General features: G+C 46.7%; 7 protein-coding genes and 2 pseudogenes across 13 annotated transcripts; 5 read left to right on the plus strand and 4 right to left on the minus strand.

Annotated features, from left to right (window-relative positions):
* Positions 1-23,683: 23,683 nt before the first annotated feature.
* On the minus strand, positions 23,684-93,905 carry DNHD1 (dynein heavy chain domain 1). The gene is given in 44 exon segments (XM_066360074.1): positions 23,684-24,034; positions 24,217-25,025; positions 25,247-25,396; positions 25,556-25,647; positions 26,441-26,642; positions 26,744-26,860; positions 27,017-27,203; positions 27,410-28,381; positions 28,513-28,691; positions 28,868-29,020; positions 29,276-29,581; positions 33,922-34,393; positions 34,593-35,024; positions 35,155-35,337; positions 35,949-36,098; positions 40,858-40,960; positions 41,036-41,240; positions 41,460-41,668; positions 41,858-43,451; positions 45,013-45,301; positions 45,542-45,734; positions 45,896-46,085; positions 46,284-49,149; positions 49,264-49,361; positions 49,657-49,782; positions 51,652-51,859; positions 52,381-52,472; positions 52,835-53,033; positions 53,133-53,260; positions 56,444-56,763; positions 56,765-56,934; positions 57,409-57,566; positions 60,679-60,922; positions 61,004-61,269; positions 63,016-63,067; positions 63,188-63,325; positions 63,432-63,686; positions 76,898-77,054; positions 82,273-82,383; positions 82,465-82,668; positions 87,496-87,669; positions 92,312-93,080; positions 93,660-93,771; positions 93,867-93,905. Coding segments are annotated over 44 exon segments (14,424 nt in total).
* Positions 93,906-103,748: 9,843 nt separating this feature from the next.
* TIMM10B (translocase of inner mitochondrial membrane 10B) lies at positions 103,749-104,704 on the minus strand. Its single transcript, XM_066366526.1, has 3 exons — positions 104,584-104,704; positions 104,285-104,380; positions 103,749-104,096 (listed from the first exon to the last, which is right to left on the minus strand). Exons 1-3 carry the CDS (start codon positions 104,614-104,616, stop codon positions 103,911-103,913), a joined length of 315 nt encoding a protein of 104 aa, XP_066222623.1. The 5' UTR covers positions 104,617-104,704; the 3' UTR covers positions 103,749-103,910.
* A 60-nt stretch (positions 104,705-104,764) lies between these two features.
* ARFIP2 (ADP ribosylation factor interacting protein 2) lies at positions 104,765-109,571 on the plus strand. The gene is made up of 8 exons (XM_066366525.1): positions 104,765-104,911; positions 105,688-105,828; positions 106,083-106,179; positions 106,913-107,031; positions 107,208-107,429; positions 107,968-108,125; positions 108,269-108,443; positions 108,807-109,571. The coding sequence occupies exons 2-8, from the start codon at positions 105,730-105,732 to the stop codon at positions 108,960-108,962; spliced, it is 1,026 nt and encodes a 341-aa protein (XP_066222622.1). The 5' UTR covers positions 104,765-104,911; positions 105,688-105,729; the 3' UTR covers positions 108,963-109,571.
* Positions 109,572-111,795: 2,224 nt separating this feature from the next.
* TRIM3 (tripartite motif containing 3) lies at positions 111,796-139,589 on the plus strand. 5 transcript variants are annotated; one of them, XM_066366531.1, is made up of 12 exons: positions 111,796-112,028; positions 120,399-120,564; positions 129,563-129,794; positions 130,017-130,168; positions 130,384-130,564; positions 130,842-131,574; positions 131,687-131,790; positions 137,013-137,180; positions 137,328-137,496; positions 137,739-137,809; positions 138,764-138,904; positions 139,016-139,589. In XM_066366531.1, exons 2-12 carry the CDS (start codon positions 120,434-120,436, stop codon positions 139,166-139,168), a joined length of 2,235 nt encoding a protein of 744 aa, XP_066222628.1. In that variant the 5' UTR covers positions 111,796-112,028; positions 120,399-120,433; the 3' UTR covers positions 139,169-139,589. The 5 variants fall into 5 exon arrangements, with proteins under 5 accessions (XP_066222628.1, XP_066222625.1, XP_066222633.1 ...); XM_066366528.1 differs by having other exon boundaries at positions 111,796-112,002; XM_066366536.1 differs by lacking the exon at positions 111,796-112,028 and adding an exon at positions 115,254-115,272.
* LOC136388002 (small ribosomal subunit protein uS11-like) lies at positions 139,201-143,196 on the plus strand (annotated as a pseudogene).
* Positions 143,197-149,811: 6,615 nt separating this feature from the next.
* HPX (hemopexin) lies at positions 149,812-159,859 on the plus strand. The gene is made up of 10 exons (XM_066366546.1): positions 149,812-149,962; positions 150,086-150,150; positions 150,250-150,321; positions 150,498-150,619; positions 153,470-153,623; positions 154,413-154,625; positions 154,862-154,969; positions 158,988-159,118; positions 159,199-159,361; positions 159,497-159,859. Exons 1-10 carry the CDS (start codon positions 149,880-149,882, stop codon positions 159,754-159,756), a joined length of 1,371 nt encoding a protein of 456 aa, XP_066222643.1. The 5' UTR covers positions 149,812-149,879; the 3' UTR covers positions 159,757-159,859.
* A 6,349-nt stretch (positions 159,860-166,208) lies between these two features.
* LOC136388795 (calmodulin-1-like) lies at positions 166,209-166,685 on the minus strand (annotated as a pseudogene).
* Positions 166,686-171,469: 4,784 nt separating this feature from the next.
* Positions 171,470-197,248, plus strand: APBB1 (amyloid beta precursor protein binding family B member 1). Of its 2 annotated transcripts, XM_066366579.1 has the most exons (14): positions 171,470-171,609; positions 179,288-180,019; positions 187,550-187,725; positions 187,825-187,881; positions 187,964-188,049; positions 188,164-188,227; positions 188,677-188,826; positions 189,184-189,311; positions 189,671-189,785; positions 189,931-190,015; positions 190,286-190,369; positions 196,166-196,281; positions 196,424-196,600; positions 196,682-197,248. In XM_066366579.1, the coding sequence occupies exons 2-14, from the start codon at positions 179,302-179,304 to the stop codon at positions 196,847-196,849; spliced, it is 2,124 nt and encodes a 707-aa protein (XP_066222676.1). In that variant the 5' UTR covers positions 171,470-171,609; positions 179,288-179,301; the 3' UTR covers positions 196,850-197,248. The 2 variants fall into 2 exon arrangements, with proteins under 2 accessions (XP_066222676.1, XP_066222684.1); XM_066366587.1 differs by lacking the exons at positions 171,470-171,609; positions 179,288-180,019 and adding an exon at positions 186,444-186,704.
* Positions 197,249-197,377: 129 nt separating this feature from the next.
* SMPD1 (sphingomyelin phosphodiesterase 1) lies at positions 197,378-201,816 on the minus strand. 2 transcript variants are annotated; one of them, XM_066366565.1, is made up of 6 exons: positions 201,352-201,816; positions 199,696-200,468; positions 199,016-199,187; positions 198,651-198,727; positions 198,326-198,471; positions 197,378-198,034 (listed from the first exon to the last, which is right to left on the minus strand). In XM_066366565.1, the coding sequence occupies exons 1-6, from the start codon at positions 201,643-201,645 to the stop codon at positions 197,877-197,879; spliced, it is 1,620 nt and encodes a 539-aa protein (XP_066222662.1). In that variant the 5' UTR covers positions 201,646-201,816; the 3' UTR covers positions 197,378-197,876. The 2 variants fall into 2 exon arrangements, with proteins under 2 accessions (XP_066222662.1, XP_066222654.1); XM_066366557.1 differs by having other exon boundaries at positions 197,378-198,167.
* Between the last annotated feature and the right edge of the window lie 47,374 nt (positions 201,817-249,190).

The following is a 249,190-nucleotide window of genomic DNA, read 5'->3' on the forward strand; positions in this document are numbered from 1 at the left end:
ATTCCCAGAACTTGTCACTTAAGTTCACCTAAGCAGATGACAAGAAATGAAACTGACAGGGTCCTCTTGAGTGAGATTGATAGGAGCAGGGGTGTTGCAGGTTCCCCGGTTTGGGGCACAAGATAGGCTACTGTGGACTAGTGACAATGGAAGAAGTAGTTAGATGAGAGAAATTCATTAGTAGATCGATACTGAGATATTGGTAGATATTGAGGATTGGCGAGAGAAAGGAATCTCAAGTGAGTCTGGTTTCTGGCTTGTGCAACTGGGTAAGCTGGTGATGCCATTCAAAACGTTAGGTGTGAAGTACCTGCCGGTGTTCATTTAGAAGTGGCACATAAAAGTTTCAGGAGAGAGATCTGTGCTAGGGATTTGGGAATCAGCAGCCCAGAAGTGGTAATTAAAGTCATAAGAATAGATAGGATACCCAGTGTAAGATAATGAGAGGTGAAGGTGAGTTCTCAGAATAGAACTCTCAGGAGAGTTTAGTGGATGGGTAAGCAAAAGTGAACCAGTAAAGATGACAAGATGAAAAGGTTGGGCCAGAGATGGAGTAAAACCAGGAAAGTGGATTTTTTAAAAGGGAAGGAATGGAAGGTTGACAGTTAACAAGTACTGTTGAGAAGTCTGTTAAGATGAGAGAAATAAGATTATGGTGGGATGAGGGTTGCTGAGTAATGTCGAGTGCCTTTTTTGAATGTATATTGATACTATTCATGAATTTATAGTTATACCAATCAGCCCACTAGTGAGGTTATTTGCCTATTCAGGAATCTAAGTGTAGCTTTAGAAACCGCTCAAGGATCATCCAGAGTTGGAACCTTGCCATGCAAAAGAAATGAAAGTGAGCAAAGGAGTTTCAGACCATTTGCAAGTGAATGATTGCTATGCTGGGCTGTGGAATTGTGTAGAACAGGTAGGAGAGTGAGGACAGGAGTAGGTTTTTACCCTGGTAGTAATTGAACAAGTGACCTGGGAGGGTGGGAGGCTGTGGCCAGAAATTGGAATACTTGAACTATAAATAATTGGAAGCAGAGCAGGCCCAGGTGATGGCGAAGTGTAGAGTACAGCTACAGGGCTGAGGGGTTGAGAGGCATGCAGGGAGGTTGCCTGGAGATTGGTAAATGCACTTAGGGCTCAGGTATTGTGTGTGGGGTTTGACAGTTGTCTGCATGGACTTTGCAGTTGCTTAGGGCAGTGGTAGAAGTTGGCAGGGAACAGGGCCAATCTTTTGAGGGAGGGTGTGGATTCAGGAGCTCTGCAGACAAAAGGAAGGGGAGGCTGATGGCATGAATTTCAAAAGTGCTGAGGCTCAAAACGAGCCTACTAGAGACTCCTGTTTTGGGCAGGTGATACAAGGCTGGTGAGTGGAGCTGGTTGCCAGGCAGCTAAGATAAAATTCTCTTAGAGTTTATCCAGCTTGTCAGGATACACCAGAGATTACTGGAGAGAGACTATCGTGGCTGCTTTGTGGATCAGGAGCCTCCCAGAATAACGAGGAGGCAAAGCCACAATGCCCAAGGTATCTCACTGTAGGATACATCACCTTTTATACCTCCATGTGTGTGTTCTTTCCCAAATGTTATGTATGTTCCTAGATCTTGACTAATTTTCCCTGTTTTCTTAGCATCCTCAGTAGGACAGCTGGGGTCTGCCCTCCTTCCTCTTTTACTCCCTACCCCCCATATAATTTGAATTCTCCTTTGGCCTATTCTGGCATTGGCTACCCAAGTAAGTATCTCTCTGACTCAGACCCCAGAATCACTCTAACTCAGCCCAGGCCCAACTAGAGGCTCCATCAACCAACCAGATTCTGAAAGCAGCTCTCTCTTGAGCCTGGTCTGGGTCTTCCCTCCTCCATTTTCAGCTTTGGGACAAACTTTTGTTCAAGTCCTTGCCTGGACTTAAGTGTCTAATGTTGAGAGCCTAGACTGAAGGGAGACCAATATCTATTTCTATAAGAAAAAACCGCATGCCATCTAGTTAAAGAAAATGAGGTGGCTTAAGAAACCATTCGAGCCTTCCTTTTATTGTATTGCCAATGCCGTTGCTGCTGTTGTGGTTCCTCGCTGCGCTGCCTGGGCTGTCACCATCGTGAGCTGAGCAGAGGCCAAGCAGAAGCTGCATTCAAGGGCAGCCAGTTTGTCATCTGCTGGGGCTTTATTCCTCATGATTTATCTGGGATTTAAGAGAGGTGCAGGTCCTAGAATGCCTAAACCAACTGTTTTAAGTTTACTTTGGGGATAAAGGACTGTTTGTTCTTCTGGATTTGGAAGCAATCAGTGGACAAGAACAACGTGGAAAGTATGAGGTCTGGCTGGGTTAAGAGATGCAACATCATTTACCAATTGAATGGCACACGGCTCTTCTCAGATGCATCTGTGGCAGAGTGCAACCTCTAATGACTTATTTATGGGAGACTCTCAAAATAAGTGCTTTTAACAATGAAAAAAATTTTTTTGACAGATTGAAGGAGTGGCAAGACTCCTAAGAGGCAAGTGAGTGGGAGGGGCTGCCCCATTATGAAAGGCAGTGGTTCTCAAACTTTGGAGTGCAGTAAGTAGAATTATCTGAAAGGCTTGTTATAATGCAGTTGCTAAGCCCTCTCCCAGTTTCTGATTCAAAAGAGCAGGATAAGGTTTGGGAAGTCTTTTCTAGTTGCTTTGATTTTTCTCAATGAAGCAGGAAGTAGACTTTAGGTTGAGAGTGAGAATAGGGGAGAAGGGGTTGGAGTTTTGGAGTTTTGAACAGAAGAGAATATCAATATTGTTTTTAAAAGAGGGAATGAATGGCCTGACCAGGCAGTGGCACAGTGGATAGAGCGTCGGACTGGGATGTGGAGGACCCAGGTTTGAAGCCCCAAGGTTGCCAGTTTGAACATATGCTCATCTGGCTTGAGCATGGGCTCACTAGCTTGAGCACAGGGTCGCTGGCTTGAGCCCAAAGGTTGCTGGCTTGAGCCTAAGGTTGCTGGCTTGAGCAAGGGGTCACTCGGTCACTTGCTCTGCCATAGCCCCCCAGTCAAGGCACATATGAGAAAGCAATTAATGAGCAACTAAGGTGCCACAATGAACAATTAATGCTTCTCACCTCTTTCCCTTCCTGTCTGTCTGTTCCTATCCCTCTCTCTGATTCTCTCTGTCTCTGTAAAAAACAAAGAAAAGAGAGAGGGAATGAATGAATTAGGAAAATATAGTATGATTGCTAGTAGTGTTAATAGCACAGTTAAGGTTCAAGGTCAGAAAGAGGCTAGAATGGGAGGAGACCAATGCAAGAATGCTTTCTAGAGCGCTTGTTACTGTGAGACAAAGTACAGCTGTACTGTCAGAACCCACCGACTTCTTGAGGGTTCAGCTGAAGTTGTGCTCTTTTATCTCAAGTCTAATTGAGGACTCCACTGGGACCATATGGGACACCTGAAGTATTTAATCCTACAACCAAGGAGTGATGAATCTGGAGTCTGACTCCTTGCTTGGAAATATAGAAGGTGGGCAGAGGCTCGCTGTTTCAGTGGTGCTGCTGCTTTTGCATCAGCCGGCAGTCCCAGAGTTTACCACGCCACCTGATGTGTGAATGTATCTGTAATGCCAGTGGCCATGGCCAAGGCCAGGACGTTCACATTGGATTTGGGCAGACAATAGAGATGCTGGAGCCAGAAAGTGTTAGGCCATTCCTATTTAAGAGTCTCGCAACAGCTGACGAGCAAACAGGCAGGGAAAGACCTCTTGTGGTAGCAGGCGACCATACAGCAGAGACGGCCCCTCACAGTGGCAAGCAAGTAATCCACCATCCACCAAATGCCCTGAGGGCAAGCACCCACAGCCTTACATAGACTATACACATATGGTGCTGCCACGTGGTCACGCACTAATCAGGTAAAGTACAAGTGAGCAAGCCTAACAGCTGTTTTCCCAACATCCCACCCCTTTTAGGGTTGTTTGCCAAGGTAACAGGTATCTTCCGTGATGGTCCCTGTGCAAGGAGTGAGGTACATGCATAAACATCAACAGTACAGACTACAGTAACCAAATTACAAAGGCACAAGCTATACCCCAAGTGACAATTACAAAAGTGCCCTTCACAATATCTCCATGAGCATTCTGCCCAGAGAGTTAACTGGCGGCCCACCTCTAGCCCCCAACCCCATGGTAGGTGGGAGGCCTGTGTAGTCCGGGGCTGTGTCCATTGAAACTGTCAAGTGTCCTTGGTGTTTCTCTGCAACTGGATGGTGACAGCTTCCCAGTGCAGGAGGGCCTCCACATGTGCTGCGCCCCCCCATCAAGGTCTCTTGTAGTTCTGTCCACAAGCGGCATATCCATCCAGCAAGGGAGCTGGTGCCCCCCTCTAGTCACAGTCCAAGAGTCTGTCACACCACTCTATGATCAGTCCACGATAGACAGCCCAGCTGTCTGTGCAAGTCACCCAAGGTAAGAGTCCATTACAGGCAACCAGTCACACAGCTCTTTGATAACAGACCTCAGCACTTTCCATAAGTGCTCTGTTCATTGCCACAAGCCCCATCCAACCCTCAGCAAGCTTACAAGGCGTGGTGGATTTAAGGCCTGTGCCACCTTGACAGTTCTCGGCTGCAAAAAAAAAAAAAATCACCTATTATCTTCTAACACCAACACCTGCTGCACATTAGAAGAGGACCAGTGGATTGCCAATTTCACATGGGGCCTCTCTGTCCCCATCCCTATTAGGCAGATCCCTCGGGCTTTCCCCTATTCGAACTGGGACAACATATTGTGGGGGGGATCCTCCTCTCGCACAGTTGTCTCCAACAAGTAATCCTGCAACCATACAACCCGAACACCAGCCATTTTCTTGGCTGCTGCCAGGGCCACCTGCTTTCCCTGCTTTTTCAGTGGCCGGAACTTCTGTTGTGGCTTAAACTGCTGCCAAAACTCTTAACAGGACTCTATTAGACCTGCCATCTAATTCTCCCTGTCTGCCCTGGCTGCAATCACATCTCCCCCATCTGTGTTTGGGTAACCTTTACAGACCTGTTTCTCTTGTTAGTGGGGGTGGGCAGCACGGGCAGGAGCCCACACAGCTTTATGATTCTGTGCTGCCTCCACCTGGCCCAAAATTTCTATCTGTGTAACCACATTGATGGGCTGGCTCATATAGGGGCTCAAGATAGCCACTAGTGACTCAAAAAGGGCTGGCAGGACATTATAGAGAATAAGGTCCTTCATCTCTGCTGTAAACACTTCCGCATCTGGGCCACAGGACCTCAGGTTGAAAGCATTATTCATACCTAGTTCCCAGATGATCTACTGCAGCTCCATATCTGATTGCCACCAACTCACTGCCTCTGGCAAGTTCCCAGCATTCTGCCAGACTGTCCGATTGGCAGCCATCACCCATTCTAGTAGGATATGGTTTCCTGGGTTGTCATAGTAGTTCTGGACGCTGCCTCAAAGAGGAGTGTGTGGTAATGATGGCCAATTTCTCCATCTCTGTTCCGGAGAGCATGATGCCATCCACCCCTATGTCCCACAACTGCAGCAACCAGACTGCCAGGGGCTCAGTGGGTTTCTGTCTGAATTTCGACCCTAACTCCATCAGCTCTGTCTGGGTGTAGGGCCAGACCGCAGAATGCAGAGTGGGTTTTGCCTACCCTGAGGCACTCTTGGCTGCTGAGTTTTTACCTTCTGGGTGACCACTGGCCAGGCTCTGAGTCTGCTGACAGCAGTTTCATCCCAAGCCTCCTCCTCAGAAGAGGTGGAGTCAGAAACACCTGCTCCTACGAACTCAGAGCCACTCTGCCAGCACAAATGTAGCTGCTTCCTCCATAACTATTTCAGCTCTTGGCTGCTGACTCTCAGCCTGAAGCTGTAACTCAAACTCTTGAACCCACAGCTATTTCTCCAACAACTGTTGCTGCCGACGTTCTGCTTCTAGAGCACATTGCAGCTCGTGAGCCTGTAATTCCTTCTCCAGAGGCCATTCCAGTTCCAGGCACTGTTGGTGTTCAGCCTGCATCTCACACTGCAGCTCTTGAAAGCGGACAGCCTCTTTCCAGCAACTGGTATAGTTCCTGCTGCTGTCAGCACTTGGTCTGCAGCTCATCCTGAAGATCTCGAACTCAAGCAGCCTCTCGCACAGAGTTTTTAGTTTCTTCTTGCAAGGCTGTAAAAACACCCAGCCCACGGTCCCCAAAAGGACAGCCATGGGGAACCATATGCTGGAGAACAAGGGCCATTCCTTTCTTCAAGGGTGTGAGTGACTCTATACCAGGGGTCCCCAAACTTTTTACACAGGGGGCCAGTTCACTGTCCCTCAGACCGTTGGAGGGCCGACTATAAAAAAAAACTATGAACAAATCCCTATGCACACTGCACATATCTTATTTTAAAGTAAAAAAACAAAACAGGAACAAATCCAATATTTAAAATAAAGAACAAGTAAATTTAAATCAACAAACTGACCAGTATTTCAATGAGAACTATGCTCCTCTCACTGACCACCAATGAAAGAGGTGCCCCTTCCGGAAGTGCAGCGGGGGCCGGATAAATGGCCTCAGGGGGCTGCATGCGGCCCGCGGGCCGTAGTTTGGGGACCCCTGCTCTATACTGATATGATCTGAATCCTGCCCAATATACCAGATGTAATGCTGGTGGCCGAGGCCAGGCAGGTTCACATTGGATTTGAGTAGATGGTAGAGAAACTGCAGAGCCAGAAAGCATTGGACCATTCCTGTTTATTAGAGTCCTGCAATGGCAGATAAGCAAACAGGCAGGGAAAAACCTCTTCTTGTGGTAGCAGGAGAACAAAGAGCCAAAACAGCCCCTCTTAGTGACGACAGGCAATCTGCCATCAGCAATCCGCCCTGAGGGTAAGCACCCATAGCTTTACATAGACTATACACTCATGGTGCTGCCATGTGCTCATGCACTAATCAGGCAAAGTACAAGAGAGCAAGCCTAACACAGCTGTTTTCCCCACAGTATCCTACACAGCTTGCAGGAGAGAAGAAGAATGGGTGGTCTTGGGTTCTATCCAATAGGACCATTTGAGGAGGCAAGGAGACCGTAATAGGAAGGTAGGAGTGTGCCATGTGGACTGAGGAGGAAGTTGCAGGAGACCACTGTGAATAAAGCTGCATCCACCAGGGTCAAGGGGACAAGCAGGGATGCCCTTTAAATATCTGCCTGGCCCATAGGGCACAGAACCACACAGTGAGGCAAGAACTTGAATTCCTTGACTTCTCTGAGCTTGGGCCCAGAGCAGCCAGCAGCCACTAGGTGGAGAGGAAGAAAGAAGAGCAGAGGACATACAGATTGTTCCTGTCTTCCTCATTGTAGGCCCTTTGACCTAAGTGGAGCAGAGCTGGAAGGGGAAAATAGTTAAAGCTACAACAGGTGCAGATTATTTATTGTTACATAGGGTTAGACATTCTAATCACTTGAGATGGTGTTTGTATCATAAAATGAACCTAAGACAATTAACTGAGAATGCTTAAAATCACAGGCTTGCTGCAGCTTTTTCCCACAGCAGGTGAAGAGTACCCACAAATGGAAAAAGTTTGGAGAGGTGACAAGAGACAAGAATAAAGTTGGGTTTGAATAGCAGTCTGTGCTTCATGCTGGTTAGCATCCCCTTTAGAGGTTTATTGCTTCTAAAGCTCCAGCTGTGTTCCTGTAACACTGTCCTAAAGAAACACAGTTCCAAAAGAAACAGCATGCTCTTGGCAAAGACACAGCTCAGCTCCCAACACTCAACCATTCCTGTAATTGCACAGAGGCCTTCAGAGCTCTTTATAGAGACCTATAGTTAGAGTGTTTTATCCCCAGGTTGTCCTTCCCAGGTGACTTCTCAGACTGGCCACCTGGTTCTAGGATAGTTGGCAACTGCAATAACCACCTTATTAGTCTAATTGTTTCCACTCCTGCCTCCCCCAAGTCAATTAATTTTGCACACAGCCAAGTAGTCTTTTTAAAACGTAAATCAGATTTGTCACTTCTCTGCTTAAAATTCTTCAATGGAATCTCATTGCTCTGAAAACAAAAGACAACCTGGTTCCCAGGTCCTCTGTGATCTTGCCCAAGCCTCCCTCTCCAACTGCATCTTTTTTTTTCTTTTTTCTGAAGTGAGAAGCAAGGAGGCAGAAAGACAGACTCCCACATGCATCCGACTGGGATCCACCAGGCAAGCCCTCTAGGGGGTGATGCTCAGCCCATCTGGTTTGTAGCTCCATTGCAACCGGAGCTGTTCTAGCAACTGAGGCAGAAGCCGTAGAGCCATCCTTAGCGTGCAGGTTAACTTTGCTCCAATGGAGCCTTGGCTGTGTGAGGGGAAGAGAGAGAGAGAGAAAGGAGAGGGGGAGGGGTGGAGAAGCAGATGGGTGCTTCTCCTGTGTGCCCTAGCCAGGGATTGAACCCAGGACTTCCACACACCAGCCCCCCGACACTCTACCGCTGAGCTAGCCAGCCAGGACCTCCAACTGCATCTTTTTTTTACAGATTTTTTTTTTTGACAGAGAGAGAGACAGAGAGAGGGATAGATAGAGGGATAGATAGGGACAGACAGACAGAAACGGAGAGAGATGAGAAGCATCAATCATCACTTTTTTGTTGCGACACCTTAGTTGTTCATTGATTGCTTTCTCCTATGTGCCTTGACCGTGGGCCTTCAGCAGACCGAGTAACCTTGGGTCCAAGTTGGTGAGTTTTGCTCAAACCAGATGAGCTCGTGCTCAAGCTGGCGACCTCAAGGTCTCGAACCTGGGTCCTCTGCATCCCAGTCCAATGCTCTATCCACTGCACCACCGGCTGGTCAGGCAACTGCATCTTAACCCACTCCTTCCTCATGAAACTTCAGCCACACATTATTCCTCCAGCATTCTAAGCCATTTCTACTTCTGGTCTTTATACATGCTGCTCCATCTTCTTAAAGTAATGCACCTGATGTGCTCATTTTCATCTCCCATATCTTCACACTGACATCACCTTCTCTTCTGTGGAAGAAACTGGCTAGGTACTCACCACAATGTCCTTTTCCTGGACAATTAAACTCCATTTCCCAGCTTCTTGCATCAAGGTGGGACTATGTGAGTAGCTCTCATCGTTGAAGAGGAAATATAAGTTGTTTTACTACCAGACCATGGCAGTTGAAGAGTAGATGTGCCTTCTCCATATTCTCTTGCCCCTTCCTCCACCTTCCAGGGTGACCTTGAAGCCCATGTTTTGAAGGTGATGGAGTAAGAGCATAGAAGAAGTCTGGATACCTGAGTCACTGCTTGCAAAGAGAGCTGCTTGCCTAAGAATAACCACATTGGACTTTGAACAAGGAATAAATCTCTATTGCAATAAGTTAGCAAGTTTTGGGAGATTTAGGGCAGTTAACATTATATATCCTGACTAATATATTTTCTCTGGGCATCCTATCACCTTACTCTTGATCACAAAACTCTTTTTGTTTCCTTTGGGTTCTTTAAACATTTAATCATCTTACCAGATGCTAGTCAATATTTCCTACCTGTCTTGTGAATTTTAATCTTAATTGGGGGTGTTGGGAAAACAGTTGTGTTAGGCTTGCTTACTTGCACTTTACATGATTAGTGCATGAGCATGTGGCAGAGCTATGTGTGTATAGTCTATGTAAGGGTACGGGTGCTTGCCCTCAGGGAAGGTTGTGGATTGCCTGCCCAGCACTGTGAAGGGCTGCTTTGCTGTTCATTTGCCTGCTGCCATGAGAAGCAGTTTTCCTGTGACCGTTTGTTCATCTGCCAATGCAAGAATCTATTAAAATGGGAATGTCCCAATGCTTTCTGGCTCGCAGTTCCTCAATCCAATGTAAACCTGTCTGGCATTGACCACCAGCATTACAGGGGGAAAGTACTCACATCAGGAAGTTGAGATACTCATTTTGTCGGGTACATTTTGATTATGACAAGAAAATAAATCCCACTAAAGAATGTCTAAATTAAGATTTTCTTCCCATATTGGTAGAAGCCTGAGGTAGGTGGCTGTGGGCATTGGATCAGGAACTTGAGGGTTTTAACAGTTAGGTCTTTGTCATCTTTGTCTCTTGAGTCGCATATTCACATGATGATGTGTTCTTCATTAGGCAGGGACACCTGACTATCTACTAATACACCTCTGGGAGTCTTACAGATCGCCACAGCCTTTTTGGCCTTCAAAGGTCCTTCAACATTGTTAATAACTCTGGCGTAAATATGTTCCATCATCCCTATGACATGGCTGAGGCCAACCAACAATATTAACATTTTATTTTATTTTATTTTATTTTATTTTATTTTTTTCTGAAGCTGGAAACGGGGAGAGACAGTCAGACAGACTCCCGCATGCGCCCGACCGGGATCCACCCGGCACGCCCACCAGGGGCGACGCTCTGCCCACCAGGGGGCGATGATCTGCCCCTCCGGGGCGCCGCTCTGCCGCGACCAGAGCCACTCTAGCGCCTGGGGCAGAGGCCAAGGAGCCATCCCCAGCGCCTGGGCCATCCTTGCTCCAATAGAGCCTTGGCTGCGGGAGGGGAAGAGAGAGACAGAGAGGAAGGAGGGGGGGGGGTGGAGAAGCAAATGGGCGCTTCTCCTATGTGCCCTGACCGGGAATCAAACCCGGGTCCCCCGCACGCCAGGCCGACGCTCTACCGCTGAGCCAACCGGCCAGGGCCAATATTAACATTTTAAATATATTTGTTTCTCCCACCCTCCCCCACATATCAGTGGCCTCATCCAATTCAATATATGTTTTATTTATATCTATATAGAACTCCAAAAATCAACAACAAAAAGAAAATACAGGCCAAATGGGCAAGGGATTTGAACAGGCACCTGATAGAAGAGGATTTTTAAGTAGCCAGTAGACTCATGGGAAGTTCAATTCATTAGTAATCAGGGAAGTGCAAAGTAACACCAAGTTATGTAACATTACACATACACTGGAATTGGGGGGAAATGCCACAGGATAGCAAAGATGTGGAGTAAAGTAAATCTCATGGATAACATGAACTCATATCTTTGGCAAAGGGAGTATAGACTGAAATATTTGGAAACAGTCTATCATTACCTACTAAAGTTAAGGGTATACATACATTATAACCAAACAATTCTACTCCTCGTTATATTTCCAACAGAAATGTATGCACGTGCACAAGCGTGTTTTCAAGCTTTTTCATAGCAGCATTATTTGTAGGAACCTCAAACTGGTCATTAGGCAGTTCACAAATATTTGAACCTACTGCTCTCCCCAAAATGTCTGCTATAACAACACCAACAACAAATCTTCGCAATATAACAAAATGAAAACTTAAAACATATCCACAATATTCAGGTTTCAACCAAAATTGCCAGACATATAAATAAACAGGAAACTATAACCCTGTAATAATTATAAAAATATGAAATTATAAACAGTAATGTTTAGTTGGGATAAAAGACAATAGTAACTGACCCTAGTGGTCTCAGGAATTTTATTTAGCTGTCAAAATATTTTAAAGTAGCTGTTATTAATGTGTTCAAATAATGAAAGGAAAATATAAGAAATTCAAGGAGCTCTGGCCAGATCCCTCCATTGGTTAGAGAAGGGGTCCCCAAACTGGCCCACGGGCTGCATGCAGCCCCCTGAGGCCATTTATCTGGCCCCCGCAGCACTTCCAGAAGGGGCACCTCTTTCATTGGTGGTCAGTGAGAGGATGCATCCTGTGCTCCTGGAGTACTGTATGTGGCGGCGCCGCAAAGCGTGGCGTTGCTTACGTACAGTACTACTTCCGGTGACGCCTCACGGCTCTGGAAGTGCATCATATCACTTGTTACAGCTAGCAGTGACAAATATGGAACCGGATTATTGACTATCTCATTAGCCAAAAGCAGGCCCATAGTTCCCATTGAAATACTGGTCAGTTTGATTTAAATTTACTTGTTCTTTATTTTAAATATTGTATTTGTTCCCATTTTGTTTTTTTACTTTAAGATATGTACAGTGTGCATAGGGATTTGTTCATAGTTTTTTTTTTATAGTCTGGCCCTCCAATGGTCTGAGGGACAGTGAACTGGCCCCCTGTGTAAAAAGTTTGGGGACCCCTGGGTTAGAGCATCATCCCAATATGCAAAGGTTGCAGATTCGATGCCCGGTCAAGGCACATACAGGAACAAATCAGTGTTTCTGACTCTCTCCCCCATTTTCTATCTCTAAAATCAATAATTTTTTTTTAATTTAAGAAAAATATGACGCCAATGAATATACAGATAGGGAACCTTGCTAGAGACATAGAAACTGCATTTTCATATGGAAATCCTTGAACTAAAAAATAAAAAGGAAAAGAAGTACAATATAAATTACTCAATTTGAACAACAGGAAATAGAAATAAATGTACAGGGCCTCAGGAACCCGTAGTACTATGACAAAGGACTTAATGTGTCATCAAAATCCCAGAAAAAGATGAGAAGGAAGATGAAGCTGAGAAAACACTTTATTTAAAATAGCTGAAATGTTTCTAAATTTGGTAAGAGACAAAAACCTATGGACTCAAGAGGCAGAATGAACAACCCCAAGCAGGATAAGCATGAAGAAATCCATATCAAAACATCATTGAGCCCTGGCCGGATGGCTCAGCGGTAGAGCGTCGGCCTGCCGTGTGGGGGACCTGGGTTCGATTCCCGGCCAGGGCACATAGGAGAAGCGCCCATTTGCTTCTCCACCCCCCCCCTCCTTCCTCTCTGTCTCTCTCTTCCCCTCCCGCAGCCAAGGCTCCATTGGAGCAGAGATGGCCCGGGCGCTGGGGATGGCTCCTTGGCTTATGCCCCAGGCGCTGGAGTGGCTCTGGTCGCGGCAGAGCGACGCCCCGGAGGGACAGAGCATCGCCCCCTGGTGGGCAGAGCTTCGCCCCTGGTGGGCGTGCCGGGTGGATCCCGGTTGGGCGCATGCGGGAGTCTGTCTGACTGCCTCTCCCCGTTTCCAGCTTCGGAAAAATACAAAAAAAAAAAAAAAAAAAAAAAATCATTGAACTTCTGAAAACTAAAGAAAAATATCGAAAGCTAAAGAAAAATGATGTTGTACCTAAAGGAGGAAGAACAATTTTAATGATAGCAGAATTCTTTTCAGAAACCATGGAAGCTTTAGGTAAATGGCACACGTTTTAGGATTTTGAAAGGAAACTGTTAACCCAGAATCATACCCAGTGCGAATATTTTTCAGAATAAAAAAGGCATTTGGATTGTCTCAGATGAAGGAAAACTAGGAGAATTTGTCACCAGCTGACCTACCCTAAAAGAAGGGTTAGAAGTTCTCCAAGCAAAGGAAATGATGAAGAAATCTCAGAACATCAAGAAATATAGAAGAGCATAGTAAACAAAAATGTGTGCAAATACAACTAGCTTTCCTTCTCTTGAGTCTTTTTATTTATCTTTTTATTGATTTTAGCGAGAGAGGAAGGGAGGGGGAGACAAAGGGATAGAGGAACATTAATCTGTTCCTATATGCGCCCTGACTCGGGATTGAACTGGCAACCTCTGGATTTTGGGATGATGGTCTAACCAACTGAGCTATCCAGGCAAGGCTCCTTCTTTTGAGTCCTGAGTTCTCTGAATTGTGTTTGATGGTTGAAACAAAAATCATAACACTGTGCTGTGGTTCTAAATATATGTAGGAGAAATATTTAAGACAATTACATTACAAATAGGGAAGGATAAAGGGAGGTAAGTTTTCTATACTTCACTTGAGCTGGTAATATAACATCTGTAGACCATATTAAGATCATATATACACATATATGGAGAGAAAGACATAAAGCAACCACGAAAAAGCTATACAAAGATATAAACTCAAAATCACTATAGATAACAAAAAATGAAATAAAATATTTAATTAACTGATAGGAAGGCAGAAAAAAGGAAACAAAAATTGGAGAGAGAAAACAAAACAAAAATAAAATGGCTGACTTATTCTCTAACATAACAATTATAGTATATTAATGATCCAAATACACCAATTAACAGATGGGCAAAGTGGTAAAATAAAAACAAAAGCTAAATATTGTCTATGGGAAACTCATTTTAAATATAACAATATAGGCAAATTGAAAGTAAAAGGATGAAAAAGATAGAGAATGCAAATATTAAACGAAAACAGGAGAAACAGGAGTGACCATATTAATATCTTCAGAAGAAAAGAATTTGACAGAAACGTAGAAGGACATAATGATAAGTCAATGCAGCATGATAATATAAGAATCCTAAATGTATATACACCAAACAATAGAGTGCAGAACACATAAAAACTAATATAACTAAAAGGAGATATTGACAAATCCACAATTGCAGTTGAAAACTTCAACTTCTCTCTTAATACCTGGTAAAACAACTAGACAGGAAGTCGGTATTTATATAGGAGAATTCAATAATACCTTCAACTAATAGGATTTAACTGACATTCATAGAACACTTCACCCAACACACTGTCAAGTACCCATGGAACATATATCAAGATAGATTATATCTTGGGCCATAAAACAAATTTCAACAAGTTTAAAAGAATTTAAACTACATAGAGTGTGTTCTCTGATCACAATAAAGTAAAACTAGAAATCAGTCACAGGAAAATTTTCAAACACTTGTATGCTAAACAATACACTTTTAAATAATCCATGAGTCAAAGAGAAGTCACGGAAATTTAAAAAATATATCAAGTGTAATTAAAATGAAAGTACAACATCAAAATTTGTGAGACATGGCTAAAGCAATTCCGAGAGGTATATATTTATTGCACCAAATGCATACATTGAAAGAGAGATAGTGTGAAATCCAAAATCAAAGTTCTCATCTCAATAATCTAGAAAAAAAGAGTAAGATAAATCCAAAGCAAGCAGAAAGAAGGAAATGAATAAAGAACAAAAAGTAGTGAAATTGGCCTGACCGGGTGGTGGCGCAGTGGATGGAGCGTCGGACTGGGATGTGGAAGACCCAGGTTCAAGACCCCGAGGTCGCCAGCTTGAGCGCGGGCTCATCTGGTTTGAGCAAAAGCTCACCAGCTTGGACCCAAGGTCGCTGGCTCCAGCAAGGGGTTACTCGGTCTGCTGAAGGCCTGCGGTCAAGGCACATATGAGAAAGCAATCAATGAACAATTAAGGTGTCGCTACGCGCAACGAAAAACTAATGATTGATGTTTCTCATCTCTCCGTTCCTGTCTGTCTGTCCCTGTCTATCACTCTCTCTCTGTCTCTGTAAAAAAAAAAAAAAAAAGTAATGAAATTGAAAACAAACCAATAAAACTGTTTCTTTAAAAAGATCAATAAAATTACAAATATCTAACAAGACTAACAAAGAGAAAAGTCACAAATTATCAATACCAGAAATGAAACAACTATCACTACAAACTGTGCTGATGTAAATATATAAAAATAATAAAAGAATACTGGAAACAACTCTATACACATATATTTGATGGGTTGGTTGAAATGGAACAATTCCTCAAAAAAAAGGGTATTACAACTCATTCAATAGGAAATGAATAATTTAAATAGCCCTGTAACTATTAAACTTATTCTATTAAATGATTAATGAAGAAATAACACCAATTCTACATGATCTTTTTCAGAAAATAAAGAAGGGAACACTAATCATTTAATTTTTTTGAAGCTAAAATTACTCTGATGCCAAAACAAAAAAGGTGGTGTAAACAAAGAAAACTATATGACAGGCCCTGGCTGGGTGGCTCAGTAGATAGAGCATCCTCCCAGAGTGCCCTGGTCAGGGCATATATGAGAAGTGACTCATGATTGCACAACTAAATGGAACAACTATGTGGAACAATGAGTTGATGCTTTTATCTATCTTCCCCCTGCCTCCTCTCTTCCCCCCTCTCTCTCCCTCCTTCTCATCAGTGGAAAATTTAAAAGAAAACTACAGACCAAAATCCTTGATGAATATAAATGCAAAATTCTTAACAAAAAATTAGCAGATAGAATCCATCTATGTATAAAAAGAATTATATACCTTGGCCAAGTGGAGTTTATTCCAGGAATTCAAAGGCTGGTCCAATAGTAGAAAATCGCCTGACCTGTGGTGGCGCAGTGGGATAAAGGGTCAGCCTGGAAGTGCTGAGGTTGCCGGTTTGAAACCCTGGGCTTGCCTGGTCAAGGCACATATGGGAGTTGATGCTTCCTGCTCCTCCCCCCTTCTCTCTCTCTGTCTCTTCTCTCTCTCTCTCTCTCTCTCTCTCTGTCTCTCCCTCTCCTCTCTAAAATGAATAAATAAATAAAAAAATTTAAAAAAAGACCACATCCTTTAAAAAAATAGTAGAAAATCAATATAACCAGCCATATTTAAAGGCTACCCTGACCAGGTGGTGGCACAGTGGATAGAGTGTCAGTCTGGGACACAAAGGACCCAGGTTCGAAACCCCAAGATTGCCAGCTTGAGCACAGGCTCATCTGGCTTGAGTGTGGAGTTGCTGGCTTGAGTGTGGAATCCTAGACATGACCCCATGGTCGCTGCCTGAGCCAAAAGATCGCTGTCTTGAGCCCAATGTTGTTGGATTGAGCAAGGGGTCACTGGCTCAGCTGGAGCCCTCGGTCAAGGCACATATAAGAAAGCAAACAATGAACAACTAAGGTGCCACAATGAAGACTTGATGCTTCTCATCTCTCTCCTTTCCCATCTGTCTGTCCCTATCTGTTCCTCTGTCTGTGCTTCCATATATATATATATATATATATATATATATATATATATATATACATGTATATATATATATATATATATATGATTACGTCAATTGATGCAAAAAGAATGTCTGACAAAATTTAAACCTATTTGTGGTAAAAACTCAGAAAATTAGGAATAGAAGGAAACTTCCTCAGCTTTATAAAGACATCTATTTTTTAAAAGTCTACAGTTAACGTATTTTATGGTGAGAATATTGAATGCTTCTTTTCTTTTTCATTTTGTATGTGTGTGTGTGTGTGTGTGTGTGTGTGTGTGTGTGTGTGTGTGACAGAGAAACAGAGAGAACAGATAGGACAGACAGACAGGAGAGAGATGAGATGCATCAATTTGTCATTGTGGCTCCTTAGTTGTTCACTGATTGCTTTCTCATATGTGCTTTGACCAGGGGGCTCCAGCAGACAGAGTGACCCCTTGCTTAAGCCAGCGATCTTGGGCTTCAAGCCAGTGACCGTGGGGTCATGTCTATGATCCCATGCTGAAACCAGCAACCCTGCACTCAAGCTGATGAGTCTGCACTGAAGCTGGATGAACCCACACTCAAGCTGGCAAACTTGGGGTTTTGAACTTGGGTCCTCTGTATCCCAGTCTGATGCTCTATCCAATGCGCCACCATCTGCTCAGGCTGAATGCTTCTTTTCTAAGATCAAAAAGAATAAAAGGATTTCCCCTCTCACCACTCTAATTCAACATAGCACTAGTAGTTTTAGCTAATGTAGTAAGGCAAGAAAAGGAACTAAAAGGCTTAACGATCAGAGAGGAAGAATTAAATTATCTCTATTTACAAATTACATGTTTGACTACATAGAAAATCCCAAGGAATCAACAAAAAATTCCTAGAATAAGTGAGTTCAGCAAGGTTGCAAGATACAAGATAAACACAAAAATTAATTTTATTTGTACTGTATATGTTAGAAATGAACATGTGACACTGAAATTAAAAATACCATTTAGGCTCAAAAAAGAAAAAAATACTTAGCTGTAAACCTAACACTACATTTTTAGGGCTTCTATGCTGAAAAGTAAACAACACTGATGAAATAAGTCAAAGATCTAAATAAATGGAGAGAGGTACCATGTTCATGGATTATAAAACTTCAAATAGTAGTAAATTGTCCCCATAGAGATGAAGAGTTAACACAATCTCTAACAAAATCCCAGCATAATTTTTTATAGACATAGATAAAATTATTCTAAATTTGTATGAAAAGACAAAGGAATAGCTAAAACACTTTTGAAAAAGAGGAATAAAGTAGGCAGAATCAGTCTATCCAATACCAAGACTTACTACATAGCTATAGTAACCAAGGCTCTGTAGCATTGATTGTCATTGCTGGGGGAGAGGTAGATGCATAAATCAATAGAACAGAGTAGAGAACCCAGAAATATTCCCACACAAATATGCCCAATTTATTTTTGACGAAGATGCAAAAGCAATTCAATGGGGGAATGATATCCCTTTCAACAAGCAGAACTGGAGAACTTGGACACCAATAGGCAAAACAAACAAACCAAAAAACCTTGACCTAGTCTTACCTTATACAAAAATTAACACAAAATGGATTTAGATGTAAAATATAAAACTATAAAACCTTTAGAAAAGAAACGGAGGAGAAAATCTTTGGTATCTAGAGTTAGGCAAAGAGTTTTAGACTTGACATTGAAAGTATCTATAAAAGGAGCCTGACCAGGCAGTGGCACAGTGGATAGAGCATCGACCTGGAACACTGAAGACCCAGGTTCAAAACCCCAAGGTCCCCAGCTTGAGCACGGGCTCATCTGGCTTAAGTGCAGGATCATAGACATGACCCCATGGTCACTGGCTTGAGCCCAAAGGTCACTGGCTTGAAGCCCAAGGTCGCTGGCTTAAGGCCAAGGTCACTGGCTTGAGCAAGAGGTCACTCGCTCTGCTGGAGTACCCTGGTCAAAGCACATATGAGAGAGCAATCAATAGACAACCAAGGTGCCACAACAGAGAATTGATGCTTCTCATCTCTCTCCCTGTCTGTGTGTGTGTCTCTCTCTCTTTCTCTCAAAAAGTATGTATAAAATGAAACATGAATAAATTGTACTTCATCAAAATTTAAAAACTTTGCTCTGTGAAAGACCCTATTAAGAGGAAGCTATAGACTGGGAGAAAATATTTGCAAACTATGTATCTGACAAAGGACTAGTATCTATAATCATGAAGAACTCACAAAACTCAGGAGTAAAGCCCTGACTGGATAGCTCATTTGGTTACAGCATGGTCCTGAAGCAAAGACGGTACCAGTTCAGTTCCTGGTCATGTCACATACTGAAACAGATTGATGTTCCTGTCTCTCTCTCTCCCTGGCAAATTCTATCAATCATTGATAGAAGAAAGAAATAGTATCAATTCTAGAGAAACTCTTTCAGAAAGTAAAGTAGTACTGAACACTTCCCAACTCATTTTGGGTGTGACTCTTTGAAATATAAACCTGGGAGCAGAATTGCTAGAACATAGTGCATTTAATTAATAACACTAAGTGCTGCCATATTTCTCCCCAGAATAACTACTCCAGCATACCATCCTTCAACAGTGCATGAACAGTCTTGCTGTCCACTATCTACCCAACATTTGGTATGGTAGAGGAAATAGAATGCTGTGTGTGGAGAATTCTCATGGTAGAGGCAATAGAATGCTGTGTGTGGAGAATTCTCATGGTAGAGGCAATAGAATGCTGTGTGTGGAGAATTCTCATGGTAGAGGCAATAGAATGCTGTGGAGAATTCTCACAGCTTTTGAAGAGAAATGCCTGAATTCAAAAACTGGCTCTACTTTGATATTTTCTGACTCTGTGACCTTGGATAATTTACTAAATCTGTCTCATATAACTTGCTTGTAAAATATAATAATAGTACCTATCATGGCTTCTTAAGCATTAGTGGATGAAAATGGTACTTTTTAAAAATATTTCTGACATTTCCCCTATATATCTTATTTCTGAATGAGAATTTCAAATTAGACTTGAAAGGCTGCAGAAATAAATGAGTTTAAGGTTGAGCTACAGAGCACTAGTCAATGACATTTTTGGTCTTTGGATTATTAGTTCATATAGTGTACAGAGCCGATCATAAATCTTTATTATATGCGGCTTAAGTGTCTGTTTGTCGCCGATAGCTTATTGGTTGCTTGCATGACTGTACTAGCCAATGGGGTGAAGTTGCCATGGCTGAACGCAAATTGAGCGGGTCAGGGGGAAAGTGAACATTTGTTTGCATTGGCAATCATCTGCTTTTGAAACAATTTAAGGCTGAACGCAAATTGAGCGTGTCAGGGGGAAGGTGAACATTTGTTTGCATTGGCAATCATCTGTTTTACATAAAAACTACGTCTTAACGTAATTTCTTTTAAGAATGCCTCCTAGAAAATACAGCACTGAAGAGGAGAGAAAAGGAGCTAAAGCTGCACAAAAACGGCTTTCTCGACAAAAAGAAACCACTGAGCAGAGAAAGACAAGGCTTGCTTCAGTCGCAGAGCAAATGCGTCTTTCTCAGCAAAATGAGACTGATGTATTGAGCTAGCGGTGGCTCTTAAGAAATGTACCGCCATGCCCTGGCCGGTTGGCTCAGCGGTAGAGTGTCGGCCTGGCGTGCTGGGGACCCGGGTTCGATTCCCGGCCAGGGCACATAGGAGAAGCGCCCATTTGCTTCTCCACCCCCCCCCTCCTTCCTCTCTGTCTCTCTCTTCCCCTCCTGCAGCCAAGGCTCCATTGGAGCAAAGATGGCCCGGGCGCTGGGGATGGCTCCTTGGCCTCTGCCCCAGGCGCTAGAGTGGCTCTGGTTGCGGCAGAGTGATGCCCCGGAGGGGCAGAGCATCCCCCCCTGGTGGGCAGAGCATCGCCCCTGGTGGGCGTGCCAGGTGGATCCCTGTCGGGGGCATGCGGGAGTCTGTCTGACTGTCTCTCCCCGTTTCCAGCTTCAGAAAAATACAAAAAAAAAAAAAAAAAAAAAAAAAAGAAATGTACCGCCAGTGGTTTCCTTCATTGCACTCTACTTTAAGCAATTAAGCAAGTAGAAGGGGGAAACCCCGTGGGGCACTAAGCAAAGGGGCATCCTCGTCGCCTGCCCTGGGTAATTCAGTTTGAATTAGCAGACACCTTTGCACAAATCATTTTAATTACAATTTATAATATCTAGAACAGCGGTCATTTCGTATGACTGCCGGGCTTTCTAGTTTCTTCATAAACTTGAATATGCAAATAAAACTTAGCTCCTTCCTCAATTACTGATCTGATTTTCCTCACAAGTCTCATTACCATTCTCTGCTCCACCAAATAGTGAAAGAGGCTAGAAATAAATTTAATTCAGTCTTTTTAGGTTTTGTTTATTCTCTTTGAAATAAATGCTCAGAAACTCAGATTCCTCCCATTCTGCCTCTGCTTCTCTCCAAAGTGACATCTGGGTATAGAGGGAAGGACATTTCAATATCGGAAGGAATGGTTCTCCTGGCCTAATACTGGTTCCTGAGTGTGCACAAGCTGAAATCCTTAGGTACAGTTAGCCCAGTTTCATACCAGGCATTCTGCCAATATCTGCTTCTAAAACCGATGAATCCATGATCTTGTCCTTTTCAGCTGTCAGGGCCTGTGCCCCTCCCTACTAATTTGGCCTCCTCACAATTTTGTTTGCTGCAAATCATAGTGATTTTCTGCCTCATACTCCACTGAGCCTAAAGGATCCCTACTCAGCATCTACACCATTTAGCAATCAAGAGACCCCTCTTTCTGACCTCATAAGGCTCCTGGGGCTGTGGTAAATCCATGCTGTAATCTCGTCTAAAGCCCCATGAGGGAAAAGGGCAACACCTCTTTGCCCTCGGTATGTCAGTTCACTGCTTTGTCCCCAAGTCCCAGGTCACACTGATTTTGTCCTACTCTTCCTTCTCTTGTCTCTACCTCCATCCATTACGACAAGACAGCACGTATTCCTCCCCATTGTCCTGTGTTACTTATTCCTTCCTTCATTATTTGGGATTTCAATTTCTTAATAAGAGTTTAATTTATCCATTAGACAATTTCAATAGTGAAATTGTCAAATCTGGAATTTTTTTTTTACAGCAGTCATTGTATTTGGGCTGTATTGTCATGTGGCATTTATTTTATAATTTTATAATTAGAATTGACTCAATTTAATAATGAATTTTGGACCAGAAAATGGTGTGGATTTGTAGGAAAAACCAACCAATTTTAGATGCTTTTACAGGAATCTCACTGTCACTCCCTGCTCCTATTGGAGGACAAATAGTAGTGATGGTAAACATGGATAGAGGGTTCATTTATCCAAAAGGACTTCTTCAATATTCTGCTGATCTCCTCTCCTGAACGAACAGCCATGCCCCAGTTGACCATGGGAAAGAGAAGGGAATGGTTTCTGAAGAAAGTGGAGGTTTTGCCTCTCTGCTCTACCTTTTGTTAAAAGGCATCAGTTGCACCACACTCACCCCACACACTAGTGACTGTGAAGAGGTTGTGCACTGACACTCAGTATGCACTTTGTTTGTGTTTCCTCCCACCATATAGCTTGTACCTAGCCAGACAGCGAGGGAGATGAGCTGCACCTGGTAAGTTTTGGTGCTGGAAAAAGGAGAGGACACCCACGTACGCCTTTCACTCTGCCATACCCGGACTCAATTTTTATCTGAGATGTTTTCCCTGGGATAGTTAGTATGTAACCATGTGACTAATAATAACTCAACGTATTAAAGCAGAGCTTGATTCCCAACCCCCAACCTGTTTCACCCTCAAATTGCCCATCTCAATTAATGACCCATGATCCACCCACTTGCTGACACCCAAAACCTAGGACTCATTGTAGATCTGTCCTCTTCCTTCAGTCTTCACATCTATCCCATCAGCAAGTCCTGCTGGCTTTGCCTTCAGAATATTTCCTAAATCCATTCATTCTGTCTCCAACTTGTAGTTGCAGCACTTTAATTGTTCATTGATTACTGCTCAGTGTACCTTGCTCAGGAGGCTCCAGCCGAGCCCATGACCCCTTGCTCAAGCCAGCAACATTGGGCTCAAGCTAGTGATCATTAACATGATCCCATGCTCAGACCAGCAACCCCACGTTCATGCTGGTGAGCCTGGGCTAAAGCCAGATGAGCCTGCTCTCAAGCTGGTGACCTCGAGGTTTCGGACCTGGGTCTCCAACAACCCAGGTCGATGCTCTATCCACTGCGTCACCACTGGTCAGGCACCCCAGGGTTGTTCTGCCTCAAAACTTGTGCACCTACCAAGCTCTCTACTGGAAATACTTCCTTTCAAATGTTCAGGAAGCCTTCTCTAACCACCAAAATATTAACTGCTTCTCTTTGGATACCCTATAACATACCAGCCTACTTTATTTTTTAATAGCACTTAAAAGTCACTAGATTTAACTTATTTATATTTGGCCTTTTATTGTCTGTCTCCCTACATTAGAACAACCTCATTAGTACCTGGAAGAGCACCTGGTTCAAAGGAATGTGGAACAGATAATTGTTGGATGAAATAGACCCTGAATCTTGGTGTGTGTGTGTGTGTGTGTGTGTGTGTGTAGCTCATTCAGAGAATCTCTTGTAGGGGAAGGATGACTGCTAGGATGGGAACAGTCCCAGTTATACCACTAAGTGCCTTTGAGTGCTAATATTATCCCTTTAGAAATACCCCTTGTAGATTTAGCACAGATGTTGAGACCACAGTACAGAGCTTGGCAAGGATTCGGGATCCTGCATACTAGCCATCCCCAGATCTGCCTAGGCATGGCCAGTAGCAGGCCCAGTTCTCCCTAGTGTCCCCACACTCCCTCCAGGGAGTGCCAAGCACACGTCCTCTTCTACCTTCCATGTGAACACACCTCTTCTCTTAGTTGTGCACACTGCTTTCCCTCAGTATGTCACATCCTCAGTGTGCATACACTGAACACCCCTTACAAATCTTAGAACCCTTTCATCCAATCACTCCAATTTTATTTTGGTTGTGGGCTCAATGCAGGGATGGGCTGCACACATGGACTCTTCGTTGAACACAGATGGCAGGGCTGAGCTTGGTGGGCAGGGGCAGGTGCATCACGATATTCCTACTGTGCAGCCTAGTAATGCCCAAGGGCCCTTCCATGTACACAGGACAGGAATATACAGCCAGGCCAGCAGGAGGTGGCTGGTCATTGGTGTCCTGGGCCTGAGCACTGACGCTGACTGGAGGCAAAGGGCTGGGCTGGCTGGAGGGACTGTCCTGCAAGGCCCCTGCTAGCGGGTCCCACTCAGCATTCCAGAGCTGTAGCCCAATCAGCAGCAGCCCTGTCTCCGGAACCACGGGCTTCGGGCTGTTCAACACCTGGGGGCAGCAGAAGTTGGTCAGGCACGGCTAGGAGGGTAAGGGGTCTTTGTAGGGTAGGATAAGAAAAGCAGATAGGGCTATGGGACGAGATCACAAAGAGGCAAGGCAGGTTAGCTGTGAGGCGTAATCAGGAAAGTTGAGGGGGCAGAACTGGACATGAAGGGGCTGCGGGAAGACACCTGGAAGTGCAGAGGATTGCTGTTCAGCTCCTGAGGTTGCTGGGGAAGATGACTGGGGCTGGAGCACTGGCAACCAGGCAAATTGGAGCTGGGCAGGTAGTGGTCCAGGGAGACCATAGCCAAGGCAGCCTCCCAGCGCAATGACAGCAGCAGGCGGTGTGGGTGGAGAAAGGCCGAGAGGTGAAAGACACGCTTTGGTACTTCAGTGTCCACATCTAGGTAGCGAACCAACAGCTGCCCACGATGTGACAGCTGTCGCAGCCAGTGCCAGGGTGGCTGTGGCCCAGCAGGTGCATGGCATCGCCAAGGCGGGGGTAGGCGGCCAGTCCAGAGAGCGTGGGCCACTGCTGCACAGCGGGGGGAGGCGCACGGAAGCGCGCCCTTTAGGTGCTGCAACAGGCAGTTGAGGTCCTGGTGCAGCGTGCTCACCAGCTGGCTCAGTTCTAGCACCTCCATCTGGAGGAATCCCTCTATAGGCCGCCCTGCTTTCAGACCCATCCCCATGCACCCGGCGCCAGGCTCTTCTTGGCAAGTGGTCTTCTTCAGCAGAGCCTGCAATGACTCCAGTCTTCGCTTGGCTAGAACCAGACGCTGCTGCAGCCGGGTTTCCGTGCCCCGGGAGCCTCCCTGAGGTGCAGGCACCCAAGTGGGTGAACTCCGTTGCAGGGCGCTCAGGAGAGCACGACTCTGATGTCGCAACAGCCAGACCTGGGGGCCAGCACTCAGTCCACAGGTCCCAGGTTCAGGTGGTGTGGGCAGTACCTGCATCTGGGCCTTGCATTCTGCCACAGCATCCAGTTCCTCTAGCTCTTGGAGGTGGAGGTAAGGGTTGAGAGACAAGATGGACTCTTCCCACCCCAGACCCATGGGAGTAGGCCTTCCTCTGACACTGTAAGCCATCATCCCACAACTGTGAATATTCCCCCTCCTCTCCTTTGGTGGCGCTGCTGTTCACATTCACAGGAGGACGGCACTATACTGGGCTGTTCCCCATCCCAACACAGATACCTGAGTGGAGAGTGGAGCTTACCTAGGCTGGGCATCAGGGTGGCCAGCAGATGCTGGGGGGTGTGTGGTTGGTCCCAACTCCCACTGCTGGGGCTCAGGCAGGCATCAGCGAGGCTAACCAGGGCCTCCCTGTCCTTATTGTCTCCCACGGGACCCCCATAGAACACTGAAGCTGAAGAGGAGGGCAGAGCCCCTCAGTTCCAGCCCTCCCACTTCTACCCCTTCCCAAACCACAGTTGTAAGTGATGTCCCTGTCTCAGTACTCCCACCCCCACCCCCCTCCAGTCTGTCCTGGGGCTGACGGCTACATACGGGGCAGGAAGGACCTCACCAGCCAGCTCCTGCATGGCAGTACAGGGGTTGCTAAGGCTGGCCCACAGCTGCTCTTGGATCTGAAGGACCCGGGTCAGGGTCACTTGACTCCTGGGGATGGGGGATATGGGGGGTGACAGTAGTGAGCAGGAAGTAGGATTTCAAAACCATCTATATGCTGAGGACTCATATATCTTTCTCTCTAGCCCAAACCTCTTTCTTGAGTTCCAGATTCATGAGGGCTTACTAGTGATTGCCACCTGGCACTTCAAATACAACATGCTTTCGACAGAAACCATCATTTCCCTCCATACCAGCCACCCAATTCAAGGCAAAAATCTAGAAGCCGTACTTGACTCCTTCTCCTCCTCACCCCATATTTACTCTTCGTCCCTCCTGTGACAGCTCTAGTCCCTACCACCATGATCTCATCACTCAGGGCTTCCAGAGCCTCCTAAAACTGTTCCGCTTGCCTCCAGCCTAGCCTGTTTGCTCCCTTCTCCACACTGAGGCCAGAGTGATCTTTCCAACAGACAAGTAGGATCACATTTCTTCTCCTACTTAAAACCTTTCAGTGCCTTCCCACTGGCCTTGGGATAAAATCAGACCCCTTTACCATAGCCTCATCTCTCCCATTCAGCTCCCAGCACGTCCACCTCAGCACACTGCCATCTTCTCCCTCCTGCTGAGCTGACTTCCCTCTGCTCAGAAAGGCCCCATCTCCGCCTGATCTGCCTCTGCTTTCAAGACTCAATTCAAAGCGACATCTGAAGTCCTTGGAGAAGCTTTCCTTAGCTTTCCCCTGCCCTCACACTTTGGTGCTCCCCAGAGGTGAATCTCAACCTGTGGGAAACACTCAGTGTTTGCTGCATGAGCAACTGAGCAGGATGGGTGGGTCCCTCACCAGCGCCCTCTGTGTGCCTGCAGCTTCATTCCATAGAGCTGCCTGTGCAGCAGGAGGCTGTGTAGGAGAAGCAGAGGCAGTGCCCTGGCAGGCGATTGCTTCAAGAGTGCTTGCTGGGCTAGCTCCACACTGTTGATCAAGACATGGCCCAGCTCCAAGGACTGCTCCCAGAAAACAGGCTTGCAGTGCTGAGTCAGCACAGCTGGAGAGGAAGGAGAGTGCTGAGTCAGCACAGCTCAGTTGCCCTCCCCCCATCCCATCTGTGAGGCGTAGGGTAAGGGGTAGACGGTAGAGGCTCCTCACCTGGTAAGGAAGCAATAGCTTCTGCAGACACAATAAGCCATAGACGGAAATCTCTGTGGATCACATTCCTGCTTGCAGGTTGGGCTAAAAGCAGTTCTAACTCCTGTCCTGAGGCCACTAGGGGTCAGACAAATCTAGGGATCAGACTTGAGACTAAGGAGTCAGGAGTTAGACACAGAGGACAGGCTTGAAGCTAGGGGACTGGCCAGGAGGCCTAAGAGTTCAAGCCAGGCCCAAAGGGTCTTAGAAACAATCTCTCGGCAGCAAACCCACCCTTGGCTCCATCCAACAGCCCCAGCAAGGGCTGCAGCAGCTCTTTTGGCCACTGAGGCATCAGGTGACAGTTCTCCAGCACCAGCCAGTGCCCTTTGCGCATGGCCTGGCACAGAGTGCCAACCACAACAGAGACTGGGTCCCAGGCCTCAGAGCCCAGGGCGATCACCTCCAGATGCTTCTGCCCCTGGGGATCACAGAGAAATGTCAGAATATATAGAAGTGATACTTAGGTGACCCAAGGGATCCAGGGACCCAGAGGAATGCCACAATGATCCCAAAAGTTCCTGGGTAATCCAGAAAGATCCATGAAAATGTTGGGAGGCCCCACCTCCAGCTCAGCCCAGCCCATGGGACCCTGGTTGCTCTGTGGCCAGAAGGCTTGGCTCAGACCTGCTCGTGCTGGGCAGCCAGTTTCTGGATGACAGTCAGGGGATGCAGGATGGCTGTGGGATGTCCAGGTGGTGGCAACAAGATCAGCAGGGGCTGAGTAGCCTGACTGTGTTCGAAGGACATGGTGGAGGCAATCAGGTTTTCATCCAGGGGCCGGCCCAGGAGGCTGGTGGTGAAGTCTGCCAAGGCACCAGCAAGGCACTCGGGTCTCAGCACACGCCACAGGATCAGCTTCTGGAGGAGGCTGAGTGGATCAGGTCCAGGCCCAGGCCCAGGCGCAGGCCCCAGCACCGTAGATGACAGCGACAGGTAAGCCTGCCAAACACTGGAGTGGCTGGACAGGGATACACGCAGCCCAGCAAATGCGGGCAGCAGCTCTAACATTCCACATTCCTGCCAGGCTCTTGGCCCTAGCCAGGCTGGTCGAGCCACACCTGGGATGGGCTGGCTATATCCTATGCTGGGAGAGGCTGCCAGTCCAGGCCAGAGTGCCAGCCTCTCCGGATTTGGTGCCTTCCTTGCCACCTGCAGCAGAGCCAAAGCACCCAGGACACCTACCAAGGGCATGTGGGTCAGGCCCAGAGCAGCCACGGTGCTGCCCAGCAGCTGGCGAGTCAGCTGTGTTCTGAGCTGTAGCAGATGGCTGGGCAGGTCCTGTCCGTAGTGATTCTCACACTGTTTTACTCTATTCAGAGCCTGCTTGGTGGCTGCCAGCCAGTTCTCTGGGCTCATACGGAAAGGTGGCAGCAGATTCTGCAGTGGGCTAAGGGCCTTGATAATGGCCATTGCATGCCAGACCACAAGCCGATAGGGTACCCACAGTACCACCTCCTGCAGCTTCAGGTCTTCTAGCTCCTCGTAGTGGGCACGCAGCTGGCATAGCTTTGCCTGTGTCCTTACCATGTCCCGCAGGAACTTGGCTGGTTTCTGGTGGTTTGGGTTCTGCAACAGTAGCATCAGCAGGAGCCGCTCCTGCATATAACAGTCATTTGTTGCATGGATTTGGCCTTTTACCTCACAGTCCCCCATCATTTCCACCCTTTTCCATCCCCATACCTGGGCCCCTCCAAAGCTTATCCCAACCCATAGAGCAGACCCCAAACCTCAGCAGCCTCCACAGCTTCACAGGTGTCCAGGATTCTCATCTTGAGGTCCTGCCAGCAGCTCTTGAGCTCAGGACGCTCTGTGCACAAGATTTCATGCAGCATCTGTTCTTCTAGGATGTCCATGTTCAGGCCCAGATCCAGCACATTCAGCCCCTTCAGCAGTTCACAGCCTAGTGCTTGGGATCACATGGGAGACACTTAAACTTTTCCCCTGGGCAGAGCCAGAGGGTGGGGTGCACAAGGAGTGTGGTTCCCTGCTACAGTACTGAGCCTGCTCTGGGCAAGACTGAGGGAAGCTGGGGGCCTAGTATGTTCACAAAGCTGAGCTGGCAACTTACCCACTGGGCCTCACCTTTTTCCAAGGCACCAAGAAGGAGGGTAGTGCTCAGATAGAGACAGAAACCAGGCTGCACCTGGGGTGGGCTCAGTTGCTCCCGCTGCAGTAGCCATTGCAGTTCTTGGCACCCCAAGCCCAGCTCCATGTTGGTCAGTAGCACGGGCATGCCTGTGAGGGGGAGGCAAGGATACCCTACCCAGCATGCCAGCATGTGGACACCCCCATGCACAAAAGCTGTCTCTGACAAGCTCCCCTCTGGTGGACAGCAGGGTTCCCTCAGGGCTCTTCAACAGAGTTTATGGCCCAGATGAAGGTGGGAACTGAGGTCAGAATGGGGTGTGAGGCCTGCGGGGCCACAGAGTGGGGGTGGGGTGGCGGGGCGGGGTCAGAAGGAGGTCGTGGTGGGAAGGGACCAGTTCTTACCACCTGCAGCTGCCTCCAGGAGCTGAGGACCCAGGTCTGGGTCAGAGCCCGAGAGCACGTGGAGGTAGGGAGCTGGCGGAGATGGGGACTCAGAGGTGGGCCACGATTCCTGTCCCTCCGTCCCACCCTTCTTGTTCTCTTGCACTTGCTTCTCTTCCTTTTCCTCCTTCTCCTCCTTTCCCGTGTCCTCTGCCTCCTTCGCTTTTGTCTTGTCCTTTGCCTTGTCATTCTCTTCACTCTCGTGATCTTCCTCTTGCATGTCCTCCTCTTTACACTCCTTTTCTTGATTTGTGCTGTCGCCCTTCCCTGCGGCACAAAGACGCAGAGCAGCTCTTCTCAGAGAAGGCGTGAGTCTGCTCGGGAGCACGCTCACCCCAGAGCTCCATCTCACGAGGGGAGCCACTTAAGCTCTTTGTGACTCAGTTTCCTTATCTGCAAACGGGGTTGATATCAGTGAGCCCCTCAGAGGGTTACTGTGAAGATGACATGAAATAATACATAGAGAGCTGGCACCTAGAATGCAGTCAATAAATGTTAACTATCATCATTATTACTATAAAATTCCAGGGAGGGGTTCTAGTCACCCCAGCAATCAGCTCCATTTCTGCCTTTCTGTAGGTTGAAGAGTCAGTGTATTTCCCTTTTTGCCTAAGCTAATCTGTCACTAACAACTAAAAGAGCCGTAGCTACTATAGAAATCAGTGCTTGTAAGTGAAAGGCCAGCAACTGTGGAATTAGCCCAGTCATGGGCAGGGTGGTGGATACAGATGTCTGGCTAACCAGCAGCCACCCCAGCCCCTTCCCTTTTGCCTCCTCTACAAAAGGATCCAGACAAGAAAAATATTTATTATTTTTTTAAGTATTAAGAAATTTAAGAATTTTTAAAAGTATTAAGCACTTAAGTAGTAGGCAAGTGGAGGTTGCTGAGTCTGTAGTTTGGTATACAGTCGTCCCTCACCATATCTTGGTTCAATTTTGGTGGTCTCCCTGTATCGCGGATTTTTAAATTGTATATATTGAATTTTGTATCATGGATTTTTCGCTATATTGTGGGATTTTGCGGTATATAGGTATTTTTATATATTTATTATTTTAATTATTTTTGCAGCAAAATAAGTGTGGGAAAGGCTTATAAGAATGTGGGAAGGGTTTATAAAGCCTTAAAAATATGTAAATAAAATAAATATAAGGTTGCTACTACGTGGCTTTTCCCCTATCGCGGGGAGTTCTGGAACCCAACCCCCGCAATAGAGGAGGGGCCACTATTCATTTCCTATTGCTTAACAAATTACCACAAATTTAGCAGCTGAAAACAACAACTGTTTATTATCTCAGTCCTGTAGGTTAGAAGCCCAGCACAGCATGACTGGATACTCTGCTTCAGGGTTACACTGGGCTAAACTCAAGGCATCATCTGGGACTTAAGGCCTCTTCCCAGCCTTATGGTTTCCTTTCCACTCTTTCCCTGTGGCCCACTCCACCTTCAAGCCAGCAGCATTTCATTAAATCCTTTTTGTGTTTCCAATCTTTTGACTTTCCCTTCTTTCCTCCTGTCTTCTTTGATTGATTACACTGGGCTTTGGGCACACCCAGATAATCAAAGATAATATCTCTATCTTAAGATCATTTGATTAGTAACCTTAATTACAACTACAGAGTCTCTCTTGCCACGTAACATAATTAGAGGAGTAACACCGGAGGACAGAGGTTATGGGAGCCAAATTCTGCCTACTACATCTGGCTGTTCAGACTTCTGGAAGATCTTTTGTTTTTCTGACAAAAGGAACAGAAATGGCTATCAACAATTCTGACATGATGCCTAGAGGGATAGCAACAAATTCAATATCAAATTACCACAAATATGGTGGCTTGAAACAACAGAAAATTGTCCCCATAATTCTAGAGGCCAGAAGTCCAAAATCAAAGTGTTGGCAAGACTACATTCCCTTTGAAGGCTTTAAAGTAGACTCCTTCCTTGCCTCCTCCAGCTGCTGGTGGCTTCAGGAGTTCTGGGCTTGTGGCTACATAACACCACTATCTGTTTCCATCCGGGTGTTTGAAGGCAACACTGGAGCCCTGTACCTGCTTATCTCAGTACTTCTTATAATATAAGATAAATAAATCCCTATAGTAAGTTGGGGTTTTGTTATTGTCAGTGAGAACATTCCTAACTGACACAGTAAGTTGGAGGGTAGGGGAAGCAATGAGTGTTGTTCTTCTCCCTACTGGAAAAGTGGCTAGGCTATGTGGTAGGTAAGAAATTAGCTTGGCCCTGGCAGGTTAGCTCAGCGGTAGAACATCAGCCCGGCGTGTGGAAGTCCTGGGGTTTGATTCCTGGCCAGGGTACCCATCTTCTTCTCCACCCCTCCCCCTCCTCCTTTCTCTCTGTCTCCCTCTTCCCCTCCTGAAAACCAAGGCTCCATTGAAGCAGAGTTGGCCCGGGCACTGAGGATGGCTCCATGGCTCCACTCAGGTGATAGAATGGCTCTGGTTGCAGCCTAGCAACACCCTAGATGGGCAGAGCATCGCCCCCTGGTGGGCATGCCGGGTGGATCCCAGTCGGGTACATGCGGGAATCTGTCACTCTGCCTCCCCACTTCTCACTTCAGAAAAATTTTTTAAAAAAGAAAAGAAAAGAAATGGGCTTATCTCATGGGACTCAGACCATGTACTCACTGAACTTTAATGGATTTAGTAGAAGATATTGGAGTGTGCTGGCTATTTCTCTCTACTTCAATGAGAGAATCTTTAAGGGAATTCCTTTTTGCTCATAGCAAGCAATTTCAGACCACAGATAAAATCTTCATGCACCTTGCTGATTTGCAAAAATGATTCTCTACCTCATGTTATGTGGAATAGGAAGTTCTGGGTTACTAAAGAAGCCCGGAGAATCAGGAAAGCCTGATTACCAAAGTCCACCCCAAGCACTTCTCTCTATGTACTCCTTGCCTGACAAAGATAATAGCCTCAATTTCCCATTTGATTTGGATACAGCCCAAGTAAAGGGGCTGCATTTCATGGCCAGTAGCCTCAGTTCACTATCCTCAGACTATTTTCTTACAGCTCTGAGGTGAAGGCCAAGATTTAGATGGATGACAATTACAGTAGGCTTAGTGGAATTGCTGGAGCCCCCAGAACCAGTTTTAAGGGACAGAATCTGGAAGGTATGGTTTAAAATCAAGAATGAGAGTGTACCAAAATTTATGGCATTGGTTAACAGCTAATAGAGTCTTTATAAATGAAATTTGCAGAAAAAATATGAGAGATTTAGGGGATTTGCCAGAAAATCTCCCATCTGGTAACAAGTAATCCGTGTCTGCTTAATTTTAAGGCAAATCCTAAACCCCATACTGATTGCAGTAGGAGGTGGACCTTTCAGGAAGAACAGTTACAAATAGGGTCTCTTTGCCTAACTTTCATTTCACAGATAGCCCTGAGGGCAATGAGCAAAGAAAATTATAATATTGATCAGGACCGAGGGCTGCTGAACTGACATCCAGGAACTCCATAGCTAGTGGGATAATGTATTACTATCTCTGTCTGACATTATGTAGTACATATTAGAGACTGAACTACAGTGTGTGTTTCTTACCCTTTCTCAGTTTTTAAGCAGAAAGTTTATTGTGATTTGATCTTGCTTCACTTTGCATATCAGATATATTGGTATGGTGAGATGGCATGTAATCCATCATAGGTTACAGATCATGAAGAGCCACATCCATATCTAATCAAGAGTAGTGAACATCATTCAGAATTCCTGGACTCAGAATTGTATGCAGCAGTTAGAAGTTTCTTCAGGGTATCTCTTAGGGGGTGCATTCATTTATAGTTACACATGTGATAGGTCTATAATGGGAATTTTTGTAATCGTGCATGGGCACAATGGAAAGTAGCGCTGAAGAGCCAAGGAATGGGCTGTAATCCTGGTAGCAGTAATATATTAGTAGTAATAATCACTAACATTTTGGAGAACCTATTACATATTAGGCACTGGGTAAACCCCTTTTAAATGAATTACCATACCTAATACAACACTTTATGAGGTGGGTATAACTAAGACCTTGATTTTATTGGCAAATAAACTTAGATATAGAGAGAAGTACCTTGCCTTAGGTCAATAGTTAGCAAAGGAAAGATATTTGACCCAAATATCTGATTATAGAGCCCATCTTACAGACCACTTTATTATACACCTTCCATTGAAGATGTCTGCTGTTCTTACCCCTAGCCCCTCCCTCTGGGAAATAAACACCCTCCCTCCCTTCCTCTAGGAAATGTTCCCTCTCATACTCCTTCCAGATGGGTTTCTGATTCAAGCAGAACCAATAGAAATATTTCCTCTGAATTCCTGAACACGGGATAAATTTGGGTTGTAAAGCTCTGAGTTATTGGCCAAGTTTCCAATAGTGCTGATCAGACCAGGGGAGTAGAAGATCATGAACTGATCAGCCACATAGATTCAAAGTCATTGCAATATAGGCCAAAGACATTAATGTGACCTAATTTAATAGGCTGGTGAAATCTGGGATACCCTGGCCACAAAAATTTAGTGTATTCAGTATGAAAGGGAAGATCACTATGTCTCGAGTATGGAGCAGTTCAGACACCTGAGAACCATTGTGATTATTACCCCTGGCTTGCTTTACCTGTGCCCTTGCCGGGATCTGGGGCCAAGCATCTAATACCTTTCAGAGGCAGTGGGTTCAGCCAGATGAGGGCCTGGTTGCCAGGGTCAAGTACCAAGGGCCAACGGCAACTGAAGTAGTGAGTCTGACTTCGCAGAAGCAGGCCTGCCAGGCGAGCGGACTTTGCCTGGGGCTTCAGGTCTCGGTCCCACTGGGACTGCTCAGATTCAGAACTCAGCACAGACAGAAGGCTGAAGGGAGAGCGTATGGAGAGCAGGGGAGGGTTTGGTGGCGTGATGACAGATTTCTGATTCTGCTTCAGGGCTTGTGCCACGTCGTCTGGGCCCAGGGTCTCCTGAAAGCCCCTACACAGAGCCAGCCACTTGGCCAGGAGCTCCTGGCGCCGCAGTGGCGGGAAGGGACCCAGGTAAATGATGGCAGCTGAACACAGGAGGGCATCTCCAAACACAGTCGCGCAGTGCCCCTTCAGCTTCTGGTGTGGAAGGAAGACCAGAGGGTGTGTGGCCAGTAAGGAAGGTAGAGGCAGAGGGTCTGGCAGAGAGGGAGCAAGGCAGAGTATGGAGGAAAGCATGGCAAGAGGGGCAGGGAGGGCACAGGCGGTGCAGAGGGGCGCAGGCAGTGGTGCAGAAGTGAGCTTGGCAGGGGAGGGGGATCTGGGAGGGGCTGGTTACCTGGAGCTCTGTAGTCCAGGAATGCATGGGCATGAGCAATGCAGACCTTATGGGCCACTTGTGATACTGGCCACAATGAGCCCTGTTGAGATCCTCTACCAGATGGTCATGGGAAGCCTGGGTGTCTTCTAGCTTCTTGGCCAGGGCCAAATTTTGCTCTAGCATGTTCTGAGCCTGGAACTGGTAGTGGGCCAGGCGAGCCTCCTCCCGAGCCAGTGTCGCCTCTACCTGCCGCAGCAGTAGGCCCGTGGGCAGTCCTCGGTTCCGTGCCAGCCTATAGTGCAGAACCGCCCGGAGCCAGGCCGCCAGGCTTGCTGCAGGTACGCTTACTGCCCGCAGTGCCGCATCGTTCATACCTGGAGCCTTCAGAGCTAGGGTTAACTTTATTACCTCGGAGTCTGTCATCTTGTCCTTGGGGAAGAACACCAGCTCCTGGGAGAGTTTATGTTAAAAGGGGTAGGGGAGACATAGATGGTCAGAACCTTGACCCAACATCCTCACCTTGTCAAGTGTCCCCTTTATACCTCCACTTTGCTCACCCATTAGGCCCCACATTCCCTACCTGATAAAAATCCTCAGTGCATAACAGCTGCTTAGCACTGGCCCAGCCTCTTTCGCGGTGGAAGAGGTCACACAGTGCATCCGTCACCTGGATCACAGATTCTGGTGGTGCTCGATAGCTCCGTATCTCCTCAAAGTCAGTCACCTTCAGCTGGTTCAGGGGCCCAAGAAATGCCTTGCCCATCTAAATGAGGAGAGAGTCACTCTATTTATTTATTTTTTTAGGTGAGGAGAGGGAAGATAGTGAGGCAGACTCCTGTATGCACCCCGACCAGGATCTTCCCAGCAAACCCATCCAGGGCCAATGCTCAAGTACTGAGCCATTTTTAGCACCTAAGGTTGACATGCTCAGACCAACTAAGCTATCTTCAGCACCCAGGGTCATACTCGAACCAACTGAGCCACTGTCTGTAAGAGGGAAAAGGGGAGAGAAAGGGTAAAGGGAAGGGAAGAGAAGCAGATGATCCTTTCTCCTGTGTGCCCTGACTTGGAATTGAACCCATTACATACATACTCTGGGCCAACACTCTATCCACTCAACCATTGTCCAGGGCCGAGATTCACTCTTGAAGTGAGCTCCTGAAATGTCGTCTTTGTTTGAGGTATTGCCAAGAGGGATCATCTCCCCTTAGGAGACCCTATGAAGGGACCATTCCTCAAACCATTTTATTACCTTTGCCACCTTCTCCAGGAGACTCCATGACAAATCACCCATCCTCTCCTCTGGGCATCCTATCAGGGGCTGCCCTCTCCCAAGAGAGGAGCAGTGCAGGGTAGGTGACAGGAAGAGCCCACCTTCTCCAGGAAAGCCTCGTGCTGAGCTCGCAGGGCATCCAGCTGCTTGGTCAAGTTCTTAATGAGGTTCTCTTGCCGCTGACACTCTCCCAGTTGCTGCTTGTACAGGAGCTTGCCTTGCTCTAGCTGCTGATGCAATGTGCTGAGGTTCTGTGAACAGAGACCCAGGTTGCAGCTCCAGATCCTAGCCCAGGTAGGAATACCTCAAGGGAAGACTACATGGGCTTGGGACTCCAAAGCCCAAATATCATCATTGTGTCCTTACCACACTTGCCATTCTTTCACTGACTCTTCACTTGATAGTCAGGGCGATCAAGTTGAACTCCAAATAAGCCACAGAAACAGACTGAGCTTTGGAGATGTCACTTTCTGGTCTGTGAGTTCTACATCTAGTAATGCAGCCCCAAGTTGGTGGTTGCTTCTCCTGACCTGCCATACAGGCCCAGGCAATCTGAATCCAAGCCTATGTGCTTGGTTGTTATGCTACACTCTTCCCCTTACTTGACCCATTAGTGGCATTTGTTGCAGAGACAGTTCTCTTCCTGTTGAAACATTTCCCTCCCTTGACTTTCACGATATCATGTTCTCCTTTGGCTTTCTTCAACTTAACTGGCTGCTCTTGCTCAGTCTTTTCCTCTGTCACCCCTTAAATATTCTCAGCATTTTTTCAGGAACCCCTTTTCTTTTCACCCCACATTTCTGTGTGTCCTCCCTAATCTCATGGCTTTGATTATTACTTTTATTTTAACAATCCCCAAATCTCTATCTGTAGCCAGATTCTTTCCTAAGCTTAGTGGAAACCTTTCCGTTGGTGTCTCACAAGCCCCTCAGACTCTCCATGCCTAAAAAGGAATATATTGACTCCCTCAGATTTCTTGCAATCTTAATCATTTGCTTATGTGTTTTCTTAGAATTGTGGCAAAATACACCCAAGTTTCCTAAGGAAGAAACCTAATTGTTACCCTGATTCCATCTTTTCTATTTCCCTCAAAGCCAACCCATCTCCAACACCTTTCAATTATACATCCTAAATGTCTCTCATGTCTACTCCCACCCCCAATATCCATCAGTTATGTCTATGCTCACTCACTCCTGACCACTTTCACTGGCATCCACTTTTTTGAGAGAAAGGAAGAGAGTGGGGGGAGAGAGAGGAATCAACTCATTGTTCCACTCAGTTGTCCACCCATTGATTGATTTTCATACATGCCCTAGAGCTCAATCAGGCAACCCTAGGCTCAAAGTGGCAGCATCAGCACTCTGGGACGATACTCTATCCACTGTACTACTGGCCAGGGCACTGGCTTCCACTCTTACTCCCCTCCTCTAATCCATCTTCTATGCAGCCTGGATACTTTTCTAAAAACCAAATACCATCATTGTGTCCCTTACCACACTTGCCATTCTTTCATTTGGTCTATAATGCCTCCGTGACAAGAGGCCTCTACTCATCTTTCAAACTTCACTTCTTTTTCCTCTCCCAGTACTCAACTCCAGCCATTCCTGATTTTCAGTTCCTCCAATGTGTTGCTCATTGTCTTGCCTCTGGGCCTTTGCACATGCTGTTACGTCAGCCTGTAACATTCATCCTCCCCACCCCCATTATGCAAATTTTACCTAATCTTCAGGTATCAGCTTGGATGTACTTCAAATTCATTTGTTTACATATTTAAGGAATGTTTTGGAGCACCTACAGTGGCACTATGCTGTCTCTAGAAAGTCTTCCTTGATACTTCAGAGTATCCTGGACTTTCTCTGTGATTACACACAGGTACTGTAATTGCCTGGATTAGTTTATATCTTTCAGTTGAGTAGGCAGTATAAAGGCAAGGACAGTGCCTTATTTTTCTGATTAGGAGGCACTTCTAAAATGTACTATTAATAATAACTAATATTTATTAAACTCCTACTATGTGCCAGCACTTTTAAATGCTTTACATGTAAGATCTCATTTAACCCTCATTCTAAATCTTTCTAGATTTCAGTTTTCTCATCTGTAAAATGGGGAAAAGGATAGCCACCTCAGAAAGTTGTGGCAGCCTGACCAGGAGGTGGTGCAGTGGAGAGCTTTGGACTGGGACACAGAGGACTCAGGTTCGAAACCCCGAGGTCACCACTTGAGCATGGGTTCATCTGGTTTAAGCAAGGCTCACCAGCTTGAGCCCAAGATTGCTGACTTGAGCAAGGGGTCACTTGGTCTGCTGTAGCCCTCAGGTCAAGTCATATATGAGAAAGCAATCAATAAACAACTAAGGTGCTACATGAAGAATTGATGCTTCTCATCTCTCTCCCTTCCTGTCTGTGTGTCCCTATTTGTCCCTGTGTCTCTGTTTCTGTCACCAAAAAAAAAAAGGCTGTGGCAAGGATTCTATCTATCAGCTATCTATCTATCTATCTCTAGATATGAACATAAGATGTAGACATAGACATAAATATTAGTAAGTGCCTCAATAAAAAATGTGAAGTTCAATTAATTTTTATTGAGTACAGTAATAAAGAAATGAACTAATTGAATGTGAGAAAGAAAAAGAGAGAGAGTTATCCAGAATGACTTCTGGGATTTGGCTTAAATGACTAAGTGGGTGGATGGTTGGTGGTGCCATTTCCTGGTGCAGAGAACTTGAAAGAAGTACAAGCTATTATGGCTGTTGAGTGAATGACCAAGGGATAGGACACTAAATGTCCCCGAGACTATGAACATATCATCTATATTTTGGGCTTCTTATGTTGTGCTCTGATATAACTGACCTAGGGAATCAAAGAATTATAGCACCCTTAAACTGAATAAAAAATCCCTGGTATTAATTATCCTAGGACAAAGATAAAAAGTGAAATATGGAAAATGTGGGAGAGATGACTCCTCTCCCTCCATAAACCTTTTTTTTTTTGGCATTTCAACTGAGTCTTGAGGTACAATCTAACTACTGATTCCCAATGATGGATGGTAGGAGGCACAGTTTGATGAGAACTTCAGGGAGCACTATTTATATAGAACACAATGAAAAACACATACAATATTAGATTCAGTGTAAGCCATGCCCCTAGAACGGTGCCACACTGGGTGACAGCCCTGAGAGCACCAATCAAAAGTGGCAATTTAGGCATTGGGAGCTGTAAAGCCTGAAAGCCCAGTAGACAGTAAGTCAGACTATTCACTTATGAGTTAATCACTATTTCTTCACTTCTCTGTGGTTATCCCTGAATCTGTACCAAAGTCTTATGTAGCAAGAAGGAGAAAAACAGTATTTCAGAATTCCTCTTATTAAAAATAAAAGAACAAAAGCCTCTTTGCCTGATCAGGTGGTGGCATAGTGGATAGAGTGTCGGATTGGGACGTAGAGGACTCAGGTTCAAAACCCTAACGTTGCCAGTTTGAGTGCAGGCCCATCTGGCTTGAGTGTGAGTTTACCAGCTTGAGCACAGCATCACAGGCTTGAGCGTGGGATCTTAGACACGACCGTATGGTTGCTGACTTGAGCCCAAGGTCGCTGGCTTGAGCAAAGGGTCACTCAGTCTGCTGTAGCCCCCCAGTCAAGGCACATATGAGAAAGTAATCAATAAACAACTAAGGTACCGCAACAAAGAATTGGTGCTTCTCATCTCTCTCCCTTCCTGTCTATCTGTCCCTCTCTGTCCCTCTCTCTGTCACAAAAGCAAAACAAAACAAAAAAACTATTTTGGGAAAACATCTTTAACTGAGAGTATTTGGCATAGAAGGTGTGGTGACCCCACCCCACAAGTTTTAGCTAGATATGAGAAGTTAGTTTATTCAAAAAAAGAGAATTCTTGGGCATAAAGATGCAACAGGGGCCCTGGCTGGTTGGCTCAGTGGTAGAGCATCAGCTGGGCATGTGGAAGTCTCAGGTTTGATTCCTGGCCAGAGCACAGAGGAGAAGCGCCCATCTGTTTCTCCCCCCTCTCCTTTCTCTCTCTCTCTCTTCCCCTCCCGCAGCCAAGGCTCCATTGGAGCAAAGTTGGCCCAGGCACTGAGAATGGCTCTGTGGCTTCTGCCTCAGGCGCTAGAATGGCTCTGATTGCGGCAGAGCAACGCCCCAGATGGGCAGAGCATCGCCCCCTGGTGGGCATGCCGGGTGGATCCCAGTCGGGCGTATGCGGGAGTCTGTCTCTCTGCTTCCCTACATCTCACTTCAGAAAAATACAAAAAAAAAAAAAAAAAAAAAGAAAAGAAAAGAAACAGGATTTAGGGTTTGGACTAGAAAGAAGACTCTTATTACATGAGAATTTTATTTGGGGAGCTCTAAATGAAAAGTGGGGTGGCTGAATGACATTGTGGAGCTGATTTGGGGAGACGGGAGAAGAAAAAAAAGGTTGGTCACTAGGAAATGCCCTGTAGAGGAGGGCGCTGAGGAAATTTAGGACACTGAGGGCAAGTATACCATTTAAATCTATTTCTGGTTCTGTTAAAGAACGTAAATTCCCCTACTGCCATCACCATCTACATTTCCCCACTCCACACATCAACCTTGTATATTTGGTGCTTTGTGGAAGGAAGAGGCAGAGGGACAAAGTGGTATTGGTAAAGAGGTCAACTACAAGAGGTGTGCCAACTGGCAGTGGTAAAACATTCAGGAGAAGATCACAGGGAGAGGTGACCGTGAGAATGTAATCACTGCCCTATCCCCACTGGAATCTACAGATATCTTGGGGAGCATTCTGAACTTCATGCAGTCAAGGTATTAGGGGCAACCAGAAATTGACACCTGGGTTTCATGTATTTAGAAGAATCGTGGGGAGTTTAAAGTCTAAGTTCTATAGGAGGAGGCTGCAGGGATTAGAAAGACCCCAGGGGGAAAAGAACTAAGGTTTAGTCTGGTTGGTTCCGCCAAAGTTCTTTTGGGGCTTCTGCTTTGGCCCTACTGTGCATGCCTCACAGTTTTCTCCCCCTTACCACAAGGGAGTCTTTCAGCTCCTGTTCCAGCTTGAAGACACGGTTGGTGTGGATACTGTGCAGCTCAAATAGCGCTGTCAGATTCCCCAGGGCACGGTGGACCCTGGAGATACAATGTGCCAGTGAGTGGACCCGAGGGAGCAGGAGGAGGCGCAGGGCAGGGAATGGGCTCCCTCACCTCTGGGCCTTGCTCTGCATCTGCAGGATCATCCGTTCCTTCAGCAGCACAAAGGTGTCCAGGAAGTCTAGGAAGGTCCTGGGAGTGGCGAGTGGCAATTTAGGGCACAGGTGCCCATAGTAGCTGACAGCCGAAAGGTGGATGAGAGCCATGGCTTTGGCCACACCGGGAATTGAGGCCTGCAGTTCTGGGAACAACAAGGAGTCTGCAACAGGCCTGGCTTTAGCCTGGACCAGTGAGCTTGTAGAGGAACAGGAAAGGGGAGAGACCCGCTCCTGGCTCAGGAGGAAGGGCAGAAAAGGTGAAGGGGGCTCACTAGGTTCTAGAGAGAAGGAAAGAGAGAGAGAGAGACTGACCTAAGTGATAATCTTCATTAGAGCCTGCTTGAGACAAGTGGTAAGGGCAGGTAAAAAAAAGTGCTCACCATCACCAAGACCTAGACTCTGAGCACCCTCCAGGTGACACTGGGCCACACAGACCAGGGAGTCTTGGTCCCAGGGTTCATAGCGGTCGATGCTGGCGACGGCCAGTTGAAGGAATCTCAGGAAAAGGGTGGAGGGAAGCTGTTTGTGGGCTGGGCCATCTTCAATCAGGATGAACAGGTGCAGGTGGCTGCACACTTGCTGGTAGAACCTGCGAGCCAGAAACTCAGATACTGTCCTCCCCTTTATCCCTGTTTGTCTCTCCAGGCCCCAGGCCCAACCCTGACCCTCAACCCTGACCTTCTGTATCCTCACAGCAACCCCTACTTTTCTCTTTTGGCCTTTTGGCCAGAATGGAGCAAGAGAAGAGTAGCCCCTAGAATAGGGTTCTTGGCCTCACCTCTGCAAAAGCATCTCCCTCTTCATGAGCTGCTGGACACTAAGGCTCTTCCTGAGCTGTTCTTCAAAGTTGTCCAGATCTGCTTCCGTGTACTGGTCAGGGAAACTGCCTGAGGTTGCCAAGGCCAGAAGACACTGAAGGGTGTTAAGATCCATACCCTTGGGCACCACCAGTAGGGCCACTGTCTGGCCTAATATGCCAGCATGCCAGCTGACATCCCGTAGACACTGGAGAATGGCCTCCTCTGACCCACACGGCAGATGGAAGAGGTGGGCCTGACCGATGCCAGCTGCCAGAGTGACAGCAGTACGGCGCCCAGTGCCCAGAGCCCCAGAGAGCAGCAGGCCATGCTGCCGGGGCCTGGCCAGCACCCGGACCAGGCGAGACACATGCTGGGCCATCAAGTGGCACCGTGCCAGGTGGGGGCTCAGCTTTAGCTGAGCAGCTGACGTGGCCAGCTGCTCCCCCAGGCTCTGCCACTGCTGTTCCAGGTACAAGGTGGAGCTCTCAGAGTTGGAACATAGTATCAGATCCTGACTGAAGACCAGGTCTGAGGGCTTTTCCTGGGGACAGAGTAGTAGCCCTGGTAGTAACAGGGGTGAGAGCAGATCCTTCTGGGGTGTTTTCTGCCACCGGTTCTTGGATTTCTTTAGCTGAAGTTTGTAGATAGAGGCTACTATGTCTTCCTCCTGGTTTATCCTTTGACTCTCTGTGTTCTTTCCTGTTACTGGGGCTATGGATGGTGCAACACCTGAACCGCTAGAGGGTGGACGTGTGGTGACCTCAAGTCCATAAGGGTCCTCATCTCCCTCTGTCTCACTGCCACTATTGCTTAAGTCCTCCCACTGGGCCAACTCCCCTTCAGACTCCACTTCAGGCACCTTCTCCTCCTCCTCCTCCTCATAGCGCTTGCCCAGGCTTTTGGGCACTGGCCCATGACAGAAGACATGCTGAGCTACTTTTAGGAGCAGGTTGGTACAGTAAGTACGTTCCCTAGGACTGTCTAGCCGGTCACAAAAAGTTCTCTGTGCCTCATGCAGCCAAAGACGCACTATGTTGCGAATGGCCATCATAGCTGTCAGGCGGGAGCCACGCAAGCCTGACACGCGGCGCAGGTGCTCCTGGTGGTCCAGATAGTCCAGAAAGCCTCGGCTGCCTGTTCTGGTTGGCAGTAGCTGCAGGCTTCCCAGTAGCTGGCTCACAGAATACAGGGAGAAGCGGTAGTGTGGGTGGAGGGGTGAAGGCATAAAGCAGTTGCCCACAGCCTCCCAGGCCTCCACTGAGGCCGATACCAGGGCTCTGGCCAGAACATCCTCCCGCTCCACAGAGTGGAAGCGTTCAAGCCAGGCCTGGATGATAGGTGTGTGCCTGCTCAGCAGCATGGCCTGGGTCATGTCGGCCAGGGCCAGCACCGTGAAGAGTCGAAAGAGGCGTGGGCACAGTGGGCGCTCACAGAAGCCTGGCACTGTGGCAGTGGCAAGGAAGTTGACTGTAGACTGTAGCTTCTGCAGTTCCAAGGTGTCTTGGGCAAACACAGAGCCATCCATGGCCTGGCGCAGAGTCTCCGACACTGGCTGACATCTCCTCTCTGGGTCTGCGGGACATTGTGAGTAACAGTGAGAACATGCGTAAGTCCACATGGCAGAACCACCCTCTTCCTCTCTCCCTGCCTCACTGGGTTTACTTCCGCACACGTAGAGTTCTAAAGGAATTTTGTGCATGTAATGTGTTCAGACTTGGTCATATCTAAGTTGTTTTCTCTCCCACACAGTCTTTCTAAAAGTGAGTAATTTCTTCTCTCTTCTCCCCCAAATCCTATCTTTATGACAAATTATTCATTAATTGAAGGTAAATGAATAGGAAAGTTTGGAAGCTGAGACAGATGTAAACCTAATCTGGCCACAATAGGGGGGAAAGTGCAATCATCACAAACATGACATATAAAATAAAATGTGTGCACTTGAAATGTACAGTGGTACCTTGAGATATGAACAGACAAAAATACAAATTTTTTAAGATATGAGCTGCGACTCGGTCCATATTTTTTGTTCGAGATCCAAGAGAATTTCTGTTCTCTTGAAGCTCAGAATATGGTGAAAGGGACTGGCAAGTAAATATATGATTATAAAACCATTGGTTGTCACAGATTTTTGTAGAAAGCACAGGATGAATATCTAACCCTAGTCTGGAGGCTCTGGCTTCCTGAAGTTATTGCCCGAAATCATTTGCAAAGATTAAGTAAGACTTAGCCAGATAAGTAGAGGTGAGAAGGCAGAGAGGACAGCTATCCCAGGCTAGAGGTAGCCTGACTTATTGGATGCCTAAACCTAGTTGAGTCCAGTTAGAGCACAGAATGTAAGAAGCTAGAGAAGAAAGCCTCATCACAAAGAACACTGCAAGAGCATTTGCCAAAATTGCATGTAATGATGATCCGAACCTGGGAAGATGAAATAGAAATTATTGGGAATACCTGAGAGATATTTAGGAGGCAAATTTGGAACATATTGGAGAGAGAGATGTCAACAAGGTTTTTGGTTTAAGTAACTGGATGGATGGATGGTGGTACCAATCACAATAAGACACATAGTAGCCAGTTTTTTTTTGGGGGGGGGAGATGATGAATTCAGGGTTAGAGCTGAGGTGCAGTGAGACAACAAAGTAGTGATATGCAGTAGGTAATTGGATAAACAGGTCTGGTGCTTTAGAAAAGAAGCTTGGTTTGGAGATAAATACACAGAGTCAAAGCATAGAGATGGTGGAAGAGCCCATGAGAAGAGTGAGATTGTTCAGGGAACATATGTAGAATGAGAAGATATTAATAATGGAATACTGGCCTGACCTGTGATGGAGTTGACTTAGAATGCTGAGGTCACCTGTTCGAAACTGTGGGCTTGCCGGATCAAGGCACATACGGCAAGCAATCAATGAATAACTAAAGTGAAGCAACTATGAGTTGATACTTATTGCTCTACCTCATTCTCTCTCCCTTCTCTCTGTAAAATCAATAAATAAAACCTTAAAAATAAAAAAATAAAAAGAACAGGAACACTGAAATTTGGTTTATAAGTGTATATTTGAGTCAATGAATATTGCTAGGAATTTTACAGTCTCAAAAGATGACAATGACTCCTTCCTTCCCTCCTCCAGCTCCTTACCAAAAGCAGCCAGGTGCAAGTCCTCCAGCAGGAAAAGGTGGGAGCCTTTAGAGTTCACAGGCTGCCCAGGCCCAGGGTTGGCTTGTGCTTGGCTCTGGACCCCTCGGCTCAGCAGAAGGCGAAGATGGGTGGCGCTGAAGGCAGGGTGGATGGGAGTGTACGTGTAAGGGTGATGCGGTTCCACTAGCACCTCCACAAAGGTTGACTTCCCTGTGGTGGCCTCTCCAGCCAGCAGCACTGGATGTCCCTGCAGTAGAAGTAGGTCCACCACATACAAGAGCCTTTCAGTCTGCAGGACAGAAGCAGGGTTTACTGTGGCAGCTCCAGCTTAGGACAGTAATCTAGCTGAAAGTAAAGGTCTAGGGACCTTATCTTAAAGCTGTTCTTGCAGAACACTTCATGTACTCTTGTGAGTGTGGAAACATATCAAAGAATGAGAGCAGGTGGGCCTCAGCTGGGCCTAGAATATGGACTCTCCCAGGATATCCCCTTAAGCCCCAACCCCAGCTACTGCACAATGTCCTCACACCTGAGAGGAAGGAATGAAGGTGCCCAGAGGTCCTTTGATGCGGCTGCCCAGGTATTGGCCAGTGAAGGGGACCAGTGTCCCATTTTCAGGGCATACATGTAGATCAAACACCAAGGCTGAGGGCAGTGGCACAGGATAGTCGGAGAGGCAACTAAAAGAATTCCTCAGGAAGGTATCAAAGAGGGGCCAGAGCCTGCCCAGATGGACATACAGGCCAAAGTGTCAGAAAATTACAACTCCATTTATGACACACACACTTCATCCACCCCCGACCATGATGTCACCTGGGTTTGAATTATAAGAGCCAGTCTGTCTCAACCCTCTGCATCCCCCATTCCCCATCCCTGTAGATACCTGGAGGGAAGGTGGGCTCCAAAGCCCCAGATAAAGGCAAAAAGAAAGCTGCTGACAGCCAGCAAATGCTCCTTGCGCCTTTTAAGCACATCATCACTTTCAGCCTGGTACTGGTTCAGAGAGCTGCTTTTTACGGACTTGAAGCTTTGGGCTACAGGATCACCATAGCTGAGGTCCTCTGCAAAGGTCACTATGGCCAGAATATGAGCCCGAGTAAGAAGAAGTGGGGTCAGGGGAGAGGAATTGGCTCTATTACTTCTCATTTGCAATCCTCAAGCCCAAGTCCATCAAAAACCCATGCCCCAGGCTCCAGCCATGTGCTGCTTATCCTTGAGGCCCCACAGATTTCCAGCCAGCCCACTCTTTCCCATCCCTTCACCTGGGGTACGCTTCTCCCCATCTATTCGTAGGTGGAGATCAAGAAGACAACGCAAGAGGCGAGCCAGGCTGGTGATTTCGGCCACACCTGGGGAAACAGCCTTCTGCCCATGTGCCTGCAGCAGGGAGCTGGCGCCCTGGCAGGTGAGGAATTGGAGTGTTGCAGGCACCAGCACTTCAGCCAGGTGGTTGAGCTCAGTGACCGTCTGGGGTTGCAGGGAGTACTCACGGGGCAGCGCTGCCATCAGGACGCTAAGCATCCCCTGCCAAGTCTGCTCCCCACCACACCAGACTAGGGCACAGCGGCCCACCACTGTGGGGGAGATTCCTGTGGCATCGCCCACCTCCATCAAGAGAAAAGTACCAGGGGGTCGTTCTATCTGCTGACCATTGGGGAGGATAAGCTGGGGGGGGTCACTTAGGAGGCGAGTGATGGAGTCCAGCCAAGCAGCACTGGAGGCCCCATCACATATTATCCAGTGTTGGGTCCCCAACAATTCCTGTGCCTTGCCCTTTGGGTTCACAGTTTTACACAGACCGACTGCACGAAGCAGCCTGGGCAAGATGCCTTGGTGCCAACAGGGACCCTCCAGCCATCCCAGGAGCTCCTGGGGGCTGAGGACACTGGGATACAGGTGTGTAATTTCCACAGGTAGATAGCCCCGTGGTGAGGTATCCTCCATGGCCGCTAGCAGATTCTGGACCTTAAACAGGCTGTGCCAACAAGTGGTCTTGCCACTGCCTGCAGGGCCCAGGAGCAAAATGCCAGAGGCCCGGCCCAGGGCCTGACTCAGCTGCTCCAGGGACCCCAAAATATCAGGGCTGGGGTGCAAGCCTGCCTGCAGTAATTCCTCCGTCAGCAGCGTCTTCTCGAGCCTGTGAGTCACAGGCTCCGCCAGCACTTCTCTGGCGCTGGGGAAGATCCCACAGAGCAGCTCCTGCAGGTTGTGAAGGCGGACCTCATCGAGGGTGCTGAACAGTGGTGAGCGTAGCAGGGCACGCAGTAGGGCAGTCTCCTCGATGGCAGCTAGGTTGAGGGGCTGCTGGGAGCTGGGTTCCTCCTTGGTCACATTTAGAGCCTGTGTCATGTCTGTGAGGACCTGCTTGAGCAGTGGCAAGCGGCAGGGCAAGGGCCCAGACACCAGCTCATGCTCCAGGGAGAAGAATTTGGATAGACAGGTAGCCATGCGGGAGGCATCCTGCACTCCTGCACCCAGCAGAGTCAGCTCTGCCACTTGTTGTAGGTTAGGCAATGTCAGTGCCACCGGCCGCAATAGCAGGCGCAGGTTAGCAGGCATAGAAGGGCTCAGGGCATGCAATGTCAGGAAACAGCCATAGCCGAGGCACACATACACATGACGTTTCTCAAAGAAGCCACTGCCAAGGAGCTGGGGTTGGGTTGGGTTGATGGCGCTGGTGTTTCGGGAGGCCTGCTGGTATAGGGGGGCATAGAGGTTGTGTAGTTCAGCCAGGCGCTGGCCCAGGGCAGAAAGCAAGCCAATGGGCAGGTGCTGAGCTGCCCCCAACAACAGCCATGAGCCACTCTGCAGGGCACCGTTCAGGTAGTTGCTCAAACTTTGGGCCTCTATCTGAGGCAAACAGGGCATCATCACCAGCTGGTGTCCCAGAGCATATGCCAGCCTCTTAACCATGGCTGCCTTTCCCATGCCATCAGGGCCCAGTAGGGTCCCACAGGCCACCTCCTCCAGGGCCAATAATAGCACCAGGGCTGGCCGCTCAGGCAACAAGCTGGGTAGAGACCCCAATCTGGGACCCAGGTACTCATAGTTATACAGGAAGGACCGGCCTAGCACATCTATCCAGCATGCAGCTGGTGACAGCGAAGTCTTAGTAGATGCAATAGACTTGAGACTCTGCAGAGGTCTTTGGGGGATGGTGTGTGGTGAACCCAGGTGGTACTTGAGTTGGCGGGCCCAGTGGAAGTCTTTCAGATCACTGACCTGGTGCTCCTTTAGCAGCTGTGCTATATCTCGGTGAGTCACTGCCATGACCAGTAGGGCACTGAGCAGGCTGGTCTGGCGGGCAGAAGGCAGGGGCTGCCCGTCCTGGGAGGCCCTCTGGGCCCGTAAAATATGTATCAGTACTTCCAGCTTGCACACTTGTTTGGGGACCGTGGCCAGGGTTCTCCCCTCAAGCAGAGCCTCCTCCATCTCGGCCCACCATACCACCTCCTCTGCCACCAGCACACACTGCCATGGGAAGGCTTCGACTAAGTCCAGCCAGTGGTGGGCAAACATTTGCAACTGGCTTTGCTGGGGCGGCTCCTTAAAGGCCTCGACGAGGGATGTGACCAGAGCCAGACGGGCAGCCACACAGTCCTGCATCATGTACACCAGTGTCAAACGCAGACACCTCTCCAGAGAGGCCAGCCACTTGGGGAGATCTGGATGCAGAGGAAGGGACCGCTGCAGCTCCACCTCCTCCCCGCCTGCCCCTAGCACTGCAAGTGCCTCCGCCTGCGCCTGTCTGCCTGGCCTTGACCCTGGGACATCCACGTTTTTATCAGTCGGGCTGGAATGGAAGCTCACAGCAAGCACATGAGGAAAGCAGCGTCGCGCCCATATCTGGGCCTCATGTGACTCCAGTGGGGCCGTCAGCAGGGCCACCAGCTCACTGTCGCTAAGGAAGAAGAGGCGGGGAAAGTGAGAACAGAACCCATAGAGCACGCTCTTCAGAGCCATAATGATGCTCTCCAGCTCCGCTGAGCCTGCTTGAAGCAGTTGTCGCAACTGCTGGCCTTGGAAGGAAGAGCTCCGCTTGGCTCTGGGCACTATAAGTGACAGAACCAGGGGGTCAGCTACAGAGATCTGCATCAGGGTCCGATACCGATCATCCATGGCCTTGAAACGTGCGTTCTGTGGTGAGGGAGAGGGTAAAAGTGAGGGTGATGTGAAGAGGTAGCTTCCTCCTCAGCTGCGCCCCACTCCTCAGTAGTGTTTTCCACCCTCCCTCACCCCGTCCTTCCTTACCAGGTCAGAACTGGGAAACTGGATCTTCATCTCATGCAGAACTTTATTCAGAAAAATCCACATCTGCTGGAAAGTCACCCACACCTCCAGAATGTCACCTGTGTGAGCAGCCAGAGGAACACTGGAGGGGCGCTAGGGGGTCGGGCCTGCTCCTGACCTCTCAGGTTCTCCACCCCCAAAATATCCTTCTCAGCAGGACCCAGGACCTAGGGACCTTGCTTGGTGGAGAGAAAACTTTCACTCTGAATAAAGACCTGGTCACCTCAACCCAAGAAGTAGCCCAGCAGGAGGTCCTCATTCCGTGTCTTCCGGATCTCCCCACGCTCACCCCTGCCCTCTGGGAACATCCCACGTCAGGTCCCACCATCAGCCTGGCTAGAGACCTGCACTCACTCAGGCCGTGCATGATGGTCACCCACTCCAAAGCTGTTTTGTGTAAGTCTTCCGACTCTTGGATGGCTAGGATCTTGAACAACACCTGAAGACTCTCCTGGATAGAAGCCTGCAGGCTGTTGTAATCTAAGGAAGAGCAGGCTCCGCTGAGCTGAGCTGAGCTGAGCTGGCAGTCAGATGAGGCAAGGGCAGGGGTGGCCGATACACTGAAACAGACCTCAAGCTAGCTTCTAGAAGACTCATCTGTTTGTTTGTTTGTTTTCTTCCACTAGTTGACCTGCGTGCTCGCCAAGACAGAGTGTGTTGGAAAACCTGTTTATGTGAGTTAACATTTCAATTACAGAACTTAATCTAATATTATGTTAACCACTGTAATATGTGCCGGAAAAGTTATTGGTTCTATGAAAACTATGGAGAGCTTCAGTAAAGGTGGGTTTACAAAAACATTAAATTAGGTACAGACCAGCCAATTTTTAAAAATTGGGAAATTATAATAAAAATTTAGAAAAGTTCTGGATTCAGATAACTTCACAAATGTCTTCATGTCACAGTTCAATTCAACTTCACAGAAACTGAAATTGGAAATAGTAATGCAAAAAAGGAAGTGGGAAACTTCCATCTGTTGACTGCAAATCAAAGAAAAACTCTTGGCCCTGGCTGGCTGGCTCAGTGGTAGAGCGTCGGCCTGGCGTGCAGAGGTCCCGGGTTCGATTCCCAGCCAGGGCACACAGGAGAAGTGCCTATCTGCTTTTCCACCCCTCCCCCTCTCCTTCCTCTCTGTCTCTCTCTTCCCCTCCTGCAGCCAAGGCTCCATTGGAGCAAAGATGGCCCGGGCGCTGGGGATGGCTCCTTGGCCTCTGCCCCAGGCGCTAGAGTGGTTCTGGTCGCAACAGAGCAACGCCCTGGAGGGGCAGAGCATCGCCCCCTGGTGGGCGTGCCGGGGTGGATCCCAGTCGGGCGCATGCGGGAGTTTGTCTGACTGTCTCTCCCCGTTTCCAGCTTCAGAAAAATAAAAAAAAAAAAAAAAAAAAAAAAAGGAAAAGAAAAACTCTTGGCCCAGATTAAAAGATTATAAATAAATGTACACTTACATGTTTTAAGCTAAAAAAAAAAAATCTTAAGCCGTGTATGTATTATATTTTATGATTTCCCTATGTAACTAATTTTTTGAATTTACCAGTTGGGTTTCAATTGTGTTGGCAAGAGATTTTCTCCTCTACTGGCAATTCTCTAACTACACATATGCTGTGCCCTCTCCCTGGCGTGCCCCTCTCCCCTTGCAGGTTCCGAAAACTCCTCCTCCTTCAAAAGTCAGCAAGAGGCCTCTCCCTAAGGGGAGGGAAGAGCCTTCTAACTCTCCTGGTCCTTTGAAGCTGTCTCCTTTTGAAATTCTACTGCTCTCAGTCAGGTGCTCTGCGAGGCACCTATCTCTGTTCCACTCTCTCTCTCATGGGACTGGGAGCTCCTAAGGGACTGGACTTCTGTCTGTAAATCTCAGGGTTTCCTGTGTTTGGATCAGAGGAGGCAAGTGAGTTTGATGAGGGAACAAAAAAGGAATGAATGAGCAAAGCAAAAGATGAGACAGCAAGGTACAATCTAGAGGACAGAGCACTGAAAGGTGGACAGATGTGACCATGAGAAATTTCTTAATATACCCAAAAAGGGAAGGACTTTTGCTAAGGACAACAGGCACTGGGAGGGAGGGAGAGAGGGAGGGAGGGAGGAGGGAGGGAGGGAGAGAGGGAGGGAGGGAGGGAGGGAGGGAGGGAGGGAGGGAGGGAGGGAGAAAGGAGGGAGGGAGGGAGGATCCACGTTAAGACTGTATGGGAGCTCCATGAAAGACATTGTCTCAGAACAAAATGTGTCTTGGGCTCTCCAGCAAGGATGGGGACCTGACTAGAGAAGCCAGATGTGGCAGGGCTTGGTGGATGTGGCAGATGAATATGGCCCCACACAGGGGACTTTCACTGGGCCACAGAGCTGGCTGGGTCTTACCTGAAAGGATGCAGGTGCCACTGTCCTTGGCCACTGTATCCCTGTGGGGACTGCGGAGCATTTGCCTCTTGGAGCGCTCCGAGGCTGGGGGCTCGTAGGGCACATGCAGGATGAAGTTGAGCAGTTGCAGCTGGCGTGCTTTCCAGGTCTTCTGCAGCTTCTGCAGGGTCTCTTGGGCATGATTTTTTTCATTCTCATTCCTCCAGATCTGGAAAAGCTGGGTCTCAGAGACCAGGACTGGTAATGGCTCAGGGGATAACACTGGAGCTGAGACTCAAGGGCCAGGGCTCAGGGTGGTGGAGGTCTCCGAGATGGAGAGTGGGATCATCAGGCTTCAAAGATAGGTCAGGAGCAGCATACTTTGACCGGAGGCTACTGCCCTGAAATCCACTATTTTGCAAGGCTCCAGCCGAGCTGACTACCTCAGTCAGCTCATGATCTTTTGGGGCAGGGTCAGTATTGGAGGACAACTGACATCCCATGTGCCCACAACTACAGGGCTGCCACCCACGTTCTTGCCTGGTGGGGGGTACATACTCCAATCACAGAGAGTCTGAAACCACGCATCAGATCCTCATACGCTCCAGGCAGGCCAGTGATCTCAACTCCACTCCATTCCCCCAAGTCAGTACCTACTGCCCCTTTGTCTCAGGGGCTTCAGGCCTTTATGGGATCTACTAGAGCTTAGTAAACAGGACCCTGGACTACCTCCTTCCCTCCAGGCCCCACCTGATTGATTTGATTCACAAACTTCGGCAGAGGACAAGTAAGCAGCTGGCCCAGTGTTAGTACTTCTATGCTGAGACTGCTCAACCCTAAGGCTGGAGGTAGAAGGGACAACAAGTCAGAGCAACACCAGTACATGGCAGTTCTGGGCCCCAGAGCCCAGCCCAGCCGGCTCCCAGATGGCAGATCTCAGAGTACAACATAGAGCCAAGAACCACGGACCTAAAGTCCAGAGCACAGCACAGAACCCAGAGCCCAGACTCCAGCCTGAGCCAGGCCAGGGTAGCAGGGAGGACCCTCCTGGTAGTGTGGGGGTTATGGTCCTTTGGAGGAAGCAGGGAGCAACCCAGGGAGGGAAGGTTCCAACAGGAATGGCGGGGAACTGAGCTGTTGCATTGTTCTAACCCCTATGTCCTTCCCTCCCCCCCCCTCCACCTCTAACTCTACTTAAACACACCTCGAAGGAGAGCTTGTAAGTTGAGGCTCTGTGGCTGGAGGCTGTTCAGCTTGGTAAGCAAGGGCAGGTAGCTGCGAAACTCCTCTAGGATGTGTGTGGAGCGCTGCAGGACTGGGCTGTGAAACCCCAGGGTGGCACTCAGTTGGGCCACCTCTGTCAGCCAGCCGTCTGTCTTCTCCTGAGCCATAGTCAGGTTGAACTGCAGAGAGAAGGACTCACTGTCAGCCAGAGACTCTTCCCTGCCACCCCTGCAGACTCGCCATTCCCAGGAAGGAGCTCCAAGGAAGGGTGTCAGCACCTTGACAAAAACCATGCACTTCCATTCACTGATGTTTTCAGAGATGACTCGGTACAGGTGCCAGATGTTCTGCTGCTGCACGATAGGATGGACCCCACAGATCGGCAAGGGCACAGGAATCTCGTCCCCTGTGGAACAGGGCTGTCTGAGGTCTGAGCTATGTGTGGGGGCCAGGCGCATGATGGGAAATGGGCAGTCAGGAGCCCATAATGACAGAAAGGAGCATCCCAAAAGTGTCAGGGTGTGGGTCCAAAACTGTTCAGTAGAACAATGGAGATGGGGACAATCCAAGAGTTAGTTATTCCAAGAATAGGGTATCTGGGGAAATGTAATGGTGATAAAAGGGAAGGGTTCCTCTTCCATTAGTTTCCATGTCACTCCCTGCTCTCAGGCCAAGCAGACTCTTTGCTGTCATTCAGATGTATCAGGCATGCTCCCCCCTGCTGAGAGTCTGACTGACAGTTTATTCTGGAACACTCTACCCTCAGAGAATCAGATGGCTCGCTCCCTCACCAAATTCAAGTCCTTGCTCAAACCTCACCTTCTTATTGAGGCCTATGACGCCCATCCCTTTAAGAACATTCCCACAGTCTTTCTTATTATTAGGGTAGATAATAAATGCCTGTTTTTCCAATAGTTTACTTTGTTTTTTGGTGCTCAAATTGCCCCAGATTTGGTCAGTTGGTGTCCCTTCTGTGTCCTTTTGACATGCTCCCATCACTTTTTAAAAGAACTGAACATTATCCCTGGCCGGTTGGCTCAGTGGTAGAGCATTGGCCTGGCGTGCAGAAGTCCCGGGTTCAATTCCTGGCCAGGGCACACAGGAGAAGCGCCCATCTGCTTCTCTACCCCTCCCCCTCTCCTTCCTCTCTGTCTCTCTCTTCCCCTCCCACAGCCAGGGCTCCATTGGAGCAGGGTTGGCCTGGGCACTGAGGATGGCTCTATGGCCTCTGCCTCAGGCACTGGAATGGCTCTGGTTGCAGCAGAGCAAAGCCCTAGATGGGCAGAGCATTGCCCCCTGGTGGGCATGCCGGGTGGATCCCGGTCAGGTGCATGCGGGAGTCTGTCTGACTGCCTCCCTGTTTCCAACTTCAGAAAAATACAAAAAATTAAAATTTAAAAAAAAAAAAAACCACACAAAAAATAAAAATAAAAGAACTGAACATTTCCTCCCTTTCTGGCTTAAAAGACATTTCAGGCTTATCTTGTACACACCCTGCCCCGGCCCTGGAACCATCCATTCCCTGAGGAGCCCTGGTTCCCTTCCGGGGGAATGGTATTAGAAACTGAGGTCTGGGCACACCCTGGTTCCTTGCCGTTATGGGCATACACTTATATACACGTGCACATAAACATGCACACACATACAACACATGTATGTATGTTTTCAAATGCAATGGAAATTATGGAGTAGATATCACAGAAAATGGAAACTTATGCAACAAGCTCATGCTATTTCCCCAGAACTCAAAAATAGAGTAAAGAAATGAGTGATGATGACAAGAAATAGATGAAAGATCCAGAAATTCCAATATACAAATAATTCTAAGGGGATACCAGAGCAAATGTAAGAACCATTATTGAATGGTGGATAAACATATTATCTACAAAAAAAAAGATTAGATATCAGATTTTTCCATAGTACTACATGTCAGAAGACAATGATATAATGTCTAAGTTTGAAGAAAACTTCAGAATTCAATATTTAGCCAAACTGTAATATAAAGACATTAGAAAGTCATTTCCAGCATAGGAATTTAGAAATTTCAACACCTGTAATTTCCTTTTTAGAAAAAAAAACAAAAACACCTGAAATATTATAGTCACCTAAGGAAAAAAATAAAACTAATGAAAAGGTAGTATTTTTTTAAAATGGTTATGCATAAACAATACCAGGAATCCTTAGCCTGACCTGTGGTGGCGCAGCGGCTAGAGTGTCAACAAGCTGAGGTCACTGGTTTGAAACCACAGGCTTGCCCAATCAAGGCACATACAAGAAGCAACTACTATGAGTTGAGCCTTCCCGCTCCTTCCTCCCTTTCTCTCTTTCTCTCTAAAATCAATTTTAAAAATCTTAAAAACAAAACAAAACAAAAACAGACCCTGGCTGGATAGCTTGGTTGCTTAGAGCATTGTCCCTAAGCTAGAGGTTGCCAGTTGGATCTCTGGCCAGGGCACATACAGGAACAGGTATTCCTGTCTCTCTCCTGTTCTCTCCCTTCCTCTCTCTAAAATCAATAAAATAAACATTAAAAATTTTCAAAAAAAAGGAATCCTTGGATGCCAAAATAGTTGTTTACATGGATACAAAACAAAGCAAATGTCAAATGTAATGAGTAAAAGATAATGAAAAATAAAGAGTAGTTTATAATCTGGAACTAAGAACACAGATTATTTTAACAAAATCGGGATGTTTGATGAGGAGACAGAGATGGGAGGAGGAAGTAAAAGCGATGCTGTCAGCTTTCCAGGGCCTAGAACCACGCAGTCTGAGTCCCAACTCTTGATTTTTCACAAACATCTCCAAACCTAGCAGGAAAGGTCAAGGTCTGTGGTCTGGTCAGAGTATGGGATGAGGGTCTCCCGATATTTAGCCAAAGAAAAAGTCCCTTGCCTTGAGGATGGTCCTAGAGTGTCCAGCACCTCACATTTGGCCAAATGGCCCTGGACTGCGAATGCCCATGGGCAGAAGTGGTAATAGTATAACTGGCCAAGAGGCAACTCAAAAGCCATCTGCCTTCCAAAGTACATAAGTCACTGATAGAAGTGACTGCATCTGAGAAAAAAGAAAAAATGGAGCCCACAAAATTCTTATGTGCAGAAGAGAATGAGCTGCATCAGTCCCTGTACATAAGAGCTGAGACCAGTAGTTCTGTCTTAGTCGCCTGGACCAGTGAGGCCCTCGACAGCTGCCTCTATACCACACTGGCTGGAGGCAGTGGCTGTGGAGCGTAAAGACCTATGTTTACCTGGGACCTGCTGCCCGGTACTGGGCTGGGTTGAACAGAGCCACACAAAGGCTAAGCACTGCAATAAGGACACCTTTCCATTCTCCTACACAGCTTTTAACCCTCTGAGCCCATCACATTCCTATGGAACATTCACCTGTTTGTCTTCCCTCCCAGACTGTGTCTCCTGACTCCCCATACTAAGCACAGCACTATATCCCACATATAAAAGAAACTAATGAAGGTAGGAGATTCCTGAAATTTGCTTGGGGTCACACAGGATATAGGACCCTGAGTCCAGACCCTTATCAATTGGAGGGTCAATTACAGGGTTAGGGTGGAGGGAGCTGGGATCCTTAGTACCGGTGAAGATGGCATAGGCATAGTACAGTTCACGGAGGTGGCCGGCTGCGTTCTGGAACTGACGCTCCAGGGAGATGAGCTGGCTCTCAGTGCTCTTCTGATCTTGTGTCGGGTCCATGAAGGGGCCAGACAGAGCCTTTGCAATCAGGCCGTCCAGCTCTGCCAGTGTTGCCACCATCAGCTGCTGCAGTTTGGGCACAATGACATGTCGCTTGCTGAGCAGGAACTCTGAGGCCTGGCTTCTCTCAAACTGAAATGCCTCCCATGTATCCAGAAGCTGTGGAGCAAGCAGAGGGCAATCAGGTCGATGTGGTTTGGGGAACAGGAATTGGGGGGAGGGGTGACTCCCTGAACTGCCCCCTCACCGAGATGTCCAGCGCCTCATGCGCAGCACTAAAGAGGCTGAAGTGGTTGCGGATGACATCATGGAGTGAGTGGATGTATTCCATTCGCTCCTCCAGCTTGCTGTACTGCTCGTTGGCCTCGTTCAACTGCAGGGGCCACAGCATGAGACCAGCATCCCGACAACATCCCTGAGAGGCACTCCCACCTTCCGGAGACTTCAGACTCCACCAGCTACCTTTTAACCCACTGGGAGCAGGGGCAATCTGAGATCACACCCCCATCTGACCCAGGTCTCTCTGAAGACAGCACCGTTCTACCCCCACCAAATCATTATCCTGATAACAGGACAACAGATCCCTATCAGACTGTCACACACAGAAGACCTTCATCTCTGAAAGCAGGACTGTGTTTCTCTCCTCACACCAGGGCCTCCCACTTTCATGAGGAAATGGTCAGGTGAACAGGGCAAGGATTAGCAAGGGCAGGTCATGCATATGAGCACAGCCTAAGAGCACCAAGCCCCACTGGGAGCTCAGCTGGGACCTGAAGAGAGAGTATGTGGAGCATTTGAGCAGGACGGGCCCCAGGTAGACTGGAAGGAAGGAGGGGGAAGAGCCCACCTTCTGGGAGCACTGGGCAATGGCATGAATGTTTGAGCTGATGGTTTGGAAGACCTCGATGTAAGTTGAGAGCTCTTTCATGAGCTTCTGGCTGCGACTCCAGCATTCGCTTTGTACCTGCACAAGAATGTCCTTCCTGATGCTCTCCAACTTGCATTCTGAAGACAGGGGAGGGTTAGATGTTAAGGGGTGCACAGAAGAAGGTTTGCTGGGGGAGTGCTATGAGTCCAGACGGGCAATGGGAAGGGGATGCCAAACCATGAATTCATTCCCTTACGCACTGAGCACTTACTGGACCCCTGCCCGGTATCCAGTCAGCTGCTATACACTGGAGCCTCTGCTGGGCACCGGTAGACAGAGTGAGTGACTGAGTGAGATAGAAAGGGTTTCCACCCTCAGGAGCTCACAATCTTGTAGCAGAGACATATACAAACAGATAATCAACACCCAGTGTGATAAATGCTCTATGAGCGCACAAAAGCTCTCAACCTGCATGGCCAAAGGAGAGGAGGCCTGAGGAGGCTGGGATAGGCCTCCATAGAGAGAGGACATTGGAGCCGATGTGTTGGGGGCAACACTCTGTGCACAGGCATGGGGATGACAAATTCATCAATAGCAGAATGCCCCACCAGAGAGAAAAGGTTTCTGTCTGGGAAGTCTTACTGCTTCTGCTCCAGTAGAAGAGGTACCAAGAAGAGTATGTAATCTGCCTTTCGTTTTTCTTTCTCCTTCCTTTTTCTTTCTTTCTTTCTTTCTTTTTCTTTCTTTCTTTCTTTCTTTCTTTCTTTCTTTCTTTTCTTTCTTTCTCTCTCTTTCTTTCTTTCTTTCTTTCTCTCTTTCTCTCTTTTAAGATTTTATTTATTGGTTTCAGAGAAAGGAGAGAGAGAAGAGGGAGGTGTGGGAAGCATCAACTCATAGTTGCTTCTCATATGTGCCTTGATCAGGCAAGCCAGGGGTTTCGAACCAGTGACCTCAGTGCTCCACGTTGAAGTTTTATCTACTGTGCCAACACAGGTCAGGCTTGCCTTTTGTTTTGTAAGGATTAAAGGACAGAAGAAAAGAAGGGGGAAAAAAGAAAAGAAGAGATGAGGCTAGAAGATAATCGTGGAAGCTGGCTTCGGCAATGTGAACATTGTCTTCGAGGGCAGAAATAATACCAACATGGGACTCACCAAATCTAAGATACCACTGATTGTAGGAGGCACCATTATTTTTTATACCACGAAAAAGAAAATAATGATGCCATCTAACTTCTGACATGTCATCAATCATAATATATCTCTTAAGTTCAGGGATGTTAAAATAATGCACAGAAGAGTAAAACACAATATAGAAATACAGAATAAAGTATACCACAAAATACAGTATTACTACATTCCAGATACAATGTTTATCTGTATTAACCCATTTAATCTTTACAAAAACCCTTTGAGGTAGATCCCATTATTGTTTCTGTTTTATAAATAAGCAAACTGAGGCTCAGAGAGTTTAAGTGCATTTAACATTACACAGTGGCAGAACAAGGATTCAAACTCAGGTAGTCTGGCTTCATTCTATTATATCTTATATTTTGAGGATTGAAAAGGAAGTCACCCTATCCCCTATGAGCATCTCTTCCACTGGAAAGTGAAATAATGGGTTTCAGGGGCAGATAACTGAAATAAAGTAGGTATGGCCCTTTTGGAACCTTGGAGGATGTAACCAAGAGGACTGAGCACCAAGCGCTGAGACTGAAAAAACCAAGAGAAAGAGAACCTATCAAGGGGCACCCAAGGCTGAACAGAACACAAGGATGCGAACTTACCCTTGTTTAAACTATCCCTCTGGCCTAGGACAGTAGGTAGGTCATAGCCACGGAGCTGCCTTTGAACTGGCAGCATCAGGCAGGCAGAGGCTCGGTGAGAAAGGAGCTCAACAGTGACACGTGTGGCATAAAGGAGCAATAGACTGATAAAGTGCCCCAGTTCTTGAGGTTGAAGGTGGACAGACATGGATGGGAAACAGATCTGAGAGATATTTAGGAGAGAGAAGAATGGAAAGGATTAGGCAACAGGCTGGATGTGGTGGAGTTAAGGAATGGGAAGAGTAAAGGATGAAGTCAAGTTTCTGATGAGAACAATTCACCAGAGAGGGTAAGTTAATTCACTGTTAAAGGAAGCCCGTGTAGGAGAGGAACAGAGTTGGAGGACAAGAAGATAAATTAGATCAGCAGGAAAGATGAGAGCAGACAGAAAGGGATAAGGTGACATAAAAAAATTAAGCACCTACTGCATGCCATACTCCATGTTGGGAGTATCACCTAACATCTCATTTAATCCTTGCCGTGACACTGTGAGCAGCTTCATGATTTTGTCCGTGTTACAAATAAAGGCACTGAAACTCAGTGACCTGAGTCACACAAAGCAGCGAAAAGCACAGCCAGCATTCTGAACCCTGTGCTTCCTCTTTCCATCTGCTGTTTTTGAAGAAGCCAGTGGATTCTGGACTAAGAATCAAGAAGCCTACAAACCAGAAAGAACATAGGCTTTCCAAGCAACAGTGGAGCAAACGCTGCCCAAACAGGGTCAGAATGAAAGCAAGCCCATGAATGGTGATGGACAGAGTCTTGACTTGGGGCAGGTGAATACAATATGCTTTACAGAGATGTGTTGTAGAACTGGGCACATGAAACCTATATAATTGCATTAACCAGTGTGACCCTAATAAATTCAATTAAAAGAAAAAAGCAGGCCAAGCACAGGCCCTCCCTGTCCCTTCCTTGCCAGCCTGAACCTCTTGTACACTTAGGACGGGGTGGGGAAAGAGTGGAGGAATTTCATTGCCCATAAGATACCTAATGAGGGTTGGGCTTCATTTGTTGAAGAACAAAGGCAGGGAGGGCTGGACAGGCAGGTACTCTCAAGCATTCTTTCAGGCCCCGGCTCCAAGGCCTCCCACCTTTATAAAGAAAGCTTAGGTCATATAGTATTTTTTCTCTTCAGGAAACGAACACCAAGATTTTTCTCAGTTACATTTGGTTGAACTACCTCTGTGCCACAAAAAACAGAAAGTGTCAGGTGACAGGAACATGACTCTGAAGGAGTATGTCCTCTTCAGTGCTCACACCTGCAGTTGCAAAGGGAAGGGGCTGGGGTCTGGGGCTCTGGGAAGCTCGACAGGTCCGATAAGGGGCCTATGCCTAAGGTCTTGGCAGACACTTCAGGCCCAAGAGGGTCCTGTGGATGAGGGAAGGAGGCGGAAGGAAAAGGAGGGAGGGTAAGCAGCACTCACCCATGTCTGCCTGTACATCATGGCAGCTCAGCAGCAGCAACTTGCCTTTTGTGAGCAACTCGGCAGGCATACTGCAGACACGGGCCTGCCAAACATTTAGGCGGCTCACCAGCACCACGTAGTTCTTGACAGGACAACCTGCCATAGACTCCAGTCTCTGAGGCCCCCAAGCTTGCAGAAACTCATAAATGTCTGTCATCCAGTGATATTTCGTGCAGAATTCCTGCACCTCCCACAGCACGTCCTAGAGGCAGACAAGGCTCTTAGGGCAGAGATGGATGACTGACAGGAATGGGTAGGCTTCGTCCCATTCCTCAGCTCTCACCTTCAGCAGGGCCTGTTGTAGAGTCAGTGCCTGCTGGATTCGAGGGCTGTTATCCAGGTCCTCTTCCAGCTGCTTGTAATTGGGGGGCAAGTACTGGCCCCGCAGCCGGTATCCACGGACCTCCAGGGCTTCAGTAATCATGTGAGACTTCCAGGGCCACACCAACCCTATATTCTGGCCACAAAAGATTTGCACGGCATCGCTGGGCTGGCCCTGGGACTTGGGCTTCAGAGATTCCATGTTCAAGCCCTCCTCTTCATCTTCTTCTAGTGGTACACATGCCATAATTGTCCATCAGTGCCCTCTAGGGCTCGTACACAACCTCTCTCTACAATGTGTATACACACATACACACACACACACTCACTCACAGTCTCTGCTCATGAGTGAGTTTACACGTACATCTATAGTAAAAATAGTACACCAGACTCATGGAGGAAATTTATTAGTTAGGGTTCAGGTGGAGAGAAGAGAATTTATTCTAGTATAAACAGGAAGGATATTACAAAATATTAACCCTTTGAGTAGTATGAATGTTCATGTATGTCCTTGTGCCTTCTGACCATCCAGAGTGTGATCATACAAAAATTTTTATTTTAAAAATGTGTAAGGCAACATTAAAAAAAGGCAAATGTATGTTCTTTTTGTTTCCATAAATTGGTTATCAAACAAACATGATTTCAAGTTAATAAAACTGTAACTGTAACTAATTTCATTTTGGGGGGAAAAAAACTCCCAGCGGTCAGCGAGCATGAAAAAACTCACAACTCAAAGGGCTACGTGAGTTGCAGATACATGGAAGAGCTGAAAACAAGAGCCCTCTCGCCGCAAGGGGCTCTGGGAAGCATGGCGTGTAGTGTTCCCGCCTCTGCAGACGGAGGAGGGGCGGGAAAGGGTGCTGAGCCTGCCAGTTCTCAGCACCTGCCCCAAGGAATATCCTTGAATCTGGCCTCCCCCTTAACTTCTTAGAGACTGCTTAATCAAGGGTTTTAGCATTTTCATTAAAACTTTGTACAGAAAGGGAAAAATGAGTCAAAATGTTTAGAAATAAGAGCCTTACTACCAATACCTAAACATTATAGTGCTTCCCCCAAGTCTCAGTCCTCAGATCTCTTATCTGTACCCAATTTCTAAGTAAGCTCATCCAGATTCATGGTTTTAAATACCATCTATTTGCTTCCAAATTTATCTTTAGCTCAGCTCTCCCAGAATGCCAATCCCATTTAAACGACTACCTACTCCACATTTCTAGTTCTATGACTAACATGTAGCTCAAACTTAATGGGCCAGAAACGATCTCTGATTTTTCCCTCCCAAAATTGCTCCTCCTGCATGCCAGTTCAGCAATGCAAACTCTGTTCTTCCCGTTGCTCCAGTCAAAACTTTAACATAATCTTTGACTCTTCTCTTACACACAACACACCCAGAAATCACAAAATCCTACCGGCTCTACATTAAAAATATATCCAGAATCCAACCCATTCTCACCATCTCCACTACTGCTTCCTCCTCTCCCCAATCCAAGGCATCATGAAACCCCACTGTCTTTATTGCAATATTCTTCTGCCTCGCCTCCCTACTTTGGCCTTTGCTTCTCTCCAACCTTGCTGCCCCCTTTCCCCTGATCTTGCTTGAGAAGGGGATGCTTAGAACTGTAGCTTGTCTTGCAGCTATGAGGCAGTGAGCCTGAGGATGGACAAACATTTCTGATTGCAGTCTCCCCTACCCCACACACCCTTCTACCTATGGCTAAACCCCAGGAAGGAGGTAGGGAAGGATATAAAGAGCCTGGAACTTGATGACATTTTTGAGCACCTACCTTTGTGACTTCTTGTTATGTGAGATAATTGATTTTATTGTTTAAGCCGCTCTTATGGGGCAGAAAGTACGCAGGTTAGGACTGCTCCATCCACACCCAACACCGGACTCTATGGCAATGCCATTAGCACACTGCATGAGCCCTCCCCCTCTCCTTCCACCATTCCTACCCCTGCCTAAGTCTCCTTAAATACCTTCAGAATACAGGGAATCCCTGAAGGTCCTCAGGTCCGTCGACTGTATTAACTTCATGCCGCCATATAGAGATGGAACAGAAATGGAAAACAATGAGGGCTCAGAGCTTCTGATTACTGAGAATAAAATTTGGGAATTCCTAGAGCCAGCCTCCTGCCTGATCCAGAATACCTTCACAACAGCGGCCTTGACATACTGTAGGCTCCCAGTTAGAATCTGGGTCATGCTTTCAGCACAGGGCTTCTGAGACAGCTGGCCACTGCTGTCAAAGACCAGCTGTGCTGAGAGAAAGGGATTCTGCCTTGGGGCCTGTAAAGAAGGGGCAGGAGAGGTCATGGGGCTAAATGTCAGTATCTGCTCTCTACCATCTGGCCCTTGGCTGCCTGCCCACCTCCACCTGTCACCACCACCTCACTTGCAGGATGTTGACCACAAACGAGGTTATCGCCTCCTCTATGATAGACACGAGGCTCTGGCAAATCATGTAGCCCACCAGGCGGGCCAGCTGTCCCAGCTGTAGCAGCCAGGTCTCTGCCTGCTTCAGCTTCTGCTCCACCTGCTGGCACTGCACCCTCTGAAGGTATATGGAGCCTTGGTCTGTCCTGATCCTTTTGCAGTTTTTTACTCGCTCCTGCATGCCTTGTTGCATTTGATATGTATCTTCATGAACCTGCCAGCACAGAGAGTGGTAAACTCACTGGAGAAAAGGGGATGGAGAGCAAACTGGCACCCACTGGTCTGTACAAAACTCTTAGGTCTTGGAGCCAGAAACCTACAACCAAGATGTACACAGGGAGGGCTGCTGTTTAGTAGATATTATTCCCAGACATCTTTAAGTGACCAGAGAAGATACAAAATGGAGAACACATATTGAGAGGCCACGATGTGCTGACTTGATAGGTCAGGCCTGTCTACTAAAAGCCCCGAGGGTGAAACTCAAATAGAAAATTTGTGCATGTGTAAATAGAGAGGTCCACATGGCACAGATTAGACAAAGAAAAAGAGAATAAGTAAAGCCAACAATAATTCCAGGATACAGACTCTGATCATCGGGCCTGGGTGGAATGGCCTGTTGACAAGCATAACACTGCTTTATATGATAGCAGAAGCTGTCTTTGTGCACTGACATAGACTTTCTATTGCGGGGGCTGGGAGATAAAAAGTCTGGGAGCTTCTTTGTGGGTTCTTCTCACTCTGGGAGGTTCTCGGCCTACAGAGGCTGCCGACACCTCTCTGGACCTGTTCTACTGAAGTACAGAGGGGCGACACCAGACAGATATTCTTGGCCAAATGGACTTTTTGTTCTTGCTCTCTCCTGTCCTTTCTGATGTTCAGTAGAGGTTGTGATTAGAATTAACTGGTGTCTGTGAATTGTACTCTGCTAACCTTGAGCTCAAATCCCAGTCTTCTGAGACCCAGACATAAGGCAGCTGAGGCCTAAGCTGGGCATATCATATGCAAATGTGACCTCAGATGTAGCAAGATGTCATCTTCTGAGCTCTAGCAAAACTCTAGTACCAAGTGCTTCCCACTTCATCACCCCTAGCTCAGTGCATCATCATTATCTAGTTACTTGTGTGACTCGTCACTACATGATGAATTCTTGGAGGAAGAGGCCTCCATCACACCTCATTTCATTTCTCTATTGCTTAACACAATGCCAGGCATTGATAGTTTCACAGTAGATATTTGTAAAAAGAATGTATCGCCTCACATTAAAGATCTTACTGAGTGCCAGTTAAGATAAAACCATAAAGCCTGGGCCCTGGCCGGTTGGCTCAGCGGTAGAGCGTCGGCCTGGCGTGCAGGGGACCCGAGTTCAATTCCCGGCCAGGGCACATAGGAGAAGCGCCCATTTGCTTCTCCACCCCCCCCTTCCTCTCTGTCTCTCTCTTCCCCTCCCGCAGCCGAGGCTCCATTGGAGCAAAGATGGCCCGGGCGCTGGGGATGGCTCCTTGGTCTTTGCCCCAGGCGCTAGAGTGGCTCTGGTCGCAGCAGAGCGACACCCTGGAGGGGCAGAGCATCGCCCCTGGTGGGCGTGCCGGGTGGATCCCGGTCGGGCGCATGCGGGAGTCTGTCTGACTGTCTCTCCCTGTTTCCAGCTTCAGAAAAAGAAAACAAAAACAAACAAACAAAAAAAACCATAAAGCCTGACCAGGTGGTAGTGCAATGGATAGAGCATCAGATTGAGACACAGAGGACTCAGGTTCAAAACTCTGAGGTCACTGGCTTGAGTGCGGGCTTATCCAGCTTGAGCATGGGGTTGCTGGCTTGAGCCCAAAGGTCACTGGCTTGAGTCCAAGGTTGTTGGCTTGAGCAAGGGGTCACTTGCTCAGCTGTAGCCCCCCAGTCAAGACACATATGAGAAAGCAATCGATGAACAACTAACGAGCCGCAAAGAATTGATGCTTCTCATCTCTCTCCCTTCCTGTCTGTCTGTCCATATCTGTCCCTCTCTCTATCTCTCTCTGTCTGTCATACACACACACACACACACACACAAAAAAAAAAAACAACACATAAAACCATACAGGCTGACCTGTGGTGGTGCAGTGGATAAGGTGTTGACATGAAGTGCTGAGGTCACCGGTTGGAGACCCTGGGCTCGCCTGATCAAGGCACATGTGAGAAGCAACTGTGAGTTGATGCTTCTTGCTCCTCTTCCCCCCCCCCCCCCGCCTTTCTCTCTCTCTCCTCTCTCTAAAATCTTTAAAAAAAAAGAATAAATCCATACAAAACAACAATAATAATTACAACAGAAGAGAATCAGAATACAACTTAAAACATTGTCATTGGGACAATATCTTCAAAATTCTGAGGAAGTTTTTAAACCTGGAATTCTGTATCTAGCCACAGTATCACTGATGTTTGAGGATGAATAAAGACATTTTTATATGTACTAAGACTCTACAAATTTACCATCTACAGATTCTCTCTGAAAAAACAACAATAGTATATTTCTGACAGAGAAAAATGAACACAAGAGGATAAAGTGGTCTATAAGCAGCTTTGATGAGCAAAGAAATTTGTGAAACATATTGTTAATTCTAAATGGGTATGCTGTAAAACAAGAATATTCATAACAAAGCAGAATTAAAATTCCAAGAGATAGCAATATAAGCATAATAGGAAGTGTAGAGGGTGGGGAGAGGAAGAAAGGAGAAAGGAAATTAGGATAGTACTGAAGTTCTTATTCAGCTTAAAAGAAAAATATGGATACAAATTCACACTTAAGATTCATTCATTCTGCAAATATTCACTGAGCACCTACTATAGGGCATACCCTATAATAAGCACTAGAGATACATTAATGAGTGAAACAGATGAAAACCCCTACCCTTTGGAGGGGGCTTCAATAAGCATAATAAAATAGGTAATTTATAGTGTTTGTAAAAAATTGTTAAGTGCTATATATGTTTTTAAAAAGAGCAGGGAAAGAGTGCTGGTGATCATGGTGGTTTACAATTTTAAACAGGGTGACCAGAGAAGGACACTCTGAGAAAGATGGAAGAGTCATAGCTATAGAAATGTTTACCTGAAACCGATGTACTCTTATTGATCAATGTCACCATTAAACTTAATTTTCTAAATAAAATTTTAAAAAAGAGAAATGTTTACCTGACATACCATATATGTACTCTTATTGATCAATGTCACACCATTAAATTTAATTTCCTAAATAAAAATATTTTTAAAATATTAAAAAGAAGTGTTATAGTTAGAAAAATATAAGTTTTTATATATCTGTTGGGCAGGTGTATAAATGCCTTGCATATACATTCAGCTGAAAATAAAACTAGAAAAATGCTGCTTAAGCAAAAAAAATAATATTTATTTAATGCAATACAAAGTCACTGAATGCACATTGGTCCAATAATATTAATCACAACAAAATTCATATCTTCTTCCTCTTCATCCTTAATATGACTTCCACCTTTATCATGGTGAGATGATTTCTCTATTATCAGGAATTTCATCCAAGGGTCAGGCAAAGATAGAGGAATAAAGTTCCAAAAAAGACATTCCAGTTGAATCTGCCTCTTTTGAAGTTTTCCCAGTGACTTCCACTTATGTTTTGATGCTTAAAACATGGCTTCCTCCAAGCTAGGAGTCTATGAAGAGAAACTGAATCAAGATTCTAAAACTAAGAAGGATGAGTAGGCACTGAGTAGTTCCTGGGCTACCATGAGAAGAATAAAAGTTTAATATCCCAATCATTAGAGGACAATAATAGCAATGAAAATGTAAACAATCCAATAAAAGACAAGCACTACAAAGAAGAATAAAAGGAAATAGAAAATACCAGAATAAAATAGGGAAGATAATCCAAACCTATCCATAATCATAACAAATAAGATAAATCTACTGCAAGACAGACTCAGCCTAAATGTTTCCCACCTCTAAGAGATACACAGAAAACAAAATAACAAAGGAAGGTTGAAAACAAAGGGACAGAAAAAGATCAAGCAAATTCTTGAGCTCTTAACATCAAATAAGAAAGAACTCTAGTAGAAAAGCAGTAACAAAAATGACTAATTTTTTAAATTTTATTTTTTATTCAGAAAATTAAATTTAACAGGGTGACATTGATCAATAAGAGTACATACGGACAATTGATATTTGACAAAGGAGGCAAGAGCACAAATGGAGTAAAGACAGTCTCTTTAACAAATGGTGTTCGGAAAATTGGACAGCTACCTGCAAAAAAATGACACTGGATCACCAACTTACACCATTCACAAAAATAAACTCAAAATGGATAAAAGACTTAAATGTAAGTTGTGAAACCATAATCATCTTGATTAGTAAACTCTCTGATATCTCTCATAGCAATATATTTGCTGATTTATCTCCACGGGCAAATGAAATAAAGGACAGGATAAACAAATGGGAATATCTGAAACTAAAAAGCTTTTGCACAGCAAAAGACACTATTAACAAAATAAAAAGACAACCCACACAATGGGAGAATATATTCGCCAATACGTCTGATAAGGGGGTAATAACCAAAATTTAAAAAGAACCTGTAAAACTCAACACCAGGAAGGTAAAAATCCAATCCAAAAATGGGCAAAAGAAATGAATAGACACTTTTCCAAAGAGGACATACAGATGGCTAATAGGCATATGAAAAAATATTCAACATCACTAATCATTAAAGAAATGCAAATTAAAATGACAATGAGATATCACCTCACACCTGTCAGAATGGCGCTCATTAACAAAACAACACAGAATAAGTGCTGGTGAGGATGTGGAGAGAAGGGAACCCTCCTGCACTGCTGGTGGGAATGCAGACTGGTGCAGCCACTGTGGAAAACAGTATGGATTCCTCAAAAAATTAAAAATGGAACTGCCCTTTGACCCAGCTATCCCACTTTTAGGAATATATCCTATGAATACCAAATCACTGATCCAAAAGAAGAAATGTACCCCCATGTTTATGGCAGCATTGTTTACAATAGCGAAGATCTGGAAACAGCCCAAGTGTCCATCAGGGGATGAGTGGATTAAAAAGCAGTGGTACATATACACAATAGAATACTACGCGGCCGTGAGGAAGAAGGAAATCTTACCTTTTGCGACAACATGGATGGACCTAGAAACTATCATGCTAAGTGGAATAAGCCAGGCAGAGAAAGAAAAATATCATATGACCTCACTCATTTGAGGAATCTAATGAACAATGTGAACTGAGGAATGGAACAGAGGCAGAGGATGAATCAAAGGGACCAGAGGGAAAGTGGTCAGAGGGAAAGTGGAAGAGAAGATGGGATCAGAGAAGGGAAAGAGATTAATGAAATTATATATACATAACACAGCATTATAGAGAACAGGACAGCAAATCCTGGAGGGAAGGGGAAAGGCATTGGGGGGAGGGGGCAAAGGGGGGCCGAGGGGAACATGGGGGTGGGGGAGATATATTTGGTGGGACACTTGAATCTATGTAAACACAATAAATTAAAATAAGTAAGTAAGTAAGTAAGTAAGTAAGTAAATAAATAAATAAATAAATAAATAAATAAATAAATAAAAAGTACATAGGCTTCCGGTAAATATTTCTATAGTATTTGAACTGCTGATTATGTTGTATATCCATCACCGAAAGTCAAATCATTTTCCATCACCTTATATTTGTCCCTCTTTACTCCTTTCCCCCTCCCCCACATCACCTTCCTCCTGGTAACCACTTCACTTTAATCTGTTTATGAGTCTCAGTTTTATATCCACCTATGTGTGGAATCATATAGTTCTTAACTTTTTCTGATTTACTTATTTCACCCAGTAGAATGTTCTCAAGGTCCATCCATGTTGTCATAAATGGCAATGTGTCATCATTTCTTATGGCTGAGTAGTATTCCAGTGTATATATGTACCACATCTTCTTTATCCAATCCTCTATCAAGGGACACTTTGGTTGTTCCCATGTCTTGGCCACTTTAAATAGTGCTGTGATGGACATGGGGGTGCATGTGTCTTTAAGTACTAATGTTTGAGATTTGGGGGTAGATACCCAGTAGAAGGAATGCTGGGTCATATGGTAGTTCTATTCTTAATTTTTTGAGGAACCACCACACTTTCTTCTATAATGGTTGTACCAGTTTATATTCCCACCAGCAGTGAATGAGGGTACCTTTTCCTCCACAGCTTCTCCAACACTTGCTATTACCCGTCTTGTTGACAATAGCCAATCTAACAGGTGTGAGGTGGTCTCTCATTGTAGTTTTGATTTGCATTTCTCGAATACCTAGTGAGGATAAGCATTTTTTCATATATCTGTTGGCCCTTTGTATGTCCACTTGGGAGAAGAATCTGTTGAGGTCCTCTCCCCATTTTTTTTTTTCTGAATTTGGAAACGGGGAGGCAGTCAGAGAGACTCCCGCACGTGCCCCACCGGGATCCACCCGGCATGCCCACCAGGGGGTGATGCTCTGCCCATCTTGGGGCGTCGCTCTGCCGCAATCAGAGCCATTCTAGCGCCTGAGGCAGAGGCCATAGAGCCATCCTCAGCACCCGGGCCAACTTTGTTCCAGTGGAGTCTTGGCTGCGGGAGGGGGAGAGACAGAGAGGAAGGAGAGGGGGAGGGGTGGAGAAGCAGATGGGCACTTCTCCTGTGTGCCCTGGCCAGAAATCAAACCCAGGACTCCTGCATGCCAGGCCAACGCTCTACCACTGAGCCAACTGGCCAGGGCCCTCTCCCCATTTTAATTGGATTGTTTACTTGTTTGTTGCTGAGCTTTGTGAGTTCTTTAAATATTTTGGATATTAATCCCTTGTTGAAGGTGTTCTTTGCAAATATCATCTCCCATTTTGTTGGCTGTCTATTTGTCTTGCTGTCAGTTTCTTTTGCTGTGCAGAGCTTTTTAGTTTATGTAGTCCCATTCATTTATGTTTGTCTTTACTTCCCTTGCCTTTGTGGTGAAATTCATAAATTGTTCTTTACAGCCAAGGTCCATGAGTTTAGTGCCTATGTTTTCTTCTACGTAATTTATCGTTTCAGATTTTATATTTAGGTCTTTGATCCATTTTGAATTAATTTTTGTGCAGGGGGACACTCTGTAGTCAAGTTTCATTCTTTTGCATGTGGCTTTCCAATTGTCCCAGCATCATTTATTGAAGAGGCTTTCTTTATTCCAGTTTGTGTTTTTGGCTCCTTTGTTGAAGTTGATTTGTCTATATATATGTAGTTTTATTTCTGGGCTCTCGATTCTGTCCCATTGGTCTGTGTGTCTATTTTTCTGCCAATACCATGCTGTTTTTATTATCATGGGTCTGTAGTATAATTTGAAATCAGGTATTGTAATAGCTCCAGCTTTGTTCCTTTTTTCTCAGGGTTCCTTTGGCTATTTGGACTGTTTAATGATTCCATACAAACCTAGTGATTTTGGAATCACTTCTTTAAAAAATGACATTGGAATTTTGATAGGAATTGCATTAAATTTGTATATTGCTTTGGGTAATATGGCCATTTTAACTATGTTGATCCTTCTGATCCATGAACATGGAATATTTTTCCATTTCATTGTGTCTTTTTCAATTTCTTTTAATAATGCTTTTTAGTTTTCAGTATATAGATCCTTTATATCCTTTGCTAAGTTTATTCCTATATATTTTATTTTCTTTTGTTGAAACTGTAAAAAAGACTTTTCCATATCAATAAAGTTGCCAAGAAATAGTTATGAACCAATATGTACATAACAACATGATTTTAAAAACATGTTGCAAATGGAAGAACATCAAAGAGAAAGGAACAAATCTATAGTCATAGGAGGAGATTTTTAACATACAGCATTGGGCAAAAGTAGGTTTACAGTTGTGAGTATGCAAAACAGTGTTTATTCTTATATCATCATTTATTAATTATTGTGTTATTTTCCATACAAACAATTGTAAACCTGCTTTTGCCCAACCTTGTATATCTCTCAGAAACTGAAAGAATAAGTGGATTTTAAAAATCATTGTGGTTGTAGAACATTTGAATAAAATAGTGGATGATCTTGGTCTAATACATTTTTTCTCAGGTTAAGTTCTCTCAAAGAGACTCTGAGAAAGTAATTTGGGAAAATTTGATGTATTGAAGGTACCATATTCAGGAAACAAACCTCGAGGAGAGAGGTAAGAAAAACAGGGGAGGTGAAAGTGCCAAGCAAGCTAAGGCTGTTCTTGGTCTGATCTGGAGGCAGAAGCAGTTTTGGGACATATATCATATTGCAGAGTTGTCCCACTGTGCGACAGGGGGGAAAATAAGAGGGCAAAGGTCTGGCCAGATAGCTTGGTTGGTTAAAGCATCATCCCAAAGCACACAGGTTGCTGGTTTGATCTCCCATCAGGACACACACAGAAACAGGTCAGTGTTACTGTCTATCTCTCTCTCTGTCTCTCTCTTTCTCCCTTGCTCTCTCGCTAAAATCAATAAATAATTAAAAGGGGGGCAGAGGAGCTGTTCAATATGAAGAGACTAAACAGAACTGACCATTAAATGCAATGTATGATTCTGGATTGGACCCTGAAGCAGGAAAAAGATGTAGCAATGAAGGACATTATTGGAATAATTGCCAACTTTTAAAAGACTGTGAGTTAGATGACAGAATTGTATTAAAGTGAAATTTTCTAATTTCTTATCATTATACTGTAGTAATGGAAGAAAAATATCCTTGTTCTTAGGGAAACACACTAGCATATTTAGGGGTAAAGGGACTTGACATCTGATTTACTCTCAAATGGTTCAGGAAAATAATAAAATACACATAGAGAAAAAAAAAGCATAAATGAAAAAGTAAATGGTACAAAACCATCTGGGTAAAAAGTATATGAGAGTTTACTTGCAACTCTCCTAGTAATTTTGGAATTATATAAAAGTAAAGTTACACAAGAAAGAAATAGAAAGGAAGGAAGGAAGGAAGGAAGGAAGGAAGGAAGGAAGGAAGGAAGGAAGGAAGGAAGGAAGGAAGGAAAGAAGGAAGGAAGAAAACTGAGTTTATGTCAGTAATGCAAAGGTGGTCTAACATTGACAATTCACCAAACTAATAGACTAAAGGAAAGAAATCCCATGATCACTTAAATAGATAAACAGAAAAAAATCACTGGAAAAAATTCAACATCCATTCATGATAAAACCTCTTAGCAAACTAGGAATGGATTAGAGCCTCCTTAAAAATTGATAAAAAGTGGCCCTGGCTGGTTGGCTCAGTGGTAGAGCATCGGCCTGGTGTGCAGTAGTCCCGGGTTCGATTCCTGGTCAGGGCACACAGGAGAGGCGCCCATCTGCTTCTCTACCCCTCCCCCTCTCCTTCCTCTCTGTCTCTCTCTTTCCCTCCTGCAGCCAAGGCTCCATTGGAGCAAAGTTGGCCCAGGCTCTGAGGATGGCTCCATGGCCTCTGCCTCAGGTGCTAGAATGGCTCTGGTTGTGACAGAGCAACGCCCCAGATGGGCAGAGCATCGCTCCCTGGTGAGCATGCCGGGTGGATCCTGATCAGGCGCATGCGGGAGTCTGTCTGACTGCCTCCCCGTTTCCAACTTCAGAAAAACAAACAAACAAAAAAATTGATAAAAAGTATCTACCAAACACATTTAATACATTTATTTATTTATTTATTTAATTTGAGAGAGAGTGAATGAGAGACGAGAAGGGAGAGAGGGAGAGAAGCATCAACTCATAGTTGTGTTCACTTTAGTTGTGCATTGATTGCTTCTCATATGTGCCTTGACTGGGGCCAAGCCAGTGTTCCCTTGCTCAAGCCAGCGACCCTGTGCTAATGAGCCTGCAACCTCAGAGCTTCAAACCAGCGACTCCAACATTCTGGGTCAATGCTCTATCCACTGTATCACCACTAGTCAGGCAATTGTTTATTGATTGACTTTTACAGAGAGAGACATCAATTGGTCATTGTTTCACTTATTTATACATTCATTGATTGATTCTTTATGTGCTTTGACCAGGGATCTAACCTGCAAACTTTGGGTACTGGGACGACACTCTAAAGAACTGCACTACTCATCAAGGGCTAATATTTTTTAATGTTTCAAATCTATTTTAGTTATTTAGTAATGCTATAGTTTAATGGGCAGCAGTATACTTTTTTTTAGCAGTGATTACAAAATGGTTCAGTAACAATTCATTCACCAGCTGTGATGATTCCTGATCCTCTCCTTCCCCTACATGCCCCGCACTTTGGGGTGACTGCCAGCAGGGACAGGTGCTATTCCATGCCACAGAGTAGCACAGAAAGTGGTTCCATGTGTTGGTTTTGTTTGTCTTTTTACTCCTCTTATGGTGCTTCTAATAAGTTAATTTTAATATAAACACATTTATTGATTTTCTATGGCTTAAGTCATTTTTTATATTTTATTTAAGAAACCCTGAGATAATAAAAATATCCTATATTACCTCTGAAAGGTTTTTCGATTTTTCATTCATATTTATTCTTTTATCCACCACAAGTTAATTTTTGTGTGTGGTATAGCAACTATTAGAAAACAATAATGTTTTAAAATATAATTTCTAACAAAAAACAAGAAAATATCCAATATCTAGTAATAAATCTAATGAAATATATTCAAGACCTCTACAGAAAACCTATAATACCTTGTTAAGAGAAATTAAAGAAATCTAACTAAATGAAGAGATTCATGTTGATAGATTAGGAAATAAAATATGGTTAAGATATCAATTTTATTCCAATTAATCTATAGATTAAAAGCAAGCCAATTAAAAAATAACCCAATAAATAATTTTGTGGAAATTAACAAGCTAATTATAAACTTTATATGAAAATTCAAAGAACTGAGAATAGCCTGATACAAAAAAAGATATCTGATACTTACTATATCAGATATTAAGACTTATGATAAAGCTATAATAATTAAGACAGTATGACACTCCTAAAAATAATAATGGAACAGAAAAGAGTCTAGAAACAGATTGCCAAATACTATATAATCACCTGATTTAAGAAAGACATCGCTGTAATTAAGTGAGAAAAAGAGTTTTTTCATAAATGTAAAAAATAAAACTTGACTCTTACTTCACATCATACATAAAAATTAATTTGAAATGAATCATAGATCTAAATAAAAAAGGTAAATAACATTTATAGAAGAAAACATAGGAGAATATCTACATGACTTTGGGGGCAGGCAGAGATTTCTAAAACCAGATCAAAAGGCCTGGACCAAAAAACAGTTGATAAAATGAACTTCAAGAAAATTAAGAACTTCTGTTCACCAACAGACACCACTAAAATAGTAAAAAGATAAGCTGTAGGCTAGGAGAAAATAACTATAATACCTACTTTTGAGACAGGAGTCATATCTAGAACATATAAAAAATTACAAATTAATAGGAAAAATGAACAATACAATTAAAAATAAGTAAGAGAGTTAGATACTTCACAGAAGAGGGTACCACATGACCAATATGAAAATATGCTCAACCTCATTGATGATCAGAGAAACACAAATTAAAACTGCAATGGGTCCCTGGCCGATTGGCTCAGTGGTAGAGCGTCGGCCTGGCGTGCAGAAGTCCCAGGTTTGATTCCCGGCCAGGGCACACAGGAGAAGCACCCATCTGCTTCTCCACCCCTCCCCCTCTCCTTCCTCTCTGTCTCTCTCTTCCCCTCCCGCAGCCAAGGCTCCATTGGAGCAAAGATGGCCCGGGCGCTGGGGATGGCTCCTTGGCCTCTGCCCCAGGGTCTCTCCCCGTTTCTAGCTTCAGAAAAATACCAAAAAAAAAAAAAAAAACTGCAATGGGATATCATTATATACTCATCAGTTTGGCTAAAATTAAAACCCCAACAATATCAAGTGCTGGTGAGAACATAGGTAACTGGAAGTCTCCTACATCACTGGTAGGACTATAACTGGTCCAGCCACTCTCAAAAACTGGCACTGTAAAATATACATATACCTTATTCCAGCAACCACTCCTGGAATTTATGCACCAAATAAATGAGCGCTTATGTCCACCAAAACACATGTACAAGAATGTTCAATAGCAGCATTATTCATAATAGTGGAAAATTAAATCCATCAATAAGAGAATTAATAAACAAACTATGGTACATTCATACAGGGAAATACTATATAACATACAAATGTGTGAACCACTGCTACCTAAAGCATTATGGATAAATCTCACTAACATAATGTTGGCGGGGGTCTGGGGGGGGGAGGAGAGCCAGACAGAAAATAGCCATGCTGTCTAATTCCATTTATATGAAATTCAAAATTAGACAAAATTAATCTATGGTGACAGAGGTCAGAATAGCAGATACCTGTATGGGGGTATTGGTGAGAGAGGTACCAGGAAGCTTACTAAGGTGCTAGAAATGTTCATCTGTTATCTTCATTTGGGTGGGTTACATGGATGTATATATATATATATGGATATATATGGATATATATATATCCATTCAACTATACACTTGAAATTTACTGTATGTAATTTTCATACAGTAAACTTCAAAATCCATACTGTATGGATATATATATATCCAATGGATATATATATATCCATTCAACTATACACTTGAAATTTACTGTATGTAAATTATACCTTAATAAAAAACAACTACTGACAATTAAAAAATCATAACTAGTTTTGTAACATTAAAACAAAGGTGGGATTTAGGAACTGGGAGGTAGAGAAAGACGATGGAGCACCTTGCCCCACCTTCTGCCCCATTCAGTTTAGTGCAATGCCAGGTCCAGCTGTTCTTGTCTGGAGAATAAAGACCATTTCCATGGATGAATGTACCAAGGTCTCCTTCACATCATTTCTCATTTTCACAACATCTGGATAGGTCCTCTCTCTCAGAACTGGACTATCTGTAGATGGTGATTAGCCAGAGAACTTTCTGCATATCCAGCCCTACCTGACAGGCAAGAAACTGTGATGATAGGTCGTGGGCAAGAGGCAAGTACACAGCAGGGCCTCCCAACACCCTAGCCAGGGTGTGTGTACCACAGATGTAAAGTGAGCAAAGTTAGGATGCTGCTACCAGCAACAGTGGCCTGCCATTGTTGCAAAAAGAGGTTCAGAGATAAGCCCAGCAGCATGAAAGATTAGGATTCCAACCCTCAAATTCCCTATTGCCCCTGGCACAAACACTAAAAAATAGATGTTTGTCTGTTCCCTCACCCTGCTCAAGACCAAGACCAACCCATAGGGAAAGGCTGAGTCCAAGTCTTTGACCACCTGTTATTGATACAACCACCCCAGAGAAGAGACTGCTTTTGTTGGGTAGGACAATGGTTCTGAGCCAACTACAGAGTCCAGGCCCCCCAGGGGATGCCAGGAGAAGCTTAAGCTAAGAGGAGTCTGGAACTCTTCTCAGCTCAGCTTGTTGAAAAGTTTCACAATAAACTGGAGCCTCTTACCATTTGAAGGATGGATGTGCAGAGGAACAGGAAGCGAGAAAGCAGCCGCAGGGCCTTGTGGTTCTCCTTGGCTATAGCCCGCTGCAGGTCCAGCAGCTCATAGCACTGATCAGGTTCCTGGGGGAACCAGGACACAGACTGCAGCTCCTGCAGAAGCCTGGAATGAAATCAAGGGCCAAGCTGGCAGAGCCAGCATTTCCTTGTACACATTTGACCCCTTCCTAGCCCAGCTCACCTCAGAATGAGCAACAGTTTAGAAAGGTTATAATATTCTCAGTGACAGCTTCCTCTTGAGAGTTCTTTGGAAGAATTCAAGCCCAGGAAGTTTCTGGATGAGGAATTCTTTGGTAGAGGGATGGGGTATATGCAAATGTTTACAATGAGTGACCTTTCTGCCAGGAGAGAGGGTCACATAGATCCCAAGGTCTGACTTAAGAAGGAGAGAATACAGAGGCTTTCTCCTTGAAAGAGGTGAAGCTGGGGGCCCTAAAAGTCTAGATGGATTTTATTTTGTTTTTTATTGAGAGGAGGGGAGGCAGAGACAGACTCCTATATGCCCCCTACTGGGATCCACCCAGCAAGCTCCTCTGTGGGGCAATATTCCACCCATCTGGGAAGTTGCTCTGTTGCTCAGCAACTGAGCTATTCTTAGTGCCTTAGGAAAGCCCACGGAGCCATCCTCAGCCTTAGGACCAACTCATTCCAATCAAGCCATAGCTGTGAGAAAGGAAAAGAGAGAGAGAGAGAAGCAAGAGGGGGAGGAGTGGAGAGGCAGATAGTCACGTCTCCTGTGTGCCCTGACTGGGAATCAAACCTGGGACATTCATAGGCCGGGCTGATGCTCTACCACTGAGCAAACTGGCCAGGGCCAAGATTTGAGTTTTAGAATCAAAGGTGAAGAACCTGCAACTTCCCTACGGATGAACTATCCCTGAGGAAAGCCACTTCTGTTATCCACTCCCCCACCACCTCCCCTGAAAGCACATTGCTAAACATCCTTGAAGAAGATGAAAGACCTCCAATAAGCAGAGGATAATCCAAATAGGTGTCATTTATTTAGTTCCTATTAACAGGCACTGAACATGGTACTTTATACTTTCAATCTCATTTGTGAGATCTGCTTACTACAGCTGTGTAGCAGAAATTTTTACCTCCAATTTTCAGGTCAGGAAACTGAGGCTCAGAGAGTAAAGTTCCTTGCTAGTATTCAGAATTGAAATTCAGATCAGATCAGCCACCAAGCCCTTACGCTTTTAATTAACACCAGATGATTAGGCTCAACTGCAGGATACCTGGAGCAGAGGTTACAAACTGGTAGCCCGTGGGCCAAATTCAGACTGAAAGGTTTTTACATGTACCACTAAGAGTTGGCCAGCATTGTGTTTTAATAAAAATTTGAGCCAACCAGGTAAAATTAAATTTTATTGCAAAATGTGGATTTCTAAGAAATTTTGAAAAATAAGGTGGCTGACTTGCTGGACCTATATTCTCAAAGGCAACAGTCAACTGGAACTGAGTATGGCTGTCCTCTTCAGATGGGATCCCCAGATTACAGTCCCCATGCTCTGTGACGTCTTGTACCTAACCCACTCAACTGCATTTCTTCCATAGCTCCTTCTTGGGCCCTATAGTGGTTGAGATCACAACTCCTGTCATAGAAGATAGTTGGAGTGACTGAGGAGTGCAGAGAAAGCAAGAGAGAAAGTACTGAAAATAGGGACAACTAAGCATTTCCAAAGAAAGAATTCAAGTAATACCATGGAAAGAGTAGACATTTGGATTCCAACACCTGAGTTATATTCCCAGATTTGATACTTAATAACTGTGATCAGGGGCAACCTGACATAGGAATACATAATTATATGGTGATATGTTCAGAATATATTATTCAAAGAAAAAAACTGATGACAACAATATGTAACGTCTGATCACAATTGTAGATGTGAGAGGAAAAAGACTAGAAGGATACACAACAAAATGTTCATAGTGATTATTGGCCCTGGCCGGTTGGCTCAGTGGTAGAGCGTCAGCCTGGCGTGCGGAAGTCCTGGGTTCGATTCCCGGCCAGGGCACACAGGAGAAGCGCCCATCTGCTTCTCCACCCCTCCCCCTCTCCTTCCTCTCTGTCTCTCTCTTCCCCTCCCTCAGCCAAGGCTCCATTGGAGCAAAGATGGCCCGGCGCTGGGGATGGCTCCATGGCCTCTGCCTCAGGCGCTAGACTGGCTCTGGTCACAACAAAGCGACGCCCCAGATGGGCAGAGCATCGCCCCCTGGTGGGTGTGCTGGGTGGATCCCAGTCGGGCACATGCAGGAGTCTGTCTGACTGCCTCCCCGTTTCCAGCTTCAGAAAAATACAAAAAAAAAAAAAATGTTCATAGTGATTATTTATGGGTGAAGAGATTAAAATTGTCTTTTCTTGTGTTACTTTGTATTATCCAAATTTTCTACAAGAAACATGTTATTACTTTTTGCAAAAATTATTTTTTCTGTTAAGTGAGAGGAAGGGAAGCAGAGAGACAGACTCCTGCACGCACCGCCAACAGGATCCACCTGGCAAGCCCCATCTGGGGCCAGTGCTCTGCCCATCTGGGGTGTAGCTCTGTTGCTCAGCAACTGAGCTATTTTTAGGACCTGAGGTGGAGGCCATAGAGCCAGCCTCAGCACCCCAGGCCAGCTCACTTGAGCTGATCAAGCCATGGCTGTGAAAGGGGAAGAGAGAGAAAAAGAGAGATAGAGAAGGGAGAGGAAAGGGGTAGAGATGCAGATGGTGGCTTCTCCTATGTGTCCTGACTGGCAATTGAACCTGGGACATCAATACACCAGGCCAACATTCTACCACTGAACCAACCAACCAGGGCCAAAAAGAATTCTCTTAAAAAAATTATTGAGTGATTTTAGAGAGGGAGGAAAGGGGGGGGGGAGAGACTTCTGTTTCTGTATGTGCCCTGACCAGGAATTGAAGAGGAATACACAAAGGAATACACCCTTTGTGTATTGGGATGATGCTATAACCAGTTAAGCCATCCAGCCAGGACCAAAAGTGATTTTTTTTTTCAGGGTACAGGCTCATTAGTTTATTTAACATTCCTTATTGGAGTATCTATTTATCATCTTTCTGAAAACACCACGATCTTACCCCAGTGCTAAGGACTTCCATCCTTACTACAACTAAAACAAATATACCCCAAACCCTGGCTGGAATGCAGCAGAGGCAATTACCCTTTCCCCATGGTCTGAACAACACAATTATTGGGAAGATAATAAGATTATCCAGACTTTTGCTTCTTAAAATTATACTGAGGAACACCAACTGAATACTGTTTCTCATGCATTCATCTTTAAAATAAATAAGGGAAGTAGAAATGTGCCACTAAGCTAATGAGGACCAAGAGGCAGACCCATAGATACATCTTCTCACTTGCCTAATGAGCAAAGTGACAGCCAGTGAAACAGTTCACACTTGAGCAATTCTCTAGTCATCAGCAACTGCAGAGGGGCCCCTCCTCCAGCGCTTGGGAGGGGACGGTTGGTTGGGGATGTAATAAATAGACCCTGGCTCCGCTGGCCAGAATAAGTTATCAGAAAGGGAGAGGTCTTGGGGTACAGTCTCTGAGGAAATTTAACTAGAAAAAAAAAGTCTATTGAAGGCATCTCCAGCCATACATTCAATTAGGATTAAATTAAAACAATGGAAAAAAGAATCACCTGCTCCTCATCAGACTAGCTGCCCTAGGGTGGGCGGCTAAGGCTCTGGAGGGCAACGCCTTCCCCACTGAGATCTGAGTACTGCTTTTAAATGGCCTCCCCTGGCCTTGGCCTCACTTTCCTGCAGGCTTCACTTCAGGGAGAGTGGCGAAGGTGGGAGAAGGGGAAGTATAGTGTAGACTGTGGAGGGTGGTGGGTGGGGTGTGTGTGTGTGTGTGTGTGTGTGTGTGTGTGTGTACACAGGCATTTGTGTGAGAGAGAGACAGTTAAAAGTAATGTTTTTATTATTGTCAGGGTCAATGTGAGGGTGGAGTGGGCAGGGAGTCTTCACAGGGAGAGGGGGAGTCTTAAAAACCTACCACTCTTTCTGTTTGAGGGAAGGGAACTCAAACTTGCTCTCTACCAACTATATGCTAGGTCCTTTTTTTTTTTTTTTTTCACTTTTCCGAAGCTGGAAACGGGGAGGCAGTCAGACAGACTCCCGCATGCGCCCGACCAGGATCCACCCGGCATGGCCACCAGGGGGCGACGCTCTGCCCATCTGGGGCGTCACTCTGTTGCATTCAGAGCCATTCTAGCACCTGAGGCGGAGGCCACAGAGCCATCCTCAGCACCCGGGCCATCTTTGCTCCAATGGAGCCTCGGCTGCGGGAGGGGAAGAGAGAGACAGAGAGGAAGGAGAGGGGGGGGGGTGGAGAAGCAGATGGGTGCTTCTCCTGTGTGCCCTGGCCGGGAATCGAACCCGGGACTCCTGCACGTCAGGCCGACGCTCTACCACTGAACCAACCGGCCAGGGCCGCTAGGTCCTTTTTATCCTTATTTCATCCCCAGGCCCATACCGGAGCGGCCTCTATTTTAGCTATTTTACAGGGGAACACACTGTGCTAAGCCATTGGCTGAAGCTCACGTGATCGGTAAACGGAAGCACTGAGATTCAAATTTCAGTCTACTTGGCCCCGACGCCCATGTTCCTTCCACTCAAAATCTCAATGCTCTGTTAAGCTGTGAAAACTTTGCCTAGAAAAATAATTCTTTGACCCATGGATTGAGACTTATAATTCTTTCATTAAAGGTATCATATTTAGTTTATGAAGACTGTCCCCAATTTATGGAGAGTGAAACAGAGGTCCAGACAATCTGGAAACTAGCCCCAGGCCACACAGGTAGGCTGAAGGCCACGACCAGGCCAGGTCTCCCTGGCTGTTCCTGCCACCACGTCACTCACCTGTCTGTGCACAGAAGATGGTTTGTTGATGTGCTAGGAATGCCTAAAGCGGATCCAGCATGATAGACCACAGTCCTGAACACTATGGTAAAGACTTTCTGTTGCTTAGATTGTAGTCTGTTGAAAATGATTAGTAAAGAAGCTGTACTTGGAACTCTTCCAGCTGGATTAGTGTTTGAGAAGACTGTAGCCACAAGGAATTTCACCGTGTTTGTGTGAGATAGCTGACCTTAAACCACAGAGGGCCAGGTTGGTTAAAAGGAAGAAGACAGGTAACGCCTAAAATGCTGGATTCAGTCAAACAAAGGAGGGCTGGTTTTGATATTAGAAGAATATCGGTAATTAACCTATTGGTGCCCACTGTTCGCTAGGTGAAATACACACATTATCTCTATATAAGGGATTTTTTAAAAAATCTGTCTAAGGAGTATTTTGAAGACCTCACCTGCTGACGTGGAGCAGCGCCACTCCGAAGTGGGGCACAGCAAAGAGCAGATGCGTGTCCAGGAAAGTCCGGCACCGGTGCAGTCCCTGAGACTTCACACTCTTCCTCCAGCTGCAGAGCAGAGGGCAACGGCGACATGCTGTTTGCTCTGGGCAAGACTTCCCCCCAGATCCCATACCCATCGTTGCCTACCGGGCCCAGGCCTTGCGTAAGAGGCAATACTTGAAGAATGGAATGAACTGGAGCTGCTGCCAGAGGACAGAGTGGCGGTGCCAGTTACCCAGTGTCATCGTCTCAGTGTCCTCCACAGGATGTATATGCAGGACCCCAAAAGGAGAGAAGATGTAGTGCTCCGGATTCACCTTGTTTGACGGCACCACCACCAGGCTGTAGGGCCTTTAAAAAAGGGCTCTGGTCAGTGGGAGCCCTGGGAACTTGTACAAACTTCAGAAAGAAAAAAAGAAGGCAGAAAGGTTTAAAAAAAAAAAGAAAAAGAAAAGGAAGCAGGAAAGAAGTCCGTAGAAAGTGAGAAGAGAGGAAAATAAGCAGAATAATCTTCAAAATAGAAAGATGGAATAAATAATATTAAGAAGAAATAAGGACTGACCTGTGGTCGTGCAGTGGCTAAAGCACTGACCTGGAATGCTGAGGTCGCTGGTTCGAAAATCTGGGCTTGCCCGGTCAAGGCACATATGAGAAACAACTACTACAAGTTGATGCTTCTTGTGCCCCCAGCCCCTGTCTCTCTCTCTCTCCCCCCTCTCTCAAATCAATAAATAAAAATCTTAAAAAAAAATCAACAACAAATAAATAAAAGCAAAGGATGGATGGAAAAAAAAAAGGCCTCTAACCAGTTCCAAGTTCACATCGTCCAGACCTAGATACCTTACACCCCCTCAAATCTCAGATTGCCATCAGCTGTAAGATGCAGCAATGTTTAATGAAACAGTAAAATAAAAAGTGCTGCCAATATGATATTCCATCTATATGTAAGATACATCACAATTTCAGAGATGTCAAAATGTGAAAAAAATGTGCATCTTGGAAATGATAAAATACATATATCTCTAGAAACTTAAATAACATCGGAGATAATCATGGAATGCCATTTGAAGTAATTGAGAACGGAAAAGCAGGAGGCAACTAGAAGACCAGACGCAGGCCAAAAAGAGGAAGACTGCCACCTAGTGAACAGGCCATTTAAAATCCTAGTAAATTCTCTTCAGAGAAGTGCACCTACATTCTACATTAAATACAATTTATATGTAGCTATACAGTAGTTGTATCTTGTTTCAGTAAACTAGTTAGCATAATGCTATGTTTGGGCACAGTTATTAATTTTTATCTTACAGTTTTCTTATCTTAGAACCAGTAATATTTTTAAGCACTGGCTATATTTTTATGCCCTTTGAAAACTGTATATCCACCTGGCCTGTGGTGGTGCAGTGGATAGAGCATTGACCTGGAATGCTGAGGTCGCTGGTTCCAAATCCCGGGCTTGCTCAACCATTCCAGGTCAAGGCACATATGAGAAGCAACTATTGTGAGTTGATGCCTCCTAAAGTATCAACCCCTGCTTCTCCCTACCCCCCTCCTCTATCTAAAAATTAATAATTAAAAAAAATAAAATGAAAAGAAAAAATTTTGTATCTTACCTAGGTCCTATGCCTGTTATGCCTAAAAGATAAAATGGTTTCTAGAATGCATTATTAAGCAAATGACTTAAGTGTTCAGATATATCATAGAATGAACTCACTAAGTCAAGTCATATAAAAACTTTATTTTTGACAAATCTATCATTCAAATAGTCATCTCCCAGTTATAGATATAAAAAAAAAAACCGAAACAAAGAGAAGTCATAACTTTGCCCAAGGCAGTTAAAGAAAAAATACAGACTTTAAAACCAAATCTACCTGACTCAAGCCTCCCTTCTTAACTACTGGGCCATTTAATTTCCCACAGGTTAGCTACCTACCCTAACTGAGCCCTGGCTCTCCCAAAAGGACATTCCTGTCCCTACAACTTTCTTAATAAAGGCTACTCTTTCTGCACAGGGCCAGGAGTTAGGGAGTACTCTCCTCACTCCCTAACAATGGCCACTGCTCCTCTGGGGGGACATTCACTCATTCTACAAATATTTATTAAGCCACGTACTATGTCAGGCATTGAGCATACAGCAACAACAAGAAAAACCCAGTCCCTGACTTCAGAGAGTTTAGTTAAATCATTTATCAAGTTTCCCTTCTGTCTAAGTACTGTGATTGGAGAAGAGGACATAAAAATTACTACACAGTCCCTGCCCTCAATGATCTCATATTAGTTGGAGTGTTAAGTGATGCTAGAGAATAAAGGGGGTAAGTCAAGATCTCCTTGGGCCCCAGGTCTGCTTCCAAAACACCTCAAACTCTGTCTTGCATTACCTGAAACATAGCAATTTCTATACTGAACTAATCATCTACCCCCTCCAAATATGTTCCTACTTTGGGTAATTCATTCATTCATTCAACAAACGTTACTGGCTTTGTACTCTATGCTAAACTGTCCTAAACCTTGAGAATACATTGCTAAACATCACAAACAAAAGCCCCTGCCCTGGCAGAGCTCTCATTCCACTGGAGAAGACAACAAACCTAGTAGATGGGGTGGGGGAGAACAGGAAACGGGAGATTGGCAGTGCCAGGGGAGAGGGGCGCGCAAGTTTAAGTGGGGTAGGAAGGGTGGGGAGGTGAGAGTGGAGCAAACACTCTAAGGAACTGAAGGAATAAATTCCTTTGTAAGTATGAATCAAAATCTAGGACAAATTTTAATACATTCAAACACATTGAAATAAAAACCCTGTTATATCACAAATAAATAAAACAATAAATGCCAGATTTCTACTTTTGTTGATGGGTATGCTAAAAATTTGGACCAACACTCCCACTTGAGAACAACTAAAAAAACTGGGCAAAATATCTGAATAAAGTGTGAAGATCACCTATATGAACCCATAAGAGAACCCACAAATTAAATCCCTGGTCTTTGGGTTGGGAGCCTAGTTACAACATACGTTAAACCAGAAAACACCTCCCTCCGTGCCATGGATCTTAGGCAGCTTCTGCTATTTCTGCGCTTTCTGAGTCTGTGCTCAGCTCATCTCCTCTTCTCGATCGTAAAATGGACACACAATTGCTCTACTGGAATCAACAGGCGCCCATTTGGGTAAAAACAGCGCCAAATTCGAAACTCATTTCTCTGGGTTCCTTCCTTGGCAGATGCTGGCCTTGTAATTCACTGCCCTTTCAATTTTCTTGCTCGTGGTTTCTTGTCTTTTTGTGTGCCTAATTATCTTTGAATGTGCTGCTTCTATGATTATGATTGAGCTGACAGTTGCAAGGTCTAAGCTTATAATTTTCTTTCTGTAAGCTTTCCTCCATGGTCAACTGGCACCCCACATTGCTACCATTAATATTACCACCAGTCAGTCCAGTGTAGCAGCCACTAGGTGGCAGTAGATAGTTCATCATATTCCATCAAATGTGATCATTTACTTGTGATGGCACTACAGGTCATGGATTATTAGTATCCTATTTTCTGTTAACAAGGAGCTTAGTATTGTTTAAGGCCAAGGACATTACCAGACCAATACCAGAATTCCATCTTTGAGGCGCATTTCCTGGGACAGTTCATGATAGCAAGTACTGTATCATTCAGGGTGCAGTCAGGAAAACTGAAACCTCTCTAGGCATTAAACAAAGTGAATTCAACAGAGGCAGTGTGTTTTTTAAAAGGTATCAGAGGACCAAGAAAGCAAAAAGGAAGCACTAATGTAACAAAGAGACAATAACTGCAGGAAATGGGTGCCAGCCCCAGAACCAGAGGAACAGAAAGAAGAAATTTGGGTTCTTAGAAGCTATGAGCTTGGAGAAGGGGTTGTAGAGTTGGAACTTGAATTTCTAAGGCAATGCTTCCTGGCTGCTACCAGTACTTAAGGATTTTGGAGGAGGGGCTTGCAGAGTTGAGATTCAGGTTCTGGCCTGACGGTGCCAGCTGACGTGGTGCCTTTCAGGATCATGAAGAGGCTGATTCAGAAAGTGTCTGCTGCTTCCAGGGTGAAGGACCATTTCTGGGACAATGCTGACTGGAGGAGCAAAGGCAGGAGAAAGTCCCTTCTCCTCTTATCCTGATGTCTAGTCTCCTTCTAGCACGCCCTATTAGTCAAACCTAACAGAATGCTAGCTGAAAAATGAGAAATGAATTTGCAGTCTCAGCCCAGCTATCACAAAGTAGAGAGACAAGAGTGAAATTAGAGCCAAGACACTACTGCTTAGTAACTGGCACAAAGCTCTCAGAGAATATTTGCTAACTGAATTGAACAGTAAATAAATGATTGATACAAATCAATAGTGCTACCTAAGTCCAAGAGAAAAAGATCAGTGTACACAGGAACTAAGGCAATCTGGGAGTGTGTAGCAGATACCACTTAAAAGCATGGATTTTTTGAGTTAAGACAGTCCTAGGTTTAAGTCCTGTTTCCACCACTTATGTGGCTTTGGACAAGCCACTTAACCTCTCTATGCATCAGTCTACTCATCTCATATATGAAAAAATAATAGTACCTACCTGGTAAGTGAGGATTAAACAACACATCTCATGTGTTTATTAGCACAATGTCTGGTATACAGAAAAGCTCAATTAATGGTAATTATTATTACTACTCGGAAGAGATGGGACTTGAAAAGGCCTTTAAAAAACATGTAAGATTCGGATCTAATGGAATAAAGTGAATGAATGCCTCTTGAGTCATGTGGGAGAAGACTTGTTTTTATAGCCCAGAGATAAAACTAGGACTGGGAGGTAAATGTTAAAAGAGAGCACATATTGATCTCATTTAACGAAAAGGATGTTTTGAGAAACATAAAACTTCCCGAACACTGTAAAGATTTAAGCAAACACCTGATTCATGCATTGAAGTTGGAAGAAGTCACTATTAAATTCCTTTCTGAGGTAATGACCAAATGCTTCTATCGTTCTAGGATAGAATAAAGAAGACAGAGCAAAAAGTAGAAGAGGCTGACTAAGACAGAGGCTGTGAGGCTGAGGTGAAGGGAAGAGGGTAGGACACTGGGAGAGAGAGGAGGAATTAGAGGGGAGGAGAGAGAGTACAAGAGAGGAGCGAGGATGGAGAGAGAGCCTGGGCGGAAATCGGAGTGGAAGGAGACGGGATTAGATTCAGGCTCTTACCTAAAGTCCCGGCTAGGAGCCACATTGAGGTAGAGGAAGTGGATCTTCTTCAGGTATCTCTTTATATTCAGAATGCTCATCACCTGACTACTCAGGGGAGAAGGCTGAGGTAAGAAGCCAGTGCTGCCCTTTGGGAAGGTCTTCTTTCCAGAAACTTCAGAGTCAAACCGAGATCTGTATGAGAAAAGATCAGGAGACAAGGCAGAGCAAAGAGTTCACGTTGCCACTGTTGACCAGTGAGAGAAGGAGCTGGGTCAGGTGCCTGAAAGGACATGATCTGGCACTGTCAGCGCCTTCCTATCACCTGTACTGAGCACATCCAGTCCATGACACAACACAGTCAGGCCTATGCACGGACAACTCCTTCCTTTCTGATAAATGACTAATCATTCTGGATTGACTGTAATTACTATGAAGTAAGTACTATGTAATACTGAGTAAAAGTAATGGTATACTTTAATTTTCCCAATTTATCACCTTGTAAGCCCACAGTCCTAGATTTCTGGCAACCTTCCTAACCTTCTAGATCTCCTACCTTTTCTCCCATTATGATACTTGCTTTCCAACCCTACACGATCTCCATGCCCGTGACTCTCCCTTGCTCTTCCCCCATCATCACCCAGCCTCTAGCTTCACATCCTTCCCTTTCCAGGCAGCATCCAACGATGCATCCCTCAACCCCTCAAGCCTGCACAGTGCTGTCAATCTTCTTACACTTCTACCACACCAGTCAACAAAATGGATGTGAAAATTAATTATCCAAGAAATCAAATGTTGGCCCTGGCCGGTTGGCTCAGTGGTAGAGCATCGGCCTGGCGTGCAGGAGTCCCGGGTTCGATTCCCAGTCAGGACACACAGGAGAAGCACCCATCTGCTTCTCCACCCCTCCCCCTCTCCTTCCTCTCTGTCTCTCTCTTCCCCTCCTGCAGCCAAGGCTCCATTGGAGCAAAGTTGGCCCGGGCGCTGAGGATGGCTCTGTGGCCTCTGCCTCAAGTGCTAGAATGGCTCTGATTGCAGCAGAGCGACACCCCAGATGGGCAGAGCATCGCCCCCTGGTGGGCATGCCAGGTGGATCCCGGTCGGGCGCATGTGGGAGTCTGTCTGACTGCCTCCCCATTTCCAACTTCAGAAAAATACAAAAAAAAAAAAAAAAGAAATCAAATGTTAATTACCTGTACTAATAATTTTGGTTGGCATGACCTCAGGGTACACACAAATACAACTCTTTGAATAATTAAATATAGATTTAACCAAAGTATACCAGTGTCATTAATTGACTCAAACTTAAATTAACAGAAAAAGTTACCCCAGAGATAACAGGACAATCCTATTCTAAAGTTCATATCAACATTAGAGGGCCCAGGCCGGGTAGCTCAGTTTTTTAGAGTGTCACCCAGATACCCAAGGTTGCAAGTTCCATTCCCAGTCAGGGCACATACAAGAATCAATCAATGAATGCATAAATGGGTAGAACAACAAATCAATGTTTTTCTCTCTCTTGCTCTCTCTAAAAAAATAATCAATAAATTAAAAATTAAAAAATAATAAAGTCTGTAGCAACAATAGGGTTTTATGACCTTTATGTTGGATCAGGACAACTTAATGGTATAACTGCTATTAAAAGTTCATTTCCATAATAATTAAAGTCCTATGTGATCTAAATAGGTTCAGAAGATCACAGAACCAGGAATATTGGCTCCTTTCGAGGTTTCTGATGTCCATTCTCAACTGTGGGCTCATTCTGCTCCGATTAGTTAGTGCAGGTCCTCAGCTGCTATGCAGACCTCCACCAGCACCCCCATGCCCAAACCTCCCAAGCCTCCAGCTCCTCACTTCTCTGCCCAGAGAAAACTGAGGCTCTCCGCCATGAACTCCCTCACATTCATCTGCCTTCCCACATATTTACCTGTAGATACTCCCATCCTAATCCTGTCCCCCAATTTGAGAGGAAGGAGAGTACTTTCTTCTCAACAAGGCTATTCCCTCCATTTGTAGTCCGGATCCCTTATCCCCTCTTCACAAAGAATTTCCAATCTATTCTCCTTACCATTAGCCTATATTTATTCATTTGCTAAATATATATTTATTGAACACCACTCTCAAGCACGGTCTTAAGGGCTATGAACATCTCTCCACCCTTTTTTATAGTCTTACCCAGACACCATTACTCTTTCAATCTGCTGTCTTATTATCTCTCTCCCTTTTAAACCATGCTTCATGAAAGAAGAGTCAAATGCAATTTCCACTTCATCACCCCTTCATTTCTGAATGCACTACAACCTGGCTTTCTCCTCACACAACTCCACTGAGACGGATCTCACCAACCACCTCCTTGTTGCTAAGTTCAGTGAACATTTTACAGAATTTTCTTACTTGCCTCAGCAGCATTTGCCAACACTGATTGCTCCCTCCTCCTTAAAACTCTCCTTTTATTTCACCTCCTAACCTGCAAAATATTTTAACTCTAACCTAAACCCAAATTCTTCTGACGTGCTTTCCCCTAACTGCACGCACGTGCGCGTGCGCAACACACACACACACACACACACACACACACACACCAAAGGAGCAACCAAAGGAAAGGTAGTGTTCTTGATTTTATAGTGCTTAGCACAGTTTGTAATTATCTGTTTCTTGTATCACCTTATTTAACATCTATCTCCCTAACTGAACTGCAAAACCCATGGAAGTGCTTGAGTCTGTTTTATTCACTTCTGCATTTCAGCATCTAGCAGTTCCTGATATGAATTAGCATCCAATAATACTTATCGAATGAATAAATGCCTGGAAGACCAGTTCTGGAAAACTTCATGCAAATGAAGCCACATTAGCTAGGCCTCAGAAGTTTACCACCAGGTCCAAAGAGAGGGCAGAGAAAACTTGACTTTTTCCCAACATCTTAGCCCATTTTCACTTCAGTTAAGTTCCCCCAGGAAAGAAAACTTATATTCAGGGCACAGTGTAAAAGGAAATCAGCTGGGATTATTGAAGGCATAAACCGTTGGCACTTCCCACCTGCCATCAGGTCCCCCAGGAGCCTGCCTGTCTACTATTAGAGTTCTAAGGCTTCAGTGTAAACTTGACCCAGCCATTAACTTAGATCAAAAAACTGACATGGTCAAGCTTGATTACAGGTAAAACTACCCTTCTTCACCGATAGTGAATGTGTCACAGACAAGCTACAAAGCACTTAGAAAATCAACCCAGAGGTCAGGGAGGAATTCCAGGACTAGAGTTAAAGAGAACTCTCAGAAGACATCTCTGTTGACATTCTGAAATCCTAAAGAAAACAATGAAAACCAGATTGGGGCTAGGGGGGGTGTTATCACTAAAGGGGCCAGGATACCCACACTAGCAAGGCAAGATGAAAACCCTGGAAGGATCAAAATGAAAGTTCCATCTGGCAGTGCTGGCAACTCTAAGCTGCCTTGGAACTGGCTGAGCTCACATTAACATAAATGGGAAGGCCCTCAGACAAGCACATAGGAACATACTGAAGAAAAGACCTGTACTCAGCATCCAGCACCCAGCACCCAGCATTAGGTTAGCCCAGAGGCAAGGCTCAGGGATTATAAATAGGTGAGAAAAAGAACTAAGGAGCCCTGGCCAGGTAGCTCAATTGGTTAGAGCATCTACCCAATAAGCCAAGGTTGTGGGTTCAATCCCTGGTCAGGGCACATACAAGAATCAATCAATCAATGCATACAATGGATGCATAAATAAATGGAACAACAAATCAATGTCTGTCTTTCTCTCTCTAAAACCAATACATCAATTCTTTTTTTAATTTAGTGAGAGACAGACAGGGGCAGACAGAAAGGAAGAGAGATGAGAAGCATCAACTTGTCATTGTGGCTTTAGTTGTTCATTGATTGCTTTCTCATATGTGCCTTGACCAGGGAGACTCTAGCCGAGCCAGTGACCTCTTGCTCAAGCCAGTGACCTTAGGCTCAAGCCAGTGACCTTGAACTTCAAGCCAACAACGTTTGGACTGAAGCCAGTGACCATGTGGTCATGTCTATGATCACACTCTTAAGCCAAGACCCAGCACTCAAGCTGGTGATCTCACTCTCAAGCCAGATGAGCTCACACTCAAGCCAGTGACCTTGGGGTTTTGAACGTGGGTCCTCAGCGTCCCAGGTCAATGCTCTATCCACTGTGCCACTGCCTGGTCAGGCACCTACACATAAATTTATTTTTTTTTTGAGAGAGAGAGAGATAGAGGCAGAAAGAGGGACAAACAGACAGGCAGGAAGGAAGAGAGATGAGAAGCATCAATTCTTTGTTGCAGTGCCTTAGCTGTTCATTGATTGCTTTCTCATATGTGCCTTGTCTGGGGAGCTCCAACTGAGCCAGTGACCTTTGGGCTCAAGTCAGTGACCATGGGGTCATGTTAATGAAACCATGCTCAAACTAGCGATCCCGCACTCAAGCTGGATGAGTCCGCGCTCAAGCCGGCGACCTTGGGAATACGTAAATTTTTTAGAAGAAAGACAAAGACCCAAGGAGGCTTCCAGCACCTTCTTGAGCAGACTCAAGCTGTCTTCTGAAGCTTTGACTTCCTTATAGCTGACCTTTGATTTTCATGAATTTCTGCATTTCCCTATGGGGATTATTAACACTAAAACCACTGGGCTTATTTTGCAGACAAAAGGAAGAGAGAAACAGCTTCAAACTAGCTTGGCTTGTGGTTAGGCCGCTAATCCATAAAATCAACAGAGAGCTGGCTTTAGAAATCCAAATGATGCAGGAGACATCCATAAACTGGCTTTCCTCCCTCCTCCGCTCAAAGCCCCACTCTGGGTCCCTCACTTACTTAGTTTTCCTTCTTCCAACAGGCTTCTCCTCTGCGTTGTCAGCTCCACTGCTTTCATACTGTACAGGGATGTCTGTTGCCAGTGCCAAGGGCAGGAGGCTAAGGCCATCTCGCCACTGGGCCTCTTTCAGAGCCACCTCGGCACCAACAATACCCAGGCTGTGCTGCAGCTCAGGCAGAGTCAGTGGTCGCAGCCATGTGGCCAACTCCTGCTCTCCTTTCTGCCCACCCCTCTGGGCCTGCACAAAAGGGCATGCTGGGAGGAAGGGCCCATGATGAAACCTGTGCTTCTGAAGACAGCAGTCAACATGGGAGGCACTCTCTAACAAAGAGGTGTCTGGGGGGAAAGCCTGGTCTATGGCATCTAGCAGGTCCAGATGGAGCTGGGATTGGACCCAGGGTGCCCAGTGGTACAGTTTCTCCAGGAAGGGCAGTAAATCAAGGTGGCCGATGAGCAGCGCACGATATGGAGGCAGCAGACGCAGCACTGCATGCAGGAAGTGCCAAGCGGCAGGGCTGCCATCCTGCAGCACAGCTGAGAACAGGGTTCGGAGCTCAGCTACCAGGAACCCCAGTGCCTTCAGGGACTTCCTCTGTATCCTCTGGCAGTGCCGAGACTTAAGGGCATCAGACGATGCCTCTTTAGGAGATGAGCCTACCCTCGTCTCTGAGACCAAGAGCAGCTGGGCATTCAGCTGCTGGCGAACCGACTTTGCCCACTGCTCAGGTTCCGACTGCCAGTTCCAGGTTCCTGGCTGATGGGCCTCACCTGGTTGGCCCAGCCAAGAAAGGAACAAGAGAAAGAGGTCTTAGGCTCTGGTCAAGGGACAGTCAGGGTCAACAGGGTTAGGGGAAAGAAGGGAGGGACTTAGGACAGGGAAACCGGAGCTTCAGGGCAGAGCCAGACCAGCAGAGGGCCATTCTTGGAACCCTCAACCCTACCTACAATCTCCCCAAAGGCTTTGGTAAGAAGCCCACCAGGAACAGAAGTGGGGTCCCTCCCTGCATGATTAGACGAGATTGGGCGCGTTCAGGGTGGTATGGCCATAGACTCCTGCATGACTTCCCCACCATCCAGGACACTGTCTCCCTCACCTGGTCTAAGGGGTGCAGCAGGCAAAGGAAGGGAAGAGAGACAGGTCTGTCGGTGAGGTTTCATCAAGGGAGTGCCTGCTGGGGAAATGGATGAACTTAGACTTGGGTCCTAAGCACAGACTCACTCTACTCACAGCCACTCACAGCAGAGAGACTTGCAGAGACACCCATGTGAGCACTTACAGAGGCAAACTGATACACACACAGAAAAAGCTCCCTGAGAACCTCGGTAACAGTAGTGAGGAACCCTCACTGGGAGTGGAGCCTGGCGATCTTCTGAATTGGAGGAACAGGTCCTCACGCAGAGGCAAGCCCAGCCCAGGTCCCGCCTGCCGTGGGCTGAAGGGGCTGTTGAGGACAGAAAGCTGGAGCGGCACAGAGGACTACTTGGTCAGCAAGGGGCGGGCCGGGCTGGCAGCAGGAGGAGAGCTCGATCCTTGGGGGCGTGGGAGGAGCGGACCTTCGGCGGGTGCAGCGGTAAGAGTGGGAGTAGTCCCATCGGGTGAAGGAGAAGCGGACCCGAGCTATGGGCTCACCCGCAGCCCCTCTCAGCTGTTAAAACGGTTACTAGATCCCTCCCGTGAAGCTCGGCGCTGACGCTTGGAGCGCTGAGAAGCCATAAAGGGGAGGGGCCGGGGGGCCGGGAGCTTGGAGAGGGAGCAGGGTCCCGCTGAACAAGCTGGCTGCTCGCTTGCCTTGGGAATACCGGGTCAGCCTGGCTGGGGCTGAAAAGGAACGATACGGTTGATTAGAAGTAGCGATCTTGAGGGCATCGTGGGCAGGTTGTGATCCTTGCTTGTGCCTGTTTATCCACTGAGCCAAGGAGCGACTACGCTAGCGCCAGGCACCAACGACCCGTCACGGAGACCACTCCACCCCCACCCCCCGCCAGCTCCCACATACTCACCTAACCCATCTCACCTCCACAAACCCCTAATAAGACAAAATCCTTGATCAGAAGAATCTCAAAACCGGGGGAGGGAGTCGGCCTGAATGATTACAACAAAAACAGTAATTCGGCATTTGATAGTCCCTCCCACCTGGGCTCGGATATCTAGATTTGCATATCCAATTGTTTGTTTCCACTTGGCTATCTGATGAGTACCTGAAACTTAAAAACGTAAGACTCCTAACTGCCCCCCCACCACCAAAGAAACCTTCATCAATGTCTTCCCCATCTCGGTAAATGGCAAGTCCATTTTTCCAATTGCTCAGATCAAAATCTTGGAGTTACCTTTGACTTCTCTCCCTCCATCACCACCTCCCATGTCTTATTTTTAGTAAATTCTGTTGGCTATAGCTTCAAAATATATCCAGAATCCAACTACTTCTTGCCACTTTAAGTGTTACAACCTTGGTCTAAGCCAGTGTTTTTCAACTACCTGTCTGCCGTCCAGTCAACCTGTAATTTTGTGCAGGTCCGCGAAAGAGTTATCCACCCTGATGTTGTATGAAGATTATAGACCCAATGATCTTAGTTGAATTCACTTATTTATGTGCAGAGTGATTTCTGTCTTAGAGGTCCATGAAATAATTCTATTTTTACCTCTCTCCAAGTATAAAAAGGTTGAAAATACCCTGGTCTAATCCACTATCACCTCTCACTGGATTATTCCATAGTTTTTTTAACTGGTCTCTCTGCTTCTACCCTTGACCCTACAATTTGCTTTTTTCAGGGCATCCAGTGACCCTTTAAGATTTTATTTATTCATTTTAGAGAGAAGAGGGCAGGGGAGCAGGAAGCATCAACTCCCATATGTGCCTTGACCGGGCAAGCCCAGGGTTTCGAACCAGTAACCTTAGTATTCCAGGTGAACACTTTATCCCAGGGTTCGGGAACCTATGGCTTGCGAGCCAGATGTGGCTCTTTTGATGGCTGCATCTGGCTCTAAGACAAATCTCTAATAAAAAGAAATAATAACGTTAAAAATATAAAACATTCTCATGTATTACAATCCATTCATCTCCTACGGCTCATGTTCATGTTGCAAGTGGCTGGAGCCAATCACAGCTGTCCTCCAGGACAACACCAAATTTTTATTGGATAATGCATAACGTACATGGGTTGTTGTATGGCTGTCACGGAATTACATTTTAAAATGTGGCATTCATGGCTCTCTCAGTCAAAAAGGTTCGCAACCTCTGCTTTATCCAATGTGCCACCACAGGTCAGGCTGCTTAGAGAACTTATTGAGTTCTTTTGTGACCATTTAATATTAAACAGCAACACTCTTCCCACCTTCCTTTTCCTTCTTTTTGTTCATAGCACTTAATACCATCTCATATAAATATTTATTTAGCCTGACCTGTGGTGGAGCAGTGCATAAAGTGTCGACCTGGAATGCTGAGGTTGCTGGTTTGAAACCCAGGGCTTGCCTGGTCAAGGCACATAATGGGAGTTGATGCTTCCTGCTTCTCCCTTCTCCCCTTCTCTCTCTCTTTTCTCATGAAAATAAAAATTTTTAAAAATAAAATATTTCATTACTTACTGTTTCCCAGACTAGAAATATAAGCTCCATGGCAGATTCTGATTGCTCTCTGCTCTCCCCAGCCCCTGTGCTAGGTACCAGGATAGGTGATCAGAAAATATTTGTGAAACAGATGCAAAAATGTATAGCAATCTTCATTAGTGAGAAAGAGGATAGATTCAAAGCAGACTGCCTGGATGGAACACCTGAGTCCACTACTTATTAGACATTGAGATATTTTACCTGCCTGTTTCATTTGGGTTTTTTTGTTTGTTTTTGCAAAAAAGTACCTTGTAGGGTTGTTGTGAGGATTAAACAAGTTAATGTATGTATATAAAAATGCTCAGAATAAAGCCTGGTGGATAATAAGCACTTGATATAATTGACGTGTTCTGTTGTTGTTCATGGCACAAAGTGCTGTTGACACAATGATAAACAAGCTGTAATAGGATTCAATGACAGCATACATAAGGCATGGTAACCCTTCCTGGAAAGGACAAAGAAAAGTCAGAGTCACAGAAGGCCTTAAATTTTAAGGCCTTAAAACAATGGTTTTCCAGACAAACAAGGACAGACGGGAATTCTGTTTAGAAACCTCTGAGCCCTCAACACTGCCTAAAAATCTCATTGTTTCTTGTCAGTTCACTCTTCCATTCTGTTCAAATACTATTTCAAACCTCCTGCACTTTCTCATCTTCCATTTTCTTCTACTTTATTCTGATAACTTCACTTCCTATGAAAAAAATAATAAATGCTGTATCAATCAGAGTTCTCCAGAGAAACAGAATCAATAGGACATAGGTAGATATACATAAAGATATTTATTTTAAGGAATTGGCTCAAACAATTGTTTGGGGGTGACAAATCCAAAACCTGTAGGGTAGGTCAGCATGCTATAAACTCAGGCAGAAGTTAATGTTTCGGTCTTGAGGCAGAATTTTTTCTCAGGGAAATCTGTTTTTGCTCTTAAGGTCACAATATATGGGATAAAGCCCACCCACATTATTATTTTTTTAATATTTTATTTACTGATTTTAGAGAGAGGATAAAGAGAAAGGAGGTGGGGGGAGGAGTGGGAAGCATCAACTCATAGTAGTTGCTTCTCATATGTGCCTTGACTGGGCAAGCCCGGGCTTCAAACCAGCGACCTCAGCATTCCAGTTCGACACGCCATCCACTGCACTACCACAGGTCCAGGCAGCAGCCACTTTATTAAGGATAACTTTTTTTTTTTTTTTTTTCATTTTTCTGAAGCTGGAAACAGGGAGAGACAGTCAGACAGACTCCCGCATGCACCCGACCGGGATCCACCTGGCACGCCCACCAGGGGCGGTGCTCTGCCCCCCAGGGGGTGATGCTCTGCCCATCCTGGGCGTCGCCATATTGCGACCAGAGCCACTCTAGCGCCTGAGGCAGAGGCCACAGAGCCATGCCCAGCGCCCGGGCCATCTCTGCTCCAATGGAGCCTTGGCTGCGGGAGGGGAAGAGAGAGACAGAGAGGAAAGCGCAGCGGAGGGGTGGAGAAGCAAATGGGCGCTTCTCCCATGTGCCCTGGCCGGGAATCGAACCCGGGTCCTCCGCATGCTAGGCCGACGCTCTACCGCTGAGCCAACCGGCCAGGGCCAAGGATAACTTTTTTTGTAACTTTTATTTATTCATTTTAGAGAGGAGAAAGAGAGAAGGGGGAGGGGGGGAGCAGGAAGCATCAACTCCCATATGTGCCATGATCAGGCAGGCCCGGGGTTATGAACCAGCTACCTCAGTGTTCCAAGCCGACACTTGATCCACTGTGCCACCACAGATCAGGCAAGGATAACTTCTTTAAGTTATCCTTATCAACTAACTGATGTGAAGATATTAACCACATCTATAAAATACTTTCACATCAATACCCACGTGTTTGATTAAATAGCTGGATACTGTAAACCTAGCCAAGTTGACACATAAAACTTAACCATCACACATGCCATTTAAAAGGAACTCTCTGTCTCCTAATACCAAATAAAAAACTTAGATCTGCCTTCATCCATTCCTCCCTCATGTTACCAATAAGAGCTGTTCCTTCTGTCTCTGAAGCCAAGCTCTAGACCTTTGCTTTAACTATTCTCTCTTGCCTTCATGTACCCAACAAATATTTATTGAGTATCAACTGTGTTGGACACTATTTTAGGTGGTTACATCTGTGTACAAAATGATATTGACAAAAATTGATTTATGGAACTTATATTCTAGTGGAGGACATAAATAGTAAATAATAAACAGAATGAGTAAATTATGTAAGTAATAGTGTCATGGAAAAAAACAGCAGATTCTAATAAAGTCTTCTAATAAAGTCTTCCTTTGGTTATATGAATAGTAGAGTCAGCTGGGAGGAGACTGAAGGATGTCCATTCAACAAATATTTATCAAGCACATATAATATGCCGGGCACTGGGATAAGAATACAACGGTGAACAATGCAGACATGGACTCTGCCCTCATGACCAACTGTTAGTAGTGCTACATGCCCAAAACATGAGGAATGGTGGAAACTGGAGTGGGGAAAGAGTATTTGAACTAAGCACACAAATATGAGTAGTTCAGTTGGTAAAGTAGAGGGAAAGCATCATACGCCACAAAACAGCAGCTACAAAGGCCTAGAGATGGAGGTGTACGACAGGTTTGAGGAATCAAAAAACCTGGTCCTGGCCGGTTGGCTCAGTGATAGAGCGCTGGCCCAGCATGTGGAACTCCCAGGTTCGATTCCCAGCTAGGGCACACAGAAGCGCCCATCTGCTTCTCCCCCCTCCCCCCTTTCCTTTCTCTCTCTCTCTCTCTTCCCCTCCCACAGCCAAGGCTCCATGAGAGCAAAGTTGGCCCCAGTGCTGAGGATGGCTCCATGGCCTCTGCCTCAGGCACTAGAATGGCTCCAGTTGCAGTGGAGCAACGCCCCAGATGGGCTAAGCATTGCCCCCTGATGGGCGTGCCAGGTGGATCCTGTTCGGGTACATGCGGGAGTCTGCCTGCCAACCCCCACTTCTTACTTCAGAAAAATACAAACAAAAGCCTGACCAGGCGGTGGAGCAGTGGATAGAGTGTTGGACTGGGATGTGGAAGACCCAGGTTCGAGACCCCGAGGTCGCCAGCTTGACTGCGGGCTCATCTGGTTTGAGCAAAGCTCACCAACTTGGACCCAAGGTCGCTGGCTCAAGCAAGGGGTTACTCAGTCTGCTGAAGGCCCACGGTCAAGGCACATATGAGAAAGCAATCAATGAACAACTAAGGTGTCGCAACGAAAAACTGATGATTGATGCTTCTCATCTCTCTCTGTTCCTGTATGTCTGTCCCTATCTATCCCTCTCTCTGACTCTGTCTCTGAAAAAAAAAAAAAAAAAGACTGAGAAAGAATAGGACCTAGAGAAACATTTAGATTTAAAGGCTGAAAGTATTTGAGCCTACAAGAGACTAAGAGCTGCAGCCAAAGAGGTAGTATATATTAAAAGCATGCAAGTGGAATCGCAGATGCCAGTGGAAGACTGTTGATGATGAGAAACTACTACCACCAGATGCAACTGAGAAGAGAAGCTGAAGACTGAGAAATAACCACTGGACTTAGAAATACGGCCACTTGGTGACCCAGTGTGACCTCAGTAAGAACCATTTCAATAGAATAAATGTAGAGTTCAAAACAGACTGGGTTGGGGAATGGGATGGAAAGGGCCAAAGTATCCAACTGTTTTTAATATAAAGTGGGAAAAATAGGATTGTAGATGAAGGGGAAATGAGATACAGAGTTGTCTGTTTTTCTTTTTTTTAATTTCTCTTAATTTTTATTTATTGATTTTAGTGAGAGAGGGAGGGAGAGAGATGACTATCAATCTGTTCCTGAATGTGCCCTGACCAGGAATTAAACCAGCAACCTCTGCGCTTTAGAGCAATTCCAACCAACCAACTGAGCTATCCGGCCAGGGCAGAGTGGTTTGTTTTTCTAACAGGAAAAACAAATTAGGAAAGTGGGAAAAAAGATTCACAAAGACAAAAGGACTAGGATTCAGCGCACAGAAATAGACACTGGCCTTAAGAGGAATGCTTACCCTATTTAGACTAGAGAAGAATGCTGCAGATGTAGGTGGGTGACCAGATGTGGGAGTTCTCAACTGAGAGCTTCTACTTTTGTTTTGAAGAAATAAGTATCTGCAGAAAGTGAAGAGAATGGTGGTATGGGGGACTAATAAGAAGCCTAGGAATATTGGTTTCAAATTCTCATTTGTAGCAAGTAGGAAAGATGACTGGAAAAATCCAGTGGGATTATAAGAGCTCAAATTCATTTGAAGTTGGTAACCATGGATTCATAGTGATATAAATCTGCTTTATAGTGATTTCCTTGGGTGGCCTTTAGCTGTTCAAATGCAGGCACAGACAATGGTTTCATTTTATTTCAGCACCCAAAAGCAGATGAGAGGTAAGAAATGCAGCCTATTCAGAGAATCACTAGAATTTAAACTGGATAGGAATCTAAAAGACAGGAAGGTGTTAATGGAGAGAAGGTGGGAGCAACGGCCTGACTGCTCCAGTGAAATCAAAGAATGACAGTTGAGTAACAGTTCAATAAAGTGGAAGGAATACGGTCAGTGAACAGATGTTTTTAAAGATAGAGCAGTTTGTAGCAAAGACAATGGCTGGTATATAACTAAGGGAGTGAGTGCCCAAGAGAGTGTAAATCATTGGAGATTGTGTCAAAGGACTGAGACCAAAATACTGAATGAAATGTCTGTATAAAAAGTATCAATGAGTAGATAGGAAGACCAAGGGCTAACTATTTAAATAAAAGTAGAAGAGTGGCAGTTACTAAGGACAAATAATGAGAGGGTAGTATACTTGAAGAGCCTCAAAAAAAAAAAAGAAACTCAAACTTTGCAAAGGAGTGGGCAATTATGTTCTGAAGCCAGAATGACCAGAACACTAATCCTGTCTTTAATATGGTTAACAGATAAAGTTCTCTGAAATTGGGGTGGCACAGTGGATCAAGTGGTGACCTGGAACACTGAGGTCGCTGGTTCAAAATCCCAGGCTTGCCTGGTCAAGGTACATATGCTTCCCACTCCCTCCCCACCACTGCCCTTCTCTCTCTCTGCTCAATCTCTGAAAAATCAAGAAATAAAAAACCTAAAAAAAAAAAGATATAGTTATTTCTTAACTTTATTTATTAGAGAGAGGAGTGAGAGAGAAGTGGGGAAGAAGCAGGAAGCATCAGTTCCCATATGTGTCTTGACCAGGCAAGCCCGGGATTTTGAACCAGGGCCATCAGCAGTCCAGGTTGATGCTTTACCCATTGCACCACCACAGGTCAGGCAGGATAAAGTTCTGTCAACATTTATTCTTCTTGAGCTTAGAACATCACATGCTCATTCTACCAGTGGTTATCACTTGATGGCAAGACCTGAGAGAAATTTTGGCAATGATGGAAGATGGATGGTAGAAATTAGTTTCTTCTAAGTATTGACAGGAAAGAACAGAAGAGATTGGAAATTTAAGAAAGGGACTAATTGATGGGTCACACTGAGGGACACTCGTTTTTCCATGCCTGGGGCCAGGTTTGGTGCAGATAAGTTAGCAAACAGAAGCTTTGGAAGTTCAAGGAACTTCTATGCTCCTAGCCCTTCTCTAGTAATTTCTAACTGCATAACATGGAAACAGATAATTCACAATCATCTTGAAATTTAATTACATGGAAGTTTATCACAAGGATACCCACAAATGTTGATGTGGGGAAATCCTTCCACCAGCAGCCCAATATCCAGGGTCCCCATTTTTGTCTCTGGAAGTTAGGAAGTTCACAAGCTGTTTTACCTGTATTTATACTTTCCACGTTAAGAACTTAGTTGGGTAGACATGAAGCCACTTGGGAAGGAAGTTCCTGGTCAGCAACTTTTACTTTCTACTAGAGCTTTCTAATCAAGATTTGTTCAAGAGACAGGAGCTAAAAAGGCAAAAACAGTAACTGGAGTCACGTTTCTCAACAGATGACTGTATAAACTGTGCTTCTGAATTCCTGCTTCCTGATCTGTTTAGTAGTTTTGTCATAAAGATTAACTAAGATAAAGCATGCCATACACCAATATCAGAACCTATACAAAGTAGGGGCTCAATAGATTATTTTGAGAGATAGCCTGATATAGTAAAATGAACATGGATGTTAAAGTCAGATATGTATTTTAATACAGGATCTGTTATTAGAGATTTCAACCTCCTGGTCTGTACAAGGGAGAAAACTGTGTGCTTTGTGGATAGTTGTAAGAAGTTATTTTTATTACTGTGGAAAACAATGTCTAAGAGCTTCTATTTTCTCTATAAAAAATGAAACATGGTCACCTGATAGGGAATGGTTGAGGGTGAGGTGGGGGATTAAGGAGACAGTGAAGGTGTAAATAACTGCCATAGTGATTAAGAACAGTAAACAAGACCAAGAGCCCAAAAAGGGGTGCTTGTTGGTAATAAGGGCATAGTTGAGGTTGGGATCTTTAACTATTTATTTAGTTGCATTCATTACACAGCTGTGTTTTTCTCTTAGCAGTCTGAATGGAGGAACAGAAAAGATTAAACAGATGGAATGATACAAAAAAGACACAAGAACAGCAAGAAACTGCAGTGATGGAATGAAAGGTCATTATTAACATTACTGAATGCAGAAGTAAATTCCGCAAGGGGAAGCAATAAAAATAAATAAATAAATGGAGAGGCTGGAATTAGAAATCACAGAATAACCCTGGTCAGAAAGCTCGGTTGGTTCGAGTATTGTCCCACACACACAATGTTTGTAATGTTCAATCTCTGGTCAGGGAACATATAGGAACAAACTGATGTTTCTGCCTCTATCTCCCTCTGCCCTTAAATTAATGTTAAAAAAAAATCACAGAATCGGTAGAGTAGGGCAGAGGGTGAAATTAGGAGATTATAAATAAATAGTGAGACATTAAGGTAACTGAAAGAGGTCCCTAAGATTTCCCTTTATCCCTTCTGTTTCATAACCACCATCTACTTCTCCCTTAGGTTTCTTTCTCTCAAGTCTGACCACATTGCAGAATACAGCCCCCCAAATTTTCTCCTTTCTAAGTGCCCCTGAAGACAAGCACCTCTTTGCTTAAAGGTTTTACTGCTCATTTAGGAAAACAGAAAACAGTAAAAAGGTAACAACTTGGGGAAATGGTTAAAGTTTCAGAACATCCCAGAATTCTTACACCTTTCATTCATCTGTTCTAGAGTTAGACTTATAAGGAGGTAGTCCCTAAAAACCCTGTGATTTCTTCATCTGTTGTCCTTAAATAGTTCCTCCTTTCCCTAAATCTAGCAGAATTCCTTCAAGACATAGTCCACCCCTACACACACACACACATACAAAACAGTTATGAATGCACACCTGGTTCACAAGTGAGCCATTAAAATCAGACAGATTTAAGTTAATGACAGCTAGACAGAGATCCTATTTTCTTTGTCATCTGGCCAAGAACCACCTTCCTGTTGCTATCACCAACTTTAAAATTGTACCTACAAGCCCTGGCCAGACAGCTCAGTTGGTTAGAGCATCGTCCCAACACATAAAAGTCGCTGGTTCTATCCCGGGACAGGGCACATACAGGAACAGATCGATGTTCCTGTCTCTCCCTCCTTCCCTTGATCTCTCACTAAAATCAATAAATTAAAAAAATATATTTTTTTAATTGTACCCACAGACCTTACTTTAACCAGGTGCCTGGGAATGATTGCTGAGGTTTTCCTCCTACATATAGAAGACAATTTCTCTGTTGCCAGGGTTGAAGCCAGCAGATATACACTACAGAATAAAGAATAACGCCGATAAAGTGGGCCAAGCTTCCCAGCCCAGAACATAAACCAAACAGAATAAAAGCTGGTTTATTAGCTCCAGAAAAAGGAGCAACAGTATCCAGTTCTCAGGTAACCCCTCACTCTCTATATACAGGCTCCACTCAGCCCAAGGTCCACTGGCTCCTTCAATGTCAGGATCCATCCAGTAACCCCCTTTCTGGGGTTAGGGGTGGCTAGCTGCCTGATGGTGAGTTTCCAGACTGTTCAGCAGCAACATCTGGCACAGCTGGCACAGCTGACGCAGCTTCGTAGTCTGCGATGCGGCGCTGTACCAGGGCAGGCATGAGCTGCACGTAAGCGGCCATGAGGCGGTGGTTGGAATGGATCAGCTTTCCAGCACAGCTGTGCAGACAGGCCTCCTGGAAGGAAGACAGAGTGGAGGTAGAGGCCATAGGTGGCCTGTCAGGTCCGTCTCCTTTCTTCGCATCCCCACCTTAGGGGCGAGGGTCATGGAAAGACCTCGGAAGGGAAGGGAAGTGGGGAGAGGAGGAAAGTAGTCTACGGGTAACTCGGAGGACGAAGAGTAAGTCCCTACTCGGTTCCCCACCTCCTCCGCATCCAGAGCTCGGTGGTGCAGGCTGGGCACGCAGCGATGGAAGCAGAGTTCCGTCATCCGATTGTAGACCAACAGGAAGTCCCGCAACTGGAAGAGAAGGAGACCAAGAACTCAGCGATAAAGGTACCCACACCTCAGCTCAAGGCCGCGCCGCCTTGAACTTACCGTGGACGGCGCACTACAGCCCAAAGTCCCCAGCCCTTGGATCCCTGGCTCTTGGGGCTCCCGCCCTGCAGACTGGTACGCAAGCTGAATGTAAGACCCTGAAGCCACTTTTGGCGGCTACTCACGTTTCTCAGCTGCTGCTGCTGCTGTTGCTCCATCCCAACACGGGAACGCACCCGCCTCCACTTCCCTTACGCTTTTTGGTAACGCCCCGGAAGTAGTCTCCGGCCGATTCCCCCAGAGACTGAAGGGTTGGCTCAAAGATCGCCCTGCCCCAGAGAACGTCACTTCCGCCCTTATAATTTGCGACGTGGCTGGCTTCTTCTGCCCGCGAGAGGACGTCACTTCCGCCGAGTCCCTGACCTGCTCCTAAGATCGCGACGGGAACTGGAGCCTGAGGTCCCCGCGCGGCCGGGGCCTGGCGCCCTGAGGGGGAGAGCGGCCCAGCCCTAGGTGAGAGGAGCATACATACTTGCTTGATGGGAAGTTGAATGCATGAACTTGACCTGAGGGCAAGATACCTCTGAGCCCCGGGAAGGATGAGTACACACCTGATGCCCAGGTGTATGAGATGGGGGGGCAGGGAAACACACCTGGGGAGACACACGGACTTTGGAAGGGATCACCTATGTCCTGGGAAAAAGAGGCTTTTCCCAGAGGCCGGAAAGGTACACCAGCTGATTCAACTAAGGCCTGGTGGGGAGGGTCGGAAGAGGAGAAGGTGCATGGGATAGAGGAGGGGGAGATCACTTGAAGGAAAGGGGAAAAAACTCTAAAGGAGTTTGAAAGGCCGAGCCGTCGATAACATACCTGAGCCCTGGAAAGGGGTTCATCTCCCGATGGAGAGAAACAGCTGCATGGGGATAAGCTCCAAGAGAATACAGACTTTATATCTTGTTCACTGCTGTATTTCCATGGCTTCAAATAGTGCGTGGCACACAGTAGGTACTCAGTGAGTGTCTGCTGAATGATTGAATGCATGAATGATCACCGGGGGCTTGGTCGTGTTGGAGGATCATGAGAAGACACCTGAGGCCTGAGTGTGCATGTGTAAAACTAGGCACCTTCGAGAGGAAAGGTACATATACCACTCGAGGAAAGGCGTGATAGCCTCACTTCAGAACACTCAAGCCCTGGGACAGCCTCTGAACCCTCAGAAGTAGTAGGGGAGACCTTTCTCTTCTAAAGTCCTGGCCAGTTTCCAGAACTGTCTATGTTGGGTTTTGCAGGGCGCTGGAGTGGAGATACTGACTCCAGTCCCTTCCCTAGCCATGACGGACGGTATCCTAGGGAAGGCAGCTACGATGGAGATCCCTATCCATGGGAATGGCGAAGCTGGGCAGCTTCCTGAGGATGATGGGCTGGAGCAGGTGCTTCTGTTTGATTCTTCTCCTTATTATTTCAATTTAGAAATCCCAACTCATAAACCTTAGGCTCTCACTCTATTCTAGTAGCCTTCCCTAACTTATCTAATTTCCTTCAATCTTTTTACAATTCTTCATTCTGATTCTGTGCAGACTTCCCTTGTGTGCTCTCTCTATGATGCTTCAGTCCAAGCTTGTTCTCACCCCTAAAATGCTTCAGCTGCCCCTATGTTCCTGAAGCCCCCTCTTGTCGCCTATAGGACCTCCAGCAGGTGATGGTGTCAGGACCCAACCTCAATGAAACCAGCATTGTGTCTGGTGGCTATGGGGGCTCTGGTGATGGACTCATTCCCACAGGTATGAATGATTAGAACAGGACAAGAAGCTTAAGTGGAAAGAGGGAGAGGAATGGTTCTGGGAAGCACAGGATATGTCTAAGAAAGCTTGAATTATTTCTAGAGGTCTTGGAAACCTCTGGTAGTATGACCCGTATGGACTCTCCTCGCCCCAAGGCCAATTCCCAGGCTTGTCCAACTCTCCCATTTCCCCTTTCCCCTGAGACGCACCCTTTTTCTGCTGCCACCACCTGAGTCAAGTAAACAACTCTGTTCCACAGAAGTTCACCCTGCTCTAGAGCTTGATGCTGATTTGGAACTTTATGAGACTTCTCAACATTTTACTTTAGACTCTAAAGTTTAGAGGAATAAACAGCCCTGAATCTTATACTGACTAGGATTCCACTTGGAAATGTCACCCAGGTTTCCTGTTACCAGGACCCACGATCTTTGACCTCCCACCCCACCCTCATATTCATTCTGTTTCCTCTGCCCCCATACACCAGCAGATCCCTCCTTCCTCCCCCTATCTCCAGTCCCCAGCACCGCCTCAGAAGGAGGCCAGATGTCTGTTGGGATTTGGGTCTCAGGGCACAAGATGAGTTCCTCCTAGTGAGTAGGAGAATCCAATTGTCTCTAGCCTCTGCTCCTTCAGGGAAGTCATTTTCAGGTGCTGGGAGGGAAGTATGTGTGGAGCCACAGATGTGTCTGGTTGTGTCTGAGAGACGCTGGTATCAGAGAACTTGGTCCTTTAGGGTCTGGCCGCCATCCCTCTCACAGTGCCACTCCTGCTGGCCCCGGAGATGAGGTGGCTCGGGGCATCGCTGGAGAGAAGTTTGACATCGTCAAGAAATGGGGCATCAACACATATAAGGTGGGATTCAAGCACCTCTTCCTTCCCCTAAACTCCCCCAGGTACCTTTTTCCCTGTTCCCAGATCCTAATACTCCATCTATGGCTGAAAGTAGGAGCCTGGGTATGCTGGGATAGATACCTGTTGTGGGGGCAGGGTGCTAGGGTCTCTGACCTATTCCCCCACTTCCCAATCAGTGCACAAAGCAGCTGTTATCAGAGCGATTTGGCCGAGGCTCCCGGACTGTGGACCTGGAGCTAGAGCTGCAGATTGAGTTGCTGCGTGAGACGAAGCGCAAGTATGAGAGTGTCCTGCAGCTGGGCCGGGCACTGACAGCCCACCTCTACAGCCTACTGCAGACCCAGCATGCACTAGGTGACGCCTTTGCTGACCTCAGCCAGAAGTCCCCAGAGCTTCAGGTGCCTCAGCCAGGCCAAAAAGGGTGGGGAGACTGGGCCCAGGCCCTCCCAGGCAGTCACCCCACAGCCTCCCTCCCTCCCTCCTGCAGCCCAGAGGGAGAACCCCTCCAGGGTGGGCCCAGCCCTGCCCCCAGCAGCACTCACCTGTGGAGGCAGCCTGAGGGTTTGTACAAAGGTCCAGAAGTCGGAGGGGCTGGGGGAGGTGGCATACTAGGTGCCTCGCAAGTAACCTTTCTCTGCATTGATGAGAATGCCTTTGGTGCTCAGCCTAATCCGAGCCCCTCCCTTGCCTGCTGCACTAGCTTTCTCTGTTCTAGCCCTGTGAACTTATCTGAGAACCCCACCGCATATCCCTACCCCAGGCACCCCCGGGGTGGCCCCACTAACGTTCTGGCTAAGAGAGCCTTGCTGGAGGCAGTCCTTGGTTGTTTCAGTCTTGATGGCTGCTTCCTCCCTGGAGAAGAGGGGAATGAAGGGCCCTACTGCTCCAGTCAGGTAGGATTCTTTCTTAAGGCCTGTCCCTCCCTTCTGTCCTCAGGAGGAATTTGGCTACAATGCAGAGACACAGAAGTTGCTGTGCAAGAATGGAGAGACACTACTAGGGGCTGTGAACTTCTTTGTTTCTAGCATCAACACTTTGGTCACCAAGACCATGGAAGACACACTCATGACTGTCAAACAGTACGAGGCTGCCAGGTGTGGGCACTGGCAGTGCCTAGGGTTTGGGGAATTGGCTGGCTTGGGTGGAAGTTTGAGATTAGGGGCATAAGAATTCAGAACTTAAAGGAGAATGTGAAGGGCAAAGGGGTGGAGATGAGCCTATATCATCCCCTCTCCAGGCTGGAATATGATGCTTACCGAACAGACTTAGAGGAGCTGAGCCTAGGTCCCCGGGATGCAGGGACACGTGGTCGACTTGAGAGTGCCCAGGCCACTTTCCAGGCCCATCGGGACAAATATGAGAAGCTGCGGGGAGATGTGGCCATCAAGCTCAAGTTCCTGGAAGAAAACAAGGTGCCAACCCCAACCCTTTGACCCCAGCACACCTTCCCATCTGTAACACTGACCCTCCCCCATCATCTTTGGTTAGGAAAACTAAGATCCCTAATTAAGGAGTGGGATCTGCCCCCTAGTCTTCCTCAACCCCAGGTCTCCCTTCTTCCAATCCCTGACCCTTTTCTGTTGAATTGGCTGCTGGTCCCAGGATCATGATAGAAAAATGACACCCTGAGCTGTACTATCAGAACCCCAAACCCAGCTAATCAAGTCAGCATTCTCCCATCAGATTGACCCTTGTCCTTTGACTCCCTTGGTGGAGTTCAGCTCCCACCCTAAAAGCACTGTCAGAGCAGAGTCCATGTGCCTCTGGACCCCCAGATCAAGGTGATGCACAAGCAGCTGCTGCTCTTCCACAATGCCGTGTCCTCCTACTTTGCTGGGAACCAGAAACAACTGGAACAGACCCTGCAGCAGTTCAACATCAAGCTGAGGCCTCCAGGAGCTGAGAAGCCCTCCTGGCTAGAGGAGCAGTGAGCTGCTCCCAGCCCAACCTGGCTATTAAGGACACTGGGAGGGGCAGTCCCAGGGTGTGGGAGATCAGACATGGAACATCCCTACTACCTGCCCTCTGGCTTGGGCTCCTTTTCCCTGGCTGGGACCTGACACCAGTTTTGCCCACATTGCTGTGGCTTAGGGAGGGGGCCTGCAGGCCCAGCAGCTGCTGCCCTGTCCTTTATCTTCCTGGCCACTGGGCTTCATTCCCAGATCTTTTCCTTCCACTCCACAGCCAAAGGCTATGATGAAACTATTTCCTGGCCAATGGCATCACTCCTCAGGCTTAGCCCCCCCTGTTGGGGGTATGGCCCCTGACCAATGGCAGAGCCTCAAAAGGCCCTGTCAGCCAATGGCAGCTCTTCTTGGGCTCCCCTGGGCCAATGATGTTGCCTCCAATAACCTTCGTCCCTCCTCCATGCGTGCCCATTGCAGAGAAAGGGACTGGGACCAAAGGGGTGGGGATAATGGGGAGCCAAGTTTCTGGCCCTGCATCTTAATGGGCCTCCCTTCATCTACCCAGTTTAATTGTGCTGAGAGCCCTGGAAGATTGGGACCTAGCACTAGGAATAAACCTTTCGTAAAAGCAGGCCCAGTGAGGTCAGTTTGTGGGGACTCTAGGAGGGTGGGCTGGGTGGAGAAATGCTCAGTCTAATCATACTCCAAAATCCTATCAAGTCGGAAAAGCTGGGGCCAGACAACTGAAGTCAGCTTCATGAACAGTCAAGACCCATTCCTTCCCCAGGCCCAGTTGGAGCCAAAGCATTTGCCTTTTTGGCCAGCACCAAGATAGTTAAGGATCTTAAGAGCACAGAGCCCAAGGGGGTTGTGCCTGCTGACCTTCATTATACATTCATTCATACAGAAAATATTTACTGAGTGTTTTTATCTGCCTGGCACTGCACTAGACCCTGGGGAACCATCAGTGAGTAAAACATGTCCCTCCCCGCAGTGCTATGGTCTAGTGAGGAACAGAGACAAGTAACCAGGCAACTACAATACCGTGATAAGGATTAGGATACAGAAGTATAGGGAGCTATGGGAGCAGAGAGGAGGTGCATCTAGCCTAGATTGTTGGAAATAAACATGTCAACTTGAAAACAGACTTCAAAGATGAGTAGACAGCCAGAAAGAGCACTCTAGGATGAGGGGCCAATATGTTGAAGGCTCTGAATAGTTATTGGGGAGCAATTGAGTAAAGGGGAAGGGAGACTACAGGGGTAAGATGGTAAGAAATCACTGTTTGCCTTTTCAGGCCAATTAAGGACTTTTACCCTTTAAAGAAGGCGGACTGAAGCTTTTTCAGCAGAAGTTTGATGACATATAGGAAGTCGTAGAGTTGAGGAAAGTAGTCCTTACAAGGCTTAAAATAGTGTAATACAGACCCCAGTTTCTTCATACTGGGTGGTCTGTTATCTCTGGCCCAACCTTCGAAACAAGTATTCTTGTCTGGAGGGCATCACAAGCCCTGGAGCACCTGTGCCAGGTGCCTAAACTCAAGTGGGTGAGAGGTTGAGGTAGTTTCCAGGTCTCCTACTGCACCAAAATGTTGAGCCCAAATCTGAACCTTGTCTAAGGCAAGAAAGCTCCCTAGAACTTTCATTTAGTCAGAGCCTAGGTGCCATCACCTCTGCGCCTTAGCTAAGGAGAGCTCTGGACTGTTTCAACATTCCCGCTACCTGTGTGGAGGGCTGAAGGAAGGGGACAACCCAGTCAGCAGATCCTCAGAGCACAGATCCAGCAGCGGCCCCATGTTGCCTTTGTCATAGATACTGCAGCTCTCAGGCAGGCTTCTTGGGCTCTGGTCAGCCTGCAGTCATCTGGAGCTTGATTGTTAGGAGAGGGGTAGCCCACATGCAAGTCCCTATCTTATGACCCACTGGGGATTTTTCAACATGAAAGGTACTGAATTTCCAAGTGACTGGAGGCAGGACCTAAACGCAGAGCTCAAACCCTGGTTACACCACTTTCTGGCTAAATGATCAGGGTTAACGTCTTTCGTTGTAAAACACAGCTAATAAAAGAAACTACCTATTAACATTATGAGTATTAAAGGAGATAATATATGTAAAGTGATTCGTTATGTGTATAAGCACTCAGTCCCTGTTAACTGTTGTTACAACTTTCATTATTATCCACGGGGGCTGTTTTTGCACAATGCAATCATTCCGAGAATTGCTCTGGTTTTTGGAGTGTAGAAAGGAGTCTCTGGATGATCTGAACCATAATTTCCTCACGAGGGTGCTCCTGAGGGAGACCCAAGCAACTAGACTCGAATCAAGTCGTCCTACCTTTCTACCCCATCAGCCCCTTCCAGAGCTCTGGGTACTGCCTTTCCACCTTGGGGCCCTTCGCCGCCCAGATATCCGTGCCGAGGTACAGATGATTCCTGTTTCCCAAGATCAACAAAAACCACGCTAGCATATTCCGTAGGAGTCCCCCCCCCCCCCAGAAAGCTGGGAAGGGCACCTCCAGACCCGCTCCCAGAGTCCGAAATCCCTGCTGTCCAGTTTGCCTCGTCTTGACAGAGCTTAATCCCAGTCTCTGAGACCTACTATGCAACCCTACCCTGGAGGCGTGGGTAGCCACAGACAGCTGGCGAGAATCTGGGACCGAAGATCCGGGATCCGGGATCCGGGATCCGGCTCTCGGGCACCTCAGGCCGCCTGCGGTGCCACTTCTCGCTAGAGGCTCCGATGGGTGGGGGGAGCGGTGCAGGCGGGGCGGGGAGGGCGGGGCCTGCGCGGTGGCAGGCGGGGCGTGGGTGGGTCTTCAGTCCTCGAGCCGTCCCCTCCCCTCCCGGGGCTGGCCGCAGCCCCGCCCCGACCCCTCCCTCCGGCCTGTGCGGCGGGGTCCGGCAGCGGCGCCGGCGCGAGGACCCGCGGAGGCGCGGGACGTGGGGCGGCGCCGCGGCCAGGGCGGGGCAGACGGGCACTGGCAGTGGGGGCAGCGCGGGCAGCGCCGCGGGCCCCTCGGAGTGGCCGCAGTCTGGGCCTCGGCCCTCCCATCCTGCTCCGCCGCGGTGAGTGTGACGAGCGGCCCCCAAGGGTGCGTTTGTATCCAGGTCTGCCCTGGTCTGGGGCCGGGTCGGAGCGGCCGTGTGTCCGTCCGGGTGTCTGTCGTTGGGAGCACAGATGCTTCTCAAAGGCTGTGACTGTCTCTGTCCACGTGAGGCGTGACTATGTCTGTGGGGGCAGTGGGGGGATTCTTCGGGCTGTGGCTTCTCACGTGAGGTCCATGTTTGAGGGGGGCAGGCGCGGGTGGATTGGTGATGGTTCCTTGGAGGAGTGCAGGGTTTGGGAGCTTGTGTATGTTGGCGGAGGGTGTGGAACGCTGCGGCGGAGGGTGGTGGTGGGTAGGGGGGTGTTACTGAGTGGGACTTTGGAATCTTGTGGCCCAGTTTGTCTGAGGATTCCTTTCCCCCTGGTGCAGACACTTATACCCCTTACTCTCCCCCCCCCCCCCGGCCCCCACTCCATCCTCCTCAGGCGCCAAAAGGCCCACCAGCTAGGATGGAGGACACTTTCCTCTTCTAGCACTGCTCCCTGCACAGGAAGCCTCCCCCGGAGGCTGTTTCTTGTAGGAAAGGACCCCTCCGCAGCCAGGGCCCTGCCTGAAGGACCCCAGGCCCCTCCCTGGTCTGGTCTTCTCCCTTCTGGACTTGGCTACAGATCCTGGGCTGCAAACCTGCAGGGACAGATGGCTGCAGGTTGGAGGAGCAGGCTGCACCCAGGGAGGTCATTCTGACTGAAGACAGGCCCTGGGCTTGTTGCTGGTATGGGGGTTTCTTATGTGGACAGCATGAACGCCGGATTGGCCCCAGTATGATGTGATCTGGGAAGTTGGAGCAGGTGCAGGGGTCTTTTTCACTAGTCTATCCCTGCTTGTCTGTCCAGCTCGCCAGCGCCCGTTCATCCTTTAAGCTGGGCTCTGATTTACTGCAGAATTGGAATCAGCTGCAGGCCTGACAGGTGCCCTGCCTCTCTTGGCTTGTATGCCTCCAGTGACAGAGCACTTACTACCTTATGCTATGGGAAAGCTTTATGTTAAGTGGAGGTCTTTTCCCTTGGAGCTTTGTTCACTTATCTTGTTATTACATTTGCTTTCACCTCTCTGCCTGGTGAGAGGGAACTGCAGTGATTTAAACATGGCTCTCCTGTCACCAGTGTGTACTGAGCATCCTCTATATGCCAGGTGCTGCCTCAGCCACATAAGGGACAATGGCATTTTTGCTAAGAGAAGAGCTTGGGCAAAGGCCCATAGTTGGGATAGTACAGCCTGAGTTCTGAAAAACAGCAAGATGATACAACTAGAATAGAGGGTGCCCAGAGGGAGTTTCATGGGTTCCCTAAACTCAACAAACATTTATTTTGGTATGGAGATGGGGTCAACTGCAGCCACCCTCTAACATATCTAGCCTTACCATGGAAACCATCAGTCAAATCCTCAAGGTAGTACAAGATGGGTTTAAGCGTGAGCACACATTACAATCATTAGGGAACTTTGACTGTAAAGAGAACCTTGGGAATCTCAGATTTGGGGAACAAAAACATACCCCCAGTTTACAAGTAAGGGTTTGGAGTAGGAATTTGCCCAGTCTTACCTTGCCTTTGTGTAATTAGTGACAGTCAGGGGCTAGCTCCTATATCTCCTGACCCTTCTTAACCTAGACACATTTTAGAGTCAGAATAAGAATAGTCATAGCTTGTATCCGAAAGGTGAAGAACTAAGAAGACTCCTGGAGTTGGTGTGGTTAGATGGACGGTGGTGCCTTTTATTGAGATGAGAAACCAGCAGGAAGAGCAGGTTAAGGGGAAATGAATTCAATGCATCTTCCATGTAGAGGTGTCTAAGATATAGCTGGATATACAGGTCTGGGGTTCAAAAAAGTGTTCTGCACTGGAGATAAGGCTGTGGGGTTCATTAGCAAGTGGCTAGTAACTAAAACCCTGGGAGATGATAAGATTTCCCTGGCAGAGTATGAAAGTGAAAGAAGAGGCCCTAGAACAAAGCCCTGGAGAACTAGATATTTAAGGAATGGGCAGTGAAGGAACAGCCAGGGAGCAAGTGGAGAACTCGCACTGCGTGATCGTAAAAGCATCGAGCACAGCCTCTACCCTTTAAGTCTCGTGCTCTTGCCCAACTGGCCCATGTTTCTTAAGTTTTCATGCTTCTGTTCTTTTGCTCAGCTTCCCAATGTACCTGTTAAACTCCTATTTGTCCCTCAAGAGCCAGCCAGCTCAGATATCCTTTCCTATGAAGATCTCTTCTTTCTCCAAACCACCTTCTGACTTAGAGACTTCCCCCCTTTGCTGCCTTAGCAGTTTGAATATGTCAATATCATGACACTTACCACATTGTAGTCATTTATCAATATTTCCATGTCTTTCCACACAGGTCTGAGAGCTTGTAGAGGACAGGGAATATGTCTTGTTCAACTTTGCATCTCCATTTGCCAGTTGAAGAGTCTAGTCTAGAGTGTGCCTGGAGAAATTTGATTGATGAGTTGGTTGATCAGCTGATTGAATAGTTTATTCACCTACCCAGTCTGGCAGTGGTGGGGGAGATGGTACTGTAAATTCCATCACTCTCTTTCCTTGCCAATCATACTGAAAGAGTCCTTGGCTTTGAGGACTTGACCTCCTCCTAGGATTCATCTGTCCCAGAGAAACCCAAAAGACTAACTGGCAGTCATTTGACATTTGCTGAGGCCTCAAATAATCAATTATATTTGGAGGCTAGGGAACAGAAGTGAGTCATTTTAGGAAGCAAGTGAGCCTAGATGACCTCTTTCAGCGACTTTTTAACACGCTTTGGTTATCTACCTCCACTCACAGCTGTGTAAATCTGGGACTCTCCTGAGGTTGTAGGAGGAAGTCGTGGGGGAAATTAGATGCTGTTTGAGAATTTGGAGAAACTGAACACATCCTTTGCAGATGTCAAGCATCCAGTGCAGTCAGCCGCACTGGCTGTCTTTGTTTGCTCACAAGTCAACTTCCTCCTCAGCCCCTTGGATCTGGCTTCCTCTCTTCCAGCCCCTGAAACCAAGCTCCCTGACAGCTTCTCCTGGGCTTTAAATCATGGGACCTTTCTGCAGCATTTCACAATGAGATTGTTTCCTTGTCCATGAAGCCTTATTGTCCATTGGCCTTCACAGTCTCTCTCTTTTTTGCTTCTCCTATCTCTGACCACACCTTCCCAACTTCTTGCAGGCTTTGCTTCCTGGGTCTATCCCTTAAATGTTGCGGTTCCTTAGGGCACAGCACAGTCGAGGCTGTCCTTTCTCCTCTGGGTGAGTCATCTACTTTCATGACTTCAGGCACCATCTCTACACCAGCAGCTGCCAGATCTGTATCTCCAGGCCAGACGTCTTTCCTAGGCTGCAGCCTATCTTTCCAGCTGCTAGCTGAATCTCTCCACTTGAATATCTCATACACACCACAGATCCGTCTTATTAAATGCTGAACTTATCACCCTCTCATCCGAACTGCTCTTTTTCCAAGTCAGAAAACTAGGAGTCATCCCAAATTCTCTTCTCCCTCTACTCTGCACATCAAGCTATCTAGCCATCAAGTTCTGTTGATTCCTCCCTATGACATCTCCTTCTCTCAACCAACCCTTTGCTACTTCCCTGGTCAATCCCACCATCATCTCTCCTCTGGAATATCATAGCAGTCTCTTAACTTTCCATCTCAATAACTTTTTGCATCTCCTCCAAACAGTTTTCCACACAGCAGTCAAAAATGTACTGTTGTGGCTCTATCACTCCATACTTGAACCCTTTTCACTCCCTCCCTTGCCCTTAAAGTTTTATTTTTCTCTTTGGTTAAGGCCTTCATCTAGCAGGAAAGGGTAAAGTCTAAACTCTTTCATAAGGCGAACAAAGCATGTGTGATCTAGCTCCTGCCTACCAACCCACCTTGTGTCTTAGCCCACCCCTGTCCCAGTGTACGATTCAACCCACCTTGTGTCTTAGCCCACCCCTGTCCCAGTGTACGATTCAACCCACCTTGTGTCTTAGCCCACCCCTGTCCCAGTGTACGATTCAGTCTCCTGATGCAGAAGGCACTATGTTATCTGTAACTCTCACTCACCCTGGACTTCTCAGCTTGAATGGCACTTTCTCCAGAATTTCCTTGAACTCCAACCTCCAGTGTCCCTCTCCCCCAACCCCTTTCTAGGCTAGGTGACCCTCTGTGCTCCTGAAGTGATCTGTGCTTCCCCATCATAGCCCTCACCATATTGCACTGCGGTAGTCTATTTTTAGTTGGTGGAATACATGAAGGCTGAGCTGAGACTATTTATCTTTGTATTCCCAGGCCTAGCAGAGGTATTGAATGAATGCCAAATGAGGAATGAGGTGCCTTTATTGCTGAGCCGTACTACACTGGTGGGATAAAGGAAAGGGGATGGCAGTAGGCAGCCTGAGGAAAGGGTGAAATCTCAGCCCTGAGTTCAAGTTCCTCCAAGTGTCTGCTGTGATAAACACTCCACTTAAACCATCCCTTGTAGGACCTTGGGGGCAGATCTCTAGGGCACAGTGGGATGGGGAAGGTGAAAGTAGGAGTCCAGGAGAAGAAGGGAATCAGTGATCCAGGCAGGGCTGTGGCCTCAGCGGCTGCACGCTGGGCAAGCCTGGGTGGGGAACTGAAGCAGGAAGGGGAAGAGAGGGAGGAGCTGTTGGGCCTTGGATGCAGCCCAATCCCCATCCCTTTGTGACTGGCTGGGAGAGCCCCTTGGGCCTGGAGAGGGTGGAGCCTGACATCAGCTGCCCCAGCAGGGCCCAGCAGACCACTCCTACTCTTCCTCCCTGCCCTCCCCTTCACCAGACAGAAGCTTCAGCTTGGCTGAGGCCTCCTGTTCCTTCCACCAACCCTCAATCTGTTCTTCCTGCTATGTTGTCTTTGTATTAAGTTTCCAGCTTCAGAACTCATCACCTCTGGAGAGAGAACTTCAGAATCCCAGTGCCCACATCAGCAGAGGATGCTCTCAGACATGGCCTTCCTAGCCTTCCCATGCCCACCCTCACTCAAACAGAAGGCACACCCAGCTCAGCTTCTCTCTGGCCCCTCCTCACGCCGGGCAGAGTCTCTGGACCAGCCCCACTGCATGCATGCGTATATTCGTTCATCTGTTCCCTTCAGAGAGGCCCATAATGCATGTAGCTGGGCTGCTAGTCATTGCCTGTTTTGAAGTACTCCAGCTATGTTTCTGCTTCTCTTCATGGCAATATTTCTCTAATTAATTGTCTACATCCACTGCATTAATTTCTTCCTCTTCATTTATTCTTTAGTCATTCTAACCTGGCTTCTGTCCCTGCCACTCCACCATGACCAAATCTGGTGGACACTCTTAAGTGCCATTAGTAACCAGCCCAGACCTCTCCATTGAACTCCTATATTCTGTTGCTTACTTGACATCTCTACCTGGTCATTAGGCACCTCAGACTTAGCGTGCCTAAGACAGAATGTTCCAACTCCCCTCCTCAGCTTTCGCTGTCTCTATGCATGACCCACCATTTGCTCAACCTGGGAGTCATTATTGACATTCCTTCTTCCCTCTCACATCCAATCCACCATGGTGTCCTTTTTGATTCATCCTTTTGATTCATCTCAGATCAGTCCACCCTTTTCCTATAGCTCTGCTAATACCCAGAATCAGAATCGTCTTCCTGAAGACGGGTAGCCTCCTAACTGGTCTTCCTGCTTCCACTACTCTGGTTCCTCTTCATTCCTCAGAGCTGCCAAAGTAACTTTTTAAGGCATTTTTATTTATTTTTAATTTATTCATTTTTTTAGAGAGGAGAAACAGAAAGAGACAGAGAGAGAGTGATAAGGGGGGAGGAGCAGGAAGCATCAACTCCCATATGTGCCTTGACCAGGCAAGCCCAGCGTTTTGAACTGGCGACCTCGGCATTCCAAGTCGACACTTTATCCACTGTGCCACCACAGGTCAGGCAGCATTTTTATTTTTTGTAAATTGCATCATTTCTTTCCCAATTTAGGAGAAAACCTAGATTCTTTTTTTTGTATTTACAGAGACAGAGAGAGAGTCAGAGAGAGGGACAGACAGACAGGAACGGAGAGGGATGAGAAGCATCAATCATTAGTTTTTCGTTGTGACACCTTAGTTGTTCATTGATTGCTCTCTCATATGTATGTGCCTTGACCATGGGCCTTCAGCAGAGCGAGTAACCCCTTGCTCGAGCCAGCGACCTTGGGTCCAAGCTGGTGAACTCTGCTCAAACCAGATGAGCTCGCGCTCAAGCTGGTGACCTCGGGGTCTTGAACCTGGGTCCTCCGCATCCCAGTCCAACGCTCTATCCACTGTGCCACCGCCTGGTCAGGCAAAAAACCTAGATTCTTAACATCAAGGTCCTTCCTGATATTATTTCATTATTTCAGCCTACCTTCCCAAACTCACCTCACCTCCTGCCTTTTATTCATTTTGCACTAAACACATGGTCCTTTTGGTTTCTCAATGAGTCTTCTAAGAACTTTCATTCAGGCTGTTTCTTTACCTTAGAATGTTTTTCCTCCCTCGTTCTCCGGTGCCCCAACTCTCATCCCTACCATTTTCCTTCATCCCTCAGAGCTCTGATTAACAGTTACCTACTTGGAGAGGCCTTCTGTGATCACCCAATAAAAGAAGTGTTCTTCCTCATAGCATCCTTTCCTTCTTTGTAGTGCTCCCCTCCCCCAATTTATAAGTATGGATTTATTTATTTTTAAACAATTTTTAAAATAGCTGTCACCACCTCTCTACTGCAGGTACAGTGACAATATCTGTTGTGTTTATCACTCTTTCCCCAATGTCTGTACAAAGTGCTAGGAATATACATACATTATACACACACACACACATATATAGTGTATATTAAATGCTTATCTTCAAGAACTCTGCATACAGTGGAGAAAGTAGAGAAGTAACAGAAAGTTACAGCATGGTATATATGGAGAGGATGGAGCAAACACAGGGTGCAGTGGGACACAAAAGTAGAGCACTTTGCCCAGATTTCAGGAAATCAGGGAAGGCCTTTTGGAGGAAGTGACATTTACACGGTGACTGGAAAGACAAGTGGGAGTCAGCCAGGCAAAGGGGGGCTTGGAAAAGGATCTCAGACAGAGGGAACAGAATGTGTGACTGCCCAGCAGTCAAAGAGAACAAGGATTTTTCCAGGAACAGAAAAGAAATCAGTGTGACTGAGCATGAATCATGAGACCTGAGCTATGGGCAAAGCTAAGCCTTGTTGGCAAATTTAAGAAGTTTAGACTTTGCCCTTTGGACATAGATAACCATTGAAGGAATTTAAATAGGAAGTTAATGATAAGATGGAATCTGTGGTTTTTTAAATTTTTGTGTGTGTGCGTGTGTGACAGAGACAGAGAGAGGGGCAGATAGGGACAGATAGACCGAAAGGGAGAGAGATGAGAAGCATCAATTCTTTGCTGCAGCACCCTAGTTTCTCGTTGATTGTTTTTTCATACATGCCTTGATGTGTGTGTGTGGGGGGGTGTTACAGCAGACCAAGTGACCCTTTGCTCAAGCCAGCGACCTTGGGCTCAAGCTGATGAGCCATGCTCAAAGCTGGCAACCTCGAGGTTTTGAAACTGGGTCCTCCACATCCCATCCACCGTGCCACCGCCTGGTCAGGTGGAATCTGTTTTAGAAGCCTCATTCTAACTGCGAGAGGGATGGATGAGGAGCACAAGTGAGGAGACAAGGATACCAGTTAGAAGGCGATTGCTGCACCTGAGGAGGGAATTGGTGGTGACCTATACTGGGGGCAGAGACTGTGTGGTTGGAGGAAAGGGGATAAGATATTTGAGAGGCAGAATCACAGACCTGGGTACTGATTGGATGTGGGAAAGAATGCAGTCCTGGGCAGTTGTGTAGAGAGGTGGGTCAGAGGTAGGAGGGGCTGCAGGTGAGATCTTTTTTTTCTTTTTTCTTACACCCAGATCACTAAACTCCATTCAGAAAAGTTTCTTGGAGGAGGATTTGAGGGAGGCAGAGGAGATAAAGAATGGGTTTGTCAGTGAGAGTGTGGGCCTCTGTGTACCATGCACTTGACATGCACTATTGCAATTCTTAAAACAGCCAGTTGAGGTAGACATTGTTATTTATGTAATTGTAAATTAAGAAGCTGAGTCTCAGAGAGATTATATGAATTATCCAGGGTCACATAGCTGGTGAGAGGCTGAACTGGGTTTAAAATCCAATCTAACCCTAAGTCTGTGCTCTTAACTAAGGGTTGCTCAGCACACCTACTTCCCTCTGTACCTTCTAGACCACTGCCTGTCCTGTCCCTGGCAGGGAAGAAATGGGGTTAGTTCTCTGCAGGGACTTTCAGCGGTAGGGATCAGGTGTGGGAGGGAGTGCTGACTTCCCTGGTGCTGACCATCTCTCCATTCACAGGCTCTTCTGAGTGGCAGGAACCATCTGTCGCCACCATGGCGAAGAGGCAGGACAGCCCTGGCCCAGAGGTCCAGCCTATGGACAAGCAGTTCCTGGTATGCAGCATCTGCCTGGATCGGTACCGGTGCCCTAAGGTTCTGCCTTGCCTGCATACCTTCTGTGAGAGGTGAGGGGAAGTGTGTCCTAGGTGGGAGGAAGACGGTGCAGGGCCGCCTGAGAGGGGAGTGATGTGTAAACCTGTAAGAGGGGAGGGAAATTTGTGTACACCTGCAGGGGAGCCACAGCCTACAGGAGATGAGGGTTTGATGCAGGAACCCATAAGAGAACCAGAAGCTCTTAACACTGGCCTGTGGTCCCTGCCCAGAATAGGGCCTTTTTTGTCCCTTTCCCAAACCCCAAGGCAGCCTTCAACGGCACCAGAGAAATTAGATAGAGAGCTGAGACTCTCACCTAGCTTTGGCACCATAAGAACTTGTGACCAGTGGGAGGATATTTGAAGCTAGGCCTGTTCTGAGCTCCCAATCATCATTGTTGTCCTGGGGCACTGAGTGAAAGGTGCCCCCTTCCAGCCTCTAGGCTTTATCCATTATTCATTCATTCACTAAATGTTTATATAAATCAGGCAACTACTATGTGCCAGCTCTGTCCTGGACTCTGGGTATACAATGATAAGCAAAAGCTCTTGAAGAGCTTACAGTATAGTGAAGGAGAAAGTAATCAAATAATCATACCGCCAGGCTACAGGTAAATATAATATTTTACCCTTAATAAGTGCTGCAAATAAAGTGCTAATTAAGCTATAAGAGCTTAGCACGTGGGATCTGATAGTTTGGAGAATCAGGGAAGGCTCCTTAAGGTGCAGTCTGGGGGGTGAGTAGGAGTTAACTAGGCGAAGGGAGTAGTAAGAGCATTGCAGGCAAAAGGAAGGACATAGGGAAAGGCCATGTGGCACGAGGGACGGTGTCAGGTCAGTCCCTCAAGGAAGCCCTGCCATGCAGGAGCCGAGCTGGTGTGACTGAGAGTGGCATGGCATGGAGCTAGAGGAGAGCTGAGGCCAGACCAAGGGAACATGCAGCCCTGTTAGGGAATTTTGCCCAGAGAGCCCCATGAAGCCTTTGCAGGATTTTAAACAGGATCACATCTGAATTTGGACAATATTCTTTCTCTGGCTATTATTCCTCATTGCTCTATCTTGAGTAGCCTGGTCCCTGGGTCTTCTCACCATTGTCTCCACCCACACCTTCCCTCTGCCTCCTGCTTTCATTGAAACCTAGCTCTGCCCCAGGGACTCTGCTTCCCTTCTAGCCCGCTCTTTCAGATTCCAGCTCTACTGCTCTCTCCCACTCATCAACTGGAAACAGTCTCAGCCTTCCTGCCCTTTCCAAGATCTCCCATCAATTTGGGTGACTTCATTATCCACTTGTGCTTCTAGGTTCTTGACTGTTTCTCCAGGGACGTTCTCCATGTCACCTCAGTCATACTCTTTCCCAACAATACCCCGAATCTTGCTGTCACCCAGAAAAACATCACTTCTTCTGTGGTCATAAACTTCAGTATCCCACTCCTGGCTCCTGTTACCCCACACTCTACACCAGCTTTGACTGTATATAGACGTCCAGCCCCCTCAACTGCTCCTCCTTCTCCCAGCCACCAGATCCATCCTGGCCTTTCTTTCCTACACATCCTGGATCCCATGACTATCCCTCTGACTGGCTGCCACAGTTTATTCATATCTTTGTCCTTTTCTAAACCCATGTGGCAGAAGCTGAATGCTGGATCAGTAAGACGTTTCTGCATCTTTTCTTACACCCAGATCACTAAACACTCCTGCAGAAAATCAGTGCTTGAGAAATTATAATAATAGCTACTGTATATCAATTCCTTGCCATTTGCAAAAGTCTGGCAAAGTGATTTACATATATTGATTTACTTAATCTTCACAAGAGATATGTTATTATCCCCATTTTTAAGGAAGAGGAAACTACGGTTCAGAGTCATTAAGTAATTAAGAAATGTTTCCAGAGCAAGTAAGTAGTCAAGATCTGAAACCAGGTTTGACTGCAGACCTTTTCAGTCTTTTTTTCTTTTTTTGTATTATTTTTATTTTATTTTATTTATTCATTTTTAGAGAGGAAAGAGAGAGGGAGAGAGAGAGGGAGAGAGGAGAGAGAGACAGAGAGAGAGAAGGGAGGAGGAGCTGGAAGCATCAACTCCCTTATGTGCCTTGACCGGGCAAGCCCAGGGTTTTGAACCGGCAACCTCAGCATTTCCAGGTCGACGCTTTATCCACTGCGCCACCACAGGTTAGGCCTCTTTTTTTTGTATTATTGACATACAATATTCTATAGTTTCAGATATGTATCATAGTGATTCAATATTTATATACATTACAAAATGATCTCTATGATAAATCTAGTTGCTGTCACCATACAAAGTTACTACAATATTATTGAGTGTATTCCCTATGCTGTTCATTACATCCCCGTGACTTATTTATTTTATAACTGGAAGTTTGTACCTCTTAATCTCCCTCACCTATTTCATGCCCCACCCCTCCCACAACTCCTGTACAGTCTAGTTAACTACCTGTTTGTTTTCTGTATGTATGCGTTTTATTTCTGTTTTATTTTGTTTGTTTGGTTTGATTTTTGAGATTCCACATAATTAGTGAAATCATATGGTATTTGTCTTTTTCTACCTTATTTCACTTAGCATAGTACCCTCTTGGTCCATCCATGTTTGTGCAAATGAAGAGACTTAGTTTTTTTTAATGTCTGGATAATATTCTACTGTTTATGTATGTATTATGTATGTGTACACACACACACCATGTCTTCTTCATTCATTCACCCATCAATGAATACTAACCTGGCTATTGTGAATATATTTCAGTGACCATAGGGGTGCCCATATGTCTTCAAATTGGTGTTTTCGTTGTCTTCTGATAATGCCCAGAAGTGTAATTGCTGGGTCATATGGTTCTATTTTTAATTTTTTGAGGAATCTCTATACTCTTTTCTATAATGGCTGTACCATTTTACATTCCCACCAACAGTGAAAAAAAGGAGTCTCTCTCTCACTTCCCCAAAATGAATGAATATATAAATAAATGTATGTTGAATTTTGTCAGATGTTTTTCTGCATCTATTGATATAATTATGTATTTTTATTGTTTTGTTAATGTGATGTATCACATTGATTGATATGTGGATGTCAAACCATCCTTGCATCTCTATAATAAATCCTACCTGATCATGATGGATGATCCTTTTAATGTGTTTTGATTTTGGTTTGCTAATACTCCGTTGAGAATTTTTCATCTATGTTCATCAGGAACACTAGCCTGTAATGTTCCTTTTTCATGGGACCTCTGGCTGGTTTTGGTATCAGGGTGTTGCTGGCCTTGTGAAATGAGCTTGAAAGTATTTCTTCATCTTTATTTTTTGGAATAATTTGAGAAGGATAGCAATGTACTCTTCTTCAAATCTTTGGTAGAATTCACATGTGAAATCTGGTTCTGGACTTTTGGTTTTTTGGGGGTTTTTAAATTATTGATTCAGTATCATTACTTATAATCAGTCTATTCATATTTTCTGTTTCTTCATGATTTACCTTGGACGGTTGTGTGTTTTTAGGAATTTATGCATTTTTTCTAGGTTTTCCAATTTGTTGGAGTATAATCGTTTGTAGCATTGTGCAGAGCCTGCACTCTTACCTACTACTCACTCATTTATCTTTTGGTCCATCCCTGCTCTTAAAGAACTTACGTTCTAGTGGGAAGTGATGGACAGTTAGCAAGCAAATAAACAGGTGAGTCACATCTTGTGCTAAGTGTTTTGCAGGAAATAAACAGGAAGTAAATGGGGGTGTTTGGTACAGGGGCTATTCGTTTTTTGTGTGTGACAGAGAGAGGGATAGATAGGGACAGGCAGACAGGAAGGGAGAGAGATGAGAAGCATCAATTCTTCATTGCGGCTCCTTAGTTGTTCATTAATTACTTTCTCATATGTGCCTTGACCAGGGGGCTACAGCAGAAAGAGTGACCCCTTGCTCAAGCCAGTGACCTTGGGCTCAAGCCACTGACCTTAGGCTGCAAGCCAGCAACCTTTGGGCTCTAGCCAGCAACTATGGGGTCATGTCTATGTACCCATGCTCAAGCCAGCAACCTCGCACTCAAGCCAAATGAGCCTGCACTCAAGCTGGCGACCTCAGGGTTTCAAACCTGAGTCCTCTGCATCCCAGTTCAATGCTCTATTCACTGCACCACTGCGTGGTCAGGCTACTTTTTTTTTTTTAATTCATTGTGTTGACATGGTTTCAAGTGTCTCACTCGATATAACACTGTCTACAAACAGCATCTTGCCCCCCAAACCCCATGCAAAGTCTCTTTCCACCCCTATTTTCCTTCCTTTGTTCCCCTCTACCTACTTCTACCCTTACCCCTTTCCCTCTGGCTGTTGCTACCCTGTTGGGACAGAGGTTGTTCTACAGAGTCATCAGGGAAGGCTTCCTTGAGGAGGAGATATTTGACCTGACACCTGAGGCTCAGAAGGAGGCAAGACATGTGCAGGTTATTCCAGGCAATGGGAAAATCTTTGCATTGTTCCATCAAAGGCCTTAAGGAAAGTGTAACCAGGCTTGTTCAGATGGTAGAAAAGAAGCCGGTGTGGCTGAGTGAGGAGGAAAGTGGGATGACATGAGGTCCAAAAGAGTCGGGACAGTTACGGGGTAGCTCAGTGGTTTTGGAAGTGTTTGGATTTTATTCTAAATGCAATGTAAAACCACTGGAGGATTTATTTTATCAGGGAAATAATATGATAGAAATTAGATTTTTTAAAAGATCACTCTGGTTATAGTGTTGGGAATGGATTGTAGAGGCGGAAGAGTGGAAACAGGAATCCAATTGTGAAGCTATTGTAAGCCAGGTATGCTCAGGAAGGAGGAAGGAGGTCTTGATGAGTTTGAAGGTATTCTGCAGAGGAAACACCAGATTCCATGAACTGGGAAGATAGCTATAGGGGAACAGTGGAATGGTTGAAATGCAGGTTTTAGAGTTGATGCAGTGATGAGTGACGATCGGATATGGGTGCTGGTGGGAGCATGGGAGTGGACAGCTGAGGTGAAGTTGAGGAAAAGATCATAGGGGGTGAGGAGACCAGGGAACTAAGAAAACCTGACAGTGGATGGCTCACCTTATAGATGTCAGAGCTACTGGGGCTGATGGCAGAAGTATGTATGTTGGGGGTTTATTTGGTGATCTAAGCTAGGGTAATGGGACAGGGGTTAACAGGAGAGAGTAAGCCAGACGAAAAACTTTAGAGGCTGGGGAAGCATCCATGAAGTTAGTAGAGATGCCTGACCAGGCGGTGGCGCAGTGGATAGAGCGTTGGACTGGGATGCAGAGGACCCAGGTTCAAGACCCCGAGGTCGCCAGCTTGAGCACGAGCTCATCTGGTTTGAGCAAAAGCCCCCCAGCTTGAACCCAAGGTTGCTGGCTCCAGCAAGGGGTTATTCGGTCTGCTGAAGGCCCGCGGTCAAGGCACATATGAGAAAGCAATCAATGAACAACTAAGGTGTTGCAACGCGCAATGAAAAACTAATGATTGATGCTCCTCATCTCTCTCCGTTACTGTCTGTCTGTCCCTATCTATCCCTCTCTCTGACTCACTCTCTGTCTCTGTAAAAAAAAAAATAAATAAAAATGAAGTTAGTAGAGACAATGAAAAGGGGGGAGGGTGTAGACAGAAGGCATGAGCTTTCAAAGAGCTGAATAATAGTTTAGGAATGTTGGAGTTGGGGGTGGGGAAGACAACCCTACCTTCTAGCCCTAAGGAATGTGGAGTATGAGACAAAAACCACTCTGCTTGAGAGGACTGCAGAGAAACTAGGTCACAAATAAGTTAATATTTGTGAAGCACTTAGAGTCGTGCCTGGCACATACATACTGCTTGTTAAATAAATAAAAATTAATTAGTTCAAATCAAGAGGTATAGAGAACATTAGCAGACGATATTGAAGGTATGTGGGAAAGTTTACAGCACGCAGATCTTCCCTCCACAAATCCATGGTCTCCAAACATGCTGCCCTCAGTCTGTAAGCTTCCTCTCTTCCCTTCAGTGAGTAATCCCAGCCCTCCTGTTCTCCACACTCTTCTCTTCTTCATTCTCAGCAGCAGATCTTGCCTGAAGTAAGTTAGGCAGACTCTGTAACTTTGCTTCTGTGTTCAAGTACATCCACCTCTGTTTTCCCTCCTCCAGAGGATGTGGTCCATTCCTTTTCTTCAGACCAATCTGAGCCACTTCCCCATCCCTAGACCTTCCCCCGTGTCTTCTAGTCTCTTTCACCTCTCCTCTACTGGCTCCTCCATTTATAAACACGTTCAAGGCTCCCATTACAAACAGATAAGAACTGTGGGTTCCTTTGTCCCTGTCCCCCCCACTCCACCCCCAGCTGCCATTATATCTCTCAGCCCCCTTACTCTAACTTCCAACCTCCTGTTTTCTCTTCAGCTGGCAGTGGTCAAGCTTTTCTTCCACTACTATTCCAATCTGTTTTCCCTACAGACAAAAGTACTCTCACATTTGCCAAATTTGATGGGCATTTCCTGGTCCTTAATGTTCCCTGACTCCTCAGCTGCTTTAGACAATGATAACTACTCATTACCTCCTAGAATATGCCACTCACATTGCTCCTCCGAAACTGTCTCTCCCTGCCTCTCTGCCCATTGATCTCTGCTCCCCTCATTCAGTACCCGCTCTGTGCTCTGTCTGCTCTTATCACTGCCTACCCCTTCTTGGCTAATTGAATCCTCTCCCATTGCCACAGAGGCCATCTAAATGTTAATGGCAGCCTCATCTATATCTCTAACCTGCCTTCTCCCCAGCTCTCTACAGGTCCCTTCTACCTGGATGTCTTCTGTTACAGTAAACTCAGCCAGATCAATCTGAACTTCCCTATAAATCACTCCTCTTTCTGTGTTTCTCATTATAGTGAATGCCACCACCATCCACTCAGTGATGTAAGCTAGGAGTCAACCAAGACTCATCTCTCACTCTTCATAGCTAATAAGACAATACCTCCTCCTGGCTGTACTTCTTAAATACTTCTCAAATTTGTTCCACCTTAGTCTATCTATATTGTTACTGCCTAAATCCAGGTCTTTTCATCTTTTGCCTAAACTATTTTTTTTTAAAGAAGACTATAAATTTTTATTTATTTATTTATTTTAGAGAGGAGAGAGAGTGAGAGAGAGAAAGAGAGAGAGAGAGAGAGAGAGAGAAAGGAAGAAGAGCAAGAAGCATCAACTCCCATATGTGCCTTGACCAGGCAAGCCAGGGTTTTGAACCAGTGACCTCAGCGTTCCAGGTCAACACTTTCTCCACTGTGCCACCACAGGTCAGGCTGTTGCCTAAACTATTATAAGAGTATCTTGGTTAAGCATATGCTTTGCTTTGTATTTGGACCCAGGCTCCAGTGCTCACTAGTTTGTTACCTTGGACCACTTACCCCTTCTGAGTCTGTTTACATAAACAAAGTGTAAAAGTACAGTGCCTGGCACACAGTGCTCAATAAATGGTGATTGGATAATGCCGATGATGATCCCATCCCTTGTCTGCTGTCTGGTCACATTCACATTCACCCTCCCCGAGAGGCAGTGAAGAAGAGCTTGATAAAACATAAACCTAGCCCTCCAATGCTCCAGTGGCTCCCTTTTGTGGTTGCAGTGGCTTCTAAGCTCCTTGGTATGGCCCACAGGCTCTATAAACTGCCTCTACCTCTCTCCATACTCCTGTTAACCGTTCCTCATCTTGGTCTTGGTCTCCAGCCATATCAAGCTGTTTCTTTTCTTTTCTTTTCTTTTTTTTCAGAGACAGAGAGAGAGTCAGAGGGATAGACAGGGACAGACAGACAGGAACGGAGAGAGATGAGAAGCATCAATCATCAGTTTCTCGTTGCGACACCATAGTTGTTCATTGATTGCTTTCTCATATGTGCTTTGACCATAGGCCTTCAGCAGACTGAGTGACCCCTTGCTCAGCGACCTTAGGTCCGAGCTGGTGAGCTTTTTTTGCTCAACCAGATGAGCCTGCACTCAAGCTGGCGACCTCGGGGTCTCAAACCTGGGTCTTCTGCATCCCAGTCCGACTCTCTATCCACTGCACCACCGCCTGGTCAGGCTCAAGCTGTTTCTAATTCCCTACCTACACTATGCTGTTTCTGGACCCCTATGTCAGGAACACCCATTCTCCTCTCCCTTCATCTTCCTTTGGTCAGGCTAACATTATTTATCCATGAAAACTTAGCTTACATCACCTCCTCTGAAGCCTTTCCTAGCTACCCTTTCCACCCACCATGGGCCAGATGCCCCTCTGTGCATTTCCTTATCAGTGCCTCTACTGTATTCCTTTTATTAATGATAAGTGATAGCCTATAATACGTATATAGTGCTCTCTGTGAGTCAGGCAGATACTTATAGCCTACAATGGTTAGTGCTTTCTGTGAGTTAGGAATGTAAGCCCTTTATATTTAACCCTCCAGCACCCTGTGAAGTCTGTACTGTCTCCATCTTAGAAAGGGAGAATCCTTGGCTTATCAAAGTTAAGTAAGTTGGCAGGGGTCACGGTATGATAGGTGACTGACCTGGGAATTGAAGCCAGGCAGCCTGTCTGCAGGATCCACTAATCATTATTTGTCTACTTTTATAAATTCCCTATTTCTTGACTTCTACAAACACCCGTCTTCTCGGTAGACAAAGTATTTTGGAGGGGCACACTGTGCTTTATCTTTGCATACCTTCAGCCTGGCACAAATATGACAAGAGTAGGTGCCAGTAAGTGTTTAATGAGTTAGTGAAGGAAGGGCTAGCTGCACGTTTTTCTGTAAGGGTTTAGAAATACCTGTGAAAGGTGAGCCTGTGTTTGTGCACACTGTGAGGAATGTGGATATGTCAGCTCTTCTGAGAGATGTCAGGGATGTGTTTCTACCCAGTTGTGAGATGAGGCCTTTTATACCTGCTGGCAGGACAAGATGTGTGTCCCAACCAGAGAAGTTTCAAATGAAGTATAAGGGCACCCCTGTGAGGAGAGGGATGAGCACAGCACCCATGGGAAGTGTGAGGGGGGTACGCTGACACTGCCCCACGCCCTCCTTCTCTCCCTGGCTAGATGCCTCCAGAACTACATCCCCGCCCAGAGCCTGACGCTGTCCTGTCCAGTGTGCCGGCAGACATCCATCCTCCCGGAGCAGGGTGTCTCCGCACTACAGAATAACTTCTTCATCAGCAGCCTCATGGAGGCCATGCAGCAGGCACCCGATGGGGCCCACGACCCCGAGGACCCCCACCCCCTCAGCGCAGTGGCTGGCCGCCCCCTCTCCTGCCCCAACCATGAAGGCAAGGTGGGCCCAAGCAGGCCCAGTGAGGCCAGGACTTGGGGTGGAGGGGCGGAAGAGGGTGCGGGAGGGGGCCGAGTGGCTGTGGGCAAGAGTGTTTCTCTGGATAAATGGTCCAGGTAGGGGGCACACCTGGAAGGTGAGGGGCAAGGAGGACAAAGGGGGGAGGGGAGGGGGAAAGAAGCTCGGTGTCTAGCCGTTGCCTCACTAGAGTCTTTATGCTGCCAGACGATGGAGTTTTACTGTGAGGCCTGTGAGACGGCCATGTGTGGCGAGTGTCGCGCAGGGGAGCACCGAGAGCACGGCACGGTGCTGCTGCGTGATGTGGTGGAGCAGCACAAGGCCGCTCTGCAGCGCCAGCTCGAGGCAGTACGCGGCCGGTAGGCGCCTGGTGGGAACCGGGGCTGGTGGGGCCATCTGAGATGGTGTCTCAGCGGGGGCAGAGGAGGGACCCTAGGGAGAGTAGTGATAAAATTCTTAGGGCAGGGAGGCCTCAGGTAGGGGAACTCCTGGGGGACAAGCAGTAGTAGGGAGAAGGAATGGTCTGATAAGAGCACCTTAAGCCACGCTGGTACGAGGTCTTTCCCCTCCCCAGACTGCCACAGCTGTCTGCAGCTATCGCCTTAGTGGGGGGCATCAGCCAGCAGCTGCAGGAGCGCAAGGCAGAGGCCCTGGCCCAGATCAGCACAGCCTTCGAGGACTTGGAGCAGGCGCTGCAGCAGCGCAAGCAAGCTCTGGTCAGCGACCTGGAGGCAATTTGTGGGGCGAAGCAGAAGGTGCGTCTGTTTACCCTTCCCTACTATTGTCCGTCATGAGACGGTCTTACTGCCTCCATGTATTCCTGCTTTACATGTTTGCACACACTCTTCCCTAGTATATATATTCTGCCCCCTGATATGGCCTTACCAGTGCTGTGAGCATGTGTCCCCTGTCCACAGTCCCTCTCATATTTCTTTAATGCTATAGTACCACAAGTTCATCAGGAATCACAGAGACACCCCCCCACACACTGTGCCAGCCTTCTCACCCAACCCACCTCAAACCCCTTCTCAGGTGTTACAGACCCAGCTAGACACACTGCGCCAGGGTCAGGAACACATTGGCAGTAGCTGCAGCTTTGCGGAGCAGGCCCTGCGCCTGGGCTCGGCCCCGGAGGTGTTGCTGGTGCGCAAGCACATGCGAGAGCGGCTGGCAGCGTTGGCGGCACAGGCCTTCCCGGAGCGGCCACACGAGAACGCGCAGCTGGAACTGGTCCTCGAGGTCGATGGGCTGCGGCGATCGGTGCTCAATCTGGGTGCACTGCTCACGACGAGTGCCACTGCACACGAGACGGTGGCCACGGGTGAGGGCCTGCGCCAGGCACTGGTGGGCCAGCCCGCCTCACTCACTGTCACTACCAAAGACAAGGATGGGCGGCTGGTGCGCACTGGCAGCGCAGAGCTGCGAGCTGAGCTCACGGGCCCCGATGGCACACGCCTTCCTGTGCCAGTGGTGGACCACAAGAATGGCACGTACGAGCTGGTGTACACAGCGCGCTGTGAAGGGGAGCTGCTACTCTCAGTGCTGCTCTATGGCCAGCCGGTGCGTGGTAGCCCCTTCCGCGTGCGTGCCCTGCGTCCTGGGGACCTGCCGCCTTCCCCAGACGACGTCAAGCGCCGTGTTAAGTCCCCAGGCGGCCCAGGCAGCCACGTGCGCCAGAAGGCAGTTCGGAGGCCCAGCTCCATGTACAGCACAGGCGGCAAGCGGAAGGACAACCCCATTGAAGACGAGCTCGTGTTCCGAGTTGGTATGGGCCTGCGGGTTGCAGAGCCAGGCAGGGGCCGGGGCACAGGGAGCAGAAAGTTTCAAAATGACCTACTAGTGAATTCTTTTGTTTCCCCCCTATCCCTTTCCCACAGGCAGCCGTGGAAGGGAGAAGGGCGAATTCACTAATTTACAGGGTGTGTCCGCAGCTAGCAGTGGCCGCATAGTGGTAGCAGACAGCAACAACCAATGTATTCAGGTAAGCGCCTGTCCAGCTTCCCCAACACCAAAATAAGGTCCTCCAGCTACAGCCTCCTGAAAAAAAAAGCAATGTCGGTCACCTCCTGAATTGAAACCCTACGCTTAGTAGCATTCCTTAAAGAGCAGTAAATCATAGCACCACTCTGCACTCACCCACTTGCACCCTCACCACCGCTGGCCACAGTGGTAACCACGTTCTCAGGCACCAGGCTTCATTGTGCTGGCAGCCTCTACCTCCCAAACCGTGGCTCAACCCAGACTAGCTCCTGGACCCCAAAGATCGGGCTCATTCTTCCTTTCCTCACCCTCTGCTTGAATCACTACCTGGCTGGCTTACTTTCTCCTTGTCTTCACCACCATATGGTCAGGGTACAGGCTCTGCTCTCCCCTGATATCTTCCAACATACCTTCCTGGCTCCAGAATGTACCATGTTTGCAGCTGTCTGCAAACATCCGGTTGCCTAGACGGTCGAATGGGGAGACTTTGTGAAAAGGAGTGTCTTCGGTGGCTAGATTGCCATGCGCCCTCACAGGTGGTCCTGTCCCTGGTCCTCCCAGCCCCTCACACACCTGGTGGACACGGCCTCTGCAGCACTCCAGGCTCCTTAGAGCCAGTAAATGTGTTTTTTTCTGTCTATTCCTGTAGTTAACCTAGAGCCTAGTGGCATTTGCACTGCAGAGCCCAGTGTGGCAGATACGGAGGAGCAGTTAAAAGTCAGGCTCTGAAACCAGACACCTGGGCTTGAATCCTAGCTCTGCCACTTAACTCACAAGTCATGTGACCTCTCCAAGTTTCAGTTAGCTCATGTGTAAAATTAGGAAAAGAATACCTCATTGGGCTGCTGGGAGCATTACATGACACAGTGTTTGGTGCCTGACACCTAGTGAACCTTCTAATGTTAGGTAAAAATGTCATTGTCCAGGTGGAAGCTGTCAACAAAAGCCAGGAGGTGGGAGAGAGCTGGTAGGAGTTAGTTCAGGGAACTGGAAGGGTCCCAGAGGAGCTGTAGGTATATTACTATTAGGAGCCAAGTAGCTGAGGTCACACTGAGTTTATCCTGTACAGGATTGTTTCTAATTACCCTGAACTTCAGTTCTTAGGAACATTTTATCAGGTAGCAAAACTTTTCCCTGAAGATCCTTACTTCACATCACCTATAAACTTAAACATTTTCCCGACCCAGCCTGAGTACCCTGTCATAGATTCAGCTCTGCCAAAGGTCTGTCACCTCAATGTCAGATCCTCCCTGGCCCATGCTTTCCCCTTAGTAGGCTGAAAGTGCCAGTAACTCTTCCATGACCATATTCCCAGTCCTGTATTTCCACACTATTCCTGGGAGCAGAGGACAGGAAAGGCCCCGTTCAGCGTAGGGAGATATTTGGACACAGCCTGGAGAGAGGAGAGCATGGGGTGGGGGTAGACAAAGGGAGTGGGGGTGGTGCTAAGACCCTACTCAGTCACTCCCTCCACTGTCTAACTCTTTTCCTGCTCCCTTACGTCAGGGACGCTTTCTGGCATAAACATTCAGATTTAAGAAACTTTCCCTGGTGTGTATACACAAAGGTGCTCACATGCATGTGACATGTGCCATTTAGTCTCCAGTGAGAGGCTATACTTATCCACTGTTTCAGAGGGAGGGCCTGGTGTAGCCCCCTCCCTTCCAAACGCTTGCTCCTTCTCCCTTCTCATACTAGCAAGGGCTGTCACACCACTGGGGACCAGGGCAGGACACGGGAGGGCATGGTGGAAGGTCTGCATCAGGAGGGAGTGATGTCAGCTCTTCTGTGAAAACTGCTCTTCATTACCTCAGGCAGGATCTTAGTCACATTCTCCTCTGAGTGCCTCAGCCTTTTGTTATAACACTTCATACTTTACCAGAATCGCTACTTTATTTTATATTGTTTTAGTTTCTCTCCCCCACTAGATTCAGATTCTAAAATTACTTAGTGCTACTATGATATAGCAGAGAGATGTTCAAGACCAACCTAGGGCACCAGCAGATAGATTCACGACCCACAGGTTGAGAACTGCTGTTCTAGAGACATTAAGGAAGCAATTCTGGCAGGTTTTGATGAGCTATCAGATGTCAAGAGGGAAGGAGGGATCAGGAGTAGCAGGACTTGGTGCTCCGGGTAGGCGGTGTTGCCATTCGGGAGCGGGTCTAGGTATAAGTTGACGACTTTACTTTTGTACGTGTTGCATTTAACATGGCTGTGTGGCATCCAGATGGGGGTGTTCTGGTCCAGTTCTGGTCTGAGCTTGAGCTGAGGAATTCATTCATTTCTTAAATGTTTGCTATGTGCTGGTTGCTATACTAGTGCTGCAAATGCAGCAGCAAAGAACACACACAGTCCCTGCCCCACCTGGATCTTGCATTCTTAGAAGGGGACAAAGATATTTAGTTAAAGAATTGATGGTTAGCCTCACCTGTGGTGGCGCAGTGGATAAAATGTTGACCTGGAATGTTGAGGTTGCTGGTTCGAAACCTTGGGCTTGCCTGGTCAAGGCATGTATGGGAGTTGATGCTTCCTGGCCCTCCCACCTTCTCTTTCTCCCTCTCTCTCCTCTCTCTCTCTCTGAAAAATGAATAAATAAAAATCTAAACAAACAAACAAAAAAAAGAATTGATGGTTATATCATGGAGACCTAACTGTATGTGAATACATTGAGTCAGGGTAGAGTTGGCCATTAAAGCCTTCTCTGAAGAAGTGATCTGGAAATTCCAAGAATCAAAAGGTGAATAAGAGTTGGCCAGATGTAAGGGGTGAGACAAGATAGGACAGGAAAAGTAAGACACCTCCCACACCCCCCAAGCCTCATCACTTTTGAGCTGGAAACTAAGCTCAGACTGGAGGAGGCACATGCGTACTCTCACTGCTGATCTGGGGGTACATTTCAGTCTCTGATCCCTCCCTTCTCACACTAGCTAGTGCTGTCCCACCACAGGGGACAAGGACAGAATAGATAAGAGTGTGGTGGAAAGTCTGCATCAGGAGGGAGTGATGTCTCTGGGTGGGACCAGTTCAAATCGTCCTGTAGGCCTAAGAGATGGGGATAGGGTGGAGGCAGGGAGCCCAGTACACTAAGGAGGGAGAGGTCCGGGTCAGCACTTAAGGCCAAGGCCTGAACTTGAGTTATCCAAGGCTGCTCCTGGCTCTGATTTATCTTATGTCCTTAGAGCCTATAACAAAGAAGTGTGTGAGATTTATGCCATAAGTGGTGAGTAATGTCTTGGCTACAAAGAAGGAGAAGATGGCTTAGCTCTAGAGGAAAGGAACATTAAAGGAGGTGCTTTTAGGGTGGGTATCTGTTGGGCAGTTAAGGTGGATGAGGTAGAAGAAGGCGAGAGGTTGAAAGGTTCCCTCTGTCCAGGAGGAAGGTTACCTTGCCAGACCCAGAGCCTGCAAGGGCCAGTCCTTGTCCATTTCCCCTTCTGCCCCAGCCCTTTCTTGTCTGCTACTAAGTCTTGCTGAGTCTACATCCTAACTGTCTCTTGAGTCCATCACTTCCAGCAGTGTCCTGGTCCTGGTCATCATCATCTCACACCTGGACTGTTACATCAGCCTCTGGTTAGCTAGCTTCCTGTCTTGACTCTTCCCTGCAGCCAGCGTGCTCTTTCTTAAAAACTCCAGTATGTCTTTTCCAACACTCCCAAGCACTTCTCCAATTTCAGTGGCCGCTGACCAGGTGCTCTACGAAATTAACTCAATTCTGATACTGTGTACCTGGAGATAGTGTCATATCCCACAGGCTAAGGGCTCAGTCCCATAAAACTGTCCCGCCTTCAGATACTGGTTGCAAGTCAAGTTGTCACCTATGCGCTGACCTGCTATAAATTGGAAGTTCCCGTCTTTGGGTTTGGTTAATTGGCTAACGCAGCTCACAGAACTTAGGGGAACGTTTACTTATGTTTACCAGTTCACTATAAAGCAGTGGTCCCCAACCCCCGGGCCACGGACCAGTACCAGTTCGTGGGCCATTTGGTACCGGTCTGCAGAGAAAGAATAAATAACTTACATTATTTCCATTTTATTTATATTTAAGTCTGAACGATGTCTTATTTTTAAAAAATGACCAGATTCTCTCTGTTACATCCGTCTAAGACTCACTCTTGACGCTTGTCTCATAAGTTCGACAATTATATTTAAAAATACCACAGTTTTTACGCCGGTCGCATAATTTTATTTTGTGCATTTATCCATCTCACCCTAAAGGCCGGTCCGTGAAAATATTTTCTGACATTAAACCGGTCCGTGGCCCAAAAAAGATTGGGGACCACTGCTATCAAGGATTTGATAAAGAATACAGATGAACCGCTAGATGAAGAGGTACATAGTGCAAGGTCTGAAAAAGTTCCTGGTGCAGGAACTTTCTTCTCTGCGGAACTCAGCACCAACAAAGAAGCTTATCAAATCTTGTTGTTCAAGAGTTTTTATAGAGCTTAATTTGTGTGTGCACACACACATACACACTACACTCCTACCTAGAGGTTGATGGGTAGGGCTATAAGTACCAGCCCTATAATCCTTTGTTCTTTCTGATGACCAGCCTCACCCTGAGGCTATCCAGGGTCCCCACCCTAAGTCACTGCAGTAGCATAAGTTCAAAGGGACTTCTTATGAATGGCAAAAGATACTCTGATCACTCAGGAAATTCCTGGGCTTTTAGGAGCTCTGTGCCAGGCACTGGGGACAAAGACCAAATACATTACTTATTTTACCACAGAAACCAATCTCATCTTGTTATTCCCTTGCCCAGAAATTTTCAGTGACTCCTCATTACATCCAGGATAAAACCTGACTCCTGCTGTTCATGGGAGTGCTCCCTGCAATCCACACTGGGCAAGCACGGCCCGTACTGGACTTTTACGTGCTGTTCACTCCGCTTAAATGTTCTCTTGCTTCTTTGCTGGCCAACTTCAGTTCATCCCTTGGCATCCTTTTTTGGCTATTAGCTCAGTGATCCTCTTCTCTTGGAGTCCTTCCTGTCGACTCCCCTCATCCCCTTCACATTCTTGCAGGACCTTTCACACCTCTGCTGCATGTCCTCTGAGGTCTGTGGCCATGTCTGATTCTCCTCTGTGCCCGTGACATGGTGTCATTAGTGCTGGTTGAATGACAGAATGAATGGGGGTCTCCTCCCTCAGAATCCTGCTCCCTTCCCTCTGTGCCCACAGTCTCTCCCCTCCTCCCCCTCCCTCCCTTGATCCTCTGCTCCAGGTTTTCTCCAATGAAGGCCAGTTCAAGTTCCGCTTCGGGGTCCGAGGGCGCTCACCTGGGCAACTGCAACGCCCCACAGGTGTGGCAGTGGACACCAATGGAGACATTATTGTGGCAGACTATGACAACCGTTGGGTCAGCATCTTTTCCCCAGAGGGCAAGTTCAAGGTGAGAACTGTACAGTCACTGCACTCTACACCTGTGGAGATCAGCTGAGGTGACCATTCTAGTGCCTCCTGGTGACCGGGCCTGCATTGGTCCATCCTCAGCCCCACCAGGCTGGATAAAGGCCCTTATGTGTATTCCTTTCTTTAGACCAAGATTGGAGCTGGCCGCCTCATGGGCCCCAAGGGTGTGGCTGTAGACCGTAATGGACATATCATCGTGGTTGACAACAAATCTTGCTGTGTCTTCACCTTCCAACCCAATGGAAAGCTTGTTGGCCGTTTTGGGGGCCGAGGCGCCACTGACCGTCACTTTGCAGGTATTAGGAGAGAACTCAGACATCTAATCTCCCAGTCCCAGAGAACCCCCTGGGTACCCCAGCTCTAAAGACCCCTCCTCCTGTGTCTTGGCCCTAGAGCACCCCCTCCCTACACTGTACCTTAGCACCATCACACCAGAGACCCCACCCTCTCCTAACACCCCAGCTTTATCATCACAAGATCCTTCCCCATCCCACTCAGTATCCCAGCTACTGCCCTAGAGACCACTTTGTATTTTCAGGGCCCCATTTTGTGGCTGTAAACAACAAGAATGAGATTGTAGTGACGGATTTCCATAACCATTCAGTGAAGGTCAGTGTCTCCCTTCATCTCCTGTTTCCCCCTGGAGCTCATTCATTTGCACAGTAAACATTTATGGCGTGGCTACTTTGACTCAGGCACTGTGCTAGAAGTGATGGGGATACAGTGATGAATCAAGCAAATACTTTTCTTGTCTTCTTAGTAATACTCTAGTAGAGAAGAGTTAACTGTCGTAGTATAATATGATGTGATTCTGTGGTGCGGAAGTATAGGGACATGTGGGGGCATAGTGGAAGCATTTGGCTCAGGTGAGACCGAGAATGACCTAAAGCACCAGTGGGAATTAACCAGAAGGTAGAGAAGAGGGAGAGGATTTCAGGCAAAGGGGACCAGAAGAGCCAAGATCTGGAGGTGGGAACCCTTATGGTGTGTTCAAGAAATTACAAGTAGTTTAGACTGGGTTTGCAAGGATGAGTCTCGTGTGTCCTTTAAGGAGCTTGTTCCCTTCCTTAAGAGCTATGGGGAGTCACTGAAGTATCGCAGGCAGCGGGGGTGGGTGGTGTCTTAGAAAGGTCATTCTGACGGGGGCAAGACTCAAGGCAGGATGATCAGTCTTTTGCAATAATCTACATAAGGACCATTGCAGTGGAATATATACATAAGATACAGATTAGAGATAGAATCAGTTATTGTGTCAGTTCATTAGCTGTCTAGCAGAGGAGAAAGTGGAGTTGAGAATGACTCATGGCCAAATGGCTATTGCCAGTCACTGAGAGAAATCTCAGAGCTGCTTTCCTAGGGAGGATGGGCTGTTAGATTTGATATTCCGAGGGACATCAACTGGGGACATCCAGTGGCCGTCGGGTGCATGGATGGGAAGCCTAGGAAAAACAGCTGTAACTGAAAATCGGGGGGTCCTCAGCCCTGGGCTTCAACCCTTCCTCCTCCATGGCCTCGCCCTGTGCCTGAAGCCAGGTTCCCAGTCCCCAGCCCTTTGCCCTGCAGGTGTACAGTGCCGACGGAGAGTTCCTCTTCAAGTTCGGCTCCCATGGAGAGGGCAACGGGCAGTTCAACGCCCCCACGGGCGTAGCTGTGGACTCCAACGGGAACATCATCGTGGCTGACTGGGGCAACAGCCGCATCCAGGTGAGGATGTCCTGAGGGTGAAATTTCCTTCTATGCCCCGTGTCCACACACAGCCCTAAAGTGCATCTCATTGGCCTAATCTCACCTCTCCATTCTTCACTCGTCCCCCAGGTATTTGACAGCTCTGGCTCCTTCCTGTCCTACATCAACACATCTGCAGAGCCACTGTATGGCCCACAGGGCCTGGCACTCACCTCGGATGGCCACGTGGTGGTGGCCGATGCTGGCAACCACTGCTTTAAGGCCTACCGCTACCTCCAGTAGCTGCACAGGGGCCCTGCCTGGCTCATGGAGGGATGGACATAGGAGCGATTGGACAGGAGGGTCTGGCCCGCAGCTGCACCAGACTCGGCAGCACTGAATGTGGGCTGTGGGCGTGGGTGTGCCCAGTGCCCTCCCTCCCCCATCTCCCACCCCCACAGTTGCACTTTATTTATTCGGTTCTTGCTTTGGTGACTGGGTGGGCCTGGACTGTGGTCCCAAGGACGTGTGCAGAGCTTCACCCTACCCCCTTTACACACATCCCCTGTCCCCTCTGTCTGCTACCCACCCCCCGGCCTGAGGCCAGAACAGCCTCTGACTCCAGGGCAGAAGTCCCTCTGGTTGTCTCCCTACCGCCCCATACACACTGACAGAGACAGCAATACCCCACTCTCCATAGTAAATAAATGTGTTCGCCACGTGGTTTTGCTGCTTTCTTTTGAGGGGGCTGTGAGGGGCTAGGATGGTGGGACTAGCTCTGGACTAAAAGGTAGGCAGGCAGTCAGGCATGTCACCCAGATTCCCAAATAAGTCCTGATGTTTTGAAACTTCAGGCGAGGAGAGCAAGGGAGGTGAGCCCCTGGGGTCCTGAGCCACCTGCCAAATCACCATCCCCAGGCCCTGCATCTTCTGCAGAAATAGTAAGTCCTTTGGCTACCTGCCCTGATGCTAAGAGCCTGGGAAAATGACCCTTGCCCTGGACACAGCCAGCACCTGCAGGAAGAACATTTCAGGGTATGACAGCAATCCTTGAGGCCCAGGCCTGGGTTACAGACCTGCAGCTAGCCCAGGTGGAAGCTGTGTGGCAAACCCTATGGCCAATTGTAGAGCTTGGTCCAGAAGCCCTGGAGCCCTGCTTCATCCACCTGCCCTCCATCCCAAGATTGCTGCCCTTTTCCCACAATAGAACGAGGTCCTAGTACCCCCTCTGAGATCTAGTCTGCCCAGGTTTGGCTGCCAATTCCAGAGCTAATAACAACCAGCTCTCAGTGATTTGGAAGGTAGGAACTATGGTACTCTCTTTCTACAAAAGGTTGAAACTCAGAGAAACAGGGCATTACACTGCTGAAGAGCAGAGCCCAGACCTGAACCTGTAGCTGTTGTACTCCTAACTGGTTAAGTTGTAACACTTATGCCCGTTGCACCTAGCTTGGTGACTGGCAGCGAAGGCACTCAGTAAGATTTGGGGAATGATGGATCTGAGACGGTTGGTTATGTGAGATCATGGGAAAGCTCAAGACATTGTCCTAGTGTAGCACAATTCCTGGGATTAGGTGGGAGGGCCTGTCCATGGCCCTGTGGAAGACAATGGGGGCTTTGCAGAGGTCAAGGGGGACCAGAGGGAAGTCTCAGTTATGATCACCTCCCAGGTCTTCCTAGGCAGGTGGAAGAACAGGACCTCCCTGAAGGTTCTAGGGCAAGTGTTGAGCCTGCACTTGTGGCTCAATGAGTAGGATTGCCTAAGGCCAGACCCTGACCAGCAGAGATGATTGCTTAGTCATCAGTCACTCAGCGCCAGTGGGGGCCTTCCTGAAAGCCTCAGGTGATGGTCTATTCCTCCCCTACATCCTCATTATGAGCAAAGTACCAGCAATGACATGAGGATCGAGGCTCCAAGTTCCCAGCCCTCAACCTTTCATGTGCTTACATTTTAGACACCTAAAGTTAGCAGGGGAATAAAATAGCAATAAAGATGAACTTCCTTGGGTGGGAAGTCCCAGATGGCTTTCCTGTCAGCCTGATAACAGGCTGCTGGGGCTGATTCCATACATGCCAAATCAGACTACCTAGGCCATGCAGAAATTGTCTCGAGGTGGGGTCACTTCACTTCCTCCTAGACATAATCTCTGTGGAAGTTTTCTTCCCAATTCAGGCCTCGGGCCTAGAAGTAGGGGCAAGCGGTGCCTGGCAGTGGAGGCTGTGCCTTGACTGAATTGGCATAAGTCTGAAATAAGTCTTGGGGTTGCAGTAGAAGTCTGCTGGGACAGGTCAAAAGTTTATTCTGTGGTCCTGAAAGGGCTCATGCCTTGCTTCCGTAGCACTGCCTGGTGCTCAGAACAGCCCTATGGCCATATGTAGCCTGCAGGTTCATTTATTCACTCAACAAGTAGTTCTGAGCACTTCCTGTGGGTCAGAGTGGTGGGCCATGGGAACAGAGACTGAAATGCCCTCAAGCCTATGGTTTACTGGGAGAGGCAGCTGACCAAGTAACCACGTGAAACTAAATGTGTAATGACAATCGTGTTGAAGCTGTGAAAGAATAGAAGGCAGTAAATAACATAGAGAATATAGTGTTACGGAGGGTGGGCAAGGAAGGCTTCCTCGAACAGTGACCTGTGGGTGGGGGAGAGGGGGCAGGTAGGGAATCAGCTGTGTGAAAAAAAGAAAGTAGGCCCTGGATGGCTTGCACAGTGATAGAGGGTCAGCCCAGTGAGTGGATGTTCCAGGTTCGATTCCTGGTCAGGGCACACAGGAGAAGTGACCATCTGCTTCTCCACCCCTCCCTCTCTACCTTCTCTCTCTCTCTCTCTCTCTCTCTCTCTCTCTCTTCCTCCCTCTCTCTCTCTCCTCTCCTCTCCTCCCACACCATGGCTCAATTGACTCAAGAGGATGGCTCCATGGAGCCTCTGCCTCAGGCACTAAAAATAGCTGGTTGCGAGTATGGCCCCAGATGAGTGAAGCATCAGCCCCAGATGGGGGTTGTTGGGTGGATTATGGTCAGGTCGCATGCAGGAGTCTGTCTCTCTATCTCCCCTCCTATCATTTGAACAAAGAATAAAAACCAAAAAAAAGTAGAGGAGGTAGAGCCCTGGCTGGTGGTGCAGTGGATAGAGCATCAGCTTGGCATATGGATGTCCCAGGTTTGATCCCCATCAGAGCACATATGAGAAGCAACTATCTGCTTCTCTTTCCCTCCATTTCCTTCTTCCCCTCCAGCAGCCAGTGGCTTGATGGGTTGGAGCGTCCCAGGCAATGAGGACAGCTCTGATGGTCCAAGTTTTAGCCTTAGGCACGGAGTATAGCTCAGTGATTCAAGCATCAGTCCCAGATGGGGGTTGCCGGGTGGATCCCAGTAGGAGTGCATGTGGGAGTTTGTCTTGCTATCTTCCTTTTCTCACTTAGAAGAAGAAGGAGGAGCCAGACCAGGCGGTGGAGTAGTGGATAGAGTGTCAGACTGGGACATGGAGGGCCCAGGTTCGAAACACTGGGGTTGCCAGCTTGAGCATGGGCTCATCTGGTTTAAGTAAAGCTCACCAGCTTAAGCCCAAGGTCGCTGGCTTGAGCAAGGGGTCACTCGGTCTGCTGTAGCCCTCCTCCGGTCAAGGCACAGATGAGAAAGCAATCAATGAAAAACCAAGGTGCCACAATGAAGAATCGATGCTTCTCATCTCTCTCCCTTCCTGTCTGTCTGTCCCTATCTGTCCCTCTCTCTATCTCTGTCACAGAAAAAAAGGAAGAAGAAGGAGGAGGAGAAAAAGAAGGAAAAAGAAAAAGGAAGAAGAAGGAAGAAGAGGAGGAGGAGGAGAAGTAAGAGAAGGTAGAACTCTTTTCCATGGCAGAGTCTGGACAAGATGCACAAAGAAGGCACCTAGCTAGAAGGAAAGAAGAAAGAATAGGTCATCGGCCTCAGACTTCAGATGGCTGAAGGAGATCATGTATTTGGTGTCTGCCACATCTTTGCATTCTTCCATGACACTCTTGTTCATGTCACTGATCTTTCTGGCAGGGAAACCATCACCACGTGACTGGTGGGATGAAAGTAAAGGCTGACTGAGATGAGTCCTCTTCACTTTCTGCCATGTTGGCTGCCCAGGATGTGACCCGCAGACAAAGAGCTAGGCATCACTGTCTTCCATATAAAACTCCAGGCCACAGGAGAAAATAGGACCAAGACCCCTGGACTAGAGGCCCAGTCAGCTCTCGGAGCCCTTGCGTGCTTGGGAACAAAGATTGGACAGATAGAAGATGTCACACTTATCCCCTCCAATAGCACCTACAGGAAGGCAGGTTACCGAGGTCACCATTGGTGAACAGTACTCCTCAAATTAATGTTTTCTGTTAAAAAATTGGCTTTGTGGGGGCTTAAAAAAAGAGAGGAGGTAGGGATTTCCAGACAAAAGAAGGACAGGTACAAGATCTTGGGAGGGTCAAGATCTTGGTATGTTGAAGGACCAGAGAGGAGGCTGGGGTGATTGAAAAGGAAGGAGAGTAGAAGGAGAAAGGAGTGTGACAAGTTTGGAGAGTCTGGCCTGAGTGGGATCATTTCACTCAGGTAAAGAGTTTGGATTTGATTTGGAGTATAAGAGTAAACAATGGGAAAGTTTAAGTGATAAGGATAAAGGGATGCTTTATGGGATAAACTGGCAGCTAGACAGTGACTCTGGGGGGAGGTGAGAATGAGGATGTAAGAAAGTTGAACATCTCTCTAAACAGCTCCTCTTGAAGACCATGGATATTTTGAAACCATCTATGGTCTTCCAGTTCTAGGAGTATTTGCTAATAAAATAACTGGGGCTCTGGCTGGTTAGCTAAGTTAGTTAGAGCATTGTCACGAAACACCAAGGCTGAGGGTTCAATCCCATGTCACATATGCAGGAAGTGACCAATGAAGAACACACAACTAAGCGGAACAATAAATAAATGCTTCTCTCCACCCCAAGTCTCTCTCCTTTCCTTTTTCTCTCTGAAATCAATCAATTAAGAAAAAAGAAAGAAAGAAAAGAATTGGGCAAAGGCACAAAGATGTGTGTGCATCAAAGTTTATCACAGCTTTATTTAAATTAGAAAAATAAATCCCCCAAAACCTAAATGTCCATCAGCAGGGAATGGTTACATAAAGTTTTGCTTAAACACATAATGGAATTGTATGAACCCTCTAAAAAGGATGCCTGAGATACACTGTTAAGACAAAAAGAACTTTTAAAAAAGTAAATCTTTGTTGAAAAAGGGTGTTGTAAGAACAAAAATGGTTGCTGGCTTGAAGCCCAAGGTCACTGGCTTGAGCCTAAGGTTGTTGGTTTGAGCAAGGGGTCACTCAGCTGGAGCCCCCAGTCACAGCACGTATGAGAAAGCAATCAATGAACAAAAAGTGCTGCAACTATAAGTTGATGCTTCTCATCTCTTTCCTTTCCTGTCTGTCTGTTTCTCTCCTTTGCATAAAAATAAATAAATAAATACCATCCAGTAAGTAGCTTGTTACTGTGTATTTCTTCCCAACTGTGCATTTATTTGATGATGTCTTTTTTTTTTTTTTTTTTACAGAGACAGAGAGAGAGTCAGAGAGAGGGATAGATAGGGACAGACAGACAGGAACGGAGAGAGATGAGAAGCATCAATCATCAGTTTTTCGTTGCGACACCTTAGTTGTTCATTGATTGCTTTCTCATACGTGCCTTAACCGGGGGCCTTCAGCAGACCAAGTAACCCCTTGCTGGAGCCAGCGATCTTGGGTCCAAGCTGGTGAGTTTTTGCTCAAACCAGATGAGCCTGCGCTCAAGCTGGTGACCTCGGAGTCTCGAACCTGTGTCATCCATCTCCCAGTCCGACACTCTATCCACTGTGCCACTGCCTGGTCAGGCTTTGGTGATATCTTGTTGGCAATATGAAGATGGCCATGATATTTATACCACAGAAATTAACAAATGCTACAAATCAGGGCTTTTATCCTTCTGGAGAGCTGTCTCCTAAACGTGTACCAGCATCCCCTGTGATAGAGTATGGAGCACACTCCCAAGAGTCAGGCAGCCAGAGCTTAATCAAGGCTCTACCGCTTGCTAAGAGCGGGATTTGGCTGAAATACCTAATGTCGGTATCTTCATTTGTAAAATGGGACTAATGTTATCATAGGTATACATATGATTCAATGAAATAATCCCTATTAAGTGCTTAGCACCATGCCAGGCACATACATGTGCCCATGGATATGAGCATATTATTATCATAATGATTTATTCATAAAGAAGTAAGAATGGGGCCCTGGCCGGTTGGCTCAGCGGTAGAGCGTCGGCCTGGCGTGCGGGGGACCCGGGTTCGATTCCCGGCAAGGCACATAGGAGAAGCGCCCATTTGCTTCTCTACCCCCCCCCCTTCCTCTCTGTTTCTCTCTTCTCCTCCCGCAGCCAAGGCTCCATTGGAGCAAAGATGGCTCGGGCCCTGGGGATGGCTCCTTGGCCTCTGCCCCAGGCGCTAGAGTGGCTCTGGTCGCGGCAGAGCGACGCCCCCTGGTGGGGAGAACGTTTCCTGGTCGGGCGCATGCGGGAGTCTGACTGTCTCTCCCTGTTTCCAGCTTCAGAAAAAAAAAAAAAAAAAAAAAAGTAAGAATGGACTATGTAGGAAAGCCCATGTAGACAGAGCAAGCAGAAATAGGCATGTTGGAGGCATCTGTGGGGAGCAGTGAGCTCTTTTTGGTACCTGGAACTTCACCCCTAAACTCTCTCAGCTTGGGGAAAAGAGGAATCCAGTCTCTGCTCCCTGGAGCACCCAGCCTCGGGCCGCGGGCCCAGCACACCAGCACTCAGCGGCCAGGAGAAATGACTGAGGCTGGAGAGTACAGATCAGCAGCAGATCATTCCAAGTGACAGTGGGTCAGTGTCCAGCTCACATGTGGTCCCGGGAAATGCAAGAGGAATCCCCACCCACGTAGCCTTGGGCAGGCCGGCGTTCAGACCCTCCCTGGGGAAGCCAGAAAGCTGCTGGTTGGGAGGATTGAGAAGACCACATGGCAAAGCAGATAGTTGGATTTTTCTGGGCTTGACTTTCCCAGGAACTCAAGCAAAAGATTGAGGGTTCCCAACACACTCTGGGTAGCAGAAATTTGCAGAAGAAAGGGTTGTGCCACTGAGGCCTCGCAGGTGCAGGCGGCCTGAGAGGAGTGAGGGAGAAAGGCTGTGGAGAGCTGGTTTCAGGGAAGAAGAAAATCTCTGGGCTCAGGCCTCAGGTTGAAGGGTGGAAGCACACTGGTACCTGAAGCCTCCAGGGGGCTCTCAGGCCCAAGTGAGAACAAGCACTTTTCTTCGGCTCAGGTCAGAGAGCTGGGAAAGACTCCAGGACAAGAAAGAATTAATGCCCCCCAAGAGAGAAAAGAAACAAGGCCCGACAAATTTTGAATCATCTGAGAAGAGCTGCTTTGTGCCCTGTGCCCAGCACCAGATGGACAACGCATCCGCAACCTAGGTTTCCAAATGAATAGGCCTCTTCCTCTTAGCCCCTGCCCGGAACTTGAGCTTCAACCTGAGTTGCTTGCCACACAAAAGACTCTGCTGGCCTACTCCTGGGGCAGGGAGAAAGGCTTCTCTAACAGTATCTAAGGCATCTTAGCGTAGACAAGCGAATTAGGAAACAGTGAAAAGAAGCCATAAAACCCTCTTCTGGGATAGTTCAGGGGTGCAGTGAGGGAACCAGAGCCGTGTGGTGAAGATGAGGCCGAGCTGAAAACCTGTCATCCAGTACACGTGCTGTCTCCCCTCAAGAGCCCTGCCGGCAAGAGGGGAGGCCATGACCCCGCCCCAGCAGGTCCGTTCAGAGCTCTGATACAATGACTACGGAAGACTCTCTCTATGGGTTTGTGTGTGTGTGTGTGTGGGGGGGGTGTAATTAGTAACTCAATGTGAAAACTTCCATCTCCCCAGGCAGGCTCAGTGAAATCTGTGGGACACAGAGACACGGTTCTGGAGCTTAAAAAACAGTTGTTGAAGGGATTGCTGATGAGGGAGAATCCCAGGAAGGTTCTCTAAGACCTTAGAAGCTGAGAAAGGAAGATGTGAGAGGGAACCTGGGAGCAGCAGTTTCCAGAGCCCAGGGACCATCAGCTGGGGCGGAGCAGGTCCAGCCAGGGATGCCCTGCAGAGGGGAGGTGGGGGATGTTAGGTATCTGCAGCAGGAGCCGTGGCATTGCCCACGCTGCCAAGGGCTTGGGGAGTCCAGCTTTGCCCACTAACCAATGGGGAGGAATGATGCTAACAAGGCACGTTTTCATTTCTAAGCCAGAAGAGGACTTTGAGCCTGATGGCAGAAGCCCAGTGACACGCTGTTCCAATGCTGCCTGGAACCCTTGTTTTCCTGTTGGGAGGAGCCTTTGCAGAGTAGAAGAGGAATCTGAGACCTTTGCTAAGGTTGTATAGGGAGATGTCGGGGGCACGGAGCTAAGGGAGAGGGATCAGGCTGGGCTAGGGAACAAGGGTCTTGGAACCATCAGCCTGGACATCGCTGACTGCTTCAGCCTCAGCAGGAAGTCTCGGGTAGAAATGGGGCAGGCTTTGGGAGAGGCCTCACAGAGTATCGAAGATAGCAGGTATTAGAGGTCACAGGTGAGGTCCCAGAGATAAAGGAAGACAAGGGATATGGGGCTCAGACACTGTGTCCTGTGACCAGTACCATGAAGGCCACCATATCCACAGGAAAGAGAAACAAAACCATAAGATGAAGGGCAGTGACAAGGGGACCTGTGACCCCTTTATCACAGTAGGCTTCCCACCATAACACACCCCTAGGCTCTGATATTCCCCTTACCCCAGGTGGGAAATCATCAGAAATTTGGCTGCAATGCTAGTCAATACTTGAAATCTATTTTTCATTCAACAAATATTGAGCACCTGTTATATGCCAGGTACTATCTGTGGTGAAAAGAATGTAATAGTAAACAAATAATTAGACAGATGAAATAATTTCAGTTTTAATAAGTGACACAAAGGAAGCAAGCATGGGTTTGAAATGGCTGGATAAAGTAGTCACAAAAGGCTTCATTGAAAAGATAGCATTTTGGCCTAGTCGGTTGGCTCAGTGGTAGAGAGTTGGCCCAGCATGTGAATGTCCGAGGTTCGATTCCCAGTCAAGGCACACAGAAGTGCCCATCTGCTTCTCCACACCTCCTCCTCTGCCTTCTCTCTCTTTCTCTCTCTCCCCCTCCTGCAGCCATGATTTGATTGGTTTGAGCACATCAGCCCTGGGCCCTGGGCACTGAGAATACTTCTGTGGAGCCTCTACCTCAGGTGTTAAAAAAAATAGCTCAATTATTAGCAAGACAGGTAATAGCAAATGTTGGAGAGGCTGTGGAGAAAAAGGAACCCTCATCCACTGTTGGTGGGAATGTAAAGTAGTACAACCATTATGGAAGAAAGTATGGTGGTTCCTCAAAAAACTGAAAATAGAACTACCTTATGACCCAGCAATCCCTCTACTGGGTATATACCCCAAAAACTCAGAAACATTGATACGTAAAGACACATGCAGCCCCATGTTTATTGCAGCATTGTTCACAGTGGCCAGGACATGGAAACAACCAAAAAGCCCGTCAATAGATGACTGGATAAAGAAGATGTGGCACATATACACTATGGAATACTACTCAGCCATAAGAAATGATGACATCGGAACATTTACAGCAAAATGGTGGGATCTTGATAACATGATACGAAGCGAAATAAGTAAATCAGAAAAAACCAGGAACTGCATTATTCCATACGTAGGTGGGACATAAAAGTGAAACTAAGAGACATTGATAAGAGTGTGGTGGTTGGGGGGGGGGGGAGGGAGAGGGAAAGGGGGAGGGGGAGGGGCACAAAGAAAACTAGATAGAAGGTGACAGAGGACAATCTGACTTTGGGTGATGGGTATACAACATAATTGAACGACAAGATAACCTGGACTTGTTATCTTTGAATATATGTATCCTGATTTATTGATGTCACCCCATTAAAAAAATAAAATTATTTAAAAAAAAATAGCTCAGTTATGAGCATGGCTCTAGATAGGCAGAGCATTGGCCCCAGACAGGGGTTGCCAGATGGATCTGGTTGGAGCACATGCAGGAATCTGTCTCGCTATTTCCCCTCCTCTCACTTGGAAAAGAAGAATAAATAAATAAATAAAAGATAGCATTTCAGCAAGAATGAGCTGTAAATATTGTGAAACTTGTTATAGTTCTATTTATTCTGTGATGACTAAATACAGCACTTTCCCCTTAATGTAGAAATTACCAAGAAAGACTAATTACTAGCAGGCATCTCTGGAAGAGAGACACCTCTTCCTGTTCCATTACTGTCAGCCCTTCCCTCCCAGGTGCAAAGCTCTTTGCCATGGGGGTGGGGCCAAGGGTGGGACTTGTACATTGACAGTGAAATTTTATTGATTTATCAAGGGCAAAGTTGAAGATGCTTGGGAATGCCCCAGAAAGGCTCTTAGTGAAACTTGGAAATAACTGTTCTCCGAATGTTTCTAAGTATGTTTGTATGTGTGTGGCTACTGAGTATATAAAGTATCAGTGTCTTTAGCTGCCTTAGAGCAGGGTTTGATACTTAGTATGCAAAACATGTTCCTATCCTCCTCTTCTCGTCTCCCCATTGTGAAGAGAAGTAAATCCAACCACAGAAAGGTGATCTTCAATCAAGCTACCCGCTCCCTTGATCTTATGGGCAGCCAGATCCAACACCAAGGTGATGAGAGACACACACAGCTGGGCATCAATGGTCTGGGCTAGTCACTGCTCAAAAGTCATTGAAGGGGGATGGGGCCTCCTGCCCGGAAGAGTGAGTCTTGGACTCAGATTTTTGCACAGACCCTGACCTTATTTACACTGATGTAATCAGCCAATATTGGCCAAATCCTGACAGACAGCTCATTCCCAGCAGGCTCGGAGGTGGGGGCAGTGCTGTCGCCATCTCTATAAAGGGAGTTCAGCCAGGTGACCAGAGCTGTCTTGGGGCCTCTCCAGCTCAGCATGGCTCGGGCACCAGGAGCACCAGTTGCACTGGGGTTGTTGGGCCTGTGTTGGTCTCTGACCATTGCCCATCCTGTTACTTCGTGAGTAAAGCTGATGCTGAGGAAGGAGGACTGGGGTTTGGGCTAGACAGAGCCTTGGGCTCAGGAGCTAAGGAAGACAGATTGGGCCTTTTGCACCTAGACATCTCTCTGTCTTCTCTCTAGGACTGGAGGCTCTGGGAATGGAGCTGAAGGTGGGAATAGGATCAAGGTGAACCCAGACATGCTTGGTGAGGCCCCGACTCCCTGAGTGTGTCTGTCTGGCTGTCTCTCTGCATTTTATCATCTGACTGTTTTTTTACTTTGTCATCTTCCACCCTCCACCTCAGAACTCTGCTCAGATGGTGTGGGCTTTGATGCTACTACTCTGGCTGACAATGGGAGCATGCTCTTTTTTAAAGGTAAGAGAGACTGGGGTTAGGGTATTTGGGATCTCAGACTCAATCCATTTCATCAAGTTTGTATCCATCTTTGGGAGATCTTAGGAATTATCTGAGTGTATTGCTCACAGTTTCTCTGTAACTATCTTACTTTTCCAAAACTTGGCTCTCAGTCTCTCAGTGAGTGTGTTTTTCAGGTGAGTACATGTGGCAGGCTCACCCCTGGACCCGGAACTCAGTCTCAGAGAGGTGGAAGAATTTCACCGGCTCCGTGGATGCTGCCTTTCGTCTCGGTCATGACAGAGTCTTCCTGATCAAGGTACTGCTTGGTCAAGGTCAGGGTTGGGCCAAAAGTGCTGGAATCCACATGAGAGACTCTCCCCAAGTGGACCTGGCATGGAGACCTTACCTATAAGATCCAGTTTTCCTTCCCCGAAAAAGCTCAGCTCAGGGAGTGTGAGCCTGGCAAGCACAGTATCCAATGATGGTTTTTCGGGCCTAACCTGTGTTCAGATCAGCCTGCCGCTTCTCACACCACTGGCCATCCACTTCTTCATGGCTTTCTTCCCTGGGCTTCCATGACCCTGCATCAGGTTCTCTTCATATGATGATCAGGTTGTTCAAACACACTTGCATCTGGCCCTGGCGGCAGGCGAAGGAAGCAATCCAGCCTACTGTGCCCACTATGCCATGTTCCCTGGCCCAGGTGGTGCACGTGGAGGAAAGGAAGCCTTCTCTTAACTTGCACAAAGGCTCTATGAGGTTGGAGTGGTCCTCACTACCGGCTTTGTTTTCCCTTCTGCCTCTTTTCCTGCTCATCCTCAGTTGTTGTTTTTTTTATCCTTGGCCAGTCCCTGAATGTACCTTGGGGATCCTTACCAACTTCCATACACCCTTCCTGGGTGATCTCCACCATTGCCATGGCTCTGAGGACCCTCTTATGTTGTGGACACCAGATCTGGATTTCTCCCCCAAGCTCCAGACATCTTTTTCCAATTTCCTGTCAGACATATTCAACTTAGATGTCCCATAGGCACCTCAAATTCAGCATCCCCTATGGCCCTAGCCACTTGGCTCAGTGGTAGAGTGTTGGCCCAGCTTGTGGATGTCCCAGGTTTGATTCCCGGTCAGGGCACACAGGAGAAGTGACCATTTGCTTCTCTACACCTCTCCCTCTCCCTTTTCTCACTCTATCTCTCTTTTCTCCTCCCACAGCCATGGCTCGGTTGGAGCCAGTTGGCCCTAGTGCTGAGGATAGTTCCATGACCTCACCTCAGGTGTTAAAATTGCAACAGAGCAGCAGCCCCAGATGGGCAGCGCATTGCCCCATAGGGAGCTTGCCAGGAGGATCCCAGTAGGGGTGCACGTGGGAGTCTGTCTCTCTGCCTCCCTGCTTCTCACTTAAGAAAAAAATTTATCATCTCTTACATTGAGCTGAGTATGTGTTCCCTATTCCAGTGAATGGCACCCCCATGCACTGGTTCCCTCAAGTCAAGTGCAGATGGTCTTGAGATTTGGCCCTTGGTTATCTTTTCAGGTTAATCGCTCATTCCTATCACATTCCCTGTGCCAGCTACAAAGCACTCCCTGTACTTCTCGGAGCACACTCTGTACATGCAGCTCCCTCTGCTGGGGACACTTTCTACACTTGTCCACCTGGAAAATTCCTGATCAGTTTTTCATTCTTGGCCCAAATGTTTCCTTTTCTGTGAAACTTTGGAGGAATTCTCTAGATAGATTAGCACTGCCCCTATATTCCCAATGAACTTCACATGCTTTCACCTTGGTGGTTGCATGTGTAGGCGGTAGGGACCTTTCTGCATTTGTGCAGTGAAGGCAGGGCCTTTATCCTCTCTATCTGGTATAAAGTAGTAATTCTTTTTTTTCTATTTTTTTAGAGAGAGAAAGAGAGAGACAGGAAGGGAGAGAGAGAGAGGGAAGAGAAAGATGAGAAGCATCAACTCATAGATGGTTCACTTTAGTGGTTCATTGATTGCTTCTCATACGTGCCTTGACCAGGCGGCTTACATTGAGCCAGTGACCCTTTGCTCAAGCCAGAAACCTTGGGCTTCAAGCCAGTGACCTTTGGGTCAAGCCAGAGACCTTGAGTTCACGTTGACAATCCTGCACTTAAGCTGGCAAGCCTGTGCTCAAGACGAGTCCACACTCAAGTCGGTGATCTTGGAGTTTCCAACCAGGGACCTCAGTGTCCCAGGTCAAAGGTCTATGCACATGTCACCACTGTTCAGGTTATAGTAGTAATTCTTGAACTAACAAATGAATTAATAAGTAAATAAATGAACAAATGAATGTATGAATGGATGAGTGACTGCAGGACACTAGTAGGATTCAGCCGATTCACACCAGTTTGGCAGAACCGATACCTAACTTTTTGTTTGAGTTCAGCGAACCAGTTGCTGAAATGGCACTTACTGTAATCAGGGTTCTCTCTAAGGTGGGCACTGGGCAGCCGCCCAATGTGGCAATCACAAATTTACATTCCTTACTCTTTTTTAATGTTCAGCTGCACAACAGCGTATTCTAAGTGTCTGTAGTAATGTTCATTCTGTCCATAGGTGAAAAAAATTTCAAGTGAGGTGCCAATCAAGGAGCAATATGGAAATATCTTAGATAACAGTTTTATTGTTTTTTGTCAGGTATTATTTAATATTTTTTATTAATATTTTAAAACTCTCCTATAACACAATCTAGTTTTGTGTACCTATTTTATTTTTTTATTTAAGTATTAAATGCATGAAATAATAAACTACCTTTCAGTATATTATTTTTAATACTTAAATGCTCATTAGGATAGAGAACTGGTTGTTAAATTATTTGAATCCCACCACTGCTGCAGGATCACTATTTGTGGATGTGTTTGCAAAGACTAATAGTGTTGCAAGTAAGTGTGCCATGGAAGTGTACGATTGTACATAGCCAGATTGTGTGTGTGTGTGTGTGTATGTGTGTTATGGTGATAGTGACAGGACTTAGACAAACTAAGGGTATGTATTTGTGTAAAGAGACAGCATATTGTTGTCCAAAGGTAGCCGGAGAGCGTGTGGGGCTGCAGGAGGATATTGTATAACAGACCAAAGATGTTGTGTATCAGTGCAGGATGGCAGCCTGTGGGGGAGCAGAGTTAAAAGCAGAGTGCTTCTGTACACAGGGAGACCAAGTCTGGGCATACCCCCCTGAGAAGGAAGACAAAGGATATCCAAAGTTGCTCCAAGATGAGTTTCCTGGAATCCCATCCCCACTGGATGCAGCTGTGGAATGTCACCGTGGAGAATGCAAAGATGAGGGCATCCTCTTCTTCCAAGGTCAGTCCAGACTGGAATGAGAGAGGCTGGAGCAATGGGTTGGTGGTGATAGAGGCAAGAGGTAGGAATGGTGGTGGTGGAGCTATTATACAACTCCCCAAGGAAGGAATGAAATAGGCCAGTTATGGTCTGAAGGTCAAGCAGGGGAAGGAGAGGAAGTTATCCTGGAGAAGGTAACTGGTTATAATTCTGCTAGAATTTCCTCATTGTTCTCCATGACCCTTAGGACAAATATATGTTCCTTAGTCTTGCATACAAGGTTCTCCATGACCAAGTCCCTGTTAACCCTCCAGCCTCAACTCTCATCATCCCCTTACCTTGAGTATGGAGTTCCAGAAACTCGATGCTGTTCCCTGTGCACTCGATTTCCTCCATGCATCAGACTTTCCTTTATCTGGAGTTCTGTCTCCCCCTCTTGTCTCACCCTGCCCTGGCAGAGGTGAGAATGCCCCAGCCACTGGGCCCACTGGAATTCATCCATATGCCCCAGCTCCCACCTTACCTCTGTGGTATAAGACCTTGGCCTTTGCCTTATAACTCCTGCTTCAGATTTCAGTTTAAGTATCACCTCTGGGGAGTTTTTCCTGACTCTTCCCCTTCTCTTGCTGAACTGATCGTGTACACTTTGCTGCGAATTTTATTGTATGATCACTCTCCTCAACTGTTTCCCTGCTGGGCTGTGAGGTCCATGTGGCCAGGATCATATTTGGTCCATCCTGGAGTCCAGTGTAAACACAAGGGACAAAATAGGCTGGCCTCCTCAAATACGTGTTGATTGATTGGACAAAGGTAACCGCACGTGGTTCTGGGACTTGGCTACAAAAAACAAAAAGGAGCGTGACTGGCCAGCCGTTAGCAACTGCTCATCCGCCATGCGATGGATCGGCCGCTACTACTGCTTCCAGGGCAACCAATTCCTGCGCTTCGACCCTGTCACGGGAGAGGTGCTTCCTAGGTACCCTCTGGATGTCCGAGACTACTTCATTCCCTGCCCTGGCAGAGGTGAGACTGCCCCAGCCGCTGGGCCCCCTGGAATTCATCCATACGCCCCAGCTCCCACCTTACCTCTGTGGTATAAGACCTTGGCCTTTGCCTTAGCCCCGTTTCTGTTCTGACTCTTCCGAGTCGTCCTCATATGGTGGGAGCCTATGAGGCTCCGAACCCCAGCCAGATCTCCCGCCTTAGACCTCATTCTGACCTCTGGCCTCTTTGTTCCTCCTTGCCTATTTCTCCCCCAGGCCACGGAACCGGGAACAGGACTGGCCAGGAGAATAAGCGCTGTAGCACTGATCTAGTCTTGTCTGCACTGCTGTCGGACAAGCATGGTGCCACCTATGCCTTCAGTGGTGAGAGATAGCCCCAAACTCCCCACCATACCTGCCCTCCTTACCTCCCATCTGTTTCGCATGTATACCATCTCTGATACATTGCTTCCATTTTCATCACTGCGTCCCTTATTTTGGCCCTCAGCTCCCATCCTTAGCATGACTTTTTTTCATCCCTCTTCTCCTCTGATGCATATTGTTCAACTTGTCTCTCATTGCCCAGGCCTCTAACTTCTGCCTCCCAGCACCACCTGCTCGCGGGTCTGTGCCCTCTCTGGTCCTCTCTGGGGTCCTGTGACTCCTCATATTATCTTTGCTCTTGCATTTTTGCTGAGTCCTCTGGCTCCTACTGAGCTGATCCTCAGGAGCTCCATCTTTTTCCCAGTGGTTGCCTCTTATGTCCAGGCCTCTGAGAACAGCATTACCTGGGTATGAGATGTTCCCAGTACCAAAAACCAGCCAAGAACAGTTGAGTCCCTTAGATCTTTAGGAGATAGTTTCACTAGCCCAAGGAGCTTTTTCCTCCTCCAGACTTGTGGCATTAATTGGTAAAAAGCCATCTAATGATACCTCGAGATGCTCTGGCATTAGTCAGGCAGGTAGTGACAACTGCTGGTCCACGCTTAAGTATAGCTCTGAAAGAAAGAGTGACCAATTACATAATACTCAGCCTAAGACATATACTCAGATACTCATGTGAAATAGAGGTGAGGATATAGAGTAGTGAAAACCCTCTTTTCCTTCTAACCCCTGGACAAATTTGAGCAGATATGACTACCAAGATATAGTGAAAAAATACACAGTCACAAGGAGAGCCTGTCCTCACAACAGGAATGAAAACATACATCTGTGACAAAACATACACCTGCTGTGAAAATATACACCTATACTGAGAATATATACCATAGTAAAAACACTTAAGGTTCAGGAGAACATGCAACTATGATGAGAGCATGGGACTGCTGGGAGGAGATACACATTCACAGAGAAAGAGCACGCGCGCGCGAGAGAGAGAGAAAGAAAGAAAGAGGGGGGGGGGGGAGAGAGAGAATGAGAGAGAGGGAGAGATTAAGAAAACAGGCTCACAGGGACCACACAAAAATGGAGAGAACACACAGCACTGAGAAACCACAGAACCTCAAGGCCATGTGTCCATAAGTAGAATGCAGCTGAACTCCTAAATCAAAAGTATTAGGGCCTGACTGGTGATGGCGCAGTGGATAGAGTAAGGACCTGGGATGCTGAGGACCCAGGTTTGAAATCCCAAGGCCACTGGCTTGAGTGTGGGCATTTTCGGCTTGAGTGCAGGCTCACCAGCTTGGACATGGGGTCTCCGGCTTGAATGTAGGATCATCTATGTGATCCTATGGTCGCTGGCTTGAGCAAGAAGTCACTGGCTGGGCTGGAGACCCTTGGTCAAGGCATGTATGAGAAGTGATCACTGAACAATTAAAGTGTGCAACTATAAGTTGATGCTTCCCATCTCTCTTCCTTCCTGTCTCTCTCTCACTAAATAAATAAAAATTTTAAAAAGAATTAGGTATTTTCCATAACTGTGCTATAGAGAGAGCCTCCAGGCACAGAGAGAACACTATTATGTTAAAAATACCCAGATGATGTGAGAACTCACTATCTTGGCAAAAACCCCAGTGTGAACCAGTTACTCAGCATAGGACTAGCTCTCTCCTCTCTCAGATAAATCTTTCTCTTTTCTCTATCTCCTAGCTTCTTTTCCATTCTCTCACCCCCGCCCAACTTTGGCTTGCACGTGGACTACCATGTTCCACCTTTTCTCTATTCATGATCTTTTAGTCTCAGATATCAACTGGTAACTGTCTTAGTTTCTTTTTCCTAGCCAGATTTCCAGAGAGGGAAATATTCTTATTTCACCACATTAGAGTGGTTGCTGGTCAGTCTATGCATTGATGGATCAGGGGCTCATCCCTTATTTCCCCTGAACAAAGAGCAGCATAGCTCTGGTTCTCAAAATAAGGGATGTGAACAGGGTGGTTTCAACAGGAAGGGAAGGTGGCTATGTAGTCACCATGGCATGCCCAGTAAACAGCTATAAAGATAACTTGTGGCTGCTGCAGGAACATCAGCAAACATGTATCAAGTGCCTGACAGGCACTGGGTGTTGTTATAGGCACTGGGGTATAGTAGTCAACATGGCAGACAGGACACCTCAGAAAGCCTCCTAGAGGTAGGGAGAGAATTAAGAAAGAGAAAAAAGGAAAGAGAATACTTTTAAGTAGTATTAATAGCTGTGAAGTGTTCTGTGAACACCAGAATGTTTCTTATGCTCAAATATCATTCAGAGTTAGTATAAATAAATTTAAAAGTCATTGATATTTCAAAATATAAAATTAAAAACATGTCTAAAAAATCTGTAAAAAAAAAAAAATAAGAGGATAATGGGATAGAGGTGAGAAGAATGAGAGGCCCATTCTCTGAAGAGAGGATTTTTTGAGCTGAGAGATCAGTAATAAAGAAGAGGAAAAGCATTTTAGGCAGGGTGGTTAGCAACTACTTTGCAGAATCAGGAGAGGGGGCCAGCGTGGCTGGGCTGGAGTACAGTGAAGGGGCAGGTGAGTGGCTTGAAAACAAGTAGGTTACATAGGCCAGGGAAGGGTTTTTAACTGTAAAAGTAAGCCAGAAGTGTTCTTAAGGACTGCTATGATATGTTCTGACTTAATTTTTTTAAAAAAAATAGCTCACTCTGGCTTCTTATGAAATATGTCATAGAGATATAATTGTGTAAGCAGGAATTATAGCTAGCAGTTCTTGCAGTTGTCCAGATGACAGGTAAAGACAGCTTGGGTTAGACTAACAGCAGCAGAGGCAGTGAGGAGTCAGCATAATATATTTTGGGGGTCAAACTGGCAGCATTAACCAATGCATTGGATATTAGTAAGAGTGAGAAAGGGAAAAGAGAGATTTCAAGAATGAATTAGTTTTTTGGGACTAGGTAGCTAGGTGATTAGTTGTTCCTTTTTCAAAAATTGGGAAAGACTAAGGAAGGAGTGTGTGTGTGTGTGTGTGTGTGTGTGTGTGTGTGTGTGTGTGTTTGGTGGGGACAGCAATTACTTTAGATATGTTAGGTTTCTGGTGCCTCATGGCCCCAACTGGACAGGTCAGGTCGGCAGTTGCATTTGAGCCTGACACTGAAAGGAGAGGGTCCTTCAGAGCTGAAGAGAACAGATCAAAAGTCATCAGCATGTAGATGGCATTAAAGCCCTGACTGGGTGAAATCACCAAGAGAGTGAAGGTAGAGAAGAGGCCCAAGCTGGGGGACTCCAATATTAGACATCAGGCTGAGGAGAGAATAGTCCGAAAGGTAAGAGGAATATGGTAGAGTCTAGTATCACAGGAGCTAAGAAGCAAAAAAGATTTGAGAAGGGAGTTGTGAGCTGAGAAGTAGAGTAAGGAATGTTGCTGAGAAGTAGAGTAAGGAAGACAGAGACTGGACCATGGACCATTAGATTTGGCAAGTTGGAGAATACCGATGCCCTTGAAAAGAAAAACATTAATGGAGGAAGGAAACAGAAGTGTAAGTGAAGTGGGATGAGGAAGAAAAGGTAAGTAGTAGCTCAGACAACTGCTTCAGTACGTTGTTATGAAAAAGGAGAGAAGGAAATTAGGGTGCAGCTCTGGCTACTCCTGCTCCCCCCCACATACCACTGGGATTAGAGAATATAGCCAGTGAGAACACCTTGCTGTGGTGCTTCTTTTTAACTTGTCACTGTCTCTCATTGCCTGTCATCTCTGCACATGGACATTTGAGATGTATAGGGAGCTCCCAACAAACTCCATGACATTGCCCTTCTGTCAGGCCCCTGCTGATTTCAATTTCAATCAGGTCACATGCCCAACTTTGCGGATCAAGTTCTTTCCTACTTCCTCTTACTTGTCTTCTTTCCTCCTGGCCTCTGGATGCATTCTTTCCTTCCTCTCAGGACTCACCCTTACGTCTATCACTTGCCTCTTTACTGCCTGGCCTTTGACCATCAGCACTAGAGGTGCCTCTAATAACCCACAGGATCCCACTACTGGCGTTTGGACACCAGCAAGGATGGATGGCATAGCTGGCCTATTGCCCATCAGTGGCCCAATGGTCCTTCAACAGTGGATGCTGCCTTTTCCTGGGATGATAAAATCTATCTGGTCCAGGTATGTGTTGGGAGAGAGAATTGAGGTAAAGACGGGGAGAATATCCAACTCTATGCTGATTAATGTCTTTTGTCCCACAGGGCAATCAGGTATATATCTTCCTGGCAAAGGGAGGCTATACCCTAGTAGATGGTTATCCAAAACAGCTGAAGAAGGAATTAGGGAGCCCTGCTGGGATCAACCTTGAGGCTGTGGATGCAACCTTTATCTGTCCTGGATCTTCTCGACTCCATGTCATGGCAGGTGAGGGAAATATGGGTGCTAAGGGGTGGCTTGTTCTACAATTTCTCCATAGCTTAGATTCCCATCAGATGATAAGGGTTAAGTCAGAATCCCCATGATGTGGAAGCCATGTTATATCTGGTGCTTTCTTCGCAGGACGGCAGCTGTGGTCGCTGGACCTGAAGTTAGGAGCTCAAGCCACGTGGACGGAGCTTTCTTGGCCTCATGACAAGGTTGATGGGGCCTTGTGCACAGAAAAGTCTCTTGGCCCCAATTCATGTTCTGCCAATGGCTCTGGCTTATACCTCATCCATGGCCAAAATTTGTACTGCTACAGTGATGTGGAGAAACTGAGTGCAGCCAATACCCTCCCCCAGCCCCAGAGAGTGAACAGCCTTCTGGGCTGTAGTCACTGATGGGGCTTCTGACACGAGTCCGGCCCAGAGCCTTCTCCCACTTTCCTTACAATAAAACCAGAGGGCTTCTTGCCTTGAATCAAGGAGCCCCAGTTGTGGAACAGCCTCATTTTTTTTCTTTGAATTGAGAAGAGTAATGCTGGTGGTTGAGGCCAGGCAGGTTCTCATTGACTTTAAGCAGACGGTAGAGGAACTGAAGAGCCAGAAAGTGGCAGGCCATATGCATTTATTGGAGGCTCACAAAGATAGGTGAGCGAAAAAATAAAAAAGGAAAACAGATAATAAACAAAGGAAAATCTGCTTTTCACGGTGAAGGGCAAGGGATCAGAAAAACTGCACATTATAATGGTGGGAGAGCAATCTGGGAGTATCACCCCTGAGGGAAAGCACCCATTGCCTTTCATAGACTATAAGCACGTGGTGCTGCCATGAGCTCATGCACTAATCAGGCAAAGTGCTTGCAGCTGGTAAACCAACGAGTAAGCCTAACACAGCTGTTTTCCCCACGAGAAGGTAGTAACATCTCTTTTGAGGTTCTCTAGCTCGAAAGAGGATGTGGGAGGCAAGGGAGGGGAAGGCTGTGGGAAAAACCTCATTTCTGCCCAGATGATCCTAAATCCAGATCCTAAACTGGTTTCTTCTGGACTATCTACAAGCAGAAGGAAAGAGAGTACCAAAAGTAGGAAAAGAAACTGCTGTTTTCACATAGCAAGTAAGAAGTGGAGTAAGAACTCTGACCCAGCCTACTAATAACTGACTACCAGTTGGCCCTAAGGCATCAGCTATTCATGTGCCAAGTGGATTGGCTCAGAATTGCCATTTGAGGGCATGGAGACCCTCAAATTGTGGTTCCAGGTGGTCCTTCCCAAGATGAGGTTTTGGTTGCCATGAGTTAGCAATAACAAGAGGAATGAAGTTGGGGTGGGTGCCGCGGACCAGCACGGCTCCAAATAACGGTGCGGAATTGAGGAAACACACTTGTCAAAACAAAACCGATGGGACCGGGAGGACTCTTCAAACTGTCTGGCAGTATCTGAGTGCCTCACAGCCCCAGTTCACTTTATTATATAGACCTATGCAAATCAAGGACCCTGATACAAAGTTGCACATCAAAGGCTAAGACAGGAACTCTCCCAAGGCAAAAACAGGATACATTAGTGAAATTTACAAACATCTGAAACAAAGAAAGAGTCAGAGGAAGGGCATGTATATTGCTTCCTGCAACCCAAGGAAGGAAGTGGAGTGGGTGCAAACACTCAGCATCAAAGCCAAATATGGAGATGGAGGGGGGAGAACTTAGCCTTTTGCTAAGCCTTGAATCTATAATGGCTTCCTTCCATTAACGGTCCACAACAGGTGGGGAAACTGAGAGACCAGCTGTGTATAAGAGGCAAGCTGGGGAGAGGGGAGAAGGAACAATTCAGGGACCTGGCGCCATGACACGCACTTTCAGAACACTTCCCCTGCCTGGGTGGTCCTGTTGGCTGCCCTTTAGCCCGCATGCATGTGGGCTGAGATGGTGCAGTGTTTTGGTGAACGTTGCAGTTGTTGGTTCTTTTCTGGTCATACATGGACCAAGGCTTTAGGCTCTAAACTTACAACCATTTGACTGGGGAGTGGGTCTGGAATACAGGCAACTGGACCTCAGGTGAGACCCATTTCCTCCTCTACCTTTTCAACCCAGCAGGGGTTAGAGATAGGTTTGTTTTAGACTCAAAAAACAGCCTCAGACTCTAGCAGGGGACACTTCCTCTCTATATCATAACCTCAATGACCTCTTCCATAAAATGGGTAAAATACTACCCATCTCCCAATGACAGTGAATAAAGACTCAAACCCATCCCTTGGGTTCTCTCAGGAAGGGCCCTGGACATAGACCCATACTCTGGCCCATGGCCTAATCTTGTTTACAGTCAGCACCCCCTGACCTGTGGCCCCTGCTTTGTGGGGCTTTTGTGGGTAGAATGGTACATAGATAAGCTCCCTAGACACATTGGGCTTTGCACTGGGAGGCCAGGCCATAGAGCAGCTCCTGACAGACGACAGACTCTGAGTCAGAACTGTCTAAGGTTCCCTCACCAGCCTTGATGTCTGGGGGAAGAGGACCGGGGTAGCAGGGGATGGAACCGGGTCTCTGAGGTTCCACCCAGGACTGGACGTTGGCCAAGGCTAGGAACAGAAGTTAGGGGCCAGGCACCAGGGCCATGGGGTCCATTCCCAAAAAGTATCTGATGGTGTCTGGATGGTTCTCCTCACAGGGTTGGCTGTCTGTCCTTCAGTCTAAGGGGTGAGGAACATGCCAGAGTCTCAGGCCTGGGCCTTATTCAGTCCATGGGCTATATCTGGGACCATTGCTGCTTCATGCCAGGGAGACTAGAGGTACCTAACAGTGATCCAGCGACTCTGGTACTCAAGGTTAACCTCCTCCTGTCAAGGTGCAGTGCTAAGTTTTCTCTTTGTTCTCTCATTCCACCTCCTCTGTTGCAAGGAAGCCTGTTGTCTTCAAGGAACTCCCAGAAAAGGTTCAATTCATTGCTTCTTTCATCCATTTACTTAGTACCTCTCATGTGCAAAAGCACTGTGTCAGGCAATGGACTAACAAGATGAATTGGACAATGCCTTCTTCAAGAATCTGCCACTCTGTTACAGTCAGGAGGAGACATCAGATAAATGCAATAAAGTGAACGAGACATTAAGATGGAAGACCGTAAACACAAAGGAGAGTGGCGTCAGCGATACCTGGGATGAGGTTAGGAAAGGCCTCATATATGAAATAACACTTGAGCTAAATTTTAGAAGATGAGTAGAATGTATGTAATTCCTTTAGCAAATATATATTCTACCATGCCAGGGAGGATTACAGGCAGAAGAGGCAACACAAGCAAAGAAAATCCAGGGAAGAGCTAGCCAGCGCTGGGAATCACAGCCACGCAGTAGGGCTGAGCACAGAGAATGAGTGACAGGCTGGTGGGAGCTAGGCTAGAGAAGGAGGCAGGGGCTTCTCAGCTCATGGAAAGGAGTGGGGTTCATGTCAGGCTAGGAAGCATGGATTCTGTCTATCTTTGGGACGATGGAGACCTTCTGAGGGATTTTAGACAAGGGTGATGAGATCCCTTTGACTGCTACTGAGTGGATGATGGGTGAAAGCACATCCAGTGGATTTGAGGAGACCACAGAGGAGGGTGTGCTTTAGTCCAGGTGGTAAATCCTGAAGGCCTGGATACTGGGTGGCAATGGAGATAAAGAAAAGTAAGCATATTCAAAATATTTACAAAAAATAATAATAAAATAAAATAAAATAAAATATTTAGAAGACATAGTCTGTAGGACTTGCTGGTGGATTGGATAGGAATGTGAAGGAGAGTGAGGAACCTCGCCTCCAAACTGCTCCATGGTCCCCATCCCCTTTCACCATTGTGTCTCTTCTTCCCAAACTTTCCACAGTGGCCTCTCGAGTTCACACTTCATGCTTAATGAACTGCTTTGCGATTCCTTACACACTCCATGGTTAATATGCTTTTCTTTTCTTTTTAGATTTTATTTATTGATTTTTAGAGAGAGGAGAGAGAAAGAAAGAGGGGGAGAAGCTGGAAGCATCAATTTGTAGTAGTTGCTTCCTGTATGTGCCTTGACTGGGCAAGCCCAGGGTTTTAAACTGGCGGCCTCAGCGTTCCAGGTGGATGCTTTATCCACTGCACTACCACAGGTCAGGCATTTCTTTTTATTTCCAGCTTTAACTGAAACCAGGTGAAGCCCCAGGGCCCTCTTCCTTTTCTTTTAGTTGTTCCAAAGGATGGGAAGCAGTATCAATATTGGCATAAATTGACACACCTCCATATTATTTCTCTTCCTTTCCTCTTTCTTTCTTTCTTTCTTTCTTTCTTTCTTTCTTTCTTTCTTTCTTTCTTTCTTCCTCTCTCTCTCTCTCTTTCTTTTTTTTTTTTTTGAGATAGGGAGAGAGACAGGAAGGGAGAGAGATGAGAGACATCAACTCATATGATAGTTGCATCATTTTAGTTGTTCATTGATTGCTTCCTATACATGACTTGACTGGGGTTGGGTGTTGGGGGTAGTGCTCAAGCTGAGCCAGTGACCCATGCTCAAGCCAGAGACCCTGCACTCAATCTGGCAAGCCTGCACTCAAGCCCGTGACCTTGGGGTTTTGAACTGGGATCTCAGCATCCCAGGTTGAGGCTCTATCTGCTGCACCACCACCGGTCAGGCACTCTCTTTTTCTATGCAGGTTAAATGCCTCCTTCACTGGCAGCATACAGGTGAGCCATATCATTCTTATGGCCATCAATCTACCAACCTCTGACTCTGTCTTCTCAGTTGCTAAAGTCCCCATGTCAACTACCCAACTATTATGGCCCAATTCTGACCCTAGCCATCATTCACAATTGCTCTGTGAAAAAATTCCTTAAATTCTAACATTCCACATGGGACCACAGCCTCTTATCCTTTTGCCTCCCTCACGGCTTCATTCTCACTCTCCTGCTCTTTCACTTTATAGAGACATTTTATCTCTTTATTATTTCCCAGGCCTCCATTCTCTAAAAGCCACTGTTCTTCCTACCCAATTTGAACATCGAAGTTGATCATCTGAACAACTTTCTTAATACTTTTATTTCTCTGTCCTCTTTAACTTCTTTTTAATCCAGCCATAGAAAAGAATAACAAAAACCAACTTCAAGTCAGAAAAAAGACGTGTCTGAATCCCAATCCCATCTAGGCCACTCACAAACTTCATGAGTTTGAGAAACAGCCTGAGTCTTATGTGTGGAGTATGTGCCTGTGTATGCAAGTATGTATGCAAAACAGAAATGTGTAGTGCACCAATCATTGTTCAGGATGGATACAGAAATGGCTGTGGATAGTTCAAATAGAGAAGGATTGAATGGAAAGAATGTTACAAAGTTGTGGGGGAGTTCTGGAGAAGCATAAGAGGGAAAGCAGGGCTGGCTACTCCGAGACCAGGAAACTACCATTAATCCTGATTTAGAGGAGCAAAAGGGGAGGGGGGAGCTATGATCCCAGGATCTAGGAGCTGGAATCTACAAATCTCCCCTAGCTGCTGATGTGGCTGGAGTCCATATTGCTGATACTGCTGGAACTGACTCTACTTTTGCCACATCAGAAGCTGATGATGTTGCCAGGGACACCGCCAAAAGCAGGACTTCTCCGTTCCTCCCGTCTTCCTCATGTGAAGGTTCCCATTGGTAGAATCTAACTGTAACAAAGCAATAAAGGAATCTGAGAAATGTGGTTTTCCGATTTATAGCCCTCTTTGCACAGGGGAGATTAGAGAAAAGAGGACATGGGGATGAGTATTAACAGGCAACATCTGCCACATGTATTCATTGTAACTCTTGGTTGCAAGTAAGAAATCCCTATTCAAAGTGGTGTAAGCCAAAAAGACAATGTATTGACTTAGGTGACTTCAGGCAGAAGTAATATTGGTATGTGTTAAAGTGATATTATCAGGCATCTGTCTCTCTTCATCCTTTAGCCTTACTTCATCCTCAGACAGGCTTATTGTTCCTGGTGGCAAGATGTCCAAGGCTTACATTCTACCAGCATGTCTAGTTGCAGGAAAATTCCTAGATCTGAATTTTACAGGCCCAGATTTAGTCATGTGTCCATCTCTGAACTGATCATGTTGATCTAATCATGGGTTAGGAGCCCAACACCGAAGTAGGTTGTGGAAATTGGGCGATTCTCATTTAAATGATATAGAGTGGGGAGAGGATGTGCCTCAAAGAAAATTGCTGTGCTGTTACCAGTAAAGGGGTGACGGATGCTGCACAGATAACAAGAATAAAGGCAACAACAACATGTTCATGACAGTAATACTTATATTGGGGGGGTATAAATTTTTTTTTATTGGAAAACAAATATACAACTTAGACGGATTTGAGGCAAATTATACCATAAGCAGATTTTCCTTAAGTAGCTAAACAAAATTTAAAAAGCAAATAACAATGAAAGAAAATGTTTCTGGTACAGAACCAGCAGTACAAAAAAAATAGTGTATGAGTACTTGGAAAATACACTTGTTTTGCAATAGTGCAACTTTTAAGTACATATTGTTGACTGTCCTTAGTCCACGCAGAATTACAACTTCACACTTCACCAACATGCTGACAGTTTCTAAAGAAAACTACTTTAAAAAAAGGCATAACCCAGAGGTTCCTTCATTTGACCAACTCCATCTAAGTTTAGATGTGCAGAAGGGTTTAGATATATCCAGAGTAACCCACATGCAACATGCTTCTTGATCCATTTTCTAAAGTAAGTTTTCAGGACAATGACAGTAAGATAAGGGAAGAAAACATGGAGGAACAAAGTCCTAATTACTATACATGCGTTTTTTTTTGACAGTAGGAGAAACCTTTACAGGTAAGTTACAAAGAAAAGGCAAATAAACAATTTTGTACAAGAAAGCTAACACATTCTGTACAATGTCTTCATTTTGTTGTCATCATTTGTACAAACACTTCATATTTTACTTGACCATCACCATCAATATCTGCTTCCCTTTTCACCTGTTAACTTCTCTCAGAGGTTTGTCATTGCATGGCAAAACGCTGCTGCACTAATATAGCCATTGCCATCCTTGTCAAACTCACAGAATGCTTCTCTGATTTCTTCTTCACTGTCTGTATCTTTCATTTTCCTTGCCATCGTCAGAAATTCCAGGATGTCAATTGTGCCATTACCATCAGCATCCACTTCATTAATCATGTCCTGTAATTCTGCTTCTGTGAGATTCTGTCCAAGAGATCTCATTATAATTTCCAATTCCTTTGTTGTTGTAGCTCCATCACCATCCTTGTCAAATAGTGAAAAAGCTTCTTTGAATTCTGCGATCTGCTCTTCAGTCAGTTGGTTGGCCATGCTGCAAGCACTACCAGTCTCCAAGACACAACCACTCAGCTCACTCATTCCACTTGGACTAGTAATACTTATGTTTTTCTTGTTCTCCTTCCCTTCCCCAGTTAGACGAAAAATATTGATATTACCAGGCATGAAATACCTCTATCTCATGTCTGCCCCCACGTTATTGATTACCCTATCTACACCCTTGTTTTCACCCCTATCTCTTTAGCCTATAAAGTTAAGGTGTCCAATTCTTCTCATGAGTCCTTGATCCCACTGCCCCTCCTCACCTCCAGCATCTTGCTCCATCTCTCAGTTTGTTTCTTCTTTACTTCCAAATTTATCTTCTCTACTGATATCTTTTTGTAGTGTAAACCATATTAAAGTTTATATACCATATTTAAAAGAAAAAGACAAACCAGAACCTTTAACTTTGTGTAACTTTTCAGCTACTGCCTATTCTTTCTTCTAAATTTCTCTAAAGGGGGCTCTCCATTTACTCTATTTCCTCATTCTCATTATAGTCAACTCATTGCATTATTGCTTCTGCTTCTATTTTCTGCTGATACAGATCACATCATGGAGGTCCATGACTTCCATGTCACCAAAATCAAAGTATACTATTTTTGCCTTGACCTTATTGAAAATCTTTGCTGCATTTGATGCTGTTGACCACTTCTTCCTCCTTAAAAATCTTTCCTCCCTTGGATTTCTTCCATGACATTACTCTCTCCTGAGTCTCCTCTTACTTGGTTTCTTCTCAGCTTTCTTCTTGGCCTTCTTTTCCTCTGCTGGCTCCCCAAATGTTGGCATTCCCAGAATTTAGTCCTTAGTTCTTTTTTCTTCTCACCCTATTTGTTCTTCCTGGAAATGTATTAGAATAACCTTGTTTAAGGAGGATGTTGAGGAAGTCCTTGCCAGACCTAGTTTTTGACTTATTACATTCCATATAACTTGTGGGAAGATTTTACTCCTTATAGATTTTCCAAATGATAACAACCACCCAGAAGAAAGAGGGTTTGTTAGATCAATTAAAAGAAAAATTACAATTTCCAAAAAATGCTTGTATGTAGTGGCAAAAAAGGTTGCTTTTGCTCCATTGTCTTTGCTGTTAATAGAGAAGAAAGCTCTATTTTTCCATATATAGGTGACTTGGGTGCCAACTGCCTGGTAATGCATAAAGCCAGTGCTCTTGGTAAGTGACCCTGAATGGGTTTGCTTCTAATTAAAGTTTTTCTTGATAGGTCCAAGGTAATAATTTTAAAAGGTTGCTGCCTAGGATCCACATTGGTTGGGAACCACACACAGCATCTGAAGTGTTCATAGTTATTGTTTGCTACTAGGCCATGGAGAGCATCTGAAGGGGGAAGAGATACAACAGCAAAAGGATGGGTGAAGGGCACAGGTTGGCTCCCCATGACCAGGAGGCGTTGCAAACCTGGGAGATCAGGGAACCAGGAAGACTATGTGTGGGTCAAACTGCACAGTATGTGAACTGCACATTTTCTGTTTTGCATCTTAGCTAATTAGACTCCTCTCCCCACCTTAGACCATCCAACCTCTGTGCTTCTGGTTACCTGAAGAGATTTCCCTGGATATTGCCACCCTCCCACCCAATGGGACTGGGAAGACAAGTATTCTGGTGGCCTACTTGTAAACTGATAATATTACTGGATTTTTTTATTTGTTCAAGCAGAAATCTGGAAATCATCCTTTTCTTCATATTTCTATAGCTAATCAATCCATCACTGATATCTGTGAATTCTACACCCTGTTTATTAAACCTATGCAATTTTCTCCATTCGTACTCCCACAACTATAGTCATCTCCCACCTAAACTAAACTACATCAACTGCTTCCTAACTGGTCCCCACACTGCCCATCCATTTTGCTCTCTTCCTATCTATTCTCCACTTGCCAGCTAGAAGTGATGTTGTTGGTTTTTTTTGTAACAGAGATAGAGAGAGAGAGAGAGAGAGAGAGAGACAGAGAGAAGAATAGGGACAGATAGGAAGGGAAAGAGATGAGAAGCATCGATTCTTCATTGCAGCACCTTAGTTGTTCATTGATTGCTTTCTCATATATGCCTTGACCGGAAGGCGACAACAGAGTGAGTGACCCCTTGCTAAAGCCAGCGACCTTGGGCTTCAAGCCAATAACCCTGCGCTCAAGCCGGTGAGCCTGTGCTCAGGCTGGTGACCTCAGGGTTTCAAACCTGGGTCCTCTGCATCTCAGTCTGACACTCTATCCACTGTACCACCATCTGGTCAGGCTGGAAGTGATATTCTAAAATGCAAGGATGAACATGCCACTCCCCTACTTCAAATCCTTTGATAATTTTCCATGGCCTTTAAAATAGAGTCCAAAACCCTTAGCATACCATACCAGGCCCTCCTTGATTTGGCACCTACAACCTTTCCAGCTTGTCTTATGCCAGTCTTTTCCACTGTCACCCATACTGGCCTTTTGAAAAAATCTTTTTCTCCTGGCTGATCTCTATCTCTTCCACACCATTCCCATCACATAACTGCCACTTCCTTATGAAAAGCCTTCCCAAACCTCTCCAGGCCAAATTTAGTTCCCTCACATAGCATAGTGTGCATCTGCTTTGAGACAATCATCATATTTCTAATCATATGTTTAATATCTCACATTTTTAAAAAAGATTTTATTTATTGATTTAACAGAGAAAGGAGGGGGGAACAAGAAGCATCAACCTATAGTTGCTTCACCCTAATTGTTCACTGACTGCTTGTCGTATGTGCCTTGACTGGGCAAGCCCAGGGTTTCGAACAGGCCACCTCTGCTTTACCTGCTGCATGACCACAGATCAGGCTCTTGCCCATTATTCGAGCTTCAAGAGGGTAGAAACTGAATCTTGTTTCTTTTTTATTTATTTTTATTTTTTTATTTAAGTGAGAGGAGGGGGGGGATAGACTCCTACATGTGCCCCGACCCAGATGCATCCAGTGACCCCATCTAGGGCCCATGCTGGCCACCAAGCTATTTTTAGCATTTGAGGGGAAGGCTCCATGGAGTCATCCTCAGCACCTGGAGCCAACACGCTCCAATCAATTGCGCCATGGTTGCAGGAAGGGAAGAGAGAGGGGGGGAGGGAAGGGGAGGAGAAGCAGACAGTCGCTTCTCCTGTACACCCTGACGGGGAATCGAACCTAGAACTTCCACGTGCTGGGCCAATGCTCTACCACTGAGCCAACCAGGGCCTGAACCTTGTTTCTTTATGTGTTCCTAGCACCAAGGACAGTGCCTCATACATTAATAATTATTTGTTGAAGGAGAATGGATGGAGGAGAATACTTTTCTTCTTGATAACTCTTACTCATTTTTCAAGGACCAAGGTCAGATGTTGTATCTTCCAGGTTGACCTACAGGCAAATCTAATTTATCTTTGGATCCCTAGGGCCTAGATTGGGACCTGGTACATGGTTCATCTATCATAGATGTTTGTTTGTCAAATCATAATAAACTCTTGGCCAGCAGTTGTACTCGTTGAAATTGAGTAATGGGTATAATGAGGATTCATTACACTGCTCTGTCTCCTTTTGTATATATTTAAAATTTTCCATAACAAAAACTGTTTTAAAAAAATAAAAACTTAAAACATTTATAGTCACTGGAAGTCAAGTGAAAGTGTTGTAAATGACATGGTTGGGCAAACCAGTAGATGGTGGTGTCACTCACTGGGATGGATGAAGTGGTGCTGCATCCAGTCCAGTGCACGTGCACATGTGCCCAAGGTATCTTAGGGAGGGTTCCTTTTTTTACCCTGGTGAAAGTTCTTAGAAGGTCAATATCAGGGATGAAAGAATGAATTTCGATTTGAACACCTTTAGTTTTAATTACCTTGAGGGCATCTCCAGTCAGTTGTGCAGTAGTTAGCAGCCACAATAAATTAAAACCTTTGCCTTAAAGCAATGAGCCATGAGAGGGTTTCTGGCTGGTAAACATTTCTCCTCATGATTCTTGATGGCCTCTGGGACTCTGATCTAACCACTCGGAACTATCCCACTATCTATTCTAGGGAGTCTGCAGCAACTATTGTGCTCCATCATTACTTCCTTCACATTTTTCACCCACAGTCTCCCCTTCTTTACCTTTTTTTAATTTCTACCGGGGAGCGATGTAGTGACATTGGCGAGGCCTTGGTGTCACAGCTCTATGTTCAGCAGCAGGTAGAGTGTCAAGAAATACCTGGTTCCAGGCTGCTTTTACCATCTTGCGACTGCAGCCAAGTCGCTTTACCTTTCTGAATCTCAACATCTGCCTCTGTAAATGAAGATAACAATAGTGGCGACTTCACCGGGCTGACGCGAGGGGGAATGTACTCAAAGGATTTAACAGAGAGCCTGGCACAGTGGAAGCGGTCAATCAATACGAGCCATTATTATCGCCCGCGCTGCGTCCCCGTCGGCTCTTCACCAGGACGTCAGGAGCGCTGCCGCAAGAGCGGAGCGGACTGCCTCCACCGAGCCGTCCCCGCGCGGCCGCAGCCCGGCCCCGCCACAGCCGCCCCGCTCCAACCTGGTGGGTGCGTCGCCCCGCGGGGGTGCGGGGCAAGAAGGGGTCCGGGCCTCGGGTGGAGAGCGGCGCCGGGCTGGGCAGGGGCGGGCAGAGGCGGGGTTGCGCTCTGGGACCCGGGAGCCGCGTGCAGGGATGGTGGCTGGCGAGGGCCTGGGGCCGTGGGCTCACCCAGGCCAGAGGGTCGCGTTGGGTGGGAACCCCGCTCCCCTAGGGCTGCCCGAGGAGCTCGCGCTCGCGTGCCCGGCCCAAAATGGCGCCCCGCCCCCCGCTCGCGCGCGTCCCCGCCCCGCGCGCGCCCCCGCCGCTCCAGGCGCAGCCCCGCGGCCCGCGCGCTCCTGGGCGGGGGATGTTGTGATGGAGAAGCCGCCGCGAAGCCCAAGACCCGCAGCTTGAGCCACCTTCGCCACCTGGGCCTGGGGCCTCCCCGCGCAGGTAGGAGCTGCCCCGGCCCGGGCCTAGCGCCGGCGGCCAGATCCCGACCCCCGCCGGCTCGCGGACACCGCAGCCCCTTTCCCACGGCGGCCCAGGTCCCCCGGCCAGGCCCCATCCTTGCGGGCAATCCCTTCACCGTGCACATTCCCACCATCTCCCGTTCTCCTCTTGTAGACTGCACCTTGGTCCTCACATTGTCCCTCCCCGACCTTTACCTCCTGCCCCTCCTGGAAGAATTGGGGGCGATTATAGGGGACGCAGAGCGAGGGGCGGTGGGGGATGGGGAGTGGGGGGAGGGGAGGTCAAGGGCTGGGAAGGGGACGTAGGGTGAGGTGGGCAGAGGCCGCAGGTTTTCCTGCAGGGTCCCAGGCCTGGAATCTGTCAAGCCGCATTCTGTCGCCCTCAGCAACTGAGAAGTGTTGTTCTGGGGCCGGCTGTGTCCCCAGCTCAGCCGGGAGGCCTAGCATTCACAGCGCACTCGTTAGAAGCGGTTTTCCCACCGCCAGTTCAGAGGTTATTCCAAAGCTATTTTGAATCTGCCTGTGCTTGCTTGCTTGCTTTCTTTTCTTTCCTCCTTTCTTTCCTCCTTTCTTTTCTCCTTTCCTTCTTCCTTCCTTCCTTCCTTCCTTCCTTCCTTCCTTCCTTCCTTCCTTCCTTCCTTCCTTCCTTCCTTCCTTCCTTCCTTCCTTCCTTCCTTCCTTCCTTCCTCCCTTCCTCCCTCCCTCCCTCCCTCCCTCCCTCCCTCCCTCCCTCCCCTCTTCTTTTATTATTTGCATTCCTAGACCCTCTAGCATAGCTCCAGCTCTCTATTTTTCAAAACCAAAACCTTGTCTACACTGGTTGTGTTCATTTTCTTCCCATTCATTCTGAAAACTGCTTCATTGGGTCTTCTGTCTCTCACACCCACTGCAACTGTTCTATCCAAGGTCACTGGAGATCTCCATGAGACCAACTCCAGTGGACACTTTCCTGTTATCTGCCTTTACCTTTTTGTAGTATTTAGTGCTGTGTGTCAGTTGTCCTTGAAGCATTTTCCTGGTTTCTCTCCTGGCATCGCCTGCTGCTTCTCAATCTCAGGTGTTACCTCTTTCCTCTTCCCTTACATGTTGGTAAGGTTCTTAGTTCTGTCCTGAGCTATTTTCTCTCATTCTTCACTTTCTCCTTGGGTATTTTATTCATTCCCAAGGCTTCACACACACACACACATGCTGGTGATCCCCACATTTACGTGTCTGTCCTAGACCTCTTTCCTGAACTGTAGAATCAATGTCCACTTCCCACACCATGTCCCCTTAGGAACTCACAGGAATTCCAAACCTGCCCATCCACACTGAATTCATTATCTTTCCTGTGTTCCCTCTCAACCCTTCTTCTAAGTCTGTTGTTCCTTTTAACTCAGAAATGGCTACTTTCCAATCAGTTGCCCAGGCTAGAGTTCTGGGCAACATTCTAGATTAACCTTTACTCCCTCATCTTCTCCGTCTAATGTCACTAAGTTCTGTCACATCCATTTCCTAAATATTTTTCAAAACTATTTGTTTCATTCCATCTCCACTACTACCAAACTTAAACTAGGTAATAACCCTTTTTTTTTTTGTCTTGACTGCTCTAATAATGTACCTCCCTTTAACTTTTCTCAATACAGTGTGATCCTTTTAAAAAAACAAAGCAAAACAAAACCTCTAGCTGGTCATTTGTTCATTCAACAAATATTCTTTGAGCACCTAATATCCTGTATTAGGCACTGAAGGTATAATTATGAGCAGAATAGACTGGGGTCTTGTCCCACGGAGCTGACAATCTAGAGGGAGGGATCAGATGAGAATAAAATTACTAATGTAATAAATACCATGAAGGAAAAAGGTGGATGCTGCAGTGGGAACACACAAGAGCACAAGCTAAAGTGGTTTGAGCGTTTGGGAGAGAGGCTCAAGGAAGGCTTTTCTGAGAACATGACATTTGAACTGAGATGTAAAGAATGAGGGAGAGTTAGGCTGAGAGGGTCTGGGAAGCAGGTTCTAGGCAGATGGGAAGTCATATGCAAACACCTTGTGGGACAACGTGATGGTTCTGAGGAATCAGTGATGGCCAGTGAGGCTGGAGCGCAGAGTGTTAAAGCTGGAGAGGAAGCAGGCCAAGCAGGATAATTGAGACCATGGTACAAAATTTGGTCTTAAGGTCTTTGCTGATGATATAGATTGTTGATGGGAGTGGATGTGGAGCATAGACCAAATCTAGAAATGTTTTTGGAGAGAAAATTGTCATTACCTGGGGATGAATTGTATATGCAGAGTGAGGGAGAAGGCGGTGTCAAGGACGGTACCACTGCTCTGGTTTGCACAACAAGATAGTTGGTCATATTATTCTACAGGCCAGGATCCTAAAAGAGGACCATTTAGGGGATGGGCAAGAGAAACATGAGTGAGCATGTTAGTTTGGGAGGCTTTGAGACATCCAAGTGGAGATAGTGAGTAGAAAGTAATATATACATGTCTGGATCTCAGATGAGGGGTCCGATGAAGGTGTAAATTTGGAAGGTATTCGTGTGTAGGTGGTAAGTGAAACTAGGGGCATGAATGAATACCTATATTGAATAGCAGGTGAGAAAGACAAAAGGGTATAAGAATAAGCCATGAACATCTCCAGCTGGTAGAGGAAGATGAGCCAGCAAAGGAGTCTAAGAAGCTACCAGACAGAAACTAGAGTAGGAAGAAAACCAAGAGATGTAGCATATAGAAGCCATGGATGAAAGTTGGGTGCGAGGCCATGGTGTCAAATGTGCAGAGAATAGCCCAGATGAGGACTGTGAGTGCCTTTGGATTAATGACATAGGAATCAGGTTGACCTTGGTAAGAGCTGTTACTGAGGTGTGTTGGGAAAGGAAGCAAGTTTGAAAAGCATTGAGAAGTGAGTGTGAGGTGAGGACATTTCATAGGTGGGGGGATGTGTGAAAGGAAGAGAGCAGCAAGTGGTGCTGCAGGAGGGGTGTTGGGTCAAAAAAGATTGGTATTTAAGTTGGGAGATAATGGATCTCATTGAGAAGGAGAGGTTGATTATATAGGAAAAAAAATGGATAGTGATGTAAAATTCCTGGAAAGTCATGAAAGGAAGGATCCAGATGATAGGTGAAGCAGCTGGTTTTAGGAAGGAGAGAAAGGATAGGTCCTGAAGTCAGCAAGTTTGTATGTTTGTGGACATTCTTGAGTGATGGCTTACATTCCTGAGTGAGTTAGGAGTTGGTGGTCATCTTCGTAGAGGGCGGGGGTAGTCCAGGGCGTGGTCAAAGGAGAATTGTGTTCTTGTCTTAGCTGAAAAGTCCCCTCCTCAGGAAGGTCTTTGCTGATGTCTAGACTAGACATCAGGCTCCTGTAGTGCCCTGTTCTTCTCCCATCATAATATTCAATCATTTATTCAACAAATAGGGAGTGCTTTTAGGTATCATGTACTAGTCTAGATATTGGCATCACATTGCATTGTAACGAGTTCAATAACTGATTCAACACCATACTGTGAGGTCCATTGGGGAAGAACCATTTCTTTATTATTCATCACTTTCCCCCATGCCATGCACAGTGCCTGGCATATGGTAAGCTGCCAGATTAGATGATTCTTGACCTTGAGCAGGATTCCCTCCCCTGACTCCTCCCATGGTAGGGGGGCCAATTTTAGTTCTGCTCTGAATTTCCTGCCCACCCCCCTGCCTTGAGCCAGAATCCATTTGGCTCTTTTCATCTTTTTTTTCCTTTTCATTTTTCTGAAGCTGGAAACGGGGAGGCAGTCAGACTCCCGCATGCGCCTGACCGGGATCCACCCGGCATGCCCACCAGGGGGCGATGTTCTGTTGCATCCAGAGCCATTCTAGCGCCTGAGGCAGAGGCCACAGAGCCATCCCCAGCGCCTGGGCCATCTTTGCTCCAATGGAGCCTTGGCTGCGGGAGGGGAAGAGAGAGACAGAGAGGAAGGAGAGGGGGAGGGGTGGAGAAGCAGATGGGCGCTTCTCCTGTGTGCCCTGGCCGGGAATTGAACCCGGGACTCCTGCACGCCAGGCCGACACTTTACCACTGAGCCAACCGGCCGGGGCCTTTTTTCATCTTTTGAGGGGCTCTGGGTGTGGGTAACCCTACTGAGAGGGGCGATGTTGGATTGTGCCTCTTCTGGAAGATACTGGGCAGCTGGTCATCCTTTGATCTTAAAAGCAGTGTGATCACCATCACCTTACAACTTCCTGTTCCTCCCCCAGTACTTTCTGCCCTGGTGACCAGAGATGGACAGGGCTGCCTTGAAGTGAGCCTGATTCTTCGCTGTCCCAGCCTCACAGTGCATATGCCCTTCCCAGATCACATTTCCAAGTGCTAAGGAGTCTGGTTCCAGCCTGACCTCTGCAGAACCTGGCTCCATACATCCCTGCTTCAGGGGAGGGCTCGTCATGAGCTTGCCGGAGCCACAGATCTTCCACTTCCTGACACTCGTGGAGATGCCACTCTCGAACAGCTTAACAGCGAGGATGGTGATTGAAGCTAAATCCCTCCCTCCCTTTCCCCTAGATCTCAGTCTGCACCTGTCTACACCCCAGGCCCATCTTACTTTCTTCTCAGGGCCCTTTATATTTCTCCAGCACCCTCTCTACACTCCCGTTGCCCATCCTCAGCCCATGGGGCCACACGAGCCTGTCTTAGCATCTCTTCCCAGTGAGTTTCAAGCTTCCTAGTTCCTCTCACCGCATCTGTCCCATCCATCCCCCCTTCCTTCCATGCTGAGGGCCCACTCTGTGGCAGATGCAAGGTGCACTTTTATTGTTAGTGGGAACGTGAAGTTGAGCAAGACATGGTCTCTGATGTCCTTCTAGAATCCAGTACTGGGTATCGTGAGACAGAAAAGAGGAATGAATGGTCACTTGAGGGTGGGGAGAGGGGATTGAACAGGAAAGACGGACTGCTTAGGAACTGTGACCACTAAACCAAGTTTTGAAACATGAAGCAGAAGTTCCCGCAAGAGGAGAAAGAATTCTAAGCTGAGGGCACACAAAGAGCCAGCACTGTGAGAGTGACTGTTCCAGGGGCTGGAGAATAAGGTGTGAAGAAGGCAGGAAGGCGGAGGAGGTCCCAGAAGTCACTGGGATTGGCTCGGGAGGCTCTTGGTGTCCTGTTAATGAGCGTGGATGTTATCTTAAAGGTAGTGGTGAGCCATCTAATTTTTCGAATTGGGGAATTACACAATCTGGTTTCCATTTGTGGAAGAATACTGTGATTTTGGGTAGAAGCAGATCTGTTAATTTTTCTCAGATGTGCCAGTGACCACAGATTTTCTCGTTGCCCAGGTGGAGCCATGAGTGGACCAACAGTTACACTCAGCAGGCCAGCACACACTGCTCCATGTCCTATGAGCTGTTTTTCATTAATAAATGGAATGCCTGCACAGCGTTGTGCTAGGGGCTGAGGAGCTAGAAGGGACAGAAAGGCGAGCCATGGCTCCTTCCTTAGGGCCACCACACTGGAGAGATGGCAGAGCCCTGCTTGGCAGCATAGAGCACCTCACTGCAATCTCTCTTCAGAGCTGAGAGCCACACTGAGGCAGCAGAGAGAACTAGGGCAGGGGTCAGGGAGCAAAGGAACTTAGTGGGGAACAGGGAGACAGAATTCTCAGATGAGAAATTAAGAAGAAAGAACTGTGCAGTGGGAGTCAGAGAGAAGGGGCATTTGGAGGGCAGTCAGTGAGGGAGAGTTGTGCGAGGGGCAGGGCAGGTAGGAAGAGAGAACCTGAGTGAGGGTACTGGGGAAGGGGAGAGTAATATGGTAGGGGCTGTCTGCGAGGCTCAGGATGAGACAGAATTGGGAAGTGGCCGGTCAGGGAGCTCGAACTGGGATGTGGGAATCCAGTGGGGGTCCAGTGAGCGAGCACCTTACAGTGGGGGTCGGGGAAGGAGAGTAGCCCAGTACTGGGAGGTCAGGAAGAAGGGGAGGATGAAAGAGGGTTTGGGGAAGTCACTGACACGACTGGACTGGAAGGATATGTGGGTGGAGAATGTGATCCACCAAGGGCTGGTGAGGAGAGGAGGGGACTGAGGGGACAGGATGGGTGGGCTGTCACTGTGGAACTGGAGGCTCCCTCAGCTGAAGGGCAGGTGGAATTTGGTTGGGGCACCATGGGCGCTGGTTGAGACACAGTAATGTGATCAAAGTGTGTTTTCTGAGACTGGCAGAGGAGATTCTAAACTGGGGCCTGGAGGAGATGGGAGGACGCATTTCACGTTAATGCCGCAACTGTTTATTTTTTTTTAATTTTTAAATTTATTTTTTTGGTGGCAGAGACAGAGAGAGTCAGAGAGAGGGATAGATAGGGACAGACAGAAGGAAGGGAGAGAGATGAGAAACATCAATTCTTCGTTGCAGTTCCTTAGTTGTTCATTGATTGATTTCTCATATGTGCCTTGACGGGGGGCTGTAGCAGACCAAGTGACTCCTTGCTCGAGCCAGAGACCTTGAGCTCAAGCTGGTGAGCCTTGCTCAAACCAGATGAGCCTGTGCTCAAGCTGGCAACCTCGGGGTCTTGAACCTGGGTCCTCCACATCCCAGTCCGACGCTCTATTCACTGCGCCACCGCCTGGTCAGGCACCGCAACTGTTTATTGAGTAGTTCTTCGGTGCCAGGACTGTGTTAAGCTCTAGGAATACTGCATTAAACAAAAGACAAAATTCTCACCACATGAGACTGAAATTATTGTAATGAAGAGACAATGATTTTAAAAAATGAATAATAATCATAATAAGAATAATAGCTTGTCAGATGTTGTTAGGTGCTAGGGAGGATTTGGGGATTTCTGAAAGGCGGCATGGTGGCCTGTAGTTTTCAAAGGGTATTTAGGAAGATTTCACTGAGAAGGGGACATTGCACAGAGACTTGAAGGATTGGAGGGTCCAGGCCAAAGGCTCCTGGCATGACCCAGGCTTGGGTTATTGTACAGGCTGACAGAGGAACTGGTGCCCAAAATGAGACACTTTATAGAACAAGGTAGCTTTAACTGTTCAAACAAGCATGAATTGAAGCTGAAGGCCCTTTGTGACCTGCCTTTCCAGGGCCCTGCCCTGAGCGCTGGGTCTGCAGGTTTTTCTCTTCTGTCCTCACGGTCCCTAGTAGTGGGTGGGCTTGGGGGCTGGCTGAACCCAGCCATTTATGATGATAGCAGCACAGCCTGGGGGCTCAGTGGCGGGACTGTGGATAGCAGTGTGACAGGAGGAAGGGGGCAGTCAGTGTCTAGCGTCCAGAACACATGAGCCAGACCCACGCCGGCTGTGTCCCTGCCACAATAAGCCCCAGTATGATGAGCTGGGGGTGGGGATGCACAGAGAGCCATTGTGTGAAGGCTCTGCTGTTGGGGTTGAGGGAAGAGCAGGAGTTGGCTGCGCTCTCCCAGGAAGCTCGGGATTTGGGGATGGGTAGACTGTGGGCCTGGGCTTAGCCTGCAATTGGGGTGGTGTGATAGGGGACAGTAGTTAAGCTCAGCCATTTTTATGGGAAAATAGCTCATAGGACATGGAGTGGTGAGTGCTGGCCTGCTGAGTGTAAGGCAGATGAGGAGGTTCAGGGCGCAGCCCTGGGGCAGAAGCGGGGGTGCTGCTCTCTGACCTGGAGGCTAAATACGGTCTTCCTTTCCCCCCCAACCCTCACCCGCTGCCCTGCAGGATCTGTCAAGGCTATGTCTGTTCCATCATCGTTGAGCCAGTCGGCCATTAACGCCAACAGCCACGGAGGCCCCGCCCTGAGCCTTCCCCTGCCCCTGCACGCTGCCCACAACCAGCTGCTCAACGCCAAGCTGCAGGCCACGGCCGTGGGACCCAAAGACTTGCGCAGTGCCATGGGGGAGGGTGGTGGGCCTGAGCCAGGCCCTGCCAATGCCAAGTGGTTAAAGGAGGGCCAGAACCAGCTCCGGCGGGCTGCCACAGCCCACCGTGACCAGAACAGAAATGTGACCTTGACCCTGGCAGAGGAGGCCAGCCAGGAGCCAGTGATGGCACCCTTGGGCCCGAAAGGCCTGATGCACCTGTACTCTGAGCTGGAGCTCTCTGCCCACAATGCAGCCAACCGAGGGCTCCGAGGACCTGGCCTGATCATCAGCACCCAGGACCAGGGGCCAGATGAGGGAGAGGAGAAGGCGGCAGGGGAGGCCGAGGAAGATGATGAGGAAGAGGACGAGGAAGAGGAGGAGGACTTGTCTTCTCCTCCAGGGCTGCCTGAGCCCCTGGAGGGTGTGGAGGTGCCCCCTGGACCCCAGGCCCTTGCAGATGGCCCCCGGGAGCACAGCAAGAGTGCCAGCCTCCTGTTTGGCATGCGGAACAGTGCAGCCAGCGACGAGGACTCAAGCTGGGCCACCTTATCCCAGGGCAGCCCCTCCTATGGCTCCCCGGAGGACACAGGTACCTTGTGGAGGTTGACACAGGGAATGTGGGAGGGCTTGAGGGCAGAGGGCATGCTTCTCCTTATGGAGGCCAGGGTCAGCCTGGACGGGGTCTCAGAGCAGTCCTCAGTCCTCAGCAGGCCATGCTCATGTTTTCCTGAGGAAACCATTCCTTCCTTCAGAGAGTGCTTGAACAAGTTAATCAGTCCATCTGCCATGCATACCCTGGTGGAGAGTGGTCTAGGTCTATTTATGGGGCATTGACCGGATACTGGCCCTGTGCTCAGCACTGTTGTATTTAATCTTCACAGTGCTGGTGAGGTAGATACTATTATGCCCATATTATGGATGACAGAAAAGAAGCCTAGAGAGATTTAGTAGCTTTCCCCAAATCACAGAGAGTCTGGGGTCACAGTAGAATTGAGCTCTAAACCAGGTCTGAATCCAGTCCTGAGCTCTGGACCCTGTTAGCCTGACTTTGATGCACACAAAGCCACGGGGCCTCGGGCCAGATTTTAACAGGCCAGGTCTAGAGGGAGCAGCTGCACCCCCCCCCCCGGGTCTGTTTGGAAAGACTGGGGAGTATTGTGTGCAGCACACGGGGCATTGCAGGGAGCCTGTTTTAAATCCTTTGTATCAGGAATAGGGTATTTGTTAAAAGTTAGGAAGCAAAGGAAGAATAAACATGCTTCTTTGGGTTGAGGTAAAGAATAGATATTCAGACTTCAAAGATTGATCATTAAATGTCCCTTTTAAGTAAGTTGAGTCTCCACATTTGCTGGTATCATGTAGAGATGCAGACAGAGCTGAGAGCACAGGGAAGAGATAATGGACTGTAGCTGAGTGTTTGGTGGATGGGAGTAAAAGGAAAGATTCGGAAAGACTTCCCTACACCAGGCGGCAGTTACTAGTGGGGGGATTCAAATAACTGAACTGGTTTTCTGCCCTAATGACTCTTAAGTATTAAAAAAATGATATACCAAGCCTGACCTGTGGTGGTGCAGTGGGTAAAGCGTCGACCTGGAACACTGAGGTCGCCGGTTCAAAACCCTGGGCTTGCCTAGTCAAGGCACATATGGGAGTTGATGCTTTCTTCTCCTCCCCCTTTCTCCCTCCCCCTTTCTCCCTCCCTCCCTCCCTCCCTCCCTCCCTCTCTCTCGCGCTCGCTCTCTCTCTCTCTCTCCTCTCTCTAAAATGAATAAATAAAATTAAAAAAAAAGTTGGTAAAATTAAAAAAAATACTAAGATCCTTTTAACATCCTCCTAATACTAAGATCTTCTCAAAAAATGATATACCAAAAGGTAGTTTATTATTCATGCATTTAATACTTAAATACAAACAATAAATGAGGTACACAAAACTAGATTATAAGAGTTTTAAAATATTAATGAAAAAATAGTAAATAATACCTGACAAAAACCAATAAAACTGTTATTTAAGGTATTTCCATATTGCTCCTTGGTTGGAGTCCTCACTTGCAATTTTTTTCACCTATGGACGGAATGAACATTGCAATGGGCACTTAGAATACGCTGTTGCAAACATGAACGTTAAAAAAGAGTAAGGAATGTGAATTTGTGATTTCCACATTGAGTGGCTGCCCAGGCACCCACCTTAGAGAGAACCCTAATTACAAGTGCCATGTTAACAACCGGTTTGCTGCACTCAACAAAAAATTAGGTATTGGTTCTGCTGAACCAGTGCAAACCAGCTGAATTCCACCACTGCCTAGACCCCAAACTGTGGAAACTTTGTAGAGAGCATGTGGTTCAGATAAGCCAAGGGCAGCACCCTGTCCCCTTTCAAAACTCTTATTATGAACACTTTCAAATATATATAGAGAGAATAGAATAACAAACCTGATTTACCTGTGACCCAGTTTCAATGATTATCAACACCTGGCTAATCTTACTGCATCTATACCCCCACCTATATCTGGGCCCCAGCCTAGGTTATTTTGAAGCAAACATTTTTATCCATAAATGTTTGCCCATACATTTCTAAGGGATAAAACTCATAAAATTCACAATACCATTGTTATATCTACAAAAATTTAACAATTTTTTTTTTGAGAGAGAGAGAGATGAGAAGCATCAACTTGTAGTTGCGACACCTCAGTTGTTCATTGATTGCTTTCTCATGTGTGCCTTGACCAGGGGGCTCTAGCTGAGCCATTGACCCCCTTGCTCGAGCCAGTTACCTTGGGCTCAAGCCAGCAACCTTGGACTTCAAGTCAGCAACCTTTGGGCTCAAGCCAGTGATCATGGGGTCATGTCTGTGATCCCACGCTCAATCCAGGGACGCAGCACTCAAGCTGGTGAGCCTGCACTCAAGCTGACATCCTCAGGGTTTCAAACCTAGGACATCAGTGTCCTAAGAGGATGGTCTGTCCACTGTGCCACCACCAGTGTGCCTAGGGGACTTCAGCTGAGCTAGTGATCCCTTGCTCAAGCCAGTGACCTTGGAGTCAAGCCAGCAACCTTGGGCTTTAAGCCAGTGACCTTTGGGCTCAACCCAGCGACCATGGGGTCATGTTGATGGACTCAACGTTCAAGCCAGTGACCCCATGCTCAAGCTGGTGAGCCCGTGCTCAAGTTGAATGAGCCCGGACTCAAGCCGACAACCTTGGGGTTTTGGACCTGGGTCCTCTGCATCCCAGGTCGACTCTCTATCCACTGTGCCACCTCCTACTTAGGTTATTTAGACCTTTTGATGATTGATATGTCTCTTAAAGTTTTTTTTTTTTAATCTATCTGTTATCTCTTCATGTCTTTGTCTTTTTTGGTTTTGTTTAGTGAGAGAGCAAGGGCGAGAGAGAGAGAGAGACAGACAGACAGACAGACAGGAACATCGATCTGTTCCTGTAAGTGTCCTGACAGGGGATCAAACCAGTAACCTCTGTGCTTTGGGATGATGCTCTGACCAACCGAGCTGTCTGGTCAGGGCTCTCTGTCTTTATTTTTGCTTGCAGTTGTTTTGAAATTGAAGCCACGGTGGTGTGTGCCCTAGGGTTTCTATGGTCGATCTGCACGTTCTTTCTTTTTTTTTTTTTTTTTAAATTTTATTTATTTATTTATTTTTTACAGAGACAGAGAGAGAGTCAGAGAGAGGGATAGACAGGGACAGACAGAGAGGAACGGAGAGAGATGAGAAGCATCAGTCATTAGTTTTTCATTGCGCATTGCAACACCTTAGTTGTTCATTGATTGCTCTCTCATACATGCCTGGACCGCAGGCCTTCAGCAGACCGAGTAACCCCTTGCTGGAGCCAGCGACCTTGGGTTCAAGCTGGTGGGCTTTTCCTTAAATCAGATGAGCCCGCGCTCAAGCTAGCAACCTCGGGGTCTTGAACCTGGGTCCTCTACATCCCAGTCCGACGCTCTATCCACTGCGCTACCGCCTGGTCAGGCATGTACGTTCTTTCTTTTTTTTTTTTTTTTTCATTTTTTTTTTTTTTTTTTTTCATTTTTCTGAAGCTGGAAACAGGGAGAGACAGTCAGACAGACTCCCGCATGCGCCCGACCGGGATCCACCCGGCACGCCCACCATGGGGCTACGCTCTGCCCACCAGGGGGCGATGCTCTGCCCATCCTGGGTGTCGCCATGTTGCGACCAGAGCCACTCTAGCGCCTGAGGCAGAGGCCACAGAGCCATCCCCAGCGCCCGGGCCATCTTTGCTCCAATGGAGCCTTGGCTGCGGGAGGGGAAGAGAGAGACAGAGAGGAAAGCGCGGCGGAGGGGTGGAGAAGCAAATGGGCGCTTCTCCTGTGTGCCCTGGCCGGGAATCGAACCCGGGTCCTCCGCACGCTAGGCCGACGCTCTACTGCACGTTCTTTCTTCATGGTGGGCGGAACATGTTCCCCTTTCCCAGAATTTCCTGGTAGTGAGTTCTAGAGCCTTGATTCGATTCTGATTTGAGTTTTTGCATTTTGCTTTTGAAAGAACACTTTATAGGTGGTATTGAGTCCTTCTATTAAAGGCAAAGTCTGATTGTTTCTCTTTTGTGTGCTGTTAGTGGCCTTTGATGTCATTGCCTAGACCCCCTTTGGAGAGAACAGCTGCTCTTCCAGTCCAGCTCGCTATTTATAGGGTTGGCTTTGGGAAAATGTAGTCTCGGTGGAGCCAGTTCATCTAACTTTTCAAGGGAAATTGAAAACTAGCTATTGATGTGAACTATCCCAATTCCTAAATGCGAGCAATCAATTCTGTTTTTCAAAATAACATCTTGCAGGCCACACAAAATCTGTCTGAGGATTGCACCAGTCTGCAGATGGCTACTTTGCAACCTCTGCCTTAGGAGTCTAAGTTAGAGGCCAAATAAAGGAGGCCCTGGTTGCTCAGGGGCTCTTGGGGTCCCTACTGTGGTGGCCACACCTGCGGGAGTGAGACGGTGGAACTGCTGGAGAACTGGGAAGGAATGCCAGCATAGGCAGTGACCTTAGCAAGGACATGGGCCTGGCAGGAAGATGGTCAAGGGGCTGTGTCTCATGGAGGCTGTGGAAATTTAGTGTGGCAGTGTGAGGCCAGCCTAGGGGAGGGCTTCCTCTTTTGTGATTGTGTTACTATAACCACGAAGGGAATAGGGGAGGTCTAGTCTATTGTAGGAATGGGCTAGGATTGAGCAAAAGTTATTATTTCCTTCCCACTTTAGGATCTCCAGAAAGTTGTTGATGGAGTGCATAAGTGAATGAATGAATGAATGAATGAATGAATGAATGAATACACTTGACTACCAGTGTGGTGTTCATACGCTGCCAGGCCTTGTCCTAAAGGCTGGGAATGGGGGGCAGGTGTTCCTGCACTCATGGCCCTCCCAGTGTAGTGAGGAAACAGAAGTACACAGGCAGTTAGAATCAGCCTCATGTGCTCGGGGAGGGGGCAGGTGCTGGGGGGTCGTTTAGTGCTGCCTGTGTGCAGGACGGGCCTGTGTGCATGCTTTGGGTCAGGGGTTAGGTTAATTTTGAAAAATGATCTTTTTATTGATGCCTGAAGGAGGAGTTGGTAATAGGCAGGTGAGGATAAAGGGGAAAGAGGCTGAGCTTGGAGAGGATGAGGGGCATACCCCAAGCAGGGGGAGAGAGAAGAGGGGCTGGGGATGGTCAGAGGTAAGGCTGAGAGGCAGGTGGCTGGGGTGCTTGACAGCACACAAATCCTGTGGGCGAATTTGGATTCCATCCTGAGGGCAAGGAGAAGACAATTAAGAGTATTAAACTGGAGAATAAATTCCTTAGTTGAGCATTTCAGAACAATCAATCAAGCTGTGATGTGCAGCCCAGACTGGAGGAGACTAGATTAGCGGGAGACCAATGTGAAGCTGTGGCAATGACCCAGGTAAGGAATACTGGTAGCCTGGGTTCTGGTAGTGACTTAGAGGTAGGTAGTGCCGGAGGAGAGGTGCCAAGCTCCAGAAGGGCCTCCCAGATGGTCAGAGCAGGAGAGTGGCCCCTGCAGGACTGACTGGAAGGAAGAAGCTCTTTGAAGCAGGAAGGTAAAGGCTAACAGGGATGGCAGATGGACTGGTGTGTATGAGTCAGTCAGAAGATGGTGAATTGGTCCCCAGATTCAAGAAATGTATGACCTTCATGAAGAAGTGTGTGGCTGTGGAGGGCATGGCTGTCCTGGGTTTGCTGTTCTTGGAAGGTATGGCAATTGAGCCTGGAAGACAGTGAAAGGTGTGTGGGGAAGAGCAGCATTTTAATTCCGTAGGGCCTGAGGTGAGGTGGGGGTGAGGGGAGAAGAGGTGGTTATGGCTGCCTAGAAGCCTGGATGGGCAGAAGGAACCGCTCTTCTGTGGGCTCACTTTATTCGGAAGGTGGAGGTAGTAAGGCACCTGCCCAAATAACTTACCTCAGGTGTGCAGCCACCTTGGTGTAACCACGCCCACTCCCAGCCCCTCTGTGCCTGGTTGCTCAGCAGCCCGGATCTGGGGATTGCCTGTCTCTCCGTGCTGCCTCTTGGACCAGTCAGGATTCCTGGTTTCCCTGGTAACGCAAAGCACGTCAGCAGTCTGGGCGCTCCCGGCTGATCCTTGAGCTGCAGTTGCCGAGGAGACGCTGCAGCCTAGCTGGGCCCTGGCAGGTGAGGGGGGTGGTACTGGGAAGCCCTAAGCCCAGCCTCAAGCTTGCTGGGGTCCATGCCCTCAAGCCCCACTCTCAGACTCAAACTGCTGGGCAGGTTCCGGGGAGGCGAGGCATCCCTGGGAGCCTTAAAGCCACACCCGATTGTTCTGAGAGCTCCAGGCTGGCAGTGCCCCAGGTGGCTGGGGTATTCCCTAGGGGCTGAGCCTCCTTGTGTCCTTAAGACAGGGCTTGACTGTGGCACTGAGGTGACCACTATGGGGTGAGGTGGCATGGAGATTCGGGATTGGGGGTGGGGGAGCCAGGATTAGAAAGAGATGTGAACAGGAAGGGCTGGGGTCTCCTGAGCACCGTTCATCCTCACCCTAAGGAGATATCCCTTTCATGGTGGTCCCAGCCCCTCCCTAGTGAGCTCCAGGCGGAGGAGGATCTTTCCTGGCAGGCGTTCTGCCCTGGAGAGAAGGGGGCGGAATGGGCTTTTCTCTGCAGCCTAGCACCAGGCTGTGAGCCCATCTGGCTGGGCTGGAGGGGCTGAGGAGGGAGGGTGGAGCAGGAGAGGCTGGGAACGAGCGCCATGTTCTCCCAGGACTTTTTCCTGGCCATCATCCTGCAGGACAGCAGCCCAGGTGAGGGAAGGCATGGGGCTGGACACGATGTGGGGCGGGGCTGGTAGGGAGGGCAGAGGCGGAGAAGGCAGGAGCTGGGCTGTAGGACTGGGCTGGTATTGTCGGCCGGAGGAGGAGGGCTGTATGTCACAGGTGTGCTGTCTGCGAGCATGTGCACAAAATGTCTGCCTGCATCTGTAGGGGTCAGGATGTGAACATCTGTAGTATCTGTCCACACATGGCAGAGGTTGATGTATGTTGTGTGTCTGAGAATGAATTCACTGTGTGGTACCTGCATGTGTTGTGGGTCGTTGTGGGTTTGGTTTCTGTACTTGTGTGTGGCTGGGGTTGGTATATAGCTGTGTGTATGTACACCTCTCTGTATGCCTCTATGTATGGTGTCTGCATTAGTGAATGGCTGGAGTTGGTGTGTGTGTTTACCCATTTTCTGTGTATATATACCCTTGTGTTTGTGGTGATTGCATAGGTGTGTAGTAAGGCTTGTATGTCTATGTGCATATGTGTATGCAAGAGCTGGTGTGTGTGTATGCACCTGAGATACGGATATGTATGACAGGAGGTCATTTGGGGTCACCTAACCTCCCTTCTCTCTGCCTTCCTCCTCCCTTATATGTAGCCACGTTAGCCAGGAGCAGGGCCCAGGAGGGGACCTGAGCCATGTTTCCTGCTGTTGTCCCCCTATGTTGTGACTCCAGACTGCAGGTTCTAGGAGGAAGCAGGGCCCATACTGGAGCCCTTCCCCACACCTTCTTCTCCACCATGGGGTCTTAGGCAGGGGACTGGGCATAAGCACCTGCTGTCACCTTGTTGAGTGGGCAGACTCTCACCAAGCCTCCACCTCTCAGATTCCTTCTGGAACCCCAACGCCTTCGAGACGGATTCCGACCTGCCGGCTGGATGGATGAGAGTTCAGGACACCTCAGGGACCTACTACTGGCATATCCCAACAGGGACCACCCAGTGGGAGCCCCCTGGCCGGGCCTCCCCCTCCCAGGGGAGCAGCCCCCGAGAGGAGTCCCAGGTGAGGTTCACAGGCTTATTGTGTTTTAACTGGGGTGCAGGGGTGGTACTGCTGGAACAGGACAAGCTGCCCACTCACTGCTCCTGTCTCCCCGCCCAGCTCACCTGGACAGGCTTTGCCCACGGAGAGGGCTTTGAGGATGGAGAGTTTTGGAAGGTGAGTGGGGGGGACTGCTCCACAATGGGGGAGCTGCAGAAGAGGCGTGATTTTGTCCTGATTCCTCTCCCCTTTTCCCAAGGATGAACCCAGTGAGGAGGCCCCAATGGATTTGGGATCAAAGGATCCTGAGGAGGGGACATTGCCTTTCCTGGCTCGGAGCCTGAGGTGAGTGGGAAGGCATGACGCAGTGGGCTGGCAGTGGGATGGGTTTATTTGGAAGGGGCCTTGGGACAGGTCCATGTTTGAGGGCCTGTCCCAAGTGTTACCATCTGCCTCCAGCCCAGAACCATTGCCCCAAGAAGAGGAGAAGCTGCCCCAAAGGAATGCCAGCCCAGGGCTCAAGGTTTGTTCATGACCAGTGCCCATTCCCCAGGCTGGTGCCCTCTGTGTGCATGAGAGCCCTTCTTCATGTTGTGTTCTGGGGGCATTTCTGGGGGGCATCTCCACAGGTCCTGCGTTAGGAGCTCTTCCAGTCTCAGCACAGACCCCTGTGTGTGAGCTGGGGCATGTCAGTTTTTAATTCAGCCAGCCCAGTGGCCTGACAGGGCCCCTTCTGACTTGGCTCAGATGCTTCCTTGTACTAGCAGGGGTCTCCTCTGAGATCACCACCCTTCCCGCCAACCATATCCTGTTTGGGGAGCAGCTCAGTCTTAGCTTAGAACACCCAGCCACCACGTTCTGAGTCAGGGACTCCTCTGGTCTCAGCCAGTCTCCCAATGTCCTGGGTTGGGGGCTCTCTTCCGGTTGCAACTCAGACCCTCTACTTCCCAACCCCTCTTCTGTGTCTGGCAGTGTTTTGCCGTGCGCTCCCTAGGCTGGGTGGAGATGACCGAGGAGGAGCTGGCCCCCGGACGCAGCAGCGTGGCCGTCAACAATTGCATCCGTCAGCTCTGCTACCACAAAAACAATCTGCATGACCCCATGTCTGGGGGCTGGGGGGAGGTGAGGGCCCAGGCCAGCGGGGTGTGGTGCGGTGGAGAAGGGAGGGGACTGGGAGAGATGAGGGGCTGAGCTGCCCAGGCAGGGCGGGGGAAGGAGGTGTGGACTCACTCCAGGTAAGCCCAGTGAGATGGATGCCTGACCCAGCGGGACTTTGGGACATGTTTGTCTAACCTGGATGGGGAATGATAGAAGGAATAAGTGATAACAGGTGTGACCTCTACTCAGTGCAGCCTCAGGTGGGTGGTCTGACACCGAAGCCAGGGTGCCAGGGCAGTGGCTGACTTCTGAGCTGGAGGTGGCAGAGCTCAGCCCCTTCCCGGCTGGGCACCAGTGAGGGCCTGCTTCTTGGGTCTGCAGGGGAAGGATCTACTGCTGCAGTTGGAGGACGAGACGCTGAAGCTGGTGGAGCCGCAGACTCAGGCCCTGCTGCATGCTCAGCCCATCGTCAGCATTCGCGTTTGGGGCGTCGGGCGGGACAGTGGAAGGTGGGCGCTGGGCCTGGGGTCCTGGGGGGAGGCTCATCCAGCAGCCAGACCGGGACCCTCCTCCCTAACTCTGTTCTTTGCCTCTCTTGTGCTGCCGGACCCAGAGAGAGGTACTATGCCTATTTACCTGCTTCCTCCTCCCACATCTGGACCTAATGCTGAAGCACCCAAGTTCCCCTATTCTGCCCTGCCCCTTCCTTCCTGCTGAGCTTGCCCATCCTCCCGACCTCGGCATGCTTGCCTGTCCACCCACACGACACCATCTGAGGGCAGAAGCCCCAGAGGAGGGGGTGGTGGGGTGGGGATGAGGCTCAGCACTGGAGAGCACTGGGAGACACTGAGGTGCCCCTCCCCCACAGGGACTTTGCCTACGTAGCTCGTGATAAGCTGACCCAGATGCTCAAGTGCCACGTGTTTCGCTGTGAGGCACCCGCCAAGAACATCGCCACCAGCCTGCATGAGATCTGCTCTAAGGCACGACCCCGACTGCTCCCTGGATTAGTGCCACCTTTGCTCCTCAAGGGTGTGGGTGGGGTCACTCAGAGGTGGTGGGGGCTCCAGGGCAAAAAAGCCCTAAAAGACCCTCCTTCGCTCCTCCTTCTTCTCTGCCCTTCCTCAGATCATGGCCGAACGGCGCAATGCCCGCTGCTTGGTAAATGGACTCTCCCTGGACCACTCTAAACTTGTGGATGTCCCTTTCCAAGGTCAGTGTCACAGCCCGTCCACATCCGGTTCAGCTTTGTTGGCAAAGGTGGGGTGACCAAAAGAGAGACGAGCTACTGGACAGACATGATGGAAAAATGGGCACTAAATTCTTTGGATCAAATAAGTGGAGGGACTTTGGTTCAAGTGAGAAAAGGGGAAAGGGTAGAGGTGGGGCCTTGGCTGGAATGTCCAGCCATGCCCTGGTAGTGGGGACTAGGAGTGAGTGAGCAAGATCTGCTACCACCAGTGATCCTCCTCTTCTTTCCCAGTGGAATTCCCAGCACCTAAGAATGAGTTGGTGCAGAAGTTCCAAGTCTATTACCTGGGAAATGTGCCTGTTGCTAAACCTGTTGGTATGTATGTTCTCCTTCACTCAGGGACCACCACCTCGGCCCCAAAGCTCTGCCCCCACCCTCTGCATCCCAGTGCCTCTTTTACCAGACCTTCCTTTTGCTTGATGCTACAGAGTGCTTCAGAATGCATCCCACTTCTTGTACCTCTGTCCCAGGTGCACCCTGTGTCCTGCCTGTGACAGGAGTTAGCATGCCTTCACTGAGTGCGAACCAGTGAGCCATGAACCAAACACAGGAAGACCCAGTTTTTTTTTCGTTTTTTTTTTAAGAGAAAGAAAGACAGGAAGGGAGAGAGGAGAAGCATGAACTTGTGCCACTTTAGTTCATTGATTGCTTCTCATACGTGCCTTGCCTGGAGGAGGGGGGTGGTACTCAAGTCAAGCCAGTGACTCTTGCTCAAGCCGGCAACCTCTGGGTTCAAGCCAGCGACCACAGGATCACGTCGATGACCCCGCACTCAAGCTGGCGAGCCTCCGCTCGTTCTGGCGACCTCAGTGTTTCGAACCTGGGATCTCAGCATCCCAGGTCAACACTCTATTCACTGTGCACCACTGGTCAGGTGAGACCCACTCTTGAATTCTACAGAGAGGCTTTGATTGGGTTGAGAGGCAGGTGTTATAGATGACTGGAGATACCAGGCAGTAACTGGGAGCTGGTCTTGATATTATAGCACCAACTAGGGACTGTGGGCATCAGATGAAGTAGTGAGCATAACTGTCATGTACTTTACTGTCACCTGTAAAGTACTTCTTTATATATTATGTCATTTAATTTTTGAATACCCTATGAGGTTGTGCTTATGATAATTCCCATTTTATACATAAGGAAACTCAGGACAGAGACTATCTGGTTTACTCTTATATTTTCAGTTCATTCACAGTACCTGCTATTTTGTTCATTCACTTAGCAAATACCTGTAAAGCATAACCTGTGCCAGGTCCTGGGAGGACAATGATCTTAGTTCTGCTTTCATGAAGGTTACAGTAGAAAAAACAGGAACTAATTAAATAATCATACAAATAAATGTACAAATTGAGTCACTCATTGATAGAAAGTAGCGAGATGCTATGAAACTGTCTCGCAGAGGAAGCTCATTTAGTCCAGAGAGTCAGAAAAGACTTACTTGAGAAGGTGACAGTTGAACTGAGATAAAAAAAAAATGAAGACAGCCCTGGCCGGTTGGCTCAGTGGTAGAGCGTCGGCCTGGTGTGCGGAAGTCCTGGGTTCGATTCCGGCCAGGGCACACAGGAGAAGCGCCCATCTGTTTCTCCACCCCTCCCCCTCTCCTTCCTCTCTGTCTCTCTCTTCCCCTCCCGCAGCTGAGGCTCCATTGGAGCAAAGATGGCCCAGGCGCTGGGGATGGCTCCTTGGCCTCTGCCCCAGGCGCTGGAGTGGCTCTGGTCGCAGCAGAGCGACTCCCCGGAGGGGCAGAGCATCGCCCCCTGGTGGGCAGAGCGTTGCCCCCTGGTGGGCGTGCCGGGTGGATCCCGGTCGGGCGCATGCGGGAGTCTGTCTGACTGTCTCTCCCCATTTCCAGCTTCAGAAAAAATACAAAAAAAGAAAAAAAAATGAAGACGCGTTAATGTGGTAAAGTGGGATGGAGGAAGGAGGAAGGCAGGGGAGCTCGTTCAGGCATAGTAAACAGTGTATGTGAGGACCCAGAGTAGAAGGCACTTTGTACTTCAAAGGCAGTCATGCCAGATGAGGCTGGGCACTGGGCAGTGGTCAGACCATGCGGAACCTCACAGGCCATGCTAACAATTTGTTCATCCTAAGAGCAGCAAGTCCATGTGGAAGAGTTTTCAGGAGAGCTCTCGGGGTAATCAGGTGTGAATTTTATAAAGCTTACTTTGGCTATACCATATCATGGAGAGTGTGCAGTGGATGGAGATAGATGTAGAGAACTCAGGAAGATCTTGCGGTAGTGGTGGCCAGTGTGGAGAGTGTTTTGAATTTTGTTGGAACCGAGGAGTGTGTCTATTCAAGAGATATTTAGAAAGGTGACAAAAAAGAGAGAGATTTAGATAATTGAAATCAGAAGGCCTTGGTGATTGAATGTGGGATGAGGGACAGAGCCATGAAGGGTGGCTCCTGGCTTCCTGGCTTTTGACCTGTCATTCTCTAAAGGTAGACACTGGAAGAGGCCAGTTTTGGTATGGTGATTGTGAGTTCAGTTGTAAACGTGCAGAGTTTGAGGTGCCTTGGGGAAGCTGAGGGGCAAACTCAGGTAGGCAGCTGGGCTCACAGAGGCAAGGTCTGGGTGAGAGATACAGATGTGGCCATCATTGGGCTACAGAGGTAATCAAGCCATGAGTGTGGAGAAGACTGACCCCAGAAAGTAGGCAGCCTGCAATGAAAAGGGAAATGAAGCTAGGCCCAGCCTTGAGGCCCTGCAGCATTTAATGGATGGTGGAAGGGGATGAGGCTGCCAGGAATAATGAGAGCACAAGGGGAGAGTTCAGATGGAAAAAGATCTCTTCAAGAAGTGGTTTGCTGTCATGTCGAAAGATACTTAGGAAGACAACAGCAATGTTTGGCGAATGATAAACAAATAAATGCATGAGTGAATGAGACTTGCCTCAGATAGCCAGGACTACAGCCCTGGTCATCTTCAGTTCTTTCCTGTTCCCTTCAAACCATGCTGACTTCAGTGACCAGCACGATATAATTAATAAGAGAACCCGTCTTAGAAAGGGGTAGGGATTGAGCTGGAGTTCAAAGAAAGGCCGAGTTTGCAGAGGAGTGGCTATTCTGGTTCGATCTAATAGCACTGCTGCAAATGTGGAGCTGGAGATGAGGAAAGTACGCTGAGGGAGCAGGAAGGAGGCTGGGCTGACCCCTGCACCTTTTCTCAGTTCCTCCTCCCTCCCACCCTCAGCGTCAGTTATTACCTCGACTCCATATCCGTCTGCACCTTGCACAGGTTCTCCCTACACTTAACCGCGTGTCTGCAGCCCGTGACTGCCCTCTGTTGCCCATCAGCTCAGAGGGTCTGCTCTGTTCAAGTCAGGCCTTTCACAGCGGTAGGCTCGAAGCTCACTTCTTGCTTTGCCTGCTGCTATCTTTTAGCTTACAAGAGTTTAACAGTGGCCCCTGCTGAAGCTGCAATATTCATTCACTCAACAAATGACCACTGACTGCCTGCTTTGTTCCAGACACTATTCTGGGTTCTTGGTATACATTAATGAGCAAAACTGACATTCTTGCCTTCAAGTAGCTGCCACTCTAACCAGGAAAGACAGACAATAAAATAAGATATATAGTATGTTAGAAGGCAACAACTAACATGAAAAAAAAAATGCACAGCAGGATAAGGATGGTTGGGAGTGTGGGGCTAGGAGTTAGAGTGTAGGTTTCAGTCCTGAGTTGTCACCAGTGCAGGCTCTCTCTGGGCCCCGTTCTCCACTGCTTCCCTACCTCAGTGCCAGTCCTCCCCACACTCTGAGGCCTGGCCCCGCCCTCACAGCCCTGTCTGCTTCTGTTTTTTTCTTCCCATCTGCTTCTTAAGTAGTTTGATGTCTCACCCACAGCTCATGATGTTTGAGACTTTGTACTGACTGGTCTCAGCGTCATAAGCATCACAGCTTTCTGTGATCTGATCTGGCCCACCCACTCCCGCTTACCCTGACACCCTTCTCGGACTCCCAGGTTACTTGGTTATACCAGTTTGGGTGCACTGGCACATGTTGCATTGAAGGTGACTTGCTCATGCGTTTGGAAATCCTTTAGTAGATAAGCCCTGTGCTAGGATTGGCAACACAGAGATGAATGAAACTTGGTTTTTGTGCCAGTCCAATGTGGAAAAGGTTTTCCAGCACTTACAAGATGTTTTGCTAACAGTTGACGCAGCAACACCCTCTCTGCCCTGCAGCAGGGAAGGCTTCCAGGGAGGGCCTGTGTGAACCCTGAAGGGTGAGAATCAGGAGTTTCTCAGATAGTCAAGGGTGGGGAGGTATATACTCCAGATGGAGGCTCTTCCCTCATGACAGCCTGAGTCCCTCAAGGGCATCCTCTTCTCTCACTTAAAAAAAAAAATGATTTAGAGAAAGAACAAGGGAGAGGAAGAGAGAGAGGGAGAAAGAAAGAAAAAAATGAATTTGTTCTACTTATTTATACAGTCATTGGTTGATTTTTTTTTTTTTTTACAGAGACAGAGAGTCAGAGAGAGGGATAGATAGGGACAGACAGACAGGAATGGAGAGAGATGAGAAGCATCAATCATCAGTTTCTCGTTGTGACACCTTAGTTGTTCATTGATTGCTTTCTCATATGTGCCTTGACCATGGGGCCAAAGCAGACCGAGTAACTAACCCCTTACTCAAGCCAGCGACCTTGGGTGCAAGCTGGTGAGCTTTGCTCAAACCAGATGAGCCGGCGCTCAAGCTGGCGACCTCGGGGTCCTCCGCATCCCAGTCCGATGCTGTATCCACTGCGCCACTGCCTGGTCAGGCTCATTGGTTGATTCTTGTATGCACCCAGACCAGGGATCGAACCCACAACCCTGGCATATCAGGACAATGCTTTAAACAACTGAGCTTCCCAGCCAAGGCTCTCTTCTCTCACTTTGTATTTCCCACCTGCTTTGCAGGGCATTTGCCAAGATAAGATGTTAATAAAGCTCCAGAAGTCATTTGAAGCTCAGGAAGCAGTAAACTATGAGGCTTGACAGCTCAGATGAGGACAGTTTTTGAAGGCCTTGCATGCTTGGGAGTTTGGCCTTGCTCCAGCCAGAGGTAAGATGAGCAAGGCCAACATGAGGGAGGACTTTGGAGGCAGACATTTGTCCTCTGTGCAAAAAGGATCCACGTGGTTTGCTTCTAGTGAGAGCCCAGAGGCCCTGAAAGAGATGAGAGGGGCCACAGAGGCGGGTGCTTTTGCATTGGCATTGCTTACTCTTACCACTCCACTGCAAGGGTGAAAACACCTAGCTCACACAGCCAGCCCTACAGTGCTGCCGGAACTGGAGCCTGGGCCTCCACCCTGCCACGCGCTGCTGTCTGGGTTCTCCGCTGAGTGCAAGCAGAAGTGGAGGAATCCGTTGTTTTCAAGGGAAAGTTGATTGATGTAAAAGCCGGGAACCTTGGGTTTCTTGGCCTTTGAGCACATTGTAGAAATTATGAAGTGCAACTAAGATTTTAACAGCCCTTCTAGTTCTGGAAAGCAGAAATACAGAGTAGCGGTGGGAAAAGGCCTGGCTGAGACCCCGAGCTCTGGAAGCAGGCTGCTTGTGTTCAGATCCCCATTCCTGCAGGTGACCTAGGGTTTATTACCTTGTTATTACCTAGGGTTTATTACCTACCTTGTTTTTATAAGCTTTCTTATCTGTAAAAGGATGATAAGAACCTGTTGTGAGATTACCTTGAGGCACTTAATGATTTAACACAGTGTGACACAAGAGTAAACATTTCCTCAAATGTGTATTTAAAAAAATCCAAGGTAGGGTGTTGGGAGAGGACTGACCTGAGGAGCTGATTTGGGAGGCGTGTGAAGCACAAGGTCTGAATGTGGGTGAGGGATACGGGAGGTCAGTTCATTTAGGAGGCTGGCAGAAGAGGCAGAGTTAGTGCAGAAGACCAAGCCTAGGACGCAAGATGGAAGAAACCGGGAAAGTGGCAAGTCACAAGCCGAGGAGGAAAGCACCAAGGAAGGGACACCTGTGTGGGGCTGTAGGCTGGGGAGGTGGGGATGGAGCAAAGGCCCCAGGTTTGACTGGGCAGAGCTGGAAAGTCTAGGGTAGATCAGGTGTGTCCTCTTCCCCATCTCCTGTGGTGCCATGTTTGTGTCCTTATCTTCTAGGGGTAGATGTAATAAATGGGGCCCTGGAGTCAGTTCTGTCCTCCAGTAGCCGTGAGCAGTGGACCCCAAGTCATGTCAGTGTGGCCCCTGCCACCCTCACCATCTTGCATCAGCAGGTAAAGTCCTGGGGTGGCAGAAGGCATGGTAGTGCTTTACCAGGGAGGGGAGGAGATTGAAGGCAAGAGTTGCCAATAAGATGCATGTGCCCAGTGGAACAGTCTGGCTGTCCCTTTCTATAACTGGGTTCCCTCCCTCCAGACAGAGGCGGTGCTGGGGGAGTGTCGGGTGCGCTTCCTCTCCTTCCTGGCTGTGGGCAGAGACGTCCACACGTTTGCATTCATCATGGCTGCCGGCCCAGCCTCCTTCTGCTGCCACATGTTTTGGTGTGAGCCTAACGCTGCCAGTCTCTCAGAAGCTGTGCAGGCTGCGTGCATGGTAAGCGTGTCGGGTGGTGGGCTGGTGACATCAACCCCAGGCCGGGTAGGCTGGAGAGTGACTGCCCCACTGTCTCTGCAGCTTCGCTACCAGAAGTGTCTCGATGCCCGCTCCCAGGCCTCCACCTCTTGTCTCCCAGCGCCCCCTGCTGAATCCGTTGCCCGGCGTGTAGGGTGGACTGTCCGCAGGGGTGTTCAGTCGCTATGGGGCTCCCTCAAGCCCAAACGCCTGGGGGCCCATACCCCCTGAAGTCCTCAGTTCCCCCTCCACCTGCTTGCATTGGACCCCAGGGAACTCAAAAGTGTGGGGCTGGGAGGGGCCCTAGAGGCTATTCTTAGGTCTCAGCCCCATCCTCTCCTAACTGCCCTTCCTCAGTAGCTGGGTTCTCTGTCTAGGGGCTGGGGAGGGAGACACCTAATCCCTTCAAGGAGGTAACTACTGGATTGATGATGAACAGGAAGCAAGGCCAGCCCCGCCCTCTCCATCCCCACATTTCAGGTGGAGTGAGAGGAATTCTAAGCCAGGCCCCATCTTTGTAGGGTCCAGCAGGGGCAGAAGGAGGGGACCAGTCCAGATGTGGATTCCCTCCCCTCTGCTCCATGGCACCTCTGCTGTACTGGTATCACTAATAAAGTCTGTCTGCCCTGCCGAGCTGTGTGACTTCCTGTGCCCACACCACACCATCACCCCCTACCCTTATCCCTCAGTTAGGATCTTGTTCCTGAGGCCCTCTTGCCCTGCCTGCCTTGGAAGAATAATTTGGGACAGTCACAGAGGGGGAGGGTCTGGAGTCCAAGTCTCATTTTTATTTTAACAGCCTGGCAGGCAGGCAGCATCAGCAGAGCAGTGTTCTGGCTGTCCAGCACAGGCCTGGAGCGACGGCTCCTGTCTGGTCTGCCCAGGGTAGTGCCATCTGAGACCTCTGTTCTATGTCCATGAAAAGACAGTAGCCCCAGGGCAGCCTCGATGCTGCCAACAGGCAGAGCCACCAGTCCCCTTCCGTGTCTTGCCAACTCAGCTCCAGGAAGAGAAAGTACTGCTTCCCTCATGTACTCGGGGCCCCGGGTAGGCTATTCACCGACATTCTTCTCACCACAGCGGCCTTCTGGGGTTTTTGCTCCCTTCCTAAGACACGCAGTTTCCCCAACTCCTGAGTGCTAGCAGAACGGTGGGCGAGGCCTCAGCATCTGCACGTTAGGGAGGCTTGCATCTGGCACCAGGTGGCGACACAGAGCAGGACTGTCGGAGCGGCCGGAGAGCTGGGCGCACAGAGTAGCTAGGCGGCAGGGCGTGCCACAGGGCTCGGAGGGCGGGTGGCCCTTATGGTAGAGAAACCAGAAGGTCTGGAAGAGCTGCGTGTCGCCCCGCATGCGGTATACCAGGTTGTGCCAGGCGGCAGGCAGCGCATCAGGTAGCCCGTAGGTTTCCCGTGCCCTGTAGAGGAGATGCCAGTGCGGAGTGGCTCCAGGCTCATTCGCCTGCGTCAGGTTCAGGATGTAGGTCTCGTGATCCAGGACAACGTGGGAACTCCCAGGGTAGTTACCATCTATTTGGTAGACCCTGTAACCTGCAAGGAGGGAGGGGCTGGCTGGAGATGGCTGGAGGAAAGCAACAGAGGGGCGGGGCCTCACATCCAGCCCCTTACTGGCCTGGGCTTCGACCACGCCCCTTTACCCCACCAATTTCCCCTGGCCTATTCCAACAGCTGATATCTGCCTCACTCACCAGGATTAAGGCTGATGTAAGTGGTGGCACTGGGCGCCAGGAAGGCTACAGATAGCGGCCGGCTCAGGGTCTCCTCATCATAGAAGACTTCAAACTCATCTACGTGGGTGTGGCCAAAGAACTGCCCAGCCAAGGTGTTTTCGTACCTAGCCAGAAGACACAAATCAAACTCAGGTTCTAGGGAGGAGGAGGATAGGATGCCTTCTTTTTCGTCCTATTTAAGTAAGTAGCCTCTCCATCCTGATGAGGCAGCAGGGATGTTGAGAGGCTCAAGGGGATTTCAGTCTGCAGACTCCATCCCTTCCCACTCCCACCTGCATCCTACCTGGCTACAATTCGGTAATAATTCCAGCTCCAGCTCTTCAGGCAGTGCCCTGGGGGGATGTGCCCAATGATATGCACCTGCAGGGAGAGGAAAGGATGGTTATCAGGGCAATGAGGGGCTCAGACAGCCCTGGCCATCATAGTTGGCACTCATCTCTCCTATACAGCCTATATTCCTGGCCAGAGATATGGGGAGTGAACAAAAGGATTCCTAAGGGGGATCTTGAGTTGAACCCCAAGAGAACACCATTGTTGGAAGCTTCTCTGCTCACAGGTGCTCCAGCTCCAGACAGGAGTCTGCTGGGAAGAGCCTGTTGCTCCCCCACCTTGGGCACCTCCATCGTCATGCTCCCCACTCTCCCTCACCTTATCTCCTCGATCCTCAGCAGCCTGAAGTTCCCCCACCAGCCACTGGAGCTGTCCAGCGGGATCTGTGGAGTTGATCAAGAGCCAGAAGTTCTCACGGGAACAATAATTCATATTGAGAGAGATGAGGCGGAGGCCGGGGTATGGGGAAAGGGCATAGAACCCCCCAATTCTGAAATAAAGTGAACACAAGGGGTCAACACTCGTTCATAATCTTGGTCCTGCATGCCCAGTCCTGTGCTAGACATTTGGATGAAGGGTAGAGGCATTCAGAACATCATCCCTACCTATGAGGAGCTTGCAGTCTAGCTGAAAACTAAACAGCATGTTGAGAGGGCCCTAGTGCCTAAGGAGAGTGGTTCAGAGGGCTAAGGGCTCTAGGAGTTCAAAGTGAGCTAGAATGGGAAGCAAAGGCCACTCGGGAGAGATGATGTGGGTCTGGATAAGCTGGGAAAAGGTGGGATATTAAACAGGAGGAGAGGGCATTCTAGACCTGTGGAGGCCTGTGGGGGAGGGTGGCTGGAATAAGGGTGGAAATGGAGCACAGGGTCAGATTAGGGAGGGCCAGAGAGGAGAGCAGAGGACTCCTGCTGGAGCAGTCAGAGATAATGCCTGGGTTCCCTGCTCCCTTCACTTTCATCTATCTTTTCCATTCCTGTTTTTCCATGGATCTCAAGTACCTGAGGGTATGAAGTGCTTCAGCAGGCAGCCAGGACTCCCAGTCCTTGACCATTGCCTCGTAGAGCCAGCGGGAAGAGTAGTTGCCCTCTATGAAGGGGGGAGGGAAGCCATTGACGGGTGTGCTTTCATGGTTGCCTATGGCAGGATACACAGGCACTGGCCCCAAGTACTTCTTCACAAGGTCTGTCACCGTAGTCAGGGCCTGAAGCTGGTCCTGACGAGACTGGTGCCAGACGTTATGGGCAGGAATGTCTCCTGTCCAGTACACCATATCAAAGGGGCCGGCGGGGCCCAGCCCACTCAACAGGCTCTCCAGAGTCCGTAGGGGCAGGTCACACTTGCTGTACTCGCCCCAGTATCCAGCACCTGGGCGGGAGGAGGGTGGCATGCCAGAACCCCGGCGGCAACACAGTGGGTCCTCACAGTCGGGGTCTGTGCCCTCCAGGTAGTCCCGATCCCAGTGCAGGTCAGTGAGGAAGAGGACTCGGCTAACAGGGGCACCTGGGGCTGGGGGTTTGGGAGGCTGGGGGGATGGCTTCGGCACATCTGGCAAAGAGATGTTCCAAGATGAGAAAATATCCCAGTGCCCACAGGTGGAGCCCAGGAGCAGGCCACAGGCCTCAGATGGGCTCAGTACTGAGCGTCTCCACACCTCCACCATGTCATCTTCAAAGAGCTGGACAGCTGACTCGCACACAGCAGGTGGTGCTATCTTCAGCAGCTTGCACAGCTTGATGGCCATGGAGCCCACCCGGGCCACACCGGCCTCTCTCTGTGGTGGGAAGACCCAGTGGTGAGAGGTCAGAGACAGAGCACAGGGTCCAGTCCACACTATCCCCTGGCTACCACCCTTTGGGCCTCCATATCCAAACCCAGGCTGGGCTGAACTCAGTGCCACCATGAAGGGTAGAGACCTCAGTGCCCCCCCTAACTGCCCTGTGACTCAGGCAGCACTAGGCCAGCACTTCCTCTCCAGTTTTGTGGCCAGTGGCATTTCAGGCCTTTGCCTGCCCAGCTTGCTTTCTCAGGCACATTCTGAAGCATGCCCTGAAATTTGGGCTGGGCACAACGACTGCCCAGGGTTTGGGGACACACACAAGGGCAGGGTCCTGTTTATCTGGGGAGCCTCACAAAGCTCACTTAACAACTAGTACTCATCATAACCCTCTCAGGGTAAGGCAGCCCCATCAAGTCTCACACCCCTGGATAAGTCTTCATTCGAGACTCTTTTGAGTAGCTAGTACCAGGCATGGTGCCCAGGACTGGCCATACAAAGTGCGAGGCCGAGGCATGCCAGTGTGGGAGTCCCAGTCTCCCCTGGCCAGTTGTCTGCCCTTGGACAGTGACTTCACCTCTCCCTGACTCTCTTCATTGGTAAAATGGAGATAACAGTTGTAATGAAATCAGCTCACAGGCTTGATTTAACCTTTATAAAATGGCTAGCACAGTGCTCAGCATATAACTTGCACTCTTTCCTTCCTTCACAAGGTCACAGTGGAGGTAGTGGTGGCATACTGCCACGGGTGTCCCAAAAGGAGAGCAAACTCAGTAAAGGCTTGTGGGAGCCAGCCTCTCCCCATCAGGGATGCTCTCCTGTACTCCAGGCCCTGGCATTCTCCTTTGGCCTGCTTCACCATAGCCCCTTCAGCACTCACCTGCAGTCCAAAATCTATGGCGGTGAACAGGGTTTTGCAGACTGGACAGGTGAGGTTCCACCACCCAAATGTGCCCCGCAGCTGGGATGCTACAGGACTGAAACTGGCGGTAAGGCCTTGGGCGGAAATTGGGTAGGCCCCTGCCGGGGTCCAGAGAACTAGGGAGTCATTCAGGGCCAGCGCCAGCGCCATCCACAGGAGCCCCAGGCTGTGGCCCTCGCAGGACCTGTCCGATCGCTGCTCCCTGCCGGACCTGGGGTGGCCCCGGCTGGGAGTTACTCCGTGGCGGGGCATTGCCCGGCTTCCTAGACCGGGCTGGTGGCCTGTCCCGGCCCCGCCAGTCTAGGCTTTGGTTGGCTTCAAAGCCCGGGGCAGCCCAGGGACAACCAGTTTAGCCCCGCTGCAGTCGGCTGACAGCTCCGGGGCGAGCGCACTGCAGCTCCACCCCTTCCTGTTCCTAGGTTCCTAGCAGCTGGTAGCAGCCCAGGCGGGGAACCCTGACAACAACGCGGAGGCGGAGTGGGCCGGGCGCGCCCTGGACCCGCCCCTGATCCCGCCCAGGATCCCGCCCAGACCCTGACCCAGACAGATTTTAAGTGTGGCAGGTGAAAGGCCCGTCCGAGGCTCCTAGATGATGCTTACTTTCCAAAGCTCAGCTCAAATTCCTGGAATAGCTAACTGCCAGGCCCAATCAGCACTTGCATTTGCAATGTAACTGGGGAAGGGAGGCTGGGGAAGAGCGGGGCTGAGCAAGGTTTCTCGTGCTGATTGTGTTTCCCCAGCCGAGAGGGTGCTTCTCCTCGACTTCCCGACTTCCCGTATCTGCCGCTGGCTCCAGCACCCTGAGTCACCCTGTCTGAGAATCCAGTCACATTTGATTCAGACTTCTGAAGGAAGGGACCCAGGACTCAGGTGGGGACACCCATATTATATGGATGAGGAAACTGAGGCTCCAGATGGAGAGGTAACTAAGAAGGGGTAAAGTCAGAAGCGTGAGGAACATGGACAGCTTCCTGTATCCATGGTGGTAAAAGCAATCATTTACTGAGCACTATATATGTTTCCCGCACTGATCCAGACACTTGATAATCACTAAACTTCAATTCTACCAACCATAAGAAGCAAATATAATACAATCATTACCTCCATTTTATTTTATTTATTTTTAAATTTTATTTTTTTTTTTTTTTTTTACAGAGACAGAGAGAGTCAAAGAGAGGGTTAGATAGGGACAGACAGACAGGAACAGAGAGAGATGAGAAGCATCAATCATCAGTTTTTCATTGCGATACCTTAGTTGTTCATTGATTGCTTCTCATATGTGCCTTGACCGTGGGCCTTCAGCAGACTGAGTAACCCCTTGCTTGAGCCAGCGACCTTGGGCTCAAGCCAGCGACCTTGGGCTCAAGCTGGTGAGCCCTGCTCAAACCAGATGAGCCTGCATTCAAGCTGGCAACCTTGGGGTCTCGAACCTGCGTCCTCCGCATCCCAGTCCGACGTTCTATCCACTGCGCCACCGCCTGGTCAGGCTCATTACCTCCATTTTATAGAGGGGAAACTGAAGCATGGGGAGGTCAAATGACAGAACAGAAATAAAAACCTAAGCTGTTGAACTCCTAGAATGCTTCTCCAAGACCCACAGAGTCCTGTCAATTCTCTCCTTTGAGAATTTCTTCCAACTCGCTCTTTTCCTCATTGCTGTGGGCACTCAGAGTAACTGTGGTACAAGAAGAAATATATTTGGTCTTTGTCTCCAGTTCCTGGCACAGAGCTCCCCAAACTCTTTAAATTTCCTGAGTGATAGGAGTGTTTTTTGTTATCTATGCAAGCCCCTTAAAATCACACCTGAATTTATGTTAATTAGATGACTTACAGTGGGGTTCTAGATAGAGAATGAGGCTGGTCACTAGAGAGAAAAAGTGATTAGGTGAGAAATTTCAGTCTCATCCTCCAACCTTCAGGGAGAAGGACTGAAGATCCAGCTCTCTAAAAACTTATTGTGCTTGCCTGACCTGTGGTGGTGCAGTGGATAAAGCGTTGACCTGGAATGCTGAGGTCACCAGTTCGAAACCCTGGGCTTGCCTGGTCAAGGCACATATGGGAGTTGATGCTTCCAGCTCCTCCCCCCTTCTCTCTGTCTCTCTGTCCCTCTCTCTCTCCTCTCTAAAAATGAATAAATAAAATAAATTTAAAAAAAACCAAAAAACAAAAACACGAGTATAATAGAACTGGACATAGTCTTCTGTAAAGGCAGCTGACCAGTTTTAAAACAAACAAACAAAAAAAAACAAAACTTATTGTGCCCTGGCTGGATAGCTCAATTGCTTGAGCTTAGAACTTTGTCCTTAAGTGGGAGAGGTTGCCGGTTTGATCCCCAATCAGGGCACATACAGGCACAGATCTATGTTCCTGTCTCTCTTTCTCTCCCCCTTCCTCTCTCTCTAATAAAAACAAAAAGTTAAAAACTCATTGAAAGTCTAACCGGTGGTGGCACAGTGGATAAAGCATCTACCTGGAATGATGAAACGCTAAGGTCACTGGTTTGAGACCCCAAACTTGCCTGGTCAAGGCACATATGGGAGTTGATGCTTCCTGCTCCTCTCCCCCTTCTCTCTCTCTAAAATGATTTTTTTTTTATAGCGTGCAAAAGAGATAGTGAGACAGAGAGAGGGACAGATAGAGACAAACAGACAGGAAGGGAGAGAGATGAGAAGCATCAGTTCTTCATTGCGTCACCTTAATTGTTCATTGATTGCTTGCTTTCTCATATGTGCCTTGACTGGGGGGGGGGGTGTAGCTGAGCCAGCGATCTTTGGACTCAAACCAGCACCTTGGGGTCATTTTTATGATCTCATGCTCAAGCCAGCGACCCCTGCACGAAAGTTGGTGAGCCCGTGCTGAAGCTGGTGACCTCGGGGTTTGAGTCTTCTGTGTCCCAGGCTGATGCTCTATCCACTGTGCCCCTGCCTGGTCAAGCTAAAATGAATAACTAAAATCTTAAAAAACAAATCAACAAAAACTCATTGAGAGCTGCCTGTTGGTGAGCAGGGTGCTGGGAGGAAGGTACATCTAGAGAGAGCATGGAAGTTCCATGACATCTCCACTTCTATACCTGTCCTAACCCATTTGGTTATTCTTGTGTTGTACCCTTTTTAACAGGGGTCGGGAACCTATGGCTCGCAAGCCCGTTGTGGCTCTTTTGATGGCTGCATCTGGTTCGCAGACAAATCTTTAATAAAAAAATAATAACGTTAAAAATATAAATCATTCTCATGTATTACAATCCATTCATTTCCTAGCGCTCATGTTCATGGTTGTGAGTGGCTGGAGCCAATCACAGCTGTCCTCCGGGACAACATCAAATTTTTATTGGATAATGCTTAACGTACACGGGTCATTGTATAGCTCTCATGGAATTACATTTTAAAATATGTGGCGTTCATGGCTCTGTCAGCCAAAAAGTTTCCCGACCCCTGCTTTATAATAAACTGGTAAATATAAGTAAGGTGTTTTAATTAAATTAATTAATTACATTTTTAAAAAAACTTCTTGAATTGAGAGAAACATTAATCTGTTGTTCCACCTATTTGTGCATTCATTGGTTGATTCTTGTTTGTGCCCTAACCAGGGATAGAACCCACAACATTGGCCTAACTGGATGACACTCTAACCAACTAAGCTACCTGGCCAGGGCCGAGTAAGGTGTTTTCTGAGTTCTGTTCCAGTCAATTATCAAACTCGAATTTACAGCTGGGTGATCAGAAGCACAAGTGGTAATCTGGGACTTGTGACTGGCTTCAGAAAGGGGAGTCTTGTGGGACTCAGCTCTTTTTCTTTTTTAATTCATTTTTTTTTAAGAGAGGAGAGGGAGAGAGAGAAGGGGAGGAGTAGGAACGAGAAGTATCAACTCCCATATGTGCCTTGACCAGGCAAGCCCAGGGTTTCAAAATGGCAACCTCAGCGTTCCAGGTCGTTGCTTTATCCACTGCGCCACCTCTGGTCAGGTCACTTTTGAACTTTCTAGTCCTTTGTCAATGCCTGGATATACATCAAACTTCCAGATGACCTTCTGGTTATCCCCTGATGCTCTATTTAAGAATGTTCCTGGCCTGACCTGTGGTGGCGCAGTGGATAAAGCGTCAACCTGGAAATGCTGAGGTTGCCGGTTCAAAACCCTGGGCTTGCCTGGTCAAGGCACATATGGGAGTTGATGCTTCCTGCTCCTCCCCCCTTCTCTCTCTCTCTCTCTCTCTTTCTCTGTCCCCTCTCTATAATGAATAAATAAAATCTTAAAAAAAAAATTAAAAAAAAAAAAAAAAAGAATGTTCCTGTATCCAGATCATCTCACATCTATGGACAGAAAAAAAAAAAAAAAAAAAAGGATTCTAGGGAAAGTAACCTCACAGGGTGATCTGATCATAAACTTCTAGCTGGGCAAGTCATGGTGGGTAATTGTGCCCCAGGCATAGTATAAAATGTATCTTTGCCTTAAGCAAGCTCTGTCCATTGTTTCTCTGCATCTAGGTTAACAGCCTCAAGAGAGCACATGATGTTTTTTACCATCCTGCAATCCAGTCCCCGCTTTGCTTTCCCCCACCTGCAGGAAACCTTCCTTACTTTATCTACTTAATTTCAAATGCATAAAAGAAGCTGCAAAACTGTTATTTTCTAGAACATTTAAGATCTTGCTCCCTGGCATATATTGTTCGTTTGGCGCAAATAAATTCATAGAAATTCTCTACAGGTTTGGGTGGTTCTTACACCAACATATCCATTATCCAGACCATTAGTCAGCTAGAGGACTACCTCTATATCTATCCAGAGGTCAGGAATGCAGGACTAATTTGTTTCCAAGAATGTACTTTTTACTATAAGAACTATCAGCTTTTTTCTTTTTCTTTTTCAGAACACTTTGTACTTGTGAATGCTTAAGGAAATGGAAACTAATAAGAAAAGAGCAAACTATATAATCTCTTCATTATTATTATCTGTAGTAGCTAAAATGAAAGTAAGAGAGAGTGCTGGATCAAACTCAGACTTTGGTTGTTCTGAGCTTTGACCACTAGCCTCAAAATCACCCCCTCTCCCAAAATTATGTGGTGATAACAGACAGTATCTTTAAGATTCTAGTCACCTGAGATCTTAGGTTTGAAACCCTGAGGTTGCCACCTTGAGCGTGGATTCAATGGCTTGAATGCAAGCTCACCAGCTTGGGCATGGGGTTGCTGGCTTGAGTGTGGGATCATCAACATGATCCCATAGTCACTGCCTTGAGCCCAAAGGTCGCTGGTTTGAGCAAGGGGTCACTGGCTCAGCTTGAGCCCCTGGCCAAGGCATGTATGAGAAGCAATCAATGAACAACTAAAGTGCCACAACTACGAGTTGATGCTTCTCATCTCCCTGTCTCACTTTCTCTCTTTCTCTTCCAACTCTTGCTAAAAAAAGAAAAAGAAAAAAGACTCTAGTCATCAAGATGTAGTCCATGTAGGGAGAGGACAAAACTAAGAAACTACTAAACCCAGGGAGTATAATGTGAAGAAGTTGTTTTATTTTAAAGATTAGCATCACCATCAAATTCCTAAAAACCCTTATGAAAATGGACTATGAGGGTGTTGAGAGTGAGTAATTAAGGGACAATATTTTTGTTTTTAAATGTTACAGAATGAAAGAGCATGTTTGTGTTGATACAGGACTTACAGCTCACTATGGAACAATCATGCTCTCAGATTTGTTTACCTTGGACTACACAGCAACCTCTATAAATGTCAAGTAGAACACCCTAGACGAGGCAGCTGATCTGTTTTGTCTGGAAGCCAAGTGGGACTGGCTTAATGATGACTCACATCTTCACCCACTGACTATGCCCATTATCCAGGTCATGATAAATGCTATAATTTGATTTTCAACCTTTGTTTCTCACGCACTCATAAACTAATTACTAAAGAAAAAGGGGCCCTGACCTCTTCTTCTTTAGTAACTAATTTATTTGTGCCATGAGATGAAAATGGTTGTATTTAGTCAGGGGCACTGACCTTAGTAATTAGTGTGTGTTTGTGCCATGAAAAAAAAAGGTTGAAAATCAGTGAATGGGCCCCTTTTACATGGGCACCACTTTGACATGCTTCCCCCATGTAACTTTACTGCTGCAAAATCAAGCAACAGTCACCTACAGTAACCTATGAAACTTCAAATTAAATCCATATAATTCCAACCAGCAGCTGAGAGCTGATGAGGAAAGCTCTCCCTCTTGTGGAGTTTTTAAGAGGTACTGGATGGCTAGTAATCAAACTAAGGGCACAGGTCCTGAAGAAATAGTGTTTTCTGACAGGCAATTCTAACACACTGTATACAGAACCCTGAATGGCAGGGGCAGAGGCTAAGGGTGTAGACTTTAGATCCAAGATTCTGGGTTAGAATCTTGGCTCTGCTACTTACAAGTTATGCGACCCTGGACAAAGCATGTTACTTTTTGAGAATCAGTTTCTTCCTTTGTGACATGGAGAATGGAGATAATAATAGTATATGTCGCTTGGCCTGTGGTCGTGCAGTGGTTAAAGCTTTGACCTGGAACACTGAGGTTGCCAGTTTGAAACTCTGGGCTTGCCCGGTCAAGGCACATACAGCAAGCAAGCAATGAACAACTAAAGTGAAGCAACTATGAGTTGATACTTTTTACTCCCTCACCTCTACTCTCTGTAAAAGTCAATAAATAAAATCTTAAAAAATAAATAGTATGTGTTGTGAGGATTCAATGAAAAAAAGAGCACTTAGAGCAATATATAGTGTAGTATTTGATGTTTTATCTTTAAGTTGCACATTCAAGCTGTATTGACTATCATTAATTTAATGAGGTCCAGCTCCCCACTCTTCCTGGCTTCCCATGCCCCATTCACGATGTCCACTGTCAGGGGAAAGGGGCTGTAAGGCCCGTAGCCGCAGCCGTCACAGCCAGGCGGGTGCAGGTGCACATTAGATTCGGACAGATGGTAATGTAACTGCGGAGCCAAAAACTGGTGGGCCATGCATTTATTCTAGCCTCGCAACTGGCCAGTGAGTAAACACACACACACACAAGCTCCAAAACCCACTCACACATTCTCTGGTTCCACAACCAGGAGAATCTTCCCCGAGGTTTCCTAGAATCAAAGGCCCCCCATCAGCCTCAGTCCCCTCTGGTTCCCCATCTCCTTCTCCAGCACAAACTCTGCAAAACCATGGCCTCCTTCCTCTCCTTTCTCTTTCTTCTTAAAACTTTTTGGTGTGAAAACCCCTCCTCCAGCACACATTAGCATAACAAAGCCCGTTCCCAAGCAGGAAAGTCATTAGCAGTTTCACAGCTCACATATCTGGGCAGCAGCCATTTTTAACAAGAAAAGTGACCAAAATCAAATAACACAAATTTTACAAACTTATTTGCCCAACAGGGGCCAAAGGAAAAATTGTGAGAAACTTTGAGAAATCCTATTTTCCCCCCTTGGTAGAAGCTGTAAGGAGCACTTATTCAATTAGTTCCTTTTATTGCCAGACAATCACAATCACACACACACACACACACACACACCTCACTGAGTTCAGCCTCCCTAGAAAAGCCCTGCAGTCATCAATTATTATTCATGCAGCTTTTAGAGGACCTTACTTTTCCTACCCTAAACTTCTCATCAAGGGATTCACTCAATAAAGCCAATTCTCTTAAATATAGAGAGAAATTCTACATTTAAGAAAAAATATAATTTATACATTTCTCTATATTGTTATACTAGTAACCGAGCAATTCTAATCAGTCTGATCAGAGCTTCCATGTGGGAGTGTGGAGAGTTGTGGGAGCTGAGAGGAAGCTGGTCCCTGGGAACTGAAGGCCTGAGTGCAGGCTCCTAGGAAGTGATTTCTGTCTGCTCGGAGGCCAGAGGAGTGCTAAGAAGCAGCAAGACCAGTGCCCTGGCAGAGGGAACTGCTTGCATGGTCTCTGGCAGGAAGGCTGGGCAGGGTCAGGAACAGAGACAAGACAGTAGGACTGGAGCCCTGAGGGGCAGTCAGGAGTTGAAGCGTACTAAGAGTTGAGCCTGGAGAGGCTGGTACAGCCAGATTAAGAGGATTATATTAAAGAGTTTAGCCTTAATCTTCAAAGGAATGGATGAATTTTTAATTAATTTTATTCATTCATTCAGCCATCCTTTCAGCCAGCCAGCCAGCCAGCCAGCCAGCCAGCCAGCCATTCCTGTGACAAACGCTTTTAGAAGTTTTTCTGCACCAAGTGTTGTACTAGGGATCATGAACCTCAGAGCCTGGCTAAGACACCAGCACCTCCCTCAGACCTCCCTGAAGGACCTGTGAGAAGATACAGACAAGAAATCACAGACCTACTGTGGGAAAAACAGCTGTTAGGCTTGTTCACAGGTTTACCAGCTGCAAGCCCTGTGTGCTCTAGTGCAGGAGCAAGTGACAGCGCTACTGTAAGGATATCAGTGCTTCCCCTCAGGAGTGATGGGATGAGGTCGCGCCCCAGCACTGAGAAGTGTGGTTGGTTCCTGATCCCTTGCCCTCCACTGTGAAAAGCAGGTTTTCCTTTCCCTTTTGTATTTTTCCCTTTTCTTTCTTCTTTTGGCTTACCTGTCTTGTGAGCCTCCAGTAAATTGGAGTGGCCCACCATCCTCCGGCTCCATCCTTCCTCTGCTGTCTGCCTGAATTCAGTGCGAATCTGCATGGCCATGGCACCTGGCCTTACACCCACCATTAAGGGCTTTTGAGAATGTGCTTGCTTATAACTGTAGGGGTCAAAGGAAATGGTTGCTTCCTGTTGATTAGAAAGTATGGATTGGCAGGGATGAGAAAGTTTCTCAGTCTTTAAAAGTAAGTTAAGGCCCTGGCCGGTTGACTCAGTGGTAGAGCGTCAGCCTGGCGGGCAGAAGTCCCAGGTTCGATTCCCGGCCAGGGCACACAGGAGAAGCACCCATCTGCTTCTCCACCCCTCCCCCTCTCCTTCCTCTCTGTCTCTCTCTTCCCTTCCCGCAGCGAGGCTCCATTGGAGCAGGGATCGCCTGGGCGCTGGGGATGGCTCTGGTCGCAACAGAGTGACGCCCCGGAGGGGCAGAGCATCGCCCCCTGGTGGGCAGAGCGTCGCCCCCTGGTGGGCGTGCCGGGTGGATCCCGGTCGGGCACATGCGGGAGTCTGTCTGACTGTCTCTCCCCGTTTCCAGCTTCAGAAAAATACAAAAAAAAAAAAAAAAAAGTAAGTTAACATTTGCCTGGAGAACAACATTGGGAAGAGGCTTCCCCTTATATCTCAATGCTCATGATGCATTAACCTTCTTTCAGAACTTACACAACGTATTTCCAGCCTTCTTAGGGCCTTTGTACATGCTGTTCCTCCTACCTAAAAAAGATCTTCCTTCTGTTTTCACTTAATTATCTTCTACTCATTTTTCAGCTCAATTATGATTTCCTTGGGGATACTTTCCTTGGTCTCTTTAATTTTTTTCTTCTTTTCTCTGCTGCTCCCTTCCCATCTTCTCCTTTTATCTTCATCATATTTCTATTTACGGTTATAATTTTACATTTATTTATGCACATATTTGAATCATGCCTGCCTTCTCCGATAGACTGTAAGCTTCAAGAGGGCAGGGACAATGTATGGTTTTGCTACCCAAAATATTCCCAGTATTTATCAGAATGTCTGGCAATATCTCAATAGGAATGGCTTGAATAAATTAGAAGTGAGATATAAGCAAAAGACCAGTGGCAGAATACACTATGCAACAAGAAGAAATATTCAAAAGTTTTAGATGAAGAAATGGTATTTTGAGGGGAGATGCAGGGGAGATGGGTAGAAAGGAATGAGATCTTAAACAGTTTAGTTATATACTGGACAACTGAATCATTAATGAATTTTATTGGGGTTTTTCCTGCTAAGCAATGGAGCTTCAGTGAAAATGGGCCAGTGAAATCAGCTGGTGAAAATGGTAATAGGTGATATTAGAGATGGTGAGTTCTGAAAAGTGGGTTGAAGAAAGGCATTCAACGTGAGGAAAAGATGTAAGAGATATTAGGAAAGCAGCCTCAACACAAGCGATTGGATGCTATTGTGGACGAAAAGAGGGCTTCTTCAAAAAGAAACCTCATAGGGCGATGTGATCATAATTTTTTAAAAAATATTTTATTTATTGATTGATTTTAGAGAAAGGAAGGAAAGGAGAATGAGAGAGAGAGAACATTGATTTGTTGTTCCACTTATTATTTTTTTAAATGATCTATATAGATTTATTTCTTCATTTTAGAGAGGAGAGAGAGAGAGAGAGAGAGAGAGAGAGAGAGAGAGAGAGAAAGAGAAAGGCGGGAGGAGCAGGAAGCATCAACTCCCATATGTGCCTTGACCAGACAAGTGCAGGTTTCGAACCGGCGACCTCAGCATTACAGGTTGACGCTTTATCCACTGCGCCACCACAGGTCAGGCTGTTCCACTTATTTATGCTTTCATTGGTTGATTCTTGTATGTGCCCTAAACCCACAACCTTGGCATATGGGACAATGCTCTAACTAACTGAGCTATTTACCCAGCACAATGATCATAAATTTCTAACTGGGCAGGTTATGGTGGATAGTCATGCCCCAGCCATATAACTTCTTTTTTTTTTAATTTATTTATTGATTTTAGAGATAGAAGAAGGGGGAGAGAAAGAGAGAGAGAGAGAGCTCTTGATGCCTTCCAAGTAGCCACTTCAGCTTCACAAATAAACAAGTGAAAAGAGGAAATACTTGAATTATACACACCAGGGTTTCTAGTTGGAGATAAGCAGATGGAGCACATGTGTAAGTTCTGTATTGGGGCAAGAAAAGGGATATAGCTTCCCCTGAGGTTGAAACTAGTGTACTTCTGGGTTTTTTGTTGTTGTTGTTGTTGTGTATTCTTTTTATTTTTATTAAAATTTTAAAAAAATTTTATTTGAAACTAGTATACTTCTGTCTGGGTAAAAAGGAGGTAAGGAACCTGACCAAGTGATGGCACAGTGTATAGACCGACGACCTGGAATGCAGAGTACTCAGGTTCAAAACCCTGAGGTTGCTGGCTTGAGCGTGGGCTCATCCAGCTTGAGCACAGGCTCACCAACTTGGGCGTGGGATCATAGACATAATAAACCCATGGTTGCTGGTTTTAGCCCAAGGTCACTGGCTTGAGCAAGGGGTCAGTGGCTCAGCTCAAGCCCCCTGGTCAAGGCATATATGAGAAAGCAATCAATATACAACCAAGGTGCCACAACGAAGAATTGATGCTTCTCCTCTCCCTCCCTTCCTGTCTATCTGTTCCTCTATCTCTCTTGCTAAAAAAAAAAAAAAAAAAAAAAAAAAAAAAAAAAAAAAAAAAAAAAAGGAAGGAAGAGATAAGGAAGGTTACATGAAAGTGGGAGAAAGCAAGGCAAGGCCTAGATAGTTGAAATTATGTGCTCTCTCTTTTTTTTTTTAAACTTTATTTTATTTATTCATTTTTAGAGAGGAGAGAGAGAGGGAGAGAGAGAGACAGGAGAGACAGACAGAGAGAGAAGGGGGGAGGAGCTGGAAGCATCAACTCCCATATGTGCCTTGACCAGGCAAGCCCAGGGTTTCGAACCGGCGACCTTAGCATCCCAGGTCGACACTTTATCCACTGCGCCACCACAGGTCAGGCTATGTGCTCTCTTGAGGGTGGTTATGCCTTCGAAGGGTATTACTTCTGGTATTTCAAAGGCGTGTTTACCTAGATGTGCAAGAACAATGAAGAGGGCTGGCTTAAAAACCATTCACTAAAGAAGTTACAGGCCTGGCCCTGGCCGGTTGGCTCAGCGGTAGAGCGTCGGCCTAGCGTGCGGAGGACCCGGGTTCGATTCCCGGCCAGGGCACACAGGAGAAGCACCCATTTGCTTCTCCACCCCTCCGCCGCGCTTTCCTCTCTGTCTCTCTTCCCCTCCCACAGCCAAGGCTCCATTGGAGCAAAGATGGCCCGGGTGCTGGGGATGGCTCTGTGGCCTCTGCCTCAGGCGCTAGAGTGGCTCTGGTCGCAACATGGCGACGCCCAGGATGGGCAGAGCATCGCCCCCTGGTGGGCGTGCCGGGTGGATCCCGGTCGGGCGCATGCGGGAGTCTGTCTGACTGTCTCTCCCTGTTTCCAGCTTCAGAAAAATGAAAAAAAAAAAAAAAAAAGAAGTTACAGGCCTGGGGCATGACTACCCACCATGACCTACCCAGTTAGGAATTAATGTACCCATGATCTGTCTCTGTCAGGTAGGAATTGAGGTCACTCAGTCTTCTGTCTGTGCTGCCTCCTCCTCCATCTGCCTAAGTTCTTGTCCTTCAAGTTTCAGTTTAGTCACTTCAAACTAGGGGGGCCTTCCCTATGCTCTACTCCCAACACACCCTTCAAGAGATAATTACTCAATGTCTTCCCTACTGGACCAAGAGTGATGAGGGTGGAGACCTTCAGTTTCACCATTTTATCCTCACTCCCTGGCATGGTGCCTGGGGCACAGTAAAAGGCTCACTGCCTATGTGTTCAGACAGAAAGGAGTGGGGCTAAAACAGGGGTCTGGAGGAGAAGGTTGACATGGAGGGAGATGGGAAGAAGATAAGGAGAAACAACCAACATTAGTGACAAGTAAGACAGGGAATCCAGCTGTTAGAAATAGAAAAAAAAAAGAATCTCAAACTTGAACTTGACTTGTGGTAGTGCTAAAGTTGCAGTTCAAAACCCCGGGCTTGCCAGACCTGAGGTGGCACACTGATTAAGGCCTTGATTTGGAACACTGAGTGTTGGGCAAATAAGTTTGTAAAATTTGTATTATGTGGTTTTGCTCACTATTATTGTTAAAAATGGTGCTGCCCACGTGGGGCGGCTGATTACCTTCATGTTTGGGAAGGGGCTTGTTTATGCTAATGTGTGCTGGAGGAGGGACTTTCGTGAGGAAAAGCTTTAAATGGGGGAGCTAGGAGGCCATTTTGGGAGAAGACCTCAGTTATTGCAGGGAGAGAGGCCATGTGGTGGCAAAGAGGAAGCAAGCAAGATGGCGGGGAGCTGAAGGGGAACAGAGGTGAGGGGCTTTGTAAGCTCTGCTGAACTGGTGAGGTGGGAGACTTTGACTCTAGGGAAAACCGGAAAGATTCTCCTGGTTGTGGAACAGGAGAACATGTGAGTGGGTTTTGGTGCCCTGTGTGTTTTTTACTCGTTGGCTGGTAAGAGTCTAGAATAAAAGATAGCCCGCCAGTTCTTGGCTCCGTTGTTTCATTACCATCTGTCCGAATCAAATGCGAACCTGCACGGGCCAGGTGGCTGTGGTGGTGGCCGCAACTACTGGCCCTACACTGAGGATGCTGGTTTGAATCCCTGGGCTTGCCTGGTCAAGGCACAGATGGAAGTTGATGTTCCCTGCTCCCCCTACCTCTCTTACTCTCCTCTCTCTAAAAGTGAATAAATAAAATCTAAAAAAACAAACACCCCAAAAACCAAAACCCAGGCTTGCTTGGTCAAGGCACATATGAGAAGCAACTATTACGAGTTGATGCTTCCTGTTCCTCCCTCACTCTTTCTCTCTCCTCTCCCTAAAATCAACAAATAAAATCTAAAAAAGAAATTTCAAACCTGAGATGAAATCATATAGTATTGTGCTGATATAAACAACACTGATAGACTAAGTGGAAAAGAACATTGTTGTTTGATCAGATTAATAGCCCTTTTATGGAAAATTAGACTTTAACTCTCTTACCTTGTGGTAATGAGCCTAATGGCCTTGAACCAGCCATGTTTTTCTTATATCTCATTTAACAGTTTTATCTACATACACTGCTTTCCCTCCCAGTAAAACCTCCTTCCCTCAAAATAAAAATGTCAACTGGGTTTCTTTGAAACTTAGCTCCCCTGAGGGGAAATTTGAAATAAACTTTAACTCTTGCTTGAAATCAACTTGTCTGACAAGTAGCTTTAAGAAAGCCATTGTTGTGTAATAACACCCACACTTGTTTGTTACACAAGTGTAACAGCACCCTCTTGGAGATGGGAGAAAGAATAGAAAAGTTTTCTTTTTTTTTTTAAAGCCCAATTTTCTTAAAATGTAAAAATGATATATGCACATGTTAAATTTTTTTTTTTTCCTAGAAAGTGATGCTGCAGAAGGAAGCTGAATGTGAAGGAACCTTATCCTTGGTAGCTGATATTGACGACAAGATTATAGAATGTATGTAAGGCTGGTGGCTGTGGCCATGCAGATTTACATTGAATTTTGGCAGACAGTAAAGGAACTGTGGAGCTGGAAAAGGGTGAGCCATACTAATTTATTGGAGGCTTGCAAAGACAAGCAAGCCCAAAGAAGAAAGGGGGAGGGGAAAGGCAAGGGATCAGGAAACAAACCTCACCTGGTCACGATGGGCACACACTCTGCTCTAATCGCCCCTGAGGGGAAGCACTTATATCCTTACAGTAGTGCCCTCCCGTGCTCATGCACTAATTGCACAAAGTGCTTGCAGCTGGTAAACCAGCGAGCAAGCCTAACACAGCTGTTTTCCCCACAATGTATGTCAGTGGAGAGGAACTGAGGAGGTGGGGTCTCAGGAGATCATACCTCTTCCTGCCCACTTCTTTCTCCACCTCCCAGGCTAGAAAAAAACTGCACAGTGTTGAAGTCCCTACTGGGCCTCTGAAATTCACAAATGTCCCTTGGAAGAAGCCAAATTCCAACAGCCCTGTACAGAGGGTGTCAAGACCTCAGTTATAATAGGCTAGTGCTACATATAGAAACTCACATTCAAACACCTGGTAGGGAGTCTTGAGGAGCCAGTGGCAGGATGTGAAGGAGGCAGATAGAAAATTAAAGAGTTGTTCATGTTTGTTTTATTATTATAAGTTCCAAAGCCACAGAACTGGCCTGAGCTGGAAGTGCAAGGGTGGTAGGGGGAATTTTGTATTGGAAATATTTTATATTTTGATTTAGGCAAGACTGAATTATTTTAATACATAGAAAGGAGTTTAATTTTAATTACCAATGTGAGACTGTTTTTCCCTCTACAATTAACTAGAATCTACAGGATATGCTTGAGACGTCATGGGAGGGGCTGGTGTGAAAAGAGCATTTAATATAGAATGTGTGAAGACTGTGGTTGGAAAGAAAGCTGAGATCTGTTGCAACCACACCAAGTTCAGTGCATTTAATAGATTCATTATATGTGTATTTATAGGAAACAATACAAAAGACACAGTACATTGTTTTTTTCACTTAGCAAAGTATCTTTTCATATCATCTTGCAACAGCTAACTTCTGGGTAGTTACAGGGAGCCATTTAATCACAGGGCCTCTCACTGCATTCTGAATGGAGACTAAATGCCCAGAGGCAGATGAGGATCGGGGTACACCAGCCTCACATGGGTCCTCAGTACTGCCTGGCAATTTTTCTGCTTTTCTCTAGTCAGCTTGCTCTTTTTCTACTATAACTGTCCCACAACCTTGCAAATCTTCTTATCCCTCTGATTTCTCTGTCCCCAACCCACCCAGTCTCATTTAAGATTTTTGCTTTCTATTTCACAGATAGTTTAGGGTCTACTAGACAGAAATATCCTTGTCTTTGTTATAACAAATTAAAAGCGCCCTTGCTTCTGTAGCCACCCTCTGCCTTTTCTTTTTCATGACACTCTTAACAGCCAGAGCACTTATATAGCTAGTACTGTGTACATCTACTCTTACACTGTTTACAGATGATGAAACTTAGGTGCAGAGAGGTTAAATAATTTGCCTATGATCACACAGTTAACCGTGATGCAGTCCAGTTAGGAATAGAGGAACTGTTTTTTCTTCTACCAAGGGCTAATAGTTTGTATTGCTCTCTATCCCATCCCACCCATTCTACCATGCTTAGGGATCTCACTGTATTACTTATCCTCCTTTCTTAGTTAACACAAAGTTCTGCTGTGACTGGAAACTGAAAATAACAACCTCTTTAAACCCCATCAACACTTATTTCTCCCCTCACAGAGACCTAGCTCTTCTAGGACTAGTAAGGCAACTTTACGATCAGTAGAGACTTAGGCTCCTTTTATTTTGCCCACCATCCTCAAAATACGGCATCCTTCTTGTGACTCCTATTCCAACTGGACCATCTACATGCCAGCTAATGGAAAAAGGGCCCGGGAAGGGCAGATCTTCCCTTTCAAGGATTCTACCAGATGTCTTTAAGGATGTTACACACATTTTTGCCTGTATTTCCATGGCCAGAACTTGGTCACATTATTTTAATGAGTATCCAGTGAAATATAGAAATAAAATTTTTGTTCCAGGAGGCAGTTTACTTAGCTAAAATTTATAGCTTCAACTACCATAGACTAAGAGAGAATGGCTATTGGAGCATAATAACAGTTTTAGCTATATGATCTTTCTGTGCCATTTAAAAAAATATTTTATTTATTGATGTTAGAAGAGAGTAAGAAGGTGGGAATGGGAAGCATCAACTCATAGCAGTTGCTTCTTATATGTGCCTTGACTGGGCAAGTCCAGAGTTTTGAACCAGCGACCTCAGCATTCCAGGTTAACGCTTTATCCACTGTGCCCCCAAAGGTCAGGTCTTCTGTGACATTTTTGTTGTTGTTGTTTTTTATAGGGACAGAGAGAGAGTCAGAGAGAGGGATAGATAGGGACAGACAGACAGGAACGAAGAGAGATGAGAAGCATCAATTATCAGTTTTTTCCTTGCGACACCTTAGTTGTTCATTGATTGCTTTCTCATATGTGCCTTGACCACGGGCCTTCAGCAGACTGAGTAACCCCTTGCTGGAGCCAGCGACCTTGGGTCCAAGCTGGTGAGCTTTGCTCAAGCCAGATGAGCCCACACTCAAGCTGGCGACCTCGGGGTCTCGAACCTGGGTCCTTGGCATCCCAGCTCTATCCACTGCGCCACCGCCTGGTCAGGCTTCTGTGACATTTTTAACTCCATCTAATCAGCTTGAAAATCCAACTGACACTTCATCTTTTAAAATTAAAACGAAGCAGCACTGGCTGGACAGGTCAGTTGGTTAGAGCATTGTCCCAAAGCTCAGAGGTTGCCGGTTTGATCACCAGTCAGGATACATACAGGAAGAGCTTGATGTTTCTACCTGTCTGTCTGTCTCTCTCTCCCTTCCTCTCGCTGAAATCAATAAATAAAAATTTAAAAAATTAAATGAAATTAAATAAAATTAAAATGAAGCAAACAAAGACCAGTCCTGCTTGGGTAGCTCAGTTGGTTAGAGTTGTCCCAATATGCAAAGGTTGTGGGTTTGATCCCAGGTAAGAGCACATAGAAGAATCAACCAATGAGTGCATAAATAAGTAGAATAATAAGTCAATGTTTCTCTCTCTCTCAAATCAATCAATCAATCAATCAATCATTCAATTAATCAATCAATAAAAAGAACAAACCAAAACATGACTCTGAGACAAGTGATATTGAGACAGATCAGTAAGCCAGGACAAGTAGAACAGGGAAACTGGGACAAATAGAACCTTGGTTTTACAAGCTCCTGCAGGATTCAAGGTGCAAGAAAAGTTATCCAGGCTGAATGCAAAATAATAATTCTGCTCTTAGCTTCAAATAAACACCCAAAACTCTAGTTCCTACTTGTACCACCCCATTCCCAGTCTTGCCCTCTTTTTTTTAAAATTATTTTTATTTATTCATTTTAGAGGAGAGAGAGAGAGATTGAGAGAGAGAGAGAGAGAGAGAGAGAGAGAGAGAGAGAGAAGGGGGGGAAGGAGCAGAAAGCTTCAACTCCCATATGTGCCTTGACCGTGCAAGCCCAGGGTTTTGAACCGGCAACCTCAGCATTCCAGGTCAACGCTTTATCCACTGCGCCACCACAGGTCAGGCAAGTCTTGCCCTCTTTTAAGATGGCCTTCCTAGCTTTAAGATATTTCCCTGTAGATCCCTATAATCTGACATAACCAACTTATAATACACTTGCATTCTGTTGTGTGTGTGGCTCCTCTTAACTAAGGCAGCTAATTTCAGCCTTTATTACTTAAAAGTATAAGCAAGTCCCCTAACATAAGGACATGTGGAGGAGAAACAAACTTTCCTTACCCTTAAGGTTCTTCTGGTGGGTCTAATAATCAAATAGACATGAGACAGATTAGCAACAGACAATAACCAAATTTAATATATACATATGTCTGAGAACCCTGCATACATGAAAAAGTAAGAGACCCCACATGCAGGAGAGGTACAGAGATAGAAAGGGGGATTGAGGTATACAAGACATCCTGAGCTAGAGATGAGGTAATATACTTTGAGTACTTCAAAGAATCATTGCACGGGGATAAGAAGAGCAGATGTTTAGTAAATAAAAGTTTGCCCTGCCTTATAAGTTATCTCTGATAATCTCTAATGGGCAAGGCCTTTAATTAAAATTCTTATAGGCGGTTGAGGGCAGACATTTCTTCTGAGCCTATAACTAAGGATGCCTTTAGCGAAAAACTGCCTAAAACAGGCACATCTTGCCATGGCCAGGTAGCTCAGTTAGTTAGAGTGTAGTCTTGATAGGCCAAGGTTGTGGATTTTATCCCCACTCGGGGCAAATACAAGAATCAATCAATGAGTGCATAAATAAGTGGAACAAGTTGATGCTTTTCTCTCTCCTTCTCTCATCCCCTCCCCCAAACCAAACCAAAACAAAACAAAAAACTGAGGCACATCTTGTGATGACTCTTTCTGGACCCCCACAGACATATCCCATTACTGGGCCTTTTGCCTGCTTGGTTCAAAACTATACTTTTTGGTGATTCCCTTATCTTTCTTGTCTTCCTTGAATTATTTAAAAAAAATTTTATTTATTGATTTTAAAAAGAGGAGAGACAGAGAAAGGTGGGGTAGGAGCGGGAAGCATCAATTTATAGTAGTTGCTTCTCTTAGGTGCCTGGGGAAACACATAACAGGCAAGCTGGGGTTTTGAAACTGTGACCTCAGCATTTCAGGTTGATGCTTTAACCATCGTGCCACCACAGGTCAGGCGCCTTGAATCTTTTTGGAATTTTTATTTATTTTTATTTTGAGAGAACGTGTATTAAAGCTGGGGACAGCGAAACAAAGAAGGGCTTCGGACAGAAGAAGCAATAGGCGAGAGTCTAAACAGGGCTACTTTGGCTCTCTAGAAATGCTATAGGAAAGAAATGAGCCTAGGTGGGCTGCTTTGGCTCACTGGCAACTCAGAGAAAAGGCGGCCTGGAGGACAGATTTGGGGATTAGCCTGGGATGAACTCCCATTGCTCCCCTGGTTGCAAGTCTTGTGCAGAGTTTAGGAGATACATGCCTGAGAGGGAAGAAGGGTGTGGCCGGCTTATGGGAGGGAGAGCACTTGTCTTCCCTGAATCTAAGTCAAGAACAAAGTATATATATATAATTTATTTATTTTTTTGCAAGTTTTCTTCTTTATCCTTTCTCTAAAAAAAAAAAATCTTTTTTTTCTAGTCCTCCTTTGTGATGTTGTCTGAGATATTATCAGTAGCCAATAATTGACTTTCATTTGATTTTTACCTATTACAGAACTCCAGCCCAAAGCACGCTTCCTGCTTTAACTTCCCTGCTTTAACTTTCATGGATTACCCATGAACCACTCAGAGATACTCAGGAGTTGCTGGGGCCGGGGCCTCATTCCGGAGTTGGCTGCTTTCCAAGTCCTAGGCAGCTGTGCCATGTGGGCAGGGCGGGTGACTCTCTGGAACTTGCCAGGCTTGTCCTATCCTTTCTGTTGAAATCTAATTTGTCCCTCTCACCATTTCTTTGTATGCAAAATGGTTGAGTTCTAATTTTTATTTGCTACAGAGATCTAATCCACCTGGTCGGCATTGGGGGAGGGGTTACAAAATTAGATTCTGGAGCTGGGCTGTAGTATCTTAGCAGGAGGTGGGGGGAAAGCCTGGAAGGACCAGAAAAAATTTTATTTCTTCTTTTTAGATTTTATTTATTCATTTTTAGAGGGGGGGGGAGGAGCAGGAAGCATCAACTCCCATATGTGCCTTGACTAGACAAGCTTGGGGTTTTGAACCGGGACCTCAGCATTCCAGCTTGACACTTTATCCACTGCACCACCACAGGTCAGGCTGGGACCAGAAAATGTAATCAGATTCTCACAACATGACTCTGAGACAAGTAATATTGAGACAGATCAGTAAGCCAGGACAAGTGGAACAGGGAAACTGAGACAGATAGTTAAACAGGCAAAGCCAAACAGTTTACAGCCATCTAGTAAATCACAAAATCCTATCTTCCCTAACTGAGGACATTTAAGAGTAAATGGTTTACACTTCTCCCCAACTAGAGGGTAAATAGTTTAAGACATTCTACTCAGGGAGATAGGTAGCAGAAATTCAATTAGTGCCATTTGCTAACCACATCCAACGACAGATAGAGTTAAGGGAATAAGCCTTATTTTGGTGCATAATCATAAAGATGATAAACATTCTATTGAAATCCTCCCCTAAAATCACCTTTGGAAAGCACATAAAACTCCTCAATACAAAGAAGCCAGTAAGCGCCCTCCTTGGGGCATGCCCACTGGGAACCGCTTTTTGAGTGACCTTTCTCTTTCCTAAACTCTAATCGTCCCCAGTGAGCTTATAGTAGCCCCATCTCGGCTCATTTCTTTTCCATGTTTCTAGTGAGCCAAAGCAGCCCTAATTAGGCTTTCTCTTGTTTCTTCTTCTCCTTCTCCTCCTTCTTCTATTTCCTGTTGCTTCTTCTATCCCAGGCCTTTCCTTGCTTCACTGTCCCCAGCTTTAATAAATGTACTCTCACCTGACTGGGGAGTGGCACAGTGGATAGAGCATCAACCTGGGATGCTGAGGATCCAGGTTCAAAACCCCGAGGTCGCCAACTTGAGAACAGACTCACCAGCTTGAGCAAAGGGTGACTGGCTTGAGCAAGGGGTTTCCAGCTCTGCTGGAGCCCCCTGGTCAAGGCACATATGAAAAAGTATTCAATGAATAACTAATTTTTATTTCTTTTTTTTTTAGATTTTATTTATTCATTTTTAGAGAGAGAGAGAGAAGGGGGGAGGAGCAGAAAGCATCAACTCCCATATGTGCCTTGACCAGGCAAGCATAGGGTTTTGAACTGGTGCCACAATGAAGAATTGATACTTCTTATCTCTCTTCCTTCCTATCTGTTCTTGTTTACCAGCTCCCCCTCCCCCCACCTTGCTAAAAAATGTGCTCTCAATCACCTGGACTTGTGAAATGTTTACTGATTGAGGCCAAGAACACACATGCTACCAGCTGGCCCGAGTCAGACCTGTTCTAGGCCTGGTCCCCTTTCCAACAACACTTATTACCCTCAGTTCTCAGGAAATAGACTTAGGGAGATTCAATGACTTGACTGAAGTTATACAGCCAGTAAGTGATGGAATCAAGGCTTGGGATTTGCTTCCAGGTCGTCCAAACCCAGGCGATGCTCTTGGTTATTCCACTGTGAAAACCTCTCCAGTCATGCAGGCATAGAAGATGTTAAAATATGAAGATGTCATGTAAACGTCTCAGATAGTGTGCCTCTCAGACTGGACATTATTGCATAGGTGGGAAACATGTGTAGCACTACGTTGCCTACCAATAACAGAGCGAGAAAGAGGAAGGTCTTTTCTCTACTCCTGGCCTGGGTACAAAGACAGCTGAAGTTGTAAAACATGTCTAAGGACGTAGTCTATTTCTTAGTTTAGGGGTGGGACTTTGGTTTCTGTCCCTGGATGCACAGAGCCCTATTACTGTAGGATGAAGACATAAATGGAGAGTGTGGATGTGAAGTTGGCAATCTGAGGAAAGTTAATCGGCACAAAAGCTGACTGATTAAGGAAACAGTAATATTGCAGGACAATTTTGAAATTACTCTGTTTTCATTATTACCTGTATCTTTGCTATCTTTCCAGAGATCCTCTTTGCATATAAAAATGAATACATGGGAGTGCCCATCTCTTAGAAATTTCACTATAAGAGAGCATTATCTTTGCTAATCTGATAGGATAAAAAAATAATATTTTGGAGTTGCTTGAGTTTGTAGTTTTTCTTTTGTGGAACTTACTCAAAGAGTCAGAAAGCTTTGGCTAGAAAAAATTTTATTAATGAGTCTTAGGTTTGCAAACTGGGAGCACAACTAGGCAATACCCAGAGTGCTCTGAAGGACAAAGAAAAGCGGAGGGTTCTTACATAAAAAGCACATTATTGAGAACACTCAATTTTGCATTCTTAGCCGGTGGTGGCCTGGACAACAGGATGTCTTGAGGTCATTCACAAGGTCATCTGAGGGTTTAATGAACATCCAGACATCGTTGCCCAATGACCTGATGGGCATCCAGGTATTGATGTAAGATTGGAAAGCTCAGGTTAAACTTCTTTAAGCTCCCAGAGTAGTTAAGGCAAGAATAAAATAATTTCCTCATGCAAAGCCTACTTTATTTTAATAATTTAACAGCTTGGCTATAGTAGATTTTATTATATATATTTCTTCACTCTATTCCTTACTTTTTATGAATAAAGTGCAGTGTCTTAATATTTAGAGCCAACTATATTTTATCTAAATGCTTTTCTTTCTTTTTTTTTTTTTTGTATTTTTCTGAAGCTGGAAACAGGGAGAGACAGTCAGACAGACTCCCGCATGTGCCCGACCGGGATCCACCTGGCACGCCCACCAGGGGCAACGCTCTGCCCACCAGGGGGCGATGCTCTGCCCCTCTGGGGCGTCGCTCTGCCGCGACCAGAGCCACTCTAGCGCCTGGGGCAGAGGCTAAGGAGCCATCCCCAGCGCCCGGGCCATCTTTGCTCCAATGGAGCCTTGGCTGCGGGAGGGGAAGAGAGAGACAGAGAGGAAGGAGGGGGTGGGTGGAGAAGCAAATAGGCGCTTCTCCTATGTGCCCTGGCCGGGAATCGAACCCAGGTCCCCCGCACACCAGGCCAACGCTCTACCGCTGAGCCAATCTAAATGCTTTTCTTAACGCTCTTCTACTGAGCCAACCGGACAGGGCCCTTTTTCATTTTCCTGTTGGATTGTGATTATTATTTTGTTGGCATTATTATTATTAATTTCTAGAAACTTATTCTCTAAGGAAAATTAATAAAAATTCTGATTTTTATCCAGTTTGATTTTTTTTTTTCTTTTCTCTTTTGCTTATGGTAGTTTTTCAATACACACTTTTGATTTTACATTGTTAAGATTTTGATCTTTTTGCCTGACCAGGTGGTGTTACAGTGGATAGAACATTGGCCTGGGATGCAAAGGACCCAGGTTCAAATCTACAAGGTCTCCGGTTTGAGCCGAGGCTCACCAGCCTGAGCTCAGGGTCACCGGCTTGAGTGTGGCATCATAGACATGACCCCACGGTCACTGGCTTGAGCCCAAAGGTTGCTGGCTTGAACCCAAGGTTACTGGCTTGAGCAAGGAGTCACTGGCTCTGATGGAGCCCCCTGGTCAAGGCACATATGAGAAAAAAATTAATGAACAACTAAGGTACTACAACTGTGAGTTGATGTTTCTCATCTCTCTCCCTTCCTGTCTGTCTGCCCCCCACCCCACACACTTAAAAATTGTTTTGATCTTTTCTTTTAAAGATTTTATTTATTGATTTTAGAGAGAGGAGAGAGAGAAGGGGAGGAGCAGGAAACATCAACTTATAGTACAATAGTTGCTTCTTGTATGTGCCTTGATTGGGCAAGCCCAGCGTTTTGAACTAGTGACCTCAGCACTCCAGGTCAATGCTTTATCTACTGTGCCACGACAGGTCAGGTTATTTTGACCTTTTCTTTATGGATTATAAATTTGGGACATAGAAAGATCTTTTATATTCCAATATTAGTTTGTCAATGTGTGAAACTTCTAAATCTGTAGAGAGGTTTTTTTTTTTTTTCCAAATCATAAGGGAAAGTTCATTTAGAAAGTTACAGAGGTAGTAGAAGTGAGCCAGCTGGGCTGAGCAGGCTCAGAAAACAAGTTACAGAAGCAAAGGAAGGGCCCTTAGAGTTTAGAAGAGGGAAAGGCAAAGGGAACGTGCCTGAGGGAAGAAGGGGAAAGGCAAAGGCGCTGGCGTGCTCCTGAGAGGAAGAGGGCCCACCAGGAATTTTTTTTTTTTTTAACAGGGACAGAGAGTCAGAGGGATAGACAGGGTCAGAGATGAGAAGCATCAATCGTTAGTTTTTTTGTTGCGCGTTGCGACACCTTAGTTGTTCATTGATTGCTTTCTCATATGTGCCTTGACCGCGGGTCTTCAGCAGACTGAGTAACCCCTTGCTGGAGCCAGCGACCCTGGGTCCAAGCTGCTGAGCTTTTGCTCGAGCCAGATGAGCAAAAGGACCTCGCTCGAACTGGGGACCTCGGGGTCTCGAACCTGGGTCCTCCGCCTCCCAGTCCAATGCTCTATCCACTGCACCACCACCTGGCCAGGCCCTACCAGGAATTTTTATGACTTTATTTGAGCCAAAACTGATAACATAGGCTGGGGAGCAAGATCTCACATACTCTGGAGAATGACAGTTTTGCAGCTTCTTTTATGCATTTGAAATTAAGGAGGAAACATAAGAAAGATTATGTATAGAGGTGGAGGAAGCAAGGTGGGGATTGCATTACAGTACAGCCCAGGGGTAGTGAACCTTTTTATACCTAATGCCCACTTTTGTATCTCTGCTAGTAGTAAAATTTTCTAACTGCCCACCGGTTCCACAGTAATGGTGATTTATAAAGTAGGGAAGTAACTTTACTTTATAAAATTTATAAAGCAGAGTTACAGCAAGTTAAAGCATATAATAATAATTACTTACCAAATACTTTATGTCATATTTTTGCTAAGTTTGGCAGAATAAATCTTTCTAAAACAACTTACTATAGTTAAATCTATCTTTTTATTTATACTTTGGTTGCTCTGCTACTGCCCACCATGAAAGCTGGAACACCCACTAGTGGACGGTAGGGACCAGGTTTACTACCACTGATATAATCTATATTATGTGCTCTCTTGATTTAGAAGGAGAGGTCCAAAAGGCGGCATTTCAAAGGTGTGTTAACCTAGATACACGGGGTCTTCAGGTTACGACAGTCTCGACATACGATGTTTTGAGTTTACTACGCTCACTCCCATAAAAACTTTAAAAAATTGAGACATGAGTGTATTGGCTTATGCCGTTAGCTTCATATTTTCACAGTTTGTGGGTGAACTAGTTTGGCCTGGCAGAAGAATACACAGTAACATGGCCTATGAGTGAGGGCGTTGGTGCCCCCAGCACACTTGCCTACATCAGTTTGGACTGAAAAGTGCAAGTGTTCTGTTTGTGTTAGGTTAGGGCATGTTTTGACTTACACCAAAATTCAGGTTATGTCACTGTTGTAGGAACGGGACTGTGTCATAACCAAGGACCCCCTGTACCCAGAAACAATGGGCAGTGCTTGCTTAAGGCAAAGATAAACCTTTTAGTAAAGAAGTTATATGCCTGAGGCATGACTTGTCCCATTAGAAATTTATAGATCATCCTGCGAAGTTACTTTCCATAGGACCCCTTTTCCTATGTGTTCTTCTTCTTTTATTTAGAGTGGGGGTAGACAGGAAGGTAGAGAGATGAAAAGCATCAACTTATAGTTGCAGCACCTTAGTTGTTCATTGATTGCTTCCTCATATGTGCCTTGACAGGAGAGCTCCAGCTGAGCCAATGACCCCTTGCTCAAGCCAGTGACCTTGGGCTTCAAGCCAGCGACCTTTGGGCTCAAGCCAGTGAGCATGGGGTCCTGTGTATGATCTCACACTTAAACCAGAGACCCTGTGCTCAAGTCGATGGGCCCACACTTAAGCTGGCGACCTTGGGGTTTTTAACCTGGGTTCTTAGTGTCCCAGGCTGATGTTCTATCCACTGTGCCACGTCCTGGTGGTCAGGCAGAACCTCTTTTTCATCCATAAGTTTTGGAAAAAATTATTTGTGCTTTCTTCCTCTAAAGGGAGGAACCAGAGACTGTGGCCTGATATAGACTGTGGGTGACTCACTGGGTGGTACTGCTGGCCCCAACAGTTCCCAAACACCAGAGGAGACAAAATTTTGAGGAAGGCACTCCAAAGTAGAGATCCCCTGAGTTGAGGGGTTGGGACCAAGGCCCTCTTTGTAGAAGTCTAAAGGCCATCCTAACCCTGGCCAGTTAACTCCATTGGTGAGATCATCATCCTGAAACACTAAGATTGTGGGTTCAAACACCAGTCAGGGCACATATAGGAAGCAACCAATGAATGCACAACTAAGTGAGACAACAAATGAATCCTCCCCCACCCCTCTGTCTTTCTAAGATCACTCAATTAAAAAAAATAATAAAAAATCAAGCCCACACTAAATTGCAGAGATTCATTATTGACTCCCCCTCAATAAATAAATAAAATATATTTATAAATAAGATAGGGGGGATCTAGTTATCCATAACGTGATGCAGACCTGCCATTTATTGTGGGATCTTTTTTCTTCGGTAAGCTTGACCCAGAACCAGGATTCCTGCATCCTCTGAGAGCCAGGTGAGCTCAGTCACAGCCACAGTGTCACAGACTTTTTTTATGTTGATGAATTGCAGATTTATTTATAGCTCCAGTTCTGCCTCTGAGTTCAGGCATCTCTAACTTAAACTATGCCCAAAATGCAACTTTTGATCTTTTTTTCCTGAGTTTGGCACTGCTCTAGTTCCTAGCTGAGGATTAGATGCCTCAATCTACATAATTATTTGTACCAGAAATTTGGGGTCACCTTTGACATTTCATCTCCTTTCATCCTTAAATTTTATTCATTACCAAGTCATGTTTATTCCCCTCCAAAATCTACCCTAAAGCCTGGCGCTGCTAACCCCCTCTGCAGCAACTGTCTTAGCCGAAGCCCGTCATCTCTTGTTTAGATTGCTTCGAGTGATCCTCACTGGTGACTCCACTTCCCCCACCCCCACCCCCTACCCCACAGTCTGTTTCCTGTACCTGCTCTGAGTCTCTTCTCTTGCTCCCGCCCCGCCCACTTATCTCTTGTTCTCAGCCACATGGGTGGGAGTTCTCTCAACACTCTGGCCCTCTGTGTACTTTTACATGGAGTTCCTTCTTCAAATGACTTCCAGTCATTTGACCTGGCAAACTCCTTGTCTTTCAAATCTTAGTCCAAATTCCCTCTTCTGTGCTGCTGTCCCCCACATGCCAACCCCCAGATCCCCATTCAAGTGATTTCATGGAGAAGCTCATTTTATGTTTGTTTGGATATATAGGTGAAGGTGAGTAGGATGAGGACTGAGGAGGGAAAGGCCTTGTGCTAGGTCTGCAAGAAAAGCAGAACAGGAGAGTCCACACTAGGGCCTGGGCAGTGTCAGGCCTGGCGGATGCTGGGTCTGAGGAGCACTTGGCTTCTGAGCGACAGGACTATGATGCGATGGAGGACTTGTCTGTGAGGGAGAGGGGGTGAGAGGACACAGACATGTGTTACCTGGTGTTGGGGTCCAGCGAATGTGAGTTCCAGGTGGTGGGGGGTGGACTATCCTGGGACAGAATCTGACTTCTCAGGCCAGAGTCCCCAGGATAAGGTTAATTGTCCCAGCAAAGCACACAGTCGTGAGACCCAGACATTGCTGTGACCACATCTGAAGCAGAGACCCAGGAGCAAAGCGAAAACAAGATGGAAAGTCTTGGCGACCGGAGGCGCTGTCTTAGCCTCTCTGAAGACTAGGGGCAGGGGGAAGATAGGTGAGCGAACCAGGTGAAACCTGTCCCTCAAAATATCACTTTATATGTCCACTGGGCTCTGAGTAAAGGTCTCTAGTTAGTGAGATACAGAGGGTCCAGAATGAGGGGGCTCTAGGTCACTGAGGTCATTGACTGGCCTGAGTGTGAATTCAGGTCTCTGAGGGGCCTGAATGACAGGCTTGAGTGAAGAGTTCTGATAATTGAAGCCCAAGTGAAGGTTTCTGGTAATTTTGGGGCCCAAGAAAGAGGTCTGATCACTGGGGGCATGGCCAAAGTCCCTGGTCATTGAGGAAACTGAGTGAGAGGCCTGGCCACTGGGTGGTAGCAAGGGGACTGAGTGAGGACCTTAATCCTCGAGGAACCTGACCTTGGGATCATGGTCAGTAAAGGACTGGAACAGGGTCCTCAGATAGCTGACGTCTAAGTGAGAGTCCCTGGTCAAGGCCACTATGTTAATCCTGAACTGTATATAGTACATGGGGCAGGCTTCTCTGTGCCCCCAATGTGTCATGGCTTGAAACAGCCAGCAGATGGCACTGTGGCTTCGCGAACAGCCCGGAATCCAAAGCGGGCAGGCAGTCCTTGACATGGAGAAGCTCAGCTGAACCAGGCTCAGGTGCAGCCCTCACCAGCTGTGAGCCCGGCAGGGTGGGGAATGTGGGGTGTTAGGTGTACTCTGACCACACTCCCTGGGGTGATGCAAGGTGGATCGCTGGAAGCAGAGAATTTGGTGCTGTGGGACAGGAGTCCTGGATCCATTCCAACCCCAGGAGCCAGCGTAGGCTCAATCAATAGCTGTGGAGCTGAGAACAAACTCTACTTCAAATCTTGCCTAACGTAGTCAGATGTACTTTCACCTCTGGGTTGGGTCAGCTTTCTCTGACCACAGATCTGAGACGAACAGGATCCACCTGCAACACTAGAGATGTTGTTTCCCAGAGCGTCCCAAGTCCTGCGACACCCAGGCAAATCTGGGTCCATACCATGTCAACAGCCAGGATTGGCCACAGCTCGGAACCCTTTGATACCTCACATCCCAGAGCTTGGTCATATTCCAGAACCAGGCCACACTCCAGGGCCTTGTCACAGCCCACAGATAGCCACAGAGCAGGGCTCAGTCATCCCCTCAATGAAGGCACATCCCATGGCCCTGGCTCCCTTCACATACAGATCAGCTTAAGGCTTATCCTGTGAGTCTTTATAACCTTCACTTCCCAGGGTCCTGTCCCAGCTCCTGGTTGGTCTTGAGCTGTGAAGGTATGGAGGATGTGACAGCTGGGTGGTGACAGTATCGAGTACATAAACAAGCCTGGACTGTGCCTGCATTCGAGTGACGGCAGGGCCCTGGGCGATGATGTTGTTCCGGGAGGCAGTAACCTGTGGTTAGCAGCCACAACGGCCGTGGTGATGTGCTGTGGGGAACACAGAGTGAATAAAGCAGCACTTTTCCAACCATCTGTGGGGAAAGACCAGTTTTGTGTCTTAAATTTCCCCTTTGGACCCATCGCACACCGACACTTATATAAAATACAATTACATTGCTAGAAAAGCAAAACTGAAAAAAACATTGTACAAAATAGCAGCCCATATTTTATGTTTTCTTTTGGAATAGCTTTAGACTTACAGAAAAGCTACAAAGAATGAGAGCTGCTGTATAGTTTCCACTCAGTTTCTCCTAATGTTGCCATCGCAGATCACTGAGGTACATTGACCCAGACTGACAAATTACCGTTGGTACAGTACAATTAACTGAACGACCAGCTCTCTTTGATTTCAGATGTTTTCCTGCTAATGTCCTTTTTCTGTTTCAGGATCCAGTCCTGGATACCATACTGTACTTAGTGCACTTTTTGCTATTAGATTCAAATGGTGTGTAAATATTCTGTCAAATGGCTATAAAAGTTTCTAAAAGCACTTATTCTTCATTTCTGAACTTATTTCATCATGAACCAGTCACTAACAGTTTGTGGCCTGGCATGGGTCCATAGGCCACAGCTTGAGTAGCGCTGGTGTAAAGAATAGTCACTGTGTTTACAGTGATGCAGCAGGGGGTAGTGAGAGGGGTAGGAGGCGACCGCATGAGCAACTACAGCAGAGGGTACAGAGGAAGGGAAGGTGGCAGCTAGATGGGTGGGCCTTGGGTCTGGCCTGCATGGAGCCAAATAGTGGGAATGGGGAGCTTTTGGGAAAGAAGTCTGACAAGATACCCAGTGAGGCTGTGGTCCTGCGTTTGTGTGCATTGAACTTCAATGTAACTATCTGCAACCACCAGCAGGTCCTAATGACTAGTCATGTGCTCATAGAGCTACTCAGTGTCTGGGTGGAGAAATGAGGACTTGAAAATACAACGATGTATATGGGACCAGAGATTCCAAGGTCTGCCCCAGGCCCCTGCCAGTCCAAGGATTGCACAACAGGAGACTGAGTCCAGGGATGGCAAAGTCCCCCAAGGAAGGAGAAAAGACCAGGGCAAGGTGGATGTACCTGGGCTTCAAGTCCTGACCGTGTTGTGACCTGGGCCTGGGCCTCCAGCAAGTAGGTAATGTAAACACTCCAAGTCGTAGTCTCCCTATCTATGAGTGGGTTAAAAATGCCACCGCAGGGAAGATTCTGAGAATGAAATGAAAATCACATGGAAATGTCATGAGAACTCGCCTGGAGAAGGAGCTCCCCTCTCCTGCTCAGGACAGCCAGCTGGAGTCATCAGTTTCCTCATCTTTCCTCCTTCTTTTCCTCTAGGAGCTGGGGTTCTAGCAGGAGTAGCCTGGCCCGAGTCCCACCACATCCCAGATTCTGCCAGCCTCCCCCCCTTTTCAGTGGTGCCCACTTGTCTCTCAGATGTCGGGAGGAGGCCTTGGGGGCCTTCTCTAAGCCTTCCCTCCATCCCCTTTGAGATGCACAGGTAGCGGCTACACACTTCCCACACTCGGCCGTCACTGCTTATTGAATTATGAGCACAGGAATGGCAGAGACTGTGCCTGAACTCGCCACTCTGTTTCCAGCTCCCAGCAAGTGCCTGGCCCATAATCAACTCTTAACAATTTTTTTTTTGTTGAATGAATAATTGGGAGCAAAATATGTAATTTCATTCTTTAAATAATTTCAAATGTAGCTAAAAGAGTGATACAAAATGCACAGTGAATAGTACAAAAAAAAAAGAAATCCTCGCTTGGAAGCAAATAGGTTGCCTGGGAAAAGATGGCCCCAATAGACATGAGTTTAATATACCATAAAGGTGGAAATGGAAATTATTGATAAATGAAGAAACATATTCTGTCCATAGTCTTGGAAAATTGGTTAGCATCAAAGAAAAAAACAACTTAGATCTTTTCCTTACATTGTATGCCAGGAACTTTCCAGATGGACTAATGAGCTTGGAAACATGAAACTATGTCAACTCTCTGGAAGGAAGGAATTTTCCATCTTATAAGCCATACAAGCAGCCACAAAGGGAAAGGTTAACTGATTTACTAGGGAAGTATTTTATTTAGTTTATATTTTATATTTTTATTTATTCATTGAGAGACAGACAGAGAGAGAGAGAGAGAGAGAGAGAGAGCACACATACAAAAGAGAAGTGAGGGAGAAGCAGGAAGCAACAACTCCCCATATGTGCCTTGACCAGGAAAGCCCTGGGTTTCAAACCAACAACCTCAGCATTCCAGGTCAATGCTTTATCCACTGCGCCACCACAGGTCAGGCGGAAGTATTTTATTTTTTTAAATTTATTTATTGACTTTAGAGAGAGAGGAAGAGGGGAGGGAGGAAGAGAGAGAGAGAGAAAGAGAGAGAGAGAGAGAGAGAGAGAGAGAGAGAGAGGAACATTGCTTTGTTTCTGTATGTGCCCTGACTGGGGATCAAACTGGCAACCTCTGCATAGTGATAGGACCAACCAACTATTCAGCCAAAGCTATGGAAGTATTTTAAACTTTAGCATGTTTAAAAAAGGTAAGCCCTGGCTGGGTAGCTTAGTTGGTTAGAGCATTTTCCCAGTACACAAAAGTTGCAGGTTTGATCCCCAAAATAAGTGGAACAACAAATCAGTGTTTCTCTCTAAAAATGAATAAAAATATATAAATAAATAAAAGGTAACCCAGAGAAAAGGACACACAAACTAGGAAATACACAGGCAGCTGCAGCAAGAACTTGCATACATTGATTTTAGAAGAGTACCAAGCTGTGGCGCAGTGGATGGAGTATCGGACTGAGATGTGGAGGACCCAGGTTCGAAACCCTGAAGTTGCCAGCTTGAGCACAGGCTCGCTCAGTCTGCTGTAACCCCTGGTCAAAGCACATATGATAAAGCAGTCAACGAACAACTAAGGAGAAGCAACGATGAATTGACACTTCTCATCTCTCTCTCTTCCTGTCTGTCTGTCCCTGTCTCTGTCACCAAAATAAATAAATAAATAAATAAATAAATAAATAAATACAAACAAAATAAATGAACAAACAACAGAAACAGACTCATATAAAACATTAAAAACAAACAAACAAACAAAGAAGAGTACACTGAGGCCCCAATGAATAAACAGAGTAATGATCAGATGGCTTCCAAAAGAGGAAAGACATGGAATGATGTTCAATGTTAATGATTAAAGATAACTCCTGAAAGGAGAGGTCTGTGGTGGCCAAAAGAGTCAGGGAATATTTTGCAGGTAAGATGGAGGTGTGTGGTCTTATTCTTGAAGGTATGGACTTTATAGAGATGGAGGAAGATGCCACATATTTGGGTGGCATTTCCTGCTCACTAGTCTCTCCTGGCTCCTCTCTGACTTTGCAGGGTTGTTGAGCCTAGAGCTGGACATTCTCCCTACTGTCCCTTCTGGCTGCCATGACCCATCTACAATGGAAACAACTTCATTTGTGGAAACAAATCACCAGGGAAACTTGGGAAAGTCTAGCAGAGGGGCATCCTGGAAGGAGAATTCTGTGGCATTGGGACAGGGAGCTGGTCAAAGACCCTGACTTTCCTCATTGCCCCCACCCAGGAACCTTGAAGTTTTCTGACTTAAGCACTAGCTCCTACATAGGGTTAAGCTGTTCCCTTTCCCCCCAATTCTGCTGGGACTATTGACAAAACTTCCTTTAACTCCTCTGAACACAATTCAAACTCGCATTTTTATTTTAGTTTTTTCTTCATAGGACTTAATATGTTTTAAAAATTAAGCAAGCAATACATATTCATTGGAGAGAAAGTATAGATATAGCTGGCATTTCTGAAAGTTTTTCTGAAGAACAGAGAGGAATAGGAAATAGAAAATATAAATAGTTCACCAACAGTTAAATTTCCAAACATAGTGTGTAGACCCCACAATAAGGAGATTCTGTCCTGACACTAGGCTTTCTGAGCGCCTGGACTGGCTCCCTCCGCTCCAAATCCCAGACTTGAGCACCTGGATTGCTCCCACATTGGAGAGGTCTTCTGACATTGGGTGGTTTCCAGGCCACAAAAACCAGATTCACATTTGCAGTTCCCTTGCGCTCGGCCTCCCCCTCAGCCCTCTTCCTGGTTTCAGGAACGTGACTCATCCTCAGATGAGTGCAGCACCCATTCTCAACTTTTTTCCCCACCCACCCCGTGTGATGAATGACATCTGTATTCATACACACTCTCAAAGGTTAAACCCAATTTTATCTAAACCCGGGAAGAATTTTACAGGAAATGAAAGCCGGAGGTAAAAATAACTATTATATCTCAATGCAATACAATGATTTGAAATTGGCACGACTCTTGTGTTAGCAATCTGCTCACTCCTGGCTTTGAAGAAGCAATTCCTGAGTGCTGGCTGTGGTGCTGACCTTCCTGTCCCAAATTAGTTAGCGAGGGTGTAGTAGTGGTTATCATTAAGCCTCAGTCATATATTTTTTATAGCTTTATGTTTTGTCTGTTTCCCAGTTAATTTTTTTTTGGTTAGTTGCTGTATATCTAATGCCCAGCACAGTGCCTAACTTTAATCAATAGACAGTGACTGAATGAACAAGTTAATGGATCCATTTTGCGGTGAAGCCTGTATGCCTCTTGCTCTGATTCTAGGAAATCTCTCTTTCCTTTCCTCTCTCCCTGGCCTGTGCTACTGGCAGCCCTCTGCTGCCACAGTTTTAAAACTTTGCTTTCTTAGGGTCTTTTCTTGTTTGGCCTGTTTACACTAGTCTAGCATCCTAGCCCTGATTTCTTGGCCCTGTTTTCTGGGCTTCTTAACCACATTTTGTCTTTTTCAGTCATCAGGAGCCTTTGAAATATGCTCAAGAACTTTATTTAAAAGGTGAGAGGCCACCTTGTCTAGGTAGCTAGCTCAGCTGGTTAGAGCATTGTCCCAATACAGGTCTGGGCACATACAAAAATCAACCAATTAATGTATTAATGAGTAAAACAACAAATCAATGGTTGCTCTGTCTCTTCCCTCATCTTTCTATAACATCAATCAATAAATTTTTTTTTTTAAAAAAGAAGATGAAATTTCTCCAGCTTTCTTTCCTTAGCAGGTGTTCTGAATTTTTACATAGATTTTTGACTCTAACAGTGTATTTGTGCCTTATCCACTTCTTTTATAACCACACAGAGCATGTGCCCAGGCCTAGATACATGTAAGGCTTAACTCCTTGGTAGCATGTATCACACTTTTTATTAAAAAGGTAACCATGTAACTTGTCTAACAACTGTGTCTCACATTTGGAGGTAAATTCTGCGAGAACAACAGGGATTCTGACTGTTTTACTCACTGCTGTATCCTGAACACTTAGCACAGGGCTCAATATACAGTAGAGCTTAATAAAGATGTGTGATAAGAATGAATAAATGAATAAATGAATGAATGAATGAGTAGACTGAATGATTGACCCATTATGATTTTGATAAACAGGGCATGGCTTTGTTTCTCTGAAAAGAAGCCTTAATGTTGAAAGCTCTGTTTGTGAAAGGGAGAAAGAGGCCTTGGGGAAGTTGGTGACCGAGAGTAGTGCTTATCGCTTAAATGGACCCATGGGTAGTCAGTTTGGGCCAAAACAGAGGGAACAAATGGGTCTGGGAAGGCTGGGAATGGGAGCGGGAGTGGTGAATCACAATTTCCTACATGCAACCCACCAATCTCTCACATAATCATATTTACTTTGGACCCTGCACTGCACCCAGAGGATTTGAGGTAAAAGTGGAAGTTGGTTTGTTTACCTGTTATACCGCTCATGTGGATTAGCGTGTGGCAGCAACATTTCAAAGAAGTTATTGCTAATCACTCCTGAAGTGTGTGGATTGGGCCATTGTGGCTAAAACTGGCCTTTTGGGGGGGGATAATCCCTGGAATTGCACCAATTAACCCAGTAGGCCCACACCTCCTCATGAGACCTGGGCACAGCTGTGGTCTCTGTCTGGACAAGGGGCCCAGGGACAAAGCAGGAGGCAGAAGTCCTCAGGGCAAGAGGCTTTGGCAGCTTCTTTGAGGACCATGGGGAGCAGAAGGTAGACCAATGATCTGAAGGGACACACTGAGCTCTTGTTATGCTCACTAGACCTTAATTGAGGACCTTTAGTCTCGGAGTCCTGAATGATGGGCACAGATCCCTGAGGGAACAGGACTGAATCAAGAGCATTTAAAGTCTAAACATGTTAAAGATTATGGTTGGTCCCCATATGTCATTCAAAGTAAAACAGTTAAAGCATAAATAAGTGCAAGAAGGTCAATACAGTTCAAGTTTATCCCATTATGATTACATCATGGGATATACTGAATTTTTTTATAAAAGAAATACTGAAAATACTGAATTCTTTATAAAAAACATATTTTTTCAAGTCTTATCAGGCTATTGAAGAATACATCCCTGAGGAGGGGTCTGAGGGAGGGGTCCTGTGGCCGAGACCTGAATGAGAACGAAGAGATCTCACTGAGGGTCCCTGACTCACTGAGAAGCTGAGTGGGGGTCCCCGGCTGCTGCTAAGGGAACGAAGGGAGGAGCTTTCACAACTGAGGGACACACAGGAGGGTCCCTAGTCACTGACAGTGATGAGGGTGGGCCCCTGGTGAGGGGCCTAAATAAGAAGATCTGGTCATTGAGGACCTGAGGGAAGATCCCTGTCACTGAGGGGTCTGGGTCAGGGGCCCTGCTTCCTGAGGGGCTTGCAGAGACATCTGGTCACCAAAGCTGAAGGAGACGCCACCATAAATTCTTGAGTGTGGTCAATGGGTTTTAAGTGAGAAGGTTTACTCCTTGAAAGGACCAAGGAGGATGTTTGGGTCACAGAGTTAGGGACAGCTTCTGAGGGGATGGAGGGTGGAGGTCCTGGCTTTGAAAGGTTTGAAGAAAGAATTCTGACTAATGAGACACGACTCAGTGTTTTTGGTCAACAGGAAATATAAATAAGGGGCCCCCTCCAACAACTCTGAGCTCACATAAGTGGGAGAAATGGCTCAGAATGGAGTCCAATAGCTGAGATTCCAGGGCAAGATTAAACCACAGAGGCCCTTGAATTCCTCCTTTTCCTTCTTTCCAGTCTGACCTGCAGTTTTCAAAGTCACCAGTAGATGGCACTTCAGCTTTACACGAGGATGAGGCTGCTGGCTTGGTTCCCAAAGTGAGATCCAGGTGCAAGCGGGTGACGTGTGGGAGAGAAAGAAAATTAGTTGCCCCCTTGATCAGATTCCCTGGAGGCAGGGAGGAAGCAGGCTATGATGGCCAAAGCAGATTTCCCAAACACAGGCCACCTAGAGACTGAGTCCTGTTATCACCAGACCAACTAGTTCTAAACGCAGTGTGACTTTTTATGTTTCATTCATACATTCATTTGTTCAGCAGATAGACACCCAACATCTGATAGGATTTGTGCTAGGCACTGAGGATACAAGAGTGATTAAACAAAGTCACTATTGTTGAGAAGTCCATAATGTTGGAGGTTGAACATTATTATAAACTAAATAATGACAATAGGCCTGACCTGTGGTGGCATGGTGGATAAAGCGTTGACCTGGAACGCTGAGGTCACCAGTTCGAAACCCTGGGCTTGCCCAGTCACGGCACATACAGGAAGCACCTACTATGAGTTGAGATCCTTCTCACTTCTCCTTTCTCTCTCTCTCTAAAAATCAATAAACAAGATTTTAAAAATGACAGTAAACATGAAGAAGACTGTAACACAGGATGGGAGTTGAGAAAAGGAATGAGTATAGAATTTGGGGAGGTTGTGAACACGAGAGAAGAAGAGGTAACACTGATACAGAGTCTCAAAGGGGCTTTGTGAGGCAAAATGAGAAAAAATGTTTGGGTGGAAGCAAAAGTGTGAGTGGAGCTGTGGGGTGTGTGAAAGAGCCTGGTGTAGTGAAGGATCTTCGTGCAGTTCAGAATGTCTAGTACAGAAAGCGGAGTAGGAATGACATATTGTGGGGTAAGATTGTTAAGAACCTTGTAACCCATGTTTAGGGATCTGTCATGGTCCTCTAAGGGATGAAAGAATTAGGAATGTTTTCAAAATGGCAGATGAAATATTCAGGTTTCTGGTTAGTTACTCTGATAGCCAAGGTTTGAAGTGGATTAAAGGAGGAACAGACTGCATGCAGGAAACCAGGTAGACAACCAAGTTACATTTTGTGAGTGTTTAAATAAAGAAGGGAGATAGGGAGGAGAAAAGAAATTTGAGGGGTATTTTTTTTAATTTTATTTATTTATTTTTTACAGAGACAGAGAGTGAGTCAGAGAGAGGAATAGACAGGGACAGACAGACAGGAACGGAGAGAGATGAGAAGCATCAATCATTAGTTTTTCATTGCGCGTTGCAACACCTTAGTTGTTCATTGATTGCTTTCTCATATGTGCCTTGACTGCGGGCCTTCAGCAGACCGAGTAACCCCTTGTTGGACCCAGCAACCTTGGGTTCAAGCTGGTAGGCTTTTGCTCAAACCAGATGAGCCTGCGCTCAAGCTGGTGACCTCAGGGTCTCGAACCTGGGTCCTCTGCATCCCAGTCCGATGCTCTATCCACTGCACCACCACCTAGTCAGGCAAATTTGAGGGGTATTTAAGAAAGAGAATGAACAGGATTTTGTGCCAAAGTAGACGTGAAAGGTAAGGAAGAATGAAGACTTTAGGAAAATAGGCATGCACATTTACTAAGCATTTAACATTTATAATATTTTAGCTCATTAATCATAACAGCACTAGGTAAGGTAGGAATTTTTATCCTCATTTTCAGATGAGGAAACTGGAGCTCAGAGAGGCTATGGGATTTGCCAAAGACCACACAGGTAGTTCTGCCCTCACTTGGTTTCTTATCTTCAGGCTTATCTCTCTTATTCTTCTCAAAGTGCGTGCGTGTGTGTGTGTGTGTGTGTGTGTGTGTGTGTTTAAGAGAAAGGAGAGAAAGAAATGTGGTGGGAGGGGCAGGATGCATCAACTCATAGTTGTTGCTTCTCATATGTGCCTTGACCAGGCAAGCCTGGGGTTTCAAACTGGCAACTTCAGCATTCCAACTTTATGCTTTATCTACAGCGCCACCACAGATCAGGCTGGCTTGTCCCTCTCCAGAACATTTCCCACACTGCCACCAGATGGAAATTTAGGAATAAAAAAAAAAAAAAAAAGAAGCTTGGGGAACTAGAGCATGGAGGTCAGTGAGCTGAGCTTCTCCCTCTGGTTCCCAAAAGCCTTCTGATCTCTTAGATCCACTACTCTCTGTAGGCTGGCTCCATGCTGTCTCCCCCGAAGGTGGCTCTCTGTCCCTACGTATCAGCAATGCACATGGTGAGACAATGTCCATCCCAATCCAGCCCAAGTGCCTACTGTCAAATGATTACAGCCACTGTGTCTCAGTTGGGTCCAGTCAGGTGCTGCCCAAGCAGGGGGGAATGAGGGGAACGTGGTAACTGTTGTGAGTCTTACAGGATTGGGGCAAGGAAGGCAGAGAAGTCTGTCTAATAAAAGTAGCCCGTCTATTTATCCTTGGTGGTTGTTGGAGCTCCCTGTTCCCTGAGCGAGTTCTGAATCAGTTGAGAAATAATGCAAAAGTTTAAGGCAAATGAGAAGTCAAAATAATACTACTGATAACATTGATCTGAACAAATGTGATTATATTATTTAGCAAATGGGCTTTTCGATACAGAGCCCCATGATTAGGGAGACTAACTCACCAACTTACAGACGGTAAAAGAAAACTATAGCTCTGCTCCCCACTCACCCAACCCCCTGCCCCTAACCACAGAAGACCCCTTTAAATTTTACTTCATGGAGGAGGAGAGCAGAATAGGTGTATTCTGGGAGATTCTGGCTATAGAGAGAGAATCAGAGGAGTTCTATTGAGTATGCCCAGTTTCCTCTTTCCAGACTTACCAGAGAAGTGATCCGTTTGTCCCAGAGGGGTCAAATAAAAAATCAAATCAGAATCTGACCAAGTCTCCAGATCTAACTACCAACTCACCAGCAATATGTGAGACAAAGCAATACCTTTAATTGCGTAACCTGTGGTGGCACAGTGGGTAAAGTGTTGACCTGGAATGCTGAGGTTGCTGGTTCGAAACCCTGAGCTTACCTGGTCAAGGCACATATGAAAAGGAACTACTACAAGTTGATGCTTCCCGCTTTTCCCCTGCCTCTATCCCTAAAATAAAATAAAAAAAAATCTTTAGGAAAAAAAGAAAAAACAACACCTCTAATGATATCCCAGATATTTATGTATACCGTGGGCCATTCAACAGGACATATGACTGAGGTTCTTCAACCAGTAAACTGTAAAGAAGAAAATTACTGAAGAACAATGTATAGATTAAAAGAAATCTAAGAAATCTCTAAATGAATTTTTTTTTTTTGTATTTTTCTGAAGTTGGAAACGGGGAGGCAGTCAGACAGACTCCCGCATGCGCCTGACTGGGATACACCCGGCATGCCCACCAGGGGGCGATGCTCTGCCCATCTGGGGTGTTGCTCTGTTGCAACCAGAGCCATTCTAGTGCCTGAGGCAGAGACCATGGAGCCATCCTCAGTGCCCCGGCCAACTTTGCTCCAATGGAGCCTCGGCCACGGGAGGGGAAGAGAGAGACAGAGAGAAAGGAGAGGGAGAGGGGTGGAGAAGCAGATGTGTGCTTCTCCTGTGTGCCCTGGCTGGGAATCGAACCCATGACTTCTGCACCCCGCACCCCAGGCCGATGCTCTACCACTGAGCCAACTGGCCAGGGCCTCTAAATGAATTTTAACGATTGACTCTTATTTGGAATCTGATTCCAAAAACAAGTTGAAAAAAATTATGAAACAACCTGAGCAATTTGAATGCTAATTGTATATTATATAATATTAAGGAAATAAGGTTTTTTTAATTTTTTTTTACTTTTATTAATTTTTAGAGAGGAGAGAGAATGAGAGAGAGTGAGAGAGAGAGAGAGAGAGAGAGAGAGAGAGAGAGAGAAGGGGGAGGGAGGAGCAGGAAGCATCAACTCCCATATGTGCCTTGACCAGGCAAGCCCAGGGTTTCGAACCGGCCACCTCAGCATTTCCAGGTCGACGCTTTATCCACTGCGCCACCACAGGTCAGGCGGAAATAAGTTTTGACTGTCAAAATGGTATTGTGGTTGTGTTTTTTAAGTGTCTTTAAGTCTCACACAGTTGAAGATAACATAGTCAAAACCTAGTAGAAGTGAATAATAATGTTCTTGGCTATCAATCTCAGTAGATAAACTGATAAAGCCAATAAAATACTCTGGCACACAAAAGAAATAAATTGCAATTTTATGGGCTCCAGAGATTAACTCTGTAGCCTTTGCACCATATATCTATAGTTTTATTAACCATACAATAAGGAGGTCATAATGCTTAATCAAAAATTCTTTTCTTTTTTTTGGTATTTTTCTGAAGCTAGAAACTGGGAGAGACAGTCAGACAGACTCCCGCATGTGCCCGACCTGGATCCACCCGGCACGCCCACCAGGGGGTGACGCTCTGCCCACCAGGGGGTGATGCTCTGCCCCTCCGGGATGTCGCTCTGTCGAGACCAGAGCCACTCCAGCGCCTGGGGCAGAGGCCAAGGAACCATCCCCAGCGCCTGGACCATCTTTGCTCCAATGGAGCCTCGGCTGCGGGAGGGGAAGAGAGAGGACAGAGAGGAAGGAGAGGGGGAGGGGTGGAGAAGCAGATGGGCGCCTCTCCTGTGTGCCCTGGCCAGGAATTGAACCCGGGACTTCTGCATGCCAGGCCGATGCTCTACCACTGAGCCAACCGGCCAGGGCCAAAAATTCTTGTTACAAAAACTAGTCTAGTTTTTGGAGTCTTGATCTCTTAGAGAAATATACTAAATTACTTACAAATAAAATTATATAAAGTTGAGGATTTACTGCAAAATAAGGTAGAAGTGGGAGGAGGTTGGTGCTAGAGGGTGGGTTAGGGGACACATTAATAAAATTGACTTCAAGCCCTGACTGAGTAGCTCATCCTTCAGATACACTAGGTTCCAGTTCTGGCCCAGACACATACAAGAATCAACCAATAAGTCTGACTGGTGGTAGTGCAGTGGCTAGAGTGTCAACCTGGAACTCTGAGGTCCCAGGTTTGAAATCTTGAGGTTGCCAGGATCAAGTGTGTGGGATCATTGATATGATCGTAAGGTCACTGGCTTGAAGCCCAAGGTTGCTGGTTTGAGCGCAAAGTTATTGGTTTGAGCAAAGCATCACTGGCTTAGTTTGAGCCCGCTCCCTAACCCCTCCCTTGCATCAAGGCACATATGAGAAGCAATTAATGAACAATTAAAGTGAAGCAACTACAAATTGATGCTTCTCACTCTCTTTCTTCTATCTCTCTTTAAAAAATCAATAATAAAAATTAACTAATTAAAAAGAATCAATCAATAAATGCATAAATGGGTGGAATAACAAATCAATGTTTCTCTCTCTCCCTCTCTTTCTAAAATTAATCGATAAGTTAAAAAAATTCAAGTTGTGCCTGACCTGTGGTGGTGCAGTGGATAAAGCATCAACCTGGAAACACTGAGTTGCCGGTTCAAAACCCTGGGCTTGCCTGGTCAAGGCACATACGGGAGTTGATGCTTCCTGCTCCTCCTCCCTTCTCTCTCTCTCTCTCTCTCCCTCCCCTCTCTATAATGAATAAATAAAATCTTTAAAAAAAATTCAAGTTGTTTTTAAGGTGTATGTGGATGGATCATTATACCATTACACATACTATTCTTTCATTCATATAAGTACTCTATAGTCCAAACCTGAAGCTTTATGAACCTTAGCCTTACCAAAAGCCTATTCACATGTCATTTAGATTTCCAAATTCTGTTCCTTGTTTATTTCTTAAGGCTCCTGGTCTAGTTAATCAGATGTTGAGATTCTGTAGCTCCTCAATAGATATGCCCCTCTTTTCCTCTCTTAAGTGTAAAGGCCGTTAAACCCTGGCCAGATGGCTCTATTGGATAGAGCATCGTCTTAATGTGCAGAGGTTGCTGGTGTCAGGGCACATATAGGAATAGAACAAAGTCCCTGAGGTCTCTCCCTTTCTTTCTAAAAAATAAAAATAGTCAATAAATAAAATCAGTTAAAAGAGCCCTAGCTCTGGGCCCTGGCCAGGTAGCTCAATTGATTAGTGTCATGAGGATATGCCAAGGTAGCAGGTTTGATCCCTGGTCAGGGCACTACACGAGTCAACCAATGAATGTATAAATAAGTAGAACACCAAACTGATCTCTCCCTAAATGTAATAATTAAAAATTTTAAAATAAATAAATAAAAGCAGTTAAAAGACAGAAGTCAATATATTGTTTTTATTACTGATAAAGTTATTATTGAAGAAGGTGGCTTATATCATTGGGTAAATGAACTTTCTAATAGGCACCTCGGGAATAGAGAGAGAGGCTTACTCACCCAGTCATGGATCATGCTGGAAAACTGATGCTTTCTCCACTGAGGCAAGTTCCTTTAAAGATTTTATTTATTGATTTTACAGAGAGACATGGGGGCAGAGCGAGAAGTATCAAGTCATTGTTGCTTCAGTTTGGTTGTTTATTGCTTGCTTGTTGTTTATTGTATGTGCCTTGACTAGGCAAGCCCAAGGTTTTAGACCAGTGACCTCAGCATTCCAGGTTGATGCTCTATCCATTGTGTGGCCACAGTTCCAGGTGGCAAGTCCCTTTAAAATATACTAGAGGGTACATGCTAGGTGGCCAGCCTGACTCCCAAAGAGAGAAATGGAGGAGCTGAACCAATGTGCTCTTTTGTTCCTCTCAAATTTGTCATTAGATCAAGTTATTGACTTCTCTTCCAGGGAGAGAGACCAAGAGTCATTACAGAAGCTCCCTCCATATGAAATAAACCACTGGGAGTGGATAAGAGCACTTTCTCTAGTAGAAGTCAAGATAAATCATCCTAATTAACACTAGGAACCTCTTTTTCCCCTTTCTGCTATATGTCATGAGCCTTGTAAAATGAACAGTTTCCAGTGTCTGTTTAATAGAATCATTATTACAACCCCATAGTACAAATGTCCTTGACTCGGATAGTAAATGAATCTTGGTGTCAGGAAGTCAACATTTTGAGAATACTTATTAAAGTATAATTATGAGCAATAATACACCCATCTTCCAGGCTGCATGAATGATGGATTTTTCTTCCTCCTATCTGCTTCTGCCTGGAGGCTGTGTTCTGTGCAGATCTTTCTGCAAATCAGGTTTGGGTCTTCTCATCCACCATCCACATGTACTGGCCAGGATTTGAGTGAGGGTGGCATGAGCTTGCATTTATTTTAATGACTACAGACTATTTCACTATAAGGAATGCTTAATCACACTTTATTTAATCAATCCTCTATTTGTACTACTTTGGTGTTAAAAAACAACTATAATAAATATCATTAGAAAGGGCTGTTGGGCAAATGAGTTGTAAAATCTGTATTTTCTGGTTTTTGCTTACTCTTATTATTAAAGATGGCCGCTGCTCATGTGATGATGCTCTCACGTGATACAGTTAATTAACTTCTTGCTTGGGAAGGGGCTTGGTTATGCTAATGTGTGCTGGAGGAGGGGTTGTCCCGGGGAAAAGTTTTAAAAGGAGGAGCTAGGAGGCCATTTTGAGGAGGTGACCACGTTGATCCAGGGGAGAGAGGCCATGTGGTTGCAGGGAGAGGAGGCAGCTAAAATGGAGGCATGCAGAGGGGACTGAGTGAGGCTGGTGGGCCTTTGATTCTAGAAAAAACTGGAGGCCCTGGCCAGTTGGCTCAGCGGTAGAGTGTCGGCCTGGTGTGTGGGGGACCCGGGTTCGATTCCCGGCCAGGGCACACAGGAGAAGCGCCCATTTGCTTCTCCACCCCCCCTCCTTCCTCTCTGTCTCTCTCTTCCCCTCCCACAGCCAAGGCTCCATTGGAGCAAAGATGGCCCGGGCGCTGGGGATGGCTCCTTGGCCTCTGCCCCAGGCACTAGAGTGGCTCTGGTCGCGGCAGAGCGACATCCCGGAGGGGCAGAGCGTTGCCCCTGGTGGGCGTGCCGGGTGGATCCCGGTCGGGCGCATGCGGGAGTCTGTCTGACTGTCTCTCCCCGTTTCCAGCTTCAGAAAAATGCAAAAAAAACAAAACAAAACAAAACAAAAAAACTGGAAAGATTCTCCTGGTTGTGGAACAGGAGAACATGTGAGTGGGTTTTGGTCCCCGTGTGTTTGTTTGTACTCGTTGGCTGGTATGAGTCTAGAATAAAGGAAAGTGGCCCACCATTTCTTGGCTCTGTTGCTTCATTACTATCTGTCTGAATCAAATGTGAATCTGCAAGAGCCAGGCGGCTGTGATGCTGGTTGCAGCTACTGGCCCTACAAGGGCCCTCCTGTCAAGGAGCTTACAGTCCAGTGGAAGAGACTGATATTAGGACTCAGAAGGGCCAATATGAGCGAAGGTTTCTGGGTGGGCTATGCATTACCAGCACACCGCACATACACATGTACGCAGGTAAGAAAGGGGCACCCTTGAAGGACTTTCCAGCAGCTGTGCCTGCTTGATCCTTAGAACGGGGTAAGGAAAGGGGGAAGGTTGTGGCAACGGACGGTCAAGGACTTTGTGTACAACTGTGAAGTGCTTGGAGTTGATTTTATTTTATACACAGTAGAGAACCATCAGAGGATTGTAAGGGTCAGATTTCCTTTTCAACATGTGTGAGCAGAAATCACGGCAGTTCATTTGATTAATAGAATTGTTATATTGCTCTTCCACTGCTCCCAGAAACAGACATTAACTTTTAGAGAGTACAGTCTAAACCCATATTTAAAAAGGAAATATTTCCTCAATTAGAAGGGCATGTCTCCTTTTCCCCAGAGTTAGTGGGCCCCGTTATTGCACAGAAGAGAGGTCTGGTTTCTTTCCTGCTCTGCTTGAAAGCGATTGAAATAATAAATAAGCTATACTATCCTTTAATGGCTCTTCCCTTTTGTTAATTCAGGAAGGGCTCCAGACTCAATAAACTGTTTTAACACTCTGCTTTGAGGATGGAGTGCTGCCAATTCTTTTACAATAAACCCACCTTCACTTAAATTAACTGAGATTGTTTCTGTTGCTTGCAACCAACTGATCCTTGTCTAGAAGAGAAATGGATTCCAGCAAGTAGGTTTGCAGCAGCAGAGCCTCAAAAGAATGTGGGTGCTGTCCCCAGCACCGCTGCCTGGTGCAGAGTCCTGAAGACTCTCTTCTCATCCTGGGAAGAGCAGCTTGGTGAGGCCTACCAGCTTGAATGGGCTTCTGTTCATTGCAAAAAAGTGATGTCTGAGTAGGATGCACTACAAAAGGCCCGAACATATTCTTATTCTGTCTTGTCTTATGGAAAATATTAACACTAAGCTAATTCACCAATGGTTCAGGTTCTTCTGGTACAAAGGTGTGGATGACAAAGGGGCCACATGCTGAACCTGACAAGCTCAGGGGAGGCCTGCATGGTGGCCTTGCAAACTCAGGGACCTAAAGTAACCACACAGGATGGTCTGAAATAAAAACTTTCTAACTAAAAGCAGTTCATGGTGGGTAGTCATGTCCTAGGGAGGTATTTTTCTCTAACAAAGGTCAATGCTTACCTTAATTAAGCCTGTCTGTTGTCTTTTGCATCAACTAACATATCTGATACTTAATAACATGTGGGTAATTTTCTTTTCCTGCCCCTCTCAGAGCAGGCATCCCACCAGAGCGGGAACTAACCAACCCCCTCATTGTTGTTATTATCATGCTATTTAACTCTTAACTGACTTAGTCCTGCCTGTGTAAAAGAAGTTCCAGCATATACATTTTTACTTCTTATCCAATCCCCAACCCCCCCCCCCCAATCCCATTGCCTTTTATTCTCCTGCCTCCCTAATCTATCAGCAATCAATTTCATGTAACCCTCTTAAGTCTTCTCCTTTGATTCTAATGTATAAAATAAGTGGTAAAACCGCCATTTTCCCGAGCATTTTCTCAATTTGCTAAGACTTTGCTTCCTGGTAATTGTTGACAGTTTGGCTCAAATAAACTAAAAAAAAATCTTGCTGGTTTGGACGTTTCTTACATTGACAAGGGTTTGGGTCAGTTCACCTGGTAGTGAAACTGTAACCCGTGTAGGTACTGGTTAAGAGCCTGGGTAACATCAGATATGTTAGAGGGGACAGACAAAATAAAGACCAGCTCTACTTCTTATTCTTATTTTAATTTAGTTTTAGAGAGAGGCAGAGAGAGAGATAGACAGGAACATCGAGTTGCTCCTGTATGTGCCCTGACTGGGGAATCAAATGGTTAACCTCTGTGCTCTGGGATAACACTCCAACCAAATGGCCAGGGTATAATTTTTATTGATTTTTTTTAGAGATAGAGAGAGGATGAGAGAGAGAGGGGAGGAGCAAGGGAAGCATTTGTTGTTCCACTCAGTCGTGCAGTTTTTGGTTGTTTCCCTTGTGTGTCTGTTGGGTAGATAAGTTAATTTATGCTCACCTCATTAAAGATGGCTGCTGTCCACATGGGGCAGTTGATTGCCTTCTTGCTTGGGAAGGGGCTTGGTTATGCTAATGTGTGTGTGGGGGGAGGGACTTCCACGTAAAAAGTTTTAAGAGGAGGAGCTAGGAGGCCATTTTAGAGAGAGTGACCATGCTGTGGTAGAGAGGAAGAGACCATGTTGTAGCAGAGCAGGGAGGCCATGGGGAGGAGAGGAGGTAGTCAAAATGGCGGAATGCTGAAGGAGAAGCCAGTCTGTGCAGGAGAAGGAGATGAGGAACAGAGGTGAATAAGACTGGTGAGGTGGAAGCCTTTGATTCTAGGAAAAAACCGAAAAGAGTGGGTTTTGGCGCCTCATGTGTTTGTTTTTTACTCGTTGGCCAGTACGAGTCTAGAATAAAGGAAAATGATTCACCAGTTTTGGGCTCTGCAGTTTCTTTAAAAAAAAATTTTTTTTTTTTAAATTTATTCATTTTTAGAGAGGAGAGGGAGAGACAGAGAGAGAGAAGGGGGGGGGAGGAGCTAGAAGCATCAACTCCCATATGTGCATTGACCAGGCAAGCCCAGGGTTTCGAACCGGTGACCTCAGCATTTCCAGATCGACGCTTTATCCACTGCACCACAACAGGTCAGGCGGGTTCTGCAGTTTCTTTACGATCTGTCTGGATTAAATGCAAACCTGCATTGGCCAGGCAGCTGTGATGGTAGCCGCAGCTACTGGCTTTACAGTGCTCTGTTGGGATTGAACCCACAATCTTGTGTTATGGCAGAATGGACCGCGGAAAGCCATGACACTTGGAGAGTTGGAGAACCAGTTTATTACGCCAGCAGGCTCAGGGGAGTTGATTCTCTGAAGTCTGAGCCCTGACCAGCAGGGTCTTTGGGGTTTTAAGGTCATACCATTGGGCAGGGTTACAAGGTATGGGGAATGCGGAAGTGGGTTTATAGAAGCTAAAAAGGCAGGATTAGTAAAAGCAGAACAAAGAAGCAGTAACAGCCATATTAAGGTGAAGCATTTTGCTTTGTCATCATGGAGTCACAGCCATATCAGTTGTTTTGGGCGATGCCCTTAATTGACTGAGCTAACTGGCCAGGGCCCAGCTCTACTTCTTACACTCAACCATTAATTTCTTATCTAATTGGCATATTGGAATTTAACTTTACCTTATTTTTTGTTTAGTTTGTATATGTTTAAGTCCATCTACTTCTGAGATTTTAACTCTAGTCTGACTTCCTCCTTTCTCTTTTTTCTCTTTCT

Source organism: Saccopteryx leptura, chromosome 1, assembly GCF_036850995.1.
Source record: "Saccopteryx leptura isolate mSacLep1 chromosome 1, mSacLep1_pri_phased_curated, whole genome shotgun sequence".
In the NCBI taxonomy this organism is placed as follows: domain Eukaryota; kingdom Metazoa; phylum Chordata; class Mammalia; order Chiroptera; family Emballonuridae; genus Saccopteryx; species Saccopteryx leptura.

Excerpts from the sequence above, each read along its gene's own strand:
- TRIM3 (XM_066366531.1), top strand. The coding sequence starts at position 120,434 with ATGGCGAAGAGGCAGGACAGCCCTGGCCCAGAGGTCCAGCCTATGGAC. Across the intron at positions 131,575-131,686 it reads CGAGCTCGTGTTCCGAGTTG|GCAGCCGTGGAAGGGAGAAG; the intron begins GTATGGGCCTGC and ends CCTTTCCCACAG. Across the intron at positions 137,181-137,327 it reads CCCCAGAGGGCAAGTTCAAG|ACCAAGATTGGAGCTGGCCG; the intron begins GTGAGAACTGTA and ends TCCTTTCTTTAG.
- HPX (XM_066366546.1), top strand. The coding sequence starts at position 149,880 with ATGGCTCGGGCACCAGGAGCACCAGTTGCACTGGGGTTGTTGGGCCTG. Across the intron at positions 150,620-153,469 it reads ACAGAGTCTTCCTGATCAAG|GGAGACCAAGTCTGGGCATA; the intron begins GTACTGCTTGGT and ends TTCTGTACACAG. Across the intron at positions 154,970-158,987 it reads TGCCACCTATGCCTTCAGTG|GATCCCACTACTGGCGTTTG; the intron begins GTGAGAGATAGC and ends AATAACCCACAG.
- SMPD1 (XM_066366557.1), bottom strand. The coding sequence starts at position 201,645 with ATGCCCCGCCACGGAGTAACTCCCAGCCGGGGCCACCCCAGGTCCGGC. Across the intron at positions 200,469-201,351 it reads CCATAGATTTTGGACTGCAG|AGAGAGGCCGGTGTGGCCCG; the intron begins GTGAGTGCTGAA and ends TTCCCACCACAG. Across the intron at positions 199,188-199,695 it reads GAAGCACTTCATACCCTCAG|AATTGGGGGGTTCTATGCCC; the intron begins GTACTTGAGATC and ends ACTTTATTTCAG.
- ARFIP2 (XM_066366525.1), top strand. The coding sequence starts at position 105,730 with ATGACGGACGGTATCCTAGGGAAGGCAGCTACGATGGAGATCCCTATC. Across the intron at positions 106,180-106,912 it reads TGATGGACTCATTCCCACAG|GGTCTGGCCGCCATCCCTCT; the intron begins GTATGAATGATT and ends TTGGTCCTTTAG. Across the intron at positions 108,126-108,268 it reads AAACAGTACGAGGCTGCCAG|GCTGGAATATGATGCTTACC; the intron begins GTGTGGGCACTG and ends TCCCCTCTCCAG.
- TIMM10B (XM_066366526.1), bottom strand. The coding sequence starts at position 104,616 with ATGGAGCAACAGCAGCAGCAGCAGCTGAGAAAC. Across the intron at positions 104,381-104,583 it reads AGCAGCAGCAGCTGAGAAAC|TTGCGGGACTTCCTGTTGGT; the intron begins GTGAGTAGCCGC and ends CTTCTCTTCCAG. Across the intron at positions 104,097-104,284 it reads GAGCTCTGGATGCGGAGGAG|GAGGCCTGTCTGCACAGCTG; the intron begins GTGGGGAACCGA and ends TCTTCCTTCCAG.
- APBB1 (XM_066366579.1), top strand. The coding sequence starts at position 179,302 with ATGTCTGTTCCATCATCGTTGAGCCAGTCGGCCATTAACGCCAACAGC. Across the intron at positions 180,020-187,549 it reads TGGCTCCCCGGAGGACACAG|ATTCCTTCTGGAACCCCAAC; the intron begins GTACCTTGTGGA and ends TCCACCTCTCAG. Across the intron at positions 190,370-196,165 it reads GCCTGTTGCTAAACCTGTTG|GGGTAGATGTAATAAATGGG; the intron begins GTATGTATGTTC and ends CTTATCTTCTAG.